At 29.0% G+C, this 267,534-nt stretch overlaps 4 protein-coding genes across 12 annotated transcripts; 2 read left to right on the top strand and 2 right to left on the bottom strand.

Moving 5' to 3' along the window:
• Positions 1-24,420: 24,420 nt before the first annotated feature.
• On the top strand, positions 24,421-26,384 carry LOC139427100 (uncharacterized). The gene is made up of 2 exons (XM_087154508.1): positions 24,421-24,593; positions 25,589-26,384. Exons 1-2 carry the CDS (start codon positions 24,421-24,423, stop codon positions 26,382-26,384), a joined length of 969 nt encoding a protein of 322 aa, XP_087010634.1.
• A 6,769-nt stretch (positions 26,385-33,153) lies between these two features.
• Positions 33,154-152,225, bottom strand: tim (timeless). Of its 4 annotated transcripts, XM_087154801.1 has the most exons (25): positions 152,097-152,209; positions 145,102-145,217; positions 138,389-138,483; positions 132,015-132,073; positions 117,772-117,827; positions 116,374-116,560; positions 112,061-112,224; positions 107,948-108,008; positions 105,726-105,779; positions 101,563-102,365; positions 98,755-98,824; positions 94,708-94,820; positions 91,331-91,447; positions 91,149-91,255; positions 84,676-84,865; positions 79,757-79,819; positions 74,340-74,475; positions 69,100-69,203; positions 67,848-67,995; positions 63,778-63,846; positions 61,773-61,944; positions 60,921-60,965; positions 45,742-45,942; positions 40,260-40,377; positions 33,154-36,530 (listed from the first exon to the last, which is right to left on the bottom strand). In XM_087154801.1, the coding sequence occupies exons 3-25, from the start codon at positions 138,405-138,407 to the stop codon at positions 36,467-36,469; spliced, it is 3,120 nt and encodes a 1,039-aa protein (XP_087010927.1). In that variant the 5' UTR covers positions 138,408-138,483; positions 145,102-145,217; positions 152,097-152,209; the 3' UTR covers positions 33,154-36,466. The 4 variants fall into 4 exon arrangements, with proteins under 4 accessions (XP_087010927.1, XP_071043626.2, XP_071043627.2 ...); XM_071187525.2 differs by lacking the exon at positions 117,772-117,827 and having other exon boundaries at positions 152,097-152,225; XM_071187526.2 differs by lacking the exons at positions 117,772-117,827; positions 152,097-152,209 and adding an exon at positions 151,827-151,971.
• Positions 152,226-167,367: 15,142 nt separating this feature from the next.
• LOC107440385 (protein GDAP2 homolog) lies at positions 167,368-199,758 on the top strand. Of its 6 annotated transcripts, none has more exons than XM_087154963.1 (12): positions 167,394-167,632; positions 168,323-168,500; positions 175,384-175,526; positions 175,717-175,870; positions 176,988-177,076; positions 182,421-182,660; positions 187,283-187,442; positions 190,578-190,731; positions 192,468-192,662; positions 194,655-194,798; positions 194,890-194,965; positions 199,175-199,758. In XM_087154963.1, the coding sequence occupies exons 2-11, from the start codon at positions 168,328-168,330 to the stop codon at positions 194,935-194,937; spliced, it is 1,500 nt and encodes a 499-aa protein (XP_087011089.1). In that variant the 5' UTR covers positions 167,394-167,632; positions 168,323-168,327; the 3' UTR covers positions 194,938-194,965; positions 199,175-199,758. The 6 variants fall into 6 exon arrangements, with proteins under 6 accessions (XP_071044040.1, XP_087011089.1, XP_015908777.1 ...); XM_087154962.1 differs by having other exon boundaries at positions 167,540-167,825; XM_087154964.1 differs by having other exon boundaries at positions 167,542-168,113.
• A 12,251-nt stretch (positions 199,759-212,009) lies between these two features.
• Positions 212,010-259,055, bottom strand: LOC107440387 (solute carrier family 35 member F3). The gene is made up of 8 exons (XM_016053295.4): positions 258,773-259,055; positions 253,825-254,202; positions 231,697-232,069; positions 229,937-230,156; positions 225,873-226,001; positions 220,760-220,949; positions 212,924-213,013; positions 212,010-212,700 (listed from the first exon to the last, which is right to left on the bottom strand). The coding sequence occupies exons 2-8, from the start codon at positions 254,189-254,191 to the stop codon at positions 212,492-212,494; spliced, it is 1,578 nt and encodes a 525-aa protein (XP_015908781.1). The 5' UTR covers positions 254,192-254,202; positions 258,773-259,055; the 3' UTR covers positions 212,010-212,491.
• Between the last annotated feature and the right edge of the window lie 8,479 nt (positions 259,056-267,534).

The raw sequence follows: 267,534 nt of genomic DNA, 5'->3' as shown, positions 1-267,534 counted from the left end.
GATCAGTACAATAATCTCTGAACTTGACTTGGGGTTCATTCACTAATTACGTATCTTTATTTGGTCCCCCGAGTAGTCAAGAATTCCAAGGCTTCATCACCTCAAAATTTCCATCTCCCTTTTATTCATTAAATTTATGAGTTAGGTAAATTGAGAATTTCAAGCATAATATTTTTACTTCACGGACCGTCCACCAATTGCATAAAATTTTTGCAAACTTTTATTGTACTTTATTCCCTTTTTGTTTTGCTTATTACTTTTTATTAATTATTATATTATTACTTTTAAAATTGTCACTTTTAAGCTGTTTCATGATATAACTATATAATATTTAGAGCCAAGGTATGAAAGAAGCATTAAGTGTGGGGCTTTTATGTTTATATATGTATGTTTGTTTTAAATGCTGCAAAAATCTTATGTTTAGTTATGTAAAAAAAATCAGATTTGCCCTTCCAAAAAACTGTAATTCATATCTTAATGATTTTATTTAAAAGCAGTTGAAATAAAAAAGTAAATTTTCTCAGATATGTTAAATATTAAGAATGTAGGGTAAAAATGTTTAGCTTCAATACTCATTGTAATTAAATTTCAAAATTATTAAATTTTTTTTAACATTTTATTAAAGAAATTTAAATTCTGCATCAAGTAACAAAGAATATTAAACGTTTTTAGGAGCCATTCACTAATTTACTTTTGTAATACGAATTTTTTTCAGTTTGCTTAATTTTTTAGATATCTATATAAATTCGCTATGATTAATAATATTAATCTTGTTAATATTTTGTGGAATATGTTTTATTAAATGACTTTTATTTGAATCTAAAAATTTATATATTGTCGTGCTTTCAAAATATTTATCTAATTAAATTTTGAAAGAAAACATTTTTTTACAATGTTTAAATCACAAGGAAGATAGTTTTAATTAAATTTAGAACTATATTCCCCGTTATCCCTTTGAAATCTTTTCCTCAAAATTGTTAGTTTTTCAATGTTTTTATTTTATTTTTTAATTTTATTCATAACTTTCAAAATTAATGAATTAATTAAAAACACAGTAAAAAAGAAATGTATTTTTTAAATGTGACTATATCAACTTATTACTTTGCAATTTTTACTTTACGCTTTTGTAACCGTATGTTCTTGGTCCCTATGCAGACTGATCCAAGTGGTCACCCACCCTCACACTGACCGCAGCCAGTGATGTTTCACTTCGGTGATCTGCTGGGAACCGTGTCTTAACGATCAGTCCACAGATATTAATAATAATTAGAAAGCAATGGGGAGGAATGCCTATACTTGGAGTAGACAATAGTATACAATAAATGTAGAATTCAAGAAGTAGAAATAACCGCTTAAAATTCGTAACACTGTTACTAATCCACATGCAAAGAGATATCTAGAAAATTAAATAATTTTAAGATACACTATTAAGATTGATTTTATTAATTTGAGATGTAGTTCCATTATGGATATTTATATAAGTCTCAGACATAATCTAGTTCAAAATGATAAGGAAGAGCAAGAATTATTTGATCATGAAGACCCAGAAAATGTGAGTAAATATCATAGGGCCGACCTTGCCCTCTTTTACAGGCTCGTTTGACTTAGTTTTTCGACCCATTTTTTTTTCATATTATCAAACCCTTTCAATAATATTAGATTTTTCCGTGTAAAATTTCGTAATCATATCTGAGACCCCAAAACTATTAAGGTCCCCCGCAAGGTACTCTCATTTCCCCCTCTTATTTTGTCTTTACATTAATAATATCCCCCGGCCCCTGGTTTCAAATTTCGTGTTACTGCATTTTACCCATTCAAGGGAATTATCAAAAATCATAAAGGATCGCCAAAATTACTTAGACGATTTGATGCTTTGGCTTGTTGATTGGAAAATCAAAATTAATGCCTCTACACCTGTCGCTGTCATTTTTAAAAGGAAAGAAAAGAAGAAGAATTACCTCTTTCTCCTCTCCCCTAACCGTCTTTAACGAACCCAATCCCTGGGACAAAAATGCTAAATATTCAGGAATCACTCTTGATTCCAGTTTACATTTAACAGAGAGTTACAAAAACTCTCGACAAAGCAAAGGCTGCTCAAGGTGAAATTAGTTGCTATATAAATAGTAAAAGTAAACTCAAATCGAAACTATTATCCTATACCTCCATCATTAGACCCATCCTTACTTACGGAATCCCCATTCCTAGGCAAATCGTATGAGAATCTAGACACTCAAAAATAAAACTCTTAGAATTATTACTAAAGTCTCTTGGTTCATTAGGAATGAAGTTATTCACTTCGACCTCAACATTCCAACCATTTTTTTTTTTTTTTTTCATTTGCCAAAAAAATAACTAAAAAAATTACCCCAAATGAATCTAGGCCCTCTTCAGCCAAAAGGTCAAAGGCGATTTTAAATTTAATAGATGATACAATCCCAATTAAAAGAAAGCGCACTTCTTAAATTTTTCTAAAATATTATCTTTCTTCTTTTTAAGAGCAGAGAAAAAATTTTCTTAACTCTGGTTGCCTAGCAACGGGGCACGTAAATAAACTTGATCCTCCACCCACCATCCAATTCTCTTCGCTGTTCGCTTGCATACGGCACTCCGCTAAAAGGATAAAGATAGAAATTTTTTCGACCCCCCCCCCCCGATTCCCTGACCAATTTTAAGTTCGAGCGTTTTTTTTTTTTTTTTTTGCTTTGTGACTTATAATTTCTTCACTAGCTGTATTTGCTTAGGCATCTCGCTTTTAATGATCTTATCGAATGGGTGTTTTTAATTTTAAAACTTAAATTTTAATTTTTAGCATCGTTATTCTATTTTTAACTTTTAATTGAATATAATAACTAAGTCATTAAAAATCTGTGACTTCTGGGAAATTGTTTCCTGTTTTAACTAATCCTATCAATTATTTAAATATTTTTATGTATTTTAAAAATTAATTTAACTTAAATACAATTTTGTCCTAAGTACTTTAATTATTATGTAAATTTTAATTCAGCTTAAATAGGAGGTTCTGTATCCATACAAGACACTCCGTATTTTTTTTGTTCAAGTTCAATTGTGGGGGAAATTAATAAAATAAAGTTATTTATTCTTGTTTCTGCTCCTTTTCGAGATGTTCATTTAATAGTTCGCTGTACGCTTTTATCTCACCCCGTATAAACTTTGAATTCCAAAAAAACTGAAAAGTCAGGGAAAACAAGTAAGCTAAGAGCGTAAAAATATTTTCGTGCAATCTTTCGTAACTGATTTAAACCAATAATTTATTTTTTTACCATTTTTGAAGTATCTTATAAGAATTGATTCAGTAATAAAGTAAACAAGGAATTTACTCTGGTAGAAATTATTAATACAGAAAATTATAAAACTGAAATAATTCATACATTCAAGGACCTTGTTCTGTTTATTTATAATACTTAATTTTGTTAATCTGAAATGTTCTATTGTTTATAAACATTATCATTTCTCAAAATTCCGATTGCTATTTTTTAATTGAAATATTATCTTTAATTCTTTGTTTTGTAACTTATATATAAAGATATTAAGTTTGCAATGTTCTATCTCGACCTTAAAACCTCTCTAGTTCGTTTTCCTTCTGGGGTTCATGTGAGAGCAACAGTTCTTTTGTCTCCAGTCATTATTTGTAAAATGATAAATACAAGTAGTATTCAAATTCACTTAAAGACAACTGCAAGCTAAAAGATGTGCAGCAAATTTAAAATGCCAGTTTCTTTTAATTGATTATAAAATCTCTAAAATTTCCTTTTTCTAGAATGTTATCTAAATTGTTTGAGAGTTGGTGTAAAATTTACATTTTTGTAAAATCCTCGGATTGTTTTTTTTCTTCCTTTATTCTCTTATGTTGGTAATTTCGCTTATTTATGTACTTAATTTAAAATATTATTTGTTTTCCTACCTAGAGGATGAAAATGTTGAACATCCTTGAAGTATTTTTGGATGCTGAAGATTACAAATAAAAAGGAATTGATGTTGGTATCACTGGTAGTCAAAAACAGGAAGCTATCAGCTGACCTGATGGTTAGTTATTAATTAAACTACCCTTCTATTTTTCAAATTTTCTGTCGTTGCATGTGGTTAAATGAAATCATTGCTTCTTAATAATCATGTTTTTTGTAAAAAAAAAAAAAGAAAATCCTGTTAACTGTCAATTTTTCAAAGATGTAAAAGTCAATAAAAAAACTGAAATTATATTTTTCTTTATTTTCCTTTTGAAAAGACAGCTAGTTTTTTAAAGTGGCCATTAAAAATTTCTCCCATTTTCACCAGATATTAACGCAATTTTATTAACTGAAATACATTAATAAATTAAAAATAAATGTTCATTAATCGTTTTATTCTTTTCTATTGAAAGTCCATAAAATTTTAATAAATACTTGTGATAAATACAAACAAACAGTTATATACATCTTAAAATTTTTCTAACTTTAAATTTCCATAAGCTTTTAGTGTATAAATAATAGTTAGTGTACCTCTGCAAGTGTATAAATAATTATTTTAAGTAAAATCACATTTATTTTATAGGAACCTGAAACAAAAGTTGAATCTGTTGCTTTGGTTACTCATCATTATGAGTAACAGGAAGATATGGCAAGAGCTTTGGAACAAAGGATCATAAACAAATCAACCTGTGTGCATACAAGATGATTCAACCAAGCAAGCTACCATGTCTGACTACAATTCTGTCTTCACTGTTTCATCTGGTAAGTAAAATTTTTGCTGATAATAAGTGTAATACTTTTAACTTATTGTATTGATCTATATATAATTAAAGCATTTTAATTTTAGTGGAAAACATTTATAAATAAGAATTTTTCAAAGTACTTTTTTTTTCAAGAAATAAAAATATTTTTTCTTCATTAAGAAGGATATATATTGTCCTAATTTCTTATGAATCAAGAAATTGTGCAAAGTTATTTTAATTGACAATCACATTTCTTTTATTTATGTTTCTTAATGGTCCAAAAAAATCAGTTATCAGTTTTATTGCTAATTCAATGGGATATATATTTCTCTAAAATTTTACGAAATTATATACATTTAAGATACAATTTAATTTTTCTTACATTGCAAATAGATAATTCATTATTAACTTTGAAGAAAAATTCAATTAACTGTACATATAAATTATTGAAATCTCAATTTTTTAGTTTTCTTTATTTGAGAGTGGTTATGGTTTAATAGCCCTTAAATTCTGATTATAATTCCCATTATTTGTGACTTCGAAAGTAACACCTAAAGGTGGAGAGATTTGCCTGAAATATATTTTTTAAATGCAAAAGTTTATTTAGGTATCAAGTAATTTTTTTAAAGAATTGATCATACAAATCTGTTTCGGAATATGAATAATACACAATTCTTTATTTAATCCATATTCAGTTGTGAATTGTTGATATCTTTCTGAATAATAAATGTCCAATGTGTTAAATTAGCTGTAAAATTTTTTTAATTTCTACATCTCTAATGCTAATACATTAATAGAAAAATAACTTAATATAAGTATGATTTTCAAAGGGGTGTAAATTATAGACTAGCTTTAATGTTTTACTATTTTTGTATACTAAGTTTAAACAAGATCATGAAGTTTGTACCCCAATGGAACAAAACTGCTCTTAGGGGGGGGGGGTTTCGTATTTAAAATTGTATGTTTAAATTAATGAGTAACTCTAAGCAAGGCCTTTATGTTTTACTATGTAAATAACATTAATAATTTTTTATGTTTAGTATTGTCATATAATAACTAAATGCTGAACTTAAGTGTGATTAGGACATAAGAAAGTGAAATTGCTTACAGCAAAAGCATTGAAATAAATGATAATTAATAGAAATTAATTTTATTTGAATAATATCTTTCACTCCGAGTTGGTATAGAATAAAATATAAGTATAGAATAATGCTTAATAAAGCTTATCATCCTTAATTTTTTGTTTTATGACTAAATTTAAACGTGGAATTTATAGTTTTAGTTTTATCTTTTATATTAAATTTACAAATTCAATGTAAATGAACAAAACCTGTTTAAAAACTTAGTTTCAATGAATTTTTATAAATTTTAATTTTATTCTCTGTGATAATTAAGGATTTCTTCTATGTTATCCAGTTTATCCCATTGCATTCTGAATGTACAAAAATAGTGTCTTATCACTGTTAGGATGCTTATAAAAGTTCAACCCTATTCTAAATTCAAAAATTTCAGAAATGTTTCAAGCAAATTTAAAAGGAAATCATCAGGCAGGACTTTTCGCTTTCTACTTTACACTGTAGCATATAAATCAGTATACGAAAAAATACATCCTAGTACATTAACATGTTAATTTTATTCATTCAGTTTTTAAAATTACTTACTAATAATTATTTTTTCTACTATGAGACAACATAAATATTAACTGAAGGCAAGTAAACAACTATATTCACATTAGCATGACTCTGACTTTTTTATTTCATTAAAATTAAATACATTCAATGACTATACTCTTATAAATGGACACAGAGAAACAAAATTACATTAATTTTTATTTGGTATAAAATAACATAATTTATAAGTATTTGAAATATTTGATATATATGAAGTTATTAAAAAAAATATTGAAATATTTAGGCAAGATTTATTATTTGAAATATTTAATTTACAGTAATATTAAATATTTCAGTTTCTTTTTTATACAGTAAAGCCTACTAAGTTTGTTATGTTATGTTAAAAAATATTTTTTGATTGCTTAGAAAGTACTTAAAAGCTACTTATTTTTTGTTGAGATATTTGGCTAAGCACTCTGTTTACTTATAGCTGTATAATATGTGTTCAAAAAAATTTTCGTATGTTTAACGCATTAATTAAAACACATTTTACCATTGGCAATATTACTATTTCTGTGATTCTCATGTGCATTTGCTTTTTAAAACAGTTTCAATTTGAATATTGTGAAAAATTCTGTTTAACAAAGATTCAATTTTTACTGTCGATTTTTTTTTTATTCTTTCTAAACTTTTTTTTAAATTTGAATCAGGTAGAAAAGCCTATTTGACAAGGATTCTATTTTAGCAGTCTAATTTTTTTTATTTGTTTCTAACTCATTTTTAATTTAAATGGTCTAGAAAAGTCTAATTTAAAAGGAATTGGTTACAATCAATGTAAAGATAAGATACCCAGTGATGGGTATCATATCTTTTAAAATAAAAGAAAATTATGTGTTGTTTTTTTTTTTAAATTTGTCTATAAATACAAAAAAACCTCCTTTTTAATAGTTAAAAATTATTTAGTTTTAAAGAATTTCTAGTTTGAATATATTTTAAGCCAAAATTTCTTTTATTTTTAATATATTTTTAAGCATTCCCATTTAAACAACTAGTACTTGTTTAATGGATGAAACTAATTACTTAACTGTAGCAAATGCCAGCATGAAAGACTAGTGTCTAGAGAAATTAAGATAGCATATATTGCAGTTAAATAGTAGAAATGGAATGAAGAATCATTGATCATAAGTTTTTTTTTATCATAAAAAATACTTCTTTATTTTTTAAATTTATCTAGAATAAATGCATGTAGATTTTTTTTTTAATAATATGTTATGTTATTAATTATTTATACTGGTTTAAAATTTAAGAAATAATTAGGATCCAGGATATTGAAATAGAACTACAGAAATTTTTAGAATCTATACCCTTTATGTACAGTGAAATACTAGTTATAAAAAGTTTTTATATTATAAAAAGGAATCTTCGTTAAGAAAATTTTTTTTGTTTTTTTCTAGTACTTTTTGATCTGTGATCTAGAAAAAAATGCTTCTTACTAAGAGAAATTGGTAAGATTAATAAATTATGAGGAAAAGCGGTTAAAGCCACTTTTTCTCTTCTTTTAATGTGAAATTTTATTTAACAATATTTTGAATATCCCTTGTAGACTTAAGAAATTTATCCTTCTATAAGTGTAATATGCATAATATTTTCTGAAAAACTGAAGTAAAAAAATACAATATATTTATCCTTATCTTGTAAATTAAAGTTTTTTCTGCTACTAATTATTTTGGAATTTAGTAACAAATTTTTGATTCTTAAAAGAAGATGTCTTTTGATTTTTGAATGAAGTTTATCAGTGTTAAATTACTTACATAAGTTAGTGAATGAGTTTCAAAAATCCAATATTGCGATTTGTATTTTCTCGTTATTAAATCCGATATCGTGATTAATATTCACACGAATTTAGAACCTAATATTGAAATTTTTATAACAACTAAGTTTTTCTTAAATTAGTTACCATAAAAGTGTGATATTCTTTAAAGGTAAATAATTTAATTATAAATCTTTAGTTCAAAAAATTATAGTAAATATGAGTTGTATATAAGTTTATAACTTGTTATCGAGTTTTTACGCATAAAATTTCAGGGTTTCTCACTTTGAGTCACAATCACCTGTGTCTCTGGTGTAGAAGAAATAATAGAATCTTTTACAGTTTTTTGAAATACAGTTTTATCCCAGGAGTATCTCAAGGGTTAAAACTTTTCTAAGAAGACAACAAAAGCAGTTTTTAATTATTAACGGAATGGTAAATAGTTTCAGTAGCTTGGAAATTCTTTTTGCTGATTAATTTCTATTCACTGCAGATATATTTCTAACGCGTCATTTCAATGAAATTGTAATACCTTTCTGTTCCAATGGTTCTAATCCCTTTTGCATGTCTTCTTAAGAAAGCTGTTATAAAACTTTTAAATAGTCTTACATTTACTGGGTTTTGGAGATAATTTTATTCTCGCTTAAGAATTATGAGTTTTGTTTATTACTTGAAAAAAATGTTATTAAGTTTCTTTTTGATGTTAAACAAAATCATGTTTTATTTCTCGATTAGGATGAGACTGGGCTTTCTTCCCCATATTAAATTTTTAGTAATACTTACAGTAATACATGTTAATTTTTCATGTTTTTTAAACTTTAACATGTCAAATTAACTTCAATCTTGAAATAAGACCTTTATTATTACAGTTAAGGCTGTTTATCTCAAACCTCTATATCTCAAAATTTCTAAAATTCCTCACATTTACTATTTAAATTCAATGTATTTTTCTTGTCTATCTCGAAATGTTTTCTTTCAAAACCTCTGTTTCTCGATTTCTAATAATCAAGCACAAATGCTCAAACAACATAACAAACAAAGAAGGCTAGACGTCAAAAATCTTTAAAAAGATTATTTTCAGTCTTAAAGGTATGTTAAAATTTTTTATGTAAATAGATATATGTGGTTTAATTAATGTACAGAAATGCCTATATATTTCTACTAAAAACAATTGAGGCACTTATAATCAAATTTCTTAATTAAATTACATTTTTTAAAGTACCTGTATAGCTCAAAACCTCTTTATTTCAAATTTTTTGCTTTTCTCGAAAGATTCAAAATAAATAGGTCCGTCTGTATAAACTTTCAGAAATGCAGTAAATGCCAAAGAGCTTTGTTAATATTTTCCTACTCAAGAGTGCTTTGAACAAATAGCTTTGCAGATACTTTTATCATTGAGAATGAAATCAATTCTTGATTAAAAAATGATAGTTACACTAGAGTAAAATGATAAATACAATGATAGCTACATTTATAATAAGACAAGTTTTTAAGTGACTTGAAAAAAAGATGTGAGGTTTTAGGCAGGTTAAAATATCTACTGGTTGTCTCAAAATCTATTAGCTTGAATTAAGGAATTTAAAAAATCTTTTTAGATTATATTTTTATAATTTTTATATTTAAAGTGATGGCAAATCTAGTTCGTCAGTGGTTCCCTACACTATTTCATTTGAATTCCTAAACTTAATTTCGAATAATTGTAACCATAACTAAGTTTCTAAGTGATTTTTCAATTCTCATTTCTTACCACTTAAGAAAATCGATCTTGCAAAGAGCATAAATTGGCAAAAATGCATTTTAATACGATGAACCTTTTCCTTGTGGCCAAGTGAGGGACTACTTTATTTTAAGTTACTTTTTAGAAATCATGTATATGTTAAAAATGTTTGTTTAAATTAAAATTGATCATATTTTTTTACAGTTAATTGTGCCAGGTTATTGTGTATCTGGAACGATTGGTCATAAAGTCATTAGCGGTGCCAAGAAAATTGAATTTGAAAGTCTCCAGATTGTAAGTTAGTTATTAACTTAGTTATTAGCTTTAATAAATTTATGATCTGAAGTTCTGTTCATGATATGAATATTTTAAATAGGTAGAAGTTGAAATGTCTGTGCAGTACAATACGTGTGAAATTCTAATACGTAGTTTAGAATCACTTGGCATCGAACTTGAAAGTTATGGTAATTTACTTTTCCCAATTATGACTAAACTAATGCCTGATAGTTTAATTTTAAATTATAATCGTGAATATAAAAACGAAACAAATTCATGGAACGTAACAAAATTGTTAGAGTATTTAAAATCCAAAATCGAAGTAAGAGAAAGAACATTTTCATTTCAGAAAAAAGAATCTAATTCTTTTCAGGGTTATTCTAAAAATAGAATTTTCTGGTTTTGAAAATAATAAATTCCCAAAAATGAGATACGATAGGAATGTGAGTGCTGCTACTTTAAATGTTATTAGTAATGAAAATAAATGTGTATTCTGTTCTAATGATCATAAAAATGATGAATGTAAATTAAGTGTTGCTGAAAAGAAACAATGTTTATTACGTCCAGGAAGTTGTTTTAATTGCCTAGAAAATTTTCATATTGTCAAGCGATGTGTAAAGAAACCTGCTTGTACTATTTGTCGTAAAAATACGTAATGAAAACATATGCAATATCTTTTAGAATCAAAACCCGAAGTCCCCCAAAATGAAACTATTGTGTCTTCTGTTGCAGAGAATAAAAATTCGAGGATTAATATTTTACTCAAAACCGCGACGGTATTAGCTGAAAATAAAAACGAACAAGCTGAAATACGTATCTTATTTGATTTAGGTAGTCAAAAATCATTTATCGAATCAAATCTTGTTAATCAGTTAAAATTAAAAACGATAGGGAAAGAAACTATAATGTGGTGACAATTCGGGTAAAGTATAGTGGGACAATTGTTACAATTTAGTACTAATACATTTTTACAACTAAGGCCTATCCCAAATCATCACCAACACATACAAATAAAGTAAGATAAAAATATCTGTCTAAAAATAATGATCACAAGGGATATAATTTACTTAAGCAACATTTAATGATGATCAACTCAATTATCAAGATTGACTCATGAAAATAAATTTGACCATGTGGCATAATAAAATAAGGTCATTACAAATTGTACAATACTAAATCAACATGTGACAAACAGATTTGAAGAATCTCTAAGAAAAGGGAATCACTGCTGGAGTTAATAAAATCTAAAGTCACTTATCTTGCACATGTGCTTGAAATGTTGAGGAGCTGATAGACTATTTGTAAGTATCAGGATATTATTCGCTGGATATATCTTAATTGTTCAGTCCTGTTGCAGCAATTGTTTCAGGGTAGATGTATATTTATTCTTCAGAACTTTCTACCAAAAAATATCTTTTTCCTCTTCTTCTGCCAGCTAGTCCAGTCTTCCCCCTCTCTTCCTCACCTCTCTCCTGCCCCTCTTCACAGGTTTTCAACCCTTACACAAAAATTGGCAGACCAAAACTGCTTAATTTATTTACAGAGAGGCTATCTAAAACAGTCAGACAGTTTGGGCAGAAATAGGCTCACTGATAGTCATAAAAAGGAAAGAGAGTTGTAGCAACACTACATATATCACCCCTTCTGGAGAAAAAAAATTAATTTATTATTTTTTTTTTTTTTGAAAAAAGTTAGTGCTTATGTTCAATTGTAGGTCACTTTGAGATCGGTCTCTGTTTGTCACTAGTGTCAGACAAAATCACATCAGCTTATAGAGGATAACATTACAAAAGCATAAATGTTTCATTGTCTTGATTAGTTAGAGAACATAATAAATATGTACATACATAAACACAAAATTAACAAGAAAAATAAGAGCAAATGTTAAATCTATATCCATATGCACACATATATTTATTTCACAAATCCATGTGCGTCCCTAGGACGTAGATTATACCTTTGATTTGGTGTTGATTCTCTTGAAATATCAGAAGAATCGGAAGAAGAGCTATTGAGGAAAGAAACAGGAGAGACAGAAGTGTCTCGAAAAAAATCAAAAGAGTTGTCCTTTTCCACAGTAACCTCACCTGACAATGGCGCATTATTTTCAAAACATAATAAGTCATTAACTTTAAAGGGCTTTAATAAAGCAGGAAATAACTCTCTATCATCATTAGATAGCTTATCCTCACAATTTCTTTTAATAGTTTCATGGGCCTTAGATTCTTCTGGTGTGATAGCGGCAAATGAAGGAAAAATCTCTCGCATTGGAACCATAATTAATCTATTAATATGAGCCATGTTCATCTTTGAGGGGTTCACTATTAAAGTTATCTCAAAAATAACAGGAGAATATTTTTTAGTCACCCTATAGGGCCCATGGTTCATTTTAGAAAGCTTTTTTGATGTATGTACTTTAATTTTTGGTATATGAAGATAGACTATATCACCTATTTGTATGTCTTTAATTTGTCTAGATATGCCAGTTGAAGACACTTAATTATCAGCAGCCTTTTCTAAGTTTTCTTTTACCAAAATGAAAGTTTGTTGTAATCTGGGAATTAATTCTTCGATATAGGTGGGATTATCATTATAGGTTTTAAATCTTGTTGAAAAAATTAAGTCATATGGCATAACTAAGTCACGACCATATACAATAAAGGCTGGAGTTTGTTTTATAGTGCGATGGAAAGCCGTGCGAAAGGCCATTAGAGCCAAAGGAACACGTTCACACCAATCCGTTTGGTTTATGCATGGAGTCTAGAGTATCTTATGGAGACCCAGCTTAATGTAAAATTTCCCCCACAATGTGATTCGTCAGACTTTAATGGATAATGGATGCAAAACTGCCGCTAGGTGGCATCTCAATCAGTAGACGTTGGAATTTTTCACTTGTTATTAATACACGTGCATGTTATTACTGCACGTGTTAATTATAAATTTATTGTTTAATCGCTAATATTAATATTGTTTTTTAGCAGCTTCCTAGTATCAGCTTGTTTAAAGCTCTAAAGGTAAGTTTTTAATTATGATTTCGCTTGTTTGACTATTTTGCTATTAAACTTTTACTTATTTTATGCTTTCAATAACATCGTAAGGATATTCTCTTCTAGAATTGTTTTTTAAACATCAATGTAAATAAATTTTGTTTTAAATCTTCCAGTTTGATCCACAAGTGCATTCTTTCCTTCTTGTATATTTAATTTGTTTATCAATTGTTTTAATAAACTTATTACTTAATCGTTAAAGTGATTGGTAATTTCCAAACAATTAGAGATTATAAAAAGTAATTCTAAATGCTTGCAGATTTTTATTGGAACATCTAGTTAACAGATTGAAATTTATGAAACACATTGTTAAAAATAGACTAATTTTACACATTAATTTGAATTGTAAGGAACATTCATTTATTTGGATTTGTATGGCTTTCACTTAATAATAAATGAACTGAATCAGACAAACATACTGTGATAGTATTAATTATGGTAATAGGTTTTGGATTCTCCTTATGTTATGGTAAAATTTATTGTTATAGTTTCTAATTGTACTATAGAATCTAATTGTACTATCTCTTAACATTTCATCTATTTTATTAAAAAATATTTGTAAATATCAATATCATGTAATACGATGTAAATGTAAATATCAATGTATATTGTTTATACACCAAAAAGTTAGGTACATGAGATTATCTGGAAAGAATTTATTGTGCTGAATGTTTAATAATTTATATTTTATTGAGTGAGGTCACTATATTTAATCAACTCAATTGTGATAGAATTCATTGCCCTTTTGAATGTTTGATTGTTTTTATTTTCTAAGCAGAAAAAATCAGTCAGTTCAAATCAGATTATTTTTGATCAAAATTAATCAAAAATCAGATTGTTTTCGATAATTTCTATTTTGAAATTTATGTTCTTATCTGCTTTATAATTAAATGCAATAATTCAGATGACTCTGATTAATATTTTAAGAAAGTGTTCACATAAGTTTTGATACAAAATTAAAGTGTGATATCACTATTTAGAATAATTTGATCATAATTTTTTTAAACAAGTTTTTTTTGTATTACTTAAGTAAATGACATTGATTTTAATTAATTCTGTTTTATTTAAGAAATGAAGATTCTAATTTACGATGATGAATCAGATATAGTGTATGTTAAAAGAATAATTGTTCAATAATATGTGATAATGTTATTCATTAAAGAATACTACATTGTATGTTTGTTATAAGAACTATATCTTTTTCATCTATTGTGTATTACTTTTAGAGTTTCTGTTGTTATAGCAGATATTATTACTGATTATTAAGATTTTTAGTAATTAAAGATAGAGTTGATGTTCTATATAATTTAATGAAATATGTGTGTAACAATATTTACTTTACGTTATCATTCTTTCTTCAAAGTAATATTATTATTAACTCATATCAGATATAATTTTACTTGTTTGAATGACAAAGTATTTGTTTGCCATTGTATGACTACTTTGCCAGTATTTAGAAATTAAATAATTTTTTAATCACAAATTAATGTTAATTTTTTTTAATGTACCTATCAAAAGAGATTTCATAATGCATATTTTCTGAGTTCTGTAGATATAAATACCTCACTTTATTTGTATTATTTTTTTTAAGGATATTTATTTTCTTAAAACAAAAAAGTGGCAAAAAGCAATTCCTCGTGCCGATAGGATGCTTAAGTTCACTGATCGTGTTTGTGCTTTGCATTTTGGTGAAGATTAAATTGAGGCCCATTATCAAGTTTCATTACCTGGCGGGGTAAGTTTCATGTTAGTTTTATTTTGGGCTATGTAATGATATGTCAATCGTTAAGATATAATATGAATGTTTCATGTCAATTCATGTATTCTGATTCTGTGATAATAGAAACAATGTGTTATTTCATATTTTTGGGTGTTTATTAATTGAAGTGTTTATTAATTTTAATTTATAGCTAATGGTTTCTAAACATGAAAAAGAAATTGTAATGTAATCTGTTAAAAAAAATTTCTGGCATTTGCCTGGACATTTTACATTTCATGATTATTTTGAACTTCATAAATTTCTTGTTTAACATATTTACTGGTTTTAATTTATATCTACTCTTAAGGTGAAGTAGAGATTGTAATATGGTGTATAAATTTTTTTCTGGCATAAGTAATTTATTTATTATTATTATTTTTTGCCTTTTATGAATTTTATGTTTCAAGTATTAATTAATTTTCGTTTCCAGCTGGGGGTCTTTACAGGTGATTTCTTTTTCGGCTTTTATCAGGATCTTTTTTTTTTTTCTTATTTTCTTACATGTTTGACTTATTAATTAATTCTCTAAAGATATATTTTAGAGATTAACTTATATTTCTTAAATTAAATAAATATAATTGTTTATTTTTATAGCCAGTGCTTCCTAAAGGTGAAGAATAAATTGTAATAGGATATATTAACCTGCAGTTTTCTTTGCTTCTTTAGATTTTTCTGACATTGCCCTGGAACTTTAATATTTTCTATTTTTTGCCATTCATAGATTTCATGTTTGAAGTAATAATTATTTTTATAGCTAGTGATCTCTAAAGATGAAGAAATTATAGTGTGGTGAATTAATTTATTCTTTCTTGTGCTAGAATTTATAAATTGTACTTATATAACTGTGAGGTATAATTATATAACCCAAAGCTTGCTCTTTGACTTAGTTTAAAATACATAATTAAGTTTATTTGAAATTACTTTAAATGTTTTGGATCCTAGAGCGTTTTTTCCTTATGAATAGTGTGTGAAGTATCATCCTTTGAGTCGTCAAAAAATGTATTGCTAAATAATTGACTCCATTGAAGCTGATGTTAGTAAAACTATGCAGCTCTTTGGGGTCAGTCATATTTGGCCAAAAGTTAATGAAGCAGAAGCAAGAGTGTTCTTCCGATGATAATTGCCATGGTATGACTTTTTTTTCTATTAATTTGTAGTTATCCAGCATATTAGTCCAAATTTAAAGATTGATATTTCTTTTTTTTTTTTAATGTTAAAAGTATTTAATTGTTTCAGTCATGTTTTCCTGAACTTTTTATGCTTGCCTTTTTTTATACAGAAATTTATTATTATTTTTTTGACAATGTAGTTTATTAACGGTTGTTAAAGTTTCTAAAATTAACTATTTGAACAGAGGCAGAGTTTACTAAAAATTGCATCAAAAAGGACAATAAAAGCATAATTTTTGTTTAAAAAGTATTAAGAGAAAAACAGTTTCAATACAGTTCTTTCAAAGTTTAACATTCAATTAATTAAAATCAATAGCTATCCAATTGAATTTGAAAGTTAATTTTTATTTTACGTTAGATTAATTTTTGAACTACAAAATAGCATTTAACTTTGTGAATTTGTTTTAGAAAAATGTAAAAAAAGGCAATAATGTCTGAAAGATAACTTCTCTTTTACCAAAAAACTAAATTAATAAATGTTTGCTTTTGCATGATGTATGTTTAGCCCTGAGAAAATACTACAACATCACTATAAAACAAAGTCTCAAAAATAAAAACCAAGCAATATTTAATAATAATTTTGACTTGTCTGAAATAATAAAAATGAAATTGGCAGATAATTTTATAGGTTCATTTCAAAAAATTTCAATAAAATAATCATCAAAAAATGTATCTTAAAAAATATATTGGCCTGCTTTATCTTACGTAAATTTTTTGAAATCAATTACGTTAAAAAAGAAAAACAACAGATTATCTATTATTTAAATGAAACGGACTATTTCTTTAAACGTTTTTACAGTACTTAAAATTATTTATCATCTCGTGATGAGGAGAGAGATGGACACTCTTCTCTCCCCCCCCCACCCAGAACTTGTTTTTGACAGAGCTTTTACTCTGGCCGTTAGGCGGAGTTCTGTAGCTAGGTACAAAGTTGTTTGGGAGGGTGAAAAAGAGCTGCTTCCGTTTTTTAAGCGCGAGCTGGATATCCTACCGCTTTAGGATCCATGGGTTTATGCTAACCAGATGGCTCAGTGAATCAATGAGTGTTTTGTTAAACCGTTCAACTACACCATTTCCTTGTGGATTATAGCTGACTGTGTGCTGTTTATGAATACCAAGTGCATCATACACTTGCTGCATTGCCTCAGAAATGAAATTTGTTCCTCTATCAGAATAAAAAACTTCCATGAGTCCATGGCGGGAGATAAAATCAATTAGCACTTTAGCAACAGTAGAACTTTGTATATCAGGAACAGGATATGCCTCGGGATATCGAGAGAAATAGTCTGTAATAACAATTAACCACTTATTTCCATTCCTCGAAGTCACTAAAGGACCAACCGCATCTATGCTACACTTCTGGAAAGGCCTACTAGCAGTAGGAATCTTTTGTAAAGGTGCCTTGTTTGATGGTCTAAAGCCTTTACGTGCAATGCATGAAGTACAGGAAGCAACATAATTTTTTACATTTTTATACATATTATACCAAAAAAAATTTTCTTTGACTCTATGAAGAGTCCTAGATAAACCTGGGTGAGCCACTGTGTTGTTATCATGACATTGTTCTAATACAAGTTGAATCAGAGTTTTTGGAACAACGAGTCTCTGATTCAAATTATTTGTACCAGAGCAGAGTAATAAACCATTCTCAAGAAAAATTTTTGGAGAAGACGGAGAAAACTGGGCGTTGTTTTTAAGTTTCCTAACAATTCTCTTGCATTGAGGGTCATACTCTTGCTCAACTCTCAAATTGTCTCTTGAGAAGTTGAGTAATTGAAAGGCATTTATATTATTGCTTTGTTCATGTATATAATTTATTGTTTCACTTGTTTTTAACCTTGATAAATAATCGGCCATAAGGTTCTATTTTCCTGGCTTATGAATAATCCTATAAGAGTAAGATTGCAAAGTCATGACCCATCGTGCAATTCTTGAGTTATGATCCTTTAAATTTAACACGTACGATAAACTCTTTTGATCACAATAAATTGTGAACTCTTTCCCAATTAAATATTGCCTAAAGTGTTGAACACCAAAAACTATAGCTAGAGCTTCCTTTTCAAATACTGAGTAGTTTAATTCGTTGGCTTTTAACTTTCTAGATGCAAAACTAACGGGGTGCTGAAATCCAGTTTCATCTTCTTGAACAAGTACAGCCCCCAAGGAATGTTTACTTGCATCAGTGCATAGAGCAAATGGTTTGTTAAAATCTGGTAAAATCAGGCAAAGTTGTGAAGTTAAACAATTACGCAGCCTTTCAAAAGCATTTTGTTCGAGCTCAGTCCAAACAAAAGGGACTTTTTCCTTGGTAGCATTAGTAAGGGGTAGAGCTAGTTTAGAATAATTCGGTATGAACCTCCGATAGAACCCAGTTAAACCAATAAAACCTCGCACCTCTTGCTTATTACGGGGGGGGGAGGGCCCTTTTAATGGTATCAATATTTTTAGGATCAGGCATCACTTTACCCTCTATAACTCTATGTCCAAGATACGTTACCTCATCCTTAAGTAAAGAACACTTCTTAGGCTTAAGCTTTAGGTTTGCCTCTCTAAGACGCTTAAACACAATACCAAGTTTTTCAATGTGTTCTTCAAAGGTACGATTTGCAATTATTACATCATCAATATAGCAACCAATAGATAAATCAGTCAAGCCAGCTAGTACAAATGACATTAACCGCTGAAAACTAGAGCTTGCATTCTTTAGGCCGAATGGCATACGTACATATTCAAAATTTCCATATTCGGTTGCAATACCCGTTAAATGTGCATGAGCAGGATACATTTTCATTTGATGAAAACCCGAAGTTAAATCTAAAGAGGAAAAGAATTTTGATCCAGATAGCAGGTCTATCATTTCCATTAAATTTGGAATTGGAAAATTATCAGGTAAAGTTTTTGCATTTAGTTTTCTCAAATCAGCAACTAATCGATATGAACCATCTGCCTTTTTCACAAGGAGTACAGGAGCGGCATAACTGGATGTTGAAGGCTGAATAATTCCAGCATCCAACAATTTGTTAAGCTGATTCCTCATTTCAGCCTTCAAGTGATAGGGGACACGATAAGGTTTTTGCCGAACGGGGATATCATCAGTTAATATAATGTGGTGTTCAACCAAAGAGCAAGACCCTAACTCACTTATCTCATTAGCAAAGACAGTTTTATATTCCAGTAAAAGATCAGATACTCTTTTTTGTTGATTTTCATCTAAATGTACTAAATTAAAATTTTTAAGAAAATCCTCATTATTGTCAGTAATGGTATTTATTGCTGAATTCTGTGAGCGCTCTACTTCATCAACCGTCATACCCTTGATCCTGCAAGTTTTCGAACTTTTATTTAAAGTAATAATATCCTCCGTAGGGTTAAAAATTTGAATCAGACATGCTGAATCATCCAACACTTCCGTCACAGCATGGGCAACAAAATAATCATTTTGCATATTATTTTCATTTGGTTGCACATATACGATCATACTTGAATTAGAAATTTTTATATGTACATTACTCACTGAGTGCGGAGGCAACTTTAGTTTTCTATTTAGGATACCAAAATTTTGTGTTTTACATATATTTGAATTATTTATACTGTTTAAACTATTACTAGCCTTAACTGATACCATTTTATCCCTCTCTATAACCTCACTATTAACACTATCCAACCATTTTATTTTAATCGAATGATTATATATTACACATTTTGAACAATCAATAATGAAATTAAATTCTTTTAAAAACTTTAATCCTAATATCAAATCAAATGTTGACGATAGTGGTTGGTTAGAAACAATAAGTTCTGTTAGGAATGTCTCCTCACTAATAGATATTTCAGTATCAATAACTGAACTAGTACTTATACCTACACCTGTTACAGCAGTCAAGCTAAAATTGTAATCTTTTACCTTAAATTCCTTCAATTGCTGAAATATATTAGGGGAAATAACATTTACAGTTGCACCTGAATCAACAAGGGCTCTGCAGGTTATATTATTAACATTAATTTGTATTATAGGTAGAAAGTTTTGATTTAGATTACAGATGAGGTTATCGTCTGGATCAGGTTGGGGATTTACTGAAAAAATTGATCCATTACCTTTTCTCCCCTCTAGTAGTTTGGGTGAAATTCTTTGGGTCGAGTGCCACCCTGATTATTTGCTTCGGTTCTATGTGTGGTGGTGTACAAAGGAGATTGTTGAGTTTGGTGATAACTTTGTTGGTCATTTCCAAAATCCTTACTATATTGTACCTGAGTGGTTTGAAATGGTACCTCAAATTGCTGTTGGTGATTGAATGAACTCCGTGAGTTCTGCCGGGGTACTACAAATGGATGCTGCTGATTAATAGCAAATTGAGTGGGTTGCTGATATCTATTATGATTAGGGCGATTTTTTAAATTAGCTCTTTTCTTCTTTCTGCACTCATTTTCTTTATGTCCAACAATTTGACAGTAATTACAAGTTATTTTCTGAACTTTATTAATATTGGCGGCAGCTAACTCATTGATTTGAATTTGCATCTCACTTATCTGCTTAGTTAGGAGTGTTAAAACATTAACGTAGTCATTTGGCATATCATTAGTTTTATGTACTGGAGGGGTGTTAAGAGCATTTACGTTTGAACTTAAAGTTTGTAATGAGTTTTCTACCCTATTTGAAATTTCAATAGCTTCATCAAACGATAGGGGATTTAAAAGAATAACTTGGGCTTTTAAAGCTGGTTTTAAGCCGTTAATATATTGCGACATTTTTACTTTCTCCTTAAAATCTATAGGCAAATTTGCCAATTTTGCTAATCCCTCAATCCGCATGGCAAAATCCCTAGCTGTTTCACTTGTGTTCTGCTCAGCTGTAGAAAATGCAGCAAAGTTTTGAGCGAAAGATGTAGTAGGCGTAAAATAGCCTTTAATTCCCTTTTTCAGAGATTCGTAATCCGTAACTTTCCCTTCAAATGAATTGTTATAAAGCTTCCTAACAGCTCCTTCCATTTTTAATTTTGTTATAACCAATAGTTGTTCCTTTGACCATTCAGCTAATTTTGCTGTGGTTTCCAAGGATTCAAAAAAATCATTATAATTTTAATCATTTAAGGTGGGGATCAAAGACAACAAAAATGGGGATTTCAAACCTTCAGCCATATTTTCTTTTTTTGCTTAAAAATAGATAATAGAACCAACTAATGACACTGTTAAATTATATATGTGTTAAGTATATGTGTGTACTGAATTAGGTTTAACAAATATTTACCACATGGTCCAAAAAATTTATAATAAACTTATTCCCTCAATAGCCAAATGAATGTGAAAATAATATTTAAATATATTAATCTACAAACTTGGAAATTATATTTAACACAAATAATTGCCAGACCTATTATCCTGGTCACGGCACCAAAATACATGTGGTGACAATTTGGGTAAAGTATAGTGGGACAATTGTTACAATTTAGTACTAATACATTTTTACAACTAAGGCCTATCCCAAATCATCACCAACACATACAAATAAAGTAAGATAAAAATATCTGTCTAAAAATAATGATCACAAGGGATATAATTTACTTAAGCAACATTTAATGATGATCAACTCAATTATCAAGATTGACTCATGAAAATAAATTTGACCATGTGGCATAATAAAATAAGGTCATTACAAATTGTACTATACTAAATCAACATGTGACAAACAGATTTGAAGAATCTCTAAGAAAAAGGAATCACTGCTGGAGTTAATAAAATCTAAAGTCACTTATCTTGCACATGTGCTTGAAATGTTGAGGAGCTGATAGACTATTTGTAAGTATCAGGATATTATTCGCTGGATATATCTTAATTGTTCAGTCCTGTTGCAGCAATTGTTTCAGGGTAGATGTATATTTATTCTTCAGAACTTTCTACCAAAAAATATCTTTTTCCTCTTCTTCTGCCAGCTAGTCCAGTCTTCCCCCTCTCTTCCTCACCTCTCTCCTGCCCCTCTTCACAGGTTTTCAACCCTTACACAAAAATTGGCAGACCAAAACTGCTTAATTTATTTACAGAGAGGCTATCTAAAACAGTCAGACAGTTTGGGCAGAAATAGGCTCACTGATAGTAGTCATAAAAAGGAAAGAGAGTTGTAGCAGCACTACAATAAAAATATATCCTTTTGGTTCGATAGAACCCCAGAAAGAAACAATAGATGGTGTTTTAGTAAATTTAAGAAATATTCATGATCCTACGAAAAAGATACAATTAGAAGCGTTAACTACCCACGTTATTAGCATTGCAGTTATTCATCGGTCAGAGAGAGAAATAAGAAATTTATGCTGGGCAAACAATTTTACACTCGCAGATGAATCACCGCGGGAGCGAAGTGAAAGTTCTTGAGTCAGGCTACAGATTGGCGCCGACAATTATTGGAATATTATTTCTGGTAATATATGCAAGAGTCCATGGGCGGATCGTGAATTTGTGGGGCCCTGGGCTGAACCTACTTTGGGGCCCTAATAGCCATTTTGTCAAAAAAACTGTTTTCTATAGTGATGTAGATAAGTATATAGCAAAAAATGGGACAAAAAAATAATTTTATTTATTTTTTTATTTATTTATTTTTATTTGTCTATACAAACAGCAACTGTTCAACATTATTGCAAAAGAAATTGACAGGTTATGTGTAGTTATGTTACATAAATTATAAAGCAACCTTTCTGCATTTTGGTGCTGCAAACTCCTTCATTTGCTCATCACATTGTAAGTCCTTCGTTAAATCACAATTTATGGAAAGAACTGATAAATGATTTAGTCGATGGTTCGACGTTGTTGTCCTATATTTGTTTTCTATATACGACATCCTGGAGAAAGAGCTCTCAGCTTCACAGCTAGTGATTGGCAAAGTTAAAAAAATCTTTAAGATAGTGTAAAAATTTGGGAAAACATCAACAAATTTCTTTTTATAAATTAGCATAAAAATCACTGCTTAGACTGAAGTAAATAAGATTTTAACTGAATGCATTCATTCACTAAATGCTCGTCTACGTCATATGGATAATACTCAACAATATTACGTACACTTTCCAGATCTATGTTTTCCATATTTTTGTCTTGCAAATCCATTAAAAATTTGAATTTCTCGCTATACATCTCATAGACTTAGCTCCTTTTATTTAAATCCATAATCAGCTTATCCAACGCAACGTTTAGCGTGTCTCTTTCAAATTTTTCTGCGCCGTATATTGAGAATTTATCTGTAGACTTATCTGAAAATTTTGGAGTAATGCGTCTCTTGTTTATGCCATTGTAGTCTATTCCCACACTAGTACTTAATTTTTTAGCTTTCTCTTCGTATTCCTTTAGTTTCTGATCTGATTGGTGCCTTATGCTGTACGCGAAGTCTTTTAATGATACAATTTACTTGTTGCCTTCAAAAATAATTTGTTTCCTTCACGTGTCAACCACACTAACATTGATTTCTTATGTTCATTGGAATTTTCATGATTTTCTAAACAAGTTCCCATGTATTTCCAATCAGAAAATCCGGTTGTGTATTGAGAAGGAATTTTAGAAAAAAGTTTGCAAGTCAAACAAAAAAAAGCACCAACCCTGGTTGAATAAAATAATTAAGATCTTTCCAGTGATTGACCATTTTTCATTTTCCTAATGAAATACCTATTTGAAAATGTTCTGTTTTGTTCTTTGTATTTCTTTATTGAAGCTGAAAATATATTTTTCGGATCTTTATTTTGAAAGTCAGTCATTTCATGTGAGAGTATGTCATTAATAAAATCATTATTTAGCAATTCTGGCCACAAGCCCATGTCAACATATTTCTCAAACTCTAGCTTAAAATTCTCTAAATTTCTTTCCGCCTCGGTATTACCGTCCTCTTGCTGAACACCAATATAGTTTTCAGTGGGATCAGAGGGTTTCTGGTAGTCAAGACAGTTATTAGTAAACTAAACAAGTTTGTCACTTTGATGACGAGAACAGAAGTACGAAAGAAAAAAAATTACGTCGGGCGTTAAGCGGCGCTGCGAGAAGTCGGTACACAAGCGACGGGTAGTTCCCCGTTTCATTCGATAGACGCGCACATGCATGGGTTGATTGATCTCAGGGTTGCCAATCTTATAATATATATTTTTTTAATTCAAAATATCACCTATTGTTTCCAGTGGGGACTGGGGCCCTTTGTATCCACGGGGCCCTGGGCTGCAGCCCAAAAAGCCCTTAAGTAGATCCGCCCCTGCAAGAGTCCACATACGTCTCTGGTTGCAATGGATAGTCTTTTCGGATGGGTCTTGAGTGGTTCATCTTACTTAGAAAACAGAACAAGAGTTTAAAGCGAAATAAAAATGATGAAAGTTGTCGTAGATTCTTCGCATGAAGAAAATTCAGATTTAATTCTGCAAAATTTTTGGAAATTGGACGTATTGGGTATCGAAAACGAAAAAAGGGATTTGTCTAATAATGATGGGGAATTTATCTTACAGGATTTTGAGAAAAATATAAAATTTCAAAACAATAGGTATGTGGTAAAATTACCGTGGAATGAAAATGCTGATAAGTTAGAAAATAATTATAAAATCGCGAAATACCGCTTAGAAAGTTTAGTTAAGAGATTTGATAAAGATAAGGAATTTTACGATCGGTATAGGGATGTATTATCGAAACAGATTTGCGAGGGGATAGTGGAACCCGTTGAAATAAATGAAAAGGGTGAAACGAATATGGATAGAGAATATTATATGCCTCATCATGCCGTCATACGTGACGATAAAACTACAACGAAGTTAAGAATAGTTTATGACGCCTCATCACACTCGCAAAATAAATTATCATTGAACGATTGTTTACATTCCGGACCGAATCTGAATCCCGACTCTTTAAGATTACTTTTAGATTTCCGAAGCAAATCATTCGCGTTAACTGCCGATATAGAGCAAAGTTTTTTGCAGATATTGTTAGATGAAAGAGATAGAAATGCAGTTAGATTCTTATGGTTTGAGGGCAATTTTGAAAGTAAAGAGAAGTTAAAATTTAAAATTTTTCGAATGACGCGTGTGTTATTTGGTGCTACTCCAAGTCCATTTTTATTGGCTGCAACTCTCAAATATCATATAAGAAAATACAAACGTAAATATCCGTTTGCACATAAAATTTTAAATTCTAAATTGTATGTTGATGATTTGACTTTTGGATTAGATAACGAAAACCAATGCCTTTTAATTTATAAGGAAATCAAAGAAATTTTACGTGAAGGCGGATTTAATATGCGTAAATGGAAAACAAATTCGGAATTTCTTCAGATAAAACTAGACCAGTCCGAAAATTTTAACGAAAATTTAAATGAATTTTCTAAGGTGTTAGGTTACGTTTGGAATTCGAAAGATGATACGCTAAAATTAGAATGCAAGTTTGCTGAATTAAGTTACAAATTTTATCCTTTAACTAAAAGATTAATTTTAAAAATTGCATCGAAAATATTTGATCCTCTTGCATTACGAATCTTGTAATTCGCAGAAGTCATGAAAAATTAGGACATGCAGGAGTTGCTGATACATTAACAGACGTTCGAGAAACCTTTTGGATTATTAAAGGAAGGCAAAGAATTAAGAGTATTATTTTCAACTGCAATCTTTGCAAGAAATTTCGAGCTAAGCCCTTTACCCAAGACGAAGCTCCTTTTCCTCCAGACCGCATTAAACAGGCTCATCCATTCGAAGTAACAGGAATCGACTATGCAGGTCCTCTTTATGTGAAGAGTATTAACGGGATGAAAAAAGCCTACATTTTGCTTTTTACCTGCGCTGTCACCAGAGCCGTCCATCTTGATCTCACTGAAGATCTGACTACAAAAACGTTCCTGCTTGCCTTTAGAAAATTTGCATCCCGCAGAGGACTTTGTAAAAAACAGTACTCTGACAACGCAAAAACTTTCAAAAGAGTAAAAATTGAGATAAATTTATTGTGGAAATTTTTAAAGGACAAAGAAATTCAGAATTATTTTGCCACCAAAAACATAGAATGGAATTTCATCATTGAAAGAGCTGCCTGGTGGGGCGGATTCTGGGAAAGACTGATAAAATCTACAAAAATTTGCCTTAGGAAAATATTGGGAAGAACATCTTTGACGTTTACGGAATTAGAGATCATAGTTATTGAAGTTGAAGCAATTATAAATTCCAGACCATTGACCTTTGTCTACAGTGATATTGAGGAACCTGAGCCGCTTACACCTGGACATTTCCTCATAGGCAGAAGGCTTGTTGCTCTCCCACAGCTTCGACTCAATCAACTTCTAGCAAATCCAATCTAGAACAAGGATGGAAGCAAAAAATTCCCTCTTAGAAAGAATATGAAAAAAATGGAAATCTTCGTATCTTCTAGAACTAAGAACGGCCCACCAGTTAAAGAGACAGAAAGAAAATGTTCAACCAACCGAAGACTCAACCATCCTAGTGTACAACGAGAAACTTCCTCGACTCATGTGGAGAATGGGGATTGTCACCTGTGTCCATCCTGGACGTGATGGAAATACTCGATCGTGCACAATTAGACTTTCTAATGGAACAAAAAGAGCAGTTCAACTTCTATATCCTCGTGAACTTGGCTAAGACTCAAAAGGACCGAAAACTGTTTGTCCAATGGTCCTTTGGGGCCGGAGGATGAAACAGATTAACTTTAATGCCAACTAATGGTGCGCAGACTGAATGAATATTAATGTTTTTTATTTTGTTTCAGTTTGATTTCTATAGCCTTGATGAAAGATGATCGATTATGTCATGTCTGTCCTTTTTTATTACACTTGTTATATCATTAAAGTTCGTTTTCTTTTAAAGACAAAGCGATGCAGTATCGAAGACTGGTAAAAAGATAAAACCGGATAGGAAGGAATATTTGAATTATTTCTACTCTATTTCTTCAATTGGTGCAGGGTTACTGTTTAGGGCAGGTTTCGGGTCGGCGAGGGAATCTTTTTCCGCGGTCTATTGTGTTAGTCTTAAAGTGAAGAGAAGCTACCCGGCATCAGACTTTGTAGCAGGGTGGAGTTCTTACCGTAGACAAACTATAGTAGACTTAAGTTTAAACATTTATTCAGGTTTTTATCTAAATTTGAAAGTGAAGACAAATGGATGGAAATTTCCGAACTGAATCACACGGAGGTCATTTCCTGCTCGACGGAGCAATCCATATCAGGAAAATTAAAAAAAATATCGGATAAGTATTTGGTGAGATAGATCTGATTTATTTTTTTAAAAAAAGTATAAAGTAAGGGGTGGAATACTCCTGAGTCAGTGACCATATGAAGGTCATTTTAAAGTTTTAATGTTATTCAGGTCATTTAAATGAAGGTCATTTAAAGTTTTTTTAGGGAAATAAACTATTACGAGTAATTTAAATATAAGTTGTTTTCATTAAAAGATGATCACTATAAAAAAAAAAATTGCTGTTTACCAGAAGAAATTGATGCCATTGTATCGATTGAATTATTCAAAAAGAAATTATTTTATTTATTATTTTTAATTTTGAAAATAAACATAAGCAACTATTTATTTTTCTTTAAAATTTTTTTTTTTCGGGGCTTAAACTAAGCGATCTGAAATTTTTTTATTATATTATAGAATGTTTAATTTTAACAACTAAAAATAACACTTTTCGAATCGATATTTCTTTATAGAAAATTGTTTGTATTTTTAAAAAATAATACTTTGATTGCTTTTGTATCAAGAATAAATATCAAATGCAAAGATAAAAAGTAATTATCTTAAAATTCTAATTAAAAAATTAACAGGATGTCTAAAATAAAAATGTTATTTTTAGAGGTAGAATAATTTGTTTAAAGTAATAAAAACAAGTGAAATTATAAATTTTTTTTTAACTAGCCAGTAAAAATATTTGTTCTTTGCATTACATATACAGTGCACTAAAGAAAAAAGAATTATTGTTAATAACTTTTGATCTAGTGATTGGATTTTTACGAATTCGTACTCTATGGTGGGAATGGGGGACCTCAAATATGCCAATTAGTTTTTTTTTTTTTTTTTTTTAAAGACAGCTTTGGATTTTTGACCCTTAAAGTTTAAGGGATAGTAAGATAGTCACAAAAGTTTGGCCAGGGGAGGAATCGAATGTTTCGATCTCTTAACGGTAATTTTTTGCGAATTTCAAATTAACTCAAGAACTTTAAATGCAAATTGAAAAATTTTGCTCACAGTAGTGAAAGTAGTTCATCAAAAGCTAATTGCAAGTTAAAAATAATTTTTAATAATTAATATTTTTTTTTAATTGATAATTTTAAATTGATATACAATGCATAATTAATACATAATTTCATCATTTTGACCGGATCACATAACATAATTTACATAATTTTGAGTTACACAAATTTTTGTATTATTTTAAAGACGGTAATTTCACATGGCAAAATTTAAACGATATCGTTTGAATAGTTCTTCGAATCTTGAAATGATCGTATGTTTAAAATTCGATTTCTCAGGAATTATTTGACTGATTTTATAAAAATTTCGCATTTCGGAATATAAAACTACTTTCTTTAAAATGCAAAAACTTGAATTCTTTGCAATCCGAAAGCTGTAAGAGCCCCCGGTTAGCTAAACAAAGGACTTAGGAAGACCGTTGCGGCCCCCCTAATTGCTCTATGAAAATTCTCTTTGGCATTCGCGATCGCAACACTCGAATACGCCATCTGGGGAGAGACCGGTTTCATGCCTTTAGCCCTTCTCCCTTCCCTCCCTCCTCTTTTCAGTTGTATAGGAATGTACTACGATAATTTCCCTTTTCTTAATATTTTTCCTTTTTATTTAATAAAAATATTTTTTAAAATTTCTATGATACTTTTCTTTAGAACTATGTTTAATGTAGTTTTCAGTTCCATACAGTTTTTCAAGTTAAAAGATTTTAATCTATATGAAAATCAAGAGAGAAACTGACGTACTTCCTTCCTCTATGACTTTCCACACGCTAATGGGGAAAGCATGTGAAGTGTTGCCATAGGAAAAGAGTTCTGCTCTACGCCACCTGCAGCCCATTTCGATCGCCAATAGTGGTTGGGACCATAGAGGCCTACTTCCGAACCGAGTTTGAAAATTATTGCTTGATATTAAAAGGAGTTATGTGGCCTTGAAATATGAGGAGAGGGCTCTTAAAGCTAAATAGTCGCGCGCATCTCTGTGTATCAGTGGTCCAACGGTTAGCATGCTCTGCTAGTAACATACGCTTAGTGCGAGCAGGCGTGAGTTCGAATCCCGGCTGTGGTCAATTTGCAAATTTTTTTTCTTTTGTTTATTTTTTATTATATAATTTTTTTAAATGTATTTTTCGATATTTTTAAAGGGTCCTAATATATATATAAAAAAAATTATTCGGAAAATGGCGAATATAAAGTAAAAACAGGAAAAATCCGGGAAAATTAATTTATTTAAAAGTAAATAATAAAATTTTACTAAAATAATAAAACTTTAGTATTTTGTATAATTAACCAATCCATTAAAAATAAATTTTAGTGCATTTTCTACTATATTCGGAGAAACAATTATTTCTTAAGAAATATTCCAGAAACTTACGCGAAAGTGACATTAATCAATCAGTCATTGATCAGTTATTTTAAAATTTCGACTGAGGGAAAGAAATGAAGGCCATGGGCAGAGTAGGAATTGAGAGCCATCTTATATGAATGTTGATTTTATAATTAATGCATTTAGTGTAAACTTCTCTTCCAATAATTACATTATGTAATCTCTTAAAATGAAAAGCCAGCCTAAACTTCCATTTGTCCATGTGATTTTTTAACAATTTTGAGAAAATTTAGCTGAAATATTAAATGTAATAATAGTTAATTTCGAGGATACAAACCAAAATTCATAGCCAACGTTGACCGGAGGTTTCCTTTAAAGGAAACCCCGGGTCAACGTTGGCTATATAGCTGCCAACGAAAATCTTTGTCTTCATATCTTTTGAGACTAAGCATTATTAAATTCCTTTTTTCACGTTATAAAACCTTTGAAATAAAAAACTTTCAGCACCTGACTGTTAACTCCTTCATACCTGGCATTCGGCACACTGGATAACAATAATCAGAATTAAAATAGTTTGGTCTTATGGATGGGTGATCGTGTAAAGCTAAGGGTGGTGGCGCTAGAGGTAAAATTGCTCTTTCAAGACTTCCGGGTTACTGCTTCCGATATATTTTTACGCCGCAGATTGAAAAAACGCGGAATCATATTATTGCATCATATCTTTTGCAGTATTTCACATGTACCGAGTTCTTTCTTTCAGCCTTTAAACTTCAGCATTATCATATTCATCTTATAATCATTAGAATATTTTCTAATTAGGCTATCTTAAAAAGATTTTTTTAAAGATATTTTTGGTGACATTTTATTCATATGTAGCCAAATAAGGGATAAAATACAAATCATGGCAAACCTTAAGAATTATTCACAATGAGATATTAACTTTCCAAAATTTTTTTTGGCCTTGCGACCTCTGAGAATCAATACATTTCTGAAAGCTCTTATGAATGGTACAATTATGTTTAGATTTGAACCCAAATTACAATAACAAAACTGCATAGAATATTAGGCTTGTTCACACATCGCCTCGTAGTCATAACATAAGCGGAGGGATACACCGGAAATTTTCTAAATTTCCTCCGGTTTAAGGACGCTTATTGTTTACATTAGACTACCCATCCATTTGACGATCGAAATGCGTGTGGTGGAGATCTCCACCACACGCTGATGACTCGAGTCATAGAGAAGGGAAGTATACGTTAGTTTCTCTCTGGATTTTCATATAGATTAAAATCTTTTAAATTGGAAAACTATATGGAACTGAAAACTACATTAAACATAGTTCTAAAGAAAAGCATCAAGGAAATTTTAAAAATATTTTTCTTAAATAAAAAGGAAAAATATTAAGAAAAGGGAAAATCTCGTAGTACATTCCTATACAACTGAAAAGAGGAGAGGGAAGGGAGAAAGGCCTAAGGCATGAAACCGGTCTCTTCCCAGATGGCGTATTCTAGTATTGTGATCGCCAATATTCTTATTAGTTTCTTTTAAATTTAATATATATTTTCCTTTGATGGCAATATCAATTGAAGTAAATTTTTTTTATCATCAATTTTCAAATTCACCATATCAGTTTTAAAAAAATCTATAGTTAATTTTGTTTTGTTAGCGTTAAATAATAAAAGTTTAATAAATAGACCAATTAATCAATACATTAAAAATTAATTTTAGGGTACTTCTGGAATTTTCTAATCTATATACGGAAGACTAGTTATTTCTTAAATTATTCCAGCAACTTATGCGAAAGTGATATTAATCAGGGAAGTATGAATCAAAAGAAACAATGTTGATCAGTTATTTTAAAATTTGGACTGAGGGAAAGGAGTGAAGAGTAGGTAATTGAGAGCCATCTTATATGAACGGGGATTTCGTAATTAACGCATTTAGAGTAAATTTCTCTTTTAATAATTAAATTATTGGCTCTCTTAAAATGAAAAGCCATGCCTAAAGTTTCACTTGTCCCTTCTGTTCCGACATTTCGTAAAAAGTTCAACTAAATTATCAATTTTAATAATAGTTCATTTCGAGGATATAAACAAAAATTTATAGCCAGCATTGACCCCAATTCTTGAAAAAAGTTTATTACCCTGTCCGATTTTATAAAGAATTATTAACGTGATTTTTGATTATCTATTCAGCAGTGATTTACATTTAGTTTTTCTTTTTCATCGCTTTTTTTTACTGTAAAAATAATCAAAGGAAGATTAAAGAAAACTGTTGCCTTTCTACAATCTAATTGGTCAGTTAAATGCAAAATATTACAAAACAAGTATGGAAAGTGACTAACACTAAACTGTGCCAAAAGAAAAAAAAAACGTTGTTTCATACAAACATAAACGTCACTTTACTTTGTTATTAGAGAGATTAAGCACTTTGGTGGGGGAAACCCGCACTTATAATTTGCACGTATAATCTCGGTCTTTACGAAACTGTGCATTATGCATAGACGTGCAGAAGGCTACATAAAAATACTAAAGCTTTCTATTTCATAACAAAATTAAACTATCTATAAAATGCAAATAAATAAATAAAGCTAACGCCTTTAGATCTAATTTTTATGCACTAGGACTCAATCCTAACTTTAAATAGAAGATTTAATTTGTGCAGGCTGCAGAGGATATTTTAATGTTGACATAAAAAAACACTTTCAGTGAACAAACATTTCCCTCCGATAGATTCTGATTCTTGCCTTTAATATGGGATAACCACAATCTGGAAAAAATGGTCCCAATAGTTTAGTTAGAAAAATTGTCTAAAGTCCTTTAAGTTAACATTATTTTTTGCATATTTCGCTATGTCTCAAGAACTTTTGTCATCCTGTGGAGCATCATGATATACATTCCATTCCCTTAAAAGTTTTTAAGATATAGTAAAATATGCAAAAAGTGAAATTAAAATGAACCATCTCCCGATTATTTGACCTGAATTCGGAACCATATTTCACAAATTGCAACCCTTTTTTAAATATTGCCGAAAGCCAGCGAACATATCTCTCTCTCTCACTTCACGTCACTCTTAAGACTATGCATTTTGCTCAAATATAAGTGTATTTGCTCAAAATAAACTGTTTCAATTTTGATCAATATTTATTTCAAATTCGACAATTATTTGTTTCGGAGCTATTATGACACATTCTGCTCACTTTTGAAAAATCCTTTTTTACAGTTTATGCCTGAATCAAAATGTAAAACTTAAAATATGTCGGGATCAAAATGTAAATCACAAATTATGCCTAAATAAATTGTTTCCGAGGAGCAAAAAACCATTTTATATCATTTATGATCAAAATGTGTCAATAAAATGTATTGCTCAGTATTAACAAATTTAAAGGAATTACATTATAAAATAATTCATAAATTATTCATTCACATTTAATTTTCCTTTTTAATTTGCTTCTGATTCATAAATTTTTGTTCACTGTTTTGATAGTGTGAATGTAATAATTAAATCATAATTACCCAAAATAATTTATACAACTACAACACATATAAATGCGATGAAATAACTATTTTTAATAACAATTATTTTCAATGAAAACATAACTATTTTCAATAAAATAACAACTATTTCTAATAATAATAATATTTTGATATCGTACGTTTGTATTACATATACGAGCAAAGTTTATGAGATTTGCAGCTTGCGTTGGTTAGCCTTACCAGTTGAAGAAAAGTTGGCATGCCACTGGGCATGGCTGTCATACTAGTATATACAATATTTAGAAAATAAAATTGCTACAAACAATTTTCTTTTTGTCCCCTTAATAGAATGTCAAAATTAAATTTGATAGTACTTTAAGCAATTTATACATTGTATTATTATTTTACCTTAAGAATTATCAATTAGAGTTATGAGTTAAAAATTGAAATAAATGTTATAAATAATTTAAAAACACTTTATTATTAAAAAGTTTGTAAATTTTGTTTAAAGTAACAACCAAAGGGCCCCTGACAGTTCTGTGCCAAGAGCCCCCGGTTTACAGGAAACAGATTATTGAAAAGTTTCACCATAATTTTTAATTTTTCATAAGAATTCGACAGCTCTTCTGTCATGTTGAAATATTCTCTTTTGCCAGTCAAGAAAAAATCATTATCCCTATGGGGAGAGGCTGTTTGCATCAAAGTGTACGCCAAATGGATGCCAAGCTCTCAGCGTGAAAGTATATCAACATTGTCAACTCTTGAAACTATGTTGAGTAGCCTTCTTTTTGCTCGCTTTCTTAAATCGTGTGAAATAAGGAAAACAAAACTTTTGAATAATCAATTGACAAATAATAAGAACTAATAAACATGATATCTCAAAGTCATAACAAATATACGTTTTTCTATTTACATTTAAAGAAACTGAAGCAAGAATAACAAATATTATTTTTGCAGACAATTTTCTTCTACAGTGAAAAAGTAAAAATTCCTTATCTCGCACTTGATTGGTTAAGGACATGTCAGCATAAGACGCACCATTTTAGTGGTCCAATTAAATCCAATGTTCGCACAACGTCATATAGTTCTTTTTTTCCAAGAATGAATGTTCTTGAAAAAAAATCGTAATATGTCGCCAAGTCTAGGATTCCCCTAAGACTTTGAAATTATGATCTTTTTTAATAATTTTGTTATATATATTGTAAAAGATTAGCTTGAATTAAATTTTTGTCTAATGTGCTTAGCTTTTAAAAGATTTAAAATTTTTTTGAAAGCATACTTATATTATTTGATAAAAAAAAAGGAACCTATGCAGTCGTGGTTGATTACTTAAATCCTATACCGCAATAGTCTTTTCTTAACTAGCAACAGAGTTTAAATACTAAATTTTTTCACTAATCAAACATATGATTGATGGAAGAAGAAATTATCTGAATTTTTTTTCTCAATTTTTTTTTATAGCTACATTTTTTTAAAAAATCTTTTTATGTATATAGAAAAAAAATAAAATGCTCATTTTTATGCTCAAAAGTAACATTTATAAAATTTAAAGAGAGAAATTTTTTTTTTTGTCTAATAAATTTTTTTCTCAACAACACATAACATTCAACAACAATCAATTCTCAACAACATATATACATTGAAATTAATAACATATTTCTTCTTTCTCACATTTTACAAGTCATTAGAGCATAAAAAAAGTTTTAAAACTGTGAAATACATGGCAATAACTGAATAAAGAGTGATGATAATATCATGCGTATGCGCGATGAATTGACATAAATCGGATGAAAAGGGGTTAATTAAATATACATTTTGAGATTCATATGTTGCAATAAATAATACGGTATTAAGAATATAGAGATTTCAAAAAAATGTATGGAAATCAATAGTGATAACTGTGAAAAAAGTACATTTTTAAAACGATAGAATCAATGCATCAAATAGTGAATACTCAAGTTTGCGATTCGAATTTCTCGTATCATAAAAATTATTTCAAATATTCAAATATCACGAGGGATTTTCAAATATCACGAGGAAATCAACAGCAATAACTGCCAAAAAAATCCGATCGATACGCCGCATAGATTTTGCATTATGTAATAATATCAGAATTTTAAATACCATGAGAAAATCAATTAAATTAACTGTAAAAGAAGAAAAAGATTGAAACACGGATTTATGATAAAGTCAAAGTCGTTGAAAAGTGATAACTGAAATGCATGACTCGAAATTTACATGTTGTAATACCACATTAAAAATTAAGACAATCCACTTGTAGCTAAATAAAAAAAGATCACAGTGCTTAAATAATTCCCCTGCTACAAATCCTAATTTGCAACAAATTTGCTATTCATTAAAGTATAAGTTTAAAAAAAAAGAGAAAAAAGCAAATGATTTTCTAGTGAACGAGTTTTCAAATGTTTGCCACTTCGAAATTACTTTTTAGATTATCAATTTTATACTTTTGTGTTTGCCTCAGTAGTTTATCAATCCTAGGCAAAATTAGGTATTTTTTTCTTTCTTTTGTCTCATGATCTCGAAGTTTATCCGAAGTTCCAACAAATATGCATAAAAAAAGTCGTAATCACACGTTAATGAGAACTTGGGGGGGGGGAATGGCGTGCTAGTAAGGGTGGAATAAACGTCTTGTTAACGAGGTTTGCACAAATAGCAAAATTTAAATTTTAGATCAGCGAAACTCTCAGAAAATTTTGTTGGAACATAAAGTATTGGTTCGCGGAAATCCACGAATTAGTGGAAGAATCACACATCTTTTAATCTATGGAAAAAACAACGAATTTCATAAAAGATAAAAAGTTCAATATGATTGCATTCATTAAATTGTTGTTGAGAGGAAATTACACATGCACACACGATGTAATTGTAACACATTATATATCTATATTTACAAGCATTTGAAAATTCAAGACCAGCCTTGTCTTACTTATAAAATGCAAAATCCACAAGGGAATTGTGGACTGTTTGGGATTCAAAATACCCATAATCTAAAGAATCTGAGATATATATTTTATATACAGTTAGCTCTTTCATAAATGATTCCTATCAATAAACTTTATATTATTCAAATACAACTTTATGCTTCCATTTAAATAAAATTTGCATCAATCGATATACAAACACATTTCTATAACAAACATATTGGAAAACAATATTTCTTAATCAGTTCATGCAATATGTTTTTAACATTACACATTATAATACCACAGATTGACAAATACTACAGATTGACATAACTTTAATGATATCGTGCATTTGTTTTGTTAGGTATTTTACGCATTATGAAATTGTTTTCAAAACATATTTTTTAATGTGCTTCCAAACTTTTTTTTATGGACAGTGTCTCAAAGCAAACTTGTCTAGACTTAATTATTTCCTTTGGTAGAAATAAAATGTTCTTTATTTTGCTGAACCATTGCTAACCATGAACTAGAAAGAAAGAAATGAATTATAATGTAAAAAATTTTTTTTTTAAATATAGCAAAATATATATGTTTATTATGTTTTATTTTTGATGTATTATTATTACTTACATAAAAAAAATCATAAAAGCTATATAAAAACAATCAAATGTAAAACATAAAAATTTATAAAACATTTTATTATAAGATTATCAGATATTCAAAAATCAAACAAACAACTAGAGTAGAACACTTGTTTTGCATTGCTTGTTTCGTGCGTTATCTCACTTCTTACGTCATTCTCCGCTGTTCTGTGAAAATTGCCTATACCGATAATGTTAAAGAACACCATATTTTACGTTACCTTTTTTAAAAAAATCCCATTTTATATGTTTTTCTAACAGATCAAAATCATGCTTTCTCTACAAAGCTTGCACTAACTTTTTCAGAGTTCTTTTTTTTTAAGAAAAAAGAGAGTGAGAGAGAAAAAGGAGAGACTTGTTTAATAACTGTTTGAAGCTGCTCTGACATTCTTTCAATTCATTCTTACACTCCATTTGTCTGTGAAGGGTTTTCACCCTTGAGTCAGATCAGAAGGGCGATGTGAAGGGGGAAGCCCAGGAAGGGTAGTTAAAAGAAGTATGGTAACTTAAATTGTAAAGTTTTTGGCTGGAATTTTTTTACATCAAACTTCAACCTTTGAATCTTGGAATAATTTCATCATTTAAAGAACGTTACAGTAAACAACAGCTTCCAAAGCAAAAAAATAAATGCTCAGGTAGCACTGATTTTTATTTCTACAGCTTTGGACAGAGTCGACTATACATTACAAATAGGTTTAATAAAGCAGGCTCCCCTGTATCCAACGCAAACATTCAACCTTCAGATTAAAATTCCCTGGCAGAAGATCTTCCAAGATTGACGATTCATATATGAACTGCAACACATATCCCATTACTTTTTAATTCCTCTAATATCTGATTTAATACCTGTTCCAATTGATAGTGTTGAAAACAATGAAGATGAGTAAAACATATTAGAGAATATATCCACAACTGGTTCAATTTTTCTCCCGACTGCAAATTTTTTCTCCCAATACTTGATCCAGGAGTTCCCTTGTCTTCTGGATAGGGTTTGAAATTACAAGGCTACAGAGTGGAACATTAGTAGTCGTAAACCCAAAATTGGGTCCACTGTTCAACGACGGTTATAAAATTAAATACAAATGTGTAAATAATGATATAAAAATGAACTTCAATGAAAACTAAATGCTGAGTTTTTCGATAAGTATAACCCATGAACCTTTGTACACGGAAGATGTTTTTTTTATAGCTAAAATAGAAATAGCTAATATTAGAATGAACCAATATTAATTAAATCTTCATTCTTTTTAAAAATAATTATGATATCTATTAAATAAAAACAAGTAATAGGTGAATTGAGGATGCAGAATGTTGCTTTGAATCTAAAATAAGTACTGGAATGCTGCACCGTTGCATTACGCACTAGACCCATCAGATAGTAATGAAGTATCGATAATAATAAAATGAAGAGTTTCTGTGTCTGTTTCTTTCATAACTCATAAGCTGTTTATTCTAGCGTCTTGAAATTGGGACAGCGGATGAAGGGGACAATTTTAGCTCCAGTTCCTAAAATTCATTCCAAAATTTTAATGAGATCATTTAGGAAAGACGTTTGAAATATATATAATTTTTTCATTGGTTGCCATTGTTTCCATGTCAACTACCCATTCCTAAAAATTAGCCCACAGACGATTCGTTTTGTATTTTAAATATTACATTAGGGATGTTTTCTAGCTTATAGCTGTTATTAAAAAAGAAATTAATTGTATGTTCTGTAATATTTAATTACTTTTTATTCTTTACCTCAGATAAACTCAATGGTCAATACAAATGTAGCAGCATAGGGGGACTACGCCAGAAAAGTAGTGTTCCTAAATTTATCTGAAATCAGGTGCTTACTTTGTTTATAGTTATGCTTTAAAAAGATATCTATAAAACTAGAAATAATTTGAAGTCAATGGTGAATTAAAAAGTAATAAATTATGTTCTAAGAAGCAAAATTAATGAGAAATTGTACTAATTCATTTAGGAGAAACATAAAAAGTGCCATACTGATGCTAATGTTGCTTGATTAATTGCAATAATAGGTAGAAATTGAAATAAAAACTGAGCTAAGCACTAAAAAGCAAAATTAATAGAGAAGTGGAAACAAAATTAATTAGATGCGTAAAAATTGTCATACAATTACTGACACTAGTGCTGAATTAATTTTGGTTATAGTTACTAATTGAATTAAAAAAGTAAACTATGTAATAAAAAACAAAATTAAGGGAGAAATGGTTTAAATTCATTTAAAAGAAACACATTTTTGTAAATAGTTCTAATGCATACCAAAATAGGTACTTCTCTATTAGCGAGACGCAAGCAAAAAAAAAAGTCCCCTAAAAATTTGTTTCTCTACTATTTTTTTAAAATTTCATTTATTGGGCTGGGACAGCCTGATTGGTAAGGCATTGAACCCATGCGCAAGAGGTCATGAGCTTGATCTTCACTGGCAGAAGAATCCCCGTGTACAAATGGTGACTGGTGCATGCTAAATATGTCAGGGTCACAAAGCCCTTCAAGTTCCCATAACAAATCAATACCAATGGGGGTACTGGATCGGAGATTGATTGTGCTCTGGTTAGGTCAAAAGTGTGATCTGCGGATGGATGGTGTGTGAATGTGTGTGTTAGAATTCGAATTCTCGTCCATAGATGGCACCACTGGAAAACAAGAAGTGCACCCCTTTGCCTTAAAATAGGCTTGTCAGTATTGGCAAGCAGCATAAGACAACAACAATAAAAAAAAATTTCAACGTAACAAAATTATTTTTTTAAACACAAAACAAAATGGAAGTTTGGAAAAATTAAATAACAAAAAGGTATAAAAAAAAATTAAAAACAGTTCAATTTACTTGCAGCTAAAAGTATTCAAAAATAAAATGATCTATATACTAAAAAGTAAAATTAATGGTTTAATAGTACTAATTTGTTTAGAAGAAAACTATAAAATTGGCATAAAATTTTTGCTACCAATGATGCTCACTTAATTTTGGCAATAGTAAATAATTGAAATAAAGAAATAAAATATGTAACCTATAAGTTAAAATAAATGAGGGAAAAATGGTACCAATTCGTTTTGGAGAAATGCAAAAAAGTGTCATGCTATTATTGCTGCGATTGAGGTCATTGATGCAATTTTAATTGGTACCAAAGATACTAATATAGATGCAATGTATTACATTAGTACATTTGGTACCTATTAAAACTACATCAATACAGTTTTAATATAGATAACATGGAAAGAGTTTTTTAGGGTCTCCCAAAAGAAACAAGTACCAGAGAAAATTGTTTGGTTATGGTAAATTTTGACTTTCATCAGTTGACCTTGAGCTACAGCATCATGCCAAATGATACTGAATGCAATTGATCTTTCTTTTGATGGGATGAACGACTAAGAAAGTTTTTTGCTCAATCTGATAATGCAAAGCTCCAAGAAAGGGCAAAATGTAATAATTAGTAAAAAATATTGGAATAAATTTAGCTTCAATAATTGAGCTGAAATATATCTTTTAGTTTTGAGCATGATTTTGTACTGTTTCAGTACTGATTTATTGGTAATTATCTTTTTCCCCACAGTACAAAGAACGGGTATTCAGTTGGTAAAAAATAATATTAAATAAAAAATTTTACCTCATAGTACAACATGAAGATAAAGGTGGAAGTGCAAGACAATTAATCTCCTTCCTAGTTAAAGGGTCAATCTTAGAGAAGGCGTCCAATAATTCTTCATAAGAAAATTTCATTTTTTCTAAAAAGAATGAAAAACTGATAATTTATTTTAAAAACAAATTAACTGAAAAAAAAAAGATAGAATTAGTATTCATATTTCTATGAAAATCATGTATAGGAATAAACCAACTCCTATAAAAATCAGTCAGCAACTTTAACACATTAAATGCCATGGGGGTCACTGGTGACTGACACTGAGTTTGTTCGTAGCGCCACGTGGGTCACCGGTGACCAGCGAAGCCAAGATTAATAGAAACACATATTTCCAGTAAATTTTTAATGCTTTTAATTTTTATATATTATCATCGTAACTAAAAAGGTTTGAAGAAATTAATGCAATATAGAACACATAAAAATAGTTTTATTTATAACATGTAACCTTAAAGATTATATGCACACGTTATTTGTGACATGATTGCAATGAAGAGTAACCAACCATGAGCAATAACGAATGATTACAAAAATTAACTGTTTTGTTGTAAATAATATTTCATCAAAATATGCAACGCATACTGAGAAAATAATTTTGGCCAGACGGGCAAGCCATGTAAAATTAGTGTGGCATTCAATGTGTTAAAAAAATAAATAATTTTAGTTACTCAAAGACAAAAGTCACTATTTATACTTCCCCCTTTATTAAGGAGAGGTGACGCCAGTAAAGGATCAGGGGGCGGTGATTGCCCCCCTGTCTGGCATTGTTTGCACGCCTGTCGGGCGGACTTAAAAACCATCGTGTAAATGCTACTTTCTTGTCTCCATTTGTCTACTACTGACATGTCTTATATACTAGTGAATTGGTATTCAATATTTATAGTGGTAGTTACGCCACAATCACAAGTTTAAAAAAAAATAGCTTTCGGATATAAAGGGAAAAATTCTTTTGGAGAAAATGCACTTTTCTGCCAATTAAATTTACAAAATTATGCAAAAAAGGATAAAATGTAAGACGTTTTTATTTATGTCTGATATTAATAAAGAAAGTGAATATCATTTCACCTTATTTTCCTCTTCCTCCTTTAAGTTATTAAAGCATATATATGAGGATAACTACCAGCTAAATTATCTATAAACTATTTTTTTCTTTTAATTTATTACAAATAAAAATGAATAAAATCTTTTGCTGTTATCAGCAATATTGTCATATATCTTCTACACTTATTAATCAGCATATTTGAAGTCCCCATCTCTAACCACTAAGATTGAGTTCTAGAACATGAAGATCTGATCATTAGATCAAATGTTACTAAGGGTGGTCCGTTTTTTTCGCACTGAACAGTGCCCAAAAAACTAAACAGACCAACATGAATAACTTTTGATCTAGTGATCTGATCTTCATGTTCCAGGACTCATTCTTAATGGTTCAAGAGGGCGAAGTCAAATATACTAATTAATTAGTGTAGATGATGTTTTAGGTAAAGAAATCAGATATGAAAATATACCTTCTCTGAATAAACATACCTCTTTTTTGACGGATTCGGATTTCTGACCCCCAAAATATACGGAATAGCCGCAATCAGGAAATATAATTCCAATAGTTTGGTCAGAAGTACGGCTTGAAGTTTGGACCCCTTAATGTTAACTTTACTTTTTGCGTATTTCATTACATCCCAAAAATTGTTTAAGCGAGTCGAAAATTTTTTGCATACAATTATAATTTTTTTTCTTTTTTTGAAGATAACTTCATGCAAAATATAACTTTTAGTAAATATTTATTATTTTTTTAATTATTTTATTTAATCATAGTTGAACATTTTTTAATTGTAAGGTGTACTATTTTTACATCATTTAAAAGAATGCAATTTTAAATGGCAAAATACAAAATTTGAGCAAACTTGGTCGAATAGTTCCAGAGAAATTGAATCTTGAAAAAGTCGTATTTTTACAAATTTTGTCCACCACCTCCTTAATTTTTGAGTATATTTTTTGTGACTCAAATTGATAACTATAAAAGTCCTATAAAAGACTATATTAAAATTCATAACTATTAAAGCAAAAATAAATTTTAATTGCAGAGAAAAAAATGTTTCACGTTGATATGTGGTGGACAATAATTAATTAGCTGTGTGAAAGGTTATTCGATGCAGGCATTTGCTATTATGTGAATAGGTTCTGCAGAGCAGAAGAGAAATCTTAGTAGAAAGTTTGCTTTCAGCTCTGCAGAGAAAAGAAGACATAGGCAGGCAAACAGTAGCAATATGTGGCAATTTTTTTAAAATGTAATTTGATTAATATTCCTTTCTCGGGCACAAATTTAAAATTGAAAAATTATTAAAAATTTTAGCTATTGTTTGGATTTTCTATTGTAAGCTGATGGACTCACTCTTTTTCTCAAATGGAGGAATTAGCATTTTGCTGAACACACAGATGGTCCTTTTAAAACCATTTTCGGAAAAAAAAAGAATCATAGGGGGAATTTTTAAAAGTCTCTCTATATTTATTTATATACATATATATATTAAGACCCAGCCTCTTGATTAAAATAATCCTTTTTATACGGTAAAAATTACACTATGTAACAATTGCTATGTAAATATACCATGTAACAATTAAAAAAACGAATTTTACTATTAAATGGGCAAAAAATTTCAAAATGTGTACAAAATGGAACGGATGGAATGGAATGGATAGAATATGTGGTTGCAAAAAAATGTGCTTATTAACTTTATTTGCAAAACTGAACTATTACGAGGTAGAGATAAGAAAATTGATTTTTACATTTAAATTATTCAAAAGTCAATCAATACATTAATAAAATTTTCATATCAGAATGTTCTTTAAACGTTTATTTAAATGTACGTGAAATTTAAAATTTTTATTATCAAATAATTTTTTGTTATAAGAGTGGAAAGCGTAGAAATTTTCTAAAAGAGCGGTGATGGCAACAATAATTTTTCTTTATTTCAGAAGTAATTTTTAAGCTTTCAATGTGTGGTAACTTGCATCATACAGTACAAAATGCATCAAGTGCAAAAAAAGTGCAATTTACATTTACATTAAAATTTATCTACACATTATGGTATCAAAATTAGTGATTTTAACTTCCTGTAAACACATTTCTGAAGAAAATAAATTATGTGAGAAATGTGTGAAGTATAAAATATGTTTTAATTTAAATATTTTGAATTAATTTGGGGGGGGGGGAGAGGCTTGACTCCCTGTCAGGCAAAGTCTGGCATCCCAAGCACTTAAAATGTATTGATTTTGCTTTTTATTAGCAAAATATAGAAACATGATATGACCATATGATTAAGGCATTTTATTTTTTTTCTTTGTAAAACACTGGATATAGAGCATGGGATGGGGATAATGGATAGGGAACACTGGATAGGGGCTAAAGTGAACGTGAATAACTTTTTTATTTATAAGCCAAATATTTTCTGTGAGATATTATAAATTGACAACACTGGTGTACACTTCCATGTGCAGTCGCATAATCACACTGTGAATATTTTAGTCGAAATTTGTTTAAAAAAAAAGGTTTCTAAGGTGCAAAAATTAAACTTTCAAATTTTCTCTTTATTCTTTGATTAACATATTTTATTTTCAGAATTTCAACTGAAGGAGATTTTATAATTATTTTAATTTTAATGCTTTGTATAGTTTCAATCAATAATTTTTAAGCTTAAGCAAACATATGTCTTCATGGGGCTAGTGAAGACACATGGTGGTGAAGTTAGTCTGAACATGCTTTAAATGGATTTCCTCATTTATAAGTTGATAATTTTATTTTTTTCTCCATTTTTATAATTTGCAATGATATCAGATACATATACATAAATTGAAATTTCTTGACAACACTGACTCAATAAAAGTTAACGACTTTCTGCCAGTTACTATTTTTATTTAAAAAAACAAATAAACATTGCTGCACATTATGTTGGTAGAATGGAAGTTGTTTATAGATTTGGAGACTATGTTAAATTTTTAAGGAAAAAAAAATAGATTTAGTTCTTCTAATCATGAATCTTTCATTTTTCCCGAAAAAAAAATATTCTCACATCTTAAGAAAAAAAAAAAAAACCAAACTTCAATGGCAGAACTACCAAGACTGTATCTCATTTAACATTAAAAGTTGTCAATTCAATTTTTTTGATAAAATAAAAAAAAAATTCAAAATATATATCAAATGAAATAAATTTAATAATGATTTTTAAATGAATTGATTTGTGTTTAATATGTCTTCCTTAGTACAGTAAAATGCTCTATTACAAATTAATATTGTACACAATCTATGGCAATCTTTATTTTTCCAACAAGACTTGAATTAAAATTAATTTCATTTTGGCTTCATATATACCTTTCTAAGTTGTAATAAATGACTACTTAACAAGTTATCAAGATTTCCTGCATTAGCCCTATAGCTTGTTTACACTAGCCCTGTGTAGTGGGGGCTGTGTGAACAAAAACAGCCTTTTTTAAAAAAAAATTATTATGGAAAACAGAACATTTTACGTCCAGATATAAACCAGAATCCAGTAAAATGGTCAAATTATTGTTTAAAAAATACTATACCAGTTGTAAATTTTATTTAATAAGATTTCCTTTAAATAATTTCTAAAAAACGTTCACACTAGTCCCTCTCTTCCTTAACGGAAATATTTTTCAACATTTTGAATTTGTAACTCAAAATTTCTAAAAAACGTTCACACTAGTCCCTCTCTTCCTTAACGGAAATATTTTTCAACATTTTGAATTTGTAACTTGATTCCTCCTAAAAAAATTATTGAAACCTTTAAAAAAAAAAGAGATAATAACATTTGTTTCTGACTTTTAGTATCTTCAGATGGAATTGCCATTAAGTTATTTTTTGTTTGTTGGCAACATGGTCCCTGTAGTTTTTTTTCTTCTTTTCAATTTTAATATTCCGCATGTCATTAAATATTTTTGGTATAATGCTTTCGATCACTGGAAAAAGATATTTTGCTCCATCAAAATCTACATTTGTTTTCTTTTGTTCAAGTTAATTTACATTAATTTTCAGAACCTAGAACAACTAAACATCAAGTTGAGAAAAATTAGCATTTCCTATACCTTTTTTTTTTTGCAATTAATCAAGGCATAAAAGCTGCTTGCGACATTTGTACTGTATATAATAAAGGGGCCATAGCTGTAAGAACTACTCGCGATTGGCATGCCTAGATTCAAAATAGAAATTAGTTGAATTTTATGAGGAGCAATTGAACCAACTTTTGCACAAAAATCTGCATTAGACGACAAGGGAATTTTCAGAGAAAACATAATGCTCCCACCCATTAAACTTATAAAAAAAAAATTAAAAAAAACTGTGAGTATAGTATTTTATAAACACAATATTTGAAATAAAGCAGTTATAAGTAGTAAGCAAGATGATAAAAAATTATATGTGTTGTGTATTTTCCTTTACCTTTTTTAATTGGACCAAGACGAGCAGCAACTGAAAAAAGAATATCAACAGTCCATGACAAAGGTATTCTGGGATATATTAAACAATCGCTAGTTCCTGGATGTAGACCAATTTTCTGAAGCAATAGAACAAAAGATTTGTTTTTCAGTATTGCTCGCTGCTCACAAGTAAAAGGTATGACGGGTACTGGCATCATAATATCTAGAAAGAAAATTTGCTTTAATCAAAAAGCTTACAAAAAGTTAAAAGATAACATTCTTACTTAAGATTCAACAGAAATTAAACTTGGGATTATTAGGAGAAATTACACAGCAAAGAAACTATAATTTAGCATTCCAAATTACAACTATGAAATTAATGAATTACCTTTTTGTCTTGAAATATGGTCTAAAGAAGAAATCTAAGAAGTTAAATTATAAAAATTTCCCATGAAAATGTTACACAATTATGCTAAAAACATAATACACAATTGAATCGATGAGTCGGAAAATCAGTCACCTCCACTTTTTTACAAAGTTGAGATTCTTGCATTGTTAAGTTTAGCTGACGCAGATACACAGTTAGAATATTGTTTATTTGTATCTCGACCTGCCCTATTTAAGGGCATACGAGAGACATAGTTAGGATATAAAAAATTATTGTCCTTCTACTTGGTATAGTATATTTTGTGTAGTGAAATTGCAATGACATATCCTGGAAATATGATATGTCAATGTATATGTTCGAAAACATGACATATCCTGGAAATATGATAGATGGTTGTTGTTGTTGCTTATGAAATCGTTCGCATAATCTAACAAATACTTATTTAGTTAAGGCCTGTAAATGTTTTTTTATCACATAGTGAGTAATTCAAAGGGTAGTTGTTTAGATGGAATATGCAAGAAAATAAAGAGGGATAAAAGTATAACTATGGAATGTAAAAGAGTACAAATAATATGATACTTGATTGCAAAAGCTGATGACCGGAACATTATAAGAAAAATGTGTAATCAAAATGCTCCTATGGAAAAGTAAAAAAGGGGAAACAATAGTTTCAGGAGTCACATTATAGCAATTTTACTTAAAAAAAACATTACACCAGGGGAAGTTGAAGTAACTCTTCCATTAATGGTTTATAATGGCTGTAGAAAAATAAGTACCCAAAAAGTGGCACCATAACCAGTTAAGAAAGCTTATTTTGGAAACGTGGCCATAAACCACAAGAAAATTGTAGTCACCAAAAGAGTTTTTACAATACGAAACAAATGAGTTTTTGTCTTCCTATGAAGACATTTGTAAGTGATCCAGAACAGACAGTCATTTTCAAAAACATTTCTATTTCAATACAAATATCAATGAATATGTAGTCTTCATTTCATTTCCAAATGACAAATTATTTATATCTTTGCTTGTTAGTAGGCATTATAGTATTTGTTTTAAGTTTTTTTTCTTCCCAAAATCAGTCATCTCCAAGATTCAATAATCTTATAAATGAAAAAATTGTGTGAGGTTATCACACAAATTGCAATAGAATATTTTGTAAACAGCCATATTTTAATATCAAAAAATTAAAAAAAAACTCTACAGATCAAGCTAATCCTAAACTATTCAGTTTTTTGTCTCTCCTGTAAAATTAGTTTTGTTGGAAATGATCAGAATGACCTGTTTTTAAATTTATTGATTCAATAATGGGCTTAGTGACTACAGAGTTGTTTCTAAAGATGGGCCCAGGCCTAGAAGCCCAAATTTCAATGAAGCCCCAAAAGGGTTAAAATTCTCTTTGCATATGAAGTTTATTTTCAATTCTATTTAATTCATTATCCTAATTAATTTAGATCATGACACGTTGCAGATGATAGAATGATATGTTCTTGTAGAAGGGGATGAACAGAAAATTGTTTTTCAAAGGGATGGTTTGTTTTTCTCATACACTGCACATGCTGCACAGTTCAGGGAAAGGGGATTTTGAATGTAGTTCAACAACAATGGAATAATATTTTATGTTTGATATTCCTTAAATTTAGTTATGCTCCTTCCTGTTTTATTTTTGTTTAGTTTGTGTTTTATACTTTGAATTGGAACAACTTTAACACTTAGTTTGGTCATGTACTCATAAGAATGTGAGAATCAAAATGTATCATTTATATCAATTTTATTTTTCCTAACAAATTCTTATTGTATGTATAAATTTACTATGCATATTTATTGATTAATGTTGAAATGATGAACTCAAATAGCTTAAAATATGATTGATTGATTTAAAAGTTAAACAACTAAAATATGTTTTCTTTTAGAGAGTAGTAATTTTAATCAGGTAACTTTTTCTTTTAAAGTGGTGTCTACTTCTTAATATTTTTTAAAAATTTATTCATTTATTTATTAGTTTGGCTCAGAACTATTATGTAAGGCAAAAGATTAAAAGTATTTTTAGAATAAACTTCAATACATTTGTTATAAATTATTTAAAAAAATATTATCAATCATGAAATTAGTGATCTTTCCAAAAATTGTCAGTCACTAAAAGTATTTACAATTACATAAAAACTTACAAGTACAAAAACATAAAAATATGCAAGAGAACAGATAGGCAGGTCAGACAGAAGGGGTGGGCAATCGTCCACAGTGAAATGTTAGAGGGGCACTGAATGAGATTTAGATATAATGTTTACTAAATTATTGATTTCTTTCCATTTTTAAAAAAATTTTTGTTTGAAAAATATATTTATAGGTTTTTATTTTTTAATTATATATTCTTAGATTAAAACTTTCTTTATTGTCAAAAGTTCTCAGCATATACTTATATTTAAGCTTCAATTCATTATACCCAACAGGTTCAGGCAAGACAAAAACAGAGAAAGGTGTAACCTTAGAGAATGACCATGTAGATTTAGGTCGCTTTTCATTTAGTCCTTAATTCATATTTTTCAATTTAGTGTGTCATGTCATTTTAATTTTATGAAAACAGACAGGATTTTTTCTTTTAATTATTACATTTAATTATTATTTTTTGCATTAAAGAATCCATTTCGGTAAAATCAATGTAAGTAGGTAAGTACTTTATTACATCGCACTGCAGCTGCCCAATGGACTATTGGCGATGGTCTGGGAAACATCCCCAAGGATGATCTGAAGACATACCATTACAATTTTGATCCTCTACAGAGGGGGTGGCTCCTCCACTTTGGTGGCCTGACGACCTGCGCACGAAGTAGAGCACATTACGGTATAACAGTTTAACTAGAACGGATACCGTGCACTCTCTGTCCCTACGTAGGCTGATCAAAGTTGTCACCCACACACTTACTGACCACAGTCAGTATGCTTGATTTCGGTCTTCTACCGCGATACATCCTTACGATAAGTCCACTGCGGAACTTTTTTTTAATGAAACATCACTCTAGCAGCAATCAGAACATTTTGTCTTACTTTAACGCTCTGTCTCGTCGATGTGTCACTCATTATTTTTTTAAAAAATTGGATCCTTATTTGGTGCTTCCATAGCAAAAGTATCATAGTAAAAGTATAATCACTCTCACCTAATTCAATAATTTTTAATTTTATTTTTCATACTTCAGTTTTTGAAATTTTTGTTAGTCTGGGGGTAGTTAGTCAAGGTTTGGACACAATTAGCTTATTTGTACTAAGTTGAATGTCATGTTCAATTAAGTTAGTTTTTCCTGTGATATTAGAAAAACTTTTTGAATATATTTTTAAAATGTTCTTTAATTGGTTGATTTCATGTTTGTTAAGGCGATCTTCTAGGTGACTATCTTAATTATTTCAGATACATCAAATTCATCTGGAGTAACATGCACTAGTGGTATGTCAATGTCTTGTTCTAAAGATGAAGAATTGGTTTCTAAATAGAATAGGAAATTGATTATCACAGACCGTTTATAGTATGGTTTAAGCATATTTACATTACAAATCAGCAAAATCTCTTTTTCCCTGGATTAGTTACTAAATAGTTAGTTTCAGACATTCTGCTTTCTACCTTTCCTGGACCAATCCACTGAACAGACAATTTATTAGCTCTAAAAGTTGCCAAGACAAGAAACAAATCTCCAGCACTGAATTCTCCACTAATAGTGTTTTTATATGATTTTCTTTTTAAAGCCACATCTTCCATGTTGTTAATTGCAATTTCTTGGCATCTTTTTAAACGATTTATTAGGTGAAAAACATATTCCATCACAGGAAACTTGCTTATTTCCTCCTTGATCCATTGCTCATACATCAAAGTTTCAAGGGTACGCAGATTTTCTCCATATACTAAGTCTACTGGGGTACAGTTCTCAAAACTAAAAGAGCAAATGATAGAAACTTTTCCCAGTCAAAACCTGATTCCAAACAAAGTACCCATAAGATCCGCTTGATAGTTCTATGAAACCTTTCTACGGGATTAAACAGTATTTTTCTGTGTGGTATTTTCTTCTCACTACTTGGGTCTACGATTTTTATAATTTACTCGTGAACTCATATTTTTCTTCATTTCCGTCATTTTTTTTGCAGCAGCTCCCTGCAATTTTTTTTGTGTGGTATTTTCTTCTCACCAATTGGGTCTCCGATTTTTATAATCTACTTGTGAATCAACTTGATTCCAACTTCCAAGTACATTCTCTTACTCGTCAAGCGTTTCTGCCAGCTTTGTAGATGAGGTTATTTTTTACCAAGTATCCATAAAATGCTTACGCACTTCATTGGGAACTTTTTGTTTTGTTTGATCAGTAACCATTAGATCAGCAAGGCTTCAAAATCTTTTATTTCTAATCCCTGAATCCATTCATTTAAATAGTTCTTTAATTCAAAAACGAAATCTTTCCAATTATTATCAAGCTTTTTTTGATGTTGAAACAATTTGATCCTAAATTTTTCTGGACTTAGCTTAAACCGTTTCATTAAAATTTCGTTTATATTTTTTCCCCTCTTTGATATGATTTTCTTTAATTACTTCTAACATTTCTTTAACCAGTAATTTTAGAAGTTTTTAATTATATTTATCAACTCACACACAGCAACATTGCCACTGACAGTTTCTCCTAACTAACGGGTCAACAGACATGTAGAGCATATTTTTAATGGGTCAGAATAAACTTTGCAAAAATAAATTGAAATACACTAACATCCCAGGGATATCCAAACATGTCTGTCACATATCCAAGTACCCAGTGGATATACGGATATGTGACCGATTTCTTATAGATATCTAAATAAGTCTTAAGTCTATAGATTTGGACATTTTGGATATCTGGAGGATATGATTATTTGGATATTATAGAGACATTCAGTTCTAGAGATATAGATATTTTGGATATCTCTTGGACTTTTACTATTGATATGGATATTTGGATGTTTATAGAATGTCTGAGAGATGTTTAAAATTATACTTAATATCGAACGCAGATCCAGTTTTTGGATCTCTCAGAGATTTAAGTTTTTGGACATTGATTAGATATGCTTTATTTACAAGTTCATAATGTAAAAATTGCTACATGGCTTCTTATTGTAAATAAAGAACAATTATTATTTTCATTTTTAATTTAGATTTTGATCCAATATTTTAACTGGTGACCACAATTATATTTCATTTGCATTTAAATGTAAACAAACTCCGGTCCAATATTTTTAGCTTGTGACAATAAATTGCATTGTTTTATTTTATTAAAGTTTGAATGTTTTTTATATATCTATGCGTGCTATGTCGCTGCACAATTTCTTATTAAATATTTTAAATCAAATACTGTTAGGAACCGTTAGGAACCCTCCTGCTTATTAAAAAATTAAATTTCAGCATGTGTTGTCAACTACTGAATTTCATAATTAAGATTTACGTATAAAAATTTTACTCCAAAGAATATAAAAGTGCTTTTACCTAAACTCCAATATTAAATGTGATTCAAGAATTTAAACATATAAAGTTTGCATCGATTTTAACATAGTATGATATAGTAAAAACACTATGATGTAGACAAAAACTACTGATTATAATTCTATTTCTTTTCTTTTCAAAAATTTATTTCATTCGCTCGTATATTAGGCTGGAAAAAAATTTTACCTGCTCATGAAGAGCTAATATTAAAATAATTTTTATAAACTATTATTTGCAACTACTTGAAATGTCATTTTTGTAAACTATAAATAAAATAGGAGTTTTCAATTGCTTCTTATACGATTTTTGTTTAAATTTAGTTAATTTTGTTCATTTATGATTGTATGTACAGTCCGCAAAAAAAAAAACCGAATCACCCTGAGTAACTTTCGTTCTAATGATCGGATTTTCACGAACTAAGTGTCAATCTTAATGGTTCCGGGGGGTGACCTCAAATATGCTAATTAATTAGTGCTAACTATTAATTAAGTTACGAAATCAGACACAAAAACGTACTTTCTCTGAATAAACATGCATTTTTTTTACATATTTGGATTTCTTATCTTCAAAATATAGGGGGTAGCCGCAATCTGGGAAATGTGGTCCCCATAGTTTGGTCAGGAGAGTGATTCAAAGTTCGTACCCCTTAATGTTAATTTCGCTTTTTGCGTTTTCAGTCATATTTTCAAAACTAATGAAGCAATTGAAAAAAATTTGCACCCACTCATAAAACTCATTTACCCAAAGCTAATTTCATGCAAAAAATAATTTTTAATAAGTATTTATTAATTTTATTATTTAATTAAAGTGAGGATGAAAAAATATTGAATTATAAGGTATGAATTTTTTTATACCATATTAATCTACATATTTTTCAATTGAAAAATCTAAAGTTTCAACTGTTTTTATTTATTAGAAGCTGAGAAAAATTAAAATAAATTATTTTTAAAAAAATAATTTGGCGACAATAAAGAAATAACTGATTGGGGCGATAAATATTAAAATGTGATAAACTTGGGAGGAACTTGACTTCGCGCGCGTAGCGCAAAATTTCATTCATATTTTTTTCGCTAATAATCGTTTGCTAATCTTTTTATTTTTATTTCTTTCACACTATAAAATACGATGTTTCTTTTTTAGTCATTTAATAATTTATTTCCAATTTAGTAAAGAATTTTGAATGAAAAACACTTTATTCAACAAATGTCTAGTTTTAAAAAAGCGTGCTTCTGATAGAATACACCAGATTGTGCTTATTTAATGTGATTATTTTTTATTTTTCTTATTTTGTTTTTCAATAACTGATACAATTTCAATAATATACATACGTATGCATAGATTTGGAATAATATATTTATCAATTTCTTGAATATATATTTTATAAATTTTAATAAAAATACGTAGTCAACATTTTTAAACATCTCTCACAACATCGCAAATTTCTCAACATCTTATAGGGTAAACTAAACAATGAAGGAACACTTAAGCTTAGCTTGCCTTTAAAAAAAATTCATAAAAATTTCAAAATTTGTAATTTTAGCTAAATGATGGTGTCGACATATTTGTTATTAAATGCAAATTATGTAAAATAAAGTTAGATAACTTACATAATATTGTTTTAAGCTTTTGGTGGTTTAAATGATAAGTAGTAAGATGACCAAGTGAAGGAACAGTTCTTACCAGTGAATAAACACTAAATTTTCCAGTGAATGAACACTTAATTTTGAGAATGTTTGATGCTAGTTAGGAATCCATAGGCCACACAAATGTCTAAAAACAAGATTTTTCTTGGAATTACGACATATAACCATAGTTAATGTGGAAAATATTACTTTTTTTTCAGTCATGGAATGGAAAGTAAAATATGTTTGAATACATAATTTAAAAAAAATGTTTTTCATTTTTTTCTCACAGTTTAATAGTCCGTTCTAAATTATGAATGTTTATCATTGTGTAATCCGATGATGTTTTTATTATTATTATAATTTGATCATCTTTTTGTTTACTCTTTTCCCCATATTTTTTAAGCTTTTTTTAAAAATCTTTTTAAGTATTTTTTTTCCTCTTCGTCATGAGTAATTTATTTCTTTTTCTTTCGATTTAACCTTCCTCTTTTTTCCAAATTTTGGGCCAATGTAAATGTATCTCCAAAATTTCTTTTGATTTTCCAGTTCCATTTCCAGAATTCCTCACTGGATAATAAATGAGAAAAATGAGTTTCGAAGTTTGAGTAAAACCCATCTCTCATTGACTTATATCTAGTAGTTACCTATAAAACCAATTGTTTTTGCAACTAACAATGCCTCTAGAGGACTTATCTCAAAATCAGTTTTCAAGATACTTTCATTATTAATGTTAGTTGTCTCAGCTTCAGAGCCAAAATTTGATTATACAATTGTTCTTTTTGAAATAAATTCTTCAATATTGAAAAAAGCACAGGCTATTGGATATTTGGGTGATTAAACTTTTCTGCCAATGTTCCTTTAAAAATTTGCAACATAACTTCTGAGATTTCCTTCTCAAGCTTCTGAAGAAATAGCGCATCGTTACTCTCAAAGCATGTGTTTTGTTGATAAGTTGTCTTGCTCATTAACTCTTGGTGTCTATTTTGCATGCATTTGTTACAGTCAACGTTTTCTACATCGAATGGAAAAATATCGCATTTCATAAAAGCATTTTAACTTCATCAGTTGATGCCTCAAATCTTATTTAAAAATGGATGTAAAATTTTCTAGACATATTGTTTTACAATTCTTTTGTTTTCAAGATCTAACGAGAGATTTCCACGAATTAGGTAGAAAACTAAACCAGAAAATTTGTTTTGAGGAACAAAACTTGCTCAGTATCAAATTGATATGAGATTTATACCTATCCAGAAGAAGCAAAATATGGAATTTGATTGCATTTTTAATTAGCCATGGGTAGAAACATTTGCAATACATTTGTAAAATGTTGCTGCGGTCATCGTTTCATTTCATGAATAGCTTTATCCAATGAAATATGTAGCAGGGACTGATTCTGTAATATCTCAACGAATTCTTCTGTAAGGAAAAACTACCAATGGAGGTACTTTTTCTTTCCTAGGTACTTTAGAATATAAATCCTTATAATTTTTAAGGCCGAAGATTTTTCCCGTTTAAGGGCAGTATTCAACTCTTGTTTCATTCGCATTGTAAATGCAATCACTTTCCTAAAATCAAATTCCTAAAAGTTCTTAAAACCAGTATTTTAAATATTATTCTCTAAGAGAAGTTTTGCCTTTTGAAATTATCTTCGCATTGCACTGAGTTATCGGTGGATGTCGCCTTAAAAAAAAACTTCATCCATTTTTCACCTAGATAATTGCCTTTAAATGGATTTTTCCTACCAGTTTCCGTTAGGACATTAAAGACGGCAACAAGATAATAATTTAGCTAATTATTGGCACAAAATCCTGCAAGGAAATTTTCCATTCAAGCTTTTATTATTATATTTAGTTGTTATATTTAGTTAATAAACATAGTTTATTAAGGTGTCTAAGGTATGATGTAATAACTAATCACTACATTTATAAAGATAAATAATAAATTAATTATTATTATAATTCTTTAAATAAATTTAGCAATTAAATTTGCATATTTAAATGAAATTGTTATAGGAACTATTCATACAACATTTAACTGAATTTTAGGAGTCCTCTATGTCGCTGAACTACTAATTATCCATGTAAAATCATATTTCACACATACTATTCATTCACTGGGAAATCTATTCTCAGTGAAGGAACATGCCTGTTCCTTCACTGGTTAGAAGTTGTTTTTTTTTATTTTTAGCATAATTTTGATTTATAATATGACAAAAGGTACAAGAAAATTAAAATTTTCTTTTATTTTTATTAACTTGAAAAAATCCCAGTAAAGGAACACTTGTTTATTCATTGGTTTTTCATCGTTCGGTAATCCAGTTAATAAACACCCCCTAATCTCAGTACTTGCTTATGTTATGATGCTTAAAATAAATGAAACGTAACTTCAATGACCATATTTTGAATTCTTTTCTTCACAATGAGAAAAAAAAGCATTATTATATGCAATTAATTGTAGTTTAAACGGATAACAACAAACACTGACCTTATAATTTTGTCAAAGAAACAAGGCGTTGAACAGATACTAACAAATTCAAAACTTTTTCCAGAGAAGACTCAAAGACCAGGTAACTAAATGCATTGTTAGATGACTTCCTATTGTTAGGTAGTAAGCTACTGTTACCAATCAATCTAAATTAAAACGTTTAAAATCTTATTTCAAAGAAATATCTATGAAATGCTCCTTCATTTGTTGGTTTACCCTATATCATCCTAATCTTAAAAGAAATTTCCGGAAGTGTTTCGCAGAACTATTTTACCAACTATTTAATTAAATTTTAACATTTTAAAAATCTTATTCTTTACCATTTTACGTTTATTATTTCTTCATTAATATACTATTAATGTTTTTAGAACTTTAATTTAGGTTTCCTTTTTAAATTATATTCAAGTTTTTTTTAAAAGAATTATTGTCTGCTAGCTAAGAATAATACCTTGTTAAGAAATTAAAAACATTCAGCTGTTTATAATTATTTAAGGCAAAACAGCTGATTATTTACTTAGCAAAATATTTTTTTTGAAAAAAGAATATAAATTATTGATTGTCTTTTTTTTTTTTTGTTTCTTGTGACTTCAACTTAGATTATCTAAAATAGTGTTGATGTTTTATAAGTCACTACAAAGAGGATAAAGATACCGAACAGCTGTGGAATACGTAGCCAATTTTTTTAGTGTCTTAAAATATCTTAGTATCTTAAATGTCGTCCTACTATCTTGGTTGTGAAATTAAATTTTTAATTATCTGATCACGTGTGATTCACTAATTATTTCATTACATCTTTTACTCTTTATGATACCAAGTAGATTTTTTTTTCTGATAATATACTAAGCTATTTTGTTTAATTTTTTACTTTAGCATGATTTCCAAGATATTATTGTAGTATAATTTATTATCAGGAAAATGCCTTATTTTGTTAAGCAGGAAATACTAAAAATTGAAATATTTAAGGATTCCGAAGCTGTGCCAATTTTAGAGTCATCTGATTTTTAAAAAAAGTGCTATAAAAAATACACAATTTCCGAACTTATTTTAATAAAAAAAAATTTAAAAAAAAACGTGGCAAGTAGGCTAACATACTTTTACAGAAACTGTGAAAACTAATTTTTCCTATGTTTCGTCAAAAGAGGATAAGAATGATATTGCTCCAAGGGACCTACTCAATAATTTTGCTATTTCCAGAATGAAATCTGTTTGATCGAAACATATTATTCCTTGAAAATTAAAACGAGAGAAAAATTAACTTTTATTATTTATCTAAGCTTATTCCATTTATTTAATGATAGCGGTATTAAGGTTAAGGATATGCGTTGGAAGCTCCGTTTATTATTATACGATAAATGCATTAAATCATGTAGCTTGAATAATTTATTTTAAGTAAATTATTTAATAATTTTAAGCAAATAAGGGTGTAAAATTAAACTCGATCGAAATACTCCGAAAGTATACCCTGAAATATATGTAGAATAAACTTTGGAATCGATATATAAAAAATACCTTTTCAAACAACTTCGAGTAGGACGGAAACGCTAACTTGTTTAAAAAAAGTTGTCCTTGTAACTATTTAATTTCGATTCCTGGTACTAGGGGACATTCCATTTTCACATTCGACTTTTGAAATTTCAATTGTAAACGGAATTTTTTAATGACCTTAAATTAAAATGTTAAGGCTTGCAACAACAAAAAAAATATTTTTTTACTGCATTGATCTAATATACCAAAGTACCAAATCCAAAGTAGTACCTATACCAAAGTAGTGAATTATTATTTTTTCAATCTAAGAACCTGTGCCTATTACATATGTAAAACTTATTTTAATATCGAGAGTAATAATTTAATATGTTGTGTCACTAAATGGATAATCCCAAGAAACTGAATCGGAAATATAAAAAAATAATAGATGATAATAAAAATAGACATGTTTTGAGCGTCCAATAATAAAAGTCACAAGTTATCCAAGCCTGACAAGTCTTGAGAATGGGCGGTTATATTTGAAATCCGAAACATGTCGACTTTTACTTCCCTCTTCATATGTTTTGAAGCCATTTGAGTTTTTATCGTCAATTATACTGCTTTACATTTGGATCTTGATCATTATTTTGATAAGGATTTTACACTCGTTAAAGTAAACATATGCATTTTAATATTTTATCAGGATTCATGTGGTCTTTAAAAACGTAAGAACATCAATATTGTAAAAGTTATATTTAACTTAAAAATTAACATTTTGACACCAGATATTTTGAGTTAATGAAATTAAATATTTTATCTTTTAAGTTTTTGTGCCCCCATTTCAGTATCTTAAGGATCTTACGAGCTCTGTTTAAAAAGAGAGCATCAGATATATATAAGAAAACAAAAATAACCATAGTAGCAGTATTTGGTGGTAAATGTAGCTAATCGTAAATGAAGAATATGCTGTGCGACATTTTATGGTGAATTTGCGAACGTATAAGTTTCAGAATGTATCGAATCATGAGGATGCTATTTTCTAATCATCTTTATCCAAAGAAAACGATGTAACCTAAATATCTAGTAGAATGAAGAGATTTTTTAAACAATGAATCTTACAACATGCAACATATTATTTCAATATCTTATTCTTAAACATAACATATTTCAATCTTTTTAAAATGCCACTAAACATTCAGCAATTCATTGAGTTATAGAAAAAAGAAATATGGTAAATTATAAAAAACCTTGTGAATGTGCGTTAGAATTATTATCAAGCACTTTTTTTTTCCTTCAAACTTTCTTGCCTAGAAGACTCGATTAAAGCTGTAAAAATGATTATCCCTAAAATTTTGCATATAGCTATAATAAGTTATGTTCATTTGATTTTAGTATAAAATCCTGGAATAAATATAGTAAAAACAGTGTAATCTAAATAATATCAGATAAAAAGTTCATGTATTTAAATTCTAAAAACTATCATAAATAATTTATAAATCGATTCAAATTTACTTTTCAAAGGAGATTAAAATAATTTTTTTTTTGCTTTTTGGACAGAAATCCCCTAAAAAAAATTGTTTATTGCCAAGAAACTTCGAGATATTTTCTATTAACAATAAATTAAACCTCTCCGAGCAATCACTGAACATTATTTCAATTTTTTAACTATCAAAGCTTGGTTGCGTAGCAACCTAGTAAAACTAAGCACTCCTCTTTTGAATTAGTCAATGGGTTATCTTAAACTATTTATTTGCATAGGCGACTTTTTTTGGCGGTTCTCTGGACTATCGCCAAATATATAAACCTTTATTGCGGCCCAATTTACCACCCAATTTTTTTTTAAATTTTGTCTACCCCCCCTAATTCAAGTGTCTAGATTCCAAATATGTAAAAAAAAAAATAAGTTTATTCAGAGAAAGTACGTTTTTGTGTCTGATTTCGTAACTTAATTAATAGTTAGCTCTAATTAATTAGCATATTTGAGGTCACCCCCAAACACCATTAAGATTGACACTTAGTTCGTGAAAATCCGATCATTACAACGAAAGTTATTCAGGGTGATTCGTTTTTTTTTTGCGGACTGTACATCTGTGTAATTATGATAGTTGATCTACAATTATGACTTTTATTTTGCGTCTTTAATATAAATTCAGTTCTCCTGTTCTTATCGTTGAATATTTAAGTATAATAGTTTTAGCACTACTTTATGAATTGAAGCTAAAATCAAAACCTTTAAGTATTAAATGTCATAGATCTGTCTAAAAAAGAAATTGTTTTATCGATAAATATCATATGCTTTGATTTTTCCAGTTTTCTGACACAGGTTTTTGTGTCACACATAGGTAACATAAGCATGGGTGCCACTTTTCAGTCCTAGGGACTGAAATCAGTCTTGAGAAAATTCAATAGACTAATAAATTCTATCAATTAAAAAAAATTTTCTTTTTTTTTTTTTTTCATTAGAAATTTTGTAATTTTTTTTTTGTCGAAATAAAAAAATATTCTATCTTAATGAAAACATATGATATGGTATTGATGTCAGGACTTTAATTTATCTTCTTTTTGTCAGCTTCACTAAATCTCATTCTTTAAAGTCTTGACAAATGGGATTGTCTGAACTTTATCTACTTGTATAATTAAATTTTGTACTATTAATGAATCTAAGTCTGCTCTAATTTGCTTCCTCCACCATAACCTATCGTCATGCTGGTCAAAGTTAAATCAAGATTATTTTTTTAAAAAAGAAAGAATTATAGTGCTAGAGCAAAAAATAAGTAATGGTGAAGTGAAAAACAGGAATACGAATGGTTTCAGGTTGTTAAAAAATATACAAGGTTGGCTGTTATTTTCGTTTTGTTTGTTAAAAAAACATAAAATAAAAAATTAGAAGAAATAATCAAATTATTGATTTAATAGGCTAATAACAAGGAAAGGTAAATTTTGGTGTCAGTGTGCTATAAATTTCTAAAAGTTTGGTAAACAATGCTAGACAGTATTATTTGGTCAAAAAATGAGTTCAGTCTTGAAATTTTTTTAGAGTGGCACCCCTGCATAAGTAAATGAGTTAATATCTCTGATTTTCTGGGGAATTTCTTGTTCTGCCTCTACCTATATTTCCTTATATACTTTCAGGCTATTAAAAACTGCCATAAATGTTAATTAAATTATCCAGTATAATATCACCTTGCGCACATCCATTTTTGGCCCATCCTTGGAAACTAACAAATCAAACACGCTTCAGTATTGCAGTTATAACACACTATAAAACAAAACCCCTCTATTTTCAATTTCAACTCAATTTGCGGTTCTGTTTTCATATTTTGTAATCTGGCAATCTGGTCAAAAAATATTTTAAATCCTTCTTAAAAATTTTCCCGTTCGTGTAAGTTCATTTGAATTCATTACTCGCTTTATAGACTTCGTTTTATGTTTTGTTCTGTTTTCTTCACATTTTATTTTCTGTTTATGCGTCATATTTATTACTCAATGTGTTCTATTTTATTTTGTTTCAAACATTTTTTTGAGTGCTGCTTACACTATTGTATTGATATATTTTGTTTTGGCTATATAGATACAATATTAGAAAGCACTCTTTTTTGCCGATATAGTTGTGTAAGCTGATGAAAAGATTATATCTTCTCTTTCTGTGTTTTTATTCATTTTTATTCTTTCTTTTTTTCATTATTCCGTAATTTTTTCCATGTTTTCTCAACATTATAATATATATGTATACATTATTGTAACTTTTTACTTACTTATAGAATGGAGAACAATAGATTCTGCTGCATCCTCATTCAAACCTATCGAAGAAAATAACATTAAAATCTGCATTTGTAAAAAAAAAACAACTACTTAGTAACAAAGAAGGGTTGATAAATTATCTCAATTAGTATTTTATATTTTCGGCAACTTTGACCATAGTTTTTTTCTGAGTTTTAACATTTTTATGACTTATTAAATCCACGGTAAGCTTCATTTTTAAAAAATGCTATTGTTCTCTTCCTTGGAAAGCTGAAGTAAAATAAGATTCAAAAATAAAATAGTTTTTAGAGTTTTAATAAACTGTTTTTAAGCAACGAAAATACAAAACAATCTAAAATGATACGGTGATAGAAAATGGCAGTGAAACAAAAACGTTTGGTACTTGTGAACTTAACTAAAAGCGTTTAAATTTTAGTTAAAAATATAGTTTGGATTTGAGACAGTCAAAAAGTTACTCAATTCTCAAATCCTTTTGCTATGAGTGTTAGCAAAACATGAGATTCGTGTAAGTAAGAATTTTTTTAAGTTCAAAAAAATGCCAATTTAAAGAGATTTTTTCTTCTGATGAAAATTACAATTTTTTTAACAATGCAAGAATGGAGTAATTTTTAGAATATTAAAAAGTTAAAAGAACAAATGATTTCTTTTAAGAAGAAAATGCTAATTTTTTTAATTTAAAAGTTTTGCACAAATTTCATTATCAGCATAGAAAATGTTGGCTACAAATCATAGAGCTGTAATAGTAGGTAATTTCAAGGAATAGTTGAGTAATATTTGCAGAATATGATTGATTCATTTAGGTTTTGAAGCTTCAGCTGACAAAAAGTTTGTAAAACAGAACATACCTAACTTAACATAACAAGTTTCAAGAAGGACATCTTGAAGCCAAATCAGATGCTGCCTTTCACCAGCTTGCACTAATGTTCGTAAAAGAAGTGTTACATCATCGTCAAAAATTGAGATTTGAGAAAGATCTTCATTTGGTATAGCTTCAAGTTTTGAATCTTGAGCTGCCTTCTGTTTTAAAATATTACAAATATACATATATACAAAGCAATACTATCTTTGAACAAAATATATCATTTTTATAAATTTGTTTTCTTTTATATACATTGCCTAGTACATTGTTGAACTTTTGCGCTTTAAAAATATATAGAGTATCTGCATTGTATAAGGTATGTAATATTATCAACAAAAAAACCCCCCTTTAACTTGTTCAGTGCCACACCAGTCATTCGTGACTGACATAGAACTTTCTGCTTAGACCATGTCTGTTATGGAGGACTAGCAGTTTAATATATGATATAAAAGTAAAAAATTTTACATCATTTAAAGAAATTAATGAAAAATTAGTTAAAAATTACCTAATTTTTATTTATTTCAATCTGTTAGTAGTACACCTTACAATGCTATACAACACTATGAGTTCTAATCAGTGTGAGTAAGGGGATTTCCAAAAAAATGCTCAACATGTTAATATATAATTTCAAAATCCATGTCTAAGATGAAGTAAAAAACACAATAGGGCTCACAAATCAATATTTAAACGAATAAAAAACTTTATCCCAATCTAAAGAATCATTAGAAAAGAAGACTCATGTGAAAACAACAAAATATTTATTTGGATTTCTTGAGAAAACAGAGAGCAGTTGAAACATGGTTTTTAGAAACACCTTTAAGTTTCATGAGGCAATCAAAAATATTTCTATGTTTTCAGTACCGTTTTACTCACTAGTCATTTGTTAGATTTAAATGGCTTTTTAAAAATTTTTTTTGCTTATATTAATTTCCTAACTTTACTAAAATCTTTTGGAAATTGTCAAATATATTTTCTTATTGCTTGGCTTTAAAGTTGCGTCTGTAAAAATGTCTAATTCCAAAACAAAATCCATATTTTTAATAAAATTTTTTTTACTCATGGTAGCGATATGTGTAATTTATACAGGGTGTTCCATAATGACTAACTTTAATATACATATTTGCTTATTTCGAAATAAGAAATGAAGGTTCATTTTAAAATATGGTTTATTTTAGAACAAGGAATGAAGTAAAAACCTGTTCTCATAAGGGGCTGCAAATTAACATTTAAATTAAAAGAAAGGTTATTAGACTTTAACTAAACAATATGGAAACCAATGAAAGCGAAAAAAAAAAATTTAAAACCATCAAAAATCAACTATTTGTCAAATCAAACTGAAATGCATCTGCCCTTCATTAGAAACTAATGTTGTTTTTGCTCACCGAATTTTCTTTTATGTGGACATTTATAAAATTTTTTGTCATGATTGTTATGCAATTAGATTTACAAGATGACAAGAATGATGATTAACGAAAATGGAACTATATGAAAAAGCTCATTTCTATTTTTAAAAAAATTCATGTTTGAATCTATGTCAAGACTCCTTTTATTAAAAATTGCTAACTGATAATTTTGACAGTTTCAGATAAAAAAAAATCACTATAGAGAAAATTTTGTTACATGGAGAAACAGCATTTTTACTGTTATTCAAGTAAAAGTTACAAAATTTTTAATCTATATAATTTTTACTTTTAATAAAACAAAAAGTTTTAACATGTCATTGAAGGAGTATTTGAAGTGAGAATATGGAATGATTTATAAAGAATTCTACTGATAAGCAGAATGAATCAGGCAAATTTTTCTCAAACTGGGAACATGAAAAGAGGAGAGCGAATTGGTTATACTGAAACTCAATTGCAACTTTCTTACAAAAATGATTAAAATTGGAAAGATAAACTTCAAAAGATTATTTATCCTAAGACTTTGTAATATGGAGAATATTTGGAATGTTGCTTATTGTAATTTATAAATATACCAAAAATAATAGTTACCATTTTTTCCTTCAATAACTTGAGTTTTTCAACTGAAACAAATCCTTTTATCTGCAGCTTACTCAGAATCTAAACACAAACATATAACTTTAAAATGGGTAGAAAAATTATTTAAAAAATTTAATAATTCAAAATTAAGAAATTAACTACAGGAGGATTCAACTTTGTTCAACAAAGATATTTTAGTTCAACATAAAAGGTAAAAATAAATACAGTGAAACCTCCTGTTATGGACACTCCTGCAAGACGGACGCCTCTCAATACGGACATATTTTTAATTCCCCGAGAATCTTCTATGAATAAACCATTATGTACATTCTCCGCAAAGCGGACACTCCCGTAACCGGACGCGGTCAGTCATTTTGGTCCTGAAACGTTGTTTTCTATCTCTACAAGCCAGACACTACTTTTTCTAAATTTGAAAAAGGATCTATTTTTACGTTAAATTGCAAGCTAAAAAAATGCAACTTTTCACCATTTTTAAAGCATGTAAATAAAATTTTTTGCCTTATCCATAACTAAAAATATTGTTAGGCTATTTCACCACTGAAAAATCAATCTTTCTCCTGTCACTTTGCCTTATCTTTGAAAAGAAAGGAGAGAAAACGGTACTGCACTCCTGAAATAATTCTGACATCGGCATCTTTTCATCTGGACCACACAGGTTATGAGATCCCTCGAGTTGAAATGACATCTCTCAATACTTCTTCCCCATTGAAATTTTTTTTAATTTTCTTATCAATTTGAAGATTGTATTTAACACAACTGGGGTAAAAAAAAGAGAGCAGAAGTATTTGTTGAGGTGTTTATATAAATGAAACATTTATTCAGACACTTGATAGCTGATCAGTTGTGAATAATCAACTCCATAGGTCCTCCTGACTTACAGGTATGCATTACTTTTTTTGCTGTGAATCAATGGAGGTTTTTTTTCAAGAAGGTATTAACCATGTTCCCTATCAAATGATAAGTAGGTGTAAGGGGATGTAAAGCTAATACATAACTGAAACGGACTGAGGACAGAAAGCTCCTATTCGGTATCATATGTCTAACTTGAGTATCTATGCTAATAGGAAAATTATATTTATTTATTTATTTATCTGTAGCTACATCCATAATTATGTATTTATATCAAACTTCTTTATATATTCTTTTTTATCTTTCTTATAGTTTAATAAATATTCTTGTAGATATTTATAGTATCCTTGTAGATATTATTTAATTATTTCTACTTCTTTGAAAATATTCTAAAAACAATTCACGGTGTTAAATTTCGTTATTAGGGTACACTTCCCGTAATCGAACAACTCTCATAAACAGACAAATTTTTTGGTCCCATGAATGTCCGCTTAACGGAGGTTTCACTGTATATAATTTTTCTGATACATCACATATATAAGTTCAGAGATTCCAAAAATTAATTTTAAAAAAAATTTCGATAGAAAATTTAAAAACTGAACTTACGTATTAGGTCAATATTAAAATACTTACATTCCGTTTTAGAAGATTTGGGATTCAACTAACTTGTTGATTGACAAAGGTGTATCAAAAAATAAGGTGAATTTTGGATTTGCTGTGCTACATCAGTACTATGCAGAGGATGTTAAAGAATTCCCAGCTTGAAACTCTGCTGACGATTACAAGCCCATAAAAACCACATGACGTTAACATCCTTTTTTTTTGTCAGTTGTTCTAAGTACCAGATGGGTTAACATAAAATTAAGTATAAGCCATCATACTTAGGTCATTTTGGTACTATCAACATATAAAAAATAATGAAGTAGTTTCAAAAACAAATTCAACTTACATTTTGGTACGTGTATTTAAGTTCCATTTAGTGAGTAGGAAACATTTAAATAAATTTTAAAATTTCTTTTTTTTAAAAAAAAAGATTGCTGATGTTCTGTCCAAGAAAACTCCGAGATAAGGAATAATTAAAAACTACTATGGTATAAATAAATGACAGTATTTATTTTTTTCTTCAAATGTGGACTTTTTATAACTTTGTTATTGTCCCTTCAGATTGGTGTTAAAATTGTAAAAATACAAAAAAGAAAATAAGGATGCCTACATGTATTGGCAGGATACTCAATTAACCTTTGTAACTCTCTTCATCACGTTTTTTTCAATACGAGGGGAACAAGCATAGAATTCTTTTTTAAATTGGGAAGATTTATTTAAAATGGTGATAAATCTCATGTTATTCTCTATACTTGTTTTAATAAATTTGATTTAAAATAATTTTGATACGGTATTGACAACATTAAAAAGTATTATTGCTGATCTTAATTGTTATTTCGTTACCACTGTAATTAGTTAGGACATTGAAGCAGAAAAGTAAGCAGATGCTAAGGAATTGTCATCAACTTGGATCATAAAATCAAGTTATTCTCTTTTTTTATGTTTGTCTAATCACTGCAGTAAATGACATTAAAATACCAAATTTTATGACATTTAGTTGGCTTATCCTAACTTTCAGTTGTCTTTGGAATGTTAAAGAAATTTTTCCAAGTAGAGATTAACTACTGGAGAGGTGAAAGTATGTAGAAATTTGATTAATCACAAAAAATTGCTCCCTAAAACTGGGGTTTGCTCGTTTAAAGAAAGTTATGTTCCAATAGGCTTAACATTGTACTATCCAAGCATTTTGGATTTGCTCATTAAATCAGGGTTTTCGTTAAATCAGAGCTCTTTATGAACGAGTCAAATAATACTGAATTTCAGAATAATTCAAATATGTCTTAAGGGTCCACTATTGCATCAAAATGTCAAGAAATTAAAAAAAATAACTATTTCAATATTATTTGCAATGTTCAATTAAATATCTGTCAAAATAACCAATGTTAAAAAAAAGCTCAATTAAATGTTAATTAAGGATTAGTAAAATTTTAATATAATCAGAAAGTATTTTAAGGGTCCCCTTTTGCAAACACGTGAATCTTTTGACGAAAGCAAGGGTGGAAATGACAATATTTTTCGGGCTATGAGTCTAATCTGAAGAACAGTAACACAACGAAGGGACAATTAAGACAGTTCAAAGCAAATAAACTCATTTCTTTTGCATTTTACAGAAATAAAAAAATAAATGAAGTAACTTATTTTTATTAATAATTTAATAAGACTGTATGAAATTTTGGAATATTTTATGGTGGAATATAAATGGCTTTGAACCATAGTGTTGATTCTATAACAGCTAAGTCAGTTTGAAGTTCTTGAACCAGAATAGCAACAAACTTAATTGTTAAAAAAAAAAATATGATAGTTTTTAAGTTAATGACTCATTGTAAACAATTCAACCTATTAGGATGTTTGGAGAGAGTTGCTTATAATTACTTCAAAAGACGAGTTTATTTATTCGAAGATAGGATTAAATTAATTTGCAGTTTCACAAATTAATATTTAGATTTTTCTTTTTATGTTTGCACAACCTATACTGTAACATAGTTTTCAAGAGTGTTCAAATATCTAGTTTATCCTATACTAATAAATTTTAAAACTTAACTATTTTTCATTGTTTTTTTAACATGTTTTACCTGTTAACTAGTACACAGCTGTAAACTAGTAAATAGTGTAATAAATAACGGAAAATTATTACAAAAAATAATTCATGGGACAAAGAAATACCTAATGTAAAGTGTATGGAATTCAGTAGCATTCATGAGAATCAGTTTAACAATAAAAGTATATTTGGTAGATAATTTTTGCTTACTGAAAAGTGCTACATTAAACATGATAGATCAAATTCCAGTGATGAATTTTCATGTATTATAAATGAGTTGATATTCATGTTTAAATCCTTCAATGAATCTCATCATATCTTACAAAGGTAACAAGAGTTTTAATTATTTTTCTTAAATTTTGTTTGATCATTTCAAGGATATATGTATAGGAAATTATATGAGTGATGGAAAAGATTCATCAACAAAACAAGCAGAGGACACTGTTGTAGTCAATATAAGAGTGAACACAAAACAGCTTACTTAAATGGCACACTAGAAGATATGGGGAAATACATGCAATGAAGCATGCTATTCTAATCATTTATATTTTCAATTTATATAGCTACTTGCATCTTGTTTTGATGTAGGAAGATGTTCAGAAATTCTGGAGACTGGATCTTTGTCTTGTTCAAATTGTAGGTACCACCAAAATAAGTCATCGTCTTCTTCAATAAGTAAACAATGACTGCTAACACTGCTATTGATTGAGGAGTCATCGCTATTCAATTAGAAGCATTTACAATGATAAACAAAGCATGATTATCACTCCAAGATATAGAAATATATAGTTTTTAAAAATTTTACAAGTTGAAAAATTAAAAATTAACACATTATATATTTTATTATGCTTTTTCCAACAAACATTGAAGCGGGTAAGAGATGACCTAAAGAAAGCTAATTTTTTTTATTAAAGGCTTCTGATTAGAAACATTATTTGATAAAATGCTCTGCCGTGAAAAAACGCCCCCCCCCTGTAGTTTTACACAAATAATGATTGGCAATCAGTACCAAAAAGTGCTCTTTCCTTACTACACTATTTGAAAGTTCTTTTTTTGGAAATTTCTTTATGAATTTGCTTCTAAAAATAGTTATCCTGATATTTAGGGTAGAGGATTGATGTTATACCATAAATGAGAAACGAGAGAGGGAAAAAGGTAGAGGATTAATCTATCACAGAAACTGAATTGGAGATTGTTAACTAAAGTGTAGGTGTCTACCAAGTCTGGTGGGAAGAGAGGGAAAAGCAATCCTCCACATGCACATTTTTTGTGCGGTCAACATTTCCTCCCAGCTGCATGTACCGTATTTTTCGGCAAAAGCGCCACGGCACTATCGAAAATCTCTTGCAGAACCTCTGAGTACACTTGCCAATATATATTCTAAATATTTTTTCCATCTTACATTCTTAATGATATAAAATTTAATTAATAGAAAATACTCCTGTTACAGTTTCAGTTAATGCTGATTATTTAATAACCTGCAAAATTCTGTACATTTAAAGATCGATAAGTTTGATCACGATTTTCTTTAAACAGAGATTTCTTGTTTCAAAGTGCTTTCAAAATTATTCTGCCACGTAGAAACCACTTAGACTATCTCACAATTTTAGATTATTTGGTATTAATTGCGCTTAAACTCTTTTGCATTAAATTTTTAAATTTCCGCAAATATTTATTTCAAATATAGTATAATTTATGCTACAAAAATCAACCAGCAACAGTTATAAATGAATAAAACTATTTGTAAAATGTGTTTCTAGCATTTTATGATTCATTTTTTTTCTTGACGTATTAAACTTACAAAGATATTAAAAGTAACATACCTTAATTTGCTTCCTCCTTTTTTAATCTGTTGCTCTTTTATAAATTTTGTTTGAACTTCACGGCTAAATTTAGTGAGTATGTACATAATCAAATCTTCTTGATACTGAAATTAAAATCAAACATGCTAGCATAGAAAAGAAAGTTATGTTTTATATTTAAGTAAACATTGTAAATTCAATGGGAAAAGGGTCACTCTCAAATTTAGTTAAAATTCTGAATTTTTTTCCATTTTAAAATATTTAGCTTCATTAAACTATAATTTTCATCAAAAGGTCTTTTTGTTGTTAAATTAACACATGTGTAAATTTCCTTTTACTTTAAGAGTCTTGCTTTAATAATCTTATTAAGATTCTTTTTCCTAGTTCTATAATTGATTTGTATTAAAATGTAGCTCTTACGTGTGGGGCTTCTGGAACTGTTTTCAAAAGCAATGACAATAAGAATGAAATAAAAAGCTAAACATTCAAATTTCAATGCTAAAAATTAATTTAAAAAAAGTAATTTTCAAAAGAAAAAATTTTCTTTGAATAAAACTGGTGCAGATCCCCCAGTCTCTTTGAAATGTGGGGCTCACTTGTCTCACGATCTCCCTAAGTCATTATAATGGGATCTCTTAATGACATAATTTCTCTTAATACTTGAACCAAGTGTACCCCTGTCTTCTGAATTTTGTTTAAAATTACAAGACTATGGAGTTGAACATTGGTGAACTCAAAACTGAATGTAAACTCAAAATTTGGACATTTCTTCAATTACCGTTATAAAATTTAAAAAAATGACATGATTTGCTGAATGTCACCATCTTCAATTCTTGATTAGAAAGTTTATGTAAGCATCAGTGGTTTGAAAACTTATTTTACTTTGTCAGCGGTATCTAGATCATGATTCTATAAATATGTATTGCTAATGACTGAAGAGCTTAGTGGAAAAAAAGACATTATAATGAATTCAAAAGCTGAGAAACAGAAGAAAGCTGTTTTCAAAACTCATTATTCTATTAAAAGACTTCAGAGATCTCTGCATTAACATAACCTTTGAGAATAACATAATGATAGATATAACTTTTTGAGAAAAGTATTTGTATTCAATATGATTTAAAGAATAGAATTTATAATTTTAGTCAAGTAAAGATAGCATTCTAAAATCACCCAATTCACTAATTACTCTCTAAATTATCCAGTCGATCTCTTGGTCTTCAATGGATAGACTAGATAACTTGGACAGGCCCAATGGACGAGACAAATAATCTTTCAGAAATATTCACTATGCGCTGGTCCGATGGCTTGCCCTGTACACAAGTTTTCTCTATATCATTGCTGCGTGTATAGTAACTTCTTCAACAACATTTTCTTTAGTTCTATACATAATTTCTGAAGAACTTCCACAGAAATCAAATTTTAATAAATAGTTAAAATTCCATATCAAACGAACTAAGCGACTGATTTTGTATTTTGTCATGTAAAATTACGTTCTTTAAAATTATGTAAAAATTTTTATACCTCACAATTCAAAATTATTCTGACTATTATTAAATTAAATAAAGTATTAAAGGTTTTTTGCAAGGAATTATAATTGTATGATCGAATTTTATAATTGCGGACAATTTTTTAAAAATTTGCTTTAGAAGTTCTGGAACTGTGGTGAAATGCGCAAAAAATAACAACCAAACAACTAGGACCATATTACCCAGGCTGCAGCTACCCCCTAGATTTTGGGGGTCAGGAATCATAATCATGATAATCCATTGAAAAAAAAAAGGTATATTTATTCAGAGAAAGTACGTTTCTCTGTCTGATTTTGACATTTAAAATATCACCTGTGCTAACTAATTGGCATATTCGAGGTCATCCTCTCAAACCATTGAGTCTTAATAAGTTAAAATCTGATCATTAAATCAAAAGTTATTAAATTGTTTTAGTGTACTGTACACGCGAGCATGTGCTTAAAATGTTCTCTTAATTAATTTATCATCCAAATTTCAGCAGATTTTTATAGGAGGATATTTAAAAACAATTAGGACAATTCTTCTCAGATTGTGGTTACCACAAATATTTTGCCAGTCAGGAATCATAATTATCACAATTCATCCCAAAAAAGGCATGTTTAGTCAGAGACAGTAGGATTTACTGTTTGTCTACCATAGGTACTCTGACAGACATTCGTCTGGAGGTGTGGCGGTGACTATGGTAACGAGTTATGATTATTTCAAGTAGGGGTGCGGGTCTCTCTTTAAGACTAGTTTCGGCGAGAGAAAATGAGACCTCTTTCTTCGGTCTATTGTGTTAGCTCTAAAGTGAAGAGAAATAAGTATTCGCTCCTGAAACATTTTTTTAATAAATAGTGAGAAAAACTATACAAGTTACATTCAAATACGAGTAAGAAAGCGTAATTTAAACAACAACAAAAAAGACTTTTAGATGGTTTGATGGGTGTTGATAAAAATCATCGTTGATAGTTTTAGATTTCATCCTATTTGCGGTAACTTGCTTTCAGTTTAAAAAAAAATAATAAAAACAAAGATATTTAATATTTTTTCGGCACAGATAAAGTGAACTATTTCTATTTTCAGCAAAAGTTTTATCTCCTTTTAAAATCAGAGTTAATAAGTTTAAGCACTTCACTTTTTCCAGAAAACTCAATAAAAGAAATTAACTGCTTTAAAAAATGTCCAAGTTTAGAAATTAAACCATCTAATAATCAATGAACATTCGTAATAAATAAAAGTAAACTTTTTTTCTTCTTTTTTTCCCATTTGTATATAAAAAATAGCAAACGATTGAGTAAAGAGAATCTTTTTAAGTAAGAAAGAAATATCCATGTGAATCTTTTAAAAAGTTATTGAATCAGATTAAATAAGTCTCCTGCTGGTGGCTGAGGCAGCCAATCTGGTATACTTCCCATACAAGCTATCATCAAAGCTACCCTCCCTAAAATGCCCTCTTCTTGTTTCCATAGCACCAGACTGTCGCAGACTTTGTGGCGGTCAGAGTACCTATCGTAGACAAACAGTATGTCTGGTTTTGCAGCTAAAATACCATCTGCACTAATTAGCATGTTTGAGGTCAACCCCTCAAACCTTTGAGCCCCAGTACATCAAAATCCTATCATTAAATCAAAAGTTATTTGAAGTGTTTCGTTAATTTTTCGTTTCTTTGTGCACTGTACATGTGAACCTGTGTCCCAAATGCTCTTTTGATATAATGTGACTTTGTTGATATAAATCTTTATATTTCCTGTAGAAAATATGTCCTTTTCATCTTAAAATATAATTTTAACTTAAATTTTTCATCAAAATTTCACCAGATTTTTTGAAGGGCTATTTAGAAACAAGATGGAAAGGTAAATTTCCAAGATAATTAATAAAGATTAGATAATTGCCAAGATCTTAGTAAACATCAATTCATTCTTAAAATATTTTACATAATTTTTTATTTGATATATATTTAAAAAGGTAATTAAAATATTTTCTGGGAAACTAAAGTAAGACTTCTTTTTCTCTACAAATATTTGCTAATAGCAGCATCCATAGCTTCATAATTTGATTTATCTAAACTTTTATTATTGTTGTAATATATGTTACGTGTAGGTTTTTATTAATTTTTATATATAGTTTCAAAAACTATATAAGTCTGGGTAGAAAAACATCTCATTTTTCTCAAAAATTACTTGATATCAATAATAATTTAAAATTTTCTATTATTATAATGACCATTTGTTCTTTTACAATTGTATTTTATACAAAGCCATTTTTAGTTTATTTTAAACGGTTATTTTAAAGATAGTATATATTTCATAAACATTTTATATAAAGTGGATCACCAAAAGGTATATTAACGAGTCAGCAATATACTGTAGTGAATTTGTTTATTGGCAAGTCATTCAAAGGCATTTCACTGAATGATGAAATCAGAGAATGAATTTATAAATGAATAAAAATGTTTATAAACTTATAATTTTGTTGCAGCAGTAAACAATAATTTTTCCTTTCATAATATAATTTTTAACAAAATAGCATATATTGAATAGAAAATTCCTTTAAAATATTATTTAAACATGTACAATTATAAGAGAGAAATAATAATACAATTTATATCCAATTGATCTCATAATGTTCATTCATGAGAACAGCTTAAAAGATATTTTTTCAAAATTGTAGATAAGTTTAAGAATATTGTTAATAATCCCACTATCTATAGCAAGTATTAAACGTTCTTTTAGCAAATTTAAAGCTACAAAAAGTTATTTAAGGTCTACAATAACACAAGAGAGACTAAATTCTTTGGCAATAATTTCTATGGAAAATGAAATCTCAAACACATTTGATTTGGAAGAGTCTATAAAACTGTTCTGCTAAAGTTCAAAAAATAAATTCAAATGTTTAGGCTCATATATTTGTATGCCATTTGTTATTTATCTTCTTCATATGTTTCTTAAATTAACATTTAGGGTTGATGCAGATTTTATTATTTCTGCTAGAAATATTATAATTTGAAATATAAAATGCAATTTTATACAGCATTATGACTAAACAAGCAAGACAATTCAAGAGGAAAAATAAGCTATTTCTTTTAAATTTAGATTCCTTTTCCAAAATTTAGTTAAGCAGCCGTTTTCAGTATTGTACAGGGTGTGAAAACGTTAATAATTTTCAATGCATTTAATTCAGACACTGTTTTTCTCTTTATGTTACAATATAGGAAAATATGAATTTTTGGTAATATGGAAAATAAATGGTCCTAATTAGTTCAAACCATACTCGTTGTAAATAGAATATAAGCAGCCGTTTTCAGCATCGCCCAGGGTGTGAAAACGTTAATTATTTTCAATGCATTTTATTCAGACACTGTTTTTCTATTTATGTTACAATATAGGAGAATATGAATTTTTGGTAATATGGAAAATAAATGGTCCTAATTAGTTCAAGCCATACTCGTTGTAAACAGAATAGAATTCTCAAGATTATGTGCTTTCAACTCATTTTTCCTTTCCATTCTACTTGGATTTGCCAAATCTTACTTTTTTCGAAGGCATTACGCTTCAGTTTAAAGTTTGACTATACTTGTGTAGGGTAAAAGCAGCATTAGCCATAATCAGTGTAATGGATAAGCTAAAGTGAGGAGATCGAGTAACTTTGAGATGCCTATTCTATTTACAAACAGTATAGCATGGTTCTTCAATAAAGGATAAAACTTGCTCTAGCCTTTCCCACGATTTCTCTTTTAAAATGGATAAAACTTACTTGGTCCAATTCAATATCTTCTTTCAAAATTTCAGAAAACACTTTCAAGAGAGATGGTTCAATTAAAAGATGAGATGAATGAAGATCTCCAGCTATGTGATGTAATAATGTGAAGACACATTCATTTAAGAAATGGCTGGTTAGAAAAAAGGCAAAATAATTATACTGAATTTCAAAAAACGAATCAACATTTGTATAATGATTTAAAAAGAAAATAATTGCTTAAATATTGAAATGTTCATTAAAAGAACAACGCTGTTTAAAACGGAAATAGGCAATATGGTGAAACAAAAAGTTTTCAAATTTTAAATATCCATGTAAACGTTGTAACTTAAGTTAGAAAAAAATCACTTTTCAACATTAAAGATTGGATACGCTTGAAGTAAGTTAACAATTTTTTTTATGTCCATCATAAAAAAAAAAAAATCTAAATATCAGTAAATTGTGAATACAAAATTTTCAGTATAACCGATACACCGCACGCAAACGAATACATTTCTACCAGAGTGTAAAATTGTGTAGAATATAGGTATAGTTTAACGTAAAGTGTATATCGTAGTTTTAGTAAGCAGACAAAATGATGCTATAAGCAAAGTCTGTGAAAAAAAGAAAAAAAAAATCACTGGTGTGTAGTGCTGTTACAACCTGTTCTTTTATTCAAATTTTAATACTATTTTTAGATTTATTTTTCTTGGCTGCACTGCTATATCAAAATCAAACTGCGTAGTTTCTTTTTGCCTGCAAAATTTTAGGTAAGACAGTTAGAAAATGCGAAGAAAAAGGGGGGAGGGGAGCGTGGAGTTTGTACAAAATGAAAGATAAGACTTAAGATTTTTACTTTTGTTTTTAGTATTCCAGCAGAGCAGCTCAAGCAGTACAGCAGAGCAGCTCAAAATATTTATAATTGAAAATTTTAATGATGAATCTAAATTATTTAAAAGATTATTTGTATTCCTTTGCTTACCTTGATATTAATGTTCTTTGATAGTAATGTAATAATATTTTATATGTATAATTTTGATGCATGTGTTGGTGGTGATTTGGAATAGACTACCCAGGTTACAAAATATTATTTAATATTAGATAGATGCAATATATACTCCCGTGCTAGAAAACGCTAGACTCCTGAATCCTATCTACTAATATTAGAGCTATATAAGATTAAATAGTATTTGATCTAACATTTAAAAACTTTCAAAATTATCATTACATTTGGTTTAGTGCCACTTTTTTGTGGAAGGGCACACCATATAATTAATAAACATTTATTTATGAAAGAAAACAATAAATTAAAATATTCCTTAAAATATAATTTTTCACCAATGCAATTTTATGCCAGAAAACACAAAAAAATATCAGTCGAAGCAAATTCTGTTCCCAAATGATCAAAAACTGGAAAAACTTTTTTAATTGTTGAATTGTAACTTCATGATTATTTACATTGGTCGGCAATTGGAATGAATTGCTTCAAAAGTATTCACAATTTTGCACTTTTATTTAAACTTTTTAAATTTCAATAATAGTTACATGAAGTATTAAAATAGTATCGTTGGTAATGTTTTATCCTTTAGATAAATATACTCTAGAAAAGTAGTAAAGCATTTCAAAGCATAATCTGTTAGAGAGGATGTTATAAAAGCATTCAACATACTTAGCAGTCTTGACCTTTGAATTAAAACAATTACTAATTTAATGATCCTGTATCCAATTAAGTCAGTAAATATTATGAAATATTTTCAGCATTATAATGAGTATTTTGTCTAGGAGTTAACTTCTGTGTTAAAACCTGTTGTCTAACTATAAATAACAAGTAGCGTAGTTAGTTCAGAATATGCTTGTAAAACAATGTTTACTTAGTTATTTGCATCTAACAGAATTTTTTTACAACAATGATTAAGATAAAAAAAAAAATTCTGTAAACAATTTTGCCATGCTAAAATAACTATCAGCTATTTTTAGCACAGTTAAATCTATTACATTTTAGAATATTTAAAATTTCATTCATAAGATGAACACTATTGTTATTTTATTGAAATTTCCTGTTAAAAATATTGTAAAGTAATAAACATCTTTATTTTCATTTCTTGAATATAGACTGATCTGCATGTTTTTGATACATCATTATTTAAACTAATTTGTAAATGATAGCAAATGATTAAAAAATAAAACAATATGGTCTATTCAAAGTCATATTCACGTTAAATGAAGAGGAATGCTGGAAAGTAGGTACAATTTTTATTCAGAAAGTTTCAAAAAAATTTAAATATTTTCTGTTGGATCTATGAGCCTATGCATTGCACAAAAATACTTTGATGGTTAAGTGTCGTGTTTTATCTCAAAAAAAAAAAAATTTAAATATTGAATTTGAGAATTTTTTTTTATTAGTATATACTCAAATGTTCACATCAAATAAAAGGGACTAAAGAGTTTTGTGCCATAGATATAATATTTTTTTTAAAAAAAGAATAAAATTTTTACTTGAGAGAGGTTATGAATAAAACTCATTTAGCTAATCCCTTTTCCTCTGTGATGTTTTTAGACTATATGGCGCTATTGAGATATTTTGACACAGGGATTGATACAGAAATCTATACATTGAATTTAATTTTAAAGGGTAAATAAATTTTTAAAAACATTTTCAAATGAAATAATTGAAGCTTCAAATATTCAATCAGACGTGCCAACCTAGCAAAATTAACATTCAGGAGTTTCCCTAACAAGAATTCAGGAGATTTCAGGAGGGGTAAAAAAAGGTGCATGGTATGCAACATTTAGCACTTCTAAGGAATTTTAAGTAAAAAATTTATTAAATATAAGAATGCAAGAAATTTTACACACTAATAGAGCAATAATTGTTTAAAAATATTAAATGGAAATAAAATAATTAAACACAGATTTAGCAACACAAAACTATATTAGGTAGATACTCTTTAAATAAATACCATTTCCTTAATAAAACATTATTCAAAAACCCTTGACACTGTAATAAAAATGCACAAAAACTTCTAAAAAATAAACAAATTGAATAACTATTTTATTTTAAAAAACCAATTCAATACTAATGTATAAAAATACTAATGTCTGTACAATAAAGAACCAATTATCCGGGATGCTCGGGACCATCGCTATCCCGGATGTCTTAATTTCCCGGTTTCCTGGATCGACAAAAAAGTGTCGTTAATCGATGTTTTATCAAACCCAAATTACAAGGAAAAAATTTAAACACATTTTAAAGTAAGAGAAAAAAGAAAAGCACTCCTAAATCTAAAAAGGAAAAAAATTGTAGTAAAATAAAATTTAAAAGAATAAAAAAATTTGCAAGTTTAGACAAGAAAAACAAGTTTAAAAAATAATTACGATTCCTAAATCAACTAATAAACAAAATCAATGATTAAATAACGCAATATATTTCATGGGGGGGGGGGCGAAAATAAAAGGAAAACCTATTAATCTAAATAAAAACACTTGAAAATTATCGAACCGAAACGATAGTTAAAAAACGGCACTAGCATAAATATTAAAACCTAGAACAAGGCAAGATCAACGGACTTTAAAAAAAAAAACTAATGAAAAAATTTGGTAATACAAATAATTTTATTGAGTGCAAAATTTATCATGAAAAAGAAAAAAAATAAAGTGGAATCAGAAAAACGAAACTGCAATCTGCTTCATAAAATAGTTGTATGCTTAAATTAATAAACAATTCTCCTTTTTTTTATTTTTATAAAAACGCGATTTTTAATTAAAGTAGGTGTGATTCCACATCAAGAAAAACTTGCGAATGATACCGCACTTCAAAAGAAAAACATTTTATTTTCATTAATCGATGTTAAATAGATAAATATATTTTTCTCTTTCATCTTCTGTTCACTGATATGCATGTGCAATGCATTTTCCCCACCCCCTCGTAAATCAAACAGCAAACGAAATCATCATGCCACTCCTTTGAGTTTAACGACCTAAAAGAGAATAAAGATCTAAAATCTTCAAGGTCGCGGAAGAAATGACGTTTCTCTGGGTAAACGGGGAAAAAAATTCTTCCTTTCCTCACATTTTCCTCTACTCAACTTCAAGGATTAGTCCAGTTTCCGCTTTTTTTTTCATATCGTTTTAGTTCAAAATGGCGGGAGAACCGAGCAAATTTTTTTTCCGGATTATCTGGATACCAGATAAATGGTTCTCTACTGTATGCATGAAAAAAAGAGTTGCAGACTTAGCTCTCCGCTATTAAGTCTTGCTTAAGTCATTGGTACATGATTTGTTGAAATTGATCCATACTTCCGTTTCGACTTAAGACATCCTTGAAAAAAAAAATTTTTTTTTTTTAAATATACGAAGACTAAACGAATAATTGATATCACGTTGCTAGTTTACAAGCTTGTTGCCAACCGTGGAAAAATACGCATTAAAAACTATAAAAACAGCAAGATACAATATCAATTCCAACTATCGAGAGTACGAGTTTCCCCACTCCTGAACGGACGTCACTCGATAACGACATGTGACGTCATTGCATTCAACTCCACACGAAAGAAGAGGAAGATTTCACCCGCCCCCAGTGTAAGGGGGCGGGTGAAATAGGAGTGTTTTTAGAGGTAACGTTGAAGAGGGGGGGAAATAAAGCAAGTTCAGCTACGCTTCAGGCAGATGGTAGTTTGATAAGAGGGGATGGAATTCAAGCTGAAAGAAAAACTTACTTTCGCGGAAAAATTAGGTAATTTTGAGTTTGGCCGTCGATCGCAGTAAAATTCGGGAGTTTTTCAAATCAATTCCGGAGGGCGGGAGAATAACTCAAAATTCGGGAGACTCCCGCAAAATGCGGGAGAGTTGGCACGTCTGTTCAATGCTTAATAGTTTTAACTTCTGTTTTTTCAATGTAAAGTTTTATTTTTCACTTATAATTTTAGCTGCATTTTTAAACTAATCTACTAGGAAGCAACACTTTTATCAATGCTCTCTTAGTCCATTCTGTCTTTTGACCAGATAATGTTGTGTTTAAATTTAAAAAAAAAATGCTGACAATGAATTTATAAATTGCATATATATTTTTAAAATCTTCAAACTTATGAATTATTCTTTAGAATACAGCATTTCTATAATAAATAAAAATCAAGGGAAAATGCTGGTTTATGTCCATTTTTCACAAAAAGGACGATTAGATAACCATCAGTTGCATTTTTCAGGATTGCTAAGTTTTAAAAAATCAATAACAAGGAAAATCGGTGCTGTCCGAGAGTTCTCTCTGATTACACATTGAAGATCGGTGGTGCTGAGGAAAAATGGTTACTGTCTGCCTGAAAACTTTTTTCCTCAAATCAGCTTTCATTGATATAAACTTTTCTTTCCCCTTGATCTTCAAATGAATAAGAATAAAGAAGCAATAATGTGCATTAACTAATATACCAAACTAGGCCTACCTGTTAAATTTAAAGTTTTCCAGAACTTTTCGACAACATTCAACTATGTTTTTAGTAGCAAATCTAAAACAAAAATAGTTCTACTTATCACTATTGAAAGCAAGGAGAAATAGAGAAGAAATAATGGTAATTCAGATACGGTATAATGACATACATACAGCCATAGTGAAAAATCCAGATAGAGAGTAAAATATAAAAAGATGTGGTCACCTGCCTACTACTACTCAATGCTGCCAGTTTGGTATCCCTTAGCAACGAGGAACAAATTTTTTTTTTCTCTTTTTGATTATTCTCCTATTTTTTTAAATATACTTTATTTATTATTATTCAAAACTATTTATTATATAAATTGTATTAAAAGAAGCATGTTTACTTATTTCTCACAAAAATCATACCTCCATAAACTGACGACCTTGGATTTATTACGAATAACAACTTGCAATGTTGCACAAATATGGAGTTAATATGCTAAAAGCCTGAGCAACAATACATTGTCAAACGTGATGTGATGCAAGTAAGACATTTCACCTGTGGTTTCAATGTGCCACATTCTGGTGAGTCAACATATTTCTGTCAGAATTTTATCGGATCTATGTATTGCGTGCTGAATTTGAGATGCCAATTTCTTTGATTTAAAGTACCAAGCTGTGTCGCTATATACATATATTGGTTATTTTTCTGGGTTATTGTGTATATTTGACTGGTCTAAAATGGTTGACAACAATGCTTCTTAACAAGTGGTGCGAGATGCAGTTAAGCCTCCACCATTTTGTCGCCAAGACCCATCATTATGGTTCATTCAACTGGATGTGCAGTTTAAATTGAGTCACATTACTGCTGACGAAACTCAATTTTATACAGCGATCTCCGCTTTAGAATCAGATGTACTCCAATCAGTTCGTGAAATTATCCTGAGTCTATCGATGAAAAATACAAATCTTTGAAAGAAAAATTAATTTCTGTTTATGCAGAATCCGAGACAGTTAAAATCAAGCAGTTATTGCAAGATTTACAGTTGAGTGATTTGAGGGCTTCTCAATTGTTGTCAAAAACGTCAGACTTATCTGCCGGTAACCTAATGGACAACATTCTTAATACATTATCGATGAAAAGACTCCCATCTAACATGCAACCCATTTTAGCGGCGAGTAGTGAGCCACTTAAAAAGCAGACCGAAATAGCTGATAAAATATACAAACTGGCTATGCCAATGCAAATATATGCAGTTCAGACTCCTGATCTAGGTATTGTGGTGTTACAGGCTCAAATTAATGATTTGTCCAAATAGGTCTCTCAGTTAGTAGTCATTCAAGCTGAATCTTTTCAGCGCCATCGCTCCCCATCACGTGGTCGATATGCACATCATAGCCCATTGAGGAAACGTTATGAAAGCCCTACTCCAGGTATTTGTTTTTACTACCACAATTTTGGTGACAAGGCAAACAAATGTCCCCAACCAGGGAAACAAGACGGGTCATCGCTAAAAGTCTTGAACGACAGTGGACGGAATATTTCACGCCTTTTCGTCATCAATAAGAATTCGGGTTTAAGGTTTCTTGTACACACCAGAGCAAATGTATCTGTCGTTCCACCACATTTTCATGAGCAAAAGCGCCTTACCAAATTTCTACTTTATGCAGCAAATGGAACTCCTATACAAACTTTTTGTGAACGCCTGATATCTGTTGACTTACGATTGCACTGCAAATTCCAATGGCCATTCATTGCTGCCTCCGTTTCCGCCTGGGCTTTTGTGTACCCTATTTTGACGACGTTTTAATCACCATCTCTTCAGATCAAAAGCACTTCTCACATTTAAGAACTGTTTTTGAACGGTTTCAAAGTTACGGTGACAATCTCAATCCTTCCAAATGCGTTTTTTGCCAACTAAAAGTATTCTATTGGCCATAAAATGTCCGCTGATGGCGTTCGACCCCTTTCAGATAGAATCACCACTATCTGCGATGTGCCCGAACCATTTACAGTAAAGGACTTAAGATTTCTTGCCATGCTCAATTTCTACTGATGTTTCTTACCTCATGCCACGACCATACAAGCACCTCTAAATTCTTTTTTGGTTGGAAGCAAGAAAAATAACAAACGGGTTACAACCCGGACCACAGAATCACGCGAGGTGTTCCAAAAGAGTAAAATGATTTCATTCTGGCAACAAATTTGTAATATCCTTCAGCATCTAAACCATTATCACTCTACGTTGACACAGGCATAGGAGCAGTTTTACGACAGAAAGATCAAGAATCATGGAGACCACTTTCATATTTTTCTAAAAAATACTCTCACAAGCCCTAACCAGAAACATCATTTACGATCGCGAATTATTAGGAATTTATGAAGCTGTAAAGCATTTTCGACATATGCTAGAAGTACGTGTTTCCATGATCTCCACTGATCACAAACCATTAACCTTTGCTTTTCAACAGCGTTCAGATAAAGTCTCACCTCGTCAAATGAGACACCTAGACTTCATAAGCCGTTATGTTGAGGGTTCACAGAATATCGTAGCAGACACCTTGTCTCGTATCGAAGAACTAGCCATTAATTCGCCAATAAACTTTGCTGCCCTTGTGGATGAACAACATCAGGATACAGAATTACAAACCCTTTTGAAAAGCAAATCTACCAACAATATCAACTTGCAGCCAATGCAACTGTCATCTGAAAAACCACTTTTATTGTGATGTTCAGAATTCAAGATTTTGACCTTATGTTCCCCTGGGTTTTGCCATGCCATTTTTAGTCAATTACGTCTGTCACATCCTGGCATCAAGGAAACTGATACAACAACATTTCGTGTGGCCTAGCATGCAAAAGGACATAGCAAACTGGACACATTCATGCTTGGAGTGCCAAAGATCTAAAACTGTCAGACACACCACAATCCCACCTAAAAATTTTAATTTGCCATCATCTCGGTTCAATCATGTGCATCTCGACTTGGTCGGATCATTGCCGTCTTCTAATGGATATTCATATCTTTTTACTTGCATTGATCGATTTACTCGCTGGCTCGAAGCCGTTCCTTTAGTGGATATTTCAGCTGGTACTGTGGCAAATAAATTTTACACTGTTTGCATTTCTTGATTTGGAGTTCCGGAACAGATTTCTACTGACCAGGGGCGTCAGTTTGAATCCCAACTCTTCACATTTCTATCTAAGTATTTGGACACTTAAAAAGTGAGAACCAGTCCTTACCATCGAAGTTCCAATGGAATTGTCGAGAGATTTTACCGCTCTTTAAAACAATCAATTCAATGCCACACTGCAGTACAGTGGACTGAGGTGTTACCTACCGTATTTCTAGGTCTTCGATCAGCGTTAAAAGAGGATCTGAATGCCTCTTCTGCCGAACTGGTATATGGTATTGTTCTCCAGGATTTCGTACATTCTGTCAATCCACCTACCTGCAACGTAGATCCTTTTACATTCGTGCATCAACTTAGAAACTGCATGTAAAAATTACGACCAGTTCCTACCAGCGCTCATTGCAAACAAACTGTCTTCGTGCACAAAGAACTTAGAAACTCATCTCATGTTTTTCTCAGATGTGATGCTTCAAAGCCTTTTCTTGCACCAAAATTTTCAGGGCCACATCAAGCACTAGCTAGAAACGAAAAAACATTTAAAATTTTAGTCAATGAAAAAGAAGTCGTCGTTACTATCGAACGTCTTAAACCGGCATTTATCTGAACACCTGAAGCCACTGGAACACATGAGTCATCACCATCGCAAATTCCACATCTATCTCCCATGGACTTCCTTGCAAGCTGGTCAAAACCATCGACTGAAACCACAACTTCCAACTTATCAGATGCTACGACAATAACACACTCGGGAAGTCGAGTTTGCTTCAACCCCATGTATTTGTAAGGTATCATTAGAACTGGAGGGGAAGTACTGTGGTGAGCTGCCAGTCCAGTATCCCTTAGCAACGAGGAACAAAAAAAATAATGTTTTCTTTTTCTCTTTTTGATTACTCTATTTTTTTTTAATATATACTCTATTTATTATTATTTAAGACTGCTTATTATAATACATTGTATTAAAAGAAGCGCGTCTACTCATTTCTTACAAAAATCATACCTCCACCAAGATAAAAAATTGAAAGTGATGAACAGTGCGCAAAATAAAAAAGTGAGCTCACTGAATAACTTTTCATCTAATATGATCAGATTTTACTGTATTAGGACATAATCTTAATGGTTCAAGGGCTTAAACTTGATTGCGCTAGTAAATTTGTGCAGATGTTATTTTAAATTAAGAAATTAGACAGCACAAAAGCGTACTTTCTCTGAAAAAGCATATCTTTTTTTCAGGCAGATTTGGATTCTAACCACCAAAATATGGGTGTGCCGCAAATTATGTGGAATCTATCATGCCCATTTACCAAGTACATCCTGGTATTGAAAAGGATTAGTTTGAGATGGAGACATCACTTTGTTATGTTGGACCCATAACTCCTTGGTCTCAATCCTATAAAACATTTGTGGAATGAAATCGAAAGTTCTTCATCTAAATCCACAACCATCTATTTGATTTGCTTAAATAGTTCCAAATATACGGCAATGTATGCAAAAAGTTCAAATCTGCCAACAAAAAAAAGGTATATTTTTTCAAAGAAACTTTGCACTTTATTTTGCAATTTAAAAATATTATTTGCACAAAATGAAGTCTGATGATAAGTCATATCTACAGGTCCTATTCTCATACTCATGGATTTAATTAATTATCTTGAAACATTAGGATTCCCTTGAAAAATTCAGATTCCATCTTAAAAGTAAAAATCAATTTATTTGATCATGAAATTTTTTTTATTTCACACAGTTTAAGTTGGAAAGTTATTTATAAAGATTAATGTATTTATTTAGAAAAAAGGAACAGATTGAAACTTGAGTACTTACTGTTGTAAATGAGATACCATATTTATTTTTTTGTGTTGAGAACTGTAAGAGGAACCTCTGTCAATAGCAATCATAGTATGATGGTTAAGAATAGTTACATCTTCTAAAAATTGTTTAGAATTATATTTGGAACAAATTTGAAAAAGTAGAAGAGGTATCTGTCGAAAACACTGCATGCTAGAGAGTCGACCTAAACATTAAAAACAAAATCATGAATTAATAAATGCAAAATAGAATTAAGGGTACATAAAAAACAAAACTTCTCCTTTTAAAAATATTTTTGGTGACTGTCAATGTTGAAAGGCTATTCTGGTCTAAAATCTTTGAACATGAACAAAAATTAACTAATATATTGTGAAAGGTATCCCACATGTTATAGAAAATATTTTAGTTTAATAAAAAATTTGTAGGAATCCAAAGGATACATATATAAGAATTTTGGTTAGTTTAAAATTTTTTTTAAAATAAAATATATCAATATTCAATCAATATTGTCACACTGAAAAGCCAGAATTAATCATTGTCAATCTTCTTAACTCACAAAAGGTATGCCTGGTAGCGGAATTCCCTAAGTAAATCTATAGGACAATTTCATAAATTCCTATTTGTCTGTCTGCTTGGAAAAAAATAAAATAAAAAATATCTTTTAAAATTTTTTATAAAATTTCAATTAATTAAAAAATGATTTAGACATTTTTAAAAGCCAATTTTCCTTTGATGAACATCTGCAAAATACTTTTTTAGTTTCATTTTTCAGATAGTTCAGAGAATCTATATAAGGAAATATTTCCAATTAGCAGATTTTTTTATGGCTTTTCCTTTTTGTGTCTAATTTCAAAAGTGACTTGTCTTATCTTTCAATGAAGAGAAAAAATAATAATTTTTTCTGTTGGATTTTAGTTTTTTCTAACTTTTTCTTCTAAATTTGTGATGAGAAATAAATTGGAGATGCTTTGATAATCTGCATTATCGATGTTCTGCAAGCAGGGTTGTCTTCATAGCATGAAGGGTCCCAGGGCACGTAAATGGTTTGGGCCCCTTTAACATGTAATACTGCTTAAGATCGAGGTATAAAAATTTCACAAACATTAAATGTAAAATTAAACATTTTAAAACATGCAATAATTTTGAGATATTTGAACACATTTTGATTTCTCTGAAAATTTAATACGCATAAAATTAAGCATTTTTAAGATATTTATAATTTAAAAAAATTTGAGATGGTAACTAGCCGTAATCTTCACATTCTAAATAATTTTCAAAAAGACAAAAGGTAATCACAATAACTAAATGGACAAAATTAAAGATATAACCCCTTGGCAAAATAAAAACCTTTAATAATTATTTTAAACAAATTTTGGAAACTTTTTTATTCACAAGCTCTTCGATTATTTCGTCAAATTCGATAGTCATTAACACATCACTTTCAATGCACATCAGACATAGCCAGTTCCAGCGCTGCTGTCCCATAGTGCTGCGTAATTGACTTTTTTATCAATTTTAGCTGAGAAAACGATCGTTCTTCGGTACAATTTGTGATCATCATGCACAAAAAAATTCCTAATGCTATTTCAATGTTGGGAAACATCGATTTTAAGCCTCCAGAAACAATTTTTTCATATAATGCAGGAAGTCCAAAACTATTTTCTTCTGAATTTAAAAAATGTTTAAAATGGATGCGTTAATTTAATATGTCATCGTAATCTAAATCATTCTTTTATGCATTTACTAGATTTTTGCATTTATCAATCATTTCATTGAATTCAATGTCCATTAGATTACTTAAAAAGTGAACATTTTCCCCTATATTTTCATACGCTTTTCCACGTTTACTTATTTCAGTTATTAACGAGTCTAAAGCAGGTAGAAATGCCTCCACTTTAAACTTATCACTTCCACTGAATTTGGTTTCCTTTTCCCGACCATCATGCCTTGTGAGACGTATACTTCATGTTCTGTCTCGTTTAGCTAAATATTCAAAATCACAATTCGGCATGTTATTTCTGGCTCTTGATCCATAAATCACTAAATTTCTCTCTGAGATCAAAAAATATACGTTTAAGGAATCAAATAGTTTAGAAGCTGCACTCAAATTTATTTCAGGTGATTGTAAAAATATGCTAGTTTTATTCACCCTTTCAAGAATATCACTCCATAAGATAGTAAAAAAAATTATTTCTAATGTGCTCATTTTTTACAAAGTTTATAAGCTTCCCTCTTTGTACTTGCATCTTGTTCAGTGTCATTTGCTAATAAATAAAGAGCCTGTTGAATTTTTTCATAGCCTTGATTTGACGAATGAACTGCGTCAGACCGCGATGACCACCTAGTGCCTGACAACTGTTTTATAACTTTTTCACCATCTAGAGAAGGAATTAAAATACTCTACCAGTCACTTGCTCATCCTCGTTCAATGAGATTCACCTCACAGATAAGATTAGGTTCTGGTATAATTTTACTTCAATTGGTTTTCAAGGTATTGGTACTTGGACTTTTACAGATGAGGATAGGTACTTTCTTGGACTTTTCAGACATCCTTGGGATGTAGCTGTTTGAAGTAACAAAGTTGATTGACTAGGTGAGAAAAATCTATCTTGTGGAATAGGCATATTTTGATTGCAAGGTGCAGGTTTCCTAGACTAATTTTTCTTGCATTACCATGTGGAGTCCTAGATCTACGTCTAGAAGGTCTAGTGAGGGTTCCCTGAACCTCGTATTGAGATTCTGTTTGGCGATCTTGCTCAGGTACGGCGATTCTTGTTTCTTCTGCAATCAGTTCAATTAGAATATTTTTGAAAGTGAATTGTCCCTCTTTCCAATGAAGGATGTTCTGAATAAGTTGATCATATTCCTCAGGAAGATATGTGATAAGTTGGAATGATTGGTAAATATCCAGAAATGTTTGGTTAATCCCACGGAGATCCTCTGTATTTTCTGAATACGAGCCACAAAGAGATTTACATGCTCACCCGACTTGATTCGGCAAGCTACTAACTCGGAAAATAGTTGTATATGACGGCATGCATTTAAACTGAGGCGAAAGGTTTAAAAATACTATAAATTGTGCAATGCGAGACCTTTTCTGGTAGTCTGTTACTTGGATTCCAGTAATTCTGGTTTAACCCGCAACAGGTGAAACTTCAGTACCGTTTACAATGTCCCATGCTTAGTTCTGTAAAAGAATATACTGAATGTAAGCCAAGCAGTGTAGTTAAACTGGTTTAATTTCTCCACAGACAAGTTAGGTTGTAGAGTTGTTATTGTTTAATGTTTGCCTCCTATTCTCTCAAAAGAAATTTAAATTTATATTCACGTTGCAAGAACATAAATAAAGCTTGTTCGAATTTAGGCCTGCTGGTACAGTTCGCATATGCTGGCAAATATAAAAACAGAAGTTTTCAAAACGTGAAAAAAAAACTTATGCCTTCTGTTTTTGCGTAGTGTATGCTTCCAAACTTGCTTCTTTATAGAACTTCTTAAATTACTGAGTAAACTTCATAGGCTGACATCTGGGATTTCGTTAATATGAAAGAAATGTCCCCCCCCCCTGTTTATGCGAAGCATTAGCCTGTGAAACATAGTTTTTACATTTAAATTTCTATCAAATTTTTTTTTGTTAGGAATCCAGTTTTTAGAGGTTTATATATATATACAGTAAAACCTCCTGTTATGGACACTCCTGCAAAACGGACCCCTCTCAATACGGACATATTTTTCATTCCCCGAGAATCTTCTATGAATAAACCATTACGTACATTCTCCGCAAAGCGGACACTCCTGTAACAGGACGCGGACAGTCATTTTGGTCCTGAAACGTTGTTTTTTTATCTCTACAAACCGGACACTACTTTTACTAAATAAATTGCAAGCTAAAAAAACTCAACTTTTCACCATTTTTAAAGCATGTAAATAAAACTTTTTGCCTTATTCATAACGAAAAATATTGTTAAGCTATTTCACCAGCGAAAAATCAATCTTTCTCCTGTCACCTTGCCTTATCTTTGTAAAGAAAGGAGAGAAAATGGTACTGCACTCCTGAAATAATTCTGACATCGGCATCTTTTGATCTTTTCATCTGGACCACACAGGTTATGAGACCCCTCAAGTTGAAATTGCTTTTCTCAATGCTTCTTCCCCATTGAAAATTTCTTTAATTTTCTTATCAATTTGAAGACTGTATTTAACACAACTGGGGTAAAAAAAAAGAAAACAGAAGTATAATCTTTGAGATGTTTATATAAATGAAACATTTATTCAGACACTTGATAGCTGATCAATTGTGAATAATCATCTCCATAGGTCCTCATGACTTACAGGTATGCATTACTTTTTTTTCCTGTGAATCATAGAAGGTTTATTTTCCAAGAAGGTATTAACCATGTTCCCTATCAAATGATAAGTAGGTTTAAGGGGATGTGAACCTAATAATTGAAACGGACTGAGGACAGTACGCTCCTATTTGGTATCATATGTGTAACTTGAGTATCTATGCTAATAGGGAAATTATATTTATTTATCTGTAGCTACATCCAGAATTATGTATTTATATCAAACTTCTTTATATATTCTTTTTTATCTTTCTTATTGTTTAAATAAATATTCTTGTAGATATTTAGAGTATCCTTGTAGATATTATTTAATAATTTCTACATCTTTAAGAATATTCAAAACAATTTACGGTGTTAAATTTCGTTATTAGGGTACCCTTCCCGTAAACGGACAACTCTCATAAACGGACAAATTTTTTGGTCCCATGAATGTCCGCTTAACGGAGGTTTCACTGTATATATATATATATATATATATATATATATATATATATATATATATATATATATATATATATATATATATATATGTATATATATATATATATATATATATACATACATACATATAGTACAAAGTCGCATATCTGTATGTCCATTCTTCCGGAAAATGTCACATTTCCGGACATTTTTTAACATTCAAAATAAACAAAACTCTTTTCTTTTTTCAAAAAGGAAGAAAAAAAGACAGAATAATTTTATTTATTTTCTTGCATTTGCGACCTGTTAAAAAGAGTATGGGGGGATGAGAATCCCTCGTTTTTCTGCTGTTTTATAATTTCTGTCCTAATATGGAAAAAATGGATATCACAGCATTTTACTACAGCTCAAAAAATAATTTTTTGAGCTGAATGTGAAAAAATTTCCCATTTTGAAAAAATTGCAGAATTGAGATAAAATTGCCACGTCATAATGTGATTATTCAAAAGCTCAAATCAGAATTCGCAGATCATAATAATATTATATTATAAATAAAATTTCAATGACACAATGAGGAGATCTCACACTGTTGAAAATGCAATCGAGAAAACTATGTGGACAATAAAACCATCACAAATCGAAAGCACCAAAAGGCAATTCTTCAAATGTGCATGATAATGTAGCATTAAAAAACGAAAATCCATAGCAATAACTGTCAAAATGTGATCGCATATCCACGTGGGTTTGCAAGTGAATCATCAATAATTGAGTGCGAAATTCGCGATTCGAAGTTTGCCAAACAAAATAACGTCGAATTAAAACACGGAGATTTTAAAAACTAAGTGAATATCCGTTTTAATAACTATAAGATAAAAAAACAATCGACAAAACTACGAGGATTCACTGTGGAATCATCGCTAATCGAGTGGATGAAGAAATTATTACTAACTGAAATGCGCGATGCAGAAAGTGCAGTAGGTTACAATGGCATAGTAAAATATCTAGATTTTAAAAACCAAGTGGAAATCTGTAACAAAAGCTATGAAAGTAGCGCTACCTACCACATGCATTTATACGACGCTGATTGAAATTGATGTTGATTATAATCTATTTGTTATTTTTATTGAATAAGGATGTTTGTTTACCTTAAAGACCTATTATCCGGGGAAAAAACTATTTTCTGCACTTGGCAAAGTCCTGATGATTCTGGATATGGGACTTTCGACTGCATATATGCATATATACATACATATATATATAGAGATATATATATCTAGTATAACCTCATAGAACTCGAGCTCCCCAACCCAACAACACAAAATGCGAATTTTTACTTGGGATTATTTAGCTTAGAAGTTATTAATAAAGCCAGATTTATTACTTTAACCATAACACATATATGCTATACAACTATCCAGAAGGTTACTTAAATAAAATTTCTCACTTCTCATATAATTTTCCATTGTAACTTAAACCTTTAATCAATGAGGGTAAATCTAATTATATTTTTACATAGACAATTCCTTTGTAAAAGTATAAATAAAGAAAAAAAACTTAAAATATTCCTATTTAAGTTATAAAATTGTACCAAATGTTGTCTAAGATATTGGACAGTAACTCTCAGGAAGAGAATGTTTTGTAGAAATGTATAAATATTATAATCAAATTTAGAAGATAAAATAACAAAGAATGTATCGATAAAACCTTAAATGTGATAATACTCACCATAAAGTTCGTTAAATAGCATCTTATCTTTCTGTGAACAGGATTTCCGAAAATACAAATCAATAGTACTCATGATTTCTTTGAACGCTGTTACAATTAAATTCAAGCTGTAATGGAAAATTAACCGTTAAAATAAATGACAAAAGGTTAAAAGAAAAAAACTTTGAATGTAAGATACTTACTGAACTGAGAGATATTTTTTGACAACATCATTAGAATTGAAATGTAGCTCCATATTTTCGCAAGCATTAACACATTCAAATATAAGAAAAGTCACAAAATCTGAGCTGAGAATGGGGCTAGAAAAAGGATATCAGTGTGTTTCAAAATGAAACAAATTGAAGATAATTAGACAGTTAGAACTTTAACATGAATGAGAAGATAATGAAACAAAGTAACATTAATAAAATGTGAGAAAATCTATATCTAAGCAGTAAAGTAGGGGGAAAATGAGAGAACTATTATCACACTTTTAGGATCAGAGTACAACCCTAGTTTTAGGATGTTAGTCCTACCTCATGTTTAGGATAAAAGTTCAACCCCACCATTGGTTACTCAATTAGGGTGCTTTGGCCTTATCAGGGTTCCTGTGGATTTATTAAGTATAAGAAAAAGGGTTATCAGATTGTGAATTTTTAGCTACTGTTCTGTTTTACTAAACTAAACTCAGTAGCGTGACAACCCATAAAGGGCCAAGGCCTACTGTGCCCATCTCAGTTTTCCTGACCCTGGGGTGCAGGAGCAGATGTTGCGGTAAGATGGTCACCTGAACGTGGAACCCAAAAAATTTAGTTCCCAAAAATGCTTGGTACTCCTGTTATTGATCCACTGAAGGGATGAAAGGCTGAGTCAACCTTGCCTGGCCCGAAGATCAAACCTTCTGTTTTGGGAGATTTCTTAAAAAAATTATGAGATTTTTTTTTTACGTTAATCAATAGGATATAAAAGGCTGATGAATGTTAATGAAGTATTTGAAGAGCTTAGTGGAAGAATCCACTAAGTGACATTTTAGTGAATTTAAGTAAATGAGCGTAAAAATTTTATGCTTCTCCTTTTGCTTATTCCCTCAATCTTTAAATTTTTAGTATACGTGTGAAGACGAAACTCATAGTCATGGTTATGAAGCAATTTGCAAAGACTTAATACTCTAGGAAGTTTTATTATTGTGATTTGCACTTAAATTTAGGTGTAATTTTACCATTCATAAGAGGTTTTTGTAATTTATAAATTCCAACAGCTTGTGAGCCTAAAACAAGTTAAAATTAATACCGCAGCATAAAAAAAAGTGTAAGATTAGCCATGTTTTGAGTGTTATCCCTGATTTGGATTTATTTGTCTAAAATAGCACCGTTTGTTACTTTTTTGATAGCATCATAGCAAGCTTGCGGAGTGCTCTGAAATCATTTGTTGTTTGTTTCGTTGAAAGTTAGATTGAAGGAACGTGTTATATTACAACACTGTAAGTATAATAATATTGGATGCTGCGTTTTTTCAAGTTAAGGAGTAAAATCAGTTGGAAGTAGTAAGCTGGAAGTCTTATGACGAATTTTAACCCCTAGCACCATTTGCACTTAGCTTTACACAGTCAACCATCCATAAAGGAAGGTTTTAATGATTTTTTTGCATAGCATTTGGTTGTTTTCACGGAGGATTTTTATAATAATTTTCAACGAATATAATTTTGTTTGAAAAGATAAAAAAAATTACAAATATTTAAGCTTGTATTCATGCAATAAAATTTTAGTATCTTTAATTTGCAACAGACTGGCATCAAGTTTTATCTAACCTCATTAGCCCAAACACCGATCAAATGTGATTTAGAGTCAGTGTGAGCTCAACATTCGCGAAGTAGATGTTTTACACGTATGTATTGCTTTAATTGGTGAGAATTCACTAATTTTTCATTTTAAAAAAGCATTATTTGAAATAGTGCTGATTGTGGTAGAAATGTTACATCATTTTGTTACATCTAAAGATACGTCTGAAATTAAATAAAAATATTTCTATTAGCCTTAATACAAAAAATATCAAGGTATAGTAGTTGAAACAAGTAAATTATTTTCAATTTTTTATGAAAATGTGCAGTTCCATGCAAAAAATAACACTTTTCTAATTTATAAAAATGTTTGCATATTTTTTCTATCGTGGTAAACTATGCAACTCCCATTTTTCTTTAGAATTTAGGATACCAGTTAATGAATTTGTGCAGTTGAATACCAGTCTACTCAGTGTAGATGCAAAGATATTTTACAAGTACATTTTCAACTTCTTAGCTTTGAATCTAGAAGACAATGCGACTTTGTTTAGAAAAAAATTTGATTTATTAATGTGTTGTTGCTGTTTCTATGCCATTTGCTAATGCCAGCAAGCCAGCCAAGCAAATTTAAGGCAGAGGGTACGTTTCTTGTTTTTCAGAGGCGCCATCTATGGCCAAGAATGAGATGGCAGCCACACACACGTCACAGCCCGTTTATAGGGCGGGTCCAATCATACATCCATTCTTTCATCCACAGATCGCAATTTTGACCTGAACCAGAGAATGATCAATCTTCAATACAGTACCTTTAGAGGTGCAATTTGTTATAAGAACATGGAGACCTCAATAAATTTAACGTGCAAAAGTCACTATTTACTACACAGCACAGGGAGTATATAGTTGTTAAATATTTCGCTGTCCGAATGGTTATTCATGGCAGACAAATGCAAACATTTGAAGAGGTTCAGCAGAGAGAAACTTGGAAAAAAAGGGGGAGCCTGTTCAGCTCTGCAGAGAGAATGAGAAATAGAAAGACAGGCAGTAGACATATGTGGCAAAGTTGCAAAGTTTTTAATATGTATATTGATTAATATTAGTTTCTTAGATGCAAATTTAAAATTTGTAAATTGAAAAATTATTAAAAAATTTTAGCTATACTGTTTGAATTTTATATTTTAAGCTGACGGACTCTTTTTCTCTATATAAATAAAGAAATTGGCATTTTTCTAAACACATATGTTCATTTTAAAAACATCTGTAGAAAAAAAAAAGAGTCTCAGGGAGAATTTTTAAATTTTTCTATATTTATTTACAAATATGTTTACATCAAGCTAATTAAAACAATTCTTCTTTCTGTAAAATTATTCTTTATAATAATTTAAAAAAAAAAACGAACTTACAATTTAATAGGCAAAACAATTTCAGGCATGATAACAAAACAGGGCATGATGTCATCAGATAGAATACGTAGTTGCAAAAAATGTACTACTAATTTTTTTGCAAAACTTAGCTATTATGCCATACAGAAGGGAAAAATAAATTTAATATGTAATTATTCAAAAGCCAGTCGATGCATTAATAACATTTTCATATCAGAATGTTCTTTAAATGTACATGAAATTTCAAATTTTTATTATTGATTAATTTTTACGCTAGAGTTAGCCTTTGTATTCATGTGTATGATGTAGAGTGAAAAATACACTTATTTTAACACACACATGAAATTTCACAAAAATGATGAATTAGCTAAAATCAAAAAACAAAACAATTTAATGACAAAAAAATTATCATTGTTCAATATACCTAATATGATTAAAGCTGAGGTTTACAGAACCAGCCAAATGAAGAAAGTAACTTAACATCCAAAACAGTACAGATTTATCAATTCCAACTGGTGATCCTTTCAGAAGTAATTCCTAAATGATAGAGGAAAGAGTGAAAAAAATTAACCATCTAAATGTCTGAATAAATTCAATTTTTTTTTATTCCAGTAGTAGTCTGCAATGCAGCTTCACAAAATGTCAGCTACTTAGATATTTTTATTCGATTATCAGTTTACACAAAGTGATTGTTGTGTGCTGATTGACTGCCATGCATTAAGGTAAGGAAGCTTAATAATTTTGAAATAGATAAATAATACAAGGAATGAAATGAAATGACACTCCAAAATTAATTTATATTTTGTGTACAGTTATTCTTTATTTTTTTCCCTCGATAATAGAATATTATCTCAAAAACAGTGGCTGAGATATAAATTAATTTTGGGCAAAAAACATTAGAATGTATTGCACAATAATACAGTTGAAAAAATCCCGTTTTAGATTATACTTCTAAAAACATTAATTTTAAACGATCTCTCACAAGAGTTCTAATTCAAATAATAAATAGCTGTTATAAAAATAGCAGTAAAATGCAGGAACTTTGGAATTTGTTATAGTTTATACTCTTAAATTTTGTCTTTTAAAACCTTTACGTCCAACAATGAGTTTAATCTATGGAAAAATTTAAACTTTGTAATGTAGTCAAGTTAAAAAGTTAAAGTAAAAATTTTAGTTTCTTATAATTTATAACTTAAAATACACTAAATTATTTTTATCTATGATTTCAGAACATGAAAATGCTAACTGTTAAAAGATTTGAGCCATAGTGGCACCTCAAGTTTATTTCTTGTTAATGTAAGCGAAGAAAAAAATTCTATTTAAATAAATATTTACTCTTCCATCCTTCATGAAGTGTTCTAAATCTTCAAAAAGAACATCCTCATAAAATAATAGAAATTTAGTCATTTTGAAAAACTGTAAAGTTTTAATACAATATCAGATGAATTACAAACTAATTGTGTATTATTATGCTTTTTCTTTTAATCAGCATGCGCAATCAAATCAACAGAACAAGATCTAACTTGTTTGCTTTATAGCCCACAAATTATGTATTCAAAATATTAAAATAATCTACTTTTTGCTAAGCTGCTCCTCATACAATAACGGAAATTGTTGATCATTATGTTAATAAAATCAAATACCATAATAAACTATGAAAAATATCAAAAAAATTTATAATACCCAAGAACGCATGGGCTTTATCAAAAGGTGAGCTCAACTAGAGTTTATTTATTATGAAATATGAAAACTTGTTCATAAGTCGGGTAAATTCGGCAAAACTGATAGTTAATTAATTCATTTGAAATTTCATACAATTTTCCAAAAAAACTAAAGAAAGCTGTTTTACAAAACTGATGCTTGTGCATTCTAGAGTCTCGAACATGCCGGTTATAGAGTTATTTAAAAAATTTAACTAGTTAAGCACAAAATTTATTTTTAAAAATCTCCTTTAGGGTGTGCAAATGAAATCAAGCCATGACGTGTATACATGTCAAACACAAGACAAATGGTCCTATTATAAATTTTTTTTTAAAAATTATAAAAAATAATAAAATATATAAGATTAGAAATAAAAATAATAGCAAGGTGAAATTTGAGGAATAGATAGCTTCTGGATTGAATGCATCAAATTCTTGTTGTGTTCAGTTTAAACTTGTCTAGGATTTTGCATCGTAGAGCTAATGGCTAGTACTGGCCCTGCTAAATCTCTACAAATCAATGCTCGCTGTCAAGGCTACGGCTTACGCAGGTAATCATTTTCGGGTTGCAAGCCCTCACAAAAAACTTAGAACAGCAATTTAACTTTTTCTTCTACTTTTCAGCAGCTTTTTTTTTTCAATTAAGAACACTGTGAAATTTACAAACTTCCAATCCTGATTTTTAATATAAAATAATTTCTACGATTCAATACATGAATAAAACATAGTTTTACACAAAATGCAAAGAAAAACTAACCATCATTCTGTCATTTTAATATTCAGTAATTTCCATCCTTCATTTCAGAATAGAAAGATTCCCAAAATGACTGATCATTGGAAGACAAGTATTCAAAAAATGTCTTTCCATTCTATCCTATTTATCAATGTTTTTGAAATAAATATTTACTTGTCAAGGACTTTCTGTGCAGCTGATAACGATAGGAAGAGCCAGAAGATTATAACTAAAGCTTCCTACTCAATACTTTTTAACATTATCAAGAAGAATCACAATACATTTGAGGTCTGGGAAACTCTTTTACAAAGTCAAAAAATTGGTTCTTTTGGGTTTTTGACTTAAAAAGTTCAAACCCAAACGTGTTCTTAAACAAATTGAAAACTATGTTCTCAAATTATATTCTAAAAAATAGAATCATGAAACATAAAAATAAGAACTAATAAATGTAATCTAATGATAATTGAAAAGGGACTGTTGAACCGAAAGATTTGATTTTAACTGCTCTATTTTCTTTTCGAATTGCAGATTTAAGTGGATAGCTCGTATTAAAAGTAGGATGAACTACTTGGAAATGGCATTCAACATTATGTTTTTTCTGCATCATAACACTATTTTCACATAACAAGCAAATACATTTTTATTTGAATTAACGAAGCAATACGATTCCTCCCATTCGGAATTAAAATTATAAGTATGTTGTCTTTTGCTTGATCCACTAATTTCAGTGTAAACAAAGGAAGTATTTAAGTTATAAAGAAGTAAATGCTGTACACAAAAAATATGAACATGGAAACCACGAATCGAAAAAGATGTAGATGAAACAAATTAACGTTATTTAAATGCAATTTTCCAGAAATGAGTTTCGGAAAAACAACTTCGTAGTACGGTAACCATAAAAATGCACCCATTCATTTAATTTCAGGTGTGTGAAATTAGTGTAGCGAAGACTTGACGCGAATGGAAATAAGGTTAGCTATATTTTACTTTATGTTTATATTTGTGGGGATAGAGGTCATTTACCTGGCAATTTCAATTTTGGTTGTGTTAATCATCAATATTGAAAAAACAAAAAAAATTGCAAAGCATTTTATGAGAAAATGGAAAACTAAAATATTGCATTGTTGGGCACAAGCAGTGGGCCCACCTAGACCGATCGACGGGCACCATGGTGTCCGCGGGCATAGAGTTGGGCAAAAACTTGAAACAAAAATATACATTGTTTGGTTCATATAATCGAGATGTTTGACATGATTAATCCATACAGAAAGAACAAATAAAAGTATGGAGCAGAGAAATATCCAAAAAGAGATGGTTAGATGATACAATGAAAGATTTAACCAGAATGAACTAGAACAACATTATTCAGTACGGTAATGACCACAGGGGGTTGTAGTGACATAACAGAAGACAATTAAAGGCAAATTTTTTAAGTTTTCTTAAATAACTCAAATACATTACAAAAAGTAAACTTAATAATAAAATGTTGAAACTTTCCAGCACTCTCCTGAGTAAACTATTGAGATTATATTTCATCTTAAATAAGTATTTTCTTTAAACAAAATATTTTGGTGTAAGTTTTTGCAATGTAATTTGTAGGTGAAAGTAATTAATAAGTAACTAGTAGCATATTTAAAGTAGCTAATTAGTAACTAGTAGCAATTAGTAACTAATTAGCATATTTAAAGCTAAATCAAAATTCATTCAAGGTTATATATTTTTCTGTACAAAAGTAAGCAATAAAATAAAATTACCTTGAATGGAATTAAATTGAAAAGTATGTAGCATTATTAATAGATAATTATTTTAAATTAGTATTAAAATTAAAAGGAAAGTAAAAAGAAGCTAAATAATATTTTCTTAGGGTAAGAAAAAACAAACGTGTTAATAATACAAAATGCTTAAAAGTTAAAAATTAAAGAAACTCAAGATTAATACAGACACTATTCTTACATACTACATTGAAACCCAGAAAGATGGATTTCAAAAATTTGTAATAAAATAGAAATGTTTACTTTGCAATATACTCATAACTTACCTTAATTTTCACTGCTAAATCTGAAAACCCACTATGAAGAAAGCTTAAAGTAAATTCCTTAAGAAGGAACCTAAACATAATATAAACATTAATAAAGAATTAATAATAAGTGCATTCAAAATTTTAAAATACAAATAATAAACTGTTAAAGAAAATAGGTTTGTTTTATAATTAGTCAAGCATTCAATATTTGAAATTTGCCTATTGACGATCTATTCCTATAATGCAGTTCAGGTCATTATCACTCTCCTTTCCATTTTTTTAATCCAACCAACGAGGAAAGGGAGCTTCTGAACACACTTTTGTAGAAAATATTCGGAAGAAAACTAGCTCATGCTTAAGTTAAATACACAAAAACTTACCACTATTTAGGCCTGGAAACAATTGCACTCGAAGCAATTTAAAACTAGTGACAGAATGCAAAAACACTTGTTTTTCACTGAGTAGCATACAATCCAATCGCCTGAAGATTCAAATCATTTTAGTACATATTTGAAATCTTAGGTCTTTGATATCTTATACCTTGTTTTCATTATCAGGTTTAAGCTTTCTTAAGATACACTTAAGCTTATTTAAACCAGTTTTTTGAATTTTTAAGCTTTCTTAACTTGCTAATGGAAAGAGCGTATTAGGAATTAATCCCTTCATTGGTAAGTGAGCTCTTGATCTCTATAGATATTCTAGTGCAACCTAGATCCTTTTAATTTACTTTCTATACAGCATTGAAAGGTCGATTCCAAACAGATTTGCGACTGCAAATATTCATCTCCATAACCTTGTGATTTTGATACCAACCCAGAAGATAAGGAAACTCAGGTCAAGAATTTGGGTTAACTAATTTTCACTCAGGAAATTTTGAGTGAAACTAGTCTGCATTTGTGTTACATGGAGAAGGAAATCTCAGAGTTTCACCAATGAGGAGAGCACTGATAAGGAAAAATTCTGACACTTAATCCGTTAACTGCTGGTATTAATCATTTGGTATGTATGTGAAGACAGGTTATTGTATTAATTAAATTCCATAAATATATATATTTTTTTTGGGGGGGGGAGAACAATAATTTTTTATTATTTCAGTAGATATTCAGTTTTACACTACCAGGTTGAACAAAACCAGGTGTGTAACGAAATTGAAAAGCAAACTGCGAATCCGAACAAAAAGCATGGTTTATTTATATCACTGAATAGTGGGTGCAGATCCTTTTTAATATTTAGCAGAGTGGCAACAGGTCACAAGTTCATAGAACTACTAAATTCCTTCAGTTGAAGAGCAGTCCAACAGACTTCACCATATAGTTGCAGGTCAAAACAGAAAAGCCCTTCAGGGACATAAGTATGGACTTTGTCGTGTTGTACATAAGCTTTTAGAGTATGTCTAATAATAGCTGCAAGAATAAGTATTCAATAGATTTTCCAAGTTCATCAATTCAAGTGATCATGTTGAATCTCAGACCAGGTATTTCTAGTTAGAATACAAAAGAGTTGGCATCAATTTAAAATGTTGGTCCTCCATCTCACTTACTTCAACGCCCACCATCAGGGTACCAAAAAAATTTACAAATCCTTCACTACTGATATGCTTACAAAATGTACAAAATGAAAGAAGAGAGTTAAATACTATGCAACAACCAACCATCTATTTAGCATAACATCAATGCTAATAGCAAGTGTATAGAAAAATTAAGTATTAAATCTTTCTTGAAAAAAAATATAAAAATAAATTTTTTACTTAACGTTAAAAACGAAAGCCCTGCTTCTTGGTGAAACAACATGTGAGCACCAAGAGAGACATATTAAGATCTGAGTGAAAAGAAACATTGAATTTCAAGAAGTAACGTCAGTCAAGCTACAAAACGTTACAAGTGCTGGTATGCATTGAAAAATTAATTCATTTACACTCCAGATATAGTTTTTACAATTGAAATATAATTTGTTCTTGGAACTACAGGACTTATTTGTCATTCAAATAAAAATGTAAGTATTTTTTTCCCACCTGGCTGCTTAAGAGAAAAAACATAAAGTTGTTAAACTTTCCTCGACCCTATATAAACGAGCATGTGAGATAAAACTGGTAGCAAAAAATAGTGAGTTTATTTTCTAGGAAATAGATTTTGTTACATTAAATATTATTTATTTTTAGAATGAAAGAACTAATTCATAATTTAAATAAAAATGTTAGCAACTTTATTTATATAGTTATTAGAGAAAACAAAACTGTTTTCTAAACTAAACAAAGGGGGCTAAGTTACAGTAATAAATTCTTTTTATCAGAAAAAAAATTTCTCATAAATTTCAAAAATTAAAAAAAAGAAATGATACGAAAACAAAAGAAAGTGACAGTTAAGTCTAGCTCCCACCTTTCCAAAGTAACCTCAACTTTCACTTGCCGTGACGTTGTTAATATAACCATTTTCTACTCAGCAGCTCATTAAGATATACTCAATATCTTAAGCTGCATGGTGATGCATCGAATTTTATTTTGTACTTAATTAAATGTAATTTTATTAATCAATCGTTATGTAAATGTTAAATGATTTCTTTTAAATATTAATTGGTCCTAGTTATTTATTTTATTATTTATTAAAATTACATAATTGTAATTAAATAGGGCTCCCTATTTTTACAAGCGCTCCCTATTTTAGCATAATCAGATGCTAAAATAGGGAGCGCTTGCTTATTTTTCTGACAAGAAGGGGTTCAAAATTATCAAAAATACACTTATCAATATTTGGATATTATTTTGAACCAAACAACTCAATAATTTATGCTTTCGAATTTCAAGAAGCTAAAAAAAATTTGAGACTATACCCAATATCGTCATCAGATGGAGCAGAAGAATTGACATCAATTAAAGTGGATATGCTACTTCTTTTTTCCCATAATGGATATTTTATTCTACCTTTGGAAGAGGATGTGGCTAATGCTGATTCTATGCATACAAATGGAATGCAACCATCTTTTCTACGAGGACTTTTTCCCCGTCTGCCTGGTGGTGGATGACTTCTTTGCTTTATTTTAATCATTTGAAAATCCTCATTACTTGAATCACTTTCTGATAGCTTAGATTGCATTTGTACACTTTTCAATTTTTGTACTGCTTTAAGATTATCAACAACCCGTTTCTCATTGAAGTTGTCTTCATCTGATGATTTGCCTTCTAGTGAACTGTAATCCATACCAGAGTCACATTTTGCCTCACTGGCAGAAGTACTGCCTTTAATTTTTTTATGATAAGGAGACTCTGAAGAACTAGAACTTTCACAATCGTTATCAAAATATTGACTGTTGCTTGGAGGATTGCAAACAGTTTTCAAATTCGCTTTGATTTTTGGCTTCATATCATTTGCTGCATCACTGATTTGTACTTTTTCAAATGTTTCATGAATTTCTGCAGCCGACGAGGGAAAACATTTCTTGACAGATCCATCACTGCAAATGTAAGAGGATTCTGAAGTGAGTGGGCAGCCAGAATCACTGAGCAAATTAACGTTTTTCGAGTACTCGCTACTTAAAGAAAACGACGAAATTTTGGAAGCATCACTTTCTTCATCTCCTGAGCTCTCAGATGCTGATGACACCAACTCCAAAGACTGATGAATTTTACCAATATTCTACAAAAAAGATAAAAATGTATGAGTTTGAAAGATAGTAAAAAAATAAAAATTAGAAATTTACAGAATTGTTAAGGAGTGAGGAATTTGAATAAATATCACTTAGTTATGTGCTATACAGATACAGAATGCCTTGTAATGACTGCTCTCAATTTTTAAATCCTTTCAAAATTAAATTTAAAAAACTATGCACGTGAAGGACTAGTAATTAATAAACCGATATTTTAAAGGAATAAACTAAAGTAATAAATTAATATGTTGAACACTACACAAATTTTTAAAGAAATACCCCATCAGGTCATGCATGTTGCTTAGAAGCTCTTGTATTGTGGTAGCAATGGGACAAGTACTACTAACAAATTGAAACAAATTAAGTATATTTTAAATACATTTTCAATAATTACTTATGTAAACTTTTTAGTTTTATATCATATTTCACACTGTCAGTCACCGATGACTGACACGGCCTAAAGGGAAAGTTCAGTTTCAGTGACTGGCATGATACTCAATGTGTTAAAGTGAGAAAAAATAAACTAAAATAAACAATTACAAACTCTGAAACTCATTATCGAGGAAGATTAAAATAAGCATTATTCTCAAATAAAATAATTTCGATTTCCCTTTTGATCAATCTCAAAAGTGATTAATAAAAGCTTGAAAATGCGTCTGATTCTCTATTTCAAAAACACTCTAATGCTTTGATTTTTTTGATTTTTTATTTTTAGTATGGGAAAAAGATTTTAGTACATTAGGCCACATACAATCTATACACAGCCCAAAAAACTACTCACTTTTCACCATACTAAAATGCCAGAAATGCAAACACCAAGAAATGGACAGTTTAAATGAGCGTTAGGATTATAAATTTAGAAATAAAATTATAGATTTAAAAAATAGTGATTTTATTTATAGGATGAACATAAAGAAAGAGATGTGTTTAACATTAGAAAGACTGCACATTGCTGTAGACCTAGAAAGACTGAAGGGTCCAATGTAAAATCAAATTTTAAAAATATGTCTTTTTTAAAATTTGATTTCTCAGAGCTATTCGACAGATTTCGCTCAAATTTTGCTTTTTGCCATATAAAATTAGATTCTTTAAAATTATGTACAAAATTTTATACCTTACAATTAAAAAAAATTTCTGCTATTATTAAGTAAAAAAATAATAAATGCTTACGAAAAGTTATTTTTTGCATGATATTATCGTTGGATAAACAAATTTTAGAATTGGGAGAAAAATGTTTCAATTTGCTTAAAAATTTTACGAAATACACAAAAAGTAAAATTAACGTTAAGGGGTTTAAACTTCGGACCGGTCTTCTGAACAAACTATTACAACCATATTTTGGGAGTCAGAAATCAGAATCTGTCAAAAAAAAAAGGCCAAGTTCTTTTTTGTGTCTGATTTTGTAACTTAAAATAACTAACTAAATAACATATTTAGAGGGCACCCCCTCGAACCATTAAGATTGAGTCTAAGAATGGGAAGATCAAAGATCAAAAGTTATTCACACTGGTCCGTTTTTTTATTTTGGCAACTGTACTTCCCGCTCTACAGGGCTCTAAACACCTTACATTATTTTATTACAAATTTATAGATTAAATTAAAGACTGATTTCTTTAAATAATTTTTTTCGTATTAAATACTACACTCTATAATAAAAAAATCGACGCACCAAGAAGGAGCAGTCCGATTGAAACAAAAATTGGTGGATAGGAAGACAATGTACAGAATAGTAAATGATTAAAATTTCAGAACAATTGAATAATTTATTGCAGAGTTACAGTAACAAGTTCAATAAGGTGTTGACCCGCCTCTAGCCTGGATACAAGCTGCAAACGGCGTGGCATAGACCGATAAAGTTCCCGGATGGTCGCTTGCGGTACTTCCTGCCAAATTCGATCCAATTGTGGAACGAGGTCATCAACATTCTGTGCCAGATGCAATCGTCTTCCCATCATATCCCAGACATGCTCGATGGGAGAGAGATCTGGTGATCTGGCAGGCCAAGGAAGAGTTTGACAAGCTTGCAGACAGTTCATAGCAACACGTGCCGTATGTGGTCTGTCATTGTACTGCTGAAAAACCAGCCCAGGCCGCTGCGAAAGGAACCGTAGCAAAACAGGTCTTAGGATGTCGTCGACGTACCGCTGTGCAGTAAGTGTACCTCTAATGGGTCCGGCTGTCAAAGGAAATGGCACCCCAGACCATAATGCTTTGTTGAGGGCCGGTGTGGCATGCAATAGTGAAGGCAGGATCCCCCTCTGCCTTGTGCGTCTCCAAACACGTCTTCGATGATCGTCAGGACACAGTTGGAAGCGGGATTCGTCGCTAAAGACTATACGTCCCCAGTCGGCATCATTTCAGCCTGATCGAGCCATGCACCACTGTAATCTGGCACCAAGAAGCAATCGGATGATTGCTTCTTGGTGCGTCGATTTTTTTGTTATAGAGTGTACTTATCTAGTTCTTCATTAAAACAATTAAAATTACATTTATTCAGTCTTAGTAGTATACCTCTATTTGTAACTCATTTTTAAAAACTAACATTGTTTCAAATCAAAAAATTTCAAATATTAATTATAAAAATTTCAGAAATTTCATTAACTTAAACGATAAACGTGTGCTAAGGGACATTTAAGTTCACAAAGTCTGCTATTGGTTTTTCAATAAAATTTATACAAACAAGGTTAGAGAATATTTTATGCTATTCAGTGAGATCGCTAAAATTCTATTTTGATAACATAAGCCTGAATAAATGAATATTTTTGCTAACTTTTTAAGAAAAATAAGATCTGCTGAGGAATATTAAAATCTCTCAGTGACAGTTGAAAAGGACCTATTTATGAGATAAAATAATCCATAAATTGTAATTTCAGTTGAAGTGTTGCCGTTAAAAGAAATGGCCCAGTTTTGATATTTACTGTTTTAACACAACGGATGTTAATTTATTTTTTATTTACTTGTTTTTTCTATTAAAAAAACAGAGTTTAGATTAACCTGTTTTCCAGGGTCCTGTTCTTTAACTCTTTTCACACTGGGGACTTTTTTCTTCTTAGTTACATGTAATATCATCACACCTAAACTGATTTCCATGACGAAAAATATCATCATGCCCATTTCAGTAGTAGTTCATGTATGACGAAATATTTTGTCATACCCAGTTAACAAGCTAAGGAGGAGTTGGCTGCACTCATTCCCTGGTGCAATTAAGAAGTAGTTCTTGACAGTTAAAAAAGATAAATATGAAAATGTGAAAAAGTTGCTGCCCTCTTTAGGCAGTAAATCTTTCAAATGAAGAAAAAAAATTCATACAATACAATTATACATTTTAAGGACACTAATAGTACAAATACCTGATTACGAAAGAGTAGTGCAATAGTAAGTGTTAATGGCACAGTCCAATGTTCCTAGAAAGAATACAAACACAAGAATTAGAATAATAAATAAAAACAGGAGACTACAAAAATGCAAAGTTTCCAGGATTCATGAAAAATTTTTAGGAGCAAAACATGTCATAGAATGGAATGGAATGTAGCGCCACATTATTTTGCATATATGCTAAATTTTACAAATCTATAAGGCACTAGCTATATTTTTTTTTGTCGTTGTGATGACCTGGGACGCCGGGTGGCTGAGTGGTATCACTTTGCGCTCCCATGCCACAGGTCCTGGGTTCGATCCTCGGGGTGGGCAAGGCTGACTCAGCCTTTCATCCCTTCAGTGGGTCAATAAATGAGTACCAAGCATGCTTGGGAACTAAACACTGGGGGTTCCAGGTTTGGCTGACCACCTGACCGGAACATCAACTCCTGCACCCAAGAGCCTAATGTCAAGAAAACTGAGATGGGCACAGTAAGCCTTGTCCCTCTATGGGCTGTCGAACCACTGAGCTTAGTTTAGTTTATGATGACCTGGCGCGAAAGATTTGAAGACCCCTGTATATCAGAGGAACTGATTGTTTTAAATTCTTAAAACTAAGTATAGGTGAGACTCATTGGAGGATTAAAACAAACTGAAAAAAAATTAGTTAGCAATTATGCAAAATATGACAAATGAAAACACAATGCCAGATTAAAATTACTTTGGTATTGTACAAAAATTAGGGTTTACGTTCATTCATTCATTTTCTACATTAAAATTAAATAAGCTCATTTGAATTGATTTTCTATAAGAGGCAAGAAATTTTTTGTTTAAACAGTTTTTTGTTAACTATGTAAAGATTTAATAACAGTTTAATATGTTCTCATACAGTAAATCTATATCATAACCTAAGCATTACACAATTTCTTATCTTGATATTTTTGCTCAACAATGTACTGTAAGCTTTTAAAATATGTATCTTGGATGCTAATTAGAAAAAAAAGAACAGAATATTGCTTGCCATATACATAAAAAAAGGTAGAAAGATGCCTTTTCTGAAGACATGCTATGGACATAGTTTCATCGATGAAAAACTTGTGTAATGGAATAAATATTGAAACCTTGAAAAATATTGTGATCTGTATCAATTCAAGACATATCTCTAGATAGAAAATATGTCATATTTTGTATATTCTAATTGTAATTATAATTCATATACTACAATGTTAGGCTGTTTGACTTTTTTCAGAATTCTATAACTCCTTTTTTTTGTTAACAATTATGGCTCAATCTCCATTAAATACATAAGTTAATAAGTAAAAGTCCAAACCAAAAAAATTTGATATTAGGTAGAACATCTATTATGTTGTTAGCCGAGTCGAACTTTTAAACTAATTTGCTTATTCTGTTTTCATAATCTTTATTGTTTAAAATAATTAATGCTTTCCTACATTCTCCAAATTCTAAATCTGGCACTGTTTAACAATTTTATCACTGTTTTAACAAAAAAATAAAATTATGTCCTTTATCAGTATAAATAGACTTCTTCTAAATTAGCCAATCTTTGCAAATCATTTTTTATAAGTAAAACAATTGAATATTTCATCTAAAATGTAAGTACTAGTTTTTTGTACGGGATAAAAACCATGCAAACTTTGATTTCAGGTAAAAATTTTCAAAAATATAAATTTTTCTTAAATAATTGTCTGACAGACCCTTAATAATTAAAAATTTTGTGCATTATATTTCCTTGATAGCATATATCTCTTACAGTACATAATAATAATTGAACTGGGTTCAAAAAAATTCTAGAAGTCTGAAAACTCTAGGCTTCAAAAATCAGTCAGAAAACTTAGTTTTCCTAATTGTAATTAATTTAGACTCCAAAATTTTCCAATCACTGTAACAATTAAAATGCTCTTTTTTAACAATCAACATTAAAATTTATAGTAGCTGTAAATTGAAACAAGCAATGCCTGTATTCTGCCAAGTGCTGAAAAAAAACGCCAATTTCACGATAAAAATAAGTCCTTTTAATGCGTAATAAAAATATTATTTTATTTAAACATCAGTTGAAATGTTTTACATTTTTGCTAAGAGAAAATACATATTTAAGGCAGAGATAAAAATTCTTTACAAAATATATGTCTTTTTTAATCCTTAAAATAAAGTTTTTCCCTAGTATTAAAACTTAAAAATGTTTAAATATACCTACTTTGTACTTGCTGTTGAGCATTAAAATAAGAGCTCCATCAAAACCTTGCACAAATAAATTCCTGAATAAAACGAAATAAAATATTATTCAAAGACATTAATAGTCATAAAACACTTAAGTTCATTTCATTATTTAAAAACAATGAATGTATATTTCGATTATGCAATTGAGAGTATTGTCTGGAAAGCATGAGATAAGCTCTCAGATTACGTTTAGTGAAGTAAGAGGCTCCTCTCATAACTACCAGTCATCTTTAAAACTTTATGAGTAGATATTGATGATTAAAATAAGTGTCAAATATTCTGGTCCTCTATAATGTAACAAATACAAACGTATAACAAATATGAATGTAATAAAATACATCTTTATCTCCTTAGTTTTGCATTTATATCAGATGCATAAATGTAATGGTGAGAATCATAATATAAGTTTGTAAATAAAAGAAATGAAAAGAAATTATTGAAGCAATTTTTGGTGATAAATGTAGCTGATCACACTTGAAGAGGTTAGTGGAAGAACATGTTGATTGACATTTTATGGCAAATTTCACTGACATCATATTTATGAAATTAGGTTTTACGAACATTTTATAAAAGTTGTCATAAAATGTTAATCTATTTGTTCTTCTATTAAGCTCTTCAACTGTGATCAGCTACATTTATTATTAAAAATTGCGATAATTCTTTTTATATTTCCCTTATATACAAACTTATATTATGATTCTGACCATTACTGCATTCATGTATCTGATATAATGGCAAAACTAAGGAGATAAAGACATATTTTATTACATTTATATTTACCTCAATATTCAATTTCAAGAACTCCACATATGTCATTACAAAGTTTGCATTTTAAAGATTTTATTTTAAAATTAATGATAACTTCATGATTTCAATATAGAGATCTTTCTTTTAAAATATTAAACTACAGAGGTTTGCTACTACAAGTATAAGATTCTGATCAAAATTATGATCAAGACCCAAATGTAACACAGTATACTTGGTGAAAAAAAATTCATTGGCTCATAAGTAAGCACTCAGTCTCAAGACTCACCTGACCTTAATGAGAAAAAACAAAATGACTAAAACAGAAATGCAGTTGTCAAAGAAAAATGGAAAATAAAAGACTATGAAAACTATGATAGCTGAGAGTGAAATAGAAAATAGAAAATAAAGGTGAAAGAAACTAGAAAAACTGCTTTGGCCGTGAAAGGTAAATCAGGAAAAATTGCATTTCCACATGCTAGGGAGAGATAGCGAGGAACTCACATTGTTAGCAATAGAATTGGCATTCATGTGAAAGCAACATTCCACAGCATCAAGAGGAGCTAATGTGACAAGGGAAAGGGAAGAATTTTGGAAATATTGAAAATGAATTTATTCTCGATATTCCAACAAGGTAGGGTAATAGATGATTTATTGCATTCTTGATATGACGGATATGTTTATCATGTTTTTTAGTCTAAATTTTAAAGCACGACTGGTTTGTCCAATGTAGCCAACGTTGCCCTAGTAAGGTATTAATTTTTCATTTCACTCCTAGCTACTGGGGTATTTCTAGTTTTGTTTTTAAACTTTATACATTAATATTTTTCATTAGCAACCATTTAAATCACTTTTGTTTCTCTCATTCATATCTAGTGAATCTTTAGAATGGCTTCACAATGAACAGTGAATCTTTAGAATTTGCTTCACAAATATGACAAAAGTAATGAAAATCGACATTTTCAAAAATCAAACACTCAAGAATAGGCACACATTCTCAAGACTTTTCAGGTGGGAATGACACATGACGTGAGTTTTTGAGCGGTCAAAATATGTTCACTTCTATTACCATCTTTAAATTTTTTGAAGCTAATGATGTTAAAGCCACTTTCCGCTTTAGTTTTTTGGGATTACTCATTTAGTAATTCAGTTTATTAAATTAAAATACTTCATTCAATAATAAAATAAGTTTTACATAATTATTCTATGTATTATGTGTGCCAGATACAATACACTTGTGTCATAACTAATGGCACAGGCTCTCAGATTGAAAAATTAAAAATAATTAGCTGCAATTTTTCAAAAAATCAATGCAGAACAATTTTTTTTAGGAAGTCAAAAAATTCCGTTTATAATTCAAATTTCAAAAAGTCAAGTAAAATGATGAAATGTCACCAAGAATCAAAGTTGAAATTACAAGGCCAATTATTTCGAACAAGTTAATCTCTCCGTCCTAGTAAAATTTGTTAACAAATGTAATTCTTATTAGTCGATTTCAAAACTAATTCTAGATGCAATTTAGAATGAACTTTAGGTTATATTTAGCTAATTTTTTAAAAGTGGTGCATCCAGAAAATCATTCAAAACGGGGTTTTAAAATTAAATCTCAGTTTTATTTTTCAGAAATGTTGAACACTGAATTATTTGAAATAATATTGAAGAGTTGTGGCGGCTCAAGGAATAGAGCATTTGCCTTCCATTTATGTGAACCAGGTTCAAATCACAGCGATAGCTGTTCGATACAAATTCCCCACACGGCTTGCACCTCATACAGTGCTGACATAAAATGTCCTCAATGGTAGACGGATCATGGGTTAGAGTCCCCTTGCAGTCAGACTAACCATGGGAGGTTTTTGTGGTTTTCCTCTCTATGTAATGCAAACATGGGTGAGTTTCATCAAAACTCCTCCACGAAGGCAAATTTCTTCCAATGCTTGATACAAAATTTCTTGATAATATATTTTTGATGCCTTCTAGATTGCGTTCAAAATTACAAAACTACAGAGTTGAGCATTAGTAGTTGTAAACTCAAAAAATTGCATTGACTGTTCAATGACGGTTATAAAATAAAATAAAATAATATTGTAAGACCAATGAAGCGGGTTCAAATCTCTGCGATGGCTGCTCAATATGAATTCTACACCCGGCTCGCACTGATCACAGTGTTGAGGTAAAATATCCTGAGAGGCAGACAGATCATGGGTTAGAGTCCCCTTGCAGTCAGGCTAACCATGGGAGGCATTCAACGTTTTCCTCTCCATGTAACGCAAAGGTGGGTTAATTCCATCAAAAAGTCCTCTACAAAGGCAAATTTCTCCCAATATTGATCCAGGTGTTCCCTTGTCTTCTGGATTGGGTTCAGAATTACACAGAGTTGAACATTGGTAGTCATAAGCCCTAAATTGGGTCGGCTATTCAACGACGGTTATAAACAAATTTAATAAATAACAAAAATGACTTTAAACTGATAATTATTTTACACCAATAAAAGCCATTTGTAGCGAGATTAAAAAATTGATTTTTATTTTATGTAGTTAAAATACAAAAAATGCAGATTGAATAAAAATTAAGAAAAAATTTCATCTTATCATTTTTCATTATAGTCTTATGTCTATTTTCCTAGGTCTTTCAACCAGGTGGTTCAGAACATTCTCTCCAGAAAATGTTATTCCTTTATGAAGATACAGTGCGAAAGTACACTGCCAGGGTATGCCCATTCGTAGAGACGGTACTGGTTTTAAAGATATAGCCAAAAACAAAAAATTAACATTAAGGTGACTAAACTTTTATCAACTCTTCAGATTAAACTATTTGGATCACAATTTCTAGATTGCAGCTATTCCTTCTTATTTTTGTGCACTATACACCCCTAAATAAAAATCGGAACTTTTATATAAATTAACGCTCACCTCTACTAATTTTGCTAAAATTTGTAATAATTACAAGTACTGGGCTCTTTTTTTTTCAAAGAAGAGAGCTGGCTGCAAAAGCTAATGTGCAACGCTCTGAATTACTTAGAGTGTTACTACAAAAATAAAAATTTGGAATTCGTATTTTTCGAAAATTTGAAAACTTAACTTGATTTTTCAGAACATTTTCTAAGCAACTATATAATAATTTCCTTTACAGCTATTATTAAAGTTAGAAAGAATGTCATATTTTTAGCTACATCAATGAGATATGTCATTTGGAATCTTTTTGTCACTCCTAAAGATTAAGAAAAAAATAACAAAAAAAATTATTCCATATTTAAAATAAAATTCAGTTACTTTACAGTAAAAAAAAACCCAACTCTTAAATTCTTGAAATGAAATTTTATTAGTAAACATAACTAAAAATGACTCACCATATTAATTTATTCTGCACTGACTGCCAATCAGCATATTTTGGGATGCAATTTTTATCAAGATTTGATAAGTTTTCAGGTAAATGCAGTAAATTACAAAGAAAAGTTAAACAATTATACAAATGTTCACATTCTTTGTCTTTCAATGGAATTAGATGTTTTTCCTAAAAACAAAAATATATATATATTAATTTAAAGCAAATATTTAAATATTAGATGTTCAAAAAATAACTAAATAAATAATTATAAAACATGTTTTTGAAAAGAAATACTAATATTAAGACTGCATAAAAAGAATAATAACTGAAAAAAAAGCTTGAAAGGGTTATTGAACAATTTAATGTTCATTACAACGCCACTTTTATTTTGAAAATTAAAAATAAATAACATGCTTCTTAAACTATTTTGTGTACAAATATTAAACTATTTTGCGTACTAATAAACATTGTATGATCAATTGGAAAACTACTTAAAATATATAAAGAGAGAGAGAAAAAAAAATATCCCAGATGAAAACATTTCATTTTACTTGAAAACATTGAAAAATTCTTAACATTTTGTAATGCCATAACACCAAGTTAAAAAACAAAACAAAACTATGAATTATATGAAGAAAAACAGTGAGGAAGAGAGTAGAACCTTGTACCGCATGTACCTCAGACCAGTAAAAATATTTACTCCTGCAAATACATTGCACTGGATAAATTCTATAATTAGTATGTATAGTTGATACTTACAGGGCAAAATAAATGTTTGCCAGTGGTCATAGGATGACTAAATATAACAAATGATCACTAAAAAATTTTCTACTTGTCGCCATTAAATCACCATTTTTTTGTTAAAATGCCCCCCCCCATGAGCATTTTATTGTTGTTTTTTAATAAATATGGAATTATTATGAATATTTTATAATTTTCTGATAGTTAATTTATGCTTGTTCTTCTTCATTTTAGAAATGAACCTTGAAATGTTTAGTATAATTTCAGAAATGCTTCGAAAGAAATGACGTACGTTATTAATATCAAAATATTTTTTTAACATTTCTTTTTAATCCGTCGTTGAACAGCCGACCCAATTTTTGGGGCTTACGACTACTAATGTTCAACTCCGCAGCCTTGCAAATTTGAACCAATCCAGAAAATAAGGAAACTCCTGGATCAGTACCCCCAGAGGTACTGATTTATTATGGGAACATGGAGGACTTTGCGACTCGACAGATTTAGCGTACATCAGTCACCATTTACAACACGGGGAGTATTCAGTCGGTGGGGATCGAACCCACGAACTCTTGGACATGGGTCCAGTGCCCTACCAACCAGGCTCTCCACTGTAGACTAAGTAGCCACTCCTAAAAAAGATCTACAACTGGCAACTCGTCAGTAGTAAAATTTCCTTGTTTGGCCCTATATCGATAACTGCGACATTTCAGGTTTTTTAAGACTGAGCTAAAAAACTATTTTTCTTTTTAATTTTCCAGTTGCTGACTAATTTTTTTTCTCCAATAAATTTGATTGGAGATTATTATAGAAAAATAATAGTTTTGAGGGAACTATCATTGGATATACGAAATTTATAATTGTATGAAAAATCTTTTTTAATTAGACAGTTGCAGAAATATCACAAAATATGGAAGTGAAACTATATAATATTGAAGTGCCCATTTTTTTTACTGCTCTCCAGGCAAAGCTGCTCGAACCCTATTTTCCAGATTTCGGCTATCCTCCACATTACTGCTTTTGTAAAATTTAAGTAACTTCTTTTTAATAATAGTTATTTTGCAATAAATGTTACAATGTAACGATTATAAAAACCAAAAAGAGAACTAATTTATTAAATAAATTGGCATTTGAACTCCAATCAAATTTTAGTATTTACATGCATTACATTACCTCTTAATAAGTAATAAACTAAGTTCAACTAAATAAAGTTCTTTGAGGGTGTTTTTAAAATTATTAAAAACCTCCATTAAAAAGAAATAAATGAACCATTTTCACAACTAAGTGTCACGATTTAAATGTTGATAAGAAAATTATTAATAAAAACGGAGTAAAATGTTAATAAAAGTAATTAAATAATAAAAGGTAAATACGACAATGTTTGAAAAAAAAAAGAACTAAATTGAAATAAAAATATATTTAAAAAATATAATATATGTTCTGAAGACAGCCAATAAGATTGAACCAAATTTGAGCGCATCTTAATAAAAGTTTCCTGACTGAATGTAGAGAAAGAGTTTGATTTCAGAGTCATCCCCTTTTTAAACTTACTGATAAGCTATCACCACTTTCGTAACGTCCACCATCCACTGGCTACATCTTACTTCAATCCCAAAAACACTCCCTGAAAAATCTTGGAAATATTCCGTATGAAGCATTTATAACCAAATTCAAATGAACAAAATATCTTCACTTACAACCTACACCCCTAGACATCAAGATATGGATAGATAAAGTAGAGTAATTTGAAGCTGTGGACATTTTCCCAAAGTAAAAAGGAATCCGCTAACCTTGTAAGTGAATGACAAGAAGGGGATCATTGGTTTTGCCATGAGGCAAAATGAATTTTAAGATGGTGTTTTATTACCTAATAAAAACTTTAAAGGAAGCAGAAAATTTTTCTGAAAATATTTTTTCTAAAATAATTATTAATTTGGGAAAATATTAAAAATTTCCATTTACAATGGGGTGTGTTTGAACCCCCTAAACCCCTCCCTTGCCTACCTCCTTGGTCTGGTGGAAGTTACTCATTCTTTTCACAATAATATTTCAATACAATTGATTATCGGGAAGAATCAAAAGAGGAAGATTTGGAGTTTCTTAATATAAAATTTTTTGGAAAAACGTGAAAATTTTACTTTTTCAGTTGGTAGTTACAATAATGGTTCACTACGGGTAAAATATTTAATAATAATAAAGAATCAAACACTCAAAAACATTGAAAAAATATGTCACAAAAATGGGTTATTTTAGCATGCATTAAAATCACCATATAACTATATTCTACAAAGGAAAAGCAACATCAAATTCAAGCCCCACTTTTTTACGAAATAGTAAAATATAATAGAATACGTGAATTTTGTTATGGTCCATGAGTTGTTGAAAAAAGTTATGCAATAGCGAAAATTTAGCCAAAAATTGATTTTTTTGTAGCAATTCTGCTGCATGTTCAATTTTTTATTAAATAACATGCAGAATTTCTGTTCTTCAAATGAGGTGAAAAAATATTAAATAATCAATTAAATGGCATTATGCACAAAGCTGAAAGGCTTATACTGATACAATTGATAAAGCTTAAATATTTCAATTTTTTCTTCATTTATAATTTTTTGTTGTTCCTCCCACTGACTTTTAAGTAATTAGATTAAATAAAACACGTTTTAGGAAGCACGTTTCACATAACTTTAAAAGTAATATCAGTGATGTTTGCTACCTTACAGCTCCATTTAATCCAAAAAGAGCTCGTTTTTAATAATTAATTTTTTATTTGTTGCTTATGCTTTTTCTATAGCAGTAGTAGTTCATTTACGTCGCACTAGAGCTGCACAATGGGTTATTGGCGATGGTCTGGGAAACTTTCCTGAGGATGATCCGAAGACATGCCATCACAATTTTGATCCTCTGCAGAGGGATGGCACCCCCGCTTCGGTAGCCCGACGACCTGCACGCGAAGTCGAGCACTTTACGGTAGAACAGTTTAACGAGGATCAATACCGCACACCCTCGGTCCCTACCCAGACTGATCCAAGTGGTCACAAATCCGCACACTGACCGCAGCCAGTGATGCTTGACTTCGGTGATCTGCTGGAAACCGTGTCTTAACGATCAGTCCACTGCGGGACTGCTTTTTCTATAAAATCAATGGTAATTAAAATATGTACTAAAGAGAAAAATTAGTTTCTAAACAAAATAATTAAAATTCTTGATCGATTTTTAGGATCGGGGCTCAAATGCTTCTGCTGTCCAAATTTCAAGAGGCTAACAGAAATGGTTTAGAAATTGCAATAGTGAAACTCACAAACACTTCCTTTTATTATTTTCCCCTGTTCAAAAAGTCAAAATGTATGTCAAGAGGTCATTATCTTATTAAATAAATTTCAGAATAAAGGAAGATTTCAATTATGCATAACTAAATATATGTCACTAATATCTTAAATTCTTTTTTTTTAAAGTTTATTAGGAAGTAAATAATATATCACAGCTGGCACAAAATAATTCGGTAAGATATTTCCTTCCAAATCCTCAATCAGAATCTCCCGAGTTACAGATGCTGTAAATCTAACAAATGAAAATAATAAAATACATACAGTTACTTACTGATTTCATAACTGTTTCTCTGAGCATTGAGACAATAGGTGATGTAGCTGATGCATTTAAAAAAGCTTTTTTAATAGCTAAAGTTGATACAGCTAACTGTGTGTAAATATTCAAATGCTTAGGTGATAAAGCAGCTTCTTCAAATTGTAAAAGACATTCAGCAGGTAAACTCAAACTCACAAGAACTCTAAAATATATAGGTAACAATTTATATAATAAAGTGATATATCAGGATACGTTATGTTTTATATTAAGCAAATAAAATAATCAGATTTAAAATTGCTGAGAAATTTTAGCTTTTTCTACGAGCATTTATAAACGTTTAAATGTAAATTTATATAATTATGCAATTATTAAATATCATACTTTGTGGAAAACAGAATTACAATTATTTTATTATCTTTGTGCTATTTCCTTTATAGATTACATAAACTGCAGACATGTATTTATTAATAACATACCATAAATGTCTGACTAAATTAATTAGCAAGATCAATCAAATCACTAATTTAAGTTTAAAAAAATGTAGTGTATAATTTATAAATATAAATTTAAAATTGCAATTTTTTTCATCTGATTTTTTTCTTCCTTTGGTAATATTTCGTCATACACGAATTACTGACTTAAATACATTTGATGACGTGTTTTAAAACTAACATTGAATATCATTTTTTCACAAAAAACATAGTACACTAAAACTCCTATAAATTCCTGATTTAAAAACTCATTCTTCAAAAAATTTTAACATTACAAAAGTAATATTTGTATTATTAAATTTATGTTTAAAATTTTTTTTTTTACATCTGTGAAATTAATTTTGTGGTTTCTTTCTTTAAAAAAAAAATAAATAAATAAATGCTGCATCAAAAATTTTCAATAATTTTTAATGCAGCAATATAGCTTCAAATGTATTATTATGATTTCAATATAACTTTTTAGTTATACGATCCTACTATTTATTAACCTTTTAAACTTAGTTTTTAAGGCATCTTTTAAAAAAAATCTAATTTAAATCAAATAATTATGATTGTTTTCTTTTGTTGAGAATTCAACTAGAGATATGAATGCTGATACTATATTATTAAGGAATTCATCTATATTATAATGTATTCATATATTTATCTATGAGTTGTTTTTTTTACTTTCACAGTTTTTGAAGAATCCTGATGGTCTAGTTAATGTATAAGGAAGGAAATATTTTCTGTTAATTTTGTAAAATTATAAAAATTGTCTAAAATGTTTAGTAAAATAATTTTTGGAAATGTGAAAAAAGTATTTTCTTGATGGTAGTTATGGTCTAGATGTAACACTTGAAAATAATAAATGTTTTCTTTTAAAATTGACGTCAGTGTTTTTTAAATCACAAATGAAAACAAAAAATACATTTAAAAAATTTACTTTTTGAAATACTGTACTCCAGTGTTTTTTCTTTTTTTTTTTTCTTCAGCTTGAATCTATGGAATTTATGTAAAATAAGTTTGTCTCAAAGTAAACCCAGAAATTTTTAAACTTAAGATTTATTAAATTGTTAATGAGCAATTTGAAATTTTACAAATATTAAGATAACTTTCCAGTTAAATCTGAGTTAAAATTTTTTTTCATATCTTGCAATAAAAAAATAAAAAAATTGAAATAAAAAATTATTCTTTATGAGAAATAGTAATAGTTTCAGTTCTTAAGTGAAATTTTTTATTGTTTTAAAATTGTTTAGATAGATAAAATGTTCTTTCAGAAAATCTGACTTAGCTTTTTCAAATTAGTAAGAAAAACAAATCATATAGAGATAGATAACAATATTTCACATTTTTCATTCAACTGTGTTCAAAAGCATTGCAATTTTAAAGCATATCAGTTTTCGTATTGCAGTTTTAAAGCATTTGCAGCTTTAATTTATTCAATGCAGGTGTTTTACTCCAAATTAAAATATATATTTGTAATTTAATTACAAAACGTATACATATTTGCAATAAATTCTATTTAATTTGGAATACAAAACCTATATTCATTGAGTTAAATTTGCATTTAAATTATAAAGCAGCAGAATCAATTTTTGGAAATCTGCACAGTATTAAAAGATTATCCCTATACAATATACAACATCTCCAAAGAAATTTTTGCTACGAATAACGTTGCAAAAGTATCTATTGGTGTTCTTTCGTATTTGTAAATGCTTATTAATATTTATTTTACGAACAACGTTATGAAAGCATCCATTGGAACTTTACAGCATCTGTATAATTTGCCTACGGTAAGAACTCCCCGCTCCGCCACAAAATCTGAGGTCGTCTATTGCTATGGAAACAAAAATTGCGCATTTCAAGGAGGGCAGCTTCTTTTCACTCTAGGTCTAACTCAGTAGACTGGAAAAAAAAGATTACCTTATTATTGTCGACCCGAGCCAAAACTTGTCCTAAACAGTGACCCCACACCTCTACTTGAAATAGTTATATCTCGTTACCATAGTCACCAACACGTTACCATAGTCACCACCGCTAGGGGAGTTCTTACTTTAGACAAACTATAAAGGCTGTGGAATATGTTATTTACGAACTTTGTGTTTTACGTCATTATTGTATCATCGATGGATATCATTTTTGCGATGTCGTACAATATGAGTAAAAGTCCGACGTTTTTACATAGATCGATGTTTCGAAATCGATCGATATTGTGACACAAAATGTCCCTTAAACTCAGAAATATTGGTATAAACTTTGATGGATAAGGTAACAAACACTTTGCGTAGTAGAACATGAAGCCAAAAATGCAGCGAGACTTTTTACAAAATTAAATCAAAATTTAATGTTTATAATTTTCCTTATTTCCGAACTGTGACAACTTTAAAATAAGATTTTTATAGCAACCACTTATTTTTAAAATTTCTTTAAGTTGCTTAATCTCGGGAATTATTCAACCCTTTTACCCGAAATTTTTGGTTTTAGCTTAAATAAGAATAGGGAGAATTCCGTATCGGTAATTGCATCAAAATGGTTGCTTAGTTTGGACAACAACCGAAAAGTAAAGCACAAAATATTATAAAAATAAAACATAAATAAATAAATAAAAACAGAAAAGAGAAAACTCGAAATGTAAAACTCAAGGATACCTCCGAGCAAACAAAGTTTTCTTTCTTTCTTTTATTATTATTATTATTTTTTTTATTTTTTTGAAAAAAAAAAATTCATTCCCAATTTCAAAAACCGGGCAGTTTCTCTTGAGGACTTCCAATAATTCCGAATATCCCTTGAAAGAATTATAAAATAAATGGTTTAAAGAAATATTTTAAGAATTTCACTGCTTTTTTCTTCTTCTTAAACTTCCTTAAACGGCCAGCTAAGTCATAATATATTTTTACTTTTTAATCATTAAACCATTCATCCCATATCATTAATAATAAAACATAACATATTTATAGGTAAAAATCATGAAGATTTGAAGAAGAAAAAAAAGTGGATTTTGTATAAGGAAATCGTATATTCTGTTGTGAGAAACACAAGGTTCGATGGAATATTTCATGTGAGGCTAAGTTGACACGCAAAAATTAACCAAAAGAAATAAATAAACAGATAAGATAAAAGTTCGTTAAATATATACAGTATGGTAAAATACTGTACTGCACAAATAGTATTGTTCCTTTTTATACTGTGTCGATTTACAGAGGGTAAAATAAAAAAACGCAACGCTTTTGATCTAACGATCGGATGGATATTAATAGATGTGGATCTTGAAGATTCGGTGGCATAGCCTGAACTAAGCTAAATAATTAGGGTAGACGATATTTTGAGTACTTTATATGTATCTTTTTCTCGACCGATATTTGACCCTCAAAATATGGTCCCAATAGTTTACGGAGAATGTTGAAAACTATTTTTTGCCTGTTTCACAACAATTTATCAGCTACTATTCGAATGATAGACTTCAAATTTTCTCATTTAATTAATTTTATCTTTTCCATCAATTAAAATGATGAAAAAATTTATATATCTAACAAGCAAAACCATAATTAAATTAAATAAAAAAAAATCTTAAAAAATTATATTTAATATGAAATCTTTGGATAAACAAGTTTCATAATTGGGCTTAAAAACATTTTGATTCGTCTGATTATTTCCAGAAATATTACAAAATAAAGAAGATATGAAATTTATATTAGTAGTCCCAATCTTTCAACCGTTTTCCTAATTTCTTTTTTTTTTTATCATATTTTACCAGATTGTGGCTTCCTCCCTCTACCATATGTAGCGAAAATCCAAATCCGTCGCGAAGCGGAGAAAGTACGGTTTTGTATTTGATTTCATAACTTCAAATATTGTTTACAATAATTAATTAACATATTTAAGTTTAGACTCGCCAATCATTAACAATCATTCTTTTTTTTTAAAAAAAATGTTCAACGAATACTAATGGTTTTCAACTATCTCATAAAAAAGATATAAAAAATATAAAAATAATAAAAAATAATAACAAAATTAAAAAAAGTAAGACTCAAGATATGTTTATTGAATAATGTTGAATATTTAGAAAAGTATACTTCGATAAATCAATGACAAATTTCTCCTATTTCACTTGGCCATCAATAATTTTTTTTTCAATATAAGCGTTAACGTTCTATCGAGTGATGGTGACATTTTTCCTCGATTAAATACGTTCAATAGCCGCCGTTGCGGAAGGTAACACGTGAATTCGAAACACGTGGTAAAATACAAAAGAAGAAATGTTTTAAGAAGCATGCGCAATCAAGATAGAACAACGGATAAACAGGTCGAGATTTGCTAACAAAGTCTTGTTTTTTCTCGTAAATCTCAATTATCATTCTTGTTTTATTTTATTCGATTGAGTTGAAGGTCAAATTTAAAATTCCAGTTTTACGTCTTTGTGATGCACAAAAAAACATTTTGATTGTGCTTGAAATGAAAGTATCACTTAGAAAGGGGGAATGAAATAAATGATTAACCTAAATTAATATTATTGTATAACAAAAATATAGCATTTTTATATCCTGAGAAAAAAACATGTAGAGGTTGGGCAAAACTTGAAAAGATTAATCAATCACTACAACATTATACAGCTCATTTGTACTTAATATCCATTTCTTTAAAATTTACTAAAAATGTATTTTTATATCAATGGCGTACAATACCTATTTAGTTTTATTCGCACTTAATATCTGTCAGATAATTTATTAAAAATGCTTTTAGCTGAGACATACAATATTTAATTAGTTTCATTTGCACTTAATATTCATAGTCAGATAATATAAAAAACGTATTTAGCTGATTTCTTATCCCTGTGTATTAATAAAGCTAAATAGGAAAATTTTTATAATAGCACCTAAGGGGAAGTATTTGCAGAGATGTCTTTTCGATGTAAAAAATTAAAAATGTTTTTAGAAAAAAGAGAGTACGTATTAACCTTTTTAACGAACCAATGCTCTGATAAGTACTTTTATTTACTGTTTTCAATGAAACGTGTAACTGGAATCATTTTATCGCTCCTACTGTTGCCATATTTATTATTGAATTAAATATATAAATAATTATCAGAATATACACATATATTCATTAAAATATATATTTTCCTTTCTCTACTTGATATAAAAATAACTCTGTTAATATTTAAATGCAAAATAGCTTGGACCGGGACGGAATGAACTTAAAATATCTCTGGACCGTTAAAAGTTAAAATCTGCGTATACAAATTTATTCTCGAATAATTATAATGAAGCATAAAAAATAATAAATGAAAATAAGGCAAAAATGTGAACTAATAACTTTCTTTTAAAGCATTAACGAAAATGTTGGGACAATCACGCTTAAAATATATTTTGATCTCTTCTTAAAATGGTAAAAAAAAAAATTTCAAGTCGAAGAACTAACGGAACTAGAGTAGAATATCACCAATCAATTTACTGGTAGTTTTGAAAACATTTGATTAAACTCTTTTAAAAATGGAGAGGTAGGTTTGGTAAAGACTACAATAATAGTCCGCTACAACATTTTAAAATATTAGGTTGTTCGAAAAGTAATTTCGTTTTTTTCCCCAACAGAAGACTTAATTATATTTTTTCACAACTAACTTCACACTTCATAATCATTATATATTTTGACAACTGATATAATAAGGCTTGCTTTTGTAGTTCGATTGATTTTACGCAGTCGTTTTTGGTTAGTGCCCTCTCAAATATAGAAAATGATAAGCTTAATTTTCAGCATATTTTACATTTTTACTAAGGAAAAGGTAAAAATGCTGTTTAAGCAAGAAAAAAATTATCCGATGCGTAAGACAAAGATGTGGCAGTACGCCAGTACTTACCAAAAGTTCTTTGCAAAATTTTGATTAAGAAGCATAAAGATGAACCACGGCAGTTTAAGCTGATGAAGATACGATAAAGGAAATAATTGATGCAAACCGGCAAATAACAACTTGGGAGATCGCCGAGACATTAAATTTATCGAATTCGATCCTTCGTAGTCATTTGAAAAGCTTTAATTTCAAAGCTCGATTTACGTTCTCGTCAAGAAAATGATCCATTTTTGAAGCACATCATCACTGGAAACGAGAGTTTGTCTAAAATAATGTTCCGGTCTTCACAAAATATTTTTGACGGTAATACCTTTACATCAAATAAGGAGGTCAAAAATCACGTGGATCAAAGTTTTTTGCTAGTAAAGAACAAAAATTGTATACACGTGGAATCATCTTACTGCCAGTAAAATGGCAAAAGGTCCAGAATGGACAATATCTAATTCAATAAAATATTTATAAGAAAATTATCTTTTATTTTTATGCAAAAAAAAAAATTCTTTCAAAACAACCCACAGTATGTTACAGGAGTTACTATGCTATATATGTAATGCATTAAAGATGCGTTAACATTAATGTGTTTTAGATATTGGCTAAAATCAATCAAGGTTTATTTTATATCAACATTCCAATAATTAAAATAATAAAACTATTGGTTTTTCTACAAAAACAAGTTTGATTTTGAACAGATAAATAATTTTTAACCCATTTTTTCTTATAAATATTTTATTGAATTAGATCGAAAAATCGAAATGAAGAATTGAATTTGTGTATTTAAATCCAGCTTAAAACATACTATAAAACATACTACAATAAACTATTTATGTTTCAATTTTACACAAATTTCAATAGGTTTTTGAGAATTTTGGATTTCATTAACACTGTTTGATTATTACATTTCATTTCTTGTTTAAGTGAAGGTTTCGATCAGATAAATCAATAATGTGTGTTTTTTAAAACTAAGTTTATAAGCCTTTACTAATATTTATCATTATTATATGGAAAATTTTAATCACCAAACTCAAAATAATTTTGAGTTGTACTCTTTTAAACATTTTTAAAAATAATCTCAAACTGTCCTTTTAAAACTGGTTTTCTCCACTGATTAAATTTACATTTTAATTTTTTTTAAATATACTTTATAACTTATTGTTTTCTGTGCGGAGTAACGAAGTCTACCCAACTTTTTTCCTAAAACTTCTGTTACCCCCCCCCCCGGTACACACTAGGAGTATGGGGTCTAGAGGGCACACTCCATAAGTTCTTGATTTTTATGGAAATCTTAAAAAAAATTGTTTTGACTTCATTATATTGTAACTTGATTTAGTAGAATTTTTAAATATTTTTTTAATTGGCTAAATATATGTTTATATTTCATGCACTTTTTTTTTGACCTAGTTAATTTTTTACTCTAAAATTTTTTTTAAAAAACTTAACGCCTAATTTCTTTAATTTCTTAAATGCCGAATGAAGGAAACAACGTAGATATGTTTTTTAAACTATTCTAATCACATAAATAGGAAAAATAAATATTATGACATGTCAGGTTTTTATTTTCATTTAATATTTTAACTTCCTGAAAAGAAAAGGAAAGGAAGAAAAAAAAAACAGTTTCATTTTTACTAATGTATGTTTTTAGCAGTTTACGTAGATTTATTCTCACCAACTAATATAAGCTAAATATTGAGCAGGTGTAAGTTACTCCATGTTGCAGGGTATCTCTCAGCATGTTTGTTTTTTCTTTAACATATATATTTCGATATTTTTTATGCATGTAAGCATTAAGTGTAGCTGTTAACCCAAGTTTAATAACAAGTAACTTCTAAAATAAATGTTTTTGAATTCGCACACATCTGAAATTGAAAATTGGCCTTAGTAAGACCGTATGATGGCGTCGTATAAGAATTTATTTTGTGAATCCACATAGATGTTTAGTGGCATAGTTAAACTACACTAAGTAAAATATAGCAGTACAAACATTACGTAATTTTAATATATTACCAACGAAAGTAAACAAACAAGAAAAAATAAGTTCCGCAAAAGGCTTTTATCAAATATTTTTATAACAAATATTTTGAGTTTCTTAGGAAACAATGATATTAAATGAAATCTGAGATATTCTAGTAAGTTTTTCCTTCATCTGTTCAAACAAACGTCATACTGCTTGTTTTATGAAAAGATTCTGAGTACAATTTTTGCATTAATATTTGCACATCAATTATGTATATAAAGAACAAGATTTATGATACTATTGTTGACGAGGTTATTTAACAACTTATTTAAAGCATTTTTTGTTACTTCATCAAAATAGTAACAGAAATACGTCACCATATGAAATCTAGGTCTTTCAATACCTAAAACAATGCAGTAGAAGTAAACACGCTACATAATAATAGATTTCCCATACTTATTTAAAAAAGCATAAACGCAAAAAAAAAAATTATAATAATATTAATAAACATATTTACTTGCTAATTCTGTCGTGAATAACTGATTCATGACTGGAATTGTAAAAATGAAATAGTGCATTAAAAAAAAAAGCTAATGGCAAATAAAGAGTAAAATTTTAACAGCGATTTTTTTACAGGTAATATTAAGTTTGGCGATAAAAAATAAACAACGAGTCAAAATGAAGACAAGCAAAAAGTTAAAATTTAAACAGATAAATAAAAAAAAGTTAATAGCCATAGGAGAGCCGCGGTGGCTCAGGGGATAGAGAGTTCGCCTTCCAATGAGATGAACCGAGTTCGAATCACAGGGATGGCCGCTCGATACGAATTCCGCATCCGGCTTGCACCGACCACAGTGCTGACGTAAAATAATCTCAGTGTGAGTTGGATCATGGGTTAGAATGTCCTTGTCGTCAGGCTAACCATGGGAGGTTTCTGTGGTTTTTCTCTCCGTGTAACGCAAATGTGGGTTAATTCCATCAAAAAAGTCCTCCACAAAAGCAAATTTCTCCCAATCCAGGAGTTCCTATGTCTTCTGGATTGGGTTCAAAATTACAAGGCTACGGAGTTGAACATTAGTAGGCGTAAACCCAAAAAATTGGGTCGGCTGTTCAACAACGGTTATAAAATTAAAAATAAATAAATAAATAAAATTGAAAAAAATAGCCAAAGGAACAGTAAAATTTAAACAGCGAATTTTAAAAAAAAGTTGCTTATAAGAATTGAAACGGTAACATTTAAAAAGGTTAATAACAAAGTGAATTATTTCAAAAGGTTTTAAAAAAATATATATAAGATCCCAAAATATATTTGATATATTATGTGATCATTATATATAAAAAATATATTTGAGACCATACAATGAACATTCGAGAATAAGTAAAGGCTGAAATATATATGTAAATAAAAAAGAATGGATTAAGTCTTCACAAATGAATGGCATCAAAGCAGTGTTTATAATATTCGTAGGAACTTCATGAATTTAATGAAATATTTAGCGTACATTTGTCTGAATTGCTGCTGCTATTTATTAGAAGCTACATAACTCTAGTATATGTAGACAGTCACTATGTAATTTGGAGATACAAGAAAGACAGTGTAAGTACTAAGCGATTTGCTTGTCAACACCAATGTGTTGAAAAAATAAATTACAAAAGATTTAAGTTTTGCTCCACTGATTTAACTATGGTTTATAACTGGTTGATGATTTAGTTTAGGAAAGTTAAACATCTGTTAACACCTCTTTAAACTATTATTTAAAATTGTTAAAATATGTGTTTTCTCTTTTGTTAAATGGCGTTGTCGGATAAAGCCTTGTCTATCAGACATATCTGAGTAGTACAAAAGGCTAAAAAAATAAAAATAAATAAAAAGACCAAAATCTCAGATAAGTTACACACAGTGCCTCAATAGTAAGGAACGAGTACACGAAACCTATAGCGAGGCAAAGGAGCATGATGAAAGCTTTATTACGAAAATCTTTTCTTATTCATTTTGTTAGTAAATCTGATCAATCAAAAAAATTTTTAAATTTCTCCCGAAATACTAACAGGATTGTTTTGAAACTTTAAAGTAGTTTGGATCATGCAATTTTTCATACTTATCAAGAAGGATTAAAGCTTTCAAAGGTTTGAAGAATCGACAATAAATTACGGAAGTAAAGAAGTATTTTTAAAAACCCTATTCCAGAAATTTCAGCAAATAGTTTATAACTTGTATCAATTACTTTGGTTGTTAATTGCAATAACTGAGTAAAATTTCGTAAACCTAGCTTAAATATTTATGGAGATATTAAGAATTTTTTTTAAATAGAAAACCAATTTTTTTTGTTACAAAATTACTGTTTTAAAACATGAAAAAAAAATGTTAAAAATTGCACAAGATATGAGCATTTAAAGTAGTTCTTTCATACTGCACATGGGCGGAAAAATTAAAATTTCTTTTTTTTTCATACTTTTGTAGGAGTTGGCCCTCCATGCGCTGCAGTGACACAATTAATCCTTCTTGACATACTTGTAATAAGATTTGATATACAGCTGTAGATATTTGCTTCCATTTTTGCTGTAAGAATGTGACCAGCATAGGCGTTGCGTGACGAAAAAATTCGAGGGGGGGGCAAAAGAATTCATTTTTAAAATCTTCTATATTTTTTAAAAAAAGCTATTATTAATAGGTCACCTCTTAATTTCCATGACATTTTTATTTTAAATTGATAAATTTATAAGAAAAAAACCCTTCAAAAACAAAATAAAGTTAGAAAAATTCTATTTTTTATTGAAATTTTATTATGAATTAAATAATGAATCTGAAAATATGATAATTAAGCAAATATTCATCACATCCTAATTTATTTAATGAAGGTAATATAGCCATTATATTATTACATTTATCATACTCACTCGAAAGAAATAAGAGCATTACAAAATCAAATGAAAATCTAAATGTATATTTAATGAGAACAAAACTATTTCTTACTGCAAAGATCGTTAAAAAAATAACTACTAAAAATGTCTTATAACTTAAATGAAACTGTAGTCAATATGTGTCATTTTACACTGAAACCAAATTGAATAAAATTGTATTTTCGCATTTACTAAATTTACCACCCAGAGAGTATTTCGCAAACTTTCAATATCCTAGCAAAAACGCATAATTGCTTCATTAAAATAGAAAAGAACATATTTTTCTGAAAAATAATTGAACCCTTTTTAAGACGATGTCATATTTCGTTGCATTAAAAATAGAAAGTAAGTGAAATAAAATTATAGCTAAAACGTGATTTGAAGATAGATTTGAAACGCAGTATGGAAACTATGGACTCTTATAGTTTCGAAATGAAGGCTATATTATCATTTTTTGAGGATAACAAAAAATATGAGAAAGCTTAATTTTCAAAGATAGCAATTTTTATAACATTTACAAGGATGTTATAAAAATTGCTGGGAGTGACGAATGAATTAAAGTAAATGACATTAAGTCAAACAATTCAAATAAAAAATATTCTAAATCAAGAAGAAAGGCATCTTAAAACGAAAGTATTTATTTAGAAATAAATATAGACAATATTTACTCAAAGCAATTATGACAACTGATATTAATGAGCATAAAAATCAAATTATTCAAAAAATTCTCAAATACTGCAACACAAGGCACTAAATGTGTGCGTTTCAATTATGTAACTATAAACTTTTTTTTAAAATAAAAATAAGTATTACCAGAGAAAGAAAAATTTTAAAAACTTTGTTTAATAAATTCTTATTTAAAAAATTAAACTCAATAATATTATGAAATGTAATCGATTTTATTTTATGTCGGTGCCCTTGATTCGAAACGATTTCATCAAAATTTGAGGGGATCAGTATTTTACGATATCGTTGAATGTTTGCCGTTCGTTGAATTGTTCCTCGCCCCCCCCCTCCCCCCGACGCTACTCCTTTAGTGACCAGCTCGGTTGTAAATTTTGCACGTGATTCTTTGGCCCGTAAACGTCGCTCTAATACGTCCCACAAATAATCTATAGAGTTTAGGTCCGGACGCTGAGCAAGCCAGGAAAGACGTTTTACGTCCGTATCATGATACCACTCAGGGATCTGTTTAGAAGAAATTTGGGTCCGTTAACGGACCCTTCACAAAATAGCTTTTCATAAAAACGGACTCTTCACAAAATATTTTAACTTTAAAACGGACCCTTCACAAAATAATTTATCTTTTAATCGGACCCTTCACAAATTTGTTTATCTTCATCATTGTTTTGTTAATCAAATAAACCCTTCCCCGGGGGAGGGGGAAGACTAACGAAATAAGTTTTGTCTTCGGCAGACGCTTCTTCCTTTATTCGTTCGAAATGAATATTCTGCGTTTAGCAATATAGGCTAAATACCAAATATTTGTATGTTGCATCTCTAATTTAGTAGCAGCAATTGCTGTTTATCTTTTAAAATTTAATTTTTTAAAATTATAATTTTACAGTGTTGAGCATAATCTTGTATCTCTTTACAATTTAAAAACTCCTTGAAAAAGTTTTTTACAATAACCGGACCCTATTTGCGCAAATTCACAAAAGCCGGACCCTGGTTGAAAGAATGTGACTTAACGTTTATTTTATATTCACAAATTACGAGTAATTTTTTCTCTCACAATTTTAGAAAAACGGACCTTTCACAAAATGTCTGGACAGACCCCTGCCACTCCTAGAGAGAGGCTGCGACATGATACGGAGCGGTGTCGTGCTGGAAGTAACTCACGTTATTTCCTTAAAATTGCCAGAATAACACTCTAGGTCGTGAGGTTTAACTTACCAGAAACAACATCCCCAAACAAGTACACCACCGAACTTGACATTAGGAATTATAAACTCAGATAAAAGACGTTCCCCTGGCATTCGCCATATCCAAACTCGCCCATCCAACTGAAAAAGCGTGCAACGAGACTCATTGCTTCATAAAAATATTTCCCAGTGATCTACAGTGGCGATGTTGTCTGGCGGCTTTGTTGGACAAAGTGATATTGGGTTTGTGTGCGGCAACGCTTCCACGGATATTGAGAACGTGCAGTTCTTTCCACAAAGTATTGTGGTACACAGCAATGCCTGTTGCCTGTTGAAATTTACTGTTGATAATATGGAGTGGTTTCATGCGTTTCTTACGAACTTCCCGCTTCAGGATATGCCGAGCCAATTCATTAAGTGACGGCAAACGTGTGTAGTTCGTATCCCAACTCCTGTAGTTTTCCACTTTTCACGATTTTACCAATAGTTGCCCGTGGATAAGATAAATCAGTCGCTATTTCGCTACTAGATTTGCCACTAATATGACCCCTTTCAAAGTTCCCGTTGCTGCGACATATTGTCACTACTTGAAACAGAACTAACGACTTGACTATTTCACATATCGTATTTATCTTTAATATAAATGACGCGTGAACGCTGGATTAGCATAAATATTAAGACAGATTTTATGCAAATCCACTTTCGTACTAGCTGTTATTGCCGGCTTCATTTTTAATAAAATCTTGTTTCATAATACAAAATTAAATTTGTGGATAACCCTCTATCATTTTGAGCTCTCTTTTTGAAAAGTATAAAAACTACTTAAAAAATTGCTTGAAACTTTTTAAATTTTTAAAATATTGAAAATCAAACTTTTTTTGTTAGTTGCTGAAAACGATTCACTACAAAATTATGAATTTTTTTTTTTAATTTCTTCAGCGCAGCACAAAAGAACTACTTTAAATACTCATATCTTGAGCAGTTTAAAAAAAAAATCACATTTTAAAAGGATAATTTTGTAATTAATTTTAAATTTCTTAAAAAAATTCGTTTGACTTCGAATATATCGAATAAGTATATACATCGAATACAATTTTAATTATTACAAACTTAATTTTAATATTTACTAATAAATATTTATTTAAATAAAAATATTTATTTAAATAAAAATATTTATTTAAATAAAAATATTTATTTAAATAAAAATTTTATTAAAACGTAAGACAAAAAATGTCCGAATAATGTTTTACATAAAAATGTCCATATCTCCATAAATATTTAAGCTAAGTTTACGAAATTTTAAGTAGTTATTGAAATAACAATCAAAGTAATTGATACGAGATGCAAGTTTATTGCTTAATTTTCTAGTATAGGGTGTTCGAAAATACTTGTTTTCTTTCGTAATTTAGTGTAGGTTCCTATAGCCTCTGAGAATTTTCAACCTTATTGCTAAGTAGGAAAAATCGCATGAACTAAATACCTCTGAAGTTAAAAAATAATCATCTTAGTCTTTCTTGAGAAATTCAAAAAATTTCAAAAAATGATAGTGTTTCATCCATTATTGTAGGGTAGTGTGCATTACGGGAACTTCTTAAGCAAAATTGTGCACACAATACACAATTATACAATTTGTTTATGCAAAGATAATTCCATACAATAAATATACTTTATTAAATGTTTATTATTTATTATAATTTTGCTTAATAATATTCGAAAAAAATTTGAATTGTAATGCACACAATTCTTTACATCATTTTAAAATATGTAATTTCACATAGCAAAATACAAATTTAGAACGAAATCAGTTAAATAGTTCCTGGGAAATGAAATTTTAAAGGTACAATTCTTTAAAATTCAATTTCTCAGGACCTTTTCGACCGATTTCGCTGAAATTTTGTATTTTTTCATGTAAAATTACTTCAAAATGATGTAAAACCTTATATGATGATTGTATACCTCACAATTCAAAAATTTTTCGACTATTAGTTAATGAAATAATAAATATTTATCAGAATTTATTTTCTCCAAGAAATTATCTTTGGATAAACGAATTCTATAATTGTGAGCAAAAATGTTTCAATTCGCTTAAAAAGTTCTTGAGGCATGACAAAATAAAAGTCAAGTTGACATTAAGGGTTCCAAACTTTGGATCGCTCTTCTGACCTAACTATGGAATCCATATTTCCCAGATTGCGGCTACCCCCTATGCTTTAGGGGTCAGAAATCCGAACCTGTTGAAAAAAAAGGTATGTTTATTTAGAGAAAGTACGTTTTTATGTCTGAATTCGTAAATTAAAATAACGTCTGCACTACTTAATTAGCCTGTTTGAGGTATCCCCCTCAAACCATTAAGATTGAGTTCTAAAACGTCAGATCCGATCATTAGATCAAAAGTTATTAAGAGTGGTCCCTTTTTTTTTTGGCGCACTGTGCATACGACAGTGAAACACTTATTACTTCAAAAAGTGTCAAAATCTATATGAAACTTTCCATTTAACAAAAAATCTATTTAAATTGAAAAGTTATTTTATTCTAATTGATTTCCACGTGTTACAGCTTTTGTAATTAAGAAATTTCGAAAACATCGGAAATTATTGAAACATATTTAAAACAAAAAAACTCACCGTGTTGCCGTGGCTAAAATTTTGAAGTCTCTTCCATGAGTCAAGATTGGAATCAGATCCTAAAAAAAAATTACACATCAGAATTCGATATCTTTAATAAGTAATATTAGTAAATATCAGAATAATTGCCTAACATGACGCCCGGTGGCTGAGCGGTAGCGCTTTGCGCTGTCGTGCCACAGGTCCCTGGTTCGATCCTCGGGCCGGGCAAGGTTGACTCAGCCTTTCACCCCTTCAGTGGGTCGATAAATGAGTACCAAGCATGCTTGGGAACTAAACACCGGGGGTTCCGCATTCGGCTGACCACCTGACCGGAACATCTGCTCCTGCACCCCAGGGGCCAAGGTCAAGAAAACTGAGCTGGGCACAGTAGGCCTTGGCCCTCTATGGGCTGTCGCGCCACTGAGTTTAATTACCTAACACAGGGGTGCACAACCTGCGGCCCTCTAACCTTTGATGTGCGGCCGCGGATGCAATCTAAAAAAAATAATTCGAAATTTTTTTTGGAATAAAAAAAATCAGAAATTTGAAATTTAGGTTTTTGACGCACCCAGTCTCAATCAACGTAGTTTTTTGATCGCTATTTTCAATGGTTAACGCCACGGATTTACGCATAGTTTTGAAAATCTCAATATCTTTAATACGTCATTATTAAGATACACAAATTTCGAAGTTTAGTTATCACTTTTGATGCTCTTCGTGGGTGCGGATTTATCAGAAATCCAATGATTTTTCGGTGGCTATTGCTATCCATTTTCACGTAGCTTCCGAAATCGCGATTTCTGAAAGTTATGAAACGCTTTATTTGCGCAAACTTTACAGCAAATCTTAATGACTTTTGATCCTTTTTCGACAGTAATTGTGTGGTTTTTTCGTGGCCGATATTTTCTCGTGGTTTTTAAAATTTTGATATTTAAGCACGATATTATTACGAATCGCGTGTTTTAGATAACCATTTTTTGACGTGATTTATTCGTGCTGATTTTATTGACAAAATCAATTTTTTTTTGCAATCGTTATTTTGGTAATTATTGCTACACATTTCTACAATGTTTTGAAAGTCTCTTTTTTTTTATACGCTATTACGACACTTTAATTTTGAATCCCCGCATTTAAATACATCACTGTTTGACGCACTTTATTTATATTTATTTACGATGAAATCGGTGTAAAGGGATTTTGATAGTTTTTTGTTAGTCATTACTAGGCTTTTCCCCATGATTTAAAAAAATTCTGATATTTTTAATACTATAATTTGACAGCACGCGAGTTTTGAATCACGCATTGAAATAATTACTTTTTATGTGCTGCTCTATTTGTGCCAATTTTAACATAAATATAAAAGGTTCTTCGACTGTTTTTTTTTTTTTTTTCCTATCCCGTTATTGCTTAATTTTACTTGTGATTTTGAATATCCTGATATTTTAACACAATATCACAACTTGTGAAACTAGATTCTATTTTAATTTTTTTTTAATAACTAAAAAAGTAATTACGTATCTGAGCAAAATCAACACCTTCCCGAAGATAACGCGGTCCCTTTTGCAAAAAAAAAAAAAAAAAAAAAATCAAAACACATGCCTATTAATTTAGCTCCATGAACACGTGCAAATTTTACTACACATACCCAACCTATTCATTTTGCTGTCTCATGATTTAAAAATCACATATTGCGATTCGTATTTACGCATTTTAAAAATCATACGTTTTGATTCTTCTCGCAATTTAAATGTCACATATCGTAATTCGTATTTACGTGATCTAAAAATTGCACATCGCATTAACATTAATGAGATTTAAAAATCATCCATAGCGACTATTATTCACGAGATTTAAAATCACATATCGCGATTAGTGTTCCGGCATTTAAAAAATCATACACTGTAACTTTTCTCGCAATTCAAAAATCCTACACCGCGATTCATATTCATGCTATTCTTATTCACGCGATTTAGAAACCACAAGTTGCGATTCATATTCACGCGATTTAAAAATATACGTTGTGAGTCTTCTTGCAATTTCAAAACCACACATGTCGGTTCGTATACACGCGATTTGAAAACCACGCATCGCGCTTTTTATTAAGAAATTTAAAACTCACACATAGCAATTCATATTCAAGCAATTTAAATGTAACACATTGCTATTTCGTAGCTGTCAACATAGATAGGAAAAAATCCAGTAGATTTTACGAAAATAAATTTCATCATAATTGTTACATAAGTTACTAAAAAATTTTCACATAGGGAATATTAAGGATTTTTATAGTCATCAAAAAAGAAAAACTGCAGAATTTTCCAGTCATGATTGGCATTAAATATGCTTGAAATATTGTGCATTATGTTTACTCGTAATTTTGAATAGTAATGGGCATTTAATTCATGAATTTTTTAAATTAATTTAAGAAGGAAATAAAAATAAACATTTTAGAACAAAAATGAAAAAGGTTTTAAACTGATTTTTGTAAATGAGGCTCGCTTCATTATATATTAGTAATACTAATTTAAATATTCAAGCCAGCAATAATCTATGCAAAAATTCTAATTCAATAGGGATTTTTTTTAGGAAACTTACTTAATTTGAGGGAATTTTCAAAAATGTACAAAACCAGGAGAATTTTTATTACACCAGTAGACCTGGAGAAACTATCAAAATCCAGTAGAGTTGGCAGCTATGCTATTTGTATTCATGTGATTTAAAAATCTGGAAAGATCTGGTACTCATTCCAAAATTGATTAAGTTAAGTTTAATACTACCCACAACAGCTTCTGTCGAAAGACTGTTTTCCAGAATGAATTTGGCATGAACAAAATGACAGAGCAGTCTTTAAACAAAACCATTAAATTTTCATAAAATGGCTCAAAAAAGTTATCACATGATCCATTCCAAACCATTTTCTACCTATGTGGACCATTTCATATCAGTAATGATTATATGCTGGAAAATTATTTGTATATCATTAAATTTTAACTGTAAAAATATTTAATCAAGATAAGTTTTGTAAATTTTATACAATTGTTAAGTGTCATGTTAAAAAAGTAATCGTCATAAAGAGTTGTAAACAAGTATCTTAATAGTTTTTTTATTATAAAGGAAAATAGTTTCTTCATTGTTTCTTTATTTCCCTTTCCTCTCTCAGCCCCTGCCTCTTATAATTTAAAATAAATGTTTTAAAGTATATTCCCTACTAAATGTTGAACCTTATTTTCAACTGAAGCGGTTTTGTTTTAATTATAAGAATTTTTAACCCTATAAACTTTCTTTAAATCAAAGCATTTATCTTGCATTTATTTTTTTTAAACTTAATTCTATGAAAATTTTTTTTAATGTTAAAATTCATGTTTAAATGGACTTTTGTATTATGTAATATGACAAAAAAAATATTAATTTTTTCATAGTTTTCAATTACTTCAATTTATCTAAAAAAACTTCTGATAAATTGATTCTGATTCTGTTTTTTTTATACTAAGTTTTGCAGTTTCTAATTTCAAACATTTAAAGGCATTTAATTTTATGCAAACATATTACAAAGTTAACTGACAAAAAAGAGTTTAGTGCCTAGAACGTCCTACAATTGCAGTCAACATGATTGTCTAAATATTTGGGAATGCGGCCCCTCATTAGACAATCTGTTGTGCATGTGGCCCTTCCCTCAAAAAGGTTGCGCACCCCTAGCCTAACAGCTAAGAAGAATAAAATAACTTTTCAAAAAAATGTTTTCATTAATAAGAAATATATGGTTTTGTGAAAATTGTTGCATTTGATTTTCAATAATTAAAGCTTAGTTTTGAATAAGAATTTCTGAAACTTCTGTTTTTAAAAGAAAAATATTCTTAAAATTAATGATAGAAAAATGATAGAAAAATAGAAATACAAGTGAAAAAAATAGAATGAATAAAATGATTATGGATTAAAATCTAATTAATATGAATAAAATATTTTTAACCTATTTTCAGCTAATCATAGATAATTATAAAATGTAGCATTATTTTCATTGAAATATGTTTAAATTACATTCATTTTGACACAAGAAAAGCGCATAAAAATGATATTTTATTTAAGAAATTAAATGGTGTGAGTACACACTTTTGGCCAAATCAATTAAAAAATTATTTAGTTGAACATTTTATGACATTTGTTTTATTTCATTTACAGAATCCATCATAAAAACACTCTCAAGTGGAATAATTATACATTTTGTCAATAACCACTTCTAGTAAGTCTAAACTGGAGTCCAATTGACTAACTAATATTTTACAGATGTATTCAGAATCCTTAAAAATAGCTGAAAAATAAAATTAGTGAAAAATATAGATCACAGTGTTCGATTGAAATTGTTTTGGCCGAAAATGGGTTAATGATCTCGTAGTTCTACCAACATTCGATCACCAAGAATTGCTTACAAATTAGTTGCTACTGAAGGGCAATCTGAGAACGTCATTACTTTGTTGTGACCAAACCGTACAAAAGCAATTTAAGTCGAAAGAGATGAAATAAATAAATGAAAACTGAGTTTCAAACAACAAAACATAAGGACGATGTAAAAAGATTACAATCTATTAAATTAAGCGTTGACGAAATGACAATTTAAAATTAATTAATAACTCAATGATAAAGATTATGTGAAAGTGTAATATTACAGATGCAAGCTGAAATTACATTAATATTTTAGTTGGGTCAAAAAAATACGAGCGTACGTTTATTTCCTTAAATTAATCAGGGGTCTGCTTAGAAAAAATTTGGGTCCGTTAACGGACCCTTCACAAAATATCTTTTCATAAAAACGGACCCTTCACAAAATATTTTAACTTAAAAACGGACCCTTCACAAATAATTTATCTTTTAATCGGACCCTTCACAAATTTGTTTATCTTCCTTATTGTTTTGTTAATCGAATAAAACCTTCCCAGGAAGGGGGGGGGAGAAGAAAAAGATGTAAACGAACCAAATTTTGTCTTCGGCAGACGCTTCTTCCTTTATTTGTCCTAAATTAATATTCTGCGTTCAGCAGTATAGGCTAAATATCAAATATTTGTATGTTACATCGCTAATTTAGTAGCTGCAATTGCTGTTAATTTTTTAAAATTTAATTTTTTTAATTATAATTTTACAGTGTTGAGCATAATCTTGTATGTCTTTACAGTTTAAAAACTCCTTAAAAAAGTTTTTTTGAAATAACGGACCCTATTTGCACAAATTCACAAAAGCGGACCCTGGTTGAAAGAATATGACTTAACGTTTATTTTATATTCACAAATTACGAGTAATTTTTTCATAATTTTACAAAAACGGACCTTTCACAAAATGTCTGGACAGACCCCTGTTAATACAGAAAATATTCCAGACTTTTTGTTTTTGTAATATCGTAAAAAAAATCTACACATAATTTTGAGCATTAGAGTACAAAGGGTCTTACTTCTGTGAAATAGTGAAAAATCTCTTCATTATTCTGTAAATTTGGATAAATAGGGTCCTGTTTTTGCGAAATTGTAAAAAATCTACTTATTTTGTGAAGATAGGGGTCTTGTTTTTAAGTATTAGTGAAATATAACACGATAAAATAGTAATCCGATAAAATAATAACACGAAAAAATAATTAGTGAAGAATTCGTTAACCAATCCAAATTTCTTCTGAAATAACCTCATATCTCCTGCTAAAAAAAACAACTTTTAAAACAATATAGTTGGTATAATTGAAGTCTATCAAAAATTACATAAGAATTTTATTAACATTTGTTAGTGGCATATTTAAATGGTAAGAATTTTACCTAGCATTAAAAAAAAATTAAAATTCCAAAAATTGATATTTAATAACTCATAGTAATTTTTTTATTATACACTAATAATAATCAGTAATATTCAAAGTTGAAAGATTTCCTGTTAACAAATCTGCTCAATTTGATGTCCACCATTGCTTTTTTCTACTGTCTAATCGTCGAAAGTAACTCACGTAGTATCTTTATGCTATCACGCATGAGACAGAAGTGATGGGATCACAATAAATCAAGTCTTAAAGGTATCCCTATGCGAACTCAAGATAGGGGATTTATAAGAAAGAGCTGCTGGGAAATGACAGCCCTCCATCTTGCAATAGCTTTTGCAACCTTTCTATTTATTTATTTTGCCAGATGAAATTGTTATCATTTTATCATGCCAGTACAAAATTTTCATAAAATTCTACTTCGTAGCTTTAAAAACAGACTGCTTAAAAATGCCAACTTTAATTTGCATTTGAAACAAACAACTTAAAAAATAAATTTTAGAAGACAAAAAGACTTTTTTTTAAAAAAAATTTTAAGCTATAGATTTGGGTCTGTGTTGTCTCTGACTTAACCTAATAACCTTTTCAAAAATCACATATAAATTCAACTTACTTCTTTTACAGTCCCGCATATGTGCAAACTAATGCGTACGTTTCTGCTAACAACATCTTCATTCCGTAGTTCATCTTCTAATTTTTCAAGTATTTCTAAACAGAAAAAGGAAAAAAAGAAAAAAATTATTGTTTTTGGATTGTGTTAAAATGAAGTATGTATAATATATTTATTTCAAATATTGCGTCAAAACCATCGTTTAGGGGATAGAAGTTTGATAGAATTTTGTTAAGTTAGAATTTCGTAATTAATTTCAAAATTTTCTATGCATATTATTGTGAAATCTTCCTGTGGCGGAAGGATACAAAATGCTCTACTTATTTTTTTACAATATTATAAATCTCTAATATTCTTATTTTAATCTCTTAAACGACGCAGTTTTGACACATTATTTAAAGTTTAGAAAAATATAAACAAATATCATTTCATTTTGGACATGTATACAAAAACAAGAGTTCGAATGGCTCTTCTTGGCAGAAATTTAGGTTCAAATATTTCTACCCCGCAAACGGTCAGTAAATACACTGCTGGACAATTGCTAAAGACGGACCACAAATGGCTGCATAGGGCATAATAAAATTAAGCGTAATTAAATGTTAAGTTAAGTAAAAGAATACCAGAATGTTAGGATATTAAAAAAAAGATAATTTATTGTGCTCTGAAACCCAGATGCACAGTGGGCCAGCATCCAAGGTTTCGTGGCCAAAATTAGTATTTCGATAAAATTTGTTTCAAAATTTGTATTTAGGGTTTTTTATGTGCAGGTAAATTAAATTCATAGTTGAAATTTTGAAATACACTAAAAATACCAAAAAACAAAAAAAAAAATGGCGGCTGAAATAAGGCGAGCAAAAATAAAAAAATAATATACAAGTAGTACGTTTAAAAATTAAATATAGCAATGAAAATATAATAATGTTCGTAATTTTATATTAAAAATGGAAAACAAATTATATTTCCGAAGTAATATTACAAAATAACGCGAATTAATTACAAAATAACGCGAAAGCATGGAAAAAAAAACATAATTTTTGTTTTTCGGTATATTTAGTCCACCTTAGCAATACGGGCAAAATGGAGCAGGTTTTTTCGAAAGAAGAAACATCAAAGAAGACAACAACAAAAAAGTTTATCTAATTACCTCGTGGATCTTTTTGGAACTAATTTCCGAAAGTCATTCAAACATTGTAAAATGTCAAATGATAAGATATAAACTCTAAGTTTGTCAAGAGTATTAACTAATCCAACAAAGTGAAAAATTGTACTATAATTTAACACTTATTACTCTGATAAAAATGTAACAGTAAGGTGAAATTCCTATATATATTTCTGAAATAAAAATTTAAAAGTTACATTTAAAGCAATTTTTTTAACATATTTTTCATTAAATTGTACTCTCGTTGGTTCAAAAAGTAAATTATAATGTTTGGAATGATTATGAATACTTAATTTGGGATGTATTAAAACTGCCTACACATATTTTAGTTGAAAAATTATTTTTTTACTTTTGGCCAAAGATCATAGTCTTCTGGCCCACAGTAAGATGGTTTAAAATGAGTTCAAGGAACAAAATAGTCGTTTTGTGCTGAATACCATTAATAGGAAACCTGGTGTAAATAGGAGTGAGACCATCATGGAGAACGATGCAAGTTTCCAGAAGTCGTAGCATGCTTTGCACAACAGTATTCAGCAGCTGTTGGGGCAATTTGTCCTATTCCTCTGTCAGTGCACAGATTAGGATGTCCTTGTTTATTGCCTCAACAGCGACTGTTCGATTACATGTTCCATTGTCGTCTATTAATACATAGCTATTTTTACATTAAAAGATGATGCCAGCCTTTTAAATACTTTTTAAAAATTCCCAGAAAAATACTTCATCACTAGCCAATAATGTTTGAAATTTTTACCACATTCAAATCGAGCGTTTTCATAATTTGTTGAGAAAAAGTTATTATTTCTGCAAAGGCGCTGCTTAAAACTACTGTTTTGAACATTAATAGCTTGCATAGTTTTAACTCTTTTCTTTTTGTTGTTGTTTATATTCAAAATTTCACACAACGTTTGACTATCATTTATAAACTATTTCGTAATATTCATTAAATTACCTAAACCCAGCAGTCACAGCATCTCATAAAAAATAATAAAATGAAGAATGATAATTTTCACCGATTTTTGGATGAAATGAGAAATTGTAACTATCACGGCATGTTAACAATTTTGCAAAAATATCTAGTTCAAAAACTGGAAACGGTAAACTAAAGCAAAATTTAAGAAGGGGACATTCAATTATTATGTTTTCGGCAATCTTAAATCCCTTTCTCAGAAAAATTACAAATCCCTTCCCACGCAAACATAACTCTCCTTGCTTTTTGATTTTACAATAATAATCTAATTTTAGAAATAAATAATGTGTGATCAAAAGTCTAAAACTTAAGATTTTTTTCCAAACTCCTTCTTTTCCCAAATGTAATTTTAATTACAAATAGGTTTGTAATTAAATGTAATTTTAATTACAAACCTTCCAACTTTTTTATAGCATTTAAAAAAAATGAAATTAAGGGCATTTAAATGTCTTACGCAAGTATTGCTCCTACTGCTCCCTTGTAACTTTAGTTATCAAATCACAAACCCCCGTGAATGCTTTCATAATATTTTAATGGCCTTAAATTAAATATTTAGATAGATTCCATAGAGAATGTAAGAATTTCTTAAATAATTGTATTTCATCGAAACTTCAAGAAATTATGCTCGTGACAAATTTTATTTTATTTTATAATCGTCGTTGAATTTTACAATCAATTTTTGAGTTTACGACTACTAATGTTCAACTCCGTAGCCTTGTAATTTTGAAACCAGTCCAGAAGACAAGGGAACTCCTGAACCAGGTACTGGAAAAAAATTGCCTCCGCGGAGGACTTTTTGATGAAACTAACCTGCGTTTGCGTTACACAGAGAAGAAAACCACGAAAACCTCTCACGGTTAGCCTGACGGCAAGGGGATTTTAACCCATGATCTCTCTACCACTGATGATATTTTACGTCAGCAGTGTGGTTGATACAAGCCGGATGCGGAATTCGTATCGATCAGCCATCGCTGGGATTCGAACCCGGTTCACTTCCTTGACTCCATTCCCTTGGAAACTCTCTGTCACTATCCCCTGAATCATCACGGCTGGCTCACGACAAATGATCGCTGAGACAAGTTGAGCCTCCAACGAATTCTGCACGAGACGAAAATGTGAGCATGACGAATTGTGCCTGCAACGAATTGTCGCCGCGCGGCAAATTAACGCAGAACTAGGCTTTAAACATACGATGCATCCCTATGCATTAAGAGCATTCCTTTCAATAATATTAATTACTTCATCATATATTAAGTGTGTTAGCAAAGTACGTTTCATAATAAGAAATATGCGGAGAGTAATGTTTATTAATAATTCAAAATAATACGTACTTCGCGTTTTCGCCATTTCTGAAGAATTACCCACATGCGTTCAAATTATAATGATTAAAAAAATATTATCTTTGAATCGTTGGAAAATATTATTTGTTGACGTCATTCCTTTAGATCTTCAATGTTTTTTCCCAAAAAGAAATGAAATGAAATTTTAAAGCACATGTTTCAAAGATTTTTATTTTGAAAACACGTGAATTTCTCTATAGAATGGAAAAGCTTCAAAAAACACAAAAGAGGAAAACACTGAAAATGACAGCACTAGAAAGACTCCAACTGTTTATTATTATTTTTTCCAAAAATAGTTCTTTATTGATTTCATTCAGTTCAATTTATCTAAATAAATCCGTTTTGAACAAAATGGAATTCAAGGGGGAAAAAACATAAAAGAGTCAGACAAAATTGAATCCATGGCTAAGAAAATGTCACTTTCAATCGCAAAATAAAGTCGACAAGTATGTGAAGGGTCTTAGAAATTTTTAATAAAATTTACACTATTTCTTAGTATGCATCGCGTGTTTTTCACTGATGAAGTGCAGATGGAAGGATTTACTAAAAAAAATGTAACTTTAATTTAATGTATGAGCGACCACCCTCGTGTTTATTTGTAGAATCATTGTCTAAAATGAAATGGAAAAAATACACACCATAAAAACCGCAAATGAATATTTAAGCAAAGAAAAACACAAAAAGGCTATCCGAATCTAACGAGTCACTACTGAGGAAGGCGATACCCAAAATATCGAAATGTGTTTGATTACTAATGAAACAAAATGCAGTAGAAAAATCATTTAACCAAAATATAAATAATTTACAAAACACTGGAAAATTGCCATTTAAAAAAAATAATAAAAACGTTTTTCTTAGAAAAGGGCAAGTCACTTCTATTAAAACACTAGAGTAAACTTTGCTATATTTTTGGCTTCTACTTTAGTTTTAAAAAATATTCTAAAATGTTTAACCCTTTCATTTATTTCCTTTTTCCGTTATCCATTTTTTAAATCTATTTATTTTTCACAATTTAGCTACAAGTTTCCAATTTTTCGAGTTTTTAGATATCAGCTATTTTAAGTGGGGTACTTAAAAATTCATGGTTTCTGACGTAAAGAAAGACAACAGACTCTGTTGTGGAAAGAAAGTCATTGAGGTTAAGGCTTCACAATTTCGTGACCAGCAGCAGGATTGTGATAATCTAATCAACATTGCGCACAAGACGTCTCTACGATTTTTGACGTAGGGTCTAATAAAAAAAAGTGCCTACAGGGGGGGGGTATTAAGGTGGGGAAGGACATCGACATTTTTCTGTGGGGAAAACTTTTTGCAAGTTTAAAATTGTAAAATATGATTAGGAAAAACTTTTCAATAACTTGTGTGTATTATTTTGCAGTTTTACAATTAGAAAATTCTTGGGGAGGATTTTGTTTTTCTCTCTTCAGAGAATATATTTTTAAAAACCTTTTTGGAGGAGTTTCTACACATATTTGTTGAGTTTTTACAATACGTTCGAAAAAGAAAAAAAATTTTTTTTTTTACAAATAAACCTTTTAAATGGTTTCTGATATGAAATAATTTATTCGAATTGGAGCGGGGGGGGGGGTATCCCGAAAAACAGGTTTAGAATAGTCTTTTTTTATTATCTGTTCGTTGTCTGATGGCAAGTTACAAACAATCTCCATGTTATTTCGAGATGAATGGTTATCAACACCAAAGTTTAGAAACTTTTTATTAGAAAGCATCACTGATTTTACTATGTATTGTTTATTTTGTAAGTTCAATATCTGATTAAACCTCTTTTTGTTAAAAAAACAGGTTTAGAATAGTCTTTTTTCTTATCTGTTCGTTGTCTGATAAATTCTGGCAATTTTGTTGTTGTAGTTCATTTACGTCGCACTAGAGCTGCACAGTGGGCTATTGGCGACGGTATGGGAAATATCCCTGAGGATGATCCGAAGACATGCCATCACAATTTTGATCCTCTGCAGAGAGGATGGCACCCCCGCTTCGGTAGCCCGACGACCTGCAAGCGAGGTCGAGCACTTTACGGTAGAACAGTTCAACGAGGACCAATACCGCACACCCTCGGTTCCTACGCAGACTAATCCAAGTGGTCACCCACACGCACACTAACCGCAGCCAGTGATGCTTGACTTCGGTGATCTGGTGGGAACCGTGTCTTAACGATCAGTCCACTACGGGACGACTTCGGATAATACAAAAGGCCTGATCAAAAGTTAGTGCCTCAACTGTAGCACCGCAGAGAGGTTTCTATTCTCTGTTTAAATAATTTAATTTACTAAAAATTAAAACTACTTATGTTACTTGAAACTGAAACTATTTCTCAAAATAGAAAGTTATATAGAAAATAATTAGGTTAAAAAATAATGAATAAATTAATGACATTTATAATAATAATTTAAATCCTGCTTTGTCTGGTTAGACTGGATATTAGCATACTTCGAAAAATAATCAGTTTAACTTTCGAAATACATATATATTTTTTTACGTTCTTCTTCTTCAGAACGACAGCCCCTTACAGGCCTTGGCTGCCTCAACCACACGTAGCCTCCAACGCTTCCTGTCTATGGCTACTTTTTTCCAGTTGTTTATCTTTAATACTTTTAGATCTTTAGCAGTGTCATCCAGCCATCTAGTTGGAGGTCTTCCTCTAGCCCGAGATCCCGAAAGATTTTTAAAGGTGGTGATTCGGACTGCATTATTTTCTGAACCTCTCCAGATAAGACCGAGCCATCTTAATCTATTGCTTCGGATGCCCTGCACTATCTGTGGCTGTCCATAGAGTCTATATAATTCAAAGTTGTATCTGATTCGCCAACAGCCTCTTTCCTGTACTGGACCGAAAATATTTCTAAGGATTTTCCTTTCAAAAACACCAAGAGTACGGTGAGTGTCTGCGTTTAGTGTCCATGTTTTACTTGCATAGAGCAATACAGGTAGAATAAGAGACATATAAATTTTAATTTTTCGACTGATTAGGCTTGATCTTAATTGCTTTCTTAGTCCAAAGAAGCACTTATTTGCCATTTTAATTCTGTTGTCTACTTCTGTTTTTATGCTGTTTTGGTCATTGATCAATGTTCCAAGGTATTTGAATTCATCAAGCTTTTCAAAGGTGTATTTTTTACATTAAATAATATTTATTTTAGGAACTAGAGCTTAACTTAACATTCAAATAAAACGAAATTTATTCTTCTTGTAAACAAGAAAAAAACCAAGAATTTATTGATAAAAAAGTACTTACTCAAACAATCCAGACTTAAAATGTATGCATTGTCTTCGTTCATACATCCTAAATTCGATACTAACTCTCGAATCCGATTGAAATTCATCACTGTCAAACTCATCTTGAAAAATGCTCTAAAATAAAAGAAAATCAGGCTTGAAACAATTATTTCAAAAAAATGAAGTTCCATTTAGAAAGATAAATGAGAATACAGTTCAGTTTTATTACAAGTTTTGTATTCTATGCCACTCGGATAAATAATTTAAAGAAAAAATGCACTAAGTCAACATCTGACTATCATTTTTGACTATGCAATTTCCGTTTTTTAACTATTTGCTTGAAAATTTAAGCTTCATTTTGCAGAAAATTATATTAGGTTAATATATATAGATTCAAATATATCTGACTTCTATGTAGCTGAAAAACATTTATTTCCACTTTTAAGCAAAATATGGACAAAACGTGCTACACCTGTTAGTTTACGTGTACTAATTCAGTATCAACATAAGAAATCTAACAGAAAATTTCAATTATTATAAGGGTGTCAATTTTAAAGTGAGATGTCATTTCTGCATTATTTCAATTCCAAAATTATGTACTTTTTTCAACAAAAATGTGCTTTTTCTAAATCAGGGATGTTATGCAAAATAGTTTTTTGTTGTCTTAAAAGTTAAAGCAAAAATTCATATGAATGAGGAACATATTATATGAGAATTATAAATTACTTTAAGCAATTTTTGATACAATTATGAGTTTTCTTTTTTATTATTATTAAACGTTTTAAGCTGCTGTGATTACATATTTTAAATTTTTAAACAATGATAAAAGTATTTTTTAACATTCATCTTAAAAAATTTTTTAATTTCTAATCTTTTAACAATTTCAAAATATTTATGCATCAATAAACACATACATCTAATCAGATCGATAAAAGTATCTAAGTCCATATCAAGGACTGTATCCCACCCACAATACCAGTTTCATTTTTAATAAATCTTGTTCAATAGTACAAGATGAAATTTGTAGATGGTTTTGATCGTTCTTTTAAAAAGTACAAAAACTACTTACAAAATTGCTGGACACTTTTTAAATATTTAAGATATTCAAATAAAGCTTTTATCATTAGTTGCCAAATACCATTCCCCTCAAAATTATGAAAAAAAGTTTTTTTAATTTTTTCTACGCATGCGCAGTGTAAAATGACTAGCTTAAATACTCATATCTTGTGCAGTTTTAAAAAATTTTTTTTTTTTAAATTTTGAATCAAAAATTTTGTAATTAATCTTAAATTTCACCAAAAATTTTTTTGAATTCCATTGAATATTTATGAAGCAATAGCAAAAAAACGTGAGGTGAAAAAATTAATTTTTCATAAAAATGTCCATATCTCCATAAATATTTACTCTAGATTTACGAAACTTTTTGTAGTTATCAGAAATAATTGATACAGGTTTTTTGATTGATTTTCTGGCACAGAGCATTCAAAAATATTTGTTTTCCTTCGTAATTTATTGTAGGTCTTCCAAACATCTGAAAACTTTAAATGTTATAGCTAAATATGAAAAATTGCATGAACTAAACACCTCTAAAGTTACAAAATAATCCTTTAAATATTTACTGAGAAATTAAAAAAAAAACTGAAAGTGTCTCTTCCATTATTGAAGGGTAATGTTATGTACTGCCGAAAAAATTGTAAAACAAAAATATTTTAAAGTCATTTTTATAATAGATAAATCTTTTTTATCTAATTTTTATCAGCTTCATTATCAAACCACTCACTGATTCGAATCAACTAGTAATTCAAAATAATAAGTGATTCAGCGAATCGTTTACCGATTCGAAGTGATTCGAAATACTGATGGAGTGAACTGATTTTATTGATTTCAATCACTTTGATGATTCCTTTTTCTAAACTTTAGTATTTACCAACTAAAATTCGTTCATTTTGTGAGAAAAAAGAGGACTTTATTCATGACAAACTCATTGGCGTACATCCCCTGCAACATTTATAAATGCGCCTTCTCTTAGAAATTTTTTAAAATTCTAATATGAAACAAAAACTCTATGAAGATACATTCGGGTATATATAATCATTCATTTTATTTTAATTTATAGATTTTAATTTTAATTATTTTTACTTTAATTTATAATTGCGATGGAAAGAAGGAATTTAGAAAAGTACTAAATTAGAACATTGTATGTACATAACAATTTACTACCTACATTGAAATGAAATTCATCTTAATAATACGAGAAATTTGTTCCCTTTATTACAATAATATTTAATTAAGGGTTATTTGAAAAGTGAATTAAAAAATATTTTATAAAATAAAAAAAATATTTTTATTGTAATTCATACAGTGCACAACCCTTTCTTAAATAAAAGGAGCAATTATAATAATTTTAGCATAAATATCAGACGGAATTCTTTTTATCAGTCTACTTAGTAAAATATTTATATTAAAACAAATTATTTTAAGTAATTAAAAAAAAAATTTATTATCTCAATTCCTTCTATTTTTCTTTTCATCAGTCAACTTACTAATATATTTGCATAAAATTAAATTCTTTTAAATGTTATTTAAAACTGATACTTTTCAAAAATAAAATATTTCCTCAAAAAACATATTTGTCGAAAAAAATATAAAGACGGGGGGAAAAGTGATGGTTTTTTCATCATATCACGTAATACAAAATTTTATTTTAAAACAAATTACCTCTAATGTTCTTAAATTAAAGTAAAAAATAAATATTTTACTGAGCAACATAAATGCAAATTATATTTCAATTAAAGAAATTGTATGAGGTATTTTACATACAACATTCAGTTGGAACTCAGTTTAGTATATTTTTAGCTTCATGACATTGACATTTATATTTAGTGAATTATAAGGGATTTTATGAATGTTAAATCTTAAAATGGTTTTTTAAGCTCTTATTCAAGCTACAAAAAATTAGAAACAAAGTTTAAAAACAGTAAACAGCTTAAGAAACTCACGTTCGAATTTCGCGTGTTATAATAATAGTGTATTAAAATATTGAGATTTTGAAAAAAATGTGGAAATATCTAGCATATATAAACCGAAGAAGAAAAAAAAAACGATTGAAAAATATCTTGGAATGAGGATGAAATCGGCACAAATAAAGCGCGGCAAAAGTGGTGATTAAAATGAATGATTCGAAAATTGCTAGTCATTTTAGTACCAGATTTAAAATATTAAGATTTTCGAAATCCTGTGAAAAGGTGTAGCAGAAATGTTGAAAAAATGATTAAAAAAAGAACTCTTAGATTTGCGATGATCTTAGATTTATGCGCCCTTTATTTGCGTCACAAATAAAGGGCACATTTAAAAGCGCGATTCGAGTGTCGTATTAATACATATTAAAAATATCGGGATTTACAAAATCATATAGAAACGCGTGGCAAAAAGTGCTGAAAAAACAATTTAAAAAAATACTTAGAGAAACGATACGGTACTTAGAAAAGCGAGTATTAGTCAAAACTTAGTTACGAGTTAAACTTAGATATACGATACAGAAATAGTATCTAGAGAAAGAGAGTAGGGGAGAGTGGGGTCAATTGTAACAGGGTACGATTGTAACAGAGCAAAAATTTCGAGTATCGGGTTCTAGATTTGGCTCCTAGGTGGCGCACAAGGTGTATTTAATAAATCTACATGTACACCCCTGATGGCAACCATTTTTATGTACTTTTGAAAGAGTTACATCATAAAAGATATTTTCACGCCCCGAAAGTACTTTTTTTGGTATTAGAATATTATATTGTAACAAAGTAATTTTGTTTAAACAAATAAAAGTTAGTAACCGAATATGTAAGTGGACACCTTAATTAACAATTCAATAAAAAAAAATTAGTTTTGCTAATTAACTAGCATTGTTTTTAACAAATGAAGCTGAAATGGCGTCTTGGGGACAATTGTAACAATAAGTAAAGGGACGAATGTAACAGCTGAAAATAAATAATCTTATGTTTACAAACCATTACTTAACTCTTTAAGAACCACCAATAGTTTCCTATATCATTTATATTATGTTGCATGTGCATTATTTTATTTGTCACCTTTCACAGCATAAATTAAAATTTTTAACCCCTTAAAGTTAAAAGTTTAAACCGTTAGGTCTCTGCTCATTATTATTTTTACTCCTAAAATATCACTACTGTTTTGATCAATAAAAAAATATATCACAACTATGATAATATGTATAATTAATTATGTTTTAGTTGAATTTATGAACTGTTACAATTGACCCCGTAAGTGGGGACAATTGTAACAAGTGCACGACTGTCAAAAATTGTTAATAACTAATATAATAACATTTAAAATCAGGTATTTATTTTTTTTTCTAGTAGAGGATAGTCTACTTTACTCCTCTGTCAATTAATACTAATAATATATAGGATTTTTTGTTAGTTAAAAATAGTTAAGTAAAAAATGTTACAATTGACCCCACTCTCCCCTACTTAAAAAATAGCACGATACTATTGACACAAATAAATCACGTTAAATGTGAATACTATCTGTATAATTCGAAACTCGCGAGTTGTTATAATGTATGCATTAAAAAGATCAGGATTTTAAAAAACGCGTGGAAATTCGATAACCTCCTAGAACACAATCGAAAAGTCACTTAGGTTAACTATTAACTGTTGTAAACTATTAACTGTTATCAATTATTATTACTTAGACAAAAATAAAGAGCTTTAAAAGTGATTACTGAAATTCGAAATTCATGTATCATAGCTTTGTGGAAATAAAAATATTGGGATTTTAAAACTAGGAAAATTAGTTGCGATAACCACCAAAAAACAAAACAAAAAAAAAAAAAAAAAAATCGAAAAACTATATTGATTTAGATTTGGCTCGTTAAAAAATGCACTGTTAAAAATTTCCAATGTTTCATATTTCGTAAAAAAAATTTATAATAATTTTTTTTAAATTATATTCAGGGGCATGCAAAAGGCCGTAAATTGCGCACCCCTCTCATAGTGTATTATTACTGGATTGTGCTCACCCCCGCAAACGCGACTGTTGCGGGGGTGTTATTTACGCCATTAGACACAATTTTATGAAATTTCAATACTAACTATGGGTATAATGTATATGATGTTCAAATTTCAGATTAAATTCAAATTGTAATCATATACGTACATAAAATTGAAAATGTATATCAGTCGGATCTCTATTTAACGAAGCCGCTAACTCCCGATCATAAGTTCGTTATATGGAAAATTCGTTAAATAGAAAATCACCATTTGAAATCCTTAAACACAAAACTGGTTCTAAATTTATCAACACTAGACATAATTAAAATAACAATTGATACACCTTTGTCTTGTAAACTAGTATCTACTATTCATTTCATAAATCTTAACCATAAAAGAAATCTGCATGGAAAGCAAGAATAGAGCGAAACATCATCCAGAACATGCTACATACATTTTCATCTAAAAAAAAAACTAAATTGATGTATAAAATTATAGCTGCATTTATTATAAAAGTAATTTTAAGCATACATTACCGCATGCACTTTAATTGCTACTGATAAAAACAGTTGTCTGAGTTTTCCGTTTTGAATGCAAACAAAAAGGGATTCTACTGCTTTCTCTAAAAATTAAGTGGCATCGATAATAAATTCAAGGTCATTTCCCTCATGAAATGCGCAAACAAATCTAAAATGTTCTGAAATATTTTGGGATATAGGGAAAGTGGATCTCAAAAAAAAGTTCGTTAAATAGAAAATTCACTTCGCTATTTGGGAGTTATTATAGCAAGAAATTACAGAAATGTTCTTGGTTCCTCGAAAAAATTCGCGTAATAGAGAAATTCGCAAAGTGGAAGTTCGTTAAATAGAATTCTGACTGCAATTTGTTTCTTTTTAGTTTGTTTTTAAATGTTAACAGCTATGGAAAGCTATAAACAAAGTTTCAATTATAATCATAACAGGGATGAAAAGAAATAAAAGTTTTTCTAAATTTAATGCGTGACATAAGATTTCAGCTCATACTGTGTAGAAAAGCTGCGATTCCATCCGGGCAAAGCAGACACAACCCCAGGTAAATCAGAGACAACCCGGGAAATTCAGTCGCTTATGCTTGTAAAACTGAGTTTTGAAAACTCATGTAATTTGCATTAAATTTTGCAAAAAATGCATTAATAAAATTAGTTTAATTCGTTTAAAAAAAAATATTTCTGCAAGACTGGGTTATTTCTTCAGTAGTCAGATGCACTTAAGTAAATAAACGACGACACTATTGACGTTTATTATATAACATTGCTGCATACATGATTTTATTTTTAATTTAGATCCCAGATCCTAATATCTTTCTAAAGTAATACAATCCTGCCATTTAATCCATACAAATTGTTCAAAAAATACTGAAGGAATTTGAAAGAGATAAATACACTTTTAAAAAAATATATGAATATATGCGCAATAATTGAAGCAAAAAAAAGTTACGTAACATGATCACTTATTTACTTAAAAATATATCCAGATAAAGAGCTAAGTATATGTTAGTTGGTAAGTTCAATAATGATTTCAATAGAAAAAAAAAGCTCCTTATAATGTACAATTACATCCTTAAATATCAAGCTCTTTCCCTAAATCTGACATAATTATAGAATAGAACGAAAAAACAATCAACGGGTCAGTCTGTCCAAGAAGAAAGAATGTAAATATATTGCATTGGCAAGTTTCAATAAGAATAGACTTAGATTTACCTGTTGCGCCACAACGATAGGTCTTATAACTTTCCTTAATTATAATTTAAACTAAATTATATGTGGTTTAGATAGAAAAAGAAGTATATATTTCGTATTTATAACATTGGCAACGAACGATTAGTTTATTGAGAAAAGAGGAATTAAAAACAAACTTATTTGATTTTTTCCTTATAACAATTATTTAATTACAATTATAACTTTCAAGACTACGCTGAGTTTGAGCAATCAATCTTTATAAAATATACAGTTAAGATATTCTTAACTTACCAATTGATCAGATATCAGTAGCCATATTTATATTACATTAAAATAAATATCGATGAAACGTTCATGACATGCACACAACTACTTTCTTCCCTTTACAGGTACTTACTATCTATGTTTGCTTTTTGTTATGAATCTGGGACTAAAAAAAAAGGAAATTATTATTAGTTTTAGTGGCGCCATCTCTAGTCTATTAATTCTATTTAAAAGAACGTCGCTAAAAATTAGATTATTTTATGAGATGTTTTAAGGAACTAAAAATTTTCAAGAAATGCATCGAATTTTTGAAAATATATGCATATCACTTAAAAAAATTACATTATTTATTATCTTTTTCCTGAAAAAGTATGTTGTTAAGGAAATTAGATTGCTTAAAATGTCTTATTAAATCAAAAATGTACCAAAATGTTTCAAAAAATATTATGTTCGATGTTAAATGTTTTACAAAATAATGAGAAAATTGATATTTATTGGCTTTTGTGCATACGATAATTTAATAATCCTTTAATATTTTTATAGAAATATGGTGAATACAGCTAAATTTGGCTTTTTGACTTCATTTAATTGTTTTAATGTAATTTTTAAATATTATTAATTTGATTTTTGTACAGCTAATTATCAATTTTTTCCACATTTTATTAGTATGTGATAATTAAAAAATACTTTAATTATTTTTCAAGAGACGTGGCATATAGTATAATGAAATTCGACCTATTTTATTCCACAATTGTTTTAATGAATTAACTATATTTACATTACAAATGAAATAATTATATTTAAGAAATTAAATATTTACTTATTTTTTTCCCTTTAAAAATTATTAATTTTCGAAAATGCGCATACAAAGTACTTGAAAAAATTAAACAATCAAAAACAAAATGCTGTAAATGAAAATTTTAAAATAATGAATGAGACAGAGAATTTAAAGTGCATGGAAACAAAAGTCAAAATCTTCAATAACTTTTGATCTAATGTAATGATTTTCAAGTACTAACAAGGAATGGCAACTCGAAGTGTCATTCTTTGATTGGGCACAATTTTTGTTTCTTTTACGGATGATAGAATTTTGGTTAGGAAACAATTTATAAGATTTATTTTGCCTACTTCGAATTAAGGCTACATGTCAGAACTAATAAAGTTTAGAAAGATTCATTCATATGGATATGAGAGAGAAATTACATTTTTATGTGCTCGTGAACTGCTTGAACATTGTCTCGTGAAATTTTACTGAACGGTTTAAAGTTGTTATTTAAATTATTAAACATGTGTTGAAAGTATAATTATGAAAGTTAAAAAATAAATGGCTATTGAAATTAATAAAATTAAGGTGAATTTTAGAAACACAAAGCAATGAGGCACAACATCAGGAATAATTTAATTAAGAATGATTTAAATAAGATAAAAATTTATTCGCTTGCGCTATATTTCTTATGATATTTTACAATAGGGAGGAAATTCTTGCTTTGCAAAAAATGTAGTCATATGTTGTTAAAGTTAAGAAAATTAATAGTAACTACAATTTATATCGTTTAAGATGAATTTTAAATTCAGAAAGAAATAAGGCTACATATCAGTATTAATAGGATTAAAAGAGATTCCTTCATACTTCATGTGGGTACACGACTGAAAGATAAATTATGAGCACGTGCTTGAGCATCCTCGCGCGCCGCGACATTTTATTGAAAGCTTAAAGGTTGTAGGGTAAACTAACCAGTGAAGGAACACTTAAGCTTCGCTTGCCTTTTAAAAAATCATATTAATTTCAAAATTCGTAATTTCAGTTAAATGACAGTGTCAACATATTTGTTACTAATTGCAAACTATGCAAAAAAATTGTAGAGAACTTACATAATATTGTTTTAAAGTTTCGGAGGTTCAAATAACAAGTAGTAAGAAGACCCAGTGAAGGAACAGCTCTTACCAGTAAAGGAACACTTAGTTTTGGTTATTTTCTAATGCTCTTTATGAATTTTTTAGCCATACTAATATATAAAAACAAGACTATTTGTGAAATTATAACATACAAGTACTTCTAAAATGCTAACTTTTTTCTGTAATCATGAACTAGAAATTAAAGTGATGTTAAATGCAAAATAAATAAAAAAAATCATTCTTTCTTATAATTTGACAGTCTAATTTAAATCATTGTGTCATCCGATGTTGTTTATTATCATTATTATTTTATCACCTTTTTGTTTACACTTTTTCCTCTTATTTCTTGAAGCTTTTTGTCTTTTTTAAGTATTTTTTCTTTCTTTTTCTTTTCCATGTTCTCTTGTTTTAACTTTTTTTAGATCTTTCAGCCTCTTGAAATTTTTGCCATTTCTCTGAAGTTAGTGCAAAAGGTAATTTATTCGTTTTTCTTCTTATTTGACCTTTCTTTTTATCATCAATATTTGGCCAATGTAAATGGTTCTTCCAAACTTCTTCTGATTTTTCAGCAACATTTCTAGAATGCCTTTCTCGAAAATAGACGGGGGAAAGGTGTCTTGAAGTTTGAGGCAAATCCATCTCTTGTTGACTTATATCTAGAGGATCTTTAGAAGTACTGATTTTACTTATAGAATCATTTCTTCTTTCAACTAAGAGAGGATCAGCATGAGGACTCATTTCAAATTCGATATCTAAGATGCATTCATTATCAATGCTAGCTTCAGTTCCTAAGTTTGACTTAACCAAGTGGTCTTCCTTTAATACGTACTTCTTCCTTATTGAAAAAAGTACAGGCTCTTGGATATTTTCGATATTAAACTCTTCAGACAATGCTGCGTTAAAAATTTGCAACATATCTTGAGGGATTTTCCTCTCAAGCTTCTGAAGAAATTGAATATCGTTTCCGTTTAACTCTGTTTTTTGTTGAGGAGCTTGCTTCTCAATTCTAACATCGTAAAGTAGTTTTTATAAATTATATAATTGCGTTGCTATCCTATAATGATAGCTTATTAAGAGTTCTTGGTGCAAAATCCAGCGAAAAAATTTTCTATTCAAATTTTTATGATTATATTTAATTAGTTTTCGATTCGTAAACAAAGTTTATGTTGTCTAACATTTGATGCAACTACACACCCCATTAATAAATATAAATTATAATTTTTTCATAAATTAAGCTATTAAATTAACATTTTGAACTGAAATTATTTCAGGAATTACTCATACAATTTTTAATAAAATTTCGGTTGTCCTCTATATAGCAGAATTACTTATCCTAGAGTCATGTAAAATCATATTTCACACATTACTGTTCATTCACTGGAAGTATTCCCAGTGAAAGAACATGCCTGTTTTTTCACTGGTTAGAAGTTGCTTTTTGTCTTTTAAACAGAATTTTGATGTATAATATCACTAAAAGTACAAGAAAATTAAAAAATTTCTTTTATTTTCATTAACTGGGGGAAAAGCCCAGTAAAGAAACACTTGTTCCTTCACTGGTTTTTCATCGTTTGGTGATCCAGTGAATAAACACCCCCTTATCTCAGTACTTGATTATGCTATGGTTCTTTAAAAAAAATAAAACGTAACTTCAATAACTATATTTTGAATTCTCTTTTTCACAGTGAGAAAAATAAGACTACTACATGCAATTAATTCCACTTCAAACATATAAATACAAACAATCACCTTATAATTTTTTCAACGAAACAAGGTGTTGTAGAGATAATAACAGATTCAAAATTTTTTCCAGAGAAGTCTATTTGACCAGGTAATCCAAAATATTGCTAGATGACTTCCTATTGTTTGGAAGTAAGCTATTGTTACCAATCAATCTAAAAAAAAAAAAACTTTAAAATTCTTATTTTTAATCAATATATAAGAAATGTTCCTTCACTGGGTAGTGTTCCTTCACTGGTTGGTTTACCCTAATTTAAATTATCAAACATGTAGTGAAATTATAACGAAAGGTTTAAAATAAATGGTTATTGCAATTCATAACATAATGGTGAATTTTAGAAACACAAAACAATAGGAGGCTACATATCAGGATTACTTAAATTAAAAAAGATTTAAATAAGATAAAATTTGTATTCACACTTGCAATATTGTCGAACATATTCTTATGATACCTTACAATGGGGTTGAAAGTTGTACTTTTAAAGGCAAAATATGTAGTAATATGTTGTTAAAGGCTAAAAACTAATAGTAACTGCAATTAATATCATAAAGGTGAATTTTAAATTCAGAAAACAATAAAGTTACATATCAGGTTTAATAAAATTAAGAAAGATTCATTCATAGGTAAACGAGTGATAGATTACATTTTTATGTGCACGTGCACTACTTCAGCATTGTCTGGTTACTGAAAGGTTAGGACCTGCTATTTAAATTATTAAACATGTGGTTATTGCTATTAATAATATTATGGTGCTTTTTAAAAATGCAAAACAATAAAGCAACATATCAAGATTAATTAAATTAAGAACGATTTAAATAAGATCAAAAAATTTTCTGGATATGTATAAAAGTTCCATTAAAGGTTAAAAATAAATAGCTATTAAATATAATTATATTACGGTAGGTTTTCAATTTACAAAATATTGTGCATATTCTGATTGCTAAAATTAAAACGAGCCGTAGATTAAGGTAAACCAGTGGTAGATTAAATGTTTACACGTTTACTTAAGTCGAACATATTCTAATAACATCAACAAATATGCGCTTATAATAGATAGAAATTATTATGTATAAATATTGTTTTTGTTGTCGTAGGCCATTAAGGTAGAGGGGGTGTGATTGTACTTGTTTTCCAGTCACACCATCTATGACGAAGAATTTGACTTCTGCCACACCCATACATCACACCCGTTTATAGGGCAGACTCATTCAGACAATGATTCATTCAGCGTAGATCGTAATTTTGACCTGAGCCAGAGAACGATCAATCTTCAATCCAGTACCCTCAGATGTATAATTTGTTAAGGGTACATAGAGGACTTTGTGACCAGACGATTCAACGTGCACCAGACACTATTTACTACACGGGGAATCTTCGGCTGGGTGGATTTAAACTCCCGTTCTCACGAACCCGAGTCCAGCGCCTTGCCAACCAAGCTATCCCGGCTTATTATGTCTATTATATATATGGAATAATATTTAGCAATAATATATTGCAATAATTAATATATATTGAATTTTAAAGCTCCTAAGCTATAGGTAAAAACTCAATAATACTTATATAATTTATTATTTAAGTATTCTGCTGAGCTGATAATGTAGGCAGGCAGGTAGGCGCTGCCTACATACACACACAAAATCATCACTCTGAATAACTTTCAATCTCATGATGGGATTTCCATATTCTATTTTCAATCTCAGCAATTAAAAAGGGCAAATAAATTAAGAGGTCTAAACTTTCTTGCCTAACATATTGGGATAATATTTACCAGACTACGATACCCATTTTGTAGGCCAGGAATCTAAATCCGTCGGAAGAAAAGTGTGTACATTCAGAGAAAGTGCGGATTTATATTTGATTTCGCAAGGGTTAAAATACCAATGCATAAATTAATTCGAAATTAGGTCCTTAAACCATTGAGATTAAATCCTAATATGTGAAAATTCAATCATAAGATCAAAAGTTATTTCGTTGCTAAGTGATGTACCCCGAGAGAGAATCAAACACAGTGTTCATTAAAAAACTCTGGCATGATCCTGCTGACCGAGTAATATCAATTATGCACCATCTAGAATTTTTTTTAATTGTGAAAACACTTCAAAGTGTTTTAGATTGTGAAAACACTTCAAAGCGTTTTCACAATCATTTAAAATAATTTTTTTTTTTTTTTCGCTTCTTGTGTTGCGCTTACGAGATTTTTTGTTGCAGGTATCGAATACTGGAGTTTACCCATTGAATTTCATTGTAAAGGATATTACAATTTTATAAAATATAACGTTAGAAAATCATTTTAGTGGATCGTGCTTAAGTGTCATGAAAACAGTTGAATATATTTAAAATTTGGTTATTTTTAATCTTTCGGCATGATATCGGAAGCAATTTTCTTTTAACGCTGATTTTAAAGTATAGCTCAAACTCGTGAGGATTTTTAATATCAACATTGTGTTTATTATTTTAATTTTGGAAATTTTCTCATGATTATTCATTTGAAATTTAAGACAAAGAATGCTTTTTTATTTTTATCACGTTTAAAAAAATATAATTTTAAAATAATTATAATCGTAAAAAGTTCTTTTGACTTACAGCTGAATAACATTTACATTAAGATAAAAATTCCTTATCAATTTAGAAAAGAATACTGATTAAACTTTCATCTGAAAGGTTTTGTATATTCTTTGCGAAAACATGCGTGATTGCATCTTCTTTTTTTTTAAAAAGTTCCATTCAAGACGCTTACCTATAATGCCATGTTTGTTTTTTCTATGTTTGTAATGCAGAAACTCTTATCAGCGAAATACAAACAATGGAATTGATTGATTTTGGACAAAAATTTTGTGATATCAAGGTTTTCAGAAAATAACTGATGGTAGTCAAGCTTGGATCAATACAAAAGGCAGCTTATAGTTAAAAAATATGTTATGTTTTTTCGTCTCATTCTTGTATGCTATTAAATGTTTGTGCAAATTTAATTCTGACAAAATACAATATTTACTACTTTTTTTGGTTTCGAGATTTAAATGTCTCCTAAATTTTAAGTAAATAAAACTACATAGTATCTTTAACTAATTATTGAATCATTAAAAATTTCTGATGTGCCAATGTAAAATTATTTTTAAATTACAGAAAATTATTGGCAATTTTTTTTTAATTAAAATTCATAAAGGCTTTTTTTGTTTCACTCCCTGAAAACATTTTTGCAGTTGCCTTTGGGTTTTGTTTAAAGTGTTTTGTAAGTAAAATTTCAGATTCTTAAAGGATAAAGTTACGTAAGTATTTTTCCATTTAATTACAGTAAAAAAAAATGTATGCAAGTAAGTAATTTGAACATTTTTGAATTTTCTTTATTGTCATAAATTATTACAGAAAATAACAATTTAAAAATTCGAGGTATAATTTAATTTTAATATTTTTGAAAATGAATGGCTTAGTTATATTTTAAGAGGAAAAAAAAATAGGTTAATTTTCAACTCAGTTCAAATGCAAACTTATCTTTGCAATTATGTAGTGTGGTTTTCCTAATTTACAATTTCAGAATAAAAATAATGAATGATAATCGTGAAATTACAAATGGCTTAAGTTACACATTTCATTAAATATGTTTTTCAAACTAACAAATTCAATTGAGATTTTGATAAAATAAGCTAATTTCTAAAATTCGCACGCAGGTCGTCGGGCTACCGAAGCGAGGGTGTCATCCCCTCCGCAGAGGATCAAAATTGTGATGGCATGTCTTCGGATCATCCTCCGGAATGCTTTCCAGGCCGTCGCCAATAGCCCATTGTGCAGCTCTAGTGCGACGTAAATTAACAACAACAACAACTCTTTTCTAAAAAAAAATTAAGAGTGCATTTTAAAATTAAAGACTTGAAAATTATTAATGATGTAAAATTTTTCAGAAAACCCAATGTATGAAGAAGGAAAAAAATATTAATAAAAGTTGTGATATAGTATTATTTCTTACATAAATTTGAAATATTAAAAAAAAATCAGCTGAACATAAGATATACTTTGGAGTATGAGGGGGGGGGGGGGAATGGATAGTAGCAGAGTTCGCTAAAATCATTTTATTTAGTATTTCTGTATTGCTAAGTAAATAATGCATGAATGATGTCGACTATTAACAAATCTGATAACTGTCTCGTTTGATGGAATTAATCCATTTAATTTCCTCCCTTTTCGGAAACCTAAATACTGATACTTTAGGCCCATTTTTGTAATTCCCTTTACACCTTGGAACTACACGCGCATATGGCATTGTTAAAAGCTGTAAAATAATGCAACATATATATATTTTGGAGTCCCGCAGTGGACTGATCGTTAAGACACGGCTCCCAGCAGATCACCGAAGTCAAGCATCACTGGCTGTGGTCAGTGTGCGGGTGGGTTACCACTTGGATCAGTCTGCGTAGGGACCGAGGGTGTGCGGTATTGGTCCTCGTTAAACTGTGCTACCGTAAAGTGCTCGACTTCGCGCGCAGGTCGTCGGGCTACCGAAGCGGGGGTGCCATCCCCTCCGCAGAAGATCAAAATTGTGATGGCATGTCTTCGGATCATCCTCCGGGATGGTTCCCAGACAGTCGCCAATAGCCCATTGTGCAGCTCTAGTGCGACGTAAATTAACAACAACAACAATATATTTTGGCTCAAAACGACATATCCGACGGACAAACGAGACTGCTATTCAATGAAGAACAAATATTTGAAATTGGCTGAAGTGTTGCAACCAAAGCAAAAATAAGTGTTCCTAGCATTATAAAATGGTATTTGAAACACGTTTATAAGTATTAACTACTTAATTAAATTTTGTAAAGCATAACAACAACACTTACTGCTCTTCATAAAACTATTCAATTTAACCCTCAAAACTTAAAACCCGAAATGTTTTTCAGCGCTGGATCCAAAATGACGTGACGTTATCTGGTTTTTGGTTTATTGATACAACATACATTTGGAGAGTTGTGTGCTCAATTAAGGCTTATAAACCTTTGTCAAGCATTGTCAACCTGCCACCTTCACGTTTAACAGAGCGTTTGGCGGGCGATAGCGCTCGGCCAGGGAAGCCCCCGACGTCATCTGGGAAATGGTTTATTGGTACAACAAACATTTTCAGGCTTGTGTGCTCAATGAAGAACTTGCATGCTTTTTTTTACGTTTTAAAATGAAACATCATGCCATTTTATACAGATAGACACCGATTTCAGACCGGTGTGATAACCAGTTATTTTGTAATTAATAGTTAAAATCACTCACTCGATTAGCCCCGCCCCCTAAATCGCTATGTTTCCCATCCGCTCTGATGACGTCACAGTATAGTAGAACCACGACTCCCATCATGTTGTAAAAAGGTGAAAGCATATGCCGCTCGAGTATAAATTCTGAAAAATGGCTCCAAGCAAAAACTTCAAGCGTTACATTGTACCATGTGCTATAGTTCTACGTTAAACACTCCAAATAAATTATTTTTTAGTGCACCGAAAGGAGAAAAAAAGACAAATTTGGTGCAAAGCCATCAAACGCGATGAAAAATATACTCGCAAATTGTCTGCAACTACTGCATTATACTGTTGCTAAGACCATTTTACAGTACTTAATAACTTAATTATAATTTAATTCTATAAGATTGTTTCTCTGAATGAATAATTCATTGTACTGAATTAAAATGTTTATGAAATGTTGTTCAGATCACTTTCTTTCCTTTTTTTTTTATTTTTTATTTTTTATTCTTGAAAATAAAAGGATTTTATTCTTAGAGAACAGTGGTGTACAGTCCGCAAAAAAAAAAAAAAAAGATATCACCCTGAATAACTTTCGTTCTAATGATCGGATTTTCACGAACTAAGTGTTAATCTTAATGGTTCTTGGGGGTGACCTCAAATATGCTAATTAATTAGTGCTAACTATTAATTAAGTTACGAAATCAGACACAAAAACGTACTTTCTCTGAATAAACATAAATTTTTTCTTACATATTTGGATTCTTAACCTTCAAAATATAGGGGGTAGCCGCAATTTGGGAAATATGGTCCCCATAGTTTGGTCAGGAGAGCGATCCAAAGTTCGTACCCCTTAATGTTAATTTCACTTTTTACGTTTTTAGTCATATTTTAAAAACTAATAAAGCAATTCGAAGAAAATTTCACCCAGTCATAAAATTCATTTACCCAAAGATAATTTCACGGAAAAAATAATTTTTAATAATTGTTAATTATTATTTAATTAAATTAAGGATGAAAAAATTTTTGAATTACAAGGTATGAATTTTTTTATACCATATTAATCTACATATTTTTCAATTGAAAAATCTAAAGTTTCAACTGTTTTTATTTATTAAAAGCTGAGAAAAATTAAAATTAATTATTTTTAAAAAAATAATTTGGCGACAATGAAGAAATGATTAAATGGAGCGATTAATATTAAAATGTGATAAACTTGCGAGGAACTTGACTTCGCGCGCTTAGCATAAAATTTCATTCATATTTTTTTCGCTAATAATCGTTTGCTTATCTTTTCATTTTTATTTTTTTAAGCTATAAAATACGATGTCTCTTTTTTAGTCGTCTAAAATTTTATTTGCAATTTAGTAAAGAAATTTGAATAAAATACATTTTATTCAGAGAATGTGGAGTTTTATAAAAGCATGCTTTTGATAGAATATGATTATACAACAGATTGTGCTTCTTTAATGTGATTATTTTTTATTTTTTATTTTTTTTTCGCAATAACTGATAAAATTTCAATAATATACATACGAATGAATAAATTTGGAATAAAATATTCATCAATTTCTTGAATATATATTTTATAAATATTAATAAAAATACGTAGTCAACATTTTTAAGCATCTCTCACAACATCACAAATTTCTCAAAATCTTATTGGGTAAACTAACCAGTGATGGAATACTTAAGCTTAGCTTATCTTTAAAAAAAATCATAAAAATTTCAAAATTTGTAATTTTAGCTAAATGACGTATTTGTTATTAAATGCATGTCGACATATTTGTTAATAAATGCAAATTATGTAAAAAAAATTTAGATAACTTACATAATATTGTTTTAAGCTTTTGGTGGTTTAAATAATAAGTAGTAAGATAACCAAGTGAAGGAACAGTTCTTAAATTGAATAAACACTAAATTTTCCAGTGAATGAACACTTAATTTTGAGAATGTTTGATGCTCGTAAGGAATCCTTAGGCCACACAGATATCTGTCGCCCTGTAGATACCTGAATTGACGGATGTTAACACAGGCGGGCATTAGGAAAAAAAAAAATCTTTTAAGTTTTCGTGCCCCCATTTCAGTATCTTAAGGGCCTTACGAGCTCTGTTTAAAAAGAGAGTATCATATCATATATATATATATATATATATATATATATATGCATTAACATGAAAAACATGAATAAAATAAAAAACTAAATGGTAGAGAAACAAGAATGGTAAAAGCAAATAGTCGTTGTCAAGACACATCTAATTGCCATAAATGCGATATTTCTGAATAAAGAATAATTATCCTAAGATAAAAATTATTCTTTATATGTGTCGATATCGCAAAAAACCTTATGTTGTAAGAAATCATGAAATAAAAGAAAAATGTAAAAGGAAATCAAACTTACCGGCGTGAATTAAAACGCGGTTTAGGTTTAAAAGTACAATAATAAAACAGTTAACAAAAATCGCGAAGATGTAAAACATAAATATAATAAAGCTTATAGCTTATAGCTTATAGCTTGAATCGAATATAATAAAATTAAAAAAACATTTGATCGAAGAAGAAGAAAAAAATGTTTAGGTAACATATTAGTGCTGCCATCTATGAGAAACAATTAGTAAAAAGGTAATAAAATTTAAATAATAATAAAAATGTTTAACGGATTGAATAAATTAGCAGTCTTAAAAAAAAAAAAAAAAAAAAAAAACATTTATAGGGAAATTAATTTAAAAGTCAGTCTGTCAGGATAGAAAGCCGTTTATAGACTTATCCTTCATTCATAAATTCTAACATAATTTTACAGAATACACATATCCATCTTTCATAGGGTGACTTATTTAAAAATCAGAGCCTGCATACAGGAATAGAAAACCGTTTATAGGTTTTATTCTTCATTCATACAACCTTACATAATTTTAAAGTATACACGTATCACCTGCATTCATTTGGGTTGGTTCTTTACGAACCAGAGCCCATTCCACTTATACAAAAATAATAAATAATTAAATAAATAAATAGATAAATAAATAAATAAACTGTTTATTAGTAACTAAAAAATATTTAACTAATCCAGTATAAAAGGTCATACATCCATATATATATATATATATATATATATATATATATATATATATATATATATATATATATATATATATATATATATATATATATATATATATATAAGAAAACAAAAATAATCATAGTAGCAGTATTTGGTGGTAAATGTAGCTTATCGTAATTGAAGAATATGCTGAGCGACATTTTATGGTGAATTTGCGAACGTAAGTTTCAGAATGTATCGAAACATGTGGATGCTATTTGCTAATCATCTTTATCCAAAGAAAACCATGTAACGTAAATATCTAGCAAAATGAAGCAATTTTTTAAACAATGAATCATACAATATGCAACATATTATTTCAATATCTTATTCTTAAACATAAAATATTTCAGCGTTTTTAAAATACCACTTAACATTCAGCAATTCCTTGAGTTATAGAAAAAAGAAATATCGTAAATTATAGAAAACCTTGTGAATATGCATTAGAATTACTATACAATTTACATTTTATTTTTCAAGCACTTTTTTTTCTTCAAACTTTCATGCCTAGAAGACTCGATTAAAGCTGTAAAAATCATTATCCCTAAAATTTTGTATATAGCTAATTTTGTATATAGCTAAAATTTTGTATAATTTATGTTAATTTGATTTTAGTATGAAATCCTCGAATAAACATAGCAAAAATAGCATAATCTAAATAATATCAGATAAAAAGTTCATGTATTTAAATTCTAAAAACTTATAAATCGATTCAAATTTTCTTTTCAAAGGAGAATAAAATAATTTTTTTTTTTTTTTTTTTTTTTTTTTTTTTTTTGCTTTTTGGACATAAATGAACTTAAAAATTGTCTATTGCCTAGAAACTTCGAGATGTTTTCGATTAACTATTAATTAAACCTCTCAGAGCAATCACAAAACATTATTTCAATTTTTTTACAGTCAGAAATTGGTTGCCTAGCAACCTAGTAAAATTAAGCGTTTCTCTTCTGAATCAGTCAATGGGTTATCTTAAAATATACATTTGCGCAGGCGACTTTTTTTGGCGGTTTTCTGGACTATCGCCAAATATATAAGCCTTTATTGCAACCCAATTTACGACCCAATTGTTTTAAAATTTTGTCTACCCCCCCCCCTAATTCAAGTGTCTAGATTCCAAATATGTAAAAAAAAATATATGTTTATTCAGAGAAAGTACGTTTTTGTGTCTGATTTCGTAACTTAATTAATAGTTAGCACTAATTAATTAGCATATTTGAGGTTACCCCCAGGAACCATTAAGATTGACACTTAGTTCGTGAAAATCGGATCATTAGAACGAAAGTTATTCAGGGTGATATCTTTTTTTTTTTGCGGACTGTACAGGTTCTTTTTTTCAAAGTTAAAAAATAATTTTATCTAGAAGAAAAACTATCAAAGTTAAAATAAAAATGATAAGTGTTTAGTATTATTTACATTTCTTCAAAAAAAAAAAAAAAAAAAAAATCCAAGAAAATATTTCAGAAGTTAATAATAAAAAAGAATTTTTAAAAAAAATAAACCTAAATTCCAGGCCATATACCATTCATCCTATTCCCTCTAATTGGGATCAACTCATTAAATAAAAACTTTCAAAACAGTTCAGACTTTCATATATAGACAAATATAAATAAAAATGAATCAGTATAAAAAAAGAAAAATGAATTAAATTCAAAAGTTATTAAAAAAAAAGGAGTTTCGATATTTATTTTTTCATTCCTCAATTTTATTTAATTATGCTGAAGGGTTTTGAGTTAAAAAATAATTAAATAATTTTATCTAGAAGAAAAAATTATGAAAGTTAAAATAGAAAATGATAGGGGCTTAGCATTATTTACATTTCTTCAAAAAAAAAAAAAAAAACAAAAAAAAAAAAAATCAAGAAAATATTTTAGAAGTTAATAATATAGAGAATTTTTAAACTTTTTTTATTTACCTGAAAACTTATAATTCCAGGTCATATACCATTCATTCCATTCCCTCTAATTGGGATCAGCTCATTAAATAAAAAACTTTCAAAACAGTTCAGACTTTTATATATAGACAAATATAAATAAAAATGAATCGGCATAAATAAGGAAAAAAGAATTTATTTCAAAAGTTTTTTTTAAAAAAAAGTAGTTTCGACATTTATTTTTTCCTTCCTCAATTTTATTTCATTATGCTGAAAGGTGGCCACAAAAATTTTCTCAAGGTGGAGGATGCAACGTATATATTTAAATTATATATGTGATATAAACATGAAAGTAAAACAATTTTTTAAAAATGCAGTTCAAATTAAAACGCCTTTGTAACACATTTCTAGATAGGAATCTTTGGTTTAACTCCTCCCGGTCGCTGAGTTACTATACTTTGACGTCATAAGCAAACCTCGCCTCATTTTGTGTCACGTGAAGTTAGTTTCGTTTAGGGCTAATTTTAAGTTAAGTTTTTCGTAATATTCGAGTCAGTTTTTTAAATTCTGAATAGATTTTAGAGAGTTTCAAGATATAGACTATTTAAAATAACCAACAATCTGCCAATACCCAAAGCATACAGGTTCCACATCAAGGCTTATAAACCTTTGTCAAGTAGAGGAACAGATAGCACAATACAGAGAAGTTGTTGTTGTTGGTCATTTACGTCGCACTAGAGCTGCACAATGGGCTATTGGTGACGGTCTGGGAAACATCTCTGAGGATGATCTGAAGACATGCCATCTCAATTTTGATCCTCTGGAGAGGGGATGGCACCCCCCTGCTTCGGTAGCCCGACGACCTGCGCGCGAAGTCGAGCACTTTACGGTAGCACAGTTTAACGAGGACCAATACCGCACACCCTTGGTCCCTACGCAGACTGATCCAAGTGGTCACCCACCCGCACACTGACCACAGCCAGTGATGCTTGACTTCGGTGATCTGCTGGGAAGCATGTTTTAACGATCAGCTCACTGCGGGACCACAATACAGAGAAAGACATCACAAACTGAATGCAGTTGCCACAGCTCCGATCTCTTCTGGGGAAATATGAGATCCTGATTGGTGAAATGCACTATCTGATGAAAAACTCACTAATCTGGTTGAATTTCTTTTTCCGTGGTGATTGCATTTGCGGCAACCATCTTTGGCATGAAATCTCTTTAACAGGTTAATCTCCCCACATGAGAAAAAAATCGCGTATGCGAATCAAGAGATATGAGTAAGTTCCTGATTGGCGAGTTCGGTTTCGAGTTCGTGTTAACATACAGTGTGATTAGGCTTTAAAGCAGTATTCTCACTGCATGCTGCGGACGTACCTCCCCTAATCACCGCCGGGAGAAAGAGAGATCATAATTGGTAAATCTATAGCGGGGATATTTCACCGCTCAGAAAGTGTTGCCAACTAAAGTATTAAATTGAGTTGCACGTGTTATGAGTTCTACCACTTTACAAAATATTTGTAATTTTACCTTAGCGCTATATCTAAATAACCTGAAGTTCTGAGTTTATTCAGTTTCTGTGGATTGCTCATTTTTACGTACGAAAGACTGATGAACGATTTAAAATTATTAGAGGCGTTCTCCAAGAACACAAAATACAAAGACGCCAAAAATTAAACAACAATCATGTGACAGTTTCAGTTTTTAAATCATTTGTCTGCTCTTGTTTACGCTTTTCATGATGTGAGTTTCACATCAAATTCGACGTTTTCCTTTGCAATTTCTTTATTTTAATTTGGTTTGAAACCAGACTTTTTTTTATCTTAATACATGTTTTATTTCCATTCTTTTCATGGTAGTGTAGTTAGAAAAAATTTATTCGCTAAATCATACAGTTGGTTTTGTAAATTAATTAATTCTTTTCGATTAACACAAGGTATGTTTTTTTTAAAATTCCAAGACATTTTGTTCAATTTATCAAACACGTGCAAAAATTGACATTTTAGTTATTAAAAATCAAAAGGGGCGTTTTCTTTATCTCTACTGAACTTATCTTAAACTATTTATTTTTTTGTCTTTACTGTATTTACTTGACATAGGTTGTGTTGTCGCCCAAAGTGTTTTGAATTATTTACTACTCATTTATCGGTCATTAGTTGCTATTCATATAAACACGTATGGTTTAACATCGATTACCGCATTAAGAGTCGTGACATATTACAAAGTATATGAGTGCATGAATTATTATTAGTTTCAAAATATATATCATGATATTTATCTACTAATAATACGTATTATAATTGAGTACTCACTTAATAAAAATTAACTGATTATTGATAAAAGTTATTGAACTTATTTTAATTTAAATTAGATCATTGTATTTCAGCAAGATTTGTTGTATTTGTTTTTAAAGTTGTGCATATATTTGTATAGTTTAAATGGATCCATTGGGTGTATCATCTGCTATCACAGATGTTTCATCTATCAAGCCTTGGAGTGAAATCAATCCCAGGGATTTACCCGACTCTAGTAATTTTGGGAATCAAGAAAAAGTACACACTGAAAGTCCATTTCCTTTTAATTCAGAAATAAATAGTAAAGTAGCTCTTTGGTAAGTGACTTCTTTAAAAACTAATTACCATAAACAGTTTATTTTTTGATTTATTTGATTCATTTTTCTTTAAAATTTTACTAAACTTTTATTCTTTTTGAATAAATGTTAATTCATTGGAATTCTTTTGGTATAAAATGTATTTTGATTAAAATAAGAATTGTGTAAATCGTTTTTAGATTATATAGATATTTTTTTTAAGATAATTTATTTAGTTTAAAAGAGAAAGTCTGCAACAGTCTGTTGACTGGGGAGGGGGGGGGTAATTGTGTGATTAACATAATGATGGTTCAGTCTAATCAGTTTTGTGCACTGAGTGCCTTTTTTCGGAGGGAATACTGAAAGTTTTAAAATTTTATATACACTTTTTTTTGTTGAAAATGACCTTGCAGAAGTGTTATAAAAATTTTTATTTTGCACTGTTTAAATATTTCCTAATTATGACTAATTCAAAGTGTTTACTTAAACACTGAGTTAAATTAAAATGTTACCAATTTTTTATATGCAAAGGTAAATAAATACTGTGTCAGTTACAAATACTTATTTATTTTTGGTCTAGATTGTTACAGATGAATTCTGTTGTTACATTATTATATTTATGTAATACTCTTGTACATTCTTATATTTATGTAATACTTATGTAATAATTATGTGTTACTCTTGATCAATTAACCAAATGTGGTTTTACATACATATTCTGAAGACAGCATATTGTTTTAATACAAAGCAACATTAATAAGCATGAAATCCTTTAAATGACATATTTTAGGACATGACAATGAGATGCAAAGTAATTTTATTTAATCAAGAATAACTGAAAATATATGAAAACCAATAGTATTTATCTACATAATTCAAATTATTCTTCTAATTGGCCAAGTAAAGTATATTAACACAACTTTTTAGGGAGTGTTGCCATCCATATAGAACCTCTATTTATGTTTTAAATAAATGGGAATTTCAAATGTGATTACTGTAAAAAAGAAACCTCCAGGAAAGACCATTCTTTTATAACTACCTCCTCTGTTTTCGACCGCTTTTGGGAGGTACGGAATTTTTCCCATAGACTTAATGATGAAGAAAACCTTGAGGAGAGACCATTAGAACCTTTCTCAGTGACCGAGCAAATCTCTGTACCAAATGCGAAAAATGTCAAATAAGGAACCTCGAAAAAGAATTCAAAACAGAAAATATTAACAAAACAAATAAGTAGATTGAAATGTATTCAAAGTATTTGTGTGGGGCTCTTATTTAGAGCACTCATTTTTAAGCTCTGAAAGAGATTTACAACCACATGTTGGAGTTAGAGTGCACTAAAGATGATGCTATCAATTATTTATTTTTAGAGTTTAAAAGTTAATAAATTAGAAAAAAAAGTTATTTTAGAAAAACAAAGCATCTCAAACAAACAAACCTCTTATCTTTTCTAAAACCTAACTAATTTTTATAATATAAAATTAAATGTAAACTTAAACAAAAAACACATAATTGTTTATTTATTTAAAATAGCTTTATCATTCATAATTGGTAAATATGTTTTTAAACATATATCAATAGAGATCATTTTTATTGATGCTAAATTTTATTCATCGATCCTGTTTCATGACTCCAACACAATTGGCATTTTCATACTAAGAAAATGACAATGACTAAAATTGAAATCTTGTATCTTCGATAACATTTTGAGTCAATGAAGTCCCTAAGAGTGACCGACCTCCAGTTACAACCATTTTACCGTGGAGCAGAGAGTGGTTACTCCTGAGAGGTTTCACTGTAATAAACATTGATCAAAATATTTTCAATATACAATAAAGTTTGATTGGATTATTTTGTTTTTGTAGTAACCTAAACATAAAAAAAGAAATTTCAACTTTTACTTTAATAAAAAAGTAAAAAGAATATAACGAATCAAACTTTTCATGTGAGTAACTTAAAATAATGAATAATGTTTTTCATAAAACTCTGTATTTCTTTATAATATTATAATGAAACATTAAAAGAATAAATTTGAAATTTAAAAAAAAAAAAAATTCAATTTGAAATAAAGCAATATTTTTAATGCCTTAAAATGTTGGAAAGGATATCACCATGTTACAAATTAAGCTTACAATATGGACTTTTAGATGATCAAACATATAAACATTAAAAAAGCGAAATATTCAAATAATTGATTAAATACTTCATTATTTTCTTAGTTATTGATTGTAAAATGGATTTTTTCAACAACACAGAGAAATAATTTGTATCTTTTAAACTTTGCAGCAAATACACATTGCTTCTCACTATCTATGTACAGTACGCAAAATAAAAAAAAGATAACACCCTGAATAACTTTTTTTCGAGTCAGAGACATATTATAAGACGAATCACTCACACCAAAATAGTTCTGAAAAGTTATGCGGCATTACAACACTCACTCCACTTGTGGCGCTAGTAGATGGTGTAGTCCTAGTTTTCACAGAATTTAATTGAAATTTTGATAATTTTTAAATTTTTTTTTTTAAATTAAAACTTTTTACAAGTTTATAATTTAGAATCTATGATACATTTTTACTTTGCGTAAACAACTGTAGCATCTTATTTCTAATTTTAAAAAATCTATCTAGTTTTAATTTTGTTAAAGAAAATTTTTAAGTATAGTTAAAATTATTTTATTTAAATAACTTTCAATTTTTGCAAAAATTTATTCTAACCAATTGATGAAAACTATCAATTTCTAAACTTTTAATGACTAAGAATTTTGATTATTTAGCTAATAACTGCTTTTTTAAGTTAAAAATGGAATTATTAAAATTAAAATTGTTATCAGTTCTTTTTATTAAATTTATTTTTTAATTTTATGAGCAAATTATGTTTATATATTTATATCAAGCTAAAAATTTTTTTTATTTATAAGCACATATGAGGTAAATCTTTATTTTTGCATTGATAATTTGTTTAGCATTGATTTGTTTAGTATTGAAAAAAAGTTAATACATAAACTCTAAAATATTTTAGAATTTATTTATTATTTTAAATTAAAACAAAATTTTATTGTAATGAAAATAGTGTTTTCCTATCTTCTTTCTATGTGAATAATGCATCAGGGAAATATTTAGTATCAAATCGTATGAGGATTTAAGTTAGTAAATTATTCACTTTAAATTTTAACAGTAACTTCTATTTCATTATCATGGAGGAATAATGTATAATTTTAAGTTAGCAAAAGTTAGCAAAAAACTAACTTAATTAGAAATTTTCTTTCCATGTTAACACAGTTTTCTAAAAAGTAAAAAAAGCTGGAAAAATTTAACAGGCTAGTTGCATTAAGATACAATGTTTTTTATACAATAGTTTCTCTAAATTTATTATATAATCATTACTAGAAAGCAGCACCAATAACAAAATCCGTAATTTCAAATACTTAGGGGCCGTTCAAAAAGTACGTACACAAAAATGGAGAAATTTTAAACCCCTCCCCCCTTCGTACATTACCGTACATAAGGTCTTACCCCCCCCCTTAGAGTACGTACATTTTATTAGTCTACCCCCCTTTTTCATAAAAATTAAAATAATTATGTTTTAAATAAAATTAAATATTTACTTAATGAGTGTGTAGGATAAAGTTAAATTTGGTGTATGTTTATAAAGTACGTACTTTGTATAATACCTCCCCCCTCCCCATCGTACAAAACCGTACATAACAGCAAATCCCCTCCCCCCCTTCGGGATGTACGTACTTTTTGAACGGCCCCTTATTGATTGCAATTTTAGATTTCAATCAGCTTATGTACTGTAATTCTGTTTGTTAATATGCTTTTATTTATACGTTTATTTATACCTTTTATTTATACGTTAAGGAAGAAAAAAGAATTACTGTTGATTGCGGCTAGATTAGAAAAGCATCGTAACTTATTTGGATGTTAGAAGAAACTTAAATTAGTAATAATAATCAATTATTTATTTTTAATATATTTTTATTTATAATAATTATTTACGCTAATTATTTATTTATAAATATTTATATAATAAATAGTAAGTATAGTTTCAAATCTTGCAAAAGACTTTTTAAGTAAAGAGTTTTTGGTAAGTGGTTTGAAGATTTAATAACAGAGATACTTATTTTGTGATATCCTCAAAAAATGGCTAAGCAATGTTACTGCCCCAAATGAGTAATTTAAGATAACCATAGACCAATTCAGGAAAGCAATAGCTTATTTCACTCCATTGTTGAACAACCAAGTTCAGACAATAAAAAAAAAAAAATGAAATGACTTTTTGTGATTGCTCGTGGAAGTTTATTAATAGTTAGTGGAAAAATGTTTTGAGGCAATAGATATTTTCGAACTGATTTCTGGCCAAAAAGCAAAGATTCTTTTCTTTTTAATCTCCTTTGGAAAGAAAATTTGAATCGATTTATAAATTATTTATGATTTTCCAAGCTTTTAGAATTTGAACACATGCACTTTTTTTTTATCTGACATTATTTGTTTTTCTTGCTTTAATTTCACTTCATTTATATGAGAATTTCATATGCTAATCAAATTTACATAATTTTTTATAATTATATACAAAATTTTAAGAATAATCCTTTTTGTAGATTTGATCGAGTCTTCTAGGCAAGAAAGTTTTTAAAAATAATGCAGGTGTATGGTAATTCTAATGCACATTCACAAGGCTTCTTATAATTAATGATATTTTTTTCTGTAATTGAAGAAATTGGGGAATATTAAGAGGCATTTTAAAAACATTGAAATATATATGTTTAAGAATATCATGTTGAAATAATATGTTGTATACTGTAGCATTCATTGTTTAAAAAATCACCTCATTCTGTCAGATATTTAAATAACATAGATTTCTTTGGATGAAGAGGATTTGCTAATAGCATCCTGATGTTTCGATACATTCTGAAACTTATTTTCACAAATTCACCATTCTTGAACATGGTTATTTATTTTGATTTTTGAAGTTCAATGAGAAATATTGTTACAATCATTTGTAAATGCATATCGTTTTAATAATTTATTCAATATATTGAAATTGGAAAAAAATATAAATAAATATCTGAAAATTTGCTATTTCCTTTTATTGGCATTTCACTTAATTGATTTCGTAATAACAAAATTATTAAATAAATAATCAGTGATTTATTTAACACAAACCTTTTACAGTCAGAGCTTGACTAAGGGAGGGGCATACGGGGCAGTTGCCCAGATTCCACATCAGAGGGGCCCTCCAAATTGAATAGAAGATTTATTTTAGGAATCCTTCTTTAATAAAATTTTTTCTAAACAAAATATCAGTACAATGTAAAATCCATGAGTTTTATGTTAGCTTCTTCATTAATCTATCATATGAGCACAAAAAATCTATATTTCGTAAATCCATAGCTTTCTTGTGCGAATTGAGCTAAATTTTCGCAATTACGATGGACAAATTTAGCCAATCAAAAGCCTTTTTTTTTTTACATATTGCGAAATATGATGTGTTTACAAAAATACAGGCTTCTGATTGGCTTAATGAGCCATCGTAATTGCAAAAGTTTAGCTGAATTCCTCCTTAATGTCAGCAAGGATATAAATTTTTTGCAGCTATATGACAAAGTTAATAATCAGAAAACTACATTCGGCATGATAGACATAGAAATGTCAGAAAATCAATAAAATGGGCAGAACGATATTTTGTCTGACCATTGGAGGGAAGGATACATTTATAGCTATTAATTTATAGGTTCTAGTCAATTTTCTTGTTATATATCTGTAATGAGGTGAAAAAGTTAAATACCTCTATAAAGTCCTTTTTTTCATTACTGAAATAGTGAAGCAGTAAGGAGCCCCTAAGGAAGTTTTTGCCCTGGGCCCCAATTAGGTTAAATTGAGCCATGATTACAGTTTTCAAACTGGTTAAAAAAAATTACTGGTTAAAAAAAAGGTCCTTACTCATGGAAACCTAGGGTTTTGGGAACTGCTGGGGTGGAGTATACTGGGAAAATGTATATCAGGCAAAGGCACTTAACCTAAAATAACATCTGTGTAGTGAATTTCTGGAAAAATTTATATCTGACAATCAAAGTTGTACTTAATAAACACGGATAACAATTTTCTGCAGGCACATCTTTTCAAAGGTAACATTAAAATCTACTAATCAAAATAACTGAGCAATTCCTAAAACTTATAGTTTTCAGCTGAAATCTTTTCTCTCTAACTTTCTTGATCATTACATTACACACTTATCTGTACACACAAGTACAATTCAAACTCTACATTGACAGTTATTATAGCTGATGTTGCCAAGAATGAAACTCAAAAGAAAGGAGCTGATGCATAACAAATCATAATCAAATAAATTTAACTTAAAATAGCAACAGTTTTAGTTTAAAGTTTTTTCTTCTGTATTTAGATATGAATTCCTAATACAAATAAATGTGTATGTAAATTTTTAAATTACAATTACATTTGTTAAATTAAATCATAAAAAGTTTTAAAATTTTTCTAACTTTACTCAGGAAATATCAGGGAATTTACTTTTTCTAGAGAGTGGCCATTCTGATTTACTGCATGAAAGTTAGAAAAAAAATTATATTTGTAAAGCCTGTTGTTTGGTTTGAAAGATTGTGCCTTTTTATGCGAAAAAATTTCAAATAAATTTTTACTTTAATTATTGTGTTTATGTTTTGAATTTGAATCTAGTTTTTTTTAATGTTTCTAGTTTTTTTTAATTTGAATCTAGTTTTTTTTTTTAATCTAGTTTTTTTTATATTGCACATTAAATAAGCTTTTATATGATTGATCTTTTATTTATTCTTTATTAAGATTTTTATTCATGATTTTTATTCTTTTATTTATTCATGTTGATTTATTCACGATAAAGATTATTCATGATTAAGATTGTATTATTTCAGGGTTGGTGACATTTGTTCTTTACGAACTCAAGTGGTTGTTCATTCTACGAATGAATCTTTGACTGACCGCAGTCCATTGAATGACAGGCTGTTAAGGAAAGCAGGGCCTCAATTAAAAGAAGATTTGGCTCTGAATATAAAAGGTGAGTAGTAATTTAAAGTAATATCTGTATAGAGAGTTCAATTATCACATTTTACTTTCTGAATCTTTTAAAAATTATAGAAAAAATAAATTTTGGGATGTAGATAAGAAAGATATAAACTATAATGTTGATAATAAATCATAAATTTCTTATTGTTCTTAATTTTTTGTAATAAAAGTTTTTATTGCAGCTTGTCGCACTGGAGAAGCAAAAATAACTAAGGGCTATAATTTGCCAGCAAGGTTTGTAATACATACTGTTGGGCCAAAGTTTAATGTGAAGTACCAAACAGCTGCAGAAAGTGCTCTTTTTTCTTGTTATTTCAAAGTTTTGACACTTGCAAAGTAAATATTTGTTCATTATTTTTTTTTTTATAAATTGTAAAATCATATATGCAAAGTATCATTTATTTAAATGAATAACTGTAATCAAAGGATGAAACTATGGGATATATTATCCATCAAAATCTACTAATACCATGTTCTTAGATATTCATGACTTTTATGAATATAATCATTTGTATGCAATTCATAAATGTAAAGCTTGCTATGCAAACTATTACAAGTTACCTACTTTAAAATGTAACCTGTTGAAGTTATATGCTGATGTAATCTTCAAGTACTCTAATTTGTTACAAAATGTTTTGAGCAAACAGTTTTTTCATTTTTTTTTTAATTTTTAAATCAGTTGCAAACTACATTGATTTTTTCAAAAATTTTTTTTTATAAAAGAAAAAGGTTTCAAAAATCATTAGAAAACTATGTGTTTTGCTTTTAAAATGTTTTCCAATTAATAAATGCATAAAAACTGAAATTGTTTGGAAAGTTTACAGCTTTTATTTTTCTTAATTATGATAAGTTGTTTATCATGTATAATAAAAAAACTTTAATCATGTATAATAAAAGCTGTCTGATAAGTGCAAAAATAAGCACTAAAACCATGTTTTAAGAAATTACATTAGCAAAACTTATGATGCCATATAACTTTTAGCTTTTTACATATGCACTTTAAACAAAATACCAATTTTATGTGTTGCTTTTTACTTATGCTCTTATTATAATTTGATATATTGGTTCTGAAAAACAGTTTTATCACTTAAATGTATTGTGTAAAACATTTATTAAAACATTTTGACTCTAATATTTTTTCTTTAGAATAATCTGATTACGAAAATATCTTTCAAATTGGTTCTTGACATTTGAAAAGTGTTGAGAATCCTATCAAAAATCTTAAGTAGTAGTACTGTCATATTTTGATATAAAAAACTTTAGTTTAGTAAGATATTTATAATTCTTGATACCTCAATAACATATCAACTCTCTGACAATAGGGAATGGAAAAAAAAGAAATAGTGTGCTTTCTTCTCAAACTTACAGTAATCCACATACAAAAGAACTTTATTTAAGGAATATTTTTCTATATTCATTTTGTTAAGTGTAGATTTCAATTTTTATCTTTTAGGGAGCATAATCTGAGGTCTGTTGGTCTTTGTACCATAAATTCCATACGAAGAAATTATCCTCCTCAAGATGGTGCACATATAGCTCTTCGTAAGTTTTTCAAAATTATTTAATGTTGTATAAATTGAATAGAAAAGCATAAGGTTTTATTTCCTAATGGAAGTGTTTTGTAATTTTAAAAAATAATTAAACACTTTAAATTAATGTAAGAATTATATTAAATTGTATTATGAGCTTAATTGTTCCATTGCTCATTTTTGTCTGTGTTCATACTAAAACTTTTTTTAGATAGTGAAACTTCCAGGAAAGACCATCTCTACATAATATCCACCTCTATTTATGACCACTTTTAGGATTCACGGAATTTTTTCCATACACTTTGTGTTGAAGAAATTTGTTAGGAGTGACCATCAAAACCTCTCTCAGTGACTGGGCAAACATTTGTACCAAATGTGTATAAATTCAAATAAGGAAACCAAAATAAAAAATATTGACGAAACAAATAAGTAGATTAAAATGTATTAAAAATATTTGTGTGAGGCTATTATTAAGAAAGGTTTTTTTGATGATATAACCTCATGTTGCAGTCAGAGTGCACTAAAGACGATGTTGTCAATGCTAGAGTTGAAAGTTACATTAGAAAAAAAGTTATTTTAGAAAAAACAGGCATCTCAAACAGACTTCTTCTCATCTTTTAAAGCTAACTAATTTCTATGATATAAAATTAAATGCAAACTTCAACAGACAACATAATTGTTTATTTATTTAAAATAGCGTTATCATTCATAATCAGTAGATTTGTTTTTACACTTAATTATATCAGTTGTGATCTTTTTATAGCCACTAAATTTTATTTATCGATCCCTTTTTTGCTTGATGCCAACAGAAATGGCATTTCCGCACCAAGAAAATGACACTGATTAAAATTAAAATAGTTTGTGAAAAACCATGTACCTTAGATAATAATTTGGAAGTCAATAGAGGTAACCTCTAAGAACAAACAACCTCCATCAACGACCATTTCACTGTGGAACAGAGAGGGGTTGCTCCCAAGAAATTTTAATGTATATTCTTAAAAATGCAGGCATTTGTTTTTCTACTTCTAGCCATTAGTTAATACTGTCTATGATGATTCCAAAATGTCCTGACAAAAATTTATATTATTGCAGGTTGTTTGGAATACTTAAGACATTCAAGAGAATACTATCAATTAATTTTTGAAAATGTTTAAACTGACATAATTAAGAAAAAAAATTCCTTGATTTTATGTAAATGTCACAGGATGTGTATTATTTTTAAAGCTTGCTTAAAGGTGCTTATTTTTGATTTACGTTCTTTAAAAGCAACTAAAGGTGCTTTTTTTAATTCAGGATTTGTGAAAAGTGTCTAATTTTCTATTTTTAAAACAGGAATTTTTTCTTTGCAGTGTCGATTATCGTTCTAAATTACGAAAACAGCATGATTTTCACAATTTTCTCTGCAATATTTATCAGAAACTAGTTCTTTTATCATAATTATGTAAAGTTTTTTAAAATATTTTTGAATTTTGTTGATTTTATGTTTATAAATTAAGAACTCTAAGTAATATAAAAAAATAATTCTTATTACTGCACTGATCCTAATTATGATTTTTCTGGAAAGTGATTAAAAATATTTTTAAGTGCTTAAAAAGAACTTAAAAGGTGCTTATTTTTTGTTGAAAAATCTAGCTATGCACACTGTATCAATGTTTATCTTTAATAGAAATTTTAGAAGAATGAATGAGTTTTAACTAGAAAACTTTTTGGTTCAAAATGAGGTATCAAATGCAGTATCACATCTTATAGATATTAGAATTGGCATGTATTTTAAGTTTAAAATTAATCAGTTAAATTTAGTTTTCTCTAGATTGTATTATCATTAGCCTTATGCAAATTAAACAAAGTAAATTCGTCGTTATGTGATGCTATTTTCTATCACATTTTGGTATTACATGCTCTCATGAATATTTTATTTGTCATCATTCTTTCCTCGTGTTTATTTATATAAGGTTAACTATTTGATATATCTTTCATACATTATATTATGTCACAGCTGTTATCAAAATATGTTTAGTTCAGTATATGAATAAAGAAAAACAATGGAAATGAAGCACAAATAAAGATGCAGAATTAGACCGACTGAAGTTTCAGTTTTACAAACAAAAACCTTCCTTAATATGATGTGTAATCTCAAGTATGATCAAGCAGGCACATTTTTACTGTTGCACAATCTAATGGTTTCATATTATACCTTACAATTATATTCATCAATGAAGTTTAACATTTGACTTTTAATGCATTGGTGCAACATATTTCAAGATTGTGCATAGCTGGAGAAAAAAATTAACAATAAGGGGAAAGAACTAATAACTTCTTAGATAATTCTTAAAAATTATTTGAATCGGGCAAATATGGTGCAAATTCAAAACATCATCCATTGTAAACATTTGATTGATATTTCATCTTCCAAATATTGTTCATTAATTAGTATTTAAGTATTATAGAATATGATTTTCTCCTTTTTATTTTTATAGAGCTAAACATTATTTGAATGCAACATACTATTGATTACATAATAGAAATGAAATTTCTTTTTATCAAATATGCCTTTTAAAAGCATCAAATATGATGTCTTTTGAATAATGTGTTCAATTATGCTATACATTATTTAGTACTTAACCAGAATAGAGCTCAATTCTAAAACTACCGTATATATAATATTTTTTTTAACTGGATATAAATTGATGACAAGTGCAAAAAATAAGTACAGTAGGGAACCGATTATCCGGAACGGTCGGGACCATCGCTATTCCGGATAACTGATTTTTCCGGTTTTCTGAATCGCTACAAAAAGCCGTTTTTTTTATTGTTAAACCAACTAAAAAAAATTTTTTTTGGAAATAAACTTAAAAATAAAAAAATACGATGAAGTAATACACTAATGAGTATTTCCATAATGATGGTAAGGTAAACATCTTTAAAAAAAAGAAAGAAAAATCGTAAAATCTCATGAGGAAAAATTTTTTTTTTTTTAAAATGGCGAGAAAATTTATCGAATTTCGTTCCGGTTGTTTGGTTTTCCGGTTTTCTGATTTCCGGATAACGGGTTCTGTACTGTATATTGGTTAAGAATTCGTGTAATCTTGAACCGTAATTCACTGTAATTACTCTAAAATTTTTTTCAGTTCTAAATTCATGTTTATGCTTAAGAATTTAAAGATTCTAGAATATGGTTTTATCCTTTTATGATTTTTTAAAATTAAATAAGATTTGAACATCATATATGATTGGTAAAATAAAGAAAATGAAGATTCTTAACCCTTTGAAGCACACAAACATAAATTTTCATATTTTTCTTAAAACTAAGCTATTGGTTACAATGCATAGGGTCTAAAATAAGGTAAATTGCATTTAAGAAAAATTCTGATACTACATTGACTCCCATGGGGGGTGGTGGTTTCAGAGGTGTTCCACTGTGCACATAGAACATTTTCATGTAACAAATATTTTTTTAAATTTGTTTCATAACATTATGTATAATTATTTTTTACATTATACAATGATGTATTATTACAATTTATCTGAGGAAATAAAAATTTTTATAAATGCGGAAATAAGTAAATAAAATTTATTATAAATGCGGAAATAAGTAAATAAAATTTATTATACTTCTACTGACAACTAGTAAATATCAAAAGCTAGCATTCTTTGCTATAGTATAATAATATTGTGTCCTTAATTTTTCAGCATTTTATATGATCAATAAATTAAGAAATTAAGGATATTCTGATATTTTTATAAAAATTAATGTGAAGATTAATAAGATAAATATAAAATAAAATGCTACAAAACCTACAAAAATTTTAAAAAAATTACTTGAAATGCTGTGAAGTTGAAAATCAGGAATATTAAAATAATAACGCTGAAATATCTTGGTGCGATTCATAATATTTGTCATAAATAAAGGCAAGAAATAGAAAATATACTTAATATCATTAAAGTGTAATATCACTAATTCACAAAGAACGCAACTTAAAATTTGTTTCAGATAAGAAATTTGCAATTACCAGTCTTATATTTTCATTATAGAGACTGTTCATTTATAAAACTCATGGCCCACATCTCATAATTATCTATCACTGTAAAATATATGTTTGAGGAATAAAATAAAGCCTAATAAATTGTGAATCACTTCACTAGCTGAGTTAGTAAAGGGGAAAAAAGGGCAAAGACATGTGTTGGAGAGAATGTTATCTCCAACTCTAGGTGCACGGTGGCATCACTCAGAAACCAACAAAAATAAATGTAAAAACTGAAAGCTTTTCTTAAGAATTTTTATAATGGATAAATGTGTATGTCAAGAGGAACTCAAATGACAAATCTGAGTGATAACTTTAAATTATTTTTCGAATTTTATTTGGTAAAAATAAATAAATTTAAACTATTGAAAAAATGCATTGAAAAAGTTTTATTTTTCTCAATGAAAGTTATAATTTAAGTGTATTGCTGCCATCTATTAGTTATGGATTGAATTTCATTATGGAAGCTTTGGTTTCACAGATTGACCTACTTGCATTTAGAATTTTTTTTTTTTAAAAAAGAGTGGTTTTGATGTTGTTGTGAGTTGAAGGGTTGATTAAAAATGTCACACGACAGCATGAAGTTAGCAACTATTGAATAGTGTTCTGTTATGTTGTGCATGACATAGAATTTAACGAGAATATAATGATTTAAATTAATTCTGATAAGTGCCAGAAATAAGTATTATTGAAAAGATCATACAATTTTAAACCATTATTCATTGTACCTGCTTCATAATTAGTCATGTTATATTGTTATGTATAAGTATTTAACAATCTAGGATATGATTTTATCATTTCATGATTTTTGTGAAGTTAAGTATCGCTCAACTGTGAACATTGAAAATTAAAGTATTTGATGTGTTTCATCCTTTATGAGTTGTAAATGGCTGTGCTGAACATACCATGATATTAGCAACTGATTTTAATTTACAACTTATTCATGATGAAAAACAATGCCAATTGATTTTTCAAATGGTGGAGCTGGTAGCACTTTCTGAGCACATTAGCACTTTCTGAGGCAATGCTGCTAGTCAGACAACACTTAATCCAAAGATGTTACAAACCACTAGATATGTATTACTATTTGTATCTAAAAGTTCACCGATTTTTAACTACCACTATTTGAGCAATAAAAAAGACAAAGTATGCCTCCTAAATAAGAATACACTGTCTGAGGTTGCAGTTGGTAATATGTTGCCTGACTGAAATTTGCAACCGAAATTTGCTGATCTGCAAAGGGTTGAAATATATTTAAGACATTTGGGGGTATTGTATACTTGACTATTAGGAGTTTATTTCAGGTGCACTCATATGATTTTTTTTTTATCTCAGGAACAGTGAGAAGATTTCTTGAAAAATATGGTTCCTCTTTTGATTTAATTGTTTTCGCTGTTGAAGATGTTGATGTTGGTATTTATGAACTATTAATGCCTTTATATTACCCACGATCTAAAGAGGAAGAAGAATATGCTTTATATTATCTCCCTAGTGATGTTGGTGGAGAAAATGGGGAAGCTTATATCCCTGAAAGACAAATGAGAATAGTTGATAGACCTTTCAAACCAAATGATGGTAAATATATTTTGTATGCTTATGTTGATATTAATAATAATTGTGTAAAAACACATGCAATCTACAGAGCTCATGAGAAGTGAATAATTTGATGAATAAGAGTTTTTGATAAAGTTTTTAGAAATTTTTAGAATCAGTAAATTTTTTTAGAAAGCTTAAAAATATTAAAAGTAAATTGAAAAAAAGTAATAAAAAGAAAAATTTTTTCATCAAAAAAAAGGTATCTTTATTATGACTTTGGATATTGTTAATATTTTTTGGAAATACAAAAACTAATTTATTTCCAAACAGCAAGCTAAAGTCGTTTTGAAATGTTTATTTTTTTCTGTTCAAAATAATAGGAGTTATATGAAAATGTTGTTTATAAATAAGAGTCTTGTGGCATTTAAGTGACATTTTGAAAAAAATTAAATTTTCAGAGTTACAGAATATATTCTGGGTTGTTTTCAGAATACTAACCTGTTAACTAGGGAATAAATTTTTGTTCAACTTGTTTCACTATGGAGCTTTTCACAGTTATAAGTATTGTCATCACACCTTAAGTAATCTCCATGAGGAAAAATGTCATGCCCATTGCAGTACGCTTAATCCATAAAAAAGTGGACATATTGATACAAACTTTAAGTTCCTTCAATATATTTGAAATTTTGAATATTAACTTTAAAAATATGTATTATTTTATATTTCAATGAAAAGGAAGAAATTTTTTGTCATTAACTTGCTTATTTTAATTTATAAAGTGACATTATGTCTGTTTGGAAAGACAACCAAAAATCTTTGTTTCATGGTCTCGTATAGCTCAAGTAATTCTGCAAATATCTTAACTCATCTATACAATCTGATAGCCTATTATTGAGAGTGTTTGCCTGAAGAAAAGTGTTAACTTATTTTCATTACAAATGGTAAGCATATTTAATTTTACTCTTAATTATTATTACATGCACCAGAAGTTACATTTATATCTGCACAAAAAAATTTCTTTAAGTGTAAGTTTTGATGCTTTGTATTCAAAAGCAGTTTATGAAGTTACTTTGAATTACAGAAACAAGAAAATTTATTATTTTTAATTAAAGTTATTATGCATGTTTGTATTGAGGCTGTGACATATATTTAAAGTCTCACCCGCAGATTCATTTTAAATTAAATTCAAATAAAATTTAAACAAACTATTCAGAAAATTGATGTAAAAATAATATGCTGGAAATTATGTAAATGACTACAGTAACTATACTCTTTGAAGTAGTTGTGTGAACCCCACTTAATAAATCAAAATTAGCCTCATTTGAGAATGTGGCATTGCATACAACTGTTTATTAATTTAGTTTAGATTGATAAGTTGTAGCTTCTTAAGGAAAATCTTTGTAAATGATATATGATTAAGAAAATAAATTGAAGCGTAAGAATTATCTTAAGTAATTTTTTTTAATTATACAAGTATAATTGTTATTTTATAGGATTTTTAATTTTTATTTTTTTTAAATAAATATAATATTTGAAGCAGATTTTTTGTTTATTTTTACTTAAATAGAAAGAAGGAATAAGAAGAAAAAAAAGAATTATTGAAACTGTTATTTAAGTGCTTATAAAGTTAGCATAAAATGTATATACTGAGTTTGAAACTAGATAAAATTTATAAATAAACTTCTTTTAAGATTAAAAATTTTAAATCATTTTATAAAAATATTTAAAATTTGTTAAATATGTAATTTTAAACTTTTAGTGTTATATTTATTCATTTTATACATTAATTTCTTTTTCAGAAGGAGTAGCTCGAAATGGTCATGAAATTCTCGTAAAAAGATTAAGGAAACCCCTTAAATATGCAGACTATCTGGAAAAGATGTTTTGACACATGTTTCTGAATCTTGGACAATAACAAAACTGGAGGAAAATTGTATCACAATATTTGAGAGAAAGATTTCGGGTAGTATACTTGGTGGTGTAAATGAAAACAATAACTGGAGAAGGAGATTTAACTTTGAACTGTACAAGATTTATAAGCAACCCGATATTATTAAAGACATAAAAATAAATATAATGGATTGGATGGCCCGTGTGATTCAAATGAGTTATGACAATACAATGAGAAAGATAATGCTTTTTAGTCCCACTGGAACAAGAAAGCATCAAAGGCCGCGCTTGAGATGGGCTGACTCTGTGGAGTCTGTTTTTCTTGCAATTAATGAAAAGAATTGGAGATAAATCGGAAGATGTTATGGAGAAATCTTCAGAGGAAGGCATTGCGCTGTCTGGACAACTATGATGATGATCTAGAAAAGAGAAGGGAAGAGACAAAAGCAAGGAGGAAAAAAATTTAAACAAAAAAACAGCCAAGAAGGAAAAACAATTAAATTGGCAAAAGAAGAATAAGAAACAAAGAAAAATAATATTATTACCTACTGTCTCATTTATTAATATACTCGTTAAAAAAATTCGCTTTTTATCTATTTGTGTGTGTCATTATTTTGTTAATCATACAAGTCATATCCTCAACAGGATATCACACTTCCAACAAAAACTTTGAATATTTCCTACACAAGCAAGAAATGAGAAAGTAAATTAATTTTTTTCATAGAATAATTATTTAAACGTTATTGTCTGACATAAAAGGAGCATAGTTCACACAGTTGTTATAATTCACAGAATTTTGAGTTTTAGTTCTGAAAGATGCTTTCAATTATATGCAAACCACGGTTAAAGTTTATACAAAATAATAGTTGGATTTCGAAAAAAAATTGTGGTTGAAATTAAAGAACTACTTGTCACAAACTGTCACAATTTCATAAGCACTTCCCCCTTCTAAGCATGACATAATTTATGGATGAATCCTAGAAGATGAATTGCAATTGCAAATTATAATTACCAAGAATAACTTAATTACAGCATCATCTAATATTATTTTCTCAAACCTTTCAAAACAATTTTCATGAAAATTTATCCTTTCTGAAAGACTTGGTAATACCACCTTGTTGTCTAATTTCAAAAGTCATAATTGCCAAAAATACATAATTTAGTAAAAATTTTAATAGAAAAACTAATAATTTAAATAAATAAAAAACATATTAAAACATATATTAAAAAAATACATTTGCGCTGACTTTCAACATGTTTTCAAATGAATGTTTGATAACTTGAAATTTTATTTAAATTTTTTTTTTTTACTTCAAATTGCTTTTAAGATAAATTTCTTTTAAAGAAATAGTAAATTCTGATGATAAAATTTATTAAAAGCTGTGCTTAGATTGGGCAATTTAATAATTAGCTACATTTTCAAATTGTTAAGGATGTGTTTTTGAGGAAAATTGTGAGAAAAAGGGGCGTTGCTATCAAGTTAAAACTTCTGAAATATGTTAAGTATCTATCTGGAAACAGTACTTAGGATTAGTTTGAGGTAAAAATTTCTAAATTATAATAATTACATTGTAACTGTATTCATAAAAATCATTATAATCTTTCAATTCAAAAACTCATTTATATTTCTTTCCTTTGATATTAAAAAAAAGTACCAGTAAAACAACAGGAAAAATTAATTCAATGATGTAGCTGTATATTTACTAATATTGTAAATAACTTTGCATTATTCGGATTAGTTTGCATGATGTGAGTATTAATGAAGAAATATTTATCATACTAGTTTCAAATTTCTACGTGATTGTGTTTCTCATTAAACATGTTTTATTTTTATTCTTTTTTATAAGCACCTTAAAATATTGGATTTAGCAGATAAACAATGTGACTGATATGATATGGTATCTTAGTACCAAAACTTAAAATTATTATGACTATTTTTTGGTAATTCGGGGCAGTTTTAAAATCTGCCAAATGCATAGATTTAACTTAAAATAAATTCTTTATTACTCAAAGTTTGACAAACTAATTTTTGTCATCCAAATATCAGATAATTCTCTAAGATAATTTTTTAAAAGAAAAGTAATTAAAATTGAAAAAATTTTGGTTATTATAAAATACTTTCGTGCCAAGATTCTATGAACAATTAATCTCTCCGGAAATTTCTTAAAATTTTTCTATTACCTTTACAATTTCTCATATAAATGAAATTTGTTATTTCAAAATTTAATCTAAAATTTAAAAAAAAAGTTATTTGTTCAATATCTAATAGCTATTTGTTGTAGAAAAGTAATTCTGTTGTAGTATTTAGAGTTGTTGAATATTTTTGAAAATTTTTCGTCAAGAAAGGGTTGCAAAATAGCAAAAAATGAATCTAAACTTAATTGAAAAAGTTTGGTTTTAACTTTATGTACGTTTTTCTTTTATTGTATGAAATGCTGAATTAAAAAAACTATTGTTTTTTTTCTTTTTTGTGTTCACAAATTTTTTTTTAAAATGTGCCTTCCTTAACAAAAATGGCTACTATTGATTGGTTTTAATGAAATTTTTCCTTTTCTAAAAGCAGGAAATACTAAAAAAAAGTTAATAAAATACTTTAATTTTACATTAATATGATATTTTTCTTTTTTTGATTCTGTACCTAACTTTGTATCTGATATGATTAAGTTTTTTACTTTCTGTTTGTATTTTCAAAACTATCTTTGCTTATTTTATAATAAAGTTTCTTTGTAATGAATACTGCATAAAATTCTGATAATGGCAATAAATTTTAGAAGTTGAAGAAAGTGTTGATTTAGCAGCAGAGTTGCAATCCTCTGTGTGTATTGGCAAAACAGCCTTTGCAAAAATGCATGGTGATTTGGATAGGCATCGCTCAGTAACTAATAAGAATTCTGCTGATTCATGGACATCTGAAGTCCAAAGAAAAACTAAGTATGGGTAATTTATATTTTTATGGCATTTATTTTCAGGATGATTATATTATCAAAAGTTTTTCCTAAACATTAAAAAGATTTAAATTGAATTTTTACGTTTTAATTTTATTTAAATTAATGATTCATCATGTAAGCACACTGGCAATCAATTTATAACTAGTTTCAAAAATTGGATATTATGTAATAAGTTGCTTCAAAAATATAGAAGCGCTTAGTTTCAATGATAATATTAATATTATATAACTAATATTATAGCTAACTAATACCTTTTAGATTATTTGTCTATTATATATACCTTTTAGATTATTTGTCTATCTTATTATTAATTATCAAGAATAGTGCAAAAATCCTAGAAATGAATCTTGTAGAACAAAGAAATAAAAAAAAAATGTACTTAAAATTAAAATATAAGATTAAAAGAAAGATAAGAAAATGTACATAAAATTTATCAATTTCAGTATCCAATAAACTTTATACTTTCTTTATTGTCATTCAGTTCCTATTTCGCATTAGGTTTTTCCAAAACCTAATAATGGAACTGTCCATAAATCACCAATTTCATGTTTATTATCATTTACATTATTACATTTCTGTCCCTGTGCTATTTCGCCTGTATAATTTCCTATAAATTTAAATTTGAAGAATCTGTGAGCCAATCCATTATATGTATACCATTGTTGATAAACCATTTATAAGTTTTATTTGCTCTATGACTAGTGGTTTCCTGCTGGATATGAGCATGAAAATTTCTAACTTATAAAAAAGTTGTAATTAATGTTGAGTTGATATTTTATAGAAGTTACATGTTCTGTTTAAATGGGTTTTACTACTTGAATTGAAGCATGCCCAAATGATGATATCTCCTTATTAATGCTTACAGTAAATTATGAATGTCATGCATACAATTTTGAGTAATCGAGACTACCCACACTAAATTTTTTTATCACTTTGTTCTATTGTCATCTTTATTATAAGTACCAGTAATATTGTGCCCAATGAAGTCTCCTAACAGTGCAAAATTACTGAAAAATTGCATGACCTTTCATTTTTACTATGTGGAATGTAAGGATATTTCTTTAAGATGTATTATTATATTGGATAAATTAATTTCTGGTAAACATGTTATTTGTCTCATATTTCTTTAAGAAAACTCAAGTTAGTACGTTTCTTCAAAAAGTTAAAAGATATTGTTTCACCATATATAATTTAACACAACTTGATGAGTAGGTTTGATGAAATTTATATATTTTAAGTCTAGTTCCTATTTCTAATTAATATATCTACTATATCCCCAAATAAGTATCGTCAACTCAAGTATGACAACTGGAGTTGTCAACAAATGTCCCCTTACAAATTTTAACAAGCTAATAGTCCCCTTTCACTAATGCTTTTGCGAGCTGGCATTTTTTATTTAATCAACTGTGTCAAGGTAAAATAGAAACAAAGTAAGAGAGATGGAGGTAGGAAGAGGTCTGCTAAATGAATAGTAGAAATAAGAAAAAGTGCTTTGTTTTTTGAGGATTATTCAAGAGGATGAGGGTGCTTAGTTTTGTTCTATTCTTTAAAGAAGCAAAAATGGTTAATGACATAAGAGACAGATGTGAGAAAAAGAGGAAGGGCAAATAAATAGCGAAAAGAAGCGAGGGAGCTTTGCTTTTGTCAAATCTTTCGAAGTATAATGCAATATATAATATAAATTATAGTATGATTAATAATATAAAGTATAATTAATACTATAAAAATAAATAAAAAGTTTTTAATCAGATAAATAGAAATATAAACTTGTTGATATATAGCAAATCTATTAGTCATCAACTGTCTAATTAGTGCTAGTGAATATAATTTCCATAAGATTTTGATAATGTGATGAGTGTTTTGACATTTTTGATAATGATTCAGATTTTTTTTTATGGTTTTGAAGTATATATAAATTTGTAATAATTATGTTCAATTTCATCATATTTATATTTTTTTTAATTAATTAAATTTGTTTATTGTTAATTTCCTTCCGATTGTGCGATCATTTTCCATAAAAAAAAAGGTAGCAAAACATATGTGATAATTAAAAAAGTTGTTGAAAGTAAGACAAAGTTAGAAAACCTTATTTTTTAATTATATTTTTGAAATTTAATTAATCTATTTGTGCTATACATTATTTATATTTCTCATTACCGTTATTAATATTTTCAACATACATCAAATCAAATATGCTGATTTTATAATTTCACCAATTGTACTATGTATGTGTTCAACCCCCACAAAGAGAAGTTTTTCATCGAAATTTGGGGAGGAGTATAATTAGTATTTTATGGTACATCTAGTTTTTCCAGATAAGTTAATTAATTTTACAACCTATTTTTAATTAAAAATTAATGGAAATAATAATATAAAAATAAAAAGTTTTTAATCAGATAAATCGAAATTTAAGCTTGATATATATCAAATCTATTAGTCATCAACTGTCTAATAAGTGTTAGTGAATATAATTTCCAGGTCTTTGAATTGTACTGCATTTTTAAAAGTGTTGTTGTTTACTCCTGATAGGTATATAGGTTAAGTATTTTATGAATAATTTCCATTGATTTAGTTTTATTTCCATTTCTTGTTAGGTCTAATTTTTTTTTTATCCTCTGCTTCTAATAACTTAAATGTATCTGCAAGCTCTTGATATACTGACAAAACCACTGTCACCAGCGAATGCTAAGGTCTAAGTTTCTTATTAATGTTTTTCTGATGTCTTTCTAGAAATAGTTCCTTTATAGAAAAACCATTAATTACATAAGATCAAAAATTCTAGGGAAACACAAAAGGTTTTGCAAATGTTCGTTTTAAGTTAAGATTAATCATTACTTATGATTATTCCAAATCATTACTTATTACTTTTTTTATTCAGATTTTACAATTTCCAATAAAAGTTTAAAAAAATAAGTTCCTGTAATTCACTGTGTAAATTACTCTAGATTGGTTCACTAATTTAGATTGATTATGATCAAATTTCGATTTTATCTGTAAGTGTTTATTAAGTTAAAATGCTTTTTTTATGCTCAGTTAATACTTATTTCAGAAACGGAGTTCTGTAGTTAAAATTTTTTTTTAAACAGAAATATATATTGTACATTCTTCTTCTATCTAGATATGAGAGATTACTGCGTAAAGCTAGAAATGAAGATCTTCGGTCAATAGCAAATTTAGGTTGTTTATATCACAGTGGAGAAGACAGATTTGGTAGACCAGTCGTTGTATTTATTGGTAACAGATTTAAAGTTAATCAAGTTGATTTGAATAAAGTAAGTATGCAGTAAAATTTTTAAAATTATTTTGGAAACTTTTTTTGAGTAACCTATTTTCTGTTATTTAATCTGTTTGTTTTGTCATTCTATTTTCTGTTATAATCTCCAAAATAGATCTAATTTTTGTTGATGGCGGATAAAACAAGACAACCTGATTTACCCAAAATTTAGTCATTATCAGATATTTTGTAGGCGATGGGATTTCATTTCAGACCGCACTTTGCAAATTTCGTTGTAAAATGCAAGTTTTCCGATTTAAGTCTTTCTTCCATCGAAGCCGTGATAATTTGAAGCAAGTTGAACAATTTGCCAAAGTGTCGATTTAGCTAAAATTCTGACAATGTAGAATATTTTGTCTGTGTTGAGATTTTGATTTGATTTTGACTGGTTTCCACTTTGTCAGAATTTCGTCGAAGACCCGACTCAGCAAATCTTGGAATGTAAGTTTTACCGATTCATGTCTTTCTTCCAAGAGTTACTCATCTTGATAATTTTGATATAAGAAAACCAACAAACTGGAGTCTAGACTTGGCTGAAATCCTGACATTGTCAGATATTTTGTTGTCAGCTGGATTTAGATAGATTTCAACATTATCAAGATTACTTCCATATTGAATTTTGTCCCATACTCTGCAAATTTTGTTGTGAAATGAAAGTTTTAGATTCAGGTCTTTCTTAAAAGTGCTAACCAGCTGTGATAATTTGAAGTTATATGACAACCAAGCTAAAATCCCTTCATTGTCAAATTGTCTAACATTTTGTTTGTGTTGAAATTTTAATTTAGATGGATTTCAACTTAGTCAGAGTTTGCGTTCAAGATGACTTTGCAAATCTGTTGGTGCATGATCTGTTTTTCGATTCCTGTCTTATTTATTAAAAGATTAATTTTTTTAAGCTAGCAAATATTATGTATAAGATTTCTAATTGACAATGGCAATTTTCATTGACAGTAACAAGTTTCTCCTTTTTCTTTTTAGTTATGTGATGCACACTTTTAATTTTTCATTATAAATATTATTCGTTGCTTTTACTTATAGAAATATATATTGATGTTGTTGTATTAAGCTTGATAAGTTAGCAGAGCATTTTTCATTTTTAAAACAAAACCAGATTAAATTTGCATAGTAAAAACTGCTAAAACTTTCATTTTTTATCCCTTGCATGAGAATTTCTTCTTTCATAATTTAAATGGCAAAATTACTAGCAATATTTTCAATATTTTCTTATTTTTTGAAAATGAAAGCATAATTTATCTTATTTTGTATCAATTTTTGATAGAAGACTGTATTTGTTGATTATAGATGAAAATATGCTCTTAATTAAAACATCTTAGCTTATTGGGAGATTATTTAGCATTTAGTTTAGATAACTGATATGAAAATTTTGGTTTTAATTTTTTGTTAAATTGCTAAATAAATTACTAATTTTGCATTTTTATTTTGTCTAATCATGAAATATTTACTTTTCAAGCAAATCGTAAAAAGGGGGATTAATATTATTTTAAATTGGGACCCACTCTAGGTGAAAATGTCCCAGAAATTTAGAAACCCTAGGTCCCAAAGATCTATGCTTTCCAAAGTCTTGCAGAATCATTGGTAGTTTATGTTAGGGTGGGGTGTTACACTGGAAATTTTTTATTTTGTTTTTAAATATTATTTATTTTAACTTTATGTTTAATAGTTTATATGCCTATGTCAAAAAGTAAAATACTATTTTTTTATGTCTTTTGATAGGCTGTCATGTATTTAGTTCTAACTTTGGACTCCTTAGTGCAGAAAGACTATGTTGTTGTTTATTTTCACACACTTACATCTAATGAAAACAATCCTTCATTGACATTCCTTAAAGATGTATATAGTGTTCTTGAATACAAGTATAAAAAGAATTTGAGAAGATTTTACATAATTCACCCAACATTTTGGAGTAGAGTAAGTATATGAAATATTTTGTATTTATCCCTTACAAAAAAATTAGGTATTTTTTAGGTAGAAAAGAGGTATTTTTATAAGGTGTTTTAGAGGTTAAAATAAGGTATATTTGCTGAGGTTGAAATTAGGCATAGTTTAACTTCATATCTACCTGAGGTGTTTTATTTTATACATTATGTGTTTAATGAGGTGTTTTATTTTATACATATATTATACATTAAGTTAGTAATTTAACACCTTAAGATATAATTTTTCAACCTAAAGTTGATAAATAATAACTTAATAGGTGTAAAAGTAAAACACCTCAGGTCGAAATAAGGTTTTTGTGTGCTCACATTACAACCTGTCAAACACCATAGGTAATAACGTCATTAATATAATTAACCTCAATGAAGTATAAAATAAAAAACTTTAGGGTTGGCAAATAATACTTTAAGGTGTGAAATAAAATACCTAAGGAAAATAATTCTCAACTTCCGATAGGGGTAAAAATCAAGCAACTGAGGTTGAAAGGAGGTTATGTCAGGTAGAAATGAGGCTATTACAACCTATTCACATACCTTAGATATTTAACAATTTCTATGAAGCACTTTCGATTGGTAAATAAATAACTTAAGATATAAGATAAAATATACCTAAAATCAATAATTAAAAACTTCTGATAGGTGTATGAGTAAAACACCTTGGTTAAAAATGAGGTTACGGTGTGCACCCTTGTCAAATATCTAGATAATTAACAACCAATACTACCTATGTCTAATACCTAGATAATTAACAATAGTTGATAATTAACCTCTATCTGGTATAAAATTAAGCACCACATAGAATATCCAAAGTGTTTAATTTTATATTTCTAAGAAGTTGATTATCTACTTTATATGTTTGGACGACCAAGGTTATAGTGCCTGCATATCACAATCTCCCATCCACCTGTAGTGCATCTTTCTTATAACATAACCTAAAATTATCTCCTAATAGTTATTTAATAATGTTTGCGACTTAGATCACCAGCTTATGTTGGTATGAAAAAAAGCATATAAGTTTCCATTGAGAAAATTTGAGCTTTAAACAAAACCAAAAAAAATTTATTTTTTTAATTATATTTTAATCTTAAATACAAATAGCTGACAACCTTGAAACCAATAAAATTGTCCACTTCTGCTTAAAAGAATAACAAGGTAATTGAATTATCTAATGCTATAAATTGTTTTAAATAAATTAGTATGATGGTTCAGGAAATCTATTGTTACAAACAAGGAATTAATATCTATTTTGATTTAATTGAAATCATAGTGATTAAAATTGAAAAAAAACCCCTGTATTTTATGTAAATAAGTACAGTTCATGTACTTATTTACCTAACTAACATTCTGCACTTAACATTTATACAAGAGGATGGAAATCTACTTGTCTAATTTTATCAGTTTTCAGAGACATGGTATTTCATATCAAATAATCCATAAATAAGTCAGCAAAGGAATTACTCTGTATTCAATTCATAGTATGGATAATTTTCTTTAAGTGTGATAGATGTTACGAAAACAGTCACACTTACATCAAATTTATGTTTCAACAAAATTTTTTTTTCTAAAAATGTGGAGTCTTTGGCTTTTATGATCTAATAGCTTTTTAGATGAAAATTACTGCCAGTTAAGAGATTGTTTTCCCTAGGACAAGGGTATTTAAGAGTTTATTAATAGAAGACTGCCAGGTATTTTGAAAATTGTGTCTGCTTGGAAGAATGTCTGTATGGTGAGGTTTGATTGTATACATACAGTTGCCAATCCTACTTTTTCCTGCTATCTTGTTTTAATCAAATATTTTCTTAGTTTTTGTACATTTTAGTACCTAATAGTTAGCGCGAAATTTATATTAATTGTTGAATCTACTTGATTTTTTGCTTTTCAAGTTGACAGCCATATGTTTATATTAAAGCTTTATATCTGTGTAATAATACAAGCAATTTAATGTTTCTGTTTATTTTTTTTTCAGTTGATGTGCTGGTGGTTTACAACATTTACGGCTTCATCAATTAAAGACAAAGTTCAATTATTAGGGGGAATTGAATATCTTTATTATCTTATTCCACCTGATCAACTAGACATTCCATCTTTCATACTTGATTATGACTACAAAGTAAGTTTTGTAGAATTTCTTTTTTATCTTACAAATGAAATAAATAAAACCAGTATTGTTTACTGTAATTTTCCTATTTGTTTTTTTGCAGGTGAATGGGGTTAGGTATTGTCAACCTTCTCAATCCCCAACAGCCTGAAAACAATGTGCCAGTTATTTTTAATTCTGTGAGATTAAATATATATATATTTGTATAACCATTATTTTTCTTAAATTGAAATTGTTACCAAACTATTTTTATAGAATTAGTATGTAAATAAATTGTTGAAATATATTTATTACTAACTTATGGTTTTCAGCATAATATTTGACATTTTATACTTTTTCATTAACAAACTAATTCAATTACTCTGAAGAAATTTTATCAGATGGCCAGTAATTAACCTTTTACTGTGCAGTGTAGCCAGTCTGGCAACACTTCTAATTCAACAAATATTACAAATCACTAGAAATGTGACTTTCTTCCCCAAAGCTTTTTGGCCCGTAACTTTTTATTCTGTAATTCAATATAAGGTGTTAAAAAAAACCATGGTGGTTATAGTAAAGTCCATAAACCTTATTTTTTATCGGCAATAAAACTTCTAACACACTCCAAAATCTCCAAAGTTAGAATTAGTTTGTTTTAAGGGAACTATTTTCTTTGTAACATTTAAAAAAAATTAAGAGGAAAATAATAAAACGAAGAAGAAATTAAAAAATGAAAATTTACCTTAAGTCATTAACCAAATTCGTAAATGACGACCTCATTATCATACAAAGTTTATTTGTTGTAAAATAAATGATAAACCATGAGGAAGAAAGGTAGTTAACAGAAAAGCAGTGCCATCGCATGTTAATTTAAAAAGAAAAATCCTATGAAAATTTAAAGAAGATTTAAGAAAATCTATGTTTTGTTACTTTGAAAAAGAATTAGGTGCTGAAGGGTTAATTATGTTGCTGGCATATGCTCATTTTATATGTAATCTTTAGTTGATGAGCAATCCTCAACATCAGATATGGAAACACTTCCCGACTCTCTGATAATTTTTCCTGAATTTGTTATTCCGCTTTATAAATCTGTCTAACCAGCCATTGGAGCACATAAAAGTAGTCTCATAAAACGGCTTAGCAAATTCATCAGCTTTGACTTGAAGCATTTGTCCAGATACTGGAGGATTGCGGCTTCTTTGAATGCTGAACCATTTAAATAATGAAGGAAACAAGAAAAAATGCTTGTTTCTATGTTACATTTTATGGATGGTTTAAAAAATCGGTATATGTATTTATTTTGAAGTAGAAATTTCAAAATTATTACAAAAAAATGAAAATAAATCAGCAACGACAGAAAAAAGTTCATAATATCCAACTTCCCCTCTTTTTTCATTCACTATATTCACAAAAAATAGCATACGTGTGAAGCAAGGCACAGGGGCGAACATTTCTTACACTATATCCGGGAGTTCACTTTAAACTGTGTTTAAAATTTAGCTGAATAATGTTTACACTATTGTAAAATCGAAAACTTTATATCAATGTAATAAAGAATCTTGTTTAAATTTTCACCAGTGAGGTCTTGAATATTCTTTGCAAAAACAAATTTTTTAAATGCACAAGTTTTCTTTATGGCAAATCCAATCCATCAATACCATCCATCAATACAACTGCTCAATTTTTTTTTTCTATTTTCTTTCTTCAAAATTCTCTGTACAAAATGTTTACAAATATCACCTTGTTTTTTTTTTTAACCTATTTACAATGTTCATTAAGCATAATCTCTAATCAGAGAAATACAAGCAATGGAATTGTTTCAGACAATAATAATTTTTGTGATAGCAGCATTCTCAAAAGAGTAATTGATGGTAGTCAAATTTTGATCATTAATACTTAAGATAGCTTTTAAAAGATGATGTAAAATGTGCTATATTTTTTCATCTCATTCTCGTTTGCAATTATATGTTTGTACAAATTTAATTTAGATAAAACACAATATTTACTACTTTTTTTTTGATTTTGAAATTTAAATGTTATGTAAATCTTTTTGGCTAAGATTGTTGATTTAGTACAAGGCACCTTTAAATAATTATCGAATTGTTTAAATTCTGACGTGCCCATGTAAAATTATTTTTAAATTATAAAATTTTATTAACAATTTTTATAATATTAGATGCTATCCTTGTTTCACTCCCTGGTAAAATTTCTACAATGCATTTAAGTTTTGCTTCAGATTTTTTTGTTAAGTAATGTTTCAGATACTATAAAAATAAAGTTATGTAAGTATTTATCCATTTAATTTCAATGAAAAAAGAAGTTGGAGAAAATTTATGGAAGTAAGTAATTTGAAAAATTTTAAAATTTTTTCTTTATTGTCTCAATTATTACAAAAAATTACAATTTTTAAAATTCAGGCAATTTTATTTTTAGATTTAAAGAAAAAAAAAATTAAAGTTAAAATTTCCACTCTATTCAAATATAAATATAACTTAATAATTATAGTGTGGTTTTTATTATATAATTTCAGAATATATAATGTATGATGAATGTGAAATTACAAATGGCTAAAGTAAAATGAGAGATGGCTAGAGATAATGAAATTGGCTCATTTCTGAAGAAAAAACTAAGAATACATTTAAAATAGAAAATAAACATTTAAAAATGATTAATGATGTAACATTTATTAAAAAATTCCTTGTTTAAACAAAAAAAAATCACAATTAAAGTTTAGCTACTCAAGTATTATTTCTTAATTAAACTTCAAATATTTATTCAAAAATATTAACTGGACACAAAATATACTTTGGAATAAGAGGGAGGAAAATGGATGGTAGCAGAATTCGGTAATGTAATTCAGTAATGCCTAAAATGACATTCTGAAACTATTTTTCCATGTTTTACTGCTTCACAACAATACAGAAAATTAAGTAAAATCGTATCTCCGAATTATTGTACTACTATCCAAATCTTCCCCCTGTATATTTAGAAATTAAGAACTACCTAAGATAACAGAAAATATAAAATTTAATATTATATAGCATCAAAACCAATGCAAAATAATATCACTGCGAACGCTAGATAAATATTAGTTGTCTAATATTCGTAAAATATGCAAGATAACGTTGGATTTTTCTGATGTTATCTTTTTGATGGTTACCTAATATAAGTTGCTGCTTGAGGAGTGTTATTCTTCGGAAGTCAATGAAAAATTGAACATCTGCATTTGTTGACAAAGAGCAAAGGAAAAACGATACTTGAGTGTGGGATGAGTGGCATTTTGAACGATTAAAGTTGTTAAAAATCTGTTAAATTTACCATGCTTTAGTATTTACGAAAGAGGACAGGATTTATTTCAACATCTAATATTTGCTAAAAATAAATTTCGAGTAATAACTGCGCTCCTTTACTTTTTTTTAAATTATTAATCTGGTACTTCGATGGACTTTGATTGTTTTACTTTTTATGTTCATCTTGCATATGAAGTATGCGATCTGTTCTGGAATGACGAGTCCTATTGAACCATCCGTTTAATTTTAACAATCTTGTTTATACATAAAATGACTTCGCGCCGTTCACGTTTAGTGATTAAAAGAGACTGAAATAAAAAAGAAATTGGACAACTTTTGTTTATTATTTAACAATTTTATCATCTATACTAAAGTTGCTAAATTAAGAAGAGAATTCGTAATTTTTTTTCATAAAATAAATTAGTTCCAAATACATATTCAAATGTAAGAACTAGTAGTTTCATGGAAAGAAATTGTGTTGGTCATAATTTTTTCCATAATATTTTGCTCTTCAATATCTTTTTTTTTTCCTGACATATAAGCAAAATAATTTGCAATAGCAGCTAAACTAAACTCAGCGGCGCGACAGCCTTTGCGGGCCAAGGCCTACTGTGCCTCCAATGAGTCTCACCTACTTAGTTTTAAGAATTTAAAACAATCAGTTCCTCTGATATACAGGGGTCTTCAAATCTTTCGCGCCAGGTCATCATGAACTAAACTAAGCTCAGTGGCTCAACAGGCCATGGAGGAACAAGGCTTACTGTGCGCATCTCAGTTTTCTTGACCTTGGGCTCTGGGGTGCAGGAGCAGATGTTTATGTCAGGTGGTCAGCCGAACGACGCGGAACCCCCAGTGTTTAGTTCCCAAGCATGCTTGGTATTCATTTATCGACCCACTGAAGGGATGAAAGGCTGAGTCAGCCTTGCCCGGCCCGAGGATCGAACCAATAGCAGCTATTACGCATATTAAAAAGCACATGCTTTCCCAACAAATTCTAAACCTGGGTCGTATTTTTTTCAAAAATTAAGTAAATTTTTTTTTTTGTTGATGTAATTTAAATAATTGTAATAATAATTTACTTACTTATTTTATATTCTATTTTATACCGACTTTGAACAGACCCAATTCTGACTTTTCGACTATCAATGTTCAACTCCGAAGACAAGAAAACTCCTGGATCAAGCGTTGGGAGAAGCTCACCTTAAGGGAAGATTTTTTGATGGAACTAACCCGCATTTATGTTACATGGAAAGGAACTCATTATTATCGACCAGCCATCGCTGGGATTCGAACCTGGGTTCCTCGTTGGGAGGAGAGCCGCTCTATCCCTTGAGCCACCGCGGCTCTCGTCTAGTGCTTATTGTAATATAATATCTTAAAGAAAACTATAAATGAAATATGCTTTATGACTTTCAAAAAATGGATGGATGATGACAAGCCTTTTAAAATTTAATTTCAATATATGAAATAATGCCTTATAAACATTGATTTTATATAGAATATTTTTTTTTCGAAATACTTAAAATACAGTCATTATGTGTCGTCAAAAAATTTATTTTATTTTTACAAACATCAAGGTAAGAACATGTAATACAACAAGGATAGTTCTATAACAATTTGCTATTTTGTATGTACTATACACAAGGTTTCATTTAAATGTATACAGATATACATTTAATATATTAAAAATTGATCAAACTTCATATCGGTTTGCAATTATTCAGTTATCAAATGTTTTCTATATATTCCTTTTATTAAGGCTTATAAAATAAATCCAAAAGCAATAGTTAAGTAGCACAATGTATTAGTGCTGTGAAAAATGTATCACAAGTTTGTATATAGCTACAATTTATCAGATGTGTAAACATTCTTTACATTATTTGTAATTGTTGCTATAAATGAAGAGCTTAGTGGAAGAACCGGCTAAGTTACATTTAAGTGAATCTGAGTAAATGAGCGCAAAAGTTTATACATTGCCCCTTTTTGTTTTTTCGTTCAATTATTATATTTTTAGTATGATTATGAAGACATAACTCGCAAATTTTTGGGGATCTATTTATTTGACTCTTTTTATAAAGGAAGATTTTAATGATTTTTGTGCGTAGTTTTTGCTTGTTTTCTCGGACTTGTTACTAATATGCGTATCACGATACCTATTGTGAGTGGGGAAATATGTATTTTACAGCTTACCGAAAGGGATAAGTAACCAGAGAAAATTGTTAATCATGGCAATTGTTGACTCTTAGGAGTGGTCTGGAGCAATAGAATTATACCGAATGATTGTGTCCACTTATCTCTTTTTAATTTTGTTTATGATTTTGTAACGTTGATCATTACAGATTTATTGATTATTTAATTTTATTTCGAAAAGAAAAACGAGTATTCAGCTAGTAACAATAATGATAAACTGAAATAATATTTATTTTCAACGCCACTTTGCCTGGAAAAAAGATATAATATTTTTACTATGGCAGTGTGTCTGAAACAAAAACTAATGCGAGCCATAAGAAAAAAAAAAAAACTGTATGTAGAAGCTTTTTAATGGTCATTATTATTATTATTATTATTATTTTTTTAAATATTGATTCGAAAAAGAAAAAAAAACAAATTTTTCCTTATTGTATGGAAGTTGCTGTTTCAAGTTTTTATTTTTACTTTAATCAATTAATTTCTCCGTGTTCCTTAACGTTCGATGCCAAGCGGGAGATTGTTTAGGGTTGTTGATTGACTCTTTGTCGCCAAGTCATTTAACCGGTTCTTCCATCCATTGAATACTCAAACATTGTCACTTAACAGGTTCTTCCACTGAGTATCTTGCTAAAATAAGAACTTTCCCCGAGGAATCTCATTTTTTTAAAAATGTTACTTAGCCGGTTCTTCCACTAAGCTCTTCAAATATATTAAAAAGTGTGCCAATCAATGGTCTGATGAAAATAAATAATAAAAATTTGATACTGAAGTCTTTGAAAGTATTTTGAATTGCTTCTGAGCTACAATAAGGCAGTGTTTGTAACTTAACAAAATTACTATTTAATATGTCGTGTTAAATGAGTGAAACAGTTATGTAACATCAAACTAAATTTATCACGTTGTAAATAACTTTACAAAATCATTCAAATTTATTTCCCTTCTGATCCCTTCGAATTTGGCTGTCTTTTTTATGATCATTTTTAGGTATACAGTGAAGAATGCCGCAACTATTATCCCAATTATCTGAATGTTCATTTCCTCAAAATTTCTTAATTTTTGAACAAAAAAAAAAAAGTTGAATGGTATTTTCTGAACAAAATAGCAAAAAACAAGAAAATAGTAACAAACAGTTTTTCCCCCTAATTCTTTCTTTAACCGGCACATTTTTATTTCTTAAGAAACTATTTTTTTTTAAATGAAGAACTTAATTATCTCAAAATCACTCTGTTGATAATAAAGTTAATTATATTTTCACTCAAACAAAAAATGTATTTAAGAACTTCACAACTGGAATTGCTACTATCATATTAGTATACTTAGCTTAACTTTTAATAGGTTTATAAATCTTGCAATATCTTGTAAAATATTTTCTTTGACTTCAGATTAAAAATTAGGCAGTCATAAATCATTAAAATTGTTGTAACATTTATCTCATATAAGTATTCCAAACATTTTTTGTATTTTATAAGCCTTTAAGAGTTTTAATACATAATATGATATACACATACATTCTTAAGATCATCATTAATTTGCATTATTTGCAGAAATAATGATTTATAAGTGGGATCTGCTTACATTACAAGAAACATTGAATAAGTAAGAAATAAGATGCTATTGTTAGGCTTGAAAAAACTACTGAAAATCTTGAACAAGAGATACATTGAATAGAATAAAATTGGATTTTAAATAAAATATGTTAAAATTTGGCACCATTTTTTATAGGACAATTATAAATAATACGTATTCATTTATTTGTTTAATTTTTATTTGTTTGTAATGTGTTTTTATGTGTTTATACATAATATAGAACAATAATAGAAGCACTTTCTTTCATTTGTTTAAATATAAAAATAAATATGTGCGCTTAATACGTATGATACCAAACATAAACGAGAAGAGATTCTATTTGAATTTTATTTTTGGATGAGCGAGGAAAATAAATAAAAGGTTTAAAGAATGTATTTGGTTATAGTGATGGATTACACGTAGCCGGCTTGTAACTTTTAAACTGGCATGTACATTTGTATGTATGTGATTTTCAAGAAAATATATACTAACTTCAAAAGTTTTAAATTTATGATGTAAATATGAAATTAATAGGTGATGGTAATTTCCTTTAATTCTATTGAAGAAAATTTAAACTTTCTAGACTTATAATTAGACATCTAAATTATTTCAAAACTGATGTCTTTAGATACTGCACAGAGATATGTATAATGTATACAAATTTCTATAATATCAGAAATACTCACTCTCTTGAAGTTTTAAACTCTTTAGAAAAACTATGAAATATAATGTTTGTGTTATTAAGACTGATTAAATTAAGGTTTTTGAAATATATAGTATCAATCATAATGGTAAAAAAAAGACATATGATGAAAGAGGAAATATTTCATTTTGCTTTCTTTTGGAGTTAAGCATTGCTATATTTCATAGTATGATTTTAAATTAAGGCTGATGATTTTTCACAATTTTTTTTTAAAATTATCATTTTATTATAAATCGCATGTAGTTGAAGGAAGCAATAACTATGCAAATTTTTTTACTCTGTTTAATATATATATATATATATATATATATATATATATATATATATATATATATATATATATATATATATATATATATATATATATATATATATATATATATATATATATATATATAACACAATAAAGAGACGTTAAAGAAGAGAGATTAACGAAGAAAATTGAGAATTTTTTTAAAAATATAATGTGCTATAAGCTGCACCTACATAGAACCCATAAAATAAGATAAAAGCACAAAGTAAGCAAAGAAAAAAATATTTTAAAAGAAAAGAAGAAAAATCATTAAAAGTAAAAAAATCAAAACAACGAAAAGACATAATCTTGTCGTCAGCTCACATGATTATATCCACAAATTAAGAGTGCTTTCTAATATTGTATTAATATAGCCAAATCAAAATATATCAATACAATAGTGTGAGGAGCATTAAAAAAATCGAAGTGAAAATAAAACATATCAAGCAAAAAACATAAAAATGCAAAATAAAACAAACAAAATAAAAAATACAGAATAAAACACAAAATGTAATACATAAAGCTGGAAATCAAACGTCCATTTTGTAAAAATGATATAAAAATGTTTTCGTAACGAGTGTGATAGATTACGAAATATAAAATCAATTGATAAATGGAGGATAGTGAGATATATTTAATGGTGCGTTCTTAATGAAATACCGAACCGCATTTGATTTGTCTGTTACCTTGGATTGACCCGAAACTGGGTTTACGCCAGGTAATTGTTATACTCATTAATTCAAAGTTTATAATTAATAAAAGATTGAATTTCAATTATAATATTTTAATTTTTATTATTTTTAGGGAAATTATTAACATTTATTGAAACAAATCCTTTATTAAATTTTAGTAGATTTTTAGCCATAGATTTGCACGAATTGGATTTTTTTTGTAAGTAAATTCATTAATAATTTATAACACACAATTAAATCAATGATTTCACATAGAATTTGATTATATTAGTTGGATATTCATTGCTTTCAATCAAATATTTGAAGAATTTGTCTATTTGTTTTTTCGAAAAATAAACATTACTACAAATTCTATTTATTTGATTAAAAATAGTAAACATTAGAATTCCATGTAGTTAGTTTATTTATATTAAATTTAAAATCATTCTTTTTATTGCGTAAGTCAACAATTTAAATCTTTTCTTCATTTATAATGCTTAATTCCAAAATATTATAAATATGTAATAATATCGTCATGATTATAAAGCATGGTTAATTCCTCGGGATAAATATTATTTACAAAATTGTATAATTTTGAAAATTAAAGACAATTAAATCATCAATAAATCTAAAGACAAATTTAATATTAAGTCTAATTTTTTCATAGAGCTTTAAAAATAAGTTATCTAAAAGTGAGGAAAAAAGTTCCTTGTGTTATTCCATCTATTTAAACAAAATAAAAAAATACTTTTCATTTTAAAGATAATATTTAAAAAGGTATATTTGCGTAAATAAATTTAATTATAATTATCTAATGATTTCATGGATTATCACTAATAATCAACCTATTTTTGATTTATTAAACAAAATAAAATTGAATTCCATTGCGATATTTGATATCCAAATTTCTTTTATAGCATTCCCCTGTCTAAACTTAAAGATGATCTTTCGAGTTATTACTATGATTATAAAAATATCCTTAATTGCGATTTTAATTATTGGGACATTTTAATTAGTACGTGTATTTTTAATAAGTATCTTTACAGTGGAAAGCATTTTTTTTAAAAAAATGGAATACCACAAGGATCTAATTTTTCGTCACTTCTAGCTAACTTATTTTTGAACTTTTATGCACTTTAAACTTTTAACATAATTCTTTTTTTAGATTTATTGATGATTTAATTATTTTTTATTTTCAAAATAATACAATTCTATTAAGTAATATTAACCCCGAAGAATTAATCTTGCTTTGTAGTCATGACAATAATATTAATTTTAATTTTTCGGATTTAAATATTAAAAAAAGAACATATCTATATTGTTGACTTAAACGATGAATGATTTTAAAGTTAATATAAGTAAATTAATTTAAAGTTAATATAAATAAACTAACTATATAAAATTCTAATGTTTCTGAAAACATATATTAAAATATTATTATTAATCAAATAAATAGAATTCAAGGAATTTGTTGTAATGTTTATTTATCAAAAAAGAAAATAGACAATCTCTTCCAAAATTTGATTGAAAACAATGGATATCCAAGTAATGTAATTGAATTCTATATAAAATCATTGAGTTAATTGCGTGTTATAATTATTACTGAATTTATTTATAGAAAAAATTAGTTATCTAAATTGATATTTTTACTATGTGCATGATATTTTTGCAAATTCGGGCAAATCGGGGCTGAAAATCTTTTAATATTTAATAAAGGATTTTTTCAATAAATGGTAGCAATTTCTCTAGATATCATCAAAATTAAAATGTTATAATTAAAATTCCACCTTTTATTAATTATGAAATTTGAATTATCCAATATAATATAAATACCTTGCGCCTTGGTGGGGTTAAAAAAGGTATGTATTAAAAAAAAATGTTTAGAAAATGCTAATTTTTGCACTCCTTGTTAAAACTCACCGTAAACCGATATCTGTAAATAAAATTACATGGAATTTGTTTCGAATGCAATCTAGAGGTACCGACTACAAAATGTCAAAAGAAAAAAAAATTCTAAAGTTGACGAACAAAATAAACATAACCCCATTTACTGGTGCAAACCAAATTACTTTTTTCTTTCTTCCTAACCCAATATTACACATACACGCGCACGTACGCATGAAAGTTCAAATTGGTAGATATCTTGCTGCTATTTAAAAACAAGATAAATAAAAAAATTGAAGCCAATAAGATATTAAAAATAATCAATATACGAAATAGTAAAATAATTATTTAAAACAAAAATAAAATTGATTTTATAATATTTTAATATAGTTTTTTAGTCAATACTTATAAGGACACTTCTCGAAAAGTGGCAACAGTGTAAACTGCAGCTAACTTCCTCTAATACATGCGTTATATGCTCTGAACATTCAGTACTTATCCCCAATATTGTTTTTCTTAAAAAAGTTTTCGCTATTGAATTTGCATTTTGTTTCAACTAAATTTATAATCATTTATCATATATAAATATGCATTCATAACATTAGAAATTAAATTCACATGCCACTTATCTTGTAAAATAAATTCTTGAAGATTATCCGTGTCAAGGTTCAAATTTAATTTGGTAATTTAATTGTGAGAGTGGAAAACAAAGCAAATTCATTTTAATTTTAGAATTTTCATTAAATTTGTGTTTTTTCACCTTATATTTTCTAAAGATTTAAAAAAATTTAATACGTTTAGAAAATTAATTACAATTGTTTAGATTTTTGTCATTTTACTTCTAACTGTTAACAGATTTCAAACTTTCTTACGGTTGTTTGAAGGTTTTAAGATATAGAGTAATTTTTTTTCATTTCACTGAAAGCATTAAATCAGCGTTTCTCAACCTTTTAGTATTCGCGGCCCAGTTTCTAATCAAAAGTTTCATCGCGCACCCCGCTTACAGTAAAATGTATACAACTATAATGTATATTGAGTATTTTGAATTCTGTCTTTAAATTATTTTTAACTTCCAAAACGAAAGTAAAATAAAAGCTAGCAGCAATTGAGATTGTAGAAACTATGTTTGGAGATAATTTCTCTAAACAATTACAGTCCAAACCTCTTTCAAATGATACTATTGCTTGTCGAATTGATGATATAGCTGAAGATGTAAAATGACAGCTTTTCTCAAAATTGCGAGTCAAATTATTTTCAATACATCTTGACGAAGCTACAGATATTAATATAGATGCTCTTTTAATTGCCTATATTCGATTTTGTGATAATATGTCAGCAGTAGAACTACTTTTCTGCAAAACAATCTCACTCAAAACAACAGCGCTCGCATTATTTGTTATTTTAAATGATTTTAGGAATGAGAAAGACATAGAATGCAAAAATTACGTCGGAATATGCACCTATGGTGCTCGTTCAATGTCCGGAAGATTCGAAAGTATACAAGCACTTGTAAAACAAAAATCGCCTCAATGCGTCTGGACACATTGCATGATCCACAGAGAAGTTTTAACTTCGAAAGAAATGAGTCTTGGTTCGAATATTGTGTTAACTACTTTTGTAACCATAGTAAATTATATAAAAATGAGAACCTTGAGATCGAGAATCTTTTCCGCACTTTGTAAAGACATGGGTTGAGTACATTCAGCGTTACTATTTAATTGCGAGGCAAGATGTTTATCACGTGAGAAATTTTTGCAACATGTTTATGAATTAAGAGAATAAATCGCAATTTTCCTAGAAGACAGCAAACCGGAAGCCGAGAATTTTCGCGATTGTTTATTTGTGATGAAATTGAGCTACTTGTGTGTCATATTCAAGAAATGAAATAGCTTGAATCTTCAATTCCAAAAAGCAAATACACATATGTTGGATACGAGTGATAAAGTTAATGCTTTTTGTAGAAAATTGGAATTGGGTGGCATAAATTTAACGCAAAAAAAACCTAACAATGTTTGCAAGTGTGGATAATTGTACTAAAACTTATAAGGCTGAAGAAGAACATGTAAATGTTGTTTTTGTAACCATTGAAAATAATTTAGCCATGCTTGGCAAAGAATTTGAAAAAGTACTTTCTTGCTGACAACAAACTGATAGCAAGTTACGAGTGGGTTAGGGATCCATTTCATAAGACTTCCGAAGGACTCTCAATTGATTGGGAAGAAAAATTCACAGACTTCACGACAAGTGGCGAAACCAAAATACAATTTAGTAATAAATCACTATTTGAATTTTGGGCTGGAGTAGAGGATGATTTTCTGCACTAAAAACAAGGGCATTTTGCATTTATTACCATTTTAGCATTCTACTTTTGTGAAACAGGATTTTCTGCTGTGGCTTCTGTGAAGACAAAATATAGATCTCGGCTAAATATAGAAACAGAACTGAGAGTGGCTATTTCTAATATTAAGCCTTACCTCGAAAAACTTTGCTCTGCAAGACAGACCCAAGGAAGTCACTAATAATTATTAAATTTGTTTTTAATTTAGTATGTTTTAATTAACACGTTCACGCCGGGGTGACCCACCGGTGGGTCACGCTAGATTGTCTCATATTGGCAGCGCACCGGAGTAAAAACTGGTAACAATAAATTTAATTTTTTAGTTTTTTTCCGGGAATAATAAAAAATCCTAACTACCAATTGTTTTTAACGGATGCAATTTTTATATTGAATTGCTTCTTCGCCGCGATAAATTTCCTTACAGTGAATTGTTATTGTTGAGAATAGATTAACTCCTCCCGAATATTATCTAAGTTTGAAATAGTTTTTCTACCAGTATTTTCTCTTTTCCCGTATCAGTATTTTCACTTTTCCCGGCGTGAACGTGTTAAGTAAGGTGGGTGAACCAAAGGTAGTTAGTGCTCCTAACGTAGCTCATCCCCCAAAAGTAGAATTAAATTTATTTCGAATCACAAGATGGCCTTGCTGCATTGTATATCTTGTATCTGAGGTGCACGTGGCTGAATTGGAAGATATTTCCTTGAATGACCTCCGTTCTATGAAGTGATTTTATTTTTTCCAGTTGTCGTTCTAATTTCTGGGTATATAAGAAGATATTGTAATTTATATGTGTTTAAATTCTTAGAACTTTGAGTTAAAATACGTTTTCTGAGACCTTATTTCTTTTTATTTAACCACATTACTTAAATTCGAATTAATCTATCAGATTAGTAGTTCTAAGTCGTGTAAATGGTGACCCTATGCATGTTCCTAAGGTGGCCAGACAAAGGCGGCGGACACGTGGGCCACCAACGGAAACAAACATGAAATCTATAAAAGAGTTCATCATAAATCATTGCGTAGTATATTATTTATCAAAAAGGAATGATTTAATTGAATTCCAATTGATTTATTTCATTTTAAGCAAACGTGGAACTTCAGTATTTTTAAAATTTTTATAATATTTTGACGTTCTGCACTTTAGCAGAGTTTGCGATACTTTGCTTCAAGTTTTTTGTTTTAATTACATTTTAAAGTGATTTTTCAGGTATTTTTCAGAATTTTTAAGGTAGTTATGAATGTGTTTGTGATAGATTCTGGTATTTTCTTGTAAATTAGGCTATTTTTTATAGTTATGAGTCAGGTTAGTTAACTTTAGTATGGTTATTTAACTCTTACTTATTAGTTATGGTTAGTTAACCCTTTTGACACAATGAAATCAGTAATCCTTGATTTACTCTAATGAGTTTACTCAAGAGAATCGCTAGTGACTTCACACAAGAACTATATCACTGTAAAATATTTATATACACTCTAAAATCAAATATAATTTTTTATAGTCCGGAAAACTTGTCCCCACCAGCAAAAGACACTTAAAGTACCTTTTTAAAAGTTTGCCAGTCCAAGTGTCTTTTCTAAAGATAATTTGAGTAAGTGAAAAAGTGATTTCAATATATGGCTCACCTTTGGAACATGCGGGAAACCTTAGGACCAGAAGCTACAATTTTGAAATTGTACTATGAAATAAATGAAATTTTATTTTTCAATTAAAAGTATATGTGATATGTACTAGAGATAGTTGTAAGATGTTACAAAAAAATTTCAGCCACACAGACTTAACCAGAAAATTAGGAAAAATCCTCAAAACAAAGCCACCTTTGGCTCCCCACCTTAAGTTTTGATTTAATAAGTTGTTATACTTTAATATAAGTTATTAAATATGTCGAAATGTATTTCGTTTTCTGTGTTCTTTCCTTTCATCCAGTTAATTAATATTTTTAAAGAATATTTTCTCTTGGGTATTCTCGCGCCACCCCTCAAGTGTGCTCGCGCCCCCCTAGGAGGGCGCGCCCCACAGGTTGAGAATCGCTGCATTAAATGGAAGAAACTTTCATCTTGTACCCCATTTCTATCTCAAAGTACACTGATTATTTACTAATAATAATTAGTAAATAAACAGTTCTAATAGCTTTTTATTATTTGTTTATTTTTTATTATTTTTTTATATAATGCATAATAAAATTTTATTCATACTTAAATATATGAAATTAGTATTTAATTAATATTTAATTAAAAAAACTCTAACTTCTAATTAGTATTTAATTAAAAAATATCTTTTTATGACAAATGCAAAATTATGTAACTATTTTTTTAAAAGTTTCTGATCTCTATAATTTTAAAAGTTTAAAAATTTTTCCATTTTTGTTGTTGGAAGTTTGAAGGTAAACGAATACCATTACTTGAACTGGCTTTTAAAATTTTTTAAACCTCATACTATGAGATATTTCGGATAAATGTTATTTCTGATAACAGAAATGCATGTATTATAACGCATCTAATGGTAATTGATGATAACAAGCAAAACAGTTGTTTGAAATTATCTTAGATTTCAACAATAAAAAATACCTAATTTTGAATGCAATTTACGCATGTAGAAAATATTTGTTTTTTTTAGACAATGAAAGGAAATCAAATACTTAATAGTTTTAAAACTGTAACTGAACACTGTATATATGTACTATAAAATTTTTTTCTTCAAATTTTCAATATATACAACACGATTAAAGAGACACCATACAAAAGGCTCTAAAACTTGGTCTAATTTGTCACAGTCTTTCTTTTTTTTACCTCCTTAAGCCGTGCACATTACATTATTTTCAATTGATTAATTCAGTTAGTTTTAATTCTTCAGAAAAGTTTTTCAGAATCGATGATGTTGGTCCACTATTTTGAATATATAAATTGAAAACTGAATCAGATATTTTGTTAATGTCAATAAGTATAAAAGTTTTATGAAAATGGGTCTAAATACAATTGTCTAAACTAATTTTGACTATATACAGAAAATGGTTGCAATAACAATTTTATAAAGTTGTAATAGAATTCATAAATTTAATTTTGTTATTCATATTTTGTGGAAGGATATTAGCAACACTTTCATAGGTACTAGAATTTTTTTCTTTTAATCACTTTGTAAAATTTTCTAACTATGAAAAAAAGAAATATTATAATACTTTTTCAATTTCTGTTTCTTAAAGAAAAGCAGGGAAAATTGAAATTATACATTGCTTCCCTTAATCAATGTAGTGCACGAAAAAAAAAAAAGAAACTAAAAAGATTTTTATTGAATGATTGGATTTTCACATTCTAAGATTCAGTCTCAATGGTTCAAGGGGTCAGCTGAAATATGTTAATTAGTTACCGTAGATGATATTTCAAGTTACGAAAACTGACACAAAAACGCATTTTCTCTGAATAAATATACTTTTTTTTTATCTAAAGATTCGGATCCTCGAAATGTACAATCTAAGAAATATGATCCCAAAAGTTTGGTCAGGATAGCACTCAAAGTTTGGACTCTTTAATGCTAATTTTTTATTCATTTAGTCTTTGCGTATTTTGCCAGATTTCAAGAACTATTTAAGGGAATTGAAATTATTTTGCACTCAATAATAAAATTCTTATAAAATTCCATTATCCGAAAATAACTTCATACAAAAAATACTTTCTAATATTTAATTATTCCTTTTATTATTTTATTCAATAACAGTCGAAAAAATATTAAGCAGTAAGTAATACTGATTCTTATATAATTTTAAAGAATGTAGTTTTATGTGGCAAAATACAAAATTTGAACGAAATTGGCTGAACTGTTCTTGACAATTGAATTTCAGATGTATGACTACTTTAAAATTCGATTTCTTAGGAACTATTCCTCCGATTTTGCTCAAATTTTGTATTTTGTTACTTCTTTAAAATAATGGAAAATTTTTTTTATCTTATAATTCAGAATTTTTTCAGTATTATGAAATTAAAAAATAATGATTATTAAAATTTTTGGGTGTCTTTGGACAAGCGAATTTTATAACTGAGTGCAGAAATGTTTTCAGTTCGATTCTAAAGCTCTCAAGATATGGTGATATACACAAAAAGTAAAATTAAGGGATCCCGAACTATTGGGATTTTCCAGATTGCGGCTGCCCCCGAGGGTCAGGAATGTTTTTTTTCTTGAAAGTACGTTTTAGTGTGTGATTTCGTAATTTAAAGTATCGCCTGCACTAATTAATCAGCATATTTGAGGTCACCCTCTTGACCCATTAAGATTGAGTTCTAGCCTGCTCATTAGATCAAAACTTACTTATGGTATTTCGTTTATTTTTTTTTTTGCGCGTTGTGCGTATTACATTGCTATTTATTTTCAGTGATTTATGTTAAATTTTTTAAACTTTATACATAAAGGGTCATAGCTTAATATTTAAATAAAAAAAAAATAAAATGTAATAAATCATTATTGAAGCAATCACACTAAAGGTAGAGATAAATTTATCATATTCAATCTATTTGCCGGATGAAACTGAAATACATTCTTAATGTATCCATAATTTAACCAGATTTCAACAAAGAGTTTTAAACCAAAAGACATTTTAGTGACACCTTTCATTTTTATTCGAAAAATAAATTAGTTTTGATGATTTTAAGTAATAGTAATAATGATTTGTCATGTATTTTATATCACTTAAATATGATTTAAACTGATTTTATATTTAAGAATTCAAAAAATATACATTAGTAGCGTTAATTACGCTGTATAGAATTAAAATCATTAAATTCAATGAATTTTTTTACAAAAGAACTATGTGCGAATGAAGAGATGGCGGGGTTGTGTAGGATCTGTTGGTTTATTGTATTTGGGACATTTCCGACATCTCCAACGAATTAATCTTGTGATATAATCAGGCCAATTATCTGGTAGAAGAACCAACAGAAAACCTATTGATATCAAGAGTATTCCAGCTAGTTTCATACCTTCAAAAATCACATTGTAGAGATGGACGTCTAAAACTAAGAAAATTAAAACAAAATCAATTCCTCGAATACAAAATATTAATAGTTTCATTACATTCCAAACTAATAAGAAGCAATTTATAGTAATTATCAGAGGATTGAAGGAATTATTTCCCAAATCAAATGCCTGAATGACATGCATTGTCAAAGCTCTTTCTAAGTACCAAAATGGAAGAGTTAAAATATGCTAGGATACTTATTATTATAATGATGCACTTACCGGCTGATACAGGTACTGCGGCTACCACTCCAAGTCTGAGGAAAGTGTCATAGTTATGAATTATATCATAATTTCCTATCACATTGGCAACTGCAAAATTTAGAAGTACAATAAAAATCATGAAAAATGTATTGATTATTCATATAGATTTTGTTTGTTCATTATAGATAGTTCTTTTTATTTACACTAGTACTTGATTCAATAGTTTTCTCCAATTGTTAAAAGCTCAAACATATGCTATTACACATCCAAGCAATACATTTTTCTTCCAGTTCTACTCTCTGTCATTACAGCAAAGAACCATACTGATCCTATAGTAATGAACGATCGATAGGTTTTGAAGTTTCCCAACAAAACTTCATTTCCAGTACATAAAATAAGCATACCATCACAATACTTTCATCATATGCTTTTAAAATCGGCGAGAGATTTAATTAAATTTTAGCATCATTATAATGTCATTTAAGAGGTTTCTTCCAGTGCGACTGTTAAATAAATGCACTCTATAACTAAGAAATCGACGCACCAAGAAGCAATCATCCGATTGCTTTGAAATTTCGTATGCATGAATGTTTTGAACATATATGGCTGAAATGGTGCCGACTGGGGACGTATAGTCTTTAGCGACGAATCCCGCTTCCAACTGTGTCCTGACGATCATCGAAGACGTGTTTGGAGACGCACAGGGCAGAGGGGGGATCCTGACTTCACTATTGCACGCCACACCGGCCCTCAACAAGTCATTATGGTCTGGGGTGCCATTTCCTTTGACAGCCGGACCCCTTTATTCGTCATTAGAGGTACACTTACTGCACAGCGGTACGTCGACGACATCCTAAGACCTGTTTTGCTACCGTTCCTTTTGCAGCGCCCAGCCTTTTCAGCAGGACAATGCCAGACCACATACGGCACGTGTTGCTATGAACTGTCTGCAAGCTTGTCAAACTCTTCCTTGGCCTGCCAGATCACCAGAACTCTCTCCCGTCGAGCATGTCTGGGATATGATGGGAAGGCGATTGCATCTGGCAGGAATGTCGATGACCTCATTCGACAATTGGATCGAATTTGACAGGAAATACCGCAAGAGACCATTCGGGAGCTTTATCGGTCTATGCCACGCCGTGTGGCAGCTTGTATCCAGGCTAGAGGCGGGTCAACACCTTATTGAACTTGTTACTGTAACTCTGCAATAAATTATTCAATTGTTCTGAAATTTTAATCATTTACTATTCTGTACATTGTTTTCCTATCTACCAATTTTCGTTTCAATCGGACAACTCCTTCTTGGTTCGTCGATTTTTTTGTTATAGAGTGTATTATCATATTTATTTAGTTTCATAAATAAACTTTACTCGCCAATTCCGCAACCAGCATTTTCCTGCACAATTTATTTGTTCATATTTACTTGTTTTTAGATTTTTGAAAATATGGGTTGATCAGATGAAAAACGTGTCGCTTCATTCAGCAATGTTTCGGTAAAATTATTCAATATAAGATTCAGTGGGCCGGGGTAGCCTGGGCGGTAGAGCGCTGGGCCCATGTTCGTGGGTTCGAACCCGACCGGCCGAAGACTCCCCGCGTTGTAAATGGTGACTGATGCACGTTAAAATCTGTCGAGACACAAAGTCCTCCATGTTCCCATAACAAATCAACACCTCTAGGGGTACTGAATTGGAGATTGATCGTTCTCTGATTCAGGTCAAAAAATTACGATCCGTGGATGAATGAATGAATGCATGAATGGGTCCGTCCTATAAAACGGGCGTGTTGACGTATGGGTGTGGCAGAAGTCGAATTCTTGGCCATAGATTGCTCCATTGAAAAACAGGAACGATCGCACCCCTCTGCCTTAACAGGCATACGAAAGCAAGCAAGCATAATTTTCAATAAAACAGTAGTGAACAGTGGGTTATAAAATGAAGGTAAGGAGACTTCACTACAATGATTAACTCACATTTAAAGATCTATTCATTTATAATGATGGATTTACAAGTGGATCGAAGAAATGGCAATTTGGAATGTTTTCTGCTTATAAATAGAAATAAAGGCGAGCAAAAGCTAACTTGTTTAAGGGCAAAATTCTAAGTTTAAATCGCGTCAACGGTAGCCAATGCATACCTTCCCACTGAAGTTCCCATTTTCTCGGTGACCCATAGAGAGAATGAAGCGAGCTGCTGTGAGCAACCTTCTTACGACGGTCGTTGAAAGTCGCCCTTGCGTTTCGAACATGGATTGGATTCTATGGCTTGTCTAGTTGTCACCCCCTAACGTATGTACCACGAGTTCTTCTGAAACACCATGAATTTATATATATATATATATATATATATATATATATATATATATATATATATATATATATATATATATATATATATATATATATATATATATATATATATATATATATATATATATATATACAGGTATAGGACAAAATAATAGGAACACCTGTGCATAGCGGTACTATGTACAGGTATTCCTATTATTTTGTCCTATACCTGCATATATATTTATATATATATGAGTGATTCTCACGAAACATTACAATTCACTGTCCCTTGCTCCAAAATCTAATACTATAATACTAAAAGAACTTTTTGAAAAAAAAATTAATAAATAGCATTGCTGTTAGCATTTAAAAATGACTTTGCACTAGCATTGACTGTTTTGTATACTTAAAAAATTTAATTGAATATCGAAATGTCATTTTCCTGGCGTGTCCCAAACAATATTTCCAATAATAACAAGCTTCAAAACTTCCCATACATTTTTCAAAATCCAATTTTTTTTAATCTTATCCTACGTAAGCATTTCTAGAATATACGCAGATGGTATTGTTTACTAAGACTTCGTTTAAAATAATTTTTTCTGTCAATAATTTGTTTGTCCCAAGAAAATCTGTCATTTTCCTGGCTACTTTTATTTAGTGATTTATAACCAAAATAGATAGCGCCAGGAATCAATATCTTATGTTAATAGATTGATTAGATACCCTCCTATCTGAACATGTTTTGTTGCATGAATAAAGAACCAATTTTCTGGCTCAAAATCTATTTCAAAAATTTTTTCAACGTGAGTAGGTTTTTATGCTGCCATTTTCCTGTCTTCTTGAAATCGTTAATAACAAAAACTGCATAGATTTATCTGAGTTATTTTAAGAAATACTGTTGTTTTCTGCAGAATATAAACGTCTTCGGTCAAAATATTAAATAAAAGTAAAGTTATAAGCTATAAAATGACGAATTTGTCATTTTCCTGGCTTATGAATTCCAGGACATTGAAGTGTTACCAGAAATTCTTTTTCACTGCTTATACTGTAAAGAGGGACAGCAAATATTAACCTAATACCAAGTTTATGTATGATTGTAATATGCTTGGATGTAATCAAAATTATTTATTTATTTAATGATTGATTAGTATACACATTTTTATTCTGTACATATCAGCAACAAAAATTTTTTTGTTTCTCTCTACAGTGGATAAAAAGAATTAATTTAAGTAATTTATGGTCCATCTAAGATAAAGGCTTAAGTTGAGTTACTTACAATTAACTTAAAATGACTGTTTTTTAAACTTCTAAGGTAATATGTCATTTTCCTGGCATTCAAGATTTGGTGAATTTCTATTTTTTTTTCTCGAGCAAATGTCAATAAACTGCACTGCTGTCTATAAGATATTAATAAGTGTAGCTAAAGAAGTGTACAAAAAAAATTTTACATTATTCTGAAGACTTTAAATTTGAAGAAATTTTTTGGTCCGAATTGTCATGTTTCGTGAGAATCACCCATATATATAAATATAATTTTAGATACAAATGTAATTATAATAAATAGTGAAGAGAGAAAGTATAAAATACAGAAATCCAAGTTTCAACAGCGCCAAGCTGCTTATGTTACAACTTAAAGAATGTTTGAGGAAAAATTTTGAGATGAAATAAAATAAGTTATTACCTCACATGAGAACTGAAAGGTTTACAACAACAGGAGAAAACCGAAAAGCAATAGCAGGGAAATAACATACTAAATATCACCTTGGGAATACCACAAGAGGAAAAGCCGAAAAGTTTGTACCAAGAATTAGCAGCCTAAAAATCAAAATTGAAAAACACTAAAAAGGAAATTAAAATGGAGGCTCTGACATACATGGCAGCTTTGACAGGGGGCATTACAGTCAGTGCGTGAGCAGTTTCTGAGGTTAACGGTAAATTATCACATATAATTATACCCCAACTGCCCTAAGGAAAAAAAAAAGAAACTAACAGCAAGTCAGACGAAGACTATATACCGTGATAATGAAATTCGAAGAAGAAGTGGTCCCGCAGTGCTCGCTAAGACACGGTTCCCAGTAGATCACCGAAGTGAAGCATCACTGGCTGCGGTCAGTGTGCGGGTGGGTGACCACTTGGATCAGTCTGCGTAGGGACCGAGGGTGTGCGGTATTGGTCCTCGTTAAACTGTTCTACCGTAAAGTGCTCGAATTCGCGTGCAGGTCGTCGGGCTATCGAAGCGGGGTGCCCTCCCCTCCGCAGAGGATCAAAATTGTGATGGCATGTCGTCGGATCATCCTTAGGGATGTTTCCCGGACCGTTGCCAATAGCCCATTGAGCAGCTCTAGTGCGACGTAAATGAACTACAACTATAACTCAAAGTAGAAGTGCATAAATTACCAGGTGGGAAACAGAATTTTTCGAATGAAATTGGAAAGTTGCAGGTTCGAGTACCAAATTAGTATGGGGACTCGAGTTTTAAACTAGTAATGTGTACAAAGATGGAGAACAAAAATCTATCTATGAATGAAATTTTTTTTAAAGATATGAATTTTAAAGATAAGAATTTTTCAAAAATGAGATAAAAATAAACTCTATAAAAATTAAGCGTAATAAATCAATTGGAAATACAGACAGGCACCAGATTATGTTTTAATATCTATAGCATTATTCCACGTTTGGAAGGTACTACTAAATAGTGTATCTGTCTATAACTCCAATTGGGACACCATTATCCATTTAAGTGCAGTTTTTTTTAAAATAAGTCTCATTATTGCAAATCAATCATTATTGCAAATAAACTTAATGCGATTAACTTGAGATATAATAACATTTCTATAGATACTAATAGATATATTAGAATTTCAAAATATTAACTTATTGACGGGGAATGTGAAATAATTTCTTTTATAAAAAACATCAATTTGAACGTTAAATGAGTTTTTATGTCATGAATAAACCTAAAAAATCTTGAGATACATTAGATTGATTAGTTTTAACCAGAGTTTATTCCTCTGGATATATCGTGTTAGCAATATTAATAAAATCTATAGAATTAAATATAATAAAATAAATACAATTAAACATAAAATCAATGAATCTTAAATCGTCCTTGATGGAAATCGCAGCATTTTTTTTTTTACGAAGTAGTAAAAAAAAAAAAAAAAAGAAAAAGATTAGCAAGTTAGCAAGAATACTTGGTGCCTAGTGGTTGGCCAACAAAAAAATACTCTCACCGTTAAAGTTAAAATTATTAAAAATGCAAAAATTAACAATGCTTGCCAGTATTCAAAATTAATATCAAGAATATTATTAAAATAATAACAGAATGAGAAAAGAACATCTTTGTCCAGTGGAATACGAGTTAAAAGGTCCTTGAAGTCAAAAGATTCAATACGTGTAATAGAATTATTATTAATAAACCTACTAACTGTTTTATTAATTTTAATAATCCAAGTAAATCCTGAATCATTTATAGTATTAAAAAAATGTATTTTGCAAAAAGTTTGCATGGTGCATGGTAATGCTCCTCTGAAGAAGCTTTAATTTCTTTTTTTAGTGTTTTTGATTTTTAGGATGTTATTTCCTGTTACTACTTTTCGGGTTTCTCCTGTTGTAACCCTTTCAATTCTCATGTGAGGTAATGACTTATTTTGTCTTATTTCATCTTAAAACTTTTCTTCAAGTATGCACACACATATATATATATATAGCACAATAAATAAATACAAAAAGGATAAAAAGAAAAATGATGGGAAAAAAAAGAAAATTAATAAGTTTAATTTACTGCGCAGAAGCTGCAAGTATTTAGAACTTATAAAATAAGTTCAAAATGTAGAGAAAACATGGAAAAAATTACAGGAAAATAAAAAGAGAAGAAAAAAATTATTAAATTAAATAAATAAAATAACATAATTAAAAAAAATTTTTAAATTTTTTTTCAATAAGACAATAAATTTCTGAACTGAAAAATCTCCTTTTTAATTATTACTATGATTTTAAGAAGATCCTTAATTGCGATTTTTATTATTCGGTAATTCTGATTAGTTTTTGTCTTTTTAATAATTATCTTTACAATTGAAAAAATATTTTTATTCATATTGATGGAATACCACAAGGATTTAATTTTTCATCTCTCTTAGCTAAATTATTTTTGCACTATTACGAAAAAAATCATACTCTCAGTATTAAATTTGTTTTTAGATTTATTGCTGATTCAATTATCTTTAATTTTCAAGATTATACAATTTTATTGAGTAATATTTACTTCGGGGAATTAATCTTGCCTCGTATTAATGGCGATAATATTAATTTTAATTTTTTGCATTTAAGTATTATAGAAGAAGAAAATAACTGCTTTGTTGATTTATAGGATAAAAGAAGTGATTTTAATTTTAATATAAACTAATTACTTGGAATTCTAATGTTTCTAAAAACATCTATATAAATGCCATTTTTAATCAAATGAGTAGAATTAAAATAATATGTAGTAATGTTTATTTATCCAAAAAACAAATAAACAAACTCTTTCGAAATTTGATAAGAAACAATGATAACTAACTAAATTTATTAAATTCTATATAAAATCATTGAGTTAATTGCATGTTATAAATAAATTTTCTGAAAGCTTCTTTGTTAAGTTAGATAATTTTACCATGTGCAAAACTATTTCGGGCAAATCCATGGCTAAAAATATGTGCAAAACGGGCAATTCACGTTTCCTTCTCTCTCCCTCTCTATCTTTTTTTCCTTAAATAAATGTTAATTTTCTAAAATCATCAAAATTGTATAAGTAAATATCAACCTTATTAATTATAAACTTCTTTAAATTATCCGGTGTGATATTACCTTGCGCACATTCAAATATTACTAACTAACAAATCCAAAGCGCTTTAATACTGCAGTAAAAACGCACTGTAAAACAAAATGCCTCTATTTACGCCTTTTCCTCAATTTGCTCTTCTGTTTTCATACTTTGTAATCTGGCAGTCTATCTCGCTGTATAGATTTCGTTTTGCGTTTGGTTCTTTTTTTTCTTTATTTTTTATTTTATGCTTTTACGTGATATTTATTACTTAATGTGTTCCATTTTGTTTCAAAAAAATTTTTTTTGAGTGCTCCTCACACTATTGTATTGATATATTTTGCTTTGGCTACATTGATACTATATTAGAAAGCACTCCTTTTTTCGGATATAATCGTGTGAGTTGATGAAGAGGTTATGTATTTTTTTTTATTTAAATTTTTTTTATTTTTAAAATTAGGATATTTTATTCCTCTCTTTTTATTTTTTCATAATTTTTTTTCCATATTTTCTCTACATTTTGAATATATATATATATATATACACACACAACATACACACACACACACAGAGAGTAAAAATCGCATCAAAATTGATGCGAAATTTTTATAAATATTTGTCTTTCATGTTTCTTTTTTTTCTTCCTTTGTCACTATAAAAGTTTTATCGAACAAAATTCAAAATCATTCACTAAATGTTTATAAAAATTGGAATTTTATGATGCACTTCAGAATAAGTAATTTTCACATTATATAAATCTTACCCGTAATTAATACTGCTGAACCAGAGATTTGAATGTAAGGAAGATCATTCCACACTAATACTTCCGTTTTTAAAAGAAATAATGTTAGACCAATGGGCCATAGAATGATTACATTGAGCAGTCCTACTAATGTTAGAAAAATGCTAAGTTGGCCCATAGTCACTCGTCCAATTAGTTTTCGAAATAATACCTGAAAAATATAAAGAAATGATGGTAATAATCATACCATGTCAAAAAGAAAAATAATAACATTAAATAATGAAATTTTTTTTTATTTATAAGATATTAGAGAATTTGGTTGTTACTCAAGATTAATTGGCTATAGACGATCCTTAATGATGATGCTTAGGCAATAAATGACACAATTGAGATTAAAGGGTGGGGGCTCTGTAATATTTTTTTATTATATAAATCATAATGGTTCTTATATAACTCTATAGTATCAATTTTAAAAAAGCAATTTATTGTATTTTTTTGATTTTTAAGCTCAATAAGTATTTTTTTTCCACTTTAAGAAAAAAAAAAACTGAAACAACTCAACACCGTCTTTCCACTAGCATAAATTAAAAAGCTGGAAAGGGAATTAATAAAAAAATAAATATAAAAACTTCACTTTTTGATTAGCATACGCAAACAAAAGGAGAAAAACTACGTCTCCTTCTTAATGCAAATTATTGAAGAATTGGTGACGAGAATTTTTTGTAAACATTTTCTTACGACAATAACATTAAATTTTATGAAATTATGCATTAAACATTAAATAGGTCGCTTTTTTGAGTATTATAGAAAGTATTAAGTTATCCACAATTGAAAAAGAAACAAACAAAAAGATATTAAAAGCGCTATAGTCAGCCGAATATAATTTCATTTACCATCGCTAAGCCATGCTATTTTAAAGAAATGTATCCTTTTGCTTTAAATAATTGTTTCTCCGTAATGTTTTAAAAGAAATTAACCTTTGTTAATGTTGTTCAGCGAGTTTTGTTTTCTTATTTTAACACACACTTTTCGAATCTTTTCGAAGCCATCCTTTCCAAGGAAAATAAAGCCACCCTTTCATCTTTGCTAAAAAGATTTTTTGTAGTTTATTTCTCGCTCGTAGTGGTGTAAAAATTAGAAAAACAAATTTTCCTTCCCTCTATCGGAAGTATTCGAAAACACGTCTAAAATAATAAACAGCGCTCCTTCTATAAAGCATTTAAAACAGTTTTTTTTTTAATAAAAAAATAAACTAAATTTAAAAAAAATATGCCACATGAAAAAATTATTTTTGCTGTGTAACTGAAAAATAAATATATTGAGCATTTTGAAAGTATAATTCCGGTTATTATTTAGATAACTATAATTTTAAAAAAAAGGTGGGAAATTTGATTCATATTTCGAAACTAAATTAATAAAAACTTGGATTGGTATTTTTATTACTTAAAAACATATTTTTAAGAACGAAATTTCTTTAGCAATTATTATTTCCAAATGTTGCTTAAAATTTCAGAAAACAAGTTATTGACTTTATTAGACTGAACTTTTGTCGTTACTATTCAGAAAATGTGAAGTTATTTTTTTTTATCCCAAGTACTTAAATCTATTTGAACTAATTTAAATATTGTTTTTGTACAGCAAGTGCTTAAACTACGATTTTAAGTTTAAATCAAACATTAAAATAAATGAAAACAATTTATAAAAATTAAATTTATATTTAAAATTATGTACATTCATTATTACATAATACTTAATTGTAATAAAGTTTGCAATATTAATGTAATAAAAAATGATAGATTAAAATTCCTTACTTTAAACTCACGAAATTTATGATTTTAAGGGAGATTTCAGCATTTTATATTTTTTCTTAGTGTGTATAAATTGATTATTTTATGTCTATACTTCTGAGCTTACCAATTCATTTTCATTTTAAAGAAAGTTTAAAAAAGTTGTTTGGAGAAAAATATTTAGTAGTTCATTCAGGGCCTACAACAAAAAAAACTTTAAGCGACCAAACATAACTAATGGAAGAAGTTTCCATACAGCCTCAACCTAAAATACCGTAATAGTAATAATTACGGACCTTTAATTTTTTACTGCTATCATATGAAATTACTACATTTTTAAATAATAATTACCATAAAGCATAAAAATAATAAAATTTTTGCAATCCTATAACGTTAAAAATAAATATATCCCTTATTTAATAAAAAAAGAAGTCTTTCCTTTTAAATACATGTTTAATACAATGAATTAAACAAAATTTTATAATAAACAACAGAAAATAAAAAAAAAACCTCTTTTTCAATAAATAAAAGAATTGTTTTATTTATAAGTAATAATTTTTATTTTTAAGGGAATAATTATTAAATTTTCTCGGAAATATATATTTCGAAACTGAGAATATATGCAGAATTAAATATTATACTTAGGGAAGTAACTTTAATAAGAAAAAACAAAGAATTCTTATGTATATTTATTTAAAAATTGCAATATAATTAAAAATAATCTTTTCAAAAAAAATTTAATAAGTGATTTCAGAAATGAAATTATTTTTAAGCTGTAGCAAATTATTAAATTCAAATTTTTTAATGTTCTACATAAAACATCTGCAACTTTGAAAAAATAATGAAAGTGAATTTTTTAAAATCAAAATATGCTTAATATTTTATTAAAATTTATTCTTCTCCTATCTTTTTTCAAATTTTAGAGTGAAAAGCACATTTTTTTACCAATTCTACATTTATTCATTATTAATATATCTATCTATAATATCCTTGAAATTAATAACAATGAATTTCCTGTAACTGATTAAATGTAAAAGGCCAAGCAACATTTTTATTTTTCGGGCCTGCATGAGTGACGAGATATACCGCCGCTTCCTGAAATGCCTCAAAACTAACGATAACTGACCCACGCCTTTTGCCGTTATCATACCCAAATGTAAACCCAGTATAATATTTATTAAAAATATTTTTTGCAATTTTTTTTCCTTTCGGTTTCCTAAACGGAATTTCTGACTTAGATCGTTGCTTCAAAAAATATGATATTTAAAATACAAGAAAAAAAAAGTTAAGGGTCCAAAATTTCTTTCTAATCTATTGAAACATTTTTTCTTCAAATTTGCAACTACATCCTACCTATTGTTAGGAGGAAAAATTAAAATTCGCCAAAAAGAAAAGATGTTTGTTCCATAAAAGGTCACACATGTGTTTTTGTGTGCTATTTCGAAACATGATTCATAAGTTTATTTAAAGTTTGTCTTTGAAATCACTAAGATTGTATCTTAGTTCAAGAAAATCTGATTATTAAATCAAAAGATATTCAGGATGAATCCATATAACTATTTTGACTCAATGTACAACTAGTTGAATTTATCAAAAATAAATACTCGTCTATTTTCTCAAATCTGCATTTGACTAATCCTTGATATTAAATTAATAGTTATCATTAAAATAATTGTAGGCTTTAAAAAGTGGGATTTATTTGCTCGAAGCTTATAAGTTGTTTTCAATATTAGAAGAGAATTAACTTCTCCCAATAAACTATCTCCAAAGAAACTCTCTTTCCCTTCGTAATATTTTCATGGTCTAGAATATTCGTAATGAATAGATATGAATTCTGAAACATGCTTGAAGTAAATCAATGTCAAATAAATACTCTCGAATAAAAAGTAATTTTATGCTTTTAAGACATTTTCTAATATTTCCCGTGAAATACTTCAAACAGCATCAATTATTTTTGTAAAATTGAGAAGATAATTATGTCATTAGATCTATCGAAAATAAAATCTTTTTTTGCTAAGTCTGGTAAGTTGTAATTAAATATAATAAAGTAAGTTGTAGCTAAATAAGTTTTAATTATAAAATAAAAATTTAGAGTTAAGGCATACACTATAGTTCGTTCACCAGGAATTGGCACTTGGCTCCGCCTTCATCACGTGGTATCCGACGATACTATTTCGCTATTTTTGGGAGAAGGTTGTGAACAATCCTGAACAAGGTTGCTATTTGGTGATTGTATGACAGAATTATTTATTTCGCAATCTTCATGTGCATTTTTTTAACATTAAATATTTCATAAATTTGATGATATCTCTCTCTTTTGAGTGAATAGTTTGTCCTTTTTGAGATATTTGCTGGGAAAACAGCAGTTTTTAAATTTAAAATATATTTAATTAGCTAGAGTAACGGAAGGTATAATAGCAAATGTTAAAGCGAAGTAAGTGACTGAAAAAGAATTCACTGCTTGTGTTTGGCACGAATTAAGAGTTGTCTCAATTTCAAGAGATGAGATCTTTCTCCTCTTACTCCAGCGCTGAAATGAACTCTGCGTCCGAGGAGGTGGAGCCAAGTGCCAACTCCTGGTGAACGAACTATAGTTTGTCATCACTAAATAACTTCAATTACTAAAATAAGGAATTTTTTGGAAATTATATTTGTCAATGATATAAAGTCAAAAGAGGAAAAACAATTTAATAAAATATGCAGGATGTTCCGAAATTCGATCAACAAATTGAGAAGATGATAAAAGGCATGGGGTTGCACAGCGCGTTGAAAGACTACTTAAATGAATATCTTATTCGCTTTAAGTGAGACACAATCAGTGTGAATTTTTTCTACGGATCACCTAACATACTATTTACATGACAGACACACAGGTGATTGTCATTTTGTTGTTGTTGTTGTAATTCTCAAGCAAAATTTGTTAATCCTTGTCACATGTTAATCCTTTTTTTGTTGGTTGAAATTATTATTGCATCAATCCTATTTATTGAACGCTAGTTATGCTTCTTAGTTAACTCTTAAAACTGCTATTTGAAACAAAAAGTTTCTGTGTGGCTAATTTTTATTGTGAATGTCAAAAATTTGGGAAATACAAACAGATATAATAATTTTTTTTCCTTCAAAATTTAGGCCTTTACTCGCTCTGCTGTGATGGTTCTGATAATTAAATTGCTATATCCTTGAAATATTGTTTAAAGGTAGATTATACTTGAATCTAAATATTTTTCACTTGATAATTAGAAGCTTTTTCATCGAAGTTTTTAATGGAAAGTTTAGGAGAACTTTTTCTGTTAATATCATGATCATTTTATTATTTTCAATATGTAGTTTCTCCAAATATAACTTACTCTATAGACAGAAAGACCTGCAGCTGCCGCAGATGCCATAACAACTCCACCTAAAGTTGACGTTCTGGAAACTCCATCCATGTACGCCAAAAGAGCTATTCCAGTATTGCATAAAATGACTGCTACTATCTAAGAAGAATAAATTACATGATTCACTGAAAATAAACATATTCATGTTGGCATTATAGGGATCTAAGCAACAACTATTAATCTACATCTATTGAAAAGTTTGAGCTGTTTTTATCTAGTAGAAGCCGAGAAAAAGTATTTATTTTAAAAATTATAATTTGGCGACAATGAAGAAGTATTTAAATGGTGTGATTAATATTTAAATGCGGTTAACTTACGAGGAACTTGACTCAAGCGCGCGGAACGTAAAATTTCATTTATATTTTTTTCGCTAAAAACCGATTGCTAATCCTTTTTTTAAAATTTTAAAATGCGATGTTTCTTTTTTAGGCGTCTTAAAATTTATTCATAATTTAGTAAAGAAATTTGAATAAAACATTTTATTTAAACATTTAATGTGATTATATTTTATTTTTTAGTTTGTTTTTCAATAATTGATACAATTTCAATAGTTGATACAATTTCAATAATTGATACAATTTCAATAATATACATACGTATGAATGGATTTGGAATAATATATTTATTGATTTCTTCAAAATATATTTTATAATTATTAATACGAATACGTAGTCAACATTTTTAAGCATTATTATATATCGTCTTAATCTTAAAAAATATTTTTTAATTACTCCTCCGCGCGTGTTTCGCCGAACTATTTTATTAACTATTTAATTAAATTTTACCATTTTTAAAACTCTAATTCTATACACTACCACGTATATTATTTTTTCATTAATATACTGATAAATTTTTTTGGTACTTCCATTTATGTTTTCCTGTTTTTTTAAATTATTATCAAGTTTTCATTAAAGAAAACTTAGAATTACTGCCTGCTAGTTGAGAATAAAATCTTGTTAAGAAATTAAAAATATTCTTCTGTTTAAAATTATTCGATGCAAAGCAGACATTTACTAGGCATACTATTTTTGCATATTTGCAATTAGATAATAGTATTAATTACATAATTGCTTTTCATGTCAGGGGAATAAACACAGAGTTTCTGTTTAAAATGTCGTATATAGCATGCAATTATTGAAACATCAGAATGGTGGTCACATTGAATGGTAAATTATAAATTTCCTAGCCACCTATGATTGGAAACGTTTTATGAGAAATGACAGGTACAAGAAATATAGAGACCTAAGATCATTTCAGATATTTATTGGTCAAAGACATTAGATGTGGTAGATCTTGTGTGAAAATGTCACAGTTACCATCATTGCTAGCATTACAACAACGGACTCACTCCACCTAAAGCAGTTACTGGAGTTTTAACGAAATGAATATTTGTTTCATAAAATAAACATGCTTGCTAAAGTTGCACTTAATCATTTAGTGTGGAAATTTCAAGCAGAAAGTATACTCTTTGACAAGTAGATAATGAGCTTTGTAAGTATATTTATAGGTTTTAAGAAAATGGTCCCAGATAAAAATTACGCATGTTTAAAGGTTTAATGAAATCGTAAAGCAAATTGACTGCAATTAGGGTTTTATATTTTAAGTAATTATCCTATTCATTTAATTTATGAAAAGATAATTTTGGCTTGATTCTTTAGGTTGAACGGCTAAAAGAAAAAAAAATGAGGAAATCATGGAGTTAATTCATCTCTTCAATCAAAAAGCGAAGTCAAGCACATTGTATTTTTATGTTGCTTTGAAACTAGAAATTTTATTAAATATTAACTAATTGTATAATTTTTTGAATATAAATGTTTGAATAATTATTTATTAATTACTTTATGCATTTATTTTAAGAGTTTCTTTTTAAACTATCCGAAAAATTATTTTTTGCATTACTCTTTTGATATTTATAAATATATTATTAATTTTGGAAGCTATTACACATTTTGTTGTATATATTTTAAGTGTTACATTTTATAAGTAATACATACAAATTATTATTTTATTTAAGAACTGTGAGCATATGTTTAATAAAAAGACATTCCTTTTTTTATGAATTGTCCTGTGTTTTTTACTTTATTTACTTTGCTATGACTTTGATACTTCTGATTATTTAATGGATTAGGGTCAAAACAAAACAGTGAAACTTTCTTCTATGGGTAAATTTTTCCATAATTAGAACATTTGTGTTAATTGGAATTTTCATTTTAATAAAATTACGATGACACTTGAGATTAATGGTATATTTTGCATTTTGGGGAGTAAAAAAAATATTTTGTATTTAATTAAACTTTAGTATATTTGCTATTTATGTATTAGATAAATATTTCGTTCTGCGCGAAATGGATTTCACAATAAGGAATATATACATGCGCTTTCTCATGTTCTTACATTTAAATCATTTTTAAAATATTTATTAACAGTCAGACTAACTTTTCTATACTTGAAAAAATATTGGATATTTTCTATATTTTCAAAAATATGATGCTTAAGACCCCTACTTATTTAACTCTTTTAAGATTTTAAATTTCTATCTGAAATAGCGTAAAAAAAACGTGTTCTACTTATTTTATAACCGTTGTTGAACAGCCGACCCAATTTTTTGGGGGATTCATGACTAATAATGTTTTAATCTGTAGCCTTGTAATTTTGAACCCAATTCAGAAGACAAGGGAATTCCTGGATCAAGTATTGGGAGAAATTTGCCTTCGTGGAAGACTTTTTGATGTAACTAGCCCGCATTTGCGTTACATGGAGAGGAAAACCACAGAAACCTCCCACGGTTATCCTGGAGGCAAAGGGACTCAACCGATGATCAGTCTACCACTGAGGATATTTTTCGTCAGCTCTGTGATCGGTGTAAGCCGGATGCGGAATTCTTAGACCAGTCATCGCTGGGATTCGAACCCGGTTCACCTCATTGGAAGGCGAACGCTCTATCTCCTGAACCATCACGGCTCAAAAATGTGTTCGATTATAAAAATTAGTTTTGATTATCTGAACAAGAGATTGCCAAAATAAAAATGCAATTTACGTCGATAATTTGCATATTTGTCGTAAACCAATTTTTATTTTATTTTATAACTGTCGTTGAACAGCCGACCCAATTTTGGGTTTACGACTACTAATGTTCAAATCCTTAGCCTTCCGAAACTATTTTAATGTTTACAATTCTCACACAATTATTAATTTAATTTTATTATAAACAAATAAATTTTTAGCCTTGTCACTGATTTTTCAAAATGAACTAGGTTTATTAACATTTTATTAATGAAATCTATACCTTATAGATATAATTTTTAAATTTTGTAAGCCTGTTAAAATATATTTTATATCTTATTTCCATTCTGAATCATAATGTTTAGCGATGAAGTATATTTCAGCAATAAATATGTGTAGCAACAATTAAAATAATAACTCTATATATTAATTCTTAAAATGCGTTTAAGTTTGAATGCTTTGAAAATAAAAATTTAAAATTAGTTATGTAATGAATATTCAGATAGATAATAAAAGTAATTTATTAGATAATAAAATAGATTTATTTATTTATTGTTCAGCAATTTGACAAAGGGTTATATTTACATTTAATTTAATTTTTCTTCTTCTGATATTTGTAAGAGTTAGAGAATGGAGCAATCTTATAAGGAAACAATATTTTTTTTCAAAAAAATTTATAGATTTAAGAAAAAAGAAAAAATCATATTGAGAGGCCTTCGGGACGATTTAAAAATGTCACACACCATTTGTGACTCCATTGTTAATCACGTCAAAATCAGATAATATCTAATGTTGCTTTTTGTCGTGAATTAGTATTTAAATATTTCATCTGATACTCATTTTTTTTTATAACGCTTTGAGATTATATTCTTCAAGCATTTTTCCTATTTTAACTTTGTTTAGTTTTAGGCACCTTTTTTCGAAACACTCAATAAACTTAAAAATCTTTGTTCACAATTTCACTTTACAATTGGAATTTGTATTTTTATATAGCATTTGATCTTCAATGAATGAAACAAAATGAAACTTACTCGAATTCCCACAAATTGCTCATGAAGTATAACCCAAGATAAGAGATAAATAAAAGACGCACTGGATGCTTGAAGAGCCATCAATGCTGTTGCATCTAATCTACTGGCTGCAGATATAAGCATATAATTTGTTCCTACCCATAGAACACAGAAGAATGTTGAGCGGATTAAAAAATGAAGAGCTGATAAACCTTTCTCTCGAAACCTTCGCATGGAATCACTGGAAAAATAGAAAAATCTATAAATAAAATAATTTATAGAATCCAATATTCTTTAAAAATAGAACAGACACCCCAAGTTCGCGTGATTTTCCCACTCTCCCCTCTTTTCCTTTCTCCGCTACCATGGTTACGGATAATCTTGCTTCCCCCATGTCTGTAAGTTTCAGCTAGAAGTGGGAATATACTGTCGTAGAGAAAGAAAGCAAAAGTTTGCGGATGTCATGATGAAATTGCGTAACTTTGAGACGCCGATTCTTTTTATACAGAGTAAGCCTTCATTCATATTATTGTTCCATATTTAGGGTAAAAACACTAAGCCAAAAATTGATTCTTTTTCAGTAAACGCTCACACTGATGACAAATATTGCGAAGGTTTGAAATGGGTCGTTTTCAAAAGGTGCAATCAATAATGTTAAGCTAATTTCAAAATTTAGCACCGGATTTTTTTTAAAATGTACCTAAAACATTCAAAGACACCAAGCTTTTTTAATTAGTTCAATTTTCAGATATGTATGTCACAAGTTTTAAACACACCTTTAGAGATCTCAACTTCAACTTTGCTCATTCCTCTCCATTAAATTTTGCTGAATATTTTGTAATGAACTATTTAAATATTTGACGGTATTTCATGACTTATTTAAAATATTTTGCACTAAATTATTTCAAAAATTTGAAAGCAATTTCAGTAGACATTCTTAATATAAGAAAATTTTGCCAAATTAAAAAAAAAAATTAAATAAATTTTTTCTTAAATGAAATGATTTTAAATTTCACAATCAGATTTTACAAGAATAAATGAATGAGTAAAATATAAAATAAAATAAATAATGTTTATTTGAATTGTACTAATTATCTCTTACATTTTTGTTTTTCGATAAACTTCAGTCCCTGGCCAAATTATTAGACGCACTGAAAGATTGTATGTAAAATCTTAATTAACAAGCTATACTATATAGCTTCATTGTGTTTACACGACTGAAACCGGTTTGCACTTGCTTACGTTCGTGTATCAATTGGCTAAATGAGTCGATATATAATATAAATTCGGCGATTGGATAAAATAGACGATATATTATGTAAATGTAGAATATTTATTATATCAGGTATTATATTAGTATATTATAATAATCAGACCAAATTATTAGACGCACTGTGGTTTTTTAATAATTACATGTTTTTTACGAGTTTATATGCAATACCTTTATATTTAAACATATATGCAATGGGTTTTTATTAGGGAGATTTTTTATATACTTCCTATTTGTATTTATTTCTAACATATCGTATTACAATATTAACCGATTGATACACGAACGTAAACAAGACCAAACCGGTTTCAGCCACGTAAAAACGATAAAGCTGCATAGTATCACCTCATAATTAAGATTTTACATTGAATCTAATAATTTGGCCAATTTGGGTGCTAATTGAATCTAATAATGGGTGCCAATTTGATTAAATTCCTTGCGTAACGTTCTGGTCATTTTTGTGATTTTTCCTTAATTTATGATAAGACATTCTTTGTTGGTCAATACTTACAGAATAGATCTTTTGGCTGTAGTTCTAGTCCTCCTGGAACAAAATCTTGTGCATAAATAAACTGGAAAAAATAAACAGTTGATCGCTGTGCAAAACCAGGTTGTAATGAAAGGGGCTTTAAAAGTTTCATTGTTTGTTGTCATTATAGAAATAGGTTTGGTTCTATTGATGGCCATATCAATGACGGCAGGAGTTCTTTCAGAGGTTTCGTTTGACAGATTTGATGAGATAAGGTAAGCCCATTTGAGCAAATGTGTTATGCCTACCCAAGTACCACACATAATGACAGTCAAAAAAAATCCTACTGCTGTTTTCTTTGCTCTGCCAGAACAACAATTACTTGACTTTTTCTGCAGATCCGAATGGTCTTCCACTATTAAAACAAAAAGAATGTCAGTAAACGGGGTTCAAAACTTTATATATATAAAAAAGAAATAAACAGAGAACATCGTTTGAAACTTTAATTATTTTGGAAAGTATAAGTGGAAATAGTTCGATATGTCTGACTTTTTCATCAACATCGTTTGAAACTTTAATTATTTTGGAAAGTATAAGTGGAAATTATAGTTTATAGTTGGTAGACGTAGGTAATAATACAAACTACGTAATGCACAAAAATTTAATTTTAAAAATTAATTTATGAATAATTAGCATTAATATTCTTGTGTTAAATAAATGATTACTAAATTACTTGCAAAACATGCGAAGTATAAAAATTATTTATAAAATATATAAAATGCAGTCAATGTGATCTTTGGCATCGCATTCTACTGGCCAGCTCTTCAGAATTGGGAGAATATGATGAAATGAATATGAGAATATGATCTCAACAAGCAATCGTCAAGGTGTTTATCTGTAAGTCATAGTCTATATTTTGATTTTGTGATATTCATTGTCGAAAGCAATGATCTGCACAAGTATAAGTGGAACCAAATAACGACTTTCTTTTATATGCTGCTCTTTTTAAGAAAGGAAATTTATTTCTGTATTTCAGAATTTCTCGTTTTTCAGATTCAGATATAATATTAGTTTTGAAGATAATGTCACTCCGAAGATCAAAAATTCTATCTCCACTTCTTCTCGCCTTACTGGAAAAAATTCTGAAATGTATGTTGCTATTTAGTTTACGTTTATTTGTTTGGTAAAAGGATTTAACAAAAAAGTGACCATAGGCTCGATGATATTAAATTGTTGAAAGCACCTTTCAAACTGATCTTGAAGCAATTGGAGGTTGATGACAAACGCTGATAAGTCAATTCAACTGTCGTCTATCATTTTTTTCATGTTTGGAAACTGCACAAGAGACTGATATCCACAAAACTAGTTTAGCTCTGAACGAGTTTATGGCCCCTATTACTTGTGCTATATGTTTTTCCTTCTCTGCAGCTCCAAGTTAAAATTATTTAGTTTTTCCATTATGTCTGCTACGAAAGTCAAATCTGCTAGCCAAAGAGGATTTCTAAGTTGCAAAAATGTTTGATTTTTGGTATTATTATATATATGTAACAATTAATATATATATATATATATATATATATATATATATATATATATATATATATATATATATATATATATATATATATATATATATATATATATATATATATATATATATATAATAATAACAAAGGCTTGATTTTGAATCAGTAAAGCTTGAAAGTGCTTTTTTTTTCCTTTTAAAAGTTGCAATTGATTAATAATTACAAAAGAAATTGAATATTGGGCCAGTTAGGGAGGAAAATTTTACATTTTCAAGTATTGTATCGCAAATTTTTCACAAATGAGTTTATTTTAACACTTTTTAAATATTAGGCACAAAAAGAAATTGAATACAAATTAAATAAAAAAAAGGACTCTATAACTATTGATCTAATAACTATTGATCTGATCACAAACTAATCTATAACTATTGATCTAATGATCGGATTGTCTCGTATTAATGTCGAATGCAATTTTAATGATTGGAGGGTATTATCTCCAATTTTCTAATTAATTTGATCCGGCGATACTTTAAGCGACGGAATCAAGCACACAAATGTGCTTTATCTTAAAAAAAATGAAAAAATCATATTTTTAATAGTTTTAGACTGTTGAAAAAAGGAGGGAATTCATCACGTGGTAACAATTAACCAATAGACATTTGCGGCTCCAAGGCCAAGACTTTGTAATTACCGATCATTTTAAAACAATTCTATTCGTTTTTACGTGATATTTTTACTTAATGTATTCTATTTTATTTATTGTAAAATTTTTTTTGAGTGCTCCTCAAATTATTGTATTGATATATTTTGCTTTGTCTATACTGATACAGTATTAGAAAGTACTCCTTTTTGCGAATATAATCGTGTGAACTGTTGAAAAGCTCACCTTTCGCTCGATCTTCTATTTTCCGGATTTTTATTAATTTTTCCCTTTTTTCGGAATATTTTCTGGTGTTATTATTTTTTTTTATTATTGTTTTTATTATATATATATATATATATATATATACATATATATATATATATATATATATATATATATATATATATATATATATATATATATATATATATATATATATATATATATATATATATATATATATATATATATATATATATATATATATATATATATATATATATATGTTCAAAATGAAAAATAAAACAAAGAAAAATAATAGACATATGAAAAAAAGGGGGGGGGGCGGAATAATAAGCAGAAAAATAACAAACAACAGTTTAAATTGTTTTATTGTTTTATTGTTTTTCTTAACTTTCTTCGTGTTTTCTTGTATTTATTTATTTATTATATATATATATATATATTCCGTAATCTTTAGAGGAACATTTATATAATTCATTTCACCTTCACATTATTAAATACTTATAATTTGTATAAGTATGCCTCAGGGGGTACTGAATTGGAGATTGTTCATTCTCTGGTTCAGGTCAAAATTACGATCTGTGGCTGAATCAATGGGTCTGCCATATAAACCGTCTGTGACGTGCAAGTCTTATTCTTGGCAATTGATGGCGTTACTGAAAAGCAAGAAACGCACCCTCTGCCTTAAATTAGCTTGGTTTCACCAAGCAGGCTTGATCATATTGGTAAGTGGCATTAAAAACAACAACACAAATAAAATTTAAAATTTAAAATCTTTGTCAACAGCGTATTAAAAAAAACGAATGACTTTTGTTCTAATTATCAAATCTTTACGTACGCTCTAGGACTAAATCTTAATAGTTGGAGGTGATGATCTATTGCTATATGCTAATTAATTGGTGCAAACAATACTTTAAGTTACGAAATTAGACGCAAAAACGTACTTTCTTTGAATAAACATGCCTTTTTTCGACAGATTCACATTTTTGACCCCCGAAGTGTAAGGGGTAGCCGCAATCTGGGAAAAATGGTCTCCATAGTTTGGTCAGGAGAGCAATCCAAATTTTGTACCCCCTAATGTTAATTTTATTTTTTACGTATTTCGCCTTATCTCGAGGACTTTTCAGGCGTATTGAAAAAAAATTGCACTCAATTATAAAATCCGTTTATTCAAAGAATGCAAAGTTCATGCAAAAAATAATTTCCAGTAAATATTTATTATTTTTTATTATTTTACTTTAGAAAGTAAAATAATAAATATTTTACTTTAGTCGAAGAAATTCTAAATTGTAAGATATACGAATTTTTCTATCATTTTAAAAGAATGCAATTTTCTGTGGTAAAATAAGAAATTTGGGCGAAATCGGTTGAATAATTCTTAAGAAATCAAATTTTAAATAATTGTGTATTTAAAATTCGATTTCTCAGAAACTATTCAACCGATTTCGCTTAAATTTTTTATTCTGCTATGTAAAATTAGACACTTTAAAATTGTGTAAAAATTTATATACCTTGCAATTCAAAAGTTTTACCACTGTTATTAAATAAAACGATAAAAAATAATAAATATTTGCCAAAATTTATTTTTTACATGAAATTATCCTTATATAGGGGAATTTTATAATTGCGTGCAAAGATTTTTCAATTCGCTTGAAAAGTTACTGCAATATGGTGAAATACGCAAAAAATAATGTTAATATTAGGGTATCCAGTAGTTTTTTTTTTTTTTGCTCACTGTACTGTACATTATAAAATATAATATAATTGCTTTAATATGACAAGATGTTTAAAATCGTACTCAGAGAAGGAAGACTATAGCTCGTGACCTTACAAAGTGGTTGTTATGTTTTCTTCACTAGGATGTGTTGGTTTAGCCGCAATTTGGAAAATATAGTTCCAATAATTTTATCAGGAATGCGATTCGGGTTCTCCAATGTTAATTTCATTTTTCACATATTTAGTCGCATTTCTTAATACTCACTTGTTCAAAATTACTACGCTTAAATTTTCCTTTAAAAATATAATTATATCTTATTATTGAATTTAATGTTTTTTGGCCGAATGTGTTTTGACCTGCAAGCTACGGAAATTAAATGGAAAAATCCAAAATTTGTCGCGTAACACTGAAAAAATTTAAAGCTTAAAAATATCACTTTTTTTTGGAAAATTTCATTATTCGGAAACTATTTGACCAATTTCACTAACATTTTGCATTTTGTGGCTTGAAATGTGGGTTCGCTTCATTCAAAAAGCCCTCTACAAAGTTCGTTTAGTTTTTTTAGTGCTTGTTTCAAGTCTCCTCTTGTCTTCTGGGTTGAGTTCCGAATTAAAAGGATATGTTGTTAAACATTGGTTGCTTTGCATTGGCTGTTTATTGAATAAAAAAATATCAGCGGCTCTGTATTTTATCCAACTTTCAAAAAATATTTAATTTAGAGATTTTGTTTATGATTCTGTGCTAAATTTTGTTGTGAATTGGAAGGGTAGCTGTAATTCACAATTTTTGTATTGCAGTTTCCTCTAAGATTATCTTGATAACATATTTCGTATTTGCTGTTATTCGAAACGTATCAAGTTATCCGATGTAATAAAATAGTTTTTTTTCTGTTAATATATTGTACCTTAACAAGAATATATTCTTGGAATCAATAAATATTTTGAATAAATTTTTCTTGTTTCTCCTGTTTTTCTTGTTTTCCTGGTATAGCATACCGAACCGAGCAGTTCTCCGCAATACCGAAATCAACATTTTTGATGGTTTTCCATTGATGGATCAACATAATCTTGATGGTAACCATCAATAATTCCATCATGAACCATTATATTGTTTGATGGTAACCAACATAAGTAACCATCATCCCAATGTAGGAATTCGGACTGATTTATGATGATCCAACATAAGAATAGCAACTTGTTTTGGTGGTTTGATGTTTTGGTGTTTTAATGGTTCATATTGAACAATCAATGAATTTCTATCATGGTATCTTAGAAACCAAATGTTGGAACGATCATGAACAACCATCATCCTAATGTAGGAATTCGGATTCATTTATGATGGTCTAACATAAGAAAATCCAAATTGGTATATTCCTAAGAACCAATATTCCTGAGAATTCCCACCAAACCATCATGGAAACGTACAGTTGGAATCATTATGAACCATTACGGATCATCATGGGTTGTTTGTCCACGAGTCAAACTTCCTTTGATGGTAAACTTTCCTAGTATTAAAGCATTTGTTAAAGAAGCATTTTCCATCATGGAATGATGGAAGTTTGTTGGTCAATCAAAAACCATGAACATGTAATGGAAAATGTTGGATGATGGTGAGCATCAAATGATGCTGGACCATCATGAATCATACTGGAACCAACATAAACCATCAAAATGTTTTGATGGGTCCATCAAGAATTTTAACATGGGTAGTTACGTTTCTAAGAACGGAACTTCTCCTTTCTCTATTCTTTGATTAAGGTCCCCAATTTTGTGGCTAACGGTATGATTATGGCAATGTAGTCAGCACAAGCCGCTTCCCTGGCAAGCCCATTGAACTGAAAGCTCTTCGTAATGGCAGTTGCTTAGTGCCTTCACTACTGAGCCATCACAAACTAAATACAAAACTTAAATGCTAAACTTTGTTAGCAAAAGATAAATTTCATCAATACTAATGGCTATTTGAGCAGTATTGCATTTATCATGACCCTGAGAATATCGATAGACTAAAATCTAATAAAATTCATTTAATCTTAACACCATTTTAATTTATTATTGTTTATGAACATACTCTTGGATTTCAAATAAGTCATTTGAAACAGAACCTCTTTTCAAGTTGTTGTTTAAATAGCATCTCATTTGTGCTCGTGAGAATTATAATTTAATAGAAACTCAATGAAATCCTGAAAAGAATTATTCATATTTTGCTGATTAAATTTTTTTTAAGACATCAACTTTAAGAAATGATGCTTCGTTAAACAGTAACAATGCCAGCAAGATAACTCAGAAGATGAATATCAACCTAAATTATTTCGGTAAATTGAAGACAAAAATTAAATTTTACTAAGTCTGCACAAAACAGCACTCTGCATTAAATTTAAACCAAATTTTGGTGGTTATGTTTTTCGTTTGATTCAATTGATTTCAATTACATGACTTTGTTAAAACGCAATATTTATTTTAAGTATTTAGGACCGTCTTTAAGACTGTAGTTTTTATTATTGTATTTTGCTCACTTAATACTTTTGTGAGCAAAATACAATCATAAAAACTACACTATATATATATATATATATATATATATATATATATATATATATATATATATATATATATATATATATATATATATATATATATATATATATATATATATATATATATATATATATATATATATATATATATATATATATATATATATATATATATATATATATATGGGTCATTCTCACAAAAACAGTCATTTTCATGTCCCCAATATATTTTATGTTTGTTTTACAGCTTACGAAAAAAAAAAATTCAGGGAAAGTGTCCTTCAGAATGCAAGCTATCAAAGGAATAAAAATAAAATTATCAATTTTTATTTTTTATTTATTTTAGGTAATTAAAATATACCAATATGTCATTCCCTCACTTGTCCCCACTGCTGATTTAAAAAAAGAAAATTTTTTTTTCTGAAGTAAAAAAAATAAATTTACAAATTCGTGTTTTTTATTTCAGAATATAGAAATATAGAATTCAGAAAATAAATTTTAAGTTTAATTTCTGATAAAAATATTACCACAGCACTATTTTAAACTTTGTCCCCAGCGTTTCGCGTCATTCCCTCACAACAATGTTTTTATCGTCTGCAAACTTCTTAGAATAAAAATATTTTAATAAAAACTTCAGAAGTTAACAACTGACATCATAGAACAAAATTCCAGTATGTTTCCATTTTCAACTTAAAGAAGCTTTGCTGTAAAATAAATTTTAATGAATCAAACCAGGTAAAATTTTTTACATTTGTCATTCCCTCATGTCGTTTTTTAAAATAAAATAAAATACAAATTCATCGAAAAAGTGGATAATTATATTTTGCTTTCTTGTATGAATATAATTGTATGTGATTGATTTCAGAAATCAATTAGGCCTAACTGTTATTTTGAAATTTTATTGAATTTGTCATTCCCTCACTATCATTCCCTCACTAATGTATAAAGTGAGGGAATGATTCAAGATGAGTATATTGTTAAATTTTGCTTTAGTTTGTTTTTGGTTTTTCTTTTTTTAATAAAAATAGAATTAAAAATTGCGGAATATATTGTATTAAGTCTAATTCTAAAGTCTAGCCCATTCTTAATTTAACTTTATTTAAAATATAATATTGATGAAGTTATCATATTCCTAAAAATATTTTTGAATGAAAAATTTAATTAACCTGATTAATTTCTATTAAAATTATATGTTATAACTTATAAATTATATGCTATATAAATATATGTTACTTTTGTTGGAGAACTTACAGTTATAATTTTATAATTTGATGAATTTTATTTAAGTGCCAAATTTAAGTTTATTTGTGAATTCTACACAGCATGAAATAAGTCAGCAGTTATAATGCAACTATGATCTTGAATTAATTAGTTTAGGCATTTTAATAAATACAGAATGACTGTTTTAAGAACAATCTAAGAAATATTAGAATCTATTTTCCAGATAGCTTAACTATGGATAGCTTAGCGAAAGAAGAAGCTCGTTTAAAGAAATAAGAATATGATCGAAAAAGAAGAGAACGAATGAAGTCAAATTCCTCTTTAATTTTAAAACAGAAAGAACGAATTAAATACCTGGAAAAAAAGGAAAGAGGACGAGTGAAACCTGCTTCACAAATGACTAGTCGTAACTTAAGAGTGAAAAGGAAACAATGGAAGAAAAACTCCAACAAAGTGGATTATGAGTACAAGTGAAGTAAAACATGTTCATATGCTAAGTGATGGGCCATCAGCCCAATATAGAAACAGAAAAATGTTTCATCTGATATTCCAACATATAAAACAGCTTACTCCTGGTATTCTAAACTTTACTTGGAACTATAATGAATCCGGACATGGAAAAGGAGCTCCCGACGGAATTGGAGCTGTTATGAAAAGAACAGCAGATCGGAGAGTGGCAGAAGGAAAAGATGTGCATAATTACGAAACACTTGTTTCTGTATTAAAAGAAAATTGCTCAGTAACTTTATTTGAAGTTTCAATTGAGGATATAAAAAAATGTGATAAATTAATTGAGGTAAAAATTAAACCATTCACTGGCACAATGAAAGTTCACCAAGTTGCATACAGTGCATATTGAATTTTCGCTCTCTTTCGTGTTTTGCATGTGATGCATCAATTTTGTGTGAACATTATAATTTGGGAACTTATAAAATAGGCAGGGTTCAAACAGAGATCAGAAGAAGAAATCCAAGGAGTATCCAAGGAGTCCAAAATTTAAAATCTTTGCGCAAAAAATAACCAGACAGTTTTTTTTTTTAAAATCAAAAAGCAGTAACTATAAAGAACTTTCAAAAATATATATTTTGCATAAGATATTTTTTTCTAGCCCTTTTGAAATAAAATTTTACTTTGTCAAACTTCATCAAGAAAAATAAGGTATCACTTTCACACATAAATACATTTTCCAGCTTCAAATATTTTAATAAATCTTGTTAAAGTACGTAGTACAGATGTTAAAGATTAACATAAAAACCTACCAATCTTATATTTTTAAATTTGAATACATAGAATCTAAGGCATTTTATACAAAGAGAAAAAAACAGTAAATCATTAATTAAGTTTGTTTGTAACATGTAAAATTAAAATACCGCAGAAGTAAAGATCTTACATTCAAAAAATGTAACAATTGATGTAATGGCTCCCACAAATGCAGGAAAATAAAAATGGCCCTTTCCAAAAGACATACATAAATACACAAACACAGACATAAAAAAAAATTCTACCACCCATTCCATGTGACAATCGTGCCAGCCAATTTTATTTCCCAAACCTGTAAAAACTATTAAATATATAAAACTAAATTATAATAAATAATAGATATACTTAATATGTTATCATTTTCAAACTTGAGGTAGCTGTAACTGAGAGAAAAACATGTATTGAAATAAAATATCATTCCCTCACTATCAATGTCATTCCCTCACTTTTCAAATAGTGAAATTAATTAATTTAAATATTAAGTATAATTTAAAGGATATATATTTTCTTTATGATGCCATTACATATTTCTATTAATAAAAAAAGTTTCAGAGCTTTTTATTCATTTTATTTTTTTGGGATTTTATGAACCGAAAAATGACAGTTTTTGTGAGAATTACCCATATATATTTATATATATATATATTGTATATTGTATATAATATATAATCCGTAAATAGAGCTTATATCTAACGAGCAATCATTTAAAACCTTTCCCACAAGGAAAGGGATAGTATTGATCTAATTATTTCAGAAAATGCGATGATGTGTCTTCAGTAGCTTGGGAAATTGATCAGTCCCGCGTTACTAAGACTTATTAATATTTAAATATACTTATTTTATATCCGTTGTTGAACACCGTACCCAATTTTGGGTATACGACTACTAATGTTCAACTCCGTACCCTTGAAAGTTCGAACCAATCCAGAAGACAAGGAAACTCCTGGATCAATACCCCTCCCCCGAGGTATGATTTGTTATGGGAGCATGGATGACTTTGTCACTCGACAGATTTAACGTGCATCAGTCACCATTTACTATACTCTTCGGTAGGCAACTCTACCAAACAGGCTATCCCTGCCAAATTTAAATATATTGTTCAGAACGATATAAGAACCCTTTTTCCAATTTCAATCGTCTCTTCTCTATCTGTCCACTTATCTGTAATATTCTCATTTTCGGGCCCATACTTTCATAAAATTCTATTATTTATCTAAAATTCTATTATATATATATATATATATACACTGGTTATCATAAATTAAGGAAAATTCACAAAAATCGCGATAACTCAAGAAATTACACATGGAATTTTATGAAACTTACCCACAATATACAACACATAGTAAGGTATTAAACAACATAAAAAGAAATTATCAGACATTAATAGTAGTATAGAAATTAGCACATGTATAAAATAAACAAATTGGAAGTATCGGTTTGCAATAGAAAAAGTACCTTTAATATGGAATATGATTGCCTCTAGAAGCAATACAGCACAAACAGCGATGTGTGATGCTTTCAATTATGCGGTCTATCAGTTCAATAGGAAGTGAGAGCCATTGCTCTTGTAAAGCAGTTGCAAGCGTGGCAAGGGTCTGAGGGGGCGGATTGATGGCAGATACACGCCTCCCTAGAGCATCCCAAACGTGCTCGATAGGATTCAAGTCCGGGGATCGAGCTGGCCACTCCATGCGAGTAATTGTTTCCTGTTGAAGATAATCATCAACAATGCGAGCTCTGTGTGGTCTTGCATTATCGTCCTGTAACAGGAAGCAATCACCAATTGCCCCGGCATATGGGCGCACATAAGCATCAAGGATGTTGTCTCGATAAACCTGAGCATTCACGGTTCCCCTTGGAAAGACATGGAGGTATGTGCGCCCTCCTAAGGATATGCCTCCCCAAACACAGACACTGCCTCTTCCGTATGCATCTCTTTCACGGATGTTTGATGGATGATAACGGGTCCCAGGTTCTCTCCATATCAAATAACGTCTACTGTCACTTTCTAGACTAAACCTGGACTCATCCGTAAAGAGAACAGGCCTCCATTGATCTGACGTCCAGTGGACATGTTGTCGGGCCCACTGCAAACGGTCTCTCCTATGGCGTGATGTGAGCGGCACGCAAATGGCTGGTCGTCTCGCATACAGACCACCTTCGTGGAGCCTTCTGCGCACAGTTGACGTTGACACCAACCTTCCGGTGGCTGCAGCAAGAGAGGATCTAAGATGTGTCGGAGTAGCGGTTCTATTCCTGCGTGCACTTAATGTCAAATATCGGTCATCGGCACTGGTCGTAACAGTTGGCCGTCCTTGACTGAACCTCCTAGATGCCGAATCTGTGGTTTGAAATTGCCTCCAAAGTCTATGAACCACAGATGGACTCACATTTAGCCATCTGGCCACTTCTGATTGACTCTGCCCTGCCTCTAGTCTCCCGATGGCTCTCCATCGTAGTTCTTCAGGCAAATGATGCCTAGAGGTCATTATTACGAATTGGCTATCTCAGATTTTCAATGTCGCAATCACAGTAAAATTTGTGTGCTTTCTCTCAAACTTGGACTTTTATGCTCCAGGCAGATGACGTAAGCCGAGTGCAGCGCCACTAATTTGCATATTGCAATTTTACTCAGCTACTCTTAGTGGACAACATATGCAAATTTTGCACGGTTTGGCTTACTTTTGAAAGAGTTATCGCTATTTTTGTGATTTTTCCTTAATTTATGATAACCAGTGTATATATATATATATATATATATATATATATATATATATATATATATATATATATATATATATATATTCATAATTCATATTATGTTTAAAAATTTGCTTTTATATGAATTTTTTTTGCTTTCTTGTTACCCAATAAACTGATACCCGGCATCAATTCATATTCTTATAAATTTTACATAGAATTTATTTATCTTTTAAATTTTAATGATTTATTTTGCACTCTTGTCATCAGGTATGCATGATATTCACTTTTAAAATACGGTAATATTTAATTGAAAAACAAAAGTAAAAGTACGACTATCAATGAAACTTACTTTTTTATTTATTTAATTTTTAAGAATCTTTAGTGAAATTGAAGAAATAAAGGCTCTGACAATGCGCAATAAATCTCTAAAGAGAAGAAGTAATTGAATATGAGAGTATTTTAAATAATGTTTCCCAAAGAGACGACAAAAGAGAGTGAATCCAAAACGCTTTTATGATAATAAATTCTCCGTTGACATATGAAAAATAAATTCTCCGTTTTTTAACCATATGATGTTATTTAATTTATTCATATATCCTTTGCGGTTGTACTCTCCAAAGCTTTTCAGCTGCATATCTGCTCCACCAAAGAATATACTGTTGTTTATAAATGCACTTCAAGTCCTTGAAATTCTATGTAATCCCAATAATATTTTACAATTTAAATGTAATAGCGTTTCTTCATTTTTTTTGAAAAAATTATTTTTTTGTTATTACCCGCTTAATTAAAATTAATTTCACGCTTTTATTATTATGCTTAATATTATTATGCTTTTTAATTAATCTTTTTCTTATGATAAGCTAAAAATATTTGCGAAAATGATTAAATATATTACTACATTATACAATACTTTTTAAAATCCTGTTTAAAGAAAATAATTATTATTAACTGATTATCATATCACTATATGATAAATGCAATTATTGGTGTTAGAAAATTTGTAAAGCTCATTTAAGAGTATGTAATAAAAGTATTAAAAAGTATAAGATGTTAAAAGTTCTTTTCCGCAAACTGCAAATTAACCCTTGAATCTTAATCAATTTTGAACTATCGATTTAATTTATATGCTTAATTAATTAAAAATACTTAATTCATATTATTTAATTAATTTAGGCTCAATTTTTCATCATTATTCTTTTTCCCATGGTGTTTTATTACTGCTTTATTTTCCGTTTGCTTTTTTTTTTTAGTATTTTTTTACGTTTACCTGTGATAATAACAATTCTCTAAGATTACTGTTTTTTAAGCTGCTTAAAGCCTCTTTCCAGAAACAATCTATGTATAAACTAAATGTCAACAATGTATAAACTAAACACGACCACAAGAAAATGTTTTGTAATTAAAAAAATTTGTATGGTGACTGTCTTTAATATATATTTCAGAATTTTTGAATTGAAAATACTATTCAAAATAGAAGAAATATTTAAGTAGGAGAGAAAAAAAATGTTTTTTTACTCTGACCAGTTAATAGGAGCAAAGGAAAATCACCTATAGCCAGGATGAAATATACAGATGGTTGTAAGCAAGAACTCATTGTAATTACTCGAAGAAAAATAATTTAGCTTTTGGAGATCCCTTATTTGCTGTCAAAGATATCAATAATAATTGATTTACTTTAGTAAACTTTTTCTTACTAAATGTAGGTCCGTAATTCAGTGAAATTGCATTGTATTTCAAATTCCTTCAGGTAGATGGCAATGCTAATTGTTTTAAATGTAATTCATTTCAATCGGTATCGGTGATCTCGTATTCAGAAACTTCATTTGGGACGTTTTTTTTTTTTCGTTCAACGCAGAGACACGTTGTTTCGTCAGAAACAACGAATATTCATTTTAGAATGTTATTTTACTGGAAAGTCCATAAGAGATCCTTGATACAGCTCAAAACTAAACTCAAAGGTAGTTTACCTCTTTAGGACAAATGAATTAATAGGCCCGCCATTTTGAAAAGTGAAGAATTGTGAGACCAAGTTTTGCTACTGAAAGCTCAAAAAAAAAAAAAAAAAAAAAAAAAAAAAAAAAAAAATGCTGAGTTGTAAACGACGAGGTCGATTCTGACTTCAATATTACCATGCTTTGAAGAGTCTTCCAAAATCTGTCAAAACGAATGCTCTTTTGGTTCGTTTTAACAGATTTTGGAATGCGTTATTTTCTTTTAAATTCTCTAACTGATATTTATTTAACTTTGTTGGACTCGATTTTAAACTCACCTTATATTGATAAATCATTAGTTGTTTTAATTGGAATACGTGGAAGAGATTGAAAAAGTATTGTTTTAAAGACAAGAAAATTATAATTAAATGAAAGATGGAAATAAAATGGCTCTTTCTATTTATGACAGAAAGCATGTTGGTTATGTTCACAACTTGGTTATATTTGTAGTACATCATAGAACTTGTTCGTAGTTGGTAAATTCAAATTTAGTGTTTCTAACCATGGAAAAAATGCGAGCAAAATATTAAATTTAAAAATTTATTTATATTAATATTTAGCATATTAATGAGGAGAATAGAACTTCAAAGTAAGCGTTAGGGAGAAAATGTACCAAATAATAGTGGCATAACAATAAAGGTTTAATAACATCAAATAGGTTTTACAAAATAACAAATGCAAAGTAAGAATAACAAATAATTATTACAAATTAATAACAAAATATTGTAATTACAGCAAAACAAGGCATAAAAATAACAACTAAATAAGATATTACTAAATAATAAAAACAAACTAAGATGTAACAAACGGCAACAAAATAAGTCAAAATAAAATAATAACAGTAAAATAGAACTTAACAAACATTTACAGCAAAATAAAACATAACTAAATAGTAACAGCAAAACCAGTTCTATAAACATCAGTTCTAAGTACACAAAATAAAAAACTTTATAAATTTACATCAAAAGTTTATATGGTATTTTAAATATATTTATTTTAAAATTATGATTGTGTTTTGATTTAATATTGCAGAAAATCATCGGAAGCGAAAAGGCGCCGATTCTTGAGAAATCATGAAATCCCTATTCTGGTATCATTAATCAATCAATTGTTGTTTCAAATAATTACATTACCTTTCAATAGCATTTACTTGGTGCTCATCCTATTTGTTTTTTTTTAAAGGCATGACATTCTTTATTGATTTATCTTTCTTTAACTATTCTCATAACGTCCTTGACCTCAATGATGTAACCACGCCCGCGGTATTTATGGGTTGATGCATCTTCTTCCAAGGCTACTTTTTAGCAATCTTTACTCAAATTTTTAACATTATTCACTCATTATTTATCATCAAAAGAAAAAAGCTTTCGCAAAGATAAAATAACTAGATTTTTTTCCTTTCATATTTTAGATAAATAAATAAAAAAATACGCTACATGGGAAAGGGTGGCTTAAATTCGTCTTTTCGAACAAGTATTTAATTTATGAAGGGGAGCTGTCAAAATGATGTTTGCACGTTGATTGGATTTCCTTATTGTTAAATTTTGAAGTTCTACTTTATCAATTAAGGTTTGGTCCTCTCATCTAATTTTACGTGTAACTGAATTGATAAGATTGCTTTCTTCTCAACTGTTGTTTCTTGGACTGAAATTCAACAATTTGCTTAAAATGAAAAATGACTCAATGATGAATCCGTGAATAGCGGCAGGAAAAAAAACATTGAACTATTTAAATGACTTCAATTACTGAAGGCAGATTTTTGTGTGTATTAAGAAGCCCATTACTTTATGAATGATGATGTTCTTTTTCTTTCTAAAAACGATTTTATTATATATAAAAAAAATTCAAATTTCTAGATGTCTCTAAAAATATCTCTAGTTTTAACTGAATTCAAATTTTGCATGGAATTCTATTGTTGCATCCATGAAGCAATTACAACATCATGAGAAGTGCCATAAAAAAAAAGAACATTTTCATTAAAAATTTAAATTTACATAGAAGAAAAGAAACCACATAAAGTATATAGCAAATGACAAAAAATAATGAAAATAAATTAAAATGATTAATTTAGATAAATGAAATTAACAAAAATTATAATAAAAGTTAACAACTATAAGGTGTAAAATCATACTTTGCATATTACCTCAGAAACAAATAACTTATGAACTATTCTCAAAAGGTGAGAGCATAACATAGATCTAAACTCAGACAACAAACAAGTTTAATTCACAGTAAAAATTTTTATAATTCTTCTTACAAATAAGAATTATTACAAATTTTTTCTTTAAGTAGTTTGAAAAAGTTTTGAACATTCATTATAATTACTGAGCCAATGTAACATAAAAGAAAGTTTTCATGTACTGTGACTCTTACGAGTAAAAATAAGAGTTTAAATAGAGGGATTAGTTGATATTATCCTTTACTATTGAAATCTGTGGGTGAAACATTTTTAGAGAAAGCAATTTAATGACAGCCAGAAAAAGTAAATTAAGAAATCACGCTATTATTTTAACAGAAAACAAATTGAAGTAATTATGTATCTGTTTTTAAAATAATTTTTCAAATACTAATGTATTTTCTTATGTTTATTTAGGAAAAATTTCTGCAACAAAATGCCATTTTTTTACACCTGAAATATAGGATTGATGAAATCATGGAGCGCCTATTGTTTTTCTCCATAAATTTATTGTTTAATATAATTTAATGTCCTAAAATTAAATGATAAAGGTCATTATAGTGTCAGTTTTATATAAATAGAAAAGTATATTGAATAAGTAGTGAATATTTAGTGCATATAATATCAATGGAATCCCAACTTTTGAGAAGTATACTTACTTTTAAACTCAAAACAGTTATGAAAAAATCAGCGTCCGAAATTTACCCAGAAAAAAGTGGTTTAAGTTTGAACAGTGGCCTTAAGTAACCCAGGGTGACGATGTAGGAAATGAGAATAGATAAGTAGCACTAGTTATATTTCATTTAATGCAAGACTGTACTTATTATTAAAAAAAAAAGAAAGTATGTCCCTTATCAACTTTGAAAGAAAACTGACTACTTTACTAATAAAATCACTACATGGTTATTTATTTCCGGATTTATAAGAAAAAAAATTGAAACTCCTTTCTCCGCATTTGATTTCGTTTTTTAAGTAGTTTCAAAGTGAAATGGTTTCTTCAAAATTCTCCAAAACTATTTACACTAACTTAAAGCTATTTTATTCTAAAGAATATCGCTCTGAATTTGCATAATTTATGACTAAAGAGTTTAAGGACTATAAGTAAAAAGAAAATGATAATTTCACGATAAAGGTAGATTTTTGGTTAAATGTGTTTTTCCCCCAATTATTTGGAAGAAGTTCCAGACTGAATTTACGAGACACCACGCCTATTTACTGTTGGCAAAAAGATTTTCCTGAAGTAATTACTTTCTTCTAAATATCAAATGACCGGTTTAGAAATTTTCTTTGACACGCAATTGTCATCTAAGGAATGGATGAAGCTATAAGCTGTTCTTCGAAATTTATATCAATTATTCTTCATTCTCTATAGGAACTAAAATGCACTAAACTAAAAGGAAAAAAAATCATATAATTCTAAAAAAAAAAAGGTGTTTCAAAGTCCACATTTAAAAAAAAAACAAAATTCATTCCAACCTAAACTATTAAAACGTCATTAAAATCAAAATATCGTATAGTAATTTTTATAACTAGTTTTTGGTCCCAAACAAAGCATTAGTTATCTTATACAATTGTAATAAATTAAAATGTAAAGCTTGTTTTAACATCAGTTCAAAAAATGACAAATTTTTTGTTCACTTTTGCAATTGAACACTCAAACGATTTTATCAGTGACTTTAATTAACCGTTAACAAATGTTTTGATCAGAATTCAACGTCGTAAAATACTGCCCCTCAGGCGATGTGGTAGGTATAGTCTTAGTCTAACATGGCATGGACCTTATTGTGATTCTACATATTGTCTCATATGATCGTGTCATAGTGGTTCGAAATTCAACCAATTTGAACAGTGGTAGAATGCGCTCAGTAATTGCCTCAATTATAACTCCCACTCCTAACAGTATGCGGCTTGCGCTTTTAGTTAAGTTTCTTTTCTCATTAACATGCGAGCGGTGCAATTTATAACACCTAAGCACTATCTTGGCGATAAATTTCTACCTGGCAAAAAATAATGTATCGATATATATTATGCCAAGTTATGTCGGGATTAAATTTGAGATATTGCAGTCAGGATTAGATTTACAACTAGAATATATTGCATTTACTGATAGTATTGCATTTATCATTACACTTTTATTACCGTTATGGGTAATTGAATTTTAAAAATTTTTTGAATTAAAAATTTTGGAAGGAAAGAATGGGTAAACTTATCCATTTGCGAACGCTGTTATTTATTTTTTTTAACTTTGTTTTATTGTGAATAAAATTTTCTGATTAGGACACGTTTAAACGCCTTATTTCGCATAAAAGTAGTACTCGGTGTTTTGTAGTTAAAATTGGAAAACATCTTCATTCTCGAGATTGCTTAAGAGTAAGAATAAAGTAGTTTTTAAAAATTTTACGAAGCAGCAACTCTTCTATGGTGGTTTGCTCGAAAAGTAAAAATTAAAAATTGGGTGAAACTTTCGGTTTTATATTAATTGATTTGATATAGTCTCAGATAATTCAATAATTTAAACAAACTGATTAAAAAAATATTGATTGAAAACAAAATTATTAATCCAAATAAAAAATATTTTTATTCAATAGAATTAATAAATTCTTTAGGGAGCGATTTTTTAAAATCTAATTTTATTAATTTTAGGGTTTCTTACTAAAAAAATATCGAAAGGATAATCACGTAAATTATGTTTCTAAGTAGACCAAACGTTAATAAGAGTGACATGATGTTTAAATTGTAATTTTCCATAAAATGCACTTAAAATAATTTTCAGGCTAAAAACATATTTCAATTATATCCATTTAATATTCTGCTAATTAAAATGCAGTGCATTTAAATTTTATTAAATATATAGTTAGCGTGCATCAAGACTTGTTCAATTCTGAGCGACATAAATTTTTTTTACTAATGTTTTCTGATCTAAACTAATTTACTCTTCATGCAGTACTCAAATTGTCTCCCAATTTTTAACTATACTATAAATAACTTGAAAAATATGACTATGATTTTTTTAACTCAGTGATTAGTATGTCTGATTTAAATAAGAAAAGAAATCCGATTTAAATTAAATATATACGATTTTATGATTTTTGTTAACAGTGGCTTCTGGCCAGTGTTGTCGTTATAAATGTTTCAATAGATGAACTTTAAACAGTTTATGCGCATAAATAATTTTTATTAGAATATTATGTAGAAGTTGGGTTAAATTTGGTTTATATGGATAGGTTAAAATTGCTTTGAAATTCACTACAGTGTAACGACTTTAACGTAAGGTTTTTCAAATTTAATTAAAAATTGGTATTTGAGCAGAGCAGCAAGTATTGCATCCCGAACTTTTATATATATATATATATATATATATATATATATATATATATATATATATATATATATATATATATATATGCACAGTGGGGCATCGTTTATACGACGCCGAAGGGACCACCAAAAAACGTCGTATAAACGATAACGTCGTATAATCGATTTTTACTTCTAAAACTGAAACTAACTCTGTTTTCAGTTAATTTTAATGTTTAACGTGTTGATTTACATAAATTTCTAAATTAGACAAAGCAAAACAAACAAATAACCAAAGAAGAAAAATTGCAGTGAGCAATTTGAATGTATGTTACCTTTAATTATATTTTCTTGCTATTAGTCTCTACAATGCTTTGAATAGCGAGTTGAACTTATTGCTTTCTATGATGCAATTTCAGATTTCTAATCACGGCCAAATCTAATGGCTGAAGCGCACTTGTGCAATTTTCAGGAAAAAAGAGAGCTTTTTCATTTTCCAAAATAATTAGTATCGATGGGTGCGCTGGACATTGGTCGATGAATAGCAAAATGTTTCGTTTTTCCCTCTTCATAACATTGTCAAGTTTTTTCAGTCATCTAGTAAAAATTACGGTCGTCATCCAAGCATTCTTGTTGGCACCCTTTTCTGTATCATTCATGTTGGCAAATTCCGCCCTTTTTTAAAATACACATGAAAAAATAAAAAATCAAATAAACGGGAACAAAATCTAAAAACCGATGTATAACCGATTCTGTGCGTCGCATAAACGATGCTCCACTGTATATATATATATATATATATATATATATATATATATTTGATTCTCCCTTGTTACTTCTGTAATTTGAAAATAGTTCGTATTTAAAGAGAAAATTGACCCCAAAATAGAGAAACACTAATTGATTTATCCTCCCCCCCCCACTGCACACTTGCTTCTGGCTAACATTATTGGGGCCACTATGGTTTTATCAGAAAATGTTTTACTGTATGATTGAAGTAGGAAGGATGGTCACAAGGCTTGCTTTGAGGACCCAGGGCGAAAGAGAAGAAAGAGAGGCTAGTTCATTCCTCTCTTAGAGCTGAAGCTATGATTTTCCTCCTCATGACGTCACGCCGCACACAGATCTCGGAGATCGCAAGCAAAAATATATGAAAACTTTGCATCATTCTTTCTATAAGAATAAGTTTCACTTTTTCTTGATACTAGCTTTCAAACTTTATACAATTAATACATTATTTCCGTTCAAAAACATAGTTTAAAAATTTTTCTTGGCCATAATATTAAATTAAATACCATTTTTAAGTAAAAAAATATTTTACTAGTTGTCGTAAATAACGTTATAAATACTTCATTTTAAAATTTTCAGTTTTAATTTTGATTATTAAAAAAAATTAAAGCTTATATCGACACTTTTTTAGCTACATATTGTTCGATAACTATAATTTGTAAAGTTGGGTTAAATTTAAAATCCTTATTTTAAAATAGGCTGTTAATGACAATTTGTTTATACTTAATCATTAGGAAACAACAACCTTCGCTAATTACTGAAACTGAATAATAATTTAGGTTCATAATAATATTAGAAATTTTACTATTGCTTATAGATATTTAAATTTAAAAGAATATAATTAAAAAATCATAAATATTTAGAATAACTACATTAGGAACTATGTTATGAAATTAGAAGAATTTTAACTATCAATTATTTATACTTTTCATTTAAGCTCTCATTTTCCTTGACTTTATACATTTTGTAATTTTTTCGCCTGCCTTTCTTTTTGAAGCTACAGGGTGATTTCAATTTAGATGGCGAATTCCTATAAAAGTTCTGAAACGAACTACGAATCAACACTGTGCGTTTATTCAATCTTTCTTGCCGAGAAGAAATTGTTTGTAAAGAAGAAAATTCACTCTCGGTATTGCAGTAGATTTTAAAATAATTCTAATCGGCAATCCAAGCAAACGATTTCTCATATCATCTGCATAATCTTCTTTCAAGGAATGCTTACTGCATATTCGCGCATATTTTATATTAACTGGGTCATTTCGTTTGTAAGGTTGAAGACATTCTTTTCATAGTTGTTCATTTACTTTAGGGAGCACATGGGAAATTATATTTTTTCCTTTTGTGTTTCTATCAGAATTTTTGCAAGTTACAATCGCACAAACTGGCATTTCATTAATAATTTTAAATTTTTGTAATTCACTTCAAAACACTGAGGAAAATCATTATAAAAAACAACGAATGTTTTGGAATATGTCACAAAAAGGAATGCTCCAATATTACTTAGAGCTAGTTAGACTGGAAGTAAAAGTTCAAGCTTTGCAACGCCGTGACGTCACAGACGAAAATCGGAGGTTTGGCGCTGCGAGAGATGCTTCAAAGGAGTGAACTAGCCCTTCTATTCTCTCTTTAACCCTGATTACACCAACCCTTCTAAAGGGGGGATAAGATGTTAGCAGCGCAGTGCACAGGTTTTAGAAAATCATTAGCGCAGTTCACCCCATTTTGATATGCCCGAATATGTCACAGACGGAATAGTCTACGCTGGTTGAGTAGCATGATGCGAAAGCCGAGTGATCACCCTCCTATCCAATTGTTAGCGAAAGCCAGGAATGTCAAAACTTATTAACCAAGATTGAAAATACTAGTGAATTTCAAATTGAAATTGTGCAGCATTTTTCCATTAGTGTAAAAAAGGCACTTGTTAGAGGATCTACAAAACTTAATTGAAAAATTATGAATTCAAAAACTCACAACAAGTAAGAAAAGAAAAAAACAGGATATTTTTTAAATATTATTTCATATGATGAAAGAAGCACCGGAAAACAACTTTAAGATAAAATTAACATACTTCCTAATAACTGGTTTTCAGTTGAGAAAACTGCCATAGAGGATCCGGATTTTGGCAAGCTACTTCCATCAGTAGGATGTATTTTACTATGTCTGGGGGAACCCGCTCTTGAGGGAGGACCCCCAGCAAATACTCCATTTCGGCCATCGGTTGCAAGAGACAAGGTACTACAACCCAATCCGCCAGCATCTTTGTAACTGAGAAGTCCTTCGCCAGAAGATGGATTAATCGAAGACGGAGAGAACGTATCTGAGTCATGAGTGATAACTACTGCTGGAGGACATGATTGACGATTTCTACCGGAATTCATGTCCAGGCCTCTATTGGCCCCACTTATACTGTAAATTCTCGCATCTACGTCTCCCATAGATTGAACAACTGAAATGAAAAGAACTTTAATTAAAGTCAACTCTATTAATCCAAAATTAAAATGATTATCCAATTAAAAATATGTATCTGATTTAGGTTGAACCAGTTAGTATTTCATTTCAAAGAAACAACTTTAAATGCATCCTGGGGAGGATACAGAGTTATATCAGAAAGTAAGGTGAATTAATCTATAGAACTCAAGAGTTTGTTGTGTAGCTAATAATTGTTTTATGGCCACTAAGGTGGTAAAAGTGTGATAGCTTGTATATACTTTTACGTCAAATCATCTGGAAAATCAAAAATGGTGCATTACGCTGCGCCATTTTTGGGGTCAAAATTTAAAAAGAAAAAAAAGATATTAATCGAAAATTGTTAGAGGTGAGACTTTTATGCCTTGAAAACAGGTGTAGGAACATCGTGGAAGGTAATGACAAAAATAATGGGCCATAAACTTTCATTATTGACCAATAACACGAAAGTAGCCGTCGTCAATTCCACGCTTCGTGAGGAGTGAAGTTCGATAATAAAGCAAAGTCATCGATTATCCTATGCGGTTTATTGAGCTGTAACGTCCATGTTCTTGATTTAATGTGTGCGTGCTGATTGTTAAAGCTTCTGAGTGAAGACAAGATTGAACACATAAATATTATATAGGTAAATAGCACTTTCTTAAACCACATTATACGATATGTAGTGAAAGAAATGCATTCTTTCGCACCATGACGATTGATGAGATGAGAATCTTTTACTCTTTTGAACATCATAAGCCGAGCTGCAAAACATAACAAGGAAACCGCACCACAGTCATCGCAAGTTAAGAAATTGAAGATAACAATTTCTTTATAGAAAACAATGGGACTACACGAAACATCGAGGCTGTGTTTTGGAACCATCTGGTCATTCTCAGAAAATAGGAAATTACATGCTTTTGATAAGAAATATCAATTAGAGAAGTCTATCATGAATATTTAAATTTTTTTTGAAAATTCTTAAGCTTTTTTCAGCGCACTAGCTAAAATACATAAAAAAAATTAAATTTATTAAAAAGTAAAAGTATTATTTGAATCACTAATAAAATGACAAAGGCAACAATTGAGACAAAGGCAACAATTATTTAAGTATACAGGTATCCTAAAGTAAAGGTACTACATATTTCTAATTTGAAAAAAAATGAACACAAAAATTAAAAAAAAAAAACTGTCGAAAATGTGCATTAAGCAGTTTTTTTTATGACGGCAACATAAAAATTCACACAAATTCCAACACAATGTTAATAACAATAAAACACTCTTGACAGAAAAGTCTCTTCTCAAATACAACAATGCACTACTGTCTCGTGAGGAAAACTGCTATGTAAATATGACATAAACATGGTTTCTAGTAAAGATTCCGGTCACCTCTAACTGTTATGGTTTAGTTAATTAATTAAGTGGTGGGTCCCCGATATAAAGCCTGAAGACCACACTCGTAGAAACGCATGTTCCAGCTTATATTTTAATGACCATGGAGGTGGACTCAAAGCAGAAACTTATATGTCAAGGTAGTCCCAAACATTCTCTATCGGTTTCACGTTTGAGAATCTGACTGGTTAATACATTTATAATTATGTCACACGTTATTTTTATGACATATTATAAAAGAAGAGCCATTAAGCGAGAAATCATGTTGTTGGACACCCATTCAGTTAAACAAGTAGGAACTTCAGCGGCATTCAGTGGCTCTAAAATTTATAATCATGTCATACGTTAAGTTGTTTTTATGACATATTATAAAACAAGAACCAAGAGTGTGAGGTCATGTTGTTGGTCTCTCATTCAGTTAAACAAGTAGGAATTTATCGGCAATACTTCAGAAGCTCATTTGTTTACCCATCGAAAGAAACATCTCTATACCTTGCCTTGTAATAAACTTACCTTGCACCAAAATTGGTGGCAACTACTTTACACGAAAATGGTGTAATGAAATACCATACAAACTCTTTATTCTTGGTGCTTCATTACACCAAGTATAGTTCGTGATGTTGTAAAACACCAAGAATGTTATTTTTTGTGTAAAGTAGCTGCCACTATTTTTTTGTATTCAGTGGTTCTGAAATTTATAATTATGTCACATGTTATTTTTATGACATATTATAAAAGAAAATTCATTAGTTCAGGTTGAAAGTAGTTCACTTTATCAGTTAAGAAATTCTTTTGAGTTAAGAAATCATGCAATTCACGGATATTTTCGATATTAGTTATCTATTTACAGTTTCTAATCTTCAATTTCTATCATGAATTTGTAAATTAATATATATTTTATTTCAATAAATGTTTTTATTTCGACCTTTACATTAAATTAACAGCTTTCATAATAAATGAAAAACCAATTATTTTAAGAAATAAAATGAAATTATAAAGGAAAAAAAAATATTGTTTTGACGAAATTAAAAAAAAATGTATTAACTTCCCGTGCTCTGCTCCTCTATTTTCTTCTTAATTCTGTAGAAGTCAATAAAAAATTGCTGAAAAGTAATTGACTAATAGGAGATACAAATTTATTGCACAAAGTAGTGAGGATTACTAGCGAAATAATTGGTAATAGCTCATTGTTATAATTTCTTTGTCGCACATACTTTCTAAAAGTCTTCTAACTTATCAACTATACACAAAAAATGATACGTATTTTCATTTTGCATTATAAAAGAACAAACAATTTTAATTGCTTCATGAACATCCATCAAAGAAAAGTAAACCAAAGTATTCAATAGTGAAATTTAAGAAAAGATTTCGCTCCACGCGTCATCACCTGTAGAAATGCAATTTAGCAATTTCTTCGAAATTCTTCTGTGGAAGAAATGGCTACTATATTAATCAATACGGGTGGTCGCTTCTCAGGAAAACATTACATTCTCAACCATGAAAGAAAACTTAGGCGTACAATAATGTCCCCTCAAGAGATTCAATGCTCTTTCATTTGATTGCTGTAACTGCTATTATCCACACTTTAAAAAGGCATTCAAAAAACGTGTTCTTATCGAAATAGAGCTCTAAAAGATTAATTTTCTTACCTATGAATGATTGATTTTCTGTTCACGTTTAAAGTAAATTTAGAAACCATTGACAGTGTAAAACTATAAAATGTGTGAAACCAGCTTAATTATGGATCAGAGGTTTGTCATGTAACAAAAAGATTACATATCGAACATTTCGAAATGAATTATCATTTAGCGTAATATGGTTATAGAAATATTAGAACAGGTCACTAACGTTGTAATTGCGCATACATTTTGAATTCATCAAGTTGATTTTTTAAAATATATAGCAATTTAAAAAGTTCTAAACACGCTAGAATTATTTTTACTATCTTGTGAACTCCTTTTGATTTCCAGCGAACTAATTTGTTTCTTTTTTTATCTAGACTGGTAAAGAAGAAAGCAAATATTGTTTAGTTGTAAACTGAAATTTTTCAATTACTGTGAATTATAAAATATTATGAAATTACAATCCTTTATCTATATTCTTAGAACATCTGCTTGAAAATAAAGTAATAAACTATGTCATTATAATGAAGAAAAGCATTTTCAGGCTAGATCCAATTGAAATCGATATAAGAGATCATCTAAAACCCGTTTATTCGATCATTTACTACGGATTTCAGTCTTACTAGACAAATAAAATGTTTTAGTCCATTCTTTACTTTTTCTGACCACATTGATGATTGGTTAAGAAACATTTTTTAAAATTTATGGGCAATTTTTTTCTCTTTTTATAAGAATTCTGAAGGTTATTTAAAGTAATTACATAATTACTAGTATAAATATATAAACAAGTAAAAAAATATTCTTTGATAAATAATTTTTATGAAGCACGTTTTGTTTTAGTTAGAATTAAAATTCCAATAAAAATAATTTGCAATAAATTTAAATCTCTCATATGCTTATAAGCAATTCAATTTTGATTGACTTTATAAAATATTCACTTAACATGTTAATCACTCACGTGTTGTTTCACAACATTTTAACTACTTTTTTTAAAAATAAACAAACCTGTTGTGGTCTTTTGGTCTTTTTAAGGTTAGTTAGTGAAGGTAATTCATTGAAATTCCTCCATTTTCTGAAAAAAAAAAAATGGAATTGGGAAAGATGAATATAGTGAGAAAACAGTGAAATGTTTTGTTATTCCAAATGATAGCAGGAAAAAACGTTATTTTTTCTACCTTAAAGTAATTCTGAAGTGAATGAATTAAAATTATGTAGGAATAGTAAATGTTATCTCTTACCATTACAAATAATTCCTAATCTGAAACCCCTGCATACCTTAAAATTCTAACATATAATAGATTTGAATAAATTTTTGAAAGGACATTGAGTGAAAATATATTTTATCTCTGTTCTTATTGTAAAAATTAAATTAAACTAGTAAACATTGTCACCTGCAAGTAATATCTAACAAAATCTCTATAAACCTTAAAAATAACACTGTATTGCGTTAAACAGATTTTAGAGAAAATAGAGTTAAAATGTTTCTAATCGAGAAAATTTAGTAATTAGTAAAAATTGTTAACTAGTAAAATAAAACTAGTAAATATTGTCACTTACCGATAATCCCTGTATTTCAAAGATGCAGTCACTCATTTTTTTTGTAAATAAAGAGTATTCTTATTCCCGTTTTTTAGGTGACGCCATTTTAACTTTAAAGCAGAATAGTCATTTTTACAAAAACAGAAGTTGACAAAGAGATGAATTGTTGAAATCTAAGTGAAGTCAACTGAAAAACGAAAGAGTAAATCAGCTTGTCCAACAGTGAGAGATGAGTAAAGGATGAGAGGATGTGAAGATCGTTTTCACTTATGGATGAAACCACCCTCCCTGCGCATGCGCTTTAGCCTGATTTTGTTGCTGCTGCACTTATTCAGCTTTCGGTTATTCGATAGAAAATCATAAACGGAGATTGTTTCAATCACGCTTTCTTCTTCTTCTTCTTCTTTTTTTTTTTTAATTTTTTTTTTTAACTAAGTGAAAAGGAAATAGTAAGTGGACGTTTCTTTGTGGTCAATATGCATTTTTTTAAGTTAGAAAAAGGAGTTTTTATTTATTTATTTTCCTTTTGCAAAATATATAGACTTAAAAAAAAATTGCTTTTAATTTCAACTATTATTTTTCTAATATACTTCTACATTAGCGTATATCACTATTTGTACTATTATTTGTAATTAAATTAGAAAATAATAAATGCAAGATCAAAATCATTGGTAATTTCTAACAAATAAGTATTAAAAGTATCGAACTAAATTTGAAAAAGATTAAGAAATTATGCGTGGAAATTATTTATTTTTCTTGAAATTAAATATTATTTTTAGGATGCATATTTTAATATAAAATTAAATAAAACTTGCACTAAAATAATTTTGTATTGATTGTGACATTTCTATAAATTATTACTGCGAACTTTAACATACTTTAAAATAGTTTTTTAAAGGAATAAAATAATTTGAGAATTCAAAGTAAAGGGCGAAATGTTCAATTTTACTTTGAAAGTGATACTATTTTCGATTTTCATTAAAAAGAATGATTAGTAGTGGTTTAAAAAGAAAATACTTGCATCAGCGTAATTTTATTCAAAATCGGTATCAGTAAACTCATGTAGGTAGGTAAGTACTTTATTTAAGTCGCACTAGAGCTGCACAATGGGCTATTGGCGACGGTCTGGAAAATATCTGTGAGGATGATTCGAAGGCATGCCATCGCAATTTTGATCCTCTGCAGAGGGGGTGGCTCCTCTGCTTTGGTAGTCCTACGACCTGCATGCGAAGTCGAGCACTTTACAGTAAAACAGTTTAACGAGGACTAGTACAGCGCACTCTCGGCCCCTACTCAGACTTATCAAAGTGGTCACCCACTCATTTACTGATCACAGCCAGAGATGCTCGACTTCGGTGTTCTACTGGGAACCGTGTCTTTACGATCAGTCCACTACAGAACTAGTAAACTCAGAAAATTTTTTTTCAGACTCGTACCTAATTGCATTATTTAGTTCTTATAAAATTTTTTTTTTTAAAGTTTTAGTCTATTAGTTACATATTTAGAAGTACCTTTAGTAATGTAAGCGAAAAAAGTAAATCACTCCAGCCAGGAAGGAGGGTCATAGAGTCCCTATAGCTCAATGGTAATTCACAGATAAGCTATCGATCAAAATGATAAGTGAACCACGGCTCTACATAATAACTTATCACTGTGCCATAGATATTGAAAATAAAGAGCAATATTAAAGTTCGCTTTGTTTCTTCTTATGTAATTAAAACTGGAAAATGAAGCAACTGTTTCATATGCTTAATCTAAAACGCTCATATTTTAGAGAAAATCCTTCCGTGTTTGATTAAGCTAAGCTTCATAATAAATAATCCGCTTTTAAAGCGTTTTCGAAAGAACTTTCAAAAATAAACCTGGTTTTCAATTTTATGAAGCTTGTTATATCAAGCAAATCAGTTCTGCTAAAATCCCGGTAATCGAAAAAGCTAAGCTGAGTTATGTGTAAATGGTATCATAGATAACAATTTTCACAAAAGTTTTGCATGGATCATTCGGCAGGAATACTGTAAAGCTTATTTTGAATTTTGAGGCAAAGAAACTCTTAAAACTGTTGCTACGCATACTCACGAGCTGACACACGCACGCGAGCAAGAAGAAAAAAACTTGAAAAATCGACTTATCTAATAGTTAACAATATTGTAAAAAAAGAAGATAGGGCCAGTTCTTAACTGGCATGGTAGGATTAAAACAATTGGGAAAAGTTATAGGAATTTACAAATTAGTGTTGCTGTCTGTACTTAAAAGAACGTTAAAATCATTCACCCAGAATAACAAATGACGAAACCAAAGAATAATACGAATAAAAAAAGTTTATAGAAATGAACCAAAAAAAGGATTTAAATTAATAATAAAGTAAAATATTACTTATTTGTTTAAACCATTTTAAAAACATATATAAAATAAGTTGAACTGAATTTGTTTAAACTTCAAACTTTTTTGTTTGTGTCTTTCTTTCAATGAACAATTAAGAGATAATGTATAAGTTATTCTGGAAATATGATTATTGGTATCTCGTTCTATAAAGTTGACTCTACTTCAATTAAGGTTTACTTGCATTTGAGAACTTAGTCATGTTCTTCACTGTCTTTAGAACCTTTTTAATCTTTGGAACTGATTCCTTTTGTATCAAACATTCGTAAAGTTTGAATCTGTGACGGACTAAATGTTTTATTTGAAATTGTTACTACTTGATTAAATGATTATGCATCATTAGAATAAGTATTGCATTAGTAATGATTATGTACCATTTTCAAAAGTACAAGCAAGTGCTTGTATCTTATTTTCAAGTCAGCACTGAGTTTTTTTAAGAGACTAACAAACCAGAGAGCAACACTGAAGAGACTGCATAACTTCTTTGTCACATTAATTCAACTGCTAATACTGATTTTGACTAAAGTAACTGTCCAGTGTTGTTCCTTGAAATCACTCAATACTATACAAATTTATAGGATCCGTGACAACCTTGTAAAAAAATTGTTAACTTTTAATATTTTTATAAAATAGATTAATTAAAAAAAAGTGCAATGAGATTTAGGCATCTAAAGAATTTATGTTTTGGTTCCCTTAGTATATTCTTAAAAAAAAAAAAAAGAACAGTTTTCATAACTGAAGTTCTAAAAACGGAATATGCTATGTCCATTTTCTTAACCACTCATTTAGAACTGGATCCTTTTTCTTATACAAGCATTTCAGATGGTGCCCATTTTTCTTAAACACGCATTTCGTGAACAAAAAGTAAAAACATATGCATAAACGTTAAAAAGAATTATTTAAGCGTTCTTAGTGACATCAGAGTACCCTTTTGTGCCCCTCATGCCCTTATTAGCTATCTATTAATATTTCAAGCCTTAGAGGACAAAAGCGAGATCACCATCATTCCTAATAATTAATATTTTCTTAATTGTAACCGTCATTGAATTTAGTTTGGTTTCAGTACACTGGTTATCATAAGTTAAGGAAAATATTACAAAAATATCGATCCTAAAAATAAGCCAATGAAATGTGAAAATGTATTCAAATAAGAGCTTCTGAGTGAAATTGCAAATGAGTGGTGTTTCAATGGAATCTATAATGAGCATAAAATTGTATGTTTGATCACAAATCTGAAAATTTCGCTGTGTTTCTGAAATTAGAAATTTGTAATAATGATCATTATTTGTCCGAAGTACTGCTATCGATTAGAATACAGGAAAAATTCAGGTAGAAGGAGTTCACTTCACAAATCAGTTCTGGTTTAGCCTGCAGGTTAGAGACAGTAGGGGCTGTTTGATTTGGAGAGAACCTGGAATTCGATATCATCCATCAAACATCCATAAAAGAGATGTAGTGTGTGGGGTGTTATCTCTTTGGGTGGACGCACAAACCAGACCTGCATGTCTTCCCACGTGGAACCACGAATGCTCACGTGTGTGACATCCTTGATATTCATATGTGCCCTTATGCTGGTGCAATATGTGAGGGTTTCGTGCTGCCGGATGAGAACGCTGCGCCTCTCATGGCTCACATCGGGGAGGATTATCTTCAGCAGCAAACAATTCAGCACTTGGTGTGGCCAGCTCGATTACCGGAAGACAAAATTTAAACCAAATCGGTATAATAGATTTTGAGTTTTCAAATATTTAAAATTTAATTTCTACTGTAAGCAAAAATAATATTCAACTCCTGTTTGTCATAAGTATATATGGCAATACTTTTCCTTTCGTTAATCGTTTCGAAAGTAAAAGTAAAAAGCACGCACTTTTACTTGCTTTTAAAGTACGTACTTTTACTTGCACTTTGCTACTTTTTTTCGGAAAAAATATAAGTATTTGAAACTAGAATGTCGAAAGAAATTGTTATTTTTTTCTAAAAATTTTTAAAAATTTTCCTTTCCTTTTAGCATTAAGTTAATTTTTGTTAAAAACACAAGGTATGCAATGATACGAAAGCTAATTCTTTTTGATTTGAAAGTGCCTTAATCAATTTATTTAATTTTTTTAAGAAGCAAAATTTTTTCAACTGTTAGTTTGTTTTTCTAAATAATTTCAATAATTTATTTGATATTAATAAACAAAGCACCTTTTGCACAAAATTACATTTTTTTGGCTTTTAAGTTTTGAAATACTTCATTTAATTAAAATATAGTTAGCACTTAAAAAATCTAGAGTTTTATTATTTCTCTTATTTTAAAAAAAAATTGCCTTTTCTACTTTTTTGAATTTTACTATGGAAATATTTAGTTCATCATATCAATTTAAAATTAAAGGTTTTGTGTTCAATTTCTGTTTAGTAAAATTTTAATAACAAATTAAGAAGCTGTCATTATTTTAAATAACCTTTATAAAAGCGAAATAGATTTTTACTTTAATGGATTTTAAGGGTTTACCTGCACAACAGGAATACAGTTTTTTTTACTTATTTTTTTAAACAAAAATTACAATGTTATCGAATTTGTTAGACAAATAAATGTGTTACTACGAATTCGAAAGTAAATCAACATCTCTAAAGAATTAATAGTTTTGAAATTACTATAATTTAAAACTCCTTTTTATATAAAAATATTGAATTTTGATTTCTGTTTTTTTTTATAGCTATTTTCAACGTTTTCTATTTCAATAGAATTGGGAAACATTTTCTTGCATTTAGGTTTTTATACACTTAAACTTAAATATAATGCCTTTTAAACAAATTTTTCTAACATTTTTTAATGAAATTTACGGTTACTTCGAATTTTCGATTTCTTCGAAATGTACTTTAAAATCGTTACCTTTTTTTGATTTGTACCTGTGCTTTTACTTGTACTCTTTACTCGTTACTTTTTAAAATCAAAACTTTTTACTCGTTACTCTTGCTTAAAATACTTGCATTCTTACTCGGTATATTTCAAAAGTAATATTCCCATGTATGGTAATAAGTTAACCAATAACAAATTAGAAACTATCTAGGAAAACAGACTGAATGTATCTCGGCAAATATTCGAGAGCCTTAATGAAGAGATTCAGTATATGGATCCCTTTCACAATATCTGCTGAACATTACTCAGATTTAAAATTTTTTTAATTTTTCCGCTTTTAAGATTTCCAATAAATTTGATTTGAAAATAACAGAAATAAGTGTGTAGCAAAATAAGTGTGAACCCTTGGACTAGTATGAGAGTTGGCCCGCAGCAATTGAACTTTTTATTTTGGACATAGCTCGAAATGTGATGGATCTAAATCGAAATGAGAATTGAGTAAGTACCAAAATATCATTCAGATAAAATACCGATTTTCTTACTGTCTTACAAAATAAGTGTGTACCTTTGGACTAGTATGAGAGTTGGCCCGCAGCAATTGAACTTTTTATTTTGTACATAGCTCGAAATGTGATGGATCTAAATCGAAATGAGAATAGAGTCAGTACCAAATTATCATTCAGATAAAATACCGATTTTCCTACTGTCTTACAAAATAAGTGTGTACCCTTGGACTAGTATGAGAGTTGACCAGCAGTAATTAAACTTTTTATTTCAGACATAGCTCGAAATGTGATTGATCTAAATTGAAATGAGAATTGAGTAAGTACCAAAATATCATTCAGATAAAATACCGATTTTCTTACTGTCTTACAAAATAAGTGTGTACCCTTGGACTAGTATGAGAGTTGACCAGCAGCAATTGAATTTTTTATTTTGGACATAGCTCGAAAAGTGATGGATCTAAATCGAAATAAGAATTGAGTAAGTACCAAAAATATCTTTCAGATAAAATACCGATTTTCCTACTGTCTTACAAAATAAGTGTGTACCCTTGGACTAGTATGAGAGTTGGCCCGCAGCAATTGAACTTTTTATTTTGGACATAGCTCGAAAAGTGATGGATCTAAATCGAAATAAGAATTGAGTAAGTACCAAAAATATCTTTCAGATAAAATAGCGATTTTCCTACTGTCTTACAAAATAAGTGTGTACCTTTGGACTAGTATGAGAGTTGGCCCACAGCAATTGAACTTTTTATTTTCGACATAGCTCATGTGATGGATCTAAATTGAAATGAGAATTGAGTAAGTACCAAAATATCATTCAGATAAAATACCGATTTTCTTACTGTCTTACAAAATAAGTGTGTACCCTTGGACTAGTATGAGAGTTGACCAGCAGCAATTGAATTTTTTATTTTGGACATAGCTCGAAAAGTGATGGATCTAAATCGAAATGAGAATTGAGTAAGTACCAAAATATCATTCAGATAAAATACCGATTTTCTTACTGTCTTACAAAATAAGTGTGTACCCTTGGACTAGTATGAGAGTTGGCCCGCAGCAATTGAACTTTTTATTTTGGACATAGCTCGAAATGTGATGGATCTAAATCGAAATGAGAATTGAATAAGTACCAAAATATCATTCAGATAAAATACCGATTTTCCTACTATCTTACAAAATAAGTGTGTACCCTTGGATTAGTATCAGAGTTGACCTGTAGCAGGTGAATTTCTTATTTTGGATGAAATGTGATAGATCTAAATGGAAGTGAGAAAATGGACATAATGTCCCAAATTTTGCCACCAAACTTAAAACAATTGCGCAAACAAAAACTTTTTTTTGGGATGGAGTTTAAACTGATATTGTTAAGATCTGTACATTTTCATTACAATAAACTAAATAAAGAACTTTTGAATATTGAACTATTTTCACATATGATCATTGAATAACATTGATTAATTAATATTTGCTGTATAGGGCATAAAACAGAAATAGAAAACCTTAATAATTTTTGATCTAATGATCAGATTTTTACTTACTTAAATCCAATCTTAATGATTAGAGCTTTAATTTGTTTGTCCTAACGATATTTTAAGTTACGAAAAAACAGAAGCAAAACATACTGAATGAATAAACACTTTTTACCGACGACTTTTTATTCTAGAACCTGGAACTGATGGAATTATGGTCAAACTAGTTTAGCAGGGGAGCTGTCAAAATGTTGGCCCCCTCCTTAATGTTAATATTTTATAATGTGTATTTCATAATATTTATGGAACTACGTGATCAAAATTTTTTTTTTACTTAATTATGAAATATGTTTTTCCTAAGATATTATTTATCTCTAAACATAATAATGATTTTTTTTTGTACTGAAAAATTAAGTTTGTTTTTCACACTAAAAAACCAAAATTACATTCTTATCTACCATTTTTTCTGGAACACTTTAATGTTTTGACTCAATTACTGAATGACCAGTTGCGATTGCTCTAGCAATTTTGTCACTGAGTTACGCAAAATGATTACGAAATTTTAAAGCTGAGATTATATTTTGCTTCAGGGTGCAGCAAAAGTATGGGTTCAAGGTTTTTTGGCAGAATATTTAATTTACTTGGTAAGAGATTTCATATCTTTAAATTAAAACTTCTCAGAACAATTGAGAATTTATACAAGTAGTTTCTCCAAGAATGGAAGATTCAAACTGTTTACAGTGTTAAGTAATGCTACTTACCGACTATTATAACGAACTATTATAAAAGCATCATAGCGTTAGTAACTCAACGGTTTACTTTTGAGAGAAATTTTTTTCCAACTTTTACTATTTGCTTGATCCATATACAGGGTTATTCATAATTCCTCCGCCTGTAAACGAAATTTTCTTTACTACAACTGGCTTCAGTGGCACATGTTACTGCCATCTACCGGCAACTGCTTAAATTGAAATTTGAATTCTTTCACAATAATTTCATATGTTCTTTTTTGCCATATTCGTCTTCGTTTTTTTACTGTAACGTTTCGAAACCCCGGAGGGAATTATGAATAACCCTGTACATTATACTTATTAGCAGGCTTATAACACAAAATGTATTTTTTTATTTCGTTAAGACTTATACAATATTCTAGATACACACGTATGATGCAAATTCATGGAAAAATACAAAGAATATAGTTTGGATTATAACTTGCAAAATCTGAATATTTTTATGAAAAATCCTTAAACGGAGAATATTTAAATCTTTTGAGATTGGAACTAGATAAGACACCCTAAATCAACTCGGATTTTGTAGTTTATTTTATGCTTAGTTATTAATGTTTGGACTTAAAGATTGTTTTATATTTACAGAACAGATAGGAAAGCAAAATAAATCTCTAGTGCAAAAAGTTCCACTTTAAAATTGATGATTACTGGTACATTTGTTACCTAGTTTGCGTTCATCTATGCCCCAAGCTTTAGACACCCCTTTAAAATAAGTATTAATTATGAAGTCAAAAAATATTTCAATAAAAATATTAGATCCCATAAGATCACCGAAGTCAAGCATCACTGGCTG

The sequence above is a fragment of the Parasteatoda tepidariorum genome, chromosome 11 (genome assembly GCF_982258835.1).
Source record: "Parasteatoda tepidariorum strain Cologne lab strain chromosome 11, Ptep-v5.0, whole genome shotgun sequence".
Lineage (NCBI taxonomy): Eukaryota > Metazoa > Arthropoda > Arachnida > Araneae > Theridiidae > Parasteatoda > Parasteatoda tepidariorum.
Note: the sequence above shows the minus strand (reverse complement) of the source record. Positions and strands in the feature narration are given on the sequence as shown.

Coding starts and splice junctions, on each gene's coding strand:
- LOC139427100 (XM_087154508.1), top strand. CDS start 24,421: ATGATGAAAGTTGTCGTAGATTCTTCGCATGAAGAAAATTCAGATTTA. Junction 24,594..25,588: donor ATAAAATTTCAAAACAATAG/GTATGTGGTAAA, acceptor TGTAATTCGCAG/AAGTCATGAAAAATTAGGAC.
- tim (XM_087154800.1), bottom strand. Junction 108,009..112,060: donor GTGCAGAATAAATTAATATG/GTGAGTCATTTT, acceptor CGTTTTATTCAG/GAATTTATTTGTGCAAGGTT. Junction 79,820..84,675: donor ATGGTATCTCATTTACAACA/GTAAGTACTCAA, acceptor TTTTTGTTTTAG/ATTTGCTACTAAAAACATAG.
- LOC107440385 (XM_087154963.1), top strand. CDS start 168,328: ATGGATCCATTGGGTGTATCATCTGCTATCACAGATGTTTCATCTATC. Junction 187,443..190,577: donor GAAGTCCAAAGAAAAACTAA/GTATGGGTAATT, acceptor TCTTCTATCTAG/ATATGAGAGATTACTGCGTA. Junction 194,799..194,889: donor TACTTGATTATGACTACAAA/GTAAGTTTTGTA, acceptor GTTTTTTTGCAG/GTGAATGGGGTTAGGTATTG.
- LOC107440387 (XM_016053295.4), bottom strand. CDS start 254,191: ATGGGAGACGTAGATGCGAGAATTTACAGTATAAGTGGGGCCAATAGA. Junction 232,070..253,824: donor TGAAAACCAGTTATTAGGAA/GTATGTTAATTT, acceptor TTGTTTTAATAG/TGGAAGACCATTCGGATCTG. Junction 230,157..231,696: donor ACAGCCAAAAGATCTATTCT/GTAAGTATTGAC, acceptor CTATTTTTCCAG/TGATTCCATGCGAAGGTTTC.